Raw genomic sequence first — 288,358 nt, 5'->3', positions numbered from 1 at the left:
GATACGCAACGTTGTGCTGTTCTGTGTATTTGCTCAACTGATATCCTCTCCCGTGCCCGTGAGACTGAGCAACACTGGATCGCAAGTGCATTGGTTTAACCCAGAATCTGAAAGGTCCTGCTTTGGCAATCTAACACCAGCCCCACAGGTCCCCCAACCACCTCAAGCGTAAACATCAATTTTGCAACGCAATTTTTTTTTCCCCATTCATTCATTCATCGGGGAAGGTTTCATTTTTCATTTGTCCACCCACGGGGTTGAGCCCCGCATCTCAGAGGTTGCTGCCTCAGTCTCCCCGACGTTGCCTCTTGGCCCTGTGAGACACAACCAATGAAACGCTCAGATTCAATTGCTCCTCAGATGTTTCCACGCTTCCAATATGATCCGAAGCTGCATCCGCTCACACAGAGTGGCACGACTAAGAGAGACCTACGCGGCTACATTGTGTAAATCGGCTTGCTGAGCTCATTAACCTTTTCATACTATCCCACGGTTGCCTTCCTCTTCAACGGAGGGACGAAAAGAAAAATACATTGAAAGTTAATGAGGCGGTCATGCCTAAATGCTTGCACGTGAGAAACTGAGGCAGTGCGAAGGAGGAAGCCCTGCGGAGCCAGCGCATGGCACTTTCTCTCTCTGTATTGAACGGCCTGTCATTTAAGGCTAAACTATTTACTTTGTGTAAATCTGCTTCCCCTTCAGCTTGAAACTAATGCTGGTATTAGTCAATACAGTTGATTAAATCGGCAAAAATTGTAATCCGCCACTTCTTTGTGGTCGATTTTACTCAGGAGGCCTCCTTTAAAAATGTTGACCACTCTTGGCTCGAAGGTGGGAAACCCCCAAACGAGCCACGCCCAGCGTGACGCACTGGATAACGCCTATGACGTCACCAAGCCCTGTCCATCGCCTCTCGTCCAGCGGCACACATCGGAACAGAAGTGAGACTATTTTATTCCAACTATTTACGTGTTTTTGATTATTTGCGCAATCAAACTAATGATCGGTAGAGTGATCGATTACTTGAGTAATGGACCGTGATGCCAGGTGAAGAGCCATTTTGGAGCTCAATATGAGTTTGATGATGACGTTACTAGGGGCCTTAACTGGAACACATTTTTGTTACCTCTGATGAAATCTAAATACAGCATACTATTGAGTTTGCCACTCACAAACAAACACCTCGTGAAAGACCCAACGCGGAAGATCCCCGGCTTTGATCCTCCACGAAGTTCATGGTCCAACCTAAACCGCATCGGCACAAGCCGTGGCAGTAGATGCAGACACCTGATGCACAAATGTAAAATAATTAAAAAAAACTCTCCAATGTGCGACTGTGGCCATCTATAACAGAGCGTAACAACATTACACGACGCAATGCTACCGATCCACAAATAGCAAGGGGACATCAGAGCGATACACTCCGCTATCTGGCTTGATCACCGTAATGTGAAATCGTTGTTGCTCTGCATCTACACTCAGCCATGCGAAAGAAGCAGAAGGTTCAGTTTGCACCATCAATGTAACCAGCTTATTACATTATGTTGTTGTCTATCGTGTATAATAACCCAGAAGTGATTGTCATATGGAGCGACCGGCACCTGGCATGTGAATGTGGAATTTCCACCACTGGCTTAAGCCCACTCTTGTTGCATCATTAAATATGGAGGCACCTCGATTGCTATAAGCAATATATTTTAAACAGATGCTTAGAATATAAGAAACATATCAAATTAATAATTATATCGTTCCCCATAATTATAACAACGTCCATAAAGTAACAACTGTCGCCAAAATAAGAAATGTAAATTGGTTGTCACCGTGCTAAACAAAGGACCTCGGACATAATGACATGCAAAAGAGCGAAACAGGAAGACTTCTTCACAATTCTGACACATTGACTGATGAAGCTGCTTGTTGTCATCACCAGCGAAGCGTCGTACTCAAATTGAGAATGTCGTGGGTTTACCTCTGTTTACGCCACAAACCCTACTAATTGGCCGTTTCGGGTGGTGGCGGACTAACGACACATTTTTATTTAAGCATTCTAATAAAAAAAATCGTTCTTATGGATGATATTGGTCGCGAAAGCCTACGTGTTCAACAAATGTACGTTTAAATTCGTATACGATTCTTACTCTAAATTTGTACAGTTTCTGACGTTGGGTTAGCCTACGTATTTCAAAATTGACTACAATTTGCTTCAAAGGAAATGAACACCGGTCACGAACGGAATATATTGGAGTGTGCCGAACTTGATGGCATTGCCATAAATGAGAGTAAAGTGGGAAGCATTGCATAACCAAGGAAGAAAACAATCCTTGTACAAATGTGCATTTTCCTTCTTGGTGTGTTCTACTTTACTGAGTGTGTCATTAGGACCCCAGTTTGCGACTCACTGAAGCAGGATTTTTACTGCGTTCCAAATTGAAGGTTTTATATAGCGACATAAAGCTGTCATTTTGAAATGTATTTTTCGGTTTCAAAGTTGTATTTTTTTTTATTATATACCATATACACACGTGAATAATGTTCATGGCTGCTGTCAGACGATGTTCACCCCTAACCTTAGAGAATGTTTCACGCAATGCTCTGGTAGTTTTATTGGCCCTGGTGTGAGCTGTTGCAAGCTCGAGATGCTACAAAAGTGTTCTAAGAGAGGGTTGTTTTCAGTGGCTCTAGACACTTAGCTCATGACAATCTGTAAACCCAATAACAAAACCTAAAGTTCAGAGTGCGTGTCATTTTGTCCTGATTGCACTACCAGCATCACATCACGGGATTATCAATCATGTTGGTGATCTCGCAGACAGAACAGTGCAACCTTCCGTGTTATAGATATCACAGAGCTACCGCTGAGACCCCTTCTTCAATTGACCTCTGGTTCACGCAGTCGACAGCAGCACTTTCTCACCCGCTCTGCGTATGATGAGTCATGTCTGTCGCATGCCACTTTGTGTTTAATGAGTGCGACCTTATAAAGGTATAGGCAGATATGCGACAGGGTCGGATATGTGAACGTTTACGGCAAATGACAGTACAACAAGGCCGTAGCCATGGAGTCCCTCCCCAGATAAAAATAAAAATTCGAAAACGAATTTCCTGCCTAAAATATAAAAAGATTCACTAGCATATGGGATTGACTTTTTTTTACAATAATGTCTAATAGTGCATTGTATTACATTGCTCTGTTTCATTGTATGTAATGGCAGATATTAGGGATTATTAATGTACAACCATAACCACAATCATATAAACAGACATCTATTTTATAGCGATATATTGGGGGGACATTTTGAGCATATTTGAATATTGGCTACGGCCTTGTTGTACTGTCATTTGCCGTAAACGTTCACATATCCGACCCTGTCGCATATCTGCCTATACCTTTATAAGGTCGCACTCATTAAACACAAAGTGCGTGCCACAAATGACCCACAATACCTTGCTGATCTCGTCAAGGAGCATAAACTGTCACGCGAACTCCGGTCATCCTCGCAACGCCTTTTGGCTGGCCGTCGGACAAAGACGGTCACTGCGTCGCCCGCTTTCAGATGCGCTTCTACGGCCGTCTATAATATTCGGAAGCCACTGGGGCTATGCACTTTTAAATCTTGATTGAATTTCTTCAGAACTACTTTTTGTATTTAGTTTGTTGTCCTTCCCCCGCGCCTCCAATGAGCATGGTTGGCTACGCACGGCGCGAACGAAGTTCAACATACATACGGTCCCGAGCAAGCAGGATACGCAACGTTGTGCTGTTCTGTGTATTTGCTCAACTGATATCCTCTCCCGTGCCCGTGAGACTGAGCAACACTGGATCGCAAGTGCATTGGTTTAACCCAGAATCTGAAAGGTCCTGCTTTGGCAATCTAACACCAGCCCCACAGGTCCCCCAACCACCTCAAGCGTAAACATCAATTTTGCAACGCAATTTTTTTTTCCCCATTCATTCATTCATCGGGGAAGGTTTCATTTTTCATTTGTCCACCCACGGGGTTGAGCCCCGCATCTCAGAGGTTGCTGCCTCAGTCTCCCCGACGTTGCCTCTTGGCCCTGTGAGACACAACCAATGAAACGCTCAGATTCAATTGCTCCTCAGATGTTTCCACGCTTCCAATATGATCCGAAGCTGCATCCGCTCACACAGAGTGGCACGACTAAGAGAGACCTACGCGGCTACATTGTGTAAATCGGCTTGCTGAGCTCATTAACCTTTTCATACTATCCCACGGTTGCCTTCCTCTTCAACGGAGGGACGAAAAGAAAAATACATTGAAAGTTAATGAGGCGGTCATGCCTAAATGCTTGCACGTGAGAAACTGAGGCAGTGCGAAGGAGGAAGCCCTGCGGAGCCAGCGCATGGCACTTTCTCTCTCTGTATTGAACGGCCTGTCATTTAAGGCTAAACTATTTACTTTGTGTAAATCTGCTTCCCCTTCAGCTTGAAACTAATGCTGGTATTAGTCAATACAGTTGATTAAATCGGCAAAAATTGTAATCCGCCACTTCTTTGTGGTCGATTTTACTCAGGAGGCCTCCTTTAAAAATGTTGACCACTCTTGGCTCGAAGGTGGGAAACCCCCAAACGAGCCACGCCCAGCGTGACGCACTGGATAACGCCTATGACGTCACCAAGCCCTGTCCATCGCCTCTCGTCCAGCGGCACACATCGGAACAGAAGTGAGACTATTTTATTCCAACTATTTACGTGTTTTTGATTATTTGCGCAATCAAACTAATGATCGGTAGAGTGATCGATTACTTGAGTAATGGACCGTGATGCCAGGTGAAGAGCCATTTTGGAGCTCAATATGAGTTTGATGATGACGTTACTAGGGGCCTTAACTGGAACACATTTTTGTTACCTCTGATGAAATCTAAATACAGCATACTATTGAGTTTGCCACTCACAAACAAACACCTCGTGAAAGACCCAACGCGGAAGATCCCCGGCTTTGATCCTCCACGAAGTTCATGGTCCAACCTAAACCGCATCGGCACAAGCCGTGGCAGTAGATGCAGACACCTGATGCACAAATGTAAAATAATTAAAAAAAACTCTCCAATGTGCGACTGTGGCCATCTATAACAGAGCGTAACAACATTACACGACGCAATGCTACCGATCCACAAATAGCAAGGGGACATCAGAGCGATACACTCCGCTATCTGGCTTGATCACCGTAATGTGAAATCGTTGTTGCTCTGCATCTACACTCAGCCATGCGAAAGAAGCAGAAGGTTCAGTTTGCACCATCAATGTAACCAGCTTATTACATTATGTTGTTGTCTATCGTGTATAATAACCCAGAAGTGATTGTCATATGGAGCGACCGGCACCTGGCATGTGAATGTGGAATTTCCACCACTGGCTTAAGCCCACTCTTGTTGCATCATTAAATATGGAGGCACCTCGATTGCTATAAGCAATATATTTTAAACAGATGCTTAGAATATAAGAAACATATCAAATTAATAATTATATCGTTCCCCATAATTATAACAACGTCCATAAAGTAACAACTGTCGCCAAAATAAGAAATGTAAATTGGTTGTCACCGTGCTAAACAAAGGACCTCGGACATAATGACATGCAAAAGAGCGAAACAGGAAGACTTCTTCACAATTCTGACACATTGACTGATGAAGCTGCTTGTTGTCATCACCAGCGAAGCGTCGTACTCAAATTGAGAATGTCGTGGGTTTACCTCTGTTTACGCCACAAACCCTACTAATTGGCCGTTTCGGGTGGTGGCGGACTAACGACACATTTTTATTTAAGCATTCTAATAAAAAAAATCGTTCTTATGGATGATATTGGTCGCGAAAGCCTACGTGTTCAACAAATGTACGTTTAAATTCGTATACGATTCTTACTCTAAATTTGTACAGTTTCTGACGTTGGGTTAGCCTACGTATTTCAAAATTGACTACAATTTGCTTCAAAGGAAATGAACACCGGTCACGAACGGAATATATTGGAGTGTGCCGAACTTGATGGCATTGCCATAAATGAGAGTAAAGTGGGAAGCATTGCATAACCAAGGAAGAAAACAATCCTTGTACAAATGTGCATTTTCCTTCTTGGTGTGTTCTACTTTACTGAGTGTGTCATTAGGACCCCAGTTTGCGACTCACTGAAGCAGGATTTTTACTGCGTTCCAAATTGAAGGTTTTATATAGCGACATAAAGCTGTCATTTTGAAATGTATTTTTCGGTTTCAAAGTTGTATTTTTTTTTATTATATACCATATACACACGTGAATAATGTTCATGGCTGCTGTCAGACGATGTTCACCCCTAACCTTAGAGAATGTTTCACGCAATGCTCTGGTAGTTTTATTGGCCCTGGTGTGAGCTGTTGCAAGCTCGAGATGCTACAAAAGTGTTCTAAGAGAGGGTTGTTTTCAGTGGCTCTAGACACTTAGCTCATGACAATCTGTAAACCCAATAACAAAACCTAAAGTTCAGAGTGCGTGTCATTTTGTCCTGATTGCACTACCAGCATCACATCACGGGATTATCAATCATGTTGGTGATCTCGCAGACAGAACAGTGCAACCTTCCGTGTTATAGATATCACAGAGCTACCGCTGAGACCCCTTCTTCAATTGACCTCTGGTTCACGCAGTCGACAGCAGCACTTTCTCACCCGCTCTGCGTATGATGAGTCATGTCTGTCGCATGCCAGTAAAACTGATATTTAATTCTCAGGTATAGAACGTGTCCATATTTATTACAGAGTCACATTTAATGCGATGAGATTTGTGTGCAGCTATTGGCGACTCACTACTCTTGATGGCCGAGTATAGCCACAGGCAGCTGACTGGATTTGAACCCAGGCTCTCAACTGTCAAAGCCCAGCGCTCTGTGATCCACCCATGCTCATCTGAGTGGCTCTGTTGTGCAAGGCCAATACATCCCCAGCTCTTCTATTGTAGCTACATACCTAGGCTGTTTGTCTTGGATGGTCCCACGAAAGTTTGGAGTTTGAGTAACTAACAAGAAGACTCTAAATTCATGGTCAGGTACTGGGCCATGATGTGTGCGTGTTGTCGATTTCGTAGTGTATCAAAACGTATAGGAGCTACGACACTAAGACCCCCCATGTAGCGTTAACAGATTGTAGAAGTAAGTGTTGTTAGCGATCACCTATGAAGGCTGGCATGGTGGCACACGAGGGGATGGGTGACCAGCACTCCCGAGTGGCGGTGTTTACACACCGCACCAGGTACTCATTCGAGGCTGAGTCGACCTAAGGGAGGCCCAGGACCGGTTCAGATAATCGTCACTGGTGTTGGCCATGAGCGGGAATCGAACTCGTGTCGCCCGGTTCGTAGCGCAACGCGCCAACCGTTGCGCCACCGCTCCCCACGTGCCGCTCTGGTGTTCGAGAGGCACGCTTGACCACGTCTCTGAAATCCATTTTCCTATTAACAAAGCTGCTCGCCTGCGTGGGCAGAGCCCGGGATCACAGATGTGACTATTCAATCCCGCAAGCCCCCTGCGGTGGCTCAATCAATTGTTGCGATTCAGGCTCCAGGAATCGATTGCTCTCTGATACTTGTATTTCAAATATGTAGCAGCGGTGCACCCGTGGCGTCAGAGGTCAGGTGACCGACCCCATTACAAACACAACATAACAATCAAAATACACCGATTCCTCCCAAAGCCCCCCCCCACACCCGTATCATTTCCTCCCTCACATAAAATAAAAAACAGATGCTGTGATAGGATTTTTTGAATGGCATTTCAACGAACTGATGAAGATCCCCGTACGTGGTGGATTCAAATGTCACAACGGGCAGTTCGCACTCATCAAACACGTTCTTCTTTGGCGATGGTTCTCTTCACGGTGAAGAGCAGCTTTCCAAAAGCACTCCAAACTCTTCTTTACATATTTTTGTTTTATCCCAGTCCGGTCACAGTCTAACTATGTTTCCCAGCTGTGTCCCTCCGACAGACGTCTACAATTGCCCACGAGTGACAAACAGTTACATCTCTGTACTCTTTGGTTCTTTCGGTAAAGTCACGTAGGTATAAAATAAAAAAAATAAAAACGGCTTTAAAAACAGTCTGCCTCAGCAGCAGATCGTGCTTTCCCACCTGATGACGGACGCTTGTGTTGCGCCCGAAACGTCGTGATTTATTTTATTTTTCTACCTACGTGACTTTACCGAAAGAACTAAAGAGTATGAATTCCTGCAGTCACGAAAGCTTCAAATCAAATTACATCACTGTGTCACATTCTCCGCTATTACGAAGCCACTGGAGCTATGCACTTTTAACATTTAGATAGAAAGCTAATTTCTTTAGAAATGCTGTTCATGTTTAGTTCGTTGTCCTCCCGCACCTCCAATTAGCAACGGCTGGCTACGTACGGTGCGAAAGAAGTTCAACATACAGCACATACATACACACATACGGGGGCGCCACATTGGCGAGATGTTACCTCCATTGGCAAGTTTGCAGGAGGTCGTGGATCCCATCTCGAACCTGACGCCTGTATATTTGGAGTTTGCATTTTCTCCCCGTGGTTGTGCGGATTTTTTATCCGGGTCCACCGGTTTTGCCCTCCACATTCAGAATGAACGTGCCTTCAGAGCACGTGGCCGCGATACGTTTTCACATGACGATAAGGCATCTCGTTGAGCTATTATTTGTGGCCAGGTCGCTTCTGCAAAATAGCTACATAGCGTAGTGGGCCGTACCCCGTGAAAATAAAAAAAGAACACAAACAAAACAAATACATTCTGCGCAGTTGCTGGCACGTTTCCAGTACTTGCACGTGACCGTGTCATGAGACCGGCCTTCCATTATCCCATGACGCCACGTGACAGCCACACGCGCTTGATGAACACATTGTCCTGCGGAGGGAGCTGGTAGGAACGTTAGGTTGCTCGGTCAATGGCCAGGGTCAACGGCGGCGTGGTGTATTCCGCAAATATGGCCGACTGTGAGGGCGGGCACAATCCGGCGTGAGTAGGTTAAACGTTGAGTTTTATAAGGGCACCACGGGGTGACCAGCCCCTCCCCACCCAGCCCCACCCCTCCTACCCCCCACCCAGCCCCACCCTCCCCACCCAGCCCCTCCCCTCCCCACCCTCCCTCCCCACCCTCCCCTCTCCACCCAGCCCCGCCCCTCCCATTTTTTGATGCACGACGGACGGACACAATAAACCCCTGTGGGCTGATGGAACCAGGTGGTTCCTACCAGTATTATTGTTGCTCTTGCCTTGAGCAGATGCTCAGATGCTCAATGTGCAAGTGGCTCGGTGGTTCAGGGGACTGACGCCCGTGTGGGAGGCCTGCCGGGAACCTAGGTTCGACTCCAGGTCTTAGCCACCCGTGTTTAAATGACGTTTAATAATGTGGCGAGTTTGGTGCGCCCATCTATTTCCCCAAACGCTTGCCTTCGACAGACACACATGTGGTGTGAGCAAATCACCGAGAATGTGCCCATTTTCGTCAGATCGCACTTGTCAGAAGAAGCTGAGCCGGGTCGAGCCTGATTAGCGCTTGCATGGATCGACCGCCATCCACGAAGACGGCTGCAGTCGGCATTGTGGACAATAGAGCGAAGTGCAGCAAACTGCATCGCTCAGCACTCCACTTAAACTATCTATAAACAATTTAACACGTAGGCTTTCGCGACCAATATTATTCATAATCAACGTTTTTGGGTTTTTACTGATTGGCCGTGTCGGGTGGTGGAGGGTTATGACACATTTATAAATAACGTGATCTAAACCCAAAAACGTTGATTATGAAAGTATCTATAAACAAACATTACCAGGTAAGGCCCACTGAGCTATATAGATGTTTTTCAGAAGCGATTTGACCACAATTGATAGCTCAACACAGTGGCTCATAATGTGGACATGTGTAGCAGCCAACTGCTCTAAATGCATGCGTCTAAATGTGGAGGGAAAACCCGGAGGACCCGGAGAAAAATCGACGCGACCACGGGGCGAGAGACACGCAACCACCAAATATACAACAGGCGTCAGGGTCGGGATCGAACCCAGCGCCTCCTGTATACCAGGCAAGGTAGTTAACATCTCGCCCATACAGCACCCCTCGCCATCACCAGCCTGCGCTGCCCACTGTGGTGAAGCAGGATCAAACATCCTTCACGGCCCACAACGCACGAAGAAGCCCTGATCCACCCGTGGATTTACAAACGGGCTGCGCATTCAAATAGACTCATTGCACGGCAAGTGCAATTATGGGTTTTGATCACGATGTAGAATGTTGTTGTTGTTACTGTTATTGTTGGCAAAAGAATAAACGTGGTTGCTCAATGTGTGCGTGCGTAGGATCAACCCGTTGTCCTCACATCGCTCTCTGGGCAACGTCACGCCCCACGTGTAGCCCAGCTCCTTTGTTCCCAAGTTGCGCATTCACTGAAGGCGGCTGCTCCGAGTCACCCGCCAGCCCCCTCTTCCCTGCTAATAGCCCGCAGTCACTGCCCACCCTGCACCCGTGCCTTATTAGGGAGAATTGTTGGGGTCCCTCACGTTAAACCATTAGCGCCCCGGGTCACTTTGAAGTGTGCTTTGTAAGTCACTGATGGCGTGCGGTGTCCGTCCGAGCGAGGCCGCCACTGCGGTAGGGGGGGCAGCGAGCGTGACCGCTTTGCTTTTGCCCGGGGGGGGGGGGTAGATGCCGCGGTGCTGAAATTTTAACCGCCTCGCCTGGTTTACAGGAGGTCTGTGGGTTCAAAACCGACCTTGGCGCCTGCTGTATATTTGGAGTTTGCATCGTGGCGAGATGTTAACTACTTCGCCTGGTATTCAGGAGGTCTGTGGGTTCAAAACCGACCCTTGACGCCTGCTGTTTATTTGGAGTTTGCATCGTGGCGAGATGTTAACTACTTCGCCTGGTATTCAGGAGGTCTGTGGGTTCAAAACCGACCCTTGACGCCTGCTGTTTATTTGGAGTTTGCATGGTTTTCAGTTTCAGCTTTCAGTTTCAGTTTCATTTATTTAGTATAGCCTTGTGAGCCATTCGGCTCTTGAATCGGGTGCAACCGCAACAAACAAAAACATGAACAAAAAAACATCTTAAAGTGACTATGCACAAACAGAAAAATCCAGGAAAAAACAGCAAAAAAATCTTCCAGAAAAAAGCACCATACACCAACGCTCTGTGCAAAAATCCCAGTGGGATGCAAGTTAAACAACAAACAACCACAAGACAACTTAGATTAAAGCCATCATTCTAACTCCGTACTACAACAAACAAACATAGTCAAACCAAAACACTTTTCAAAATCACCAAAATAAAGCCATAAAAGCAATGTAACAGTGATCATAGGAACTGTGACCGAAATTTTACAATAAACGACATAAACAACACGTACCACCAAAACCCTGTAGCCATAGTTGGCTGCATGAGTCACTCCACAACAGCAGGAGCATCAGTTGGAGTATCAAAATGTTGCAATGCACCTTTAAAGATTAGCTCACTAAATCTAAACACAAGATCATACTTTGCATCGGTCATCCGGAGCGAAACATTTTATTTTAGGCCACTGAATAGCACTGGCAGCTAGGGGTGTAAAACTCCTCTAGAGCAGTTTTGAGTGAATATCTTATAGGTAGTGATTGAAGTTGCAGTTTATTGGCAATAGCATTCCAGACCCTGGGGGCATCAATAGCAAAGGCCCTTCCTCCGGTATTTGTACGGCAATAGGGAATGTGAAGCTGGCAAATGAGCGAAGACCTTTGGTCAAATTTGTTCTTTGAAACAGAGAGGAGATCCAGCAGGTAGTCTGCGGATTTTTTTTGTAAGTACATCGTGAATAAATAAGATCTGGTGCACAAGCCGTCGAACATTAAGAGATGTTAAGCTTGACCCAATGTAGAGATCGCAGTGGTGTGTCTTATATGGGCAGTTCAATGCAAATATTAAGGCGGAGTGATGAATTGAGTCAAACTTCTTCAGTCCAGTACTTGGGGCTGATTTGTATACGATGTCACAGTATTCAAGTAGAGGCAGTATGGTTGCTTTTATCAATTCCAAACGGAACATAGGGGGGAAGCAGTGCTTGCGTCGATACAGAAAACCAATTTTTATTTTATCTTTTTACCAATATAATCAATGTGATCTTTAAAATTCAGTTTTGAATCCAGGATGACCCCAAGATACTTATAGATCTTGACTTGCTCTATTTGATAATTATTTAAGGAATGAAATTGGGGGAAAATAACTTCCTGCTTTAGTCCTGGTGAGAAGCATAGCACCTTGGTTTTGGAGGTATTCAGGACTAGTTTAAGAGCAACTAGCTGATGTTGTAGTTTGTTGAAATCACCCTGGAGCTTAGCAATCACGTCATCCAGAGAGCGGCCAGCAGTAATCAGTACCGTGTCATCTGCAAAATAATTTACCCTGGAATGATCCAAGTCAGTGCCCAAGTCATTGACATAAAGAGAGATCAAGAGGGGGCCGAGGATGGAACCCTGTGGAACCCCTTTTGTTATTTTAACACTATTTGACCTCCAACCATCTGTGAATACAGTTTGGGTGCGAGAAAAGAGGTAATTTTATAACCATTTTACTGCGTTTTCGGAAAAACCGAGGCAATTTAGTTTACTAAGCAGGGTGTTGTGGTCGACTGTATCAAAGGCTTTGGACAAGTCAAGAAAAAGACTGGCGCAGTACTGCTTATTATCATGGCAACTGTAAATGTGATTTAGAGAGTCTAATGCAGCAGATGTGGTGCTTTATTTTTTTCGGAACCCAGATTGTTTTAGATGTAATAGATTATTGTCGGACAGGAAACTGCAAATTTGGTAGTTCAATTTTTTAAATAAAATTTTCATCAACGGGGACAAAATTGAGATAGGTCGGTAGTTATTTGGATCATCTTTAGGGCCCCCTTTGTAAAGTGGACGAACATAAGAATGCTTCCATTCTAGAGGTACCGATGCTTCTTTGATGGATAGGTTGAAAATATGGGTTATAGGTTTGTATATTAGGTGACCAACAGTTAGCAGAGCAAAGACGGGAATCCTATCCGCTCCGGTAGAGAAGGACCCTTTGAGGTAGGACAGTTGTTTCAGAACATTATTTTCGTGGATTGGCTGGAAACTAAATTCGTTTAATGTTTGGATAGGGGTGTAGGAAATTGCATGAGCAGGGGTGACTCCTAATATATTATCAAAAAGGTCACCAGCTTCAAAAAAATGAAGGTTAAAATTGTCAACTATTTTTTTGGGATCTGAAAAATATTCCCCATTTCGGTTAAGTTCAACGGGCAGGTTATATGTTTTGGATGCGTTTTCAATACATTTGATTGTTTTCCAGAAGATCCTGGCATTTCCATGTGATTCCAGGAGAGTGGAGGAAAAGTAGGCATTTATTGCATGCCGTATTTTGTTGATGCATCTATTCCTTATAATCCTGTATTCTAGCCAGTCATTGACCAAATTACTTTTTTGAGCAGATGCCCAAGCCTTGTCCCTAGTTTTCATGAGCTTAGTAATCAAAAGATCAAACCATGGTGGGCGGTTGCCTTTAGTTTTGAATCTAACCAACGGATCAAGTTTGTTAAGAATTTGGAGAAACGTGTACCTGAAGGTCTCCCAATCCGTAGTCAGGTTGGGGATATCACAGACCTTGTCAATATCCGAGTGAAGCACATCATTAGTAAATGCCTGAGTCCTGAAGTGTCTCATGGAGTGCTTCTCAACCAATTTATGGGGGGCTTTGGGTCTGGCTGATGATCTCACCCCAAAAATGAAGGAGTGATCACTAAGGTTATTACCCAGAACACGAGTCAGTGCGAGATTGTGAGGGGCATTTGTCAATAGGACGTCAAGCAGAGATGACTGTCCCGGATTTTTTAGGTTGGGTCTTGTGCGGACATTTATTAATTGAAACAGGTTAAATTAATCTGCAAAATTTGTGACCATGGCCGGCGGGTTTAGCCAATTCCAATTTAGATCACCCACTAAAACTATTTCACCTTTAGGGAGGCCCCCAAGAAGCTCTCTCAGTGCAGACGCAGCTTCAACATCCTTCCCACTAGGCCAGGGGTCGGCAACCTACGGCTCCGGAGCCGCATGCGGCTCTTTACGGGCTGCTTCTTGACGATATGTACGTATGTACATAGATGCATTGCGGCTCTTGAAATACTGAATTTTGTACCGAATTGGAAAGAAATGGCTCTTCTTGTTAGTTGCCGACCCCTGCACTAGGCGGTCTATAGCAGCACACTACCAATATCTGTTGATTATTTGGGAGAGTTTTTCTGAGAGCCAGACCTTCAAAGCAACATTTTTTTAAACAAGGAGTGAGCTGGTGAACATGCAATAGTATTACGAACATAGATGGCAATTCCACCTCCTTTAGATCCTCGGTCAGAGATGTTAACTACATCGCCTGGTATACAGGAGGTCCGTGGGTTCAGCAGGCGTCAGGGTCGGGCCCTGACGCCTGCTGTATATTTGGAGCTTGCACGTCTCTCTTCCCCGTGGTCACGTGGATTTTTCTCCGAGTCTTCCAGTTTTTCCCTTCGCATCTAGAATCAACGTGTGCTTAGGACACTTGGCTACTGGGCATTTTGACATTATAATCCACTACATTGGGCTATCATTTTTTGGCCATGTCGCTGCTGAAATAGAGCAATCTCTTGGCTTAAAGCTTTCGTTACTGCAGGAATTCATATTCTTTGCCTTTTTCGGTAAAGTCACGTAGATAGGTTCAAATGAATAAAAATTACGATCGCTTGTGTTGTGATCGAAACGTCGTGGTTTTTGTTTATTTTATTTGTATTAATTCAGACCCATATCTACGTGACTTTACCGAAAGACCCAAAGAATATAACTATATCGTTCAGTGGGGCCTTTACCCAGTAAAATAAGAAAACATTTTAGCTTTACAGCTGGCACGGCCACAGCGGAATGCCTCCCTGGCAAGGCACTTGGCAGCTCCTGCCTGTAATGGCAATCGCGTGGCTGAAATGGAAAATGATTGGCGGTCACATGTTTGCAGACGTTCATGGTTCCAATACAGCCGTTCCCCTGATCAATACTACGTGTAAGTTAACCAGAGCAATCTTACTATATTTTTGCATCGAACTAGGTAATACAGAGAGCGTCCTTGCTTGCAAGATCGCCGGTTCGCAAACATTGACTCAAGCGAGCGTGACACTGCTGATGCGATACTGTGTGTCGAAAATCGGCCCGCAGGTTCTCTCGTCTTGAAACAATGCTGCTCAAAAAAGTACGGACTCCCAGAAGGCCGTGCGGGTGATGGGGTTGTGTAAGAAATAATTTGTTTTATGTGTGCGCACGGATATGTGACAGAGAGACAAGGTGCCTGCGGATTTGTTTTGATTAAAAATATATATTTATCTATAACCACGCGCCGTCTGCTTCACGGTGGATGTTAAAGATCCCGTGGCGTTATTCGCAAGAGTAGACCATCGCGTGCCAGCGTCCACATTTGCCAAATTTGAAAATGCGCGCTCAAAGGCTAAACGTGGACTGTACATAGAAATAATTGCCCCCCCCCCCAACCGACTTCAAAAATTTGGCAGCACCATCCTGCGAAGGAGTCATGAGACTCGGTAACACTTTCCCGGATGAACAAAGCGAAAAAAATGAACCGGTGACTATCGTGCTGTGCATGTCTTAATATGTGCGTGCTAAGAGCACGTGCCCCAACAGTCGTATCAAGCTAAATGGGGCATCTTTGTCTCCCGGCATGGACGTGCACAATGTTACTTTCTTGTGCGTAAATTATTCATGGAGGCTTCTGAGTTTAGCATTACCTGAATAAGGATGCACTGCTATTCTCGGGCACGAGGATCATATTATTAATGGCACTGAAGCACTAAGGAAACGTCGATGTGACTTGCAGCTGCCAGCTATTGTACAGAGCTTGAAGTATATGTTCAGTCGCGTCACTTTAAAACTAAATATTGATCCACTTGTTTTTGTTTTTTAATGGTACATCACAACAACACTGTCAATGATGATAATTGCTTCGTATGGATATCAGAGTTGACACCCAGAGGTCAGCGACCCGTTTGTAGGCTATTATGAAAGAGAGCTACAAACTCTGTCATTGGTTGCACCAATTGGTTGCACCTATAAAACGACGACGTCTTGATCTTGACCACAGTATGGAACCTTTGTCTGTCATTTAACCCAAACCTTATATGATTATTATTTAACTGTTTTAACATGTGAAACATAATAGTGTAGCCTGCAATAGCTTGCTCACACCACTGTTGACAGAAGGGCTGCCACGAGAGGGAGGCCCTCTGCAGGGTATTTTGGCCTACTCTTCCACGTTGATCAGATGCATCGGGCGAGATGACAGTGCCCACGCGTTACCCTACAACACGCGGCCCACCGATCGACTAACTGTGGTGAATACATCTTGAACGTTGCATGGACAGGGGAGGCCGAATATAGGAAACTTCCCACCATTGTGTCAACTGCTATGCCGGGAGATGGAGTACAAACCACACACATCTGGATTTGAAACTCCAGTACAATCACCATTACACCATACATTATGTATGCACATTATCTATCGGGGTTTGTATAAAACCCGATTTTGCACTGTCCGCTGCTTCCACGGAAGATGAACACTGGGAAGTTGTTGTATTACACTGGCATAAGGTATTCCAACGGTAATTTTGGGGTGCTGATTCCAATCCTGGCATCAGTTTTTGTCTATCACATCAGGTTTTTGAGATATCACATATTGCATTTTCAATGAAAACTGCAGAAGAAAAATATTAAATAAATGTGGATATCTACATAAAATGATATTATAAGCACACTATCCTAAAAATACAGCACCATATTTTAACAATAAAGCAGTCACTGACTCGCAACAACTTGCAATCATAAGTGACAAAGTTAATTTTGGGCAAAATCAATGAAAATGGGGTATGCCGATAGCATAAAAATGAGATGTGAGAAAGCAAATCTGAGATCAGATTTGGAATCAGCACCCTGAAATTAGTCTGAAACAGCTGCAAAAGTCCAGGCCAGAAAAAAAATGTGTTTTTTTTGTTGACCAGTGTTATTATCATCATCAAATAATACGAATGAATATTGCCCAGTGGCAATGTGGTGAAGAGAGCGGAACTCGCAATCGAAAACACGTAACTCAATATCATGATTAGCATTGTTGTGGGGAATATTAATAACAAAATGAACAAGCAGAGAATGTGTCTGCTTCACATATCCGTCTCGAGACGTAAAAACATTTTTTTTTAAAGCCTGAGCACTTTTGCCAATAACGTCTGGCAACCAAGCAGCTTTTGTTAACCAACTTGACTCTGATGATGAGAAGCAAAAGGGTCGAAACTGGCCCAAATATGTCCCTTTAAAACAAATGCTGCTGCATAATATTGGTCCGGAAAGCCAAAAGGCCACTTTAATAAAAACGTTGTATTTACATCTGTGTTTACATAAGTTATCCCCAATGATGGAACACCACGACGGGTAATGAGATGTGCATACGAGTGAATAAAATAACCGTTTGTGCTCAGGTTTAAGAGGGGGAAGTTGTGGGTAATCGACGTGCTTGGTTTATTTTTCGTTTGTCTTGAAGGGAACTCGATTTCATTGAAGTGTTTTGGTTGTTTCACTCTCGAAAAAAGTACAACGTGATGTCTTGCTCAACGAGAATTGATACAGGCCTGAGCCGGTGTTGGACATTCCACATTCCTTTGCCAGGGGCGAATATAAATTAAACGATAAACTGTTTTATATTTTGCCAGATAAGGCCCACTGAGCTGTATAGCTCTTTTTTCAGAAGCGACATGGCCATAAGTGATAGTTCAACGAGGTTGCTAATCAAGTGGAAATGTATAGCAGCCAAATACTCTAAGCACGTGTTTATGAATGTAAAGGGAAAACCCAAAATCTAGGCGACCACGGGGAATTCATGAGGACTCCAAAGGTCGAGATCGAGGTAGTTAACATCTCGCCACCCTGGCGCCCGTCTGTCAAATAGGACTACCACTTTTGACTTGCCCACAAAGTGGTATTCATTTTTTATCAATCCCAGCAGGATGATGGGCTGAGTCAACCCCCAACAATGTTTTTTAACTCGCAACTTTCAAATTACGAGCCTCTCTCTGGGCCTTCCGGCTGGGTTTGCTTTTTCCGCTGGGAATGGCTAAACCGGTTATTTATTTATTCATACATTTTGTTTCCCCCCCCCAAGCATACACTCTTAGCTCTGTGCGTTTGTCTCATTCTCAGAGGGGCAATTCTTCTCTTCACTGCAGAGCCCGCGTGCCAAGCGGAGTTAAGAGCCACAGAGGCATTGTTATATAAAGCAACACTGGAATCCATTGTCAGCTGACAGATGAGGGTTTGGTTATACAGTGTGGCTCTGGGGGAGACGTGAGTGTGAGGAAGGGGCAGAGGTTTTGGGAAACATGGCCAGACTTTCCGTGAACATTAATTTCCCGAACCAATAACAAACAATATTATTTAATAGTCTATTTCTTTTTTATATGGCCATGCTGCATAGTAGTTAGAGCATTCTACTTGATCATAAAGTTGGAAGTTCAAATCCTGATCGGGGGTTGACTAAATCCATCATCATCATCATCATCCACCATGATTTATCCCCTGCTACATGAAGACCTCTCCAAACCTTTACCACCCCACTCGTAACTTGGCTATTCTGCTCTGGTTTTGTTATATTTTCCTTGCTTCATCTTTGTGATCTTGGTTACCCATGCCACGCTTGGCAAATGAGACCATCCTGGTCTCTTAAATTCTCACCTGGTTAAACTAAACAAACGAATCCCTCACAGTCCTGCGATGGGCCAATCCATCCAACTCCTGCACGTCCTGGGCTCATCTCATCGCTTCATCTCCATATTGTACGTGCTCTCAGGTGCTAGTGGTTTATCTCGTGGGTGTATTTCCTCCTCGTGGGGAGTGTCGGTGCAGCGATTAGCGCACTGCGCTAAAAAACCTGGCGACCCGAGTTCGATCCCCGCTCACGGCCAACACCAGTGGCGTTCATGCCTCGGAATGAACCGAGGCATGTTCATATTGGTGGCAGACGGAGAACAAAATTATGGAATAATAGAGAGATTGCGGGGTTGGGGCGCTTTTTGGACACGCAAACTTTATGTTGAAAAGCAACATAGGGCTCCCCCCCCAAAAAAAAAAAAACACGCTTCAAATCGCTTAAACTATTGCCATTGTAGCGCGTATTTAATGTGGCGCTGCACTCTGATGTTGTAGGAGAAAACATTTATTAAAAAGTCTATTTCATTAAGTAGAACGTGTTGTCTATATTCATCTAAAGTTGCGCATTTTGATGTGACGTCACATTTCTCAACCCCCCCCCTCGTCACACATCGTCACAAATGTCTGACCCCCTACCTAGGTGCGTGACGTCATTTATGGACGGCCCCTTAGCCACACGTGTTTGCGGTGAAACGTGTCGAAATGTATTTTGGCTCTGTCGAACCGTGGAGGGTGCATGGCTCTGGTTGGCATTATGACCGCAAAATCTGACTCGAAAGGAACCAATCGTGAACCAAAGTATCGGTCGTGAAAGCCTCCTCCTGAGAATAGCTGTTTACATTCCACAAACGAGTACTGTTTAGATGGGCACGTGAGGACACGGTCTGCCAGGGTGACCGTTCCGCCTGACGGCAACATCTTTACTATCTCGCCTGGTATACGGGAGCTCGTGGGTTCGATCACGACCCTAACGCCTGTTGTATATTTCGAGTTTGGATGTCTCTCTCCCCGTGGTTCGTGTGGATTTTTCTCAGGGGTTTTCCCTCCACATTTAGAAACGTGCGTTAAGAATTTTTTTTAGCTGCTATGCATTTCCACGCGATAAGCCACTTTGTTGAGCTATCATATCTGGCGTGGTCGCTTCTTAAAAAAATTGAAACTCTATAACTCCGTGGGCCTTACCTGGTCAAATAAAAAAACATAGTTTAAGAGTTTTTCCACGCTGCGTTTAACCACCACGCGGCAGGTCTCGACTCGGTCTGCTACTTCCCTGATGCTGCTCCCGTTTGAAATAGTCTCCCTTTCTTATAATCTCGCCCGATCCAAGAAATGTGTTTTACCGCTCGTTGCTGGCCGCTAGGCGTATTGAGCCTCTGGGCCTGCGCACAGTAACCGTGGTAAATATTGGCAAGGCGTGGATACACAATAACATCATCTGGTGTGCACACTGCAAGTCCCAGCAGCGTACATGAGCGGTAACGTTCAGATTTAACTGTGTTCCATCTGCCATGTATTTCGCTGGGAAGGCAAGAAAAATCAAATTCTCTTTACGTAGCAAAAAAAAAGCACAGGCCGTGCCTTGTTGGCTGGAAATGCTTTTTCAAGACTGTTTATAGAAACCACCTTAAGAATATAAAATGAGTGCAACCTTTAAGCTCGCTAAAGCGGCTAAGTTATGTGCATTCCAGTCCGTGCCGCAGTAATGCAGCAGGAAACGGGGACTTATTTTCGCTTTTGATTATTTTATTTTCCAGTCGACAATTTTTACCCCATGCAATGCAATTCTTGGGTTTTTTTCAATGTCCATTTGCTGGCAAAGGAGGGGGCAGATTCGACGACATCGGCGCACATTTGATAATTAATGAATATTCATGAGCAAGTTTCTAAACAAAAAACGTGGAGCCTGCTGCAAAACAAAATCCCACGAGACGTATTAAGTCATCGGCGATATCATCAGCGATATGCTTGTTTATATTTTGGTCTCATTTTAGGGCAGCAATACAATTTTTGGTTGTGTGGGGGTTTGACAGGGGCACCCAATGGCCTCTCTTGTGATTGATGTCATTTACAACTGGGGCTGCCCGCAGGCTTCTCACGAGGCCTGCAGAGCAACAGGAAAAGCCATAAATACTGGTGCCGAAGTGGTTAGAGTCAGACCGGGACTGAAAACTGGTCATGGTTTTAATTGTGTTTGTCAATTGCGCTCTGAGGGTGGCACCTCTGTTTCCGGATTTTTTTTTTTGAAACATGAAATAATCATGTCTTGAGTGACTCTCCACTGGAACTCATTTGCACATCTCTATTTAACCACGTTAAAGACGCAAATTGAAGCTTCTAGCCTATGTTTGTGGAGAGGAAAGCTATGGACATTTCATGACGATACTGGGGTAAACAGCTTTGGGAGTTTACAGTGGAACGTGGCAGCGAGGCAACGAAGAGACAGCTCGTGACGGATGGGGCACGTGTGCAGCATTGAGAAGGGCAGGTTCCTACCACAGGGCCTTGGAGTGGTAACCAGAGGTTGCTGACCAACCTCCAGAAGCCACGCAGCCAGATGGTGGGAGTACATTTTTGAGGATGTTGACTGTTGGCAGGCAACAATGTGGCGCTTCTTTTAATCAACAGAAGAGGGGAGGCCTGATTCGCAAGTAACTCATCCGTCCAAACGTGAGTCAAGTTCTCTTCCACAATTTTACTCAGCTGAATTATGTGTGTAATCGTGTGTCTGTGTGCCATGCTGGCCTTAATAGGTGCTCGCAAACAGCATTTGTCATACAATCTATGAGGCTAAATGTGGCACATTAACAGGGGAATGCTGTATTTGTGCATCACATTTGCCCCTTGTATCTCATCTCCGTTTCATAATGAATATGCTCCCTCAATGGGAGCGCATCTGGTTTAAATGCCACACGTAGAGCGATAACACAAAACTGTTTCACATTCAAAACATCCTTTTTTGCTTTTATACAATGTCAGCACCTCATTTCTTTCCTGTATCCGTGTAGGAGTCCTGATTCAAAACACAGCACGTTGACAAGAATCCAGTGCAACAGCAGATGGCTCACTGCCTTCTGGGTTTCTCGAAATGGGCCGAGAATTCCTGCCAATAGGTTGGTGTGCAAAAAAAACGGGGGGGGGGGGTGGGGGAGCATTTTATTTTCCAGCGGCTTTGCCAACGACATTTTATTCCTGCACAAGGACCTGGGTCTAGCAAACCCTGCAGTCACACATGTACACATGCCAAGTTGACCAAGCTGTTGGTTTTCTTTACACCCCCCCCCCCCCCAAAAAAAAAACCCAGCGGTGATTGTTCTGCCTGTTTACAGGATATCATCTTGAAACCAACTTAGCCATGTTGCATTGGCAATTCGTCACGCACATACACGGATTGACGCTGCGGGTGTATGAACCGTGCAGATGCTACGCTTCCGTCTGGTTCACAGTGGACGTTAAAGATATTGTGACGTCGTTCGTAAGAGTCGGCCACTGTGTGCCCGCGTCCCTATCCGTGGCACAACCTGGACAATTACACCGCAAACGTACTTGCTTGGAACCTGCATAGCAATCGTTGACCCCGACTGCGAAAACCTGGCAGGACCCTCCTGAAAACGAGAGCCATGAGACTCGGTGAGGCTTTCATACGCAAACAAGCGGAGTGGTAATAATAATGTGTGCGTGTGTCTGTGTGTGCAGGAATATGCGTGTTTAGACTTGTGAACTTGGCCTGGGCCTCCATGAGACCAACCCAGACTAAAGTGAGCACACCTTGCATTGGCTGTGGTCAATATTCACAGGTGGGTGTCCAAAATGCCAAGCCGTGCGTGGTGCTGATGAGCGGTGGTGCTGGCCTAATGGGGGGATGAAACAAATCTTGTTATTGGAGGGCCACCGCTTTGACTTATGAGCTCCTAGTGAGCTGACAGAAGATGAGATGTGGACGAGCGATTCGGATGCAGTGAGATAAGCGGAATGCAGACACAGATGGAGGTGTGGTGAGATCAGCAAAGAGATATGCAGAGGGCATAGAGATGAGACACATTCATCTGTGTTTTATGTTAATTGTGGTCAATATTCACAGGTGGGTGTCCAAAATGCCAAGCCGTGCGTGGTGCTGATGAGCGGTGGTGCTGGCCTAATGGGGGGATGAAACAAATCTTGTTATTGGAGGGCCACCGCTTTGACTTATGAGCTCCTAGTGAGTTGACAGAAGATGAGATGTGGACGAGCGATTCGGATGCAGTGAGATAAGCGGAATGCAGACACAGATGGAGGTGTGGTGAGATCAGCAAAGAGATATGCAGAGGGCATAGAGATGAGACACATTCATCTGTGTTTTATGTTAATTTTCTCGTGATGTTTAGCATTTGAGTTTGAGCTGATATTGGATGCACCCCCATATTTTTTTGTGCTGAATCAGGAGCCCCGTGAGCCACTTGGGAGCATAAACCTTGGTTCGGTTAGCATATGCCTCGTGCCAACACTGTATCTGAACACCCATTCATGCGCTGTGCTTGCCAAATTTTGTATATTTTTTTTTTACCAGGTAAGTCCCACTGAGCTATATCGCTTTTTTTTAAGAAGTGACCTGGCTATCACATGTTATAGTTAAACGAAGTGGCTTATCACGTGGACATTTCTCGCAGCCAAATACTTTGAACGCATGTTTCAAAATGTTGGAGGGAAAAACCGGAGGACCGGGAGAACAAGAAGGTGCAAACTCCGAATATACAGGCGTCAGGGTCGGGAGTGAACCCGCGACCTCATGTATACCAGTCCAGGTAGTCAATATCTCGCACACTGCGGCACCCCTAATAACAGGTGCCCAATCACAGTACTTGGCCCACCATAAAAAAATGCTCAAATGGGGAGAGATTAAAATAATTTGTGTGTGCGTGTGGGTCAAAGTGAGAGCGACTCGACGTGAGTGCGGGGTGGTGTGCGACTTATTTCTACGTCCCTGAGCCAGTTGTGAACATTCTACATTTGTATGGCAGGAGCCAGTATATCCATAGGGCAACACTGCTGACTTTTCTCAAAGTGGTACTTTATTTATCTATCTCGGAGGATAATAGGCTGCATCGAATCCCACTATGATTTGTACAACCTTACTCTTTGGTTCTTTCGGTAAAGTCACGTAGAAATACATTAAATTAAATTACTTTCTTTAAATAAATTAAATTACTTTCTTTCTACGTGACTTTACTGAAAGAACCAAAGAGTAATTCCTGCAGTCACGAAAGCTTCGAATCTAGTTTATACAACCTTCCAAATGTGTTGAGCACTGGGCCAAATACAGGTTTGGAACAAGAGAATATGAAAATATAAAATGTTACTGGACATGCGTGCTGAAAACTACTGCCAATGCTAAAACAAATACACGTTGAAAAATGCATTATATTTAATTGTACACATTATTAACACGTGCTAAATAAAGTATCGGACTGGGGCGGTAGTATTTTAAATGAGTTTGCATGTATTACGATCCCGGAGCATACTTATTTTTTATCATTAAAGGAAATTTGAATTAACTTGCATGATTGATTTTTTTTAATAACAAAAAAAAAACACGTATCTTTTCCGTGCCCTTGCGGCCACGCTTTTGTTCGTTTGGCACGGGTAGAGCCACTTCCATCGCCTCAAAAGAGGAGTAATTCAATTTTATATTAAAGTCAGACTCATCAATTATTGAGCCAAGCGCACAGTACTATAGCCACATTATCGGCTGACTTGCGCTGAGATAACCTGAACATCTTGAGGCAAAAATCCACTCGTTGTGGTTTCAGCTGTGGTCACATTTGTGCATGTGCTTTCGTGTAACAAAAATATACGAAATTATAGAGGTTATCATATATATTTGAAACGAAGTACATTTTCGTATTGACTGTGTACAAAGCATGCGTGATGAATCCATGGTGCCTGTTGACCCTGGAGTTTTCAACCCTGGCTAATTAACTAGCGACGCGTTTATCATTCTTACCAGCTGCGCGCTCCCCTGCCCAGCTGGCTTGAGCGTTGCTGCTGCGGCTATGGGTCGCCCACAAGTTCAATCCCTGGTCGACTCAGCCCAACATCTCCGCAGAGTCGTAAAGTGCAAACCCCGTTGGGAAGCCAACCGTGGCCACCCCACAGAGAGGCTGTACACAAACTCGAGAGTCAGAAAGCAGAAACCGGTCCCAGGGTTTTCTTGCTTAAACTGCTTCTCTTTCATGATATTGGTTTTCTTAAGTCGTATATATATGTGGAGACATAAAACAGTGCTATTGCTTATATAGAGCAACTGGTTCCTGCTATTGGAATATGGACTTTCCACCACTGGCTCAGTCCTTCCAGTAGAGATGACTAATTGAGTATGGAGACACTTCGCTGATGACATTTGACTTCGTTAACCGATTAACATCTCAAATGAGGCAATTGTTTACGTTGAGTAGTTTTGTCCAAGCGAGAAAACTGCCGTGCCATGAATAAATCCTTGCACACAGAGGGGATAACGCTCAAACATCGGCATTGATAGGAGAGCGACCCACTTGCTCCACTGCTTTCCCACAGGCACCTTGCTCCCTTGAAAGAGAGGCGCAATTCTCAATGGGCTGTCATCTGGTTAAATAATGTCCATATGGTCCTTTATCTATGATACAGATAAGCATTTGCATTCATAGCACGTGTGTATGCCTCACCACCGCTTTTCCAATGAGTACGGTTGGCTGCACGCAGTGCGAAAGTTCTGCATACATCACATCTCACCTCAATCTATCCAAATAGTTTAAATTATGTGTGATGAGGCCCATTGGGCGGCTGTCCCTGCGTGACACAAGGTGTGCACGGTGGGCTCGCCTGCCAGCGGGAGGCGATGGTTGCCGTGTGAGATTGTTATTTTCCCACTCTGAACAGTTTGCGAGCAATTCGTCAACGTTCGCAAATTCGGAAACCAGCAAGCGCGGACGATGACTCCATTTCGCATTGCGTCGAAAGGACATTTAAAGTTTACTGTAAAGCAGCTGGGCGCCACGCTAGCGAGATGTTACCCCCGCGCCTGCTATACAGGAGAGGTCGGAGGTTTGATCCCGACCCTGACGCCTGCGGTATATTTGAAGTTTGCATGCTCTCTCTCCCTGTGGTCACGTGAATTTTGCTGTGGGTCCTCCGGTTTTCACCCCGCACATTTAGAATCAACAACACGCGTTTACAGTACTTGGCTGCTGTACATTTCCTAGTGATAAGCCACTTTGTTAAGCTATCATTTGTGGCCAGGTCGCTTCTGAAAAAGAGCTATATAGCTCAGTGGTCCTTGTACATCATAACGGTTATTACACCCGCAGTATTAACCAGGGCGGCCACTGGACTCGACCCAGCGCGCAACATTAACAGAAAACCGTGCTTGAGTTTTTTTCTTCTTTTTTTCCCTTTCCCAGGACGAAAGCCGCCCACGCTCCGTGTGAATCTATCGCGGTGGTTGGAACGCCGACTGTCGAGATTTTCAGCGTTGGGCTGTTAAGTTCTTGCGATGTTTATGCCGCACATCGGTCGGAGTACTCCCGTACATTGGACCAGTGTTGGCACCAGCCGTTGTCAGTTGCGTCTTTAACCTCGAGGGAAAGCTGTCCCTCGCCGGTTTCTCCGTATGCCGAGAGGTGTTCGCTCAAGTGTTTTGCGTTCATACGCAGCCCCCCGAGGTGTTTCCGAGTGAGGTTGTGCGTGTTAAGCGCGTTAATTTGCCTGCGACCGATCGCGGCATGCAATTTACAGGCGCGATTTATTAGGTCTATTTCCAGGAGAAAAGTTACGTTGAGTTGAAAAGTTTTGTAATTATCTTGTGAGTCTTAAAGTGTCCCATTAAAGTGCTGACTGATGGCGCATTATCTAAACAATGCGTTTTATTTGCAGGACCTCGAGCTGGCTTAAGAAAAATTACATCGGCTCTTGGTCTCAGTTGCTGATGTTTATAGTCAACAATATCTGGACTCAAATTATGGCTGAGCTAAAATTAGTATGGGGCAGTGTTCAACTCTACTGATGATTCTGAGCTAGTGGTGTAAATTCCACATTCCTATGGTGGAGGCCAGTCTTCCCATACGGTGACCACTGTTGACTTCCCACAGATTGGTACCTATTTTATTGACCCCGGAGAGATGATTGGGTTGAGTTGACCAACGCAATCAAGATGTAAACATTTGACTTCATAGCTTTATCCACACAATAGCAAAAAGTCGGTTATGATTATACAATTGTTGCTTTTCATTATAGATTGATAGATAGGAACAGTTCTTGAAGATTGGATTATTTCAAATGATGTGCATTCGTTTAAGGGCCCTTTGAGAAAAAAAACGCGTCAACTGATTATTTCTAAACCGTATGTTAAGAAGCAATTATTGAGATTTCATTATAAGGTAATCAGGCGAGAGCCATTTGCGATTCACAATTAGGTGAGAGACAATTATTTTAAATGCTTTTAAATTACGGTTGGAAAAATAAAAAGCATACATCCTCTCCATCTGTCTGGATACACGGTAACTCCCGTAAGGATGATCTAATATGAACCACATTTTGCTATGAAGTTGTGATGCTGTTGCTGACTCACCATGTATTAAGCTGGCCAAGTTGATCAAAGGGTGGCCCAAAACTTAACAACGATCGGCCTTGCCAGCCAAGATGCATTTTGCCTCATCCTCTCCCCATGATGCCATTACGTGCGAGGTAATCTCATGACAGAACGCAGAATTACGTCATCAAAATGACGACGATGCTATTTCTTATCTCCAAGCTCACATGCTGCACGATTTGGTGCTGTATCTGGTGGATGTTATCACGAGCGCTGTTGAGGTATGATCCAACAACTTGTGGCCTAACACAGAAGGAGCAGTCACAGTCATCGCTCATCATGTTTCGGCCCACAACTATTTTGATCACGCAGTCCTGTGTAACGACTGTTTTTTAATCGTGTTACGAGACAAATGCACATCCTTTGGGCCATCAAAGTACCACAAACTCAACAGGGAATGGCCCTGTATGTTGACACCACAGAACTAATTCTGGAGCCACATCAATAGAGGCCTCACTCTAACCAGCACTGCACACTCGTTCTCTGTCAGGGTGGTTTGCCGAATCGATCAGCGACATGGACTCTTCGACGAGTGGTTATGGACGTGCCCTGTGCTCCACGCGCTGGGGAGCTTCTTCAGGAGGTCCTGGAGCGAAACGTCGGACATTGTTCCAAACAGCACTCGATACCACGCGAACACACTTCGCAGAGCTATACATCACAACGGCGAAGACAGGCGCAGTGGTAACTGGATGCATTTCTATATTTTGACCATCAGAGTTGACTCAACTGAATCGAGCAAATAAAAAAACAATAACACACGTATTATAGTGTACACACATATATATACACACCCTCACGTATATGTTTAGTGCAGTTAATACTTACCTGTAAAAATCAACTTGCCACGCTTGAGAAAGCCGGCTGAAATACACAGCCCGCAGTTAAACCCAAAGATCTCAGCGGTGTTTATGTTCTGAGCCAGCTCCACATATCGTGAAAAATACAATACTTTAACTCGACGGTGATCAGCAGAGTCGGGGTAACGTGGTGGCACAGATCGGTTATCGCACTGAGCTCTGAAGTCAGCGACCTGCGTTCGAGTCCTAACCACGGCTAGCATCAGTGGCGAGCGGCATATGAAGCAGCCATGGGTTACCCCCATTTACCAGGGTGGTGAAGTATGGTCAAACAAACATCATGAACCGCATGGTGTGTGTAGGCAGGCCTTTATCCAGCAGTGGATTGGTAAATAAGTACTGTCACGATCAATTACGCTACGAAGTCACTTTTTATTATGAACACATTCCTGCGGAGGGAGCTGGTAGGAACGTTGGGTTGCTCGGTCAATGGCCAGGGTCAACGGCGGCGTGGTGTATTCCGCAAATATGCCCGACTGTGAGGGCGGGCACAAGCCGGCGTGAGTAGGTTAAACGTTGCGTTTTATAAGGGCATCACGGGGTGACCAGCCCCTCCCCACCCAGCCCCACCCCTCCCACCCCCCAACCAGCCCCTCCCCATCCTCCCCTCTCCACCCAGCCCCTCCCCACCCAGCCCCTCTCCACGCAGCCCCTCCCATTTTTGGATTCACGACGGACGGACGGACACAATAATCCCCTGTGGGCTGGTGTAACCAGGAGGTTCCTACCATATTATTATTATCTCGAATCAAATATCTCACTCCACCGTATTTCCATCGATTCCATGTTCACACTCTCAAGGCATATGCGTCATCCCCTCTGTTCCCCACCTCACTCTGCGCGGTCTCTATTTACAAGCAGGCGAGGACACACCGAGATGCGTTTCTCTTTCTTTGTTTTGTTGTTCACAATGGGGCTATCGTTCTTCACACTCGTTGCGAAGAGGGGTGGGGTGGAAAACGTACATCGACTCCTGCCCCTTTCAAAAGTTGAACTCCAATCGACGCCAGGCGCCCGGAGTTTCCTTTCGACTCAGCCGAATCACGGCGCCGTTTCCCCGAAACGGGGACTCCGCCGTGCCGTAATTAATCAAAGGAAAGCGGCTGGCACTTAGCCAGCCGCTGCAATAAAAAAACAACTGGCGGGTTTTTGATTGATTCGCGCTGGGCGCACAAGCAGGTGTTGCGACTTTCACCTCCTCAATAATAGCGCGCTTTCTCCCGTACAACAAAGGAAGCAGGGGGTGGATGTACAGCGATGTTAATGTGGGACAGGGGGTGGAACGTCCTTCTTGGCATCATCAGATGCTCCAACTCAGCGGGCGTGGCCACGACATTATCAGCTCAGCGAGGTGCAGCAATGGGTCAGGTGGGGACTTCATATTTGACTCGCCACGCACAGTCGCACCGAGACCATGCTGCTGTCTGAGACCGCTCACGGTCTCGGACATTTAACGCTATAGGGGCGCTCCGTCTTCGCAACATGCAGCCACTAGAGCTCCTGTGGTAGTACCTCTTTGCAATATGATTGTTGAAAACACATCTCACGGCGGTTGTCAAGGGGGCTCCAACTCGTAGCTTTGGCCTCCAGGGGGAAGGGGGACGGTAGGGAGGCGAGGCACCCCCTGCCCCCACGTGAGTTACGCTCCTGTCCGAAGATGCTGCTGCATTAAATGGAGCAATGGTTAGCAGAACACTGGACTTGCAATCCTCGGGACGCCGGGGTTCAGTTGAAGCCAACGGTGCTCGCGTCTTGACTCACTCCACACCTCTCTCCAGCCAGGAGGTTTGGCCACACCGCGGTCAGTCGATCGGCAGGTGACACGTGGTGGAGTAAAATGTGGAGTACTCAGAGATTCTGTTCCCAAGAGGTCTCGGGTCAGCGTGGAATCCCTTCATTCATTCGTCACGCATAGTCAGCGAAGGACCGTTTTGGTGCCAAACGCGTGACCTCCTGCGACAGCATTTGACCGGCGCGGAATAGTAAGGGGTTACCGAGAGCTCCCTCTGGTGGAGGTACTAACGCCAGGTGCGTTGGAAGGACAACAAACTAAACAGAAAAAAATGAAGCTCTAAAGAAATCAGTTTTCAATCCGGAAAATGATGACGATGATGACAGGCCATCATTGAAGTTAGTGTCTCGGGCATGTGCACATTTGTTGCAAAACTGAAGCAACAAAGCTGCGGAGTGTGTACCCCACGGCACGTGGTGCGACGTATGAAGCATATAGGAAAGTTCCGCGCTGGGAAGTCGTACAGCTTGATGTTCTTATGTTTTTTTCGGTAAAGTCACGTAGGTAAAAACATTAAAATTAATAAAAGTAAAATAAAAATAAATAAAAAATCACGACGTTTCGGAGGCAACACAAGCCTCCGTCTTCAGGTGGAACCGTCACAGCCACGACAGCTGTATCAGGTGGTAAAACATTAAAATTAATAAAAGTAAGCTGTATCAAGTACTTGATACAGCTGTCGTGGCTGTGACGGTTCCACCTGAAGACGGAGGCTTGTGTTGCCTCCGAAACGTCGTGATTTTTTTTATTTTACTTTTATTATTTTTGATGTTTTTACCTACGTGACATTACCGAAAAAACCTAAGAATATGAATCCTTGCAGTCACGAAAGCTTCAAATCTAGAATCCTACAGCTTGAGTTGATTTTTGCACCTCATGGAACTATTGCAACGTCGCAGTGCCATGTTTTGCCACTCCGCTCTGTTCCCAGGGCCTCGTTTGTGCCCCGCGCGAGCACTCGACGTGCAAACACGTGACGTGCCATGCGCCACCAGTGCGACTCGCAAGCTACCACTGAAACCACTTTGGCAGAGTGGCCCACGATTCGCAAACGCGACCGCCCTGCGTGACATTTAGAAAGAAAGGGCTGCGTGTGTAGCCTCGCCTCGCTGCTTAACCCCGCGCTCCACTGAGCAATGCCAAATGGCAGGATTGCTCTGACTACACTACTGATCCGTGGACACATTGCTCCAAGAGGTCAACAGTGTCGCGATTTAAACCCTGGTTTTCTTGGCCGTGTGAATGTGAACGTCCGCTGGGCCCCAACAACGTCAGCGTGCATCTATTCCTGTCCCCTCTTAGCTGGAGCATGCAGATTCTGGTCCTTGTTCTTCATCGCACCTCCAGTTTTTCCCGGCCTATTATTTCTGAATTGAGATTCGCCGATACCTTGATCGTGGTGGAAATGCATTTACCCTTTAGTACTAATAGGGAATTCGAACTCACAATCTTCCGATTGTCAATCAAGCGCTCTAACCACAGCACCGTCCAAGCCGGATGACTCGTTTTGAGAATTGTTGAAATGTCCAAACATTTCGACAAAACAAGACGTGTGTGTGAGATGGACTGAAATATCTCTACCCAGTCATCCGTGTCCTTGGCTTCATGCCCCTGTTCAAGACTTTCCCTTGTCACCGTATATGTCTGTTCTTTTATAGAGGGTAATCCATTTATAGATTTTTAGATACCCACTGATTTTTTAATGACCGTCTTAATATTTTCTCAACAGGGGATTGAATACCGTGAACCTGGTGGCTCCGTGTGCTACAGAGGAGACTGTTAAACGATACAATCAGTGGGCCGTACTGATATTGGTGGAAGATGAGTAATGAGGTGTCGGAAATGCCTCTACGAGAAGAAAGTGCTCGCCACAAATGAACCACGACACCTTTGTTGATCTCGTCAATGAGCATAAACCATCACGTGGACTCCGGACATCCTAGCAGCAGCGGCTTTTGGCCACGCATTGAAAAAAGATGGTCACCGCATCGCGCGCTTTCAGATGCGCTTCTGCGGCCGTCTGAAACGCTCTTCCTTCCAATATTAGGAAGCTACTGGAGCTATGTACCTTAAAATCATCTAGATAGATTTTATTTTTTACAGCTGCTTTTTTATGTTTAGTTTGGTGTACGTCCCTCGCATCTTCGATGAGTACGGTTTGCTACGTACCGTGCGAAAGAACTTCAACATACATACAACAAACTCTAAAAAGGGGATTTGGTCTACTCTTCAAGTGGACCATTCGTGTTGGCAGCGGTGGGCGTACCCACATTTTACCCCACCACGTGCCACCTGCCGAATGACTAACTTCGATTAAATCCATTTGTACTGCAGGGCTGAGGACAGAGGCGGGAGGGTGGTATTAGAATCCTGCACCGTGTTTCCACTGTCGCGCCAGAAGATGTAATCGTCTCCTGCGTGCTGACCATTAGACCAAGGGAGAAAAGTAGAGGCTTTGAAATCAAACGTAGTTTTCTGTAGAATGTCTCCCTAAATATGTTCGTAGGGTGTCTATACGTGAGTCACCATATACATTGTTTATGGACGCATATTTAGTTTTTCATCACGATATACATACCGATATTTTGTGCAGTGTGTTATCTGTGTGTATGTTGCATTTTTGTTCACACCGTACATAGGCAACCGTGCTAAACGGAGGTGAAAGGATGACAAATTAAACACAAAGAGCAGTGTTGAGATGTAATCACATTTATGTAAAAACCACAGTGAAATGTCCCGGCAACATTGTACTATTTTACTTTCAATATAAATGAGTTTTTTTAAATGTACTTTCTGATTATATATTGAAGGCTCTCTCTGTTATTTAATAGCTACTACTGTATTCGGTAACTTCATATTATTATAACTGAGACTATTTTCAAACTTGTGTAGTGTAATAGCGCCGGCTACTGGGCAGCAGCGGCAACTGATGGACAGACAGCACATGCTCTGGTGAGCGTGTGCATGGGTGTGATGGCAGAGCGGAAGAACTGGGGCAAGGGTCACGGAGGACGCCATCTGGAAGCCTCTGGAACCTGCTAGTAGGTTCGAGAAGGGAGGCATGGCCAGGGCGGAGTTAGGCCGCGCTGGGAGGATTAAAGGAGCCGGGAGCGGGAGCTCGTGGCTGCTAGTTCTGGGATTGGATTAGTCTCGTCGTCGCTGTTGTCTCGTCGCTGTCATTGCCGTCTTCGCTCGACATTGCGCTGCCAGAGAGTCTTTGGCTGTCTCAGTCAGCGCCGTCAGTGTTAGACGGCTAGTGTTGTCTACAGGCTAGGCTGAGCGACTGTCGAGAGTGTGTGGACGAGACCGTGAATGTTTTGAATAAAATAAGTTGCTTCCTGCAAAACTCGTCTCAGAATCACTGACACTACACTTGTAACGTGCCGCATGCACGGTACTCACTCACGCTCTTAGATAGAGGACGACTCAGAAGATGAGGAGGAGACACGGATGGTGATCAGGAAGGCAGCCACGTGATGACCGAGCGCTCTAAAAAAGTGCCCCAAGCTCTGAGGTCCCCTATATATTAATGTGCGTACTCTGTGTTGAACTTCCTTCGCACCGTATGTAGCCAACCGTGCTCATCGGAGATGCTATCGGCCAATCAATGAGTGTTTGCACGTGGAAGGAAACTGGAACACCTGGAGAAAACCCAGGCATGGGAGGGCGAAATGCTGTATTTACAAATTGGTCATCAGAAAGAAAAACATCTCATCAGGCCCCATGATGTTAAGTGGAGTCTCTAACCCTTACAAAGTATTTATCTCTGGCCCCTATGTTTGCACGCTATGAAGAAGGGCAATTGCTGAAAACGTTCAACATTCGTCCCACGTACGCAAGGGGCCATTGCCCGAAGTCTCGCCTATTATTATTATATATATAAAATCTTAAAGCCACAGCGTTATTGACGAATGTGCTGAGGTTATTTTTCTTTCTCTTGGGGTCAACGTGTGGATGTGTACCACCGTCAACGCAGCAGCATCACCAAATCATTTGTTTTTATTGCACTGTGTCATTCTGCCCCGTGGACGCTCTGACCCAGTGATCTTCACTGCAAGGCCCGCGGGCCACTGGCCACCCCTGGTGGCCTTTGTCGCGGCCCCTGACGTGCGGCCCCCGACGATACACAACGAGTGAACACACCCACATCGTGCTGTCACACCCCCAATGGTTTCAAATGTGTGGCGGCCCTCACACCGAAGATGTCTTATCGTTTAAAGTACCCCCCCTGAAAATTAGTGAAGAACGCTGCAGTAACCCATTGTGAGGGTGGCTCTCGTCTCTGCGTCCCTCTCGCCACCATGGGACGCCACGGTGGCGAGATGTTAACTACCTCGCCTGGTATGCAGGAGGTTGTGGGTTAGATCTTCCACCCTGACGCCTGTATAGTTGGAGTTCGCGGTGTCTCTCTCTTCCTGTGGTCGCGTGGATTTTTCTCTGGGTCCTCCGGTCTTTCCCTCCACACTTAGAAACACGCGTTTGGAGTATTTGGCTGCTTTCCATGTCCCCCCCCCCGTGATGAGCCACTTCGTTGAGCTGTCACTCGTGGTGCGGTCGCTTCTAAAAAAATGGCTGCACAGTTCAGAGGGCCTGACCTGGTAAAATAAACTAGTAGTATTTTTCGATTTAAAGCTTTCGTGACTGCAAGGATTCATCTTCTTGGTTCTTTCGGTAAAGTCACGTAGAAAGGAAATAATAAAATAATAAAACTATATATTATATTAATTTTTATTATATTATATTATTATATTATTTTATTATGTTTTATTTTTATTATTTTATTATTATTTCCATTCTACGTGACTTTACCGAAAGAACCAAGAAGATGAAACTAGTAGTAGTTAAAATAAGCACGGTTGGCTACTATGGCGTGAAAGAAGTTCAACATACTCGCGTACAGAAGGCGGAGTTTGCTCCTTTTGTCTGCTGGGCTCCCGTTAACGCCCGCGATGGCGCTTCAAGCCTCGCTCGTGCCCCCCCCCCGTTCCTTGTGTCACGCGCGCCACCTCCAACAGCGCTCGCTGATCTCCAGAGCCCCCCCTGGATGTTTAAATGAAAGTGCTGGAACCACTCGGCCGTCGCGCCGTTTTGCGATGGGAATTTTTTTTCGTTAAATAAACTATTCATAGGCGTTTCAAGATTTATGTGTGCGTGAATGTGTGTGTGTACGTGGGGAGGAGAGCGCTGCGCTACGAACCTGTCGACCCCGGTTCGGTTCCCGTTCACGGCCAAAAACCAGTGACGGTCCTGGGCCTCCCCTAGGTCGACTCCGTCGCAAATGAGTACCTGGGACGGTGGGTAAACACACCACTAGTGAGACAAAGGCGACCGGCCTTCATAGGTGCTCACTAACACCACTTGCCCCAACAGTCTGTTAGGACTATACAGGGGATCTTTGTATTTGTTTTGTATGTGGGGAGCGGTGGCGCAGCAGCGAGTGCGCTGCCCACGAACCCGGCGACCCCAGTTCGATTACCACTCACCAACACCATTGACGGTTCTGGGCCTCCCCTAGGTCAACTCAGCCTAAAATGAGTAACTGCCGCGGTGCGCGAACAACGCCACCCACCCCCTCGTGTGCCGTGCCGGCTTTCATACGTGCTCGCTATCGGCACTTCCCTAAACGTCTGTTAAGGCTATACGGGGATCTTTGTCTTTTATGTGTGTGTTTGGAGATTCACATCTGGTACAGATGAAGTATTGGAAAATGACGGCAGGAAACTCCTTGACGGGAACACACTTCTTTTATTAAATCTTGACTTGTAACAATACAACGCGTGGCCTCTCTTCTTCACAATGCGCTTCTCTTGACTCTGGATTCTGTGCTGCCGGCTCTCTGTGCCTCGTGTAGACTCCGCGCCTCGGCTACACTCCTCTCTCGCCTCGTGTAGACTCTGCGCCTCTGCTACACTCTCCACTCGCCTCGTGTAGACTTTGCATCTCTCTCTCTGGCTACACCGTATGCATACTCGGCTCGTGTAGACCTTCCTCTCTCGCTGGCTACACCGTATGCATACTCGGCTCGTGTAGACCGTTCTCTCTCGCTGGCTACACACTATACATTACTCAGCTCGTGTAGACCGTTCTCTCTCGCTGGCTACACACTATACATTACTCAGCTCGTGTAGACTGTTCTCTCTCGCTGGCTACACACTATACATTACTCAGCTCGTGTAGACCGTTCTCTCTCGCTGGCTACACACTATACATTACTCAGCTCGTGTAGACCGTTCTCTCTCGCTGGCTACACACTTATACCTTACTCTCCTCTACTCTCCATTACTCTCCTCTCCGGGCTCTATCTCTGCACCTTCGTCTTCATTCTTAGATGGTTCCACTTCTGCCCCTGCTCCTCTGTGCATCACCTTATATACCCCTTCTTCCCGGGAGACGGAGCGGATGCGGACCTCAACGTCGGCACCGCTCCTCAGTTACCCAATCCCCACGCGCTATCCCTACGATCCGGTTCCGCTCAGCGCGTGTTTCCACTCCCCGACCAATCGCACCGCGCTGCTACCCGATCACTCCCTCTGCGCGCGTCACCGGCACACAGCCAATCAGCAGCACTACCCCCACCCGCGCACTGACGCCTGCTCCTCCCCGTCAGCGCGCGTCACCACACACACACCCGTACATACGCGCTGGCACACGACATATACACCCAGCGCGTATCACCACTACATCACCCCCTCCCACATAGCTCGCAGCCGGCCCGGCTGCTAACAACAACCAACCGCGACGATAAAACGACAACCAACAAAAAAAAAACCCCGTAACCCCCCGAGTGTGCCCCGTAACATAACACAACAACAACAACAACAAGAATAACTATGTACAGATTGACAATGAACCCGAAAAGTCAACAATAACACGATACGAGCAAATTCGAAACGAACGCGCCCCACGTCCCTGCGACTACACGCAGTGACGAGGCGCTCCAACTGCCCCGACTCCTCACGAGGCAGGTCATGCAAAGTAGCACGACCTGGCGCGAGTCCGTCTGGCTGGTCCATCGTATGGGGCGGGACACTGACGACCGTCCGGCGGTTCCGGCTGCTCCAGACGGCGCGGAACGGGCCTGAAAGGGCCGGCCCCGCTGCAGAGATCCGGCCGCCGGTGATCGGCAGCTGTCAGTTCCGAGACACCTGGGAGCAGATCAGGCGAAAATACGTGTGGATCAGGCAGAGACATTTCCCCCTCTGGGTCGCCGGTCACGTCACCCGCCCGGCCATCACGACACAAGGGGAGGCCATATGGAGGCGAGAACGGTTTCAGTCGGGAGGGGTGAACGTACCACCGGCGCTTTCCCCACTTTATCTGAACGCACTGGGGCCGTGCAACGCGCACGACCTCCACGGGTCCCCTCCACGGTCTCAACAATTTAGGCGACGTAGCCAAGGGTGCCTGAGGGCAATGCAGCCAGGCCCTGTCACCTGGTTTCCATTCGTGCATGGACACCTTCCGTGCCCGCAACCGTTCATTAGCAATTTGGCGAGCCCGCGAATTAAGCCGCGCGGCCTCCCTCGCCTCTGTCAGCTTGTGAATATTAAACTTAATATGTTCTGCCAAATTAGAATTAGTTCGTGGAGCGGACAGGCCAAGTTGCGTTTCTATTGGCGGGTCAGCTTCCCGACCGTACATCAAATAGAATGGGGAAAACCCCGTAGCTGCATGGGGGGCCATTCTATACGCGGCAAGGACTCCCGGGACCTGCAGGTCCCAATCTACATGTGCCTCGCACACCTGCTGGCACAGCATGGAAGTCAAGGTTTTGTGGAGTCTCTCCACCATCCCGTCAGTCTGCGGGTGGTACGGGGAGGTACGCACCTTCTTGGTACCCAACAGATCGCACACCTCTTGCAACAATTTACTCGAAAATTTTTTACCTTGGTCGGTCAGCAGGCGTTCGGGAGCCCCCTTGTCCAGGACATAGCCCTGGACGAAGGCATCCGTCACAGCCGCTGCCGACTGGTTAGCGAGAGGCCACGCCATAGGCCATCGGGTAAAGTATTCGACCCCCACTAACAAATATTTATTCCCTCTCGGCGTGACTGGGAAGGGCCCCAAAATATCGAGTGCAACGAGCTCGTTGGTACGCGAGACCTGAATAGATTGCAGCGGTGGATTAGCTGCCACGGCCGGTGGTTTACGCCTGGCGCACTCAACGCACCCCTTCAGAATATGCACCACATCACTTCCCATTCCCGGCCAGTAATAGTCACGCTGAAGCAGGGCAAGCGTCTTGTTAACTCCCAAGTGCAAGAGGCGTTCGTGTGCCGCCAAGACAACCCTCCCCCTCACAGCGGAAGGCACCATGAGTGCGTTCCGCCGGGACAAACTGTCCCATTTCAATAACACGCCCCGCTCAAGTACATAGGAGCCGGTACGCTCCTGGTCCCCCTCGGGACCCCCAACCTTGCGGCGCAATGCTAGCAGCGAGCTGTCCGCCATCTGGAGGCGGCCCCATTCGCTGAGCGACAGCGAGAGCAGCGAGTCCCGACCCTGAGAGGCAGTGGAATCATCCCCGATCGGTGCGCCCGCTGTCGCAGCCAGTGCCCCCATCTCCCCCGCAAGCGTCGGTTTACAGCGCGCCGATCCCGACAAACACGCGCATTCATCACAAGGCAACAACCGCGACAAGCAATCGGCATTCGTGTGTCGCAACCCCTTACGGTACGTAGTCGTAAACTGATAGTCCTGGAGGACTTCCAACCAACGCGACAACTGGCCCGAGGGCTGGGCGACCCTCAATGAATACTGTAGCGCCCCGTGGTCCGTTCGGACTGTAAAGTGACGACCATAAAGATATGGCCTAAACTGCTGCACAAAAAAAACAATGGCAAGCAGCTCGCGACGGGTGACACAGTAGCGCTGCTCCGCCGGAGACAACACCCTACTACCGTAGGCGACAACTCTTTCGACACCCCCAACGACTTGGGATAGCACCCCCCCAATGCCCGTGTTGCTAGCATCCGTGTCCAGCAAAAAGGGACTGGCAAAATCGGGATAACACAAGGGTGGGGCACCCACCAAGGCGTCCCGGAGGGAGCGAAACGCGGCCTCCTCCTCCGGTCCCCATTTGAACTTCACTCCCTTCGCCGTTAGAGCGTGCAAGGGTTTTGCAATAGTGGCGAAGTGCTCAACGAACCGCCGATAATAAGAAGCAAACCCGATGAAACTACGCACGTCGGAAACGGACGTAGGTGTCGGCCACGAACCGACACAATCCGTCTTCGCGGGATCGGTGGAGATCCCCGAAGAATCGACAATGTGACCCAAGTATCTAACGGACCTACGAAGGAGGTGACATTTGGCCGGTTTAAATTTCAACTTAGCCGATCGCATTCGCAAGAACACCCCTCTCAATCGCCGGAGGTGTTCCTCAAACGTTTTACTGAAAACAATGACATCGTCCATATAAATCAAGCATGTATCCCACTGCAAGCCCGACAAAACCAGCTCCATAAGTCGCTGAAACGTCGCTGGAGAGGAGTGAAGTCCCATGGGTAACCGGTTAAACTGGAACAGCCCCCCTGGAGTCCGAAATGCTGTCTTAGGTTTCGACTCTTCGTCGAGCGGCAACTGCCAAAACCCCGATAACAAATCAAGAGTCGAAAAATATCGCGCACCAGACAATGCATCGAGGGACTCATCCATCCTGGGGAGCGGATACGCGTCAGCCACAGAGATCTTATTCAGGCGACGGAAATCAACGCAGAATCGCAGGGACCCGTCCTGCTTCTTAACCAGCACAATAGGCGCTCCCCACGGGCTAGAGGAGGGCGAAATAATATCGGCTTCTAGCATATCGTTAACAGCCGACTGAACATGTTCCTTCTCCACGGGACTCAGTCGGAAGGGATTTAGCCTGACCGGCGCCGCATCGCCCGTTTCAATGTGATGGTGCAACAAATCCGTGCACCCAATGTCATACTTATGTTTACTGATTACATCAGAGAATTCAATGAGCAACTCGCGCAGCGCACCCAACTGCGCCGCCGACAAATCGTCCGAGGCGGCACATAACGAATGGACCCACTCAAGGTCTTCCCTTGGCTCAACGTTCCGCGCGGGGCTCGAGCCCACCTGCGCAACCAACCTATCATCCCCAGGGACCTGCGCCGCGTGAGCCAGCACGGTGCCCTGCGGAATGACAGCTGGTCGCGACCCCGCGTTCAAAACCATCACAAACGGATCCCTGTCAGCCCGCACCAAAGTGTGAGCCACCGATAAATCAAGACCCCCGACAGCCTTGTTAGAAGGACCCAAAAGCATACTCTGTCCCGAAGCCTCCCTCACCCATGGTTTCCGCAACCGGAGGGGAATCAACATCTGTGAACCCGGGGGCACTTGCACTGTCTGCGTCGCCACCGCTTGTATCGTAGCGCACGCCGTCCGAATGTCAGTAGGGCCCGTCAAAAATGAAATCCGGCGACCCGATGGCAGTTCAATGCATCGTTGATCGATAAGAATTTTAATGGGCATTTTAGCCAAAAAGTCAGTGCCCAAAAGACACGGAACTGCCAAAGAAGACGAAACGAAAACGGGTCCCGACAATTTGATATCTCCAATGCAAATGGACGCCCTAACCTGACCGATAATGCCCAACGATCCCCCATTAGCGGCGTAAAATGGCACATCCACTGGAAGCAGCGGACGACATTGGACCGGAAGAATATTATAAATGAGGTCCGATATAATAGTTGCCGATGCCCCCGTGTCCACTAACACCCTAATCTCAACCCCATCAATAGATCCCGTAACAACGGACGAACCCGCCGAAGCAGCCACAATTCTATGCCCCAATTCCGCCCATTCAATGTCTCCCTGGTCCCGGCCGAACCCCCCTCGCCGAACCGAATCCCCGAACCTTAACCGGCCCTCCTCCGCCGCAACGCGGCGTCCCATGTGTGCCGAATAAACAGGCCGAGCGTGTGAGGTGCCGCGACTTGCCGGGGATTGTAGAGATGACTTGGGCTCTCGGTCGTCGTCCAGCCGAGCTCCCATGGCGCGCTGCCGCGGAGCGCGGCACCCGGACGCCACGTGGCCCCGGAGGCCGCAGTTATAGCACGTGACGAGGGTCGGAGTAGATCTTGGTTGCTCCGACTTTCGGCCCGATCGCAGAGGCGACCGGGCCCCCGGCCTCCAGTCCCCTGGTCGTCCCGTGGCGAACGCCTCCTCTCGTGGGCTGACGACTTGGGGTTCGGCGACCACCAAACCCGGGGCTGCGACGACAGCAGCGTTGCAACCAACGCCTTGCTTCCGTTGTAGGGCCTCGTGCGCTTGAATACTCGTGGCGACTCTCAAAGAAGAAATATCAATCTCGTCAGCTGTGTTGATAGGGACCCCCAGGTCCTGCGCCAACTTGAGCAGCTGCTCCAAAACCATCGCGTCTTGGCCCTCCTCGTCCATCCGAGGGAACGCAGCATCAGCAAGAGCCAGCAACGCCGTGCGATAGGCCAGCGCGGTCTCCGTGGCCGCTTTCCGTCTTGCGTAGAACTGATGGCGGCACGTAGAGGGAGGCCCGTAGACCCTGGCCAACAACCCCAGCGCATCCTTCAGCGTGGAGCGGTCCGACTTCCGTGCAGCCCTGAAGGCCGCGAGCGCATCGTCGTCCAGCATGGCGGGCAATGCCCGCAGCGCCGTAGCATCGGACCACGCTGACATCTCTTGATGCGCCAAAAACCTTCGCTGAAATTGGCCCCAGTCTCCGCCTTCCGCCTTGAAGGCTGGCAACGTGGGCAGGCGCTGCTGAAAAATGAAGTCATCCGCCTCGTGGTTCCTCTCCGCCTGTCCGTCGGTGTCTAAGATGGCGGCTCCAGCAGCAGACGTAAGATGGCGGACCCCCTCGCGCGCTGATGACGTCGATGCGCGCGCTTGGGAACCCACCACCACGTGGCGCTCGCCGTTCCCGCCAAAAGTAGGCCCAGGCGCAATGGCGGGAATCCCCCATTCGTTTTGGCGGGAATCTGCGGGGCGACCTTGTAAAATGTCCCCCACCGTCCCCGCTCCTCCCGACGAGCTGATCTCCGCCAAGATGGACGCGGCGGCGAGCAGCAGCTCCGCCAGTCGGGAGTGCGCCTCACGAAGCCCGGCGTCTGTCCCCGGTCGCTCGGCCGGCGCCGTCGACGGACCCTGCAGCGTGGGCAAGTCCTCTTCCTCACCCCCCGCCACCAGCGGCCCCGAGTCGTCCAGGTCTTCCTCGCGGTCAATCCCGTGGGTCCTACGGGTCTTCCTCGTCTCCATACTTGGAAGCCCGTTTCACTTCTGACGCCAGATGAAGTATTGGAAAATGACGGCAGGAAACTCCTTGACGGGAACACACTTCTTTTATTAAATCTTGACTTGTAACAATACAACGCGTGGCCTCTCTTCTTCACAATGCGCTTCTCTTGACTCTGGATTCTGTGCTGCCGGCTCTCTGTGCCTCGTGTAGACTCCGCGCCTCGGCTACACTCCTCTCTCGCCTCGTGTAGACTCTGCGCCTCTGCTACACTCTCCACTCGCCTCGTGTAGACTTTGCATCTCTCTCTCTGGCTACACCGTATGCATACTCGGCTCGTGTAGACCTTCCTCTCTCGCTGGCTACACCGTATGCATACTCGGCTCGTGTAGACCGTTCTCTCTCGCTGGCTACACACTATACATTACTCAGCTCGTGTAGACCGTTCTCTCTCGCTGGCTACACACTATACATTACTCAGCTCGTGTAGACTGTTCTCTCTCGCTGGCTACACACTATACATTACTCAGCTCGTGTAGACCGTTCTCTCTCGCTGGCTACACACTATACATTACTCAGCTCGTGTAGACCGTTCTCTCTCGCTGGCTACACACTTATACCTTACTCTCCTCTACTCTCCATTACTCTCCTCTCCGGGCTCTATCTCTGCACCTTCGTCTTCATTCTTAGATGGTTCCACTTCTGCCCCTGCTCCTCTGTGCATCACCTTATATACCCCTTCTTCCCGGGAGACGGAGCGGATGCGGACCTCAACGTCGGCACCGCTCCTCAGTTACCCAATCCCCACGCGCTATCCCTACGATCCGGTTCCGCTCAGCGCGTGTTTCCACTCCCCGACCAATCACACCGCGCTGCTACCCGATCACTCCCTCTGCGCGCGTCACCGGCACACAGCCAATCAGCAGCACTACCCCCACCCGCGCACTGACGCCTGCTCCTCCCCGTCAGCGCGCGTCACCACACACACACCCGTACATACGCGCTGGCACACGACATATACACCCAGCGCGTATCACCACTACACAGATACAATGGGAGGCTGATCGATGCCCGGGTGCGGTGGAGGGATGGCTCCCGATTGGCCAACCACGTTATGTATGCTTATGGTGTGGGGATTGCTGCTCACTCAGAGGAGGAGTTAGAGGCGCTGCTGCTGAATCTAGAGTGTGGCACTAAAAGATGGGGTCTTACCATCAGCCCCACCAAAACGAAGCACCTGCTTGGGTATTTCGTGTCACCAAACACTCCACATCCTCAGCTCCCCATTGGTGATGGAGCAGTTGTGGAAAGTGGAGATTTTCCCATACCTGAGCAATGTGCTTATGACCAGCTCCGGTTTGACAGCAAAGGTCTCACTCAGAATCAGTCGGGTGGCATTATATTTTCATCGGCTGCGTAATGCTGCGTGGAAGATACCTGGTATGTCATTCCGCACGAAGCTTCGGGTCTTCTCGACCACAGTCATGCCCTCCAATCTCTATTGTTGTGAAACGTGGACTCCTCCAATGGGACATCTGCGCCGGTTAGAAACATTCAGGCTGGCATGCCTACGATCCATCCTGGGTTTAACCAAGCTGGATTTTATGAAGAGCTCACAAATCCTTTAAATATCTGGACACATTCCCATCAGTGAGCTCCTCCGACAGGCAAGGCTGCGTTGGCTGGGTTATGTAGCCCGCATGCCCAGCCACCGCATGCCCAAGCAGCATCTGTTTGGCCGTATAGAGGGGGATTAACGAGTGCGACATGGGCTGGATAAGAGATGGACTGATGCGGTACGGGAGCATGTGGAGCTAAGTGGACTTGTCAACGAATGGTACCTGCGGTTTCAAGATCGGCCTGAGAGGAGCGACGCTCACAACAACGAGCAGAGCACCGTGCAGATAAAATGCAGCAAGTTGGCAAAGTAGGGGGTACAGCTGGTGCATCTACCGGTCATCTCAGTCAGTCAACCCATGGCACCTGCAGGGTCTGTCCCGAGACCTCCTGTCAGCGAGCATTCGACACTTCACGTGGCCTCAACGGTCACCTGGCCTGGCACAGGTGTAGTGGTGATACGCGCTGGGTGTATACGTCGTGTGCCAGCGCGTATGTACGGGTGTGTGTGTGGTGACGCGCGCTGACGGGGAGGAGCAGGCGTCAGTGCGCGGGTGGGGGTAGTGCTGCTGATTGGCTGTGTGCCGGTGACGCGCTGAGAGGGAGTGATCGGGTGGCAGCGCGGTGTGATTGGTCAGGGAGTGGAAACACGCGCTGGGCGGAAACGGATCGTAGAGATAGCGCGTGGTGATTGGGTAACTGAGGAGCGGTGCCGACGTTGAGGTCCGCATCCGCTCCGTCTCCCGGGAAGAAGAGATATATAAGGTGATGCACAGAGGAGTAGGGGGGGCAGAAGTGGAACCATCTAAGAATGAAGACGAAGGTGCAGAGATAGAGCCCGGAGAGGAGAGTAATGGAGAGTAATGGAAAGTAGAGGAGAGTAAGGTATAAGTGTGTAGCCAGAGAGAGAGAACGGTCTACACGAGCTGAGTAATGTATAGTGTGTAGCCAGAGAGAGAGAACGATCTACACGAGCTGAGTAATGTATAGTGTGTAGCCAGAGAGAGAGAACGGTCTACACGAGCTGAGTAATGTATAGTGTGTAGCCAGAGAGAGAGAACGGTCTACACGAGCTGAGTAATGTATAGTGTGTAGCCAGAGAGAGAGAAAGGTCTACACGAGCCGAGTATGCATACGGTGTAGCCAGAGAGAGAGAAAGGTCTACACGAGCCGAGTATGCATACGGTGTAGCCAGAGAGAGATGCAAAGTCTACACGAGGCAAGTGGAGAGTGTAGCAGAGGCGCAGAGTCTACACGAGACGAGAGAAGAGTGTAGCTGAGGCGCGGAGTCTACACGAGGCACAGAGAGCCAGCAGCACAGAATCTAAGAGAGTCAAGAGAAGCGTAGGGCGGAGAGAAGAGGTCACGAGTTGTACCGTTGTATGGTGACCGCATTGTGAAGAAGAGAGGCCACGCGTTGTATCGTTACAAGTCAAGATTTAATAAAAGAAGTGTGTTCCCGTCAAGGAGTTTCCTGCCGTCATTTTCCAATACTTCATCTGGCGTCAGAAGTGAAACGGGCTTCCAAGCATGGAGACAAGGAAGACCCGTAGGACCCACGGGATTGACCGCGAGGAAAACCTGGACGACTCGGGGCCGCTGGTGGCGGGGGGTGAGGAGGAGGACTTGCCCACGCTACAGGATCCGTCGACGGCGCCGGCCGAGCGACCGGGGACCGACGCCGGGCTTCGTGAGGCGCACTCCCGACTGGCGGAGCTGCTGCTCGCCGCCGCGTCCATCTTGGCGGAGATCAGCTCGTCGGGAGGAGCGGGGACGGTGGGGGACATTTTACAAGGTCGCCCCGCAGATTCCTGCCAAAACGAATGGGGGATTCCCGCCATTGCGCCTGGGCCTACTTTTGGCGGGAACTGCGAGCGCCACGTGGTGGTGGGTTCCCAAGCGCGCGCATCGACGTCATCAGCGCGCGAGGGGGTCCGCCATTTTACGTCTGCTGCTGGAGCCGCCATCTTACACACCGACGGAGAGGCGGAGAGGAACCACGAGGCGGATGACTTCATTTTTCAGCAGCGCCTGCCCACGTTGTCAGCCTTCAAGGCGGAAGGCGGAGACTGGGGCCAATTTCAGCGAAGGTTTTTGGCGCATCAAGAGATGTCAGCGTGGTCCGATGCTACGGCGCTGCGGGCGTTGCCCGCCATGCTGGACGACGATGCGCTCGCGGCCTTCAGGGCTGCACGGAAGTCGGACCGCTCCACGCTGAAGGATGCGCTGGGTTTGTTGGCCAGGGTCTACGGACCTCCCTCGGCGTGCCGCCATCATTTCTACGCAAGACGGAAAGCGGCCACGGAGACCGCGCTGGCCTATCGCACGGCGTTGCTGGCTCTTGCTGATGCTGCGTTCCCTTGGATGGACGAGGAGGGCCAAGACGCGATGGTTTTGGAGCAGCTGCTTAAGTTGGCGCAGGACCTGGGGGTCCCTATCAACACAGCTGACGAGATTGATATTTCTTCTTTGAGAGTCGCCACGAGTATTCAAGCGCACGAGGCCCTACAACGGAAACAAGGCGTTGGTTGCAACGCTGCTGTCGTCGCAGCCCCGGGTTTGGTGGTCGCCGAACCCCAAGTCGTCAGCCCACGAGAGGAGGCGTTCGCCACGGGACGACCAGGGGACTGGAGGCCGGGGGCCCGGTCGCCTCTGCGATCGGGCCGAAAGTCGGAGCAACCAAGATCTACTCCGACCCTCGTCACGTGCTATAACTGCGGCCTCCGGGGCCACGTGGCGTCCGGGTGCCGCGCTTCGCGGCAGCGCGCCATGGGTGCTCGGCTGGACGACGACCGAGAGCCCAAGTCATCTCTACAATCCCCGGCAAGTCGCGGCACCTCACACGCTCGGACTGTTTATTCGGCACACATGGGACGCCGCGTTGCGGCGGAGGAGGGCCGGTTAAGGTTCGGGGATTCGGTTCGGCGAGGGGGGTTCGGCCGGGACCAGGGAGACATTGAATGGGCGGAATTGGGGCATAGAATTGTGGCTGCTTCGGCGGGTTCGTCCGTTGTTACGGGATCTATTGATGGGGTTGAGATTAGGGTGTTAGTGGACACGGGGGCATCGGCAACTATTATATCGGACCTCATTTATAATATTCTTCCAGTCCAATGTCGTCCGCTGCTTCCAGTGGATGTGCCATTTTACGCCGCTAATGGGGGATCGTTGGGCATTATCGGTCAGGTTAGGGCGTCCATTTGCATTGGAGATATCAAATTGTCGGGACCCGTTTTCGTTTCGTCTTCTTTGGCAGTTCCGTGTCTTTTGGGCACTGATTTTTTGGCTAAAATGCCTATTAAAATTCTTATCGATCAACGATGCATTGAACTGCCATCGGGTCGCCGGATTTCATTTTTGACGGGCCCTACTGACATTCGGACGGCGTGCGCTACGATACAAGCGGTGGCGACGCAGACCGTGCAAGTGCCCCCGGGTTCACAGATGTTGATTCCCCTCCGGTTGCGGAAACCATGGGTGAGGGAGGCTTCGGGACAAAGTATGCTTTTGGGTCCTTCTAACAAGGCTGTCGGGGGTCTTGATTTATCGGTGGCTCACACTTTGGTGCGGGCTGACAGGGATCCGTTTGTGATGGTTTTGAACGCGGGGTCGCGACCAGCTGTCATTCCGCAGGGCACCGTGCTGGCTCACGCGGCGCGGGTCCCTGTGGATGATGGGTTGGTTGCGCAGGTGGGCTCGAGCCCCGCGCGGAACGTTGAGCCAAGGGAAGACCTTGAGTGGGTCCATTCGCTATGCGCCGCCTCGGACAATTTGTCGGCGGCGCAGTTGGGTGCGCTGCGCGAGTTGCTCATTGAATTCTCTGATGTATTCAGTAAACATAAGTATGACATTGGGTGCACGGATTTGTTGCACCATCACATTGAAACGGGCGATGCGGCGCCGGTCAGGCTAAATCCCTTCCGACTGAGTCCCGTGGAGAAGGAACATGTTCAGTCGGCTGTTAACGAAATGCTAGAAGCCGATATTATTTCGCCCTCCTCTAGCCCGTGGGGAGCGCCTATTGTGCTGGTTAAGAAGCAGGACGGGTCCCTGCGATTCTGCGTTGATTTCCGTCGCCTGAATAAGATCTCTGTGGCTGACGCGTATCCGCTCCCCAGGATGGATGAGTCCCTCGATGCATTGTCTGGTGCGCGATATTTTTCGACTCTTGATTTGTTATCGGGGTTTTGGCAGTTGCCGCTCGACGAAGAGTCGAAACCTAAGACAGCATTTCGGACTCCAGGGGGGCTGTTCCAGTTTAACCGGTTACCCATGGGACTTCACTCCTCTCCAGCGACGTTTCAGCGACTTATGGAGCTGGTTTTGTCGGGCTTGCAGTGGGATACATGCTTGATTTATATGGACGATGTCATTGTTTTCAGTAAAACGTTTGAAGAACACCTCCAGCGATTGAGAGGGGTGTTCTTGCGAATGCGATCGGCTAAGTTGAAATTTAAACCGGCCAAATGTCACCTCCTTCGTAGGTCGGTTAGATACTTGGGTCACATTGTCGATTCTTCGGGGATCTCCACCGATCCCGCGAAGACGGATTGTGTCGGTTCGTGGCCGACACCTACGTCCGTTTCCGACGTGCGTAGTTTCATCGGGTTTGCTTCTTATTATCGGCGATTCGTTGAGCACTTCGCCACTATTGCAAAACCCTTGCACGCTCTAACGGCGAAGGGAGTGAAGTTCAAATGGGGACCGGAGGAGGAGGCCGCGTTTCGCTCCCTCCGGGACGCCTTGGTGGGTGCCCCACCCTTGTGTTATCCCGATTTTGCCAGTCCCTTTTTGCTGGACACGGATGCTAGCAACACGGGCATTGGGGGGGTGCTATCCCAAGTCGTTGGGGGTGTCGAAAGAGTTGTCGCCTACGGTAGTAGGGTGTTGTCTCCGGCGGAGCAGCGCTACTGCGTCACCCGTCGCGAGCTGCTTGCCATTGTCTTTTTTGTGCAGCAGTTTAGGCCATATCTCTATGGTCGTCACTTTACGGTCCGAACGGACCACGCGGCGCTACAGTATTCATTGAGGGTCGCCCAGCCCTCGGGCCAGTTGTCGCGTTGGTTGGAAGTCCTCCAGGACTATCAGTTTACGACTACGTACCGTAAGGGGTTGCGACACACAAATGCCGATTGCTTGTCGCGGTTGTTGCCTTGTGATGAATGCGCGTGTTTGTCGGGATCGGCGCGCTGTAAACCGACGCTTGCGGGGGAGATGGGGGCACTGGCTGCGACAGCGGGCGCACCGATCGTGGATGATTCCACTGCCTCTCAGGGTCGGGACTCGCTGCTCTCGCTGTCGCTCAGCGAATGGGGCCGCCTCCAGATGGCGGACAGCTCGCTGCTAGCATTGCGCCGCAAGGTTGGGGGTCCCGAGGGGGACCAGGAGCGTACCGGCTCCTATGTACTTGAGCAGGGCATGTTATTGAGATGGGACAGTTTGTCCCGGCGGAACGCACTCGTGGTGCCTTCCGCTGTGAGGGGGAGGGTTGTCTTGGTGGCACACGAACGCCTCTTGCACTTGGGAGTTAACAAGACGCTTGCCCTGCTTCAGCGTGACTATTACTGGCCGGGAATGGGAAGTGATGTGGTAAATATTCTGAAGGGGTGCGTTGAGTGCGCCAGGCGTAAACCACCGCCCGTGGCAGCTAATCCACCGCTGCAATCTATTCAGGTCTCGCGTACCAACGAGCTCGTTGCACTCGATATTTTGGGGCCCTTCCCAGTCACGCCGAGAGGGAATAAATATTTGTTAGTGGGGGTCGAATACTTTACCCGATGGCCTATGGCGTGGCCTCTCGCTAACCAGTCGGCAGCGGCTGTGACGGATGCCTTCGTCCAGGGCTATGTCCTGGACAAGGGGGCTCCCGAACGCCTGCTGACCGACCAAGGTAAAAAATTTTCGAGTAAATTGTTGCAAGAGGTGTGCGATCTGTTGGGTACCAAGAAGGTGCGTACCTCCCCGTACCACCCGCAGACAGACGGGATGGTGGAGAGACTCCACAAAACTTTGACTTCCATGCTGTGCCAGCAGGTGTGCGAGGCACATGTAGATTGGGACCTGCAGGTCCCGGGAGTCCTTGCCGCGTATAGAATGGCCCCCCATGCAGCTACGGGGTTTTCCCCATTCTATTTGATGTACGGTCGGGAAGCTGACCCGCCAATAGAAACGCAACTTGGCCTGTCCGCTCCACGAACTAATTCTAATTTGGCAGAACATATTAAGTTTAATATTCACAAGCTGACAGAGGCGAGGGAGGCCGCACGGCTTAATTCACGGGCTCGCCAAATTGCTAATGAACGGTTGAGGGCACGGAAGGTGTCCATGCACGAATGGAAACCAGGTGACAGGGCCTGGCTGCATTGCCCTCAGGCACCCTTGGCTACGTCGCCTAAATTGTTGAGACCATGGAGGGGACCCGTGGAGGTCGTGCGCGTTGCACGGCCCCAGTGCGTTCAGATAAAGTGGGGAAAGCGCCGTTGGTACGTTCACCCCTCCCGACTGAAACCGTTCTCGCCTCCATATGGCCTCCCCTTGTGTCGTGATGGCCGGGCGTGTGACGTGACCGGCGACCCAGAGGGGGAAATGTCTCTGCCTGATCCACACGTATTTTCGCCTGATCTGCTCCCAGGTGTCTCGGAACTGACAGCTGCCGATCACCGGCGGCCGGATCTCCGCGGCGGGGCCGGCCCTTTCAGGCCCGTTCCGCGCCGTCTGGAGCAGCCGGAACCGCCGGACGGTCGTCAGTGTCCCGCCCCATACGACGGACCAGCCAGACGGACTCGCGCCAGGTCGTGCTACTTTGCATGACCTGCCTCGTGAGGAGTCGGGGCAGTTGGAGCGCCTCGTCACTGCGTGTAGTCGCAGGGACGTGGGGCGCGTTCGTTTTTTGGAATTTGCTTGTATCGTGTTATTGTTGACTTTTCGTGTTCATTGTCAATCTGTACATAGTTATTCTTGTTGTTGTTGTTGTTATGTTACGGGGCACACTGGGGGGGTTACGGGTTTTTTTTGTTGGTTGTCGTCTTATCGTTGCGGTTGGTTGTTGTTAGCAGCCGGGCCGGCTGCGAGCTATGTGGGAGGGGGTGATGTAGTGGTGATACGCGCTGGGTGTATACGTCGTGTGCCAGCGCGTATGTACGGGTGTGTGTGTGGTGACGCGCGCTGACGGGGAGGAGCAGGCGTCAGTGCGCGGGTGGGGGTAGTGCTGCTGATTGGCTGTGTGCCGGTGACGCACTGAGAGGGAGTGATCGGGTGGCAGCGCGGTGTGATTGGTCAGGGAGTGGAAACACGCGCTGGGCGGAAACGGATCGTAGAGATAGCGCGTGGTGATTGGGTAACTGAGGAGCGGTGCCGACGTTGAGGTCCGCATCCGCTCCGTCTCCCGGGAAGAAGAGATATATAAGGTGATGCACAGAGGAGTAGGGGGGGCAGAAGTGGAACCATCTAAGAATGAAGACGAAGGTGCAGAGATAGAGCCCGGAGAGGAGAGTAATGGAGAGTAATGGAGAGTAGAGGAGAGTAAGGTATAAGTGTGTAGCCAGAGAGAGAGAACGGTCTACACGAGCTGAGTAATGTATAGTGTGTAGCCAGAGAGAGAGAACGGTCTACACGAGCTGAGTAATGTATAGTGTGTAGCCAGAGAGAGAGAACGGTCTACACGAGCTGAGTAATGTATAGTGTGTAGCCAGAGAGAGAGAACGGTCTACACGAGCTGAGTAATGTATAGTGTGTAGCCAGAGAGAGAGAAAGGTCTACACGAGCCGAGTATGCATACGGTGTAGCCAGAGAGAGAGAAAGGTCTACACGAGCCGAGTATGCATACGGTGTAGCCAGAGAGAGATGCAAAGTCTACACGAGGCGAGTGGAGAGTGTAGCAGAGGCGCAGAGTCTACACGAGACGAGAGAAGAGTGTAGCCGAGGCGCGGAGTCTACACGAGGCACAGAGAGCCAGCAGCACAGAATCTAAGAGAGTCAAGAAAAGCGTAGGGCGGAGAGAAGAGGTCACGAGTTGTACCGTTGTATGGTGACCGCATTGTGAAGAAGAGAGGCCACGCGTTGTATCGTTACAAGTCAAGATTTAATAAAAGAAGTGTGTTCCCGTCAAGGAGTTTCCTGCCGTCATTTTCCAATACTTCACAGGCGCCGTGGTGCTGTCACCGTCATTTAGTGGCAAAGGACGGGTATTGGTATGTAGTGGTTAGCACTCTATGCTATGAACTCATTGTCCCAAAATTCGATACCCACTCACAGCTAACAATCAGTGGTTGATATCAGAACTGGTCCTGAGCCTCCCCAAAATCAACAGAGCCTTAAAAATGGGCACCTGATGTGGTGTGTAAACATCAACACCGGGGAAACAAGGCCACACCACCCCCATGCTTGTGTGCTGTGCCGGCTCTCATAGATGCTCACGAACAGCACGTGCCTAACCATCTGTGTCGCCTACACTCGGGAGATTTGTCTTCATCTTAACGTGTGCGTGTAGCCACTACATCAACATCACAATGTGGTGCATCGGCCAGTCGTCTCCGTCAGTCAACCCATAGCACCTGAGTCTGCCCCGTGACCTCCTGCCAGCGGGCGTTCGAAGCTTCACGTGGCCTCAAAGTGCACGTAGCCTGGTACAAGCGCCGTGGTGACGTCACCGCCACATAGTGGCGAATGGCGGTTATTGTTGTTGTGTTGGATAGCACAGGGCTCCAGAACCGCTCTTTAAGGACTGCTTCGTGGCGTTATTAAGGACAGCCTGGTGTTCACGTGCATATAGGCTCTTGAAAGAGTGAGGTTTTTTTTACCGCATTTGAAAATAAAATGGCTCTTCTTGTTATTTTGGTTGCCCACCAACGGGTGAGTACATTGCACTACGATCCCATTATTCCAAGTTCAATCCTAGGCCATGCACCACACCAGAGGCGATGGGCATCTGAAGTGGGCTGGGTCTCTCGTCGTGATCAATCGCTTTCTCAAGTGCGTTTACGTCAGTGCTGGAGACAAAAGACGGTCAGGCATGGCGCAGGTGCTGCATTAATAGGCGATCGCTGACCGTTGTGACAGGTGGCAAGGGAGATAGAACAATTTCTGCATTAGTAGAAAAACTAGAAGCTAAACTGTATTATTTTATTTGACTAGGTTCAAGTTTCAAGTGTCATTTATTAGGTATATCCCTGTGAGCCATGCTGCTCTTGAGTCGGGTGCAACCGCAAAACAAACCAAATATAAACAGAGAACATCTTAAAGCGACGACGCGCAGCAGAAACATCCTGGATAAACCAGCAAATCTTCCAGAAAAAAAACACCGTATTACAACGCTGTGTGAACAAATCCCAGTGTGATGCAAGTCAAACAATAACAACCATAAGACAATTTAGATTTAAGTTATCATGCCAACTCCGCACTTCCGCAAGAAACATAGCTTAACCATATGTTTTCGAAATCACCAAAATAAAGCTATAAAAACAATGTAACAACAGTAATCATAAGAACTGTGATTCAAATTAACAATAAACGAAATACATAACATGTACGACCAAACTTGCAGCCATAGGGTAATGCCCCACTGAGCTATACAGCTCTTTTTCAGAAGCGACCTGGCCAAAAATGATAGCCCAATTAAGTAGTTTATCTGTTGGAAATTTATAGCAGCCAAATACTCTACATGCTTCTAAATGTGGAGGGAAAACCCGTAGGACCGGAGACAAATCCACACGACCACGGGGAGAACATGTTAACTCCAAATACACAGGCGTCAGCCTTACTGGATCGAACCCACGACCTCTTGCATGCTGGGCGAGGTGTTTAACATCTCACCACCGCGGCACCAGCAGCAGAATCACATCTGCACGAATCATTGTTATTTATTTATTTGTTGCATGTAATGGGTTCTCGTGACCGCTCGAGGCATTGGTGGCTGATGCATTCACCAGGGTATAATTAAAAAATATTAATTATTGAATCCAAATTGCCAGTCTGAATTGTGATATGTGTGTTCGGGGCATGTCGAGACTTGTCCCCAGAAAATCAACATGGCATTTCCAGAACTGGCTCAGGCTCGACCTATCGAACATCTGTGAAAAATAGCTTCGTAACTCATCGGATTTCTCAGGATAAATGAAGAGTTTTATTCTATTGCACGTTTGGACAATCATATATTTGGACTGGAACCAGAAAGGATTGGGTGTCCAGTTTTCTTGACTTTAAAAAAAATTCTCGGCACTTATTTAATATCCAGCTGAAAGTAAACACTCGTCTAACTTTCAAATGTAAATGTATTTTATCTTGTGCTTGTGAAATTTAAAAGTTTAGATTTAACAGATGGAAGAATCGTTTCAATTTATCAGTCTGAGAATTAATGGGACTGAAAGCTGGACTACAGTACATGTTTAACGTCAGGCAATTAGAGCGATTCAAACCTGATTGCAGTGATGGAAAAAAGAATAGCGTATTTAAATAAGGATCCCAAACCCACTTGTATCCCTCAAATTTAATTACAGTGTAGTGTTGTACATCATTATGAAAATGATAAATTGTCATGATATTCAATATGACAGCATGAGTTTGAAATTGCAAAGGACGCTCCGTGTGTATATTTCGTCCAATGGAAATGGATCTGTTTTAGTCTGTGTCAGAATTAAATTAGATTTTGCAAAACAGCCATCATTCATGCCACACCATGCACATGATAGTCAGCAATATCCAGTCGTTTCATTTTCAGCAAAGCTTTTGTTGTAATGTGGACATTTTTTACTTTTATCACACCATTTTCAAGGGTAGGTACTTACGTCATAGATTTGCCCAATTGTCCAAAGTTACCAAATCGTAAATTTTACCAAATCGTAGTTTGGATTTTATTCAGTGAGTGAGGTTTAATAATAATAATAGGGGGTTTCCCCTTTTTTCTGGCAACAAAACTGAAACCTTTTTACATGTCTGCATTAACCACAATACTTGCAGTCAAAATGCAAACAAAAACACACTTGATAATATTTGCAAAAGGGGAAAAACCCTATTATTATATTTTGGTACTGGCAAAGGAGGTCTAATGAAGTGAGTGAGGTTATTTGGCTGCTAAAATGAGTATCGCTTTGTGGAGAGACTGACCATCAGCCATGAGAACGTGGAATTTCCACCACTGGCCCAGGGATATCAGTGGGGATGAGCGCCACCGCAGTGACTCGTTCGAGCGGTGCGTACTACCCGCTACGACAGACGCCCTCCACAGAAACCTGGCCAATAACAAATAAATGGCTCATGTCAACTTTAAAGCTGCACAACAGAGCACGGAGGTGACGCGCGATTGCGGTGACATCGAGAGACGGAGAGAGGAGCGCTCGCATTAGAGGACGTACAGCGGACGTTTAAGAGACGTTGGGCTGAGTCATGCCACGTGGCCGACGTTCTAGGCTAATGGGAGCACGTCCACCGTTGAAATGGAGCGATGGATTCAGCCCGTGTACAGGTGCAGGCTAGACTATTACACCGCAGGATAAGTGAGAGAAGGTGCGGGTTTGGTAAGGCCTTAATCCATTCGAGGATTGTCCACGGTTGTCAATGATTGTGAGTTGCGCACTCCGTCACAGCACCACGTGATACTTCAATCTTCCCTTTTAAAATACGAGAATTTCGGGCCGCCGAAATTCTAGCTCCTGCCCACAACGACATCTGGACTCTATTGTATGTAGAGTGTGTAAGTATATATGTAGAGTGTGTAGGTATATATGCCTACAGGAGGCATTTTTTTTTTAGGGGGGGGGAGGTAGGGTTCGACAATTTTTGTAACTCTGTTGGATCAACTTTCTACCCCCACATCTGGGGTGGGGGTCCACTTGCTATAACTTTTTGATTCAAGTCTTCTGAAAGGCTCTTATCACTTATTTAACGAACAAACGGAACGCCGTGCTTTTAAAATAGATTGAAGTTGACAATCCGATTGAAGAAAAAAGCATTGCTGATAACGCAACAAAACCCCCTCCCAACTAAAGTTAAATAGTGAGTAACCCAACAACGAGCACCCAACGCAAAACCCGACAGGAAAACAGCAGAGGCTCCGACAGGAATGCATAAGCACAGTGCATTCCTTTCTGTCTATGGAGGAGAATTTTATTGGGCATTCCTTAAACAAAACAAAAAAAATGCCCCCTCCCCACACTTTATAAGCGATTGATTGACTCCCTACTGCCCACTCATTTCAGAAAAGCTGCAGCGACAATGCGTTGTGAAGCACACAATGGGCACGATTGACTCACTTGGTCGCTGGGGCCACGCAAGCTTGGGCCCGTTTCCATTAAATTTGCGTTTCTTCTTATTCCACATTTCACTCCGTGCCTCTGTCTCTCTCGCCTCTCTGATTGGTCGAGACGCTGAACTCTGGCTCGCAAGAAGCCCCCTTTGGCTTAGCGAACGTCGTGCGGGGAAGGGCAGGGTGGGAGCCCGGTGGGATGGAGAGAGCGAGGGAAGGAGGGAGGGATGGAGCGAGAAAACAAATAACATAGAAAACAGGGGGAACATAGACCTAGAGGAGGGAGAGAGGGGGTAGAGACAGAGGGGGTACAGAGAGAAGGAAGGGGTTAGAAGGAGGAGAGCAGAGCGTAAAATCTGTTGTGAAATCTTTCATTTTAAAAGGGGGGGGGGAGGGCACATAACGCAAAGCATTGAAAAAAAAACGAAATTATGAACGAAGCAAAGTGCCGACTACACCGAGCATCTTCTTGTTTCCTCTGATCGTAAAAAAACACGAGGGAAGGAGCGAGCGAGGGAATGAGGTAGGGAAGGGAGCGAGGGGGTTAAGGTGGGAGGGATGGAGCTAGCTAGGAAGGGAACGAGGCAGGGAAGGGCATGCGGGAGGGAGGCAGGAAGAGTAGGAGGGCTTTCAACTCGCAGTCGCGCTCAGCCTCGTGTCGGCGCGCACACACGAACGCACGGCACGCGTGTGGGGGAGGCTTGTCCCTGGCTCTGGTTTCCTTTGCGCCACGCGCTGGGTTTGGACTGTGGCGCTTCAGAGTCACGGAGCAGAGCCGAGTTTGGGTATGTGCTGCACCACTCTCACGGCGAACGGGAGCGGAAACTCTTTCGTAAGTGTGCGTCTGTGTGTGCCTGTGTGTGTGTCTGTGTGTTCTTGATGGTGGGGAGCGGTGGTGTAGCGGTTAACGCGCTGCGCTAACGAACCTGGCGGTCCCGGGTTCGATTCCCTGCTCGCGGTCCAACACCGGTGGCTGTTAACCTGAACCGGTCCTGGACCTCCCCTAGGGCGACTTAGCCTCAAATGAGTAACCCGGTGCAGTGTCTAAATATCACGGCCAGGGAGACAAAGGCGGCCGCGCGTGGTGCCGGCAACCCACCCCCTCGTGTGCCGTGCCGGCCTTTATAGGTGCTCGCTAACAGCACTTGCCCCCTACCGTCTGTTAAGGCTACACGGGGGATCTTTGTCTTTGTTGTGTTCTTGATAGTAAGTTGGTTCGGACATCGTGTTAAGGATCCCAGACATGCACGCGCGAGTGAGTGGCTGGCCGTATCATCCCCAACTCAACAACACTGGCACCTTTTGCATTGCCGAATGACTGCGGCGGTAAATGTGACACCTTTGTACGCGTGCGTCTGTGTGTATCTTTGTGTGTCTGTGTGTCTCTGTGCCTCTGTTTGTCTGTGTGTCTCTGTGTCTGTGTGTGTGTCTGTGTGTGTCTCTGTGTGTGTCTGTGTGTGTCTGTGTCTCTGTTTGTCTCTGTGTCTCTGTGTGTCTGTGTGTCTCTATGTGTCTGTGTTTTTCTGTGTGTCTGTGTTTCTCTGTGTGTCTGTGTGTGTCTCTGTGTGTCTGTGTGTGTCTCTGTGTGTGTCTCTGTGTGTCTCTGTGTGTCTCTGTGTGGGGAGTGGTGGCGCAGTGGTTATCGCGATGCGAGCCCAGCAACCCGAGCTCGATCCCCGCCTGCAGGAAATAACAGTGACGATGTTTGGAACCCGTCCTGAGCGTCCCCTAGGTCGACTCGGCCTCAAATGAGTGCCTGTCGCGGTGTGTAAACACCGCCACTATTGAGCCGTCAGGCGGCCCGGGCGTGGTGCTGACCACCCACCCCTCTGGTTGTGCCGTGCAGGCCTTAATAGGTGCTCGCTAACAGCACTTGCCTCAACAGTCTGTTACAGGCTATACGGGTGATCTTTGTCTCTGTGTGCGTGGGGAGGGCGGCACTCGCTTTTAGCACTCTGCTACAAACCTTGAAAGTGGCATCTGGTGATCCTACACGGGACTGTACTCTGGCTTCTCATGGTCAACTCAGCGTCGAGCGAGTCCTTGGGGTGTCGTGTCAACGGCAGTACCCGGGGGGAGACAAAGGCGGCCAGGTGTGGTGCTGGCCACACAACCCCCGTCTGGCGATGCGTTGCTGGCCTCAGTGTTAGCTAACAGGACCAGGCGCTCCACGGGGGGACACGGATCCGAATCTGAATCTTTATGTAGACTGGAGGAATCCGATGAGCAATGAAGCTCTGTGTTGTGCCCACACATGCCCATCTGGGCGGCTTTACGAGTCACGGCAGACGGCGAAACGCGTCCGCGTGCGTTCTGACTTGTTGCAATCCGAGTGTGAGCCCGGCTGCAACTTTGAACCAAGTGTTGCCTCCGAAACGTCGTGATTTTTATTTTTATTTTACTTTTAATAATTATAATTTTATTTTTTACCTACGTGGCTTTACCGAAAAAACCTAAGAGTTTGAACCAGGTAATTAGCTGCACTACGTGCACAGAACTGCCACGTAGTATGAATGAATCATGCTCACGTGCATGTATTTGTTTATGACGTCGTGTGTGTGTGTGCGCGCGTCCTCCTTAATGGATGATTGCAAACGGCGCTTATTCTGGCAGCAACAGGGGCTAGAGAGCAATCCTAGCGTGCGCTGCTTGTCATCGTCAGCACTTGCCTCGATCTACACGAAAGCGACCTTTGTCTTTGGATGCTTTGTGTATGTATTCTGTATGGTAAATTCGGAACTATATGGAAGTTTAACACGTGGGCTTTTGCGACCAATATTATCCACAAACGAGGTGATTTTGGGTTAGATCGCGTAACTATACACCCGTGGTATATATTAGTTCCCTTTATATATCCATGATCACGTGTGTGCGCGATTGTGTGTGATGCACAGAGTATGAATGTGTCCACAATGCAGGGCAAGTGGCGCAGGTGTCAGAGCACTCTACTCGCTGTTGGAAGGTTACGAGTTGAAATCCTGGATCGGGATTGACTCGGCCCATCATGTTGTTCAGGGTTGATAAATCAAGTACTAGTTTGTGGGAAGTTCACTTTGTCCTATGCAGAGACCGGTCCTTGCGAGATGAATGTGGGAATTTCCACCACGGGCTCCCAGCTTTTATGGGGGAGATATGCACGACCTCAATGTTGATTTTAGCAGGAAATCACGTTGACTTTGACTTCATGGATAGACTGACCCTTGCCATAAGAATGCGGAATATCCGCGGGTGACTTGGGCATAACCAACGGAGACAGGCACCGATCGTGGAGACAGTTTCTTTGCAATGATATGAGCTGGTACCAAAAGTATGAACTCCGTGTCATGGACTCGAATTAAGAAAGGTGCTTGGAAAAATAGAGTGGTCACAAAGCGATGATTGAAAAGTGAAAGTAAAAAAACACTTGGAGATTCTGATTCTCATTTTGAGGAAATGGCTGAGACCCGTCACCTCGGCGATTTGCCTCGTTGACGATGGAGGGATCGGATCGATTTCTGCAAAAAAGACGTTTGGGCAAAGAGGAACATTTGCCCACACGCGAATCAAACCCCCTTGTTTGGTTAATAGACGACGGGGAACATTGCATAAACCAGCGCCACATGTATTTATAATTCATTTGAGTCAACGGGTGTGTGCGCATGCCAACAAGCCATTCTTTTGTCAGTTTGGCGTAAAAAAAAGTTAAATATTTTTACCCTTGAGCCCAGTAAAACAGATGGTTCAAATTTAATCACGAAATGCCTACGGTAACAATACTTCAAGTCGCATTTCGTAATGAAACCGTTTTGGGTGGCTCAGCGAGCACCTCGCAATCGGTGTTAGCTCGGCACCATCATCCTTCCAGGGTCTATAAAGTGAGTACCGATTTGTGAGGAAGTCAACAGTGGTTTGCCCGTATACGACCTCACCCCTGCCATAGGCATGTGAAATGTTTTTGCCACTGGCTCAGGGCTGTAAATAAGAGATGAGAACCTCCTCAATGACAACACGCTCATTTAAGCGATACAAAAAAAACCCCACTCGGTATTTATTTGTTATAACGAGGGCATTGTTGCCATCTTAAAACTCTCATTTTCGCCGATGGCGATCGCCAATTATTTCTATATCAAGGGGCATGTGAACGAACCAACTTGCGTCGGTCATTTTTCTTCCCGCTTGGTTGTGGGTAACGTTGAATCCTGGAGTTGGGGCCCTGATGGTGGTGGTGCACAATAGCCTCTTCTCGTGACTGGTGTGTTGATATCTGTTTATCCAGCTGGGTGGCGTTGTGGCTTGGAGCCTCTTGCCTCACAATCAGAAGGTTTCCAGTTCTAATCTTGGTCAAAGGTCGACTCAGCCCGTCTCCCTCTGGGGGTCTATAATATGAATGCCACTTTGTAGCAAGTCAACAGAGGGTGTCCTATGGACAGACTGGTCCCCACAATAGGAATGCTTTATTTGAATCGCTGTCTTAGGACCACCAACAGAGATGAACGCTGCCCAGAAATTGTTTAAGTAATGGGATAACACTTAAAACTTTTAATTTATTTAGTTTCAGCAAACATTACCGCAGTTTCTAAAAATCAAGAATTATATCTCGTGGGCACTGCACTCGTAGAATGACAATGCAATTTTTTTAAATAAAGTTAGTCGATCGTAAGTGAGCCTTGTCATTGTGTGGCGTTACATATATTAGCATTCCAACACAAACAAAGTGTTTTAATAAGTTGTAAAACAGCTGTTTAACAGTGTGCTATAGAAAATATAAGAGGCATGCTGTCCATGTGACCATGTTAAAGAACAGGCCTTGCATCGTTAATGACGGGATATGACTATGGCGGAGAGGAATTTTTTCGAGCACAAATATAATTTTATTTTTTCAATTGTGCTCAATTTTTTTCGGAAGGAACGTGGGAAAATGAAAAATATGCAAACGAATACACCCATGCAGTACTTATGCAAACAACTTTCTAGAGAATTCAATGTGTCTCTCCAAAAGCTATTTTGTCACATTTTTATGTTTTGTTATTATTGTATCTAGTACCTACAAAGTGTGCTTTTTATTATTCCAATGAAGGCAATTGGCACACAAAGGCATCTTTTAGGAAGTATGATCATATTTACCCACTGAAAGCTCACAGAGTCTCAGGAGATGAGCAGGCAGGTCTTGCATTGGGACATTTGGCCAAATGTCGTGAATGAGCGTTTGGCACGTGGGAGGAAACCACAGCACCTGGAGGAAACCTACACATACGAGTGATGATATATACTTATAAGAATGCTGTGCTGTACTGCATTTCCTTGCCACCTCGCAGCCCTAGTCTCAAACACTGGGTATGCTCAGGCAGTCTCTCATCTAAGTAGTAACCCGCCTCGACCATGCTCATCTTGTGAAGATTTGATTTGCTCTTGATAGAATGATCATCAAGGTGATTCCTCCTCGAACACTCAATGCCAGGAGGTGATCGTGGCTAATGCTGTTGATGCCACCACACGACTCCAGCAGATCCCAAGCTGTTTAATGGTCGACACCCAACCACCAATGTGTCCCAGAATCTGGAATTAGGTCTTCTCATGTTGCTGCCCATCATCGGGTCCCACCCACCACAACCTCCTCTACCCTGCTGGTGTGTCCCACCCACCACTACCTCCTCTATCTGCTGGTGTGTCCCACCCACCACAACCTCCTCCATCCTGCTGGTGTGCCCCACCCACCACTACCTCCTCTATCTTGCTGGTGTGTCCCACCCACCACAACCTCCTCTATCTGCTGGTGTGTCCAACCCACCACAACCTCCTCTATCTGCTGGTGTGTCCCACCCACCACTACCTCCTCTACCTGCTGGTGTGTCCCACCCACCACAACCTCCTCTATCTTGCTGGTGTGTCCCACCCACCACAACCTCCTCTAACATGCTGGTGTGTCCCACCCACCACAACCTCCTCTATCTTGCTGGTGTGTCCCACCCACCACTACCTCCTCTATCCTGCTGGTGTGTCCCACCCACCACAACCTCCTCTACCCTGCTGGTGTGTCCCACCCACCACAACCTCCTCTATCCTGCTGGTGTGTCCCACCCACCACAACCTCCTATATCCTGCTGGTGTGTCCCACCCACCACAACCTCCTCTACCTGCTGGTGTGTCCCACCCACCACAACTTCCTCTATCCTGCTGGTGTGTCTCACCCACCACAACTTCCTCTATCTTGCTGGTGTGTCCCACCCACCACAACTTCCTCTATCCTGCTGGTGTGTCCCACCCACCACAACCTCCTCTACCCTGCTGGTGTGTCCCACCCACCACAACCTCCTCTATCTTGCTGGTGTGTCCCACCCACCACAACCTCCTCTACCTGCTGGTGTGTCCCACCCACCACAACTTCCTCTATCTTGCTGGTGTCTCCCACCCACCACAACCTCCTCCATCCTGCTGGTGTGTCCCACCCACCACAACTTCCTCTATCTTGCTGGTGTCTCCCACCCACCACAACCTCCTCTACCTGCTGGTGTGTCCCACCCACCACAACTTCCTCTATCCTGCAGGTGTGTCCCACCCACCACAACTTCCTCCATCCTGCTGGTGTGTCTCACCCACCACAACTTCCTCTATCTTGCTGGTGTGTCCCACCCACCACAACTTCCTCTACCCTGCTGGTGTGTCCCACCCACCACAACCTCCTCTATCTTGCTGGTGTGTCCCACCCACCACAACCTCCTCTACCTGCTGGTGTGTCCCACCCACCACAACTTCCTCTATCTTGCTGGTGTCTCCCACCCACCACAACCTCCTCCATCCTGCTGGTGTGTCCCACCCACCACAACTTCCTCTATCTTGCTGGTGTCTCCCACCCACCACAACCTCCTCTACCTGCTGGTGTGTCCCACCCACCACAACTTCCTCTATCCTGCAGGTGTGTCCCACCCACCACAACTTCCTCCATCCTGCTGGTGTGTCTCACCCACCACAACTTCCTCTATCTTGCTGGTGTGTCCCACCCACCACAACTTCCTCTATCCTGCTGGTGTGTCCCACCCACCACAACCTCCTCTATCCTGCTGGTGTGCCCCACCCACCACAGCCTACTCTATCTTGCTGGTGACAACACCGCCCTTTCTAAACGTAAACCTGTGGAAAATGCCTGTGGCACAAGAGCTATAATCCATCCATTCTAGCGGTCAGTATTAACACAATTTGGATACCCTTGGTAATTTAGCTATTAAACCTGATGATGGTATAATGAGGTTAAATAAAGGGCATTGAATGCAAAAAGTATCGATATAACTCCTGCATCAAATAACCATTAGAGTGGCGGTCACCTCCACTGAAAGGCCTGAGCCAGATGGAAATTCCACATTCTTCTGCACGTGACAAGTTTAGCCACAAGGTGTTTGTCGGGTAAATGTGGCTGTAAAGGCGTTGCGGGTTCCTGTGTTGCTGTGAAATGTTTCTAAGCTCGATGTATCTTAAAGTTATTAAAAAGGAGATTAATTTTCATATTTACTTCATGAATATGAATATGAAGTAAATATTCTGAATATATATACTGAATACATTAAAAAATATCTATAGCAATTTAGTTCAATTAAATGAATGTGGGGTCAGCTCGGTCGACTATTTCTTTCGGGTTATTAACTTGAGTACCACTTTGTAGCAAGTTAATGATGGTCATTACGTGGATGCACCGTCCCCTACAAACACCTACACAGCACCACCAACGCGGCCGACGAGCGCTGCCGCAGGCTCCAGTGACCGGAGGTCACTCTCCCTCATGCTGATGCGTGCACCGCGTGCAACACTGGCGAATTGGAAATGCCCTACGAAGTGAGTAACTAATCGCGGAGTCTCATGATCGACGACGTTCTATTTTTTTTCTTTCTGAATCGCTTGCTCCTTTCAAAAGGGTGTGTGCGTGATGGGGCCCCGTTGCTCGGGTGAGCAGAGAGACACTTTGAAAACGTTTAAAAAAATAAAAAAGAGAAAATAAAACCCCTAGCAACATTAGTTTGGCCACTACGCCGTAACACAACGAGACTCTTGTATTGTTTTGATATCCTCAACATCGGCAGGTGCGGGGTGCTTCTGGAGGAGGAGCGTGCGGAGTAATATTCGTTCCAAAGGACGGCGCGTTCGAGTACATTCCTCCGGCCGCTCGGAGTCGGGATACGATTGCAGACCGATGGGTCACGGTATTACATGATAGCCACTGCCTTCCCAACTCACCGCCTGCTCGCTGCACTTTCCTCCTGGCAATGAGCGAGGGCAGATCACACCGTGTCTTGCGCTGCAACTTCATTTCAGACCCGCGTGTCGGGTTGTGAAATGTTACCGGAGCCCTGGCATTCCCCTGAGGGTATCCCGCCGCTTACACGTCGGCCGGTCCGTCCGGCATTTATTATTGATGAGCAATAAGGTATTCAAACGGGCAAGTGTCTCCTTGCTCAAGCGAGCGACGGGGTAGTGTGAGCTGAGCCGGAGCCAGTGGTGGGAATTCCACATTCCCGCGGTGGGGGCAAGTCCTTCCGAGGGGGCAACCACCCCGGACTTATTGTAAAACTTGTCGCTCTCACTCAGTTCATCTCGACAATTGGTGGCAACCATGCAGAATTGAGTGCTTCACGTGACTATGGAATGTATGTTGAACTTCTTTCGCACCGTACTTTTTGCACGAGCCGCACAACTTGATGATATCACCGTCATGAAAATGTTAGGCGTATTAGTTTTATCACGATCTAGGTTCGAGCTGATATTTGTATCCACCCATATTGTGTTCACGAATCGGGTTCGCCTTGAGCCACCTGGTGCTCGACACCTGTTGCTTGGTTGTTTCTCTCCGCCTCCTGCTCCCGGGGAACGGGACGGTGGGTGGGCTGAGTGAACCGCCGACTGAGACTGGAACACAGCACCTTGGAGTCAAGGGCTCTGCCAACAGCGCCCCACCCAGTCGGACTAATAAGGCACTGGTCTTCTTGGTGCCATCCCACGTGGTGGTTTTAAAACATGGGCAACATGCGCGGAAGGAGAGCCGAGCATTGGAATGGAATCGAGCCAACAATAGCAGTCTTACAGTGCAACTCATAAACTGCCCCTCACTCCCATTGATAGCATGGCCAAGCACGGCAGGTCTCAATGACTCACTCATCATGCACTGACCTGGCTATGTTTCATCATAAACATGAAAAGTGTCACCTTTGAGGATTTGGTTTTAGAACGGAAAATTTGCTGTCTCCTAGGGCCAATACATTTAGCATGTGTCAGATGCATACTGTCATTGAGAATGCAACTGTGAGTGGGTGTGTATATACGGCCAACACTAGTGACGATTATCTGAACCGGTCCTGGGCCTCCCCTAGGTCGACTCGGCCTCAAATGAGTACCACTAAGAAGACAAAGGGAGCTGGGCTTGGTGCTGGTCACCCACTCCCTCTTGTGCCATGCTGGCCTTCATAGGTGCTCGCTAACAGCACTTGCACTAAAAGTCTAGTCAGGTTATGAGGGGGATCTTTGTCTTTTTGTATGTGTGCATACATGTGGGGTAGGGTAGTGCAGTGGTTAGCGCACTGCGCTATGAACCTGGCAAGCCGAATTCGACTCCTGCTCATGGTCAACATCATTGACGAATATCTGAAGCAGTCCGGGGCCTCCCCTTGGTCTACTCGGTCTCATATTAGTACCTGGTGTGGTGCGTAAACATCACCATTGGAGAGCCACAGGTAGCCCAGCATGGGGTTGGCCACCAACAGTCTGTGGAAGCTACAGGGGGGCTCTTTGTCTCTGAGTACATGAGGAGCAGTGGCATTGTTTTTTTGGCCTGTGCTGCGAACCTTGAAAGCGGTATCTAAACCTTTCCTGGGCCACCTGTAGGTTGACTCAGCCTTAAATTAGTACTTGACGTAGTGCGTGGACATCAGCGCTGATACATCGACATATGGAGCTGGTGCTGGCCACACTCTGAAGGACTTAATAGGTGCTTGCTAACAGCACTTGCCACAACACTGAAGTCGTTGCCTTTATGGGGGTGTGTGCATGTGTTCATTTTAATCGTGTGTGTATATGCGACGCATCTCTCCATCACTGAATAAATCATTAAAGTGTTGAGTAATTATCCTGACGTGTGACTTTAAAATAAACGAATCAGATCGTGTACAGTTTAACGACACCAGACAGCCCCTTAAAGAATGTACAATTTATTTTTTCACAAAGTGTCAAATCTGGCCAAGAAAATGTCTCCCCCTGGCTTTGTGAAATCAATGTGAATTAATATATATTTGGGATGGTTACACATTGCTCATTCATAATAAAGGTTTTTGCTCATGCTGAAATTGTTAAATAATATCAATGATGGCTTTCAAACATATTAAAGCCAGGGATGGTTTCATTTTAATCCCCCGCCCCCCCCCTCAGATGTATCCCAATTGCGCTATTGGTGTCATGTCATGAGGCGAAACATGCATTTGGAACTCACAAGAGGAGCACTGCACAGAGAATGGTTCACGGAAGTAGATCTCACTGAAGCACTCCTCGAATCCAGCCAATGGCATTCCCACCTACCCTGCTAGACACACTATGAGAGTGGCAATTTCAATTCCCAGAGCTGATGTCTAGCCAAATTAAGTGGAAACCCAAACTGAATCCATCGGGTTTTTGTGTGTGTGTGTGTGCAGTCATTGGTGAACGTGTTGAGATCACCATCTTTCTCTGTACTTGTGAAACCCGTTAAATCGCAGGAGATACTCACGATTTTTCCCAGAAATCTCAGCGGTGCTGGTTCAGTGCTCTAACCTTGACATATAAAAAAAAAAATAGACAAGAAGACATTGCATTGTGGGTAGCCAACACTCTTTGCACATTGGATGGACTGGTCCTGTCATGGGGACATGGAACTTTTGCCACTGGCACAGGTCCGTCGAGAGTGGTGTGAGGAAGGACACACGTGCAGCATAGATGTTATGTTTTGAACGCATAGTGTTTGTAAGAGTTAGTGCTTCAATTATGGGCATTTTCAAAGGCAGTAATGTTTCTCTTGTGAATTCATTCTTTACATGTAATATTATAAAGTGAGCCCCCCCCCCCCCCCCGTCAATGTATTGCCTTTATTGCATTGCCGCAAATGAAAGAATCGCGCTTACGAGATGAATACAAATTGCAACAACATATGAAATCACTCCGACTTACAGAAATGCATTAACTCGTCTAATGCACAAGCTAATTCGCAAGACGAAATATTTAATTAAATGTGGTGCTCTCGTCTCGAATCAATTCAATGAGATTTAATAACCACGGAGCTTTGTAAACCGGTAAGGTCGTCCGTGTATGTGCCGTGTGGAAAATTTTCGCTGCATACATTATTTAGTGCACGAGGAGGAACCTCTGCGACAATCAGCGATCGCTCACGAAAAGGTGAATCATTGATAAATGCAAAAAGCCCCGGACAAACATGTGAATTAACTGAGTAAGCAAGTGTAGGTAACGAAAGCAAATCAACGCAGGTTATGCAACTTCAATTAACGGTCCCTGTGTTATGTAAGCCTCACTTGAAAGCCAAATTAGCATGTTAAACGGTGGACATTAGCGCCCACTGTGTAATGGGGGACATTCGGTCTGATGGCGCTTCCACGGTAGCATTTACAAGCCGATGGTCAATTTTGACTCATCATCGCCAGCACTGTTGGGTGAACGCCTCCCCGCCGTCGTTCCGTAATGTTAACAATCCATCTCGCCGTCTCCGAGCTGGTTTCATGGACACGGCGGATGCGGTCTCGGGCGAGTTAAACTCCTTTGGCTGCTGCTCTGTCGTTAGTCTCGGAACCAGCGGGCCTCATCCCATCTAGCGACGTGACCCACGCAGGTCAACGTGGTTTCGTGCCACGTCTCTAACTTGCAATATGTCCCCTGATCCATGTGCTCCTCCCTCTTCGTCTCAGCGTAGCGCCAAGCATTTACCGCTTCACGCTTCCTTTGAGCCGCTATTCAAGGGTTTGTTCCATTTTCGTTGTCAATGCTCACATACCTGATGCATATTTCACAGCGCGAAATACACAGTGGTGACTAAAAACAAAACGGGTTTTCTTTTAACACATGTTACTTTTTTATTTTTTTTACGACGGCTCACAACCCTCGCTCTATTTTTGTTGTTGTTGATCATTTTGTTCTCGGTGCCAATACTCTCGTGTGTTTCCCAGGCGTGTCTCTCTGGCAGATGTCTTCGATTGTTGAACAAGCTCGTTGGACAACACTCTTGTTTTGCTCACATTTTTTGTCGAGCCCCCAACTCTTTGCAGATTTCCATATTAAGTTAGTCTATCACTTGCTTTATTTAATTTAGATTGCCCGCAGCAAAAACTAAAATGGTTATGATTTTCTCAAACTCTGCTTTATGCCCACGCTCTATAAAGTGAGCACCATTTTGTGGGAGGTTAACTGCGGTCATTAAAGAGCGGAGACCCTGGTGCGTGCCATAGGAATGTGTAATTTCCCATCACTGACTCCGAGTGTCCTTGACAGAGCTGAGTGCCACCTTGATTGTACGTTTCAGTCCAGAGACACTGACTGTAATGAGGCGGTGAGTCTTATTTTGAATGTTTTTTTTATTTTACCAGTTAAGGCCCACTGAGCTACATAGCTCATTTTTTTTTAAAAATGACCTGGCCACAACGCAATGACTCATAGTGTGGGAATTTATAGCAGCCAAATAGTCTACACACATGTTTCTAAATGTGGAGGGAAACAAGACCCGGAGAATAATCCACGCCACCACGGAGAGAACATGCACACGGGCGTCAGGATCAGGATCAAACCCACGACGTCTTGTACACGAGGTAGTTCACATCTCACCACCATGACGCCCACTTTGAAAGGACATCAGGTGGGAAAGCATAGCGATTGAGTGCAATAATGTTTGTATAATGTGCTCTGCACGCAAACTAATTGCAGGTCTGATGACATGTATCTATCTTTATGTTATACTGGTACACTGCATGTCAATTCAATACGTAGCCATGCATTTGCATTTCATGCATAGCAATGCACATGCCCAGAGCGATGCAAATGGTTTGTGTTCTGTCGACGCTATGCAGTGAGAGGTCATCACTGTTCAAATGCTCCTTGTGTAGTTCTCAGAACGTCTGCGTTTATAGACATTACGCGTTACAGCTCGCATGCCCGAGGGCGACACTGATTTGATTCACAGGACTGTCCTTTTATATAGCGTGACTTAAAATCCGCCAAAGTCTTACCGAAAAAAGTTAATAAAAGCAATACATTAAAAAACAATCGTTATACAACTTTTGAACTGGTGTGCTGGGCCAGTGACAGAAATTCCCCGTTACTATGGCAGAGACCACGAGTAAACTCAGTAGCCTGGTGGTGCTACGTTAGAGAGTGATCGACTCCAAATGAAATGGTTGAGTTAAAATCTTGGTGAACGTTTTCTCAGGCCATCTGCCTTCTCGTGTCAGCGCCACAGTGGAATTGGTGCATGAGGAGCTCGCTTGCATCACGGCAGATGCCTCTTGAAGAGACAGTGTGTGGAGCAGTGGCACAGTGGCTAGCGCACTGCCCTTCAAAGCCGATTCAATCTCTGGCCATGATTAACACCAATGGCGAAGATTTTAACCAGTCCTGAGCTTCCCCTAAATCAACCCAGCATTACATGAGTTACTGGTGCGATGTGTAAACATCAGGACTGGGGAGACAAAGGCGGTCGGGCATGTTTCTGGAAACACGACCTCCTAGTGTATTCGGTATTTGTGCTTGCCTCAACAATCGGTATGTCTAATAGGGGGTTTTCCCCCTTTTTTTCTGGCAACAAAACTGACACCTTTTGCAAGGAATCATGCTTACATTAACCACAATACTTGCAGTCAAATGCAAACAAAAAACAATACTCTGATAATTTATGCATTGTCTTTGAAACTGATTGGTCCACACCAGAGACAGCTTTATTAGAGCCAAGGCTCATATGGTGTTCGACCAGATGACTCCAAAAGGCGCACCAAAAGTGCATTTGACTGCAAGTATTGTGGTTCATGTTAACATGATTCCTTGCAAAAGGTGTCAGTTTTGTTGCCAGAAAAAAGGGGAAAAAACCCTATTAGTATATTTTGGTACTGGCAAAGGAGGCTTCATGATGAAATCGGTACGTCTGTATGGGGGATATTTGTCTTTGCTTCTTAGACGCGGCCCACAGGGTAGATTGCTGACCTCATTGTGCAGAGGTGGAGATTCATTCCCCACTGCAGTGTGAGCATTCTCCAGGCCCTCTGCTGTCCTGCCGTGAGCAGTCAATACAGGACTCACAGGCAGCCAGCAACAGCTTTCTGCGTCTAATGTAGCGTGATTGCGGTGAACGTTAGCAGCTCCAGCGGGTGTCCGATGTTCGCAGGGTTTGCAATGCAGACACCGTCACACGTCAATGTGAGCATTGGAAACGCCTGCAGTGTTCATACCGCGGTGTTAAAAAGAGCATGCATATTCGTCACTCTGCAGTTATTAATCATGTGTTGCAAGACTGTCATTGTCAGTTTCACAGCTGTTAATTAAAGAATGCACTCTGTTTTTTTTTGCATGAGCGTCTGTCCCAAGACAGCAACTTCTGTAATGTTCAACCCTTTTACTGATGCCCCAAGGATCAAGTCTAACGTTCCCATAGGTGGACTATTAGAGCAGACGCCAGGCTGCTGAATAATGTTGATTGTAATTCACACTTGCCCTGTAAGGGTAGACAAATAAAAATTTCCCATTGTCTCGTTTGCTTCTGTGACTCTTTATTCAGATGTTAATTATTAGGAAGCCAATGGAGCTTTGCACTTTTAAATCTGGATAAAAAAACTCGTTTCTTTAGAAGTGCTTTTTTGTGTTTAGTTTGTTGTCCTTCCCCTGCACCTCCGATTAGCACGGTATGCTACGTACGGTGCGAAATAAGTTCAACATACAGACATAGTATCTAACACGGCGCTGCACCATTTGAAACGTGTACGTAGTGTTCGTCATCTAAACAATGCATACTACAGATCTGTTCCCGATATTCATATAAATAATAAAAACAAATCAGGCCTAGATACAAAAGTTTCGATGATCCGAGTTTGGCTTTGCTTCGATTTGACCCAGAGGTGTGACGGCACAGGGAGTGGTGTCTCTCCCATGATGTCACGCCCGTGACTTTCACGCTGAAAGTGACGTCACGTGACCTGATTTCGACGATGTTTGACATCGCTTTTTCGTTTAAAAAAAAGTTGAATATACTAACGTTCATATTACAATGATTGTTTTTAATCATGGAACCTCACGTAAAAATATTAAAATATGAATGTTTACGATGATTACATGAAAGTCATTAAAATTACATATATATTTTTACATCAGTAAAATATACAACTTTACCCTCAACATCTCAACGTCCAAATAAAAAAAACAATGTAATCTGAATCTCATCCCAGGTATTTGGTCAGGGCCCTACGGTGGCGAGATGTTATCTACCTCGCCTGGTATACAGGAGGCCATGGGTTCGATCCCGACCGTGATGCCTGCTGTATATTTGACGTTTGCGTGTCTCTCTCACTGTAGTTGCGTGGATTTTTCTCCGAGCCCTGTGCTTTATTCCTGCACACTGAGAAGCAACACGCGTTCAGAGCTATATCGGCCAGTGGGTCTTACCTGGTAAAATAAAAAAAATGGTGGTGCTGTCGATTTGGCAGTGGTGCAGAAGCACAATTACCAAAAATAAAAAAAAACTTCGACAATTTCGTCAATAACACTACGTGGCCTTAACATAAAACGCATAATAAGCAACATTCATGGCAGTGGCTACTTCTTCATAGCACATAAAAGAGTGTTGCTATTTAGTGATCGTCCTACAAATACTGCAAGCACGTGTGTCTGTAGTGTTTGTGCCCATTGGCAGAAGGCCTTGTAGGCGGAGAAGGAGTAGACGAGGCAGGGGTGTTGATGTGTGCTGGGTAGTCACGTGCTCCAACCGCAGCGCCACATGGCGGGGGTTGCGATTCGTAATGCTGCACCAATGTGCTGAGAAAGGGCACACAGATGAACATACCAGATTCTAGAGCAAACACGTATTTTACAATCGTGAGATCGTGGACAGGTGAGAGTCTGAATGGATGAGGGATTGAACAGGTGAGGGCCTGGATGGGTGAGAGCATTGAGCTGCTACTTGACGATGGACAATGGCGCTTGGGTGTTGAGCACGTGCAGTTGGCTGCTGGTACAACTGCGGAGAAACGCCGCTCTGCCAGGGCAGTCGTGGTTCTGGTCACGATGACTGAGTCGTTGGACGTACTCCGTAGGACGTGGGGTTTGCCGTGGTCAGTGGAGCGAGAGGAGGTTGGGGAGGTATAGCGGGAGACCTTGAGAGAGAGCTGGCACATGATAGCGATGTTGCACCGTGTCCTTGATTTGATGGTAGAGGCAAGTGTAAGTTTTTTTAGTGAAGCCACGGACGCCGTACGGCCGTGCCCATGACAGGTTGTTTTTAAAGCCGCTGTGTGGTTTGTCGAGGCGTTTTACTTCAGTCCGTGTAAGGATGGCGTTGCATTAATCAAGGCGAGTGCCAGCAATGCTGCGAGCCAGAGTGTTTGCTGCGGCAGTCGTCAACATTGGGCGGATGTGCCGTAAAGCCCTCCGGGCACGTGTACACAAGAACACGTGTGACACGACAGGATTATGAACACGGGAACAAGTGCCTTTTAACATAGCCCCCATGAGTCCAGACCAAGGCGGTTCACTTGTTCGCACTCACTGAGTTATAAAACACAGAGGAGTGACGGGACGTGATAGCCCACTACAAGAAGGGAAGCTTAGAATTGTATTAGCGTCATGATACTGGATATGCCTGCCCTTTATTAACTCCTGTAATCAATCAGGTTACTGTTTTCAAGCAAATATTTACCCGTAAAAACTGGCAACCCTGAACACGATGCTTGTGAACTCTTTTTTTTAAATGTCGCATTTGTTTTGTCTTTTTCACTTTTTTTTATTCCAAATAATAAAAAATATGCTCTCGTTATCAAGGTCAGTTGACAAAGTGTCCACTCGAAGCACTTGCAGAGCAGTGCATCACACACAGCCTTTGTTTGAGAACAGCCAGCCCATCCCAGTCAACATGCCAACGTCGGGCCAACGTTGGCATGCGGTTGGAACCTATGGCTCAACGTTGGCTCAACGTTGACCCAACCTTCCACCTCTACTGGGATGGTTCGATTTTAATACAACTACGTCACAACTTTGTATCAATTGGTGGCTTGTTACATTACACGATTGCATGCCTGTAAGAGGTGGCTTAGACCTGGTGAGGTCTTCATCTAGCAGTAGATTCACTCTGGTCGGTGATGATGACATCACCGCTTTGTTATTCCATTTCTGCATTAAGTCTGCAGTGACTCCACGAGAAGACACGAGACATAGGGAGCTCTCTCAATATGACTAAGAGTAGTTTAAAGTATTTTTGTTTCTTTTCACTCGCAAAGTTTGAACACACATTGGACATCCAGGGTACTTGACTACGTGCCAACAACAACAGAAGCAGCTAGTGCATATTTTAAAATGTGCATTTAAAAAAAAAGGCAGTTGCACAAGCGTTATACATGTCAACAAAGCGATATGTATGAACTGCGGTGTATGCGTAGGTGTAAGAAATTCTACAAACGACATTTGGTAGCAATTTTAACGCAGACATTCCCCCGCGATTCCCCCGGGAGACATACAACGTTTGTGTAATGATGTGCGTTCCATTTTTTTTTGTCACGGAGAACGAAATAAACCACACCACCAGAACATTAATCTCCCCTTCATGACAGAACAATACAACTGTGTTCTGATATAATGGGGAAATTTCGGCCGCAAATTCACCATCATTTCATACATTCCACGTGCCATTTCCAAACACAACCCAACATTTGTGAACATTCGGGCAGCATCTTAACGACTCTATTGCTCAAATGCAACGACTCAGCGTCGCGTGCCTTCATTCATTGGAACCGTGCGGCTTTATTCATTTCACAATGCAGCTGTTTACTGATGAATGGATCAATGGATGAATCTGGCTGGGCGGAGGGGGTAAACCGGTCGATGAAATGAGCACCGCTTCGTAAGCCCTCAACAGCGGTTGCCGTATGGAGAGACTCGCTGCCGTCATAGGAATGTGGAATTTCCACAGCAGTGGCTCAGACCCACCAAAGTGGATGGGGCTGGCCACAAGGCTCATTCGAGTTGGAAGTTGAGTACTTGTCAAACTGAGCATGTCATGTAACAGGAAACTTGAACAGATAATATATCTCCTTCATATGTCTGTCTCTCTGCAAAACGAAAATAAATGTCTTTTTTACACAACCATCAGCCTCACGACCTTCTGGGAGTGTATCATTTCAGCAGCGTTGATTCAGTTCAAGCAAACTCTGGGCCGGTTTTGACATTCAAAGTGTCTCATTAGCAAAGTGAGGTTTGCTTGAATCATTGCTGGTGAACTGTCAGATGTCCAAGACAAGGTACTGGTCCTAGTTCAATGCTAAATAACAAAACACATACTTAACACAAAGCAATCATTAGCATCGCTGTGGAGAATATAAGCAACAGAATAGATACGCCGACAGTACGTGGCCTTCATACATCTGTCTCCCCACGTAACAAATTAAAATATTCTTTGCTTATAAAGTTGCCTAGTAACCAATGTGCCCGTGCACCCAGGATCCACAAGTTGTTTCCAAAGACCCCCCTTGTGGCCTTAACTGACTGTTGGGGCAAGTGCTATGCCGAGCACCTTGGACGGCCGACACGACACACAAGGGGGTGGGGTGGCCAGCACCACGCCCGGGCCGCCTTTGTCTCCCGAGCGGCGATGTTTAACACGCCACACCAAGGACTCATTTGAGGCCGGTTCGAACCGAGGGGTGGGCCCAGCGCCGCTTCAGAAAATGATCACCGGTGTTGGCAATGAGCGGGAATCGAACTCGGGTCGCCGGGTTCGTAGCGCGCTGCGCCAACCGCTACACCGCCGCTCCCTCGGTTCGAGCGGCAGCACTGCTGCGCCCCACGAGGTGTATCCACACACAGAGACACCCACCGCTGTAGCTGCGCGTGCAGACGGGAAGGTTACAGCCCCCGCCGCCACTCAGCCCAACACTGCGGGGCGTTGCCGCGGCACTTTGTACTCCCGAGAGGAGATGTCAGTCGCAGCTGCCGCTGAGGACCTGCTCATTTGGAAGGGGGTGTTCGTGGGTCGTGCAAGGAATCGCATGCAGCGAGGTGTCAAAGCGGGGGTGGTAGAACATCAAGTTGGTTGCTGGTAGCACGGTACCCTGTGTCGCCATGCGCAGCTTTCTCCCAGGCACTTTGGTTTCGTCCCACGTTTAAAATCGATTAATCAATCCGCCTTCATTCACGCGATACACGCCACGGTAATAAGGGCATCTCAAAGTGCATTGCATGCGATAAAGTTGACGTGGATGTCCAACATTTATAATATATGCGAAATAAAATGTTTAGCATAACATCCTGTACCCGATGCGGAATAATGGAACAGTAATAAAATATCATATTATAATTAAGACCAAATGCTAAAATGGGACACCCGGCTTATCGAATATGAGGAATTATCCAAACATGAGGCTCGGTGAGATAATTTAGTTAAATAAGATGATTAGCTGAGAACGATAATCATTTCAACTTGTAACGCGAGAGAGAACCACTCAAGAGACGTGAAGAAGCAGAGATGAGCCGGCATTCAATCAGTGCCAATTACCTAAGTTGTGTGCTCCTCTCTCTGTAGATATGTTAGTTTGTTACCGGCCGACCCAATGAGCATTTACACGTGGGACAAAACCGGAGCAACCCAGAGAAAGCCCACGCGTGCGAGGGGGCAACCCACTATCCCATGCAGATGGAACAGGAGGAGCGCACATTTGTTCTGCGTCCCTTTCTGCCAAACCAGGGTATGGCTCCTCGACGCTCATTGGAAGGGAGTTCCAAATCATTCTCGCGGTGTTCCACCAACCCTCGCTGCCTCCGCAGTGCTGGTTTACAGGCCGCGTGTGTAGCTACCATCACCCAGCTGTTGTTGTATCTGATTGCGCGTCAATGCCGATGCAGTATAGCAGCAAATCGTGCAATCTGTACAAAGCCTACATACAAAAGGGTTGCCTTTGGACATGTTTTCATAACTATTTTGTTTATTAAAAAAAAAATCCCCTAAGTGATTGCTGGCTTCAGATGGATTTGTGGGTTTTGGAGAGAGACGCAGTTCGTTCCAAGTATGCAATTTCCAGATCAGCCTTTTCACCATTTTCTGCCGACTTTCACTTTTAATTTTGTTGGAGCACCCATGTGACCTGTCAAGAGCCCCATTATTCATACGAGAGAAAAAAAATATCATACACACGCAGGAACGTGAATCTGGAGCAATGCATCCAGATGTCCTGTGTTACCCCTGCTCAAAATAGACCTCTTTTATATACCCCCAGAAGCCCGCATTCAAGCTGGGTGGTGGTGGCTATGCACGCCTGGAACCCATCACTGTGATGGGCTACAGGGTAGGTGGATCGCACAAATGTTGCGAAACTACCTTCCCGTGGGCGTCGAGGATGAGCCATATCCTGGCTCGCCAGGAGAAAGTTGTACGTGAAAGTACCGACTCCCAAGTTTTCCATCTGTAATGGGAATGTGTTTCCCCCCCCTTGCAATGTGTGGGTTTTGTCCGGGCACTCTGGTTTCTTGCCACGTGTAAACACTCATTCATTGGCCGATGTTGGCCAATAACACCTTAATATATAAAGGACTGTAGATCTCGGGGGAGGGGGTGTAATTGGTGCCAACTCGGTGCCTGTCTTTCCCTTCCCGCTTATCTTTGGTTCCTCCTCGTGTAACTGAGCCATTGCTCTCTATTCGGGAGTTAGCGAACACTGTAGGGCACGTTAATAGTTTCAATGTGTTATGAATGTGAAAGTGCAGCAATTCATCCATGAACATTGATTCCAAAGTGCACGGTACACACATCCAAATGCACGTGTAAAAATGGATGGTTTTGCATGTTCCCGTTGTGCAACAGGTTTCACATCATTCATGCAGTCACTAGAGGCGCTTCCACTCATCTCTGTGTAAAAAAAAGAAAAGATTGAATCTTTGACTAGATATGTGACCCTGAATCGCCACAGTTCATCAAAATCTCCGAAGTTGTGAACCACTGCACCTCCAGTCAAAGTCAAGGTGTCTTCCTGCTCGAACCGACAAATCGGGCCATGCCTTCCTCTGTTCGTGGCTCTGCGTCAGTGCTGGAAATTCCACATACCTTTGGTCAGGCCCAGTTTATCCAAAGGACAACCCCGCTGTTGACTTCCCACAAGGCAGCATTCATTTTTCCGAGTTCAATTACCGACAACTCTCAGTAATCTCACTGATTAAATCTGGCCAGATCTGCTGCAACAATGCCAAATTGCGTGAGTAATGTGCGCGCGAGTGGCGGCGGTGAGACGTGGTGGCAGCGTGCTCGAGAAACCAGCTTTAATGTGTGCGCCAAAAGCACTGATGTCACGGACACCGGAGTGATTGTGAGTGAATTTGATCCATGACCGGGACTTGAGCTCGTCGTTGAGTCGAGTTGTCTTAACCATGGCCGGCCACGTTGGCTGGTCATGTGAGGCATTTGGAATTAGGAACATTTGGGAAGAAATGTATGGAGACAGGTGTTGGGTGGGTTGGGAGTTGGGGAGGCAATGCCCGCAAAATCGCTACTGGTTCACTCTGAACTTGCGCGATGGAAATGTGTGACACGGTGCAGTCTGCACTCCCACGTGCGTGACTCGCAGTGGGTGTTGTGCTGAGCACTCGGCAGCTTTGCTTCCTCTGTCCTCCCCAAACCACCTGCTGGGTTCACCCTACGGACATCCACTGCAGTGTGTCATTGCTCTGGGAAACAGCTTAGCAGAGCCAGCATTACGTCATTGTAGCACAACCGATCTTCCGCCCTGTCTCGCTCTCTCTCTCTCCACTCGGTTCACTTATTATGGACTCCTCGCACTATATTCACAGCCCGATGGAGACCCCATTGTCTGTTTTGTAAAGGAGACCCAAAGAAGCATGAATGTGGTCTGTAACTCTGAAAATACGTGAACAGCGTTTACACAGTGCCAGCAACAGTCACTGTGGGGTCAGAATCACCGAGTCGGCATTTTTGAGGTCCAAGAAATTGTAAATAGAAAAGTATTGCTTTGACTCTCATGCAATGAACATTTCAGGTGATAAAGATTGGTAATGTTTATGCGTTGAGTACTTTTGCAGATGTTAACATTGTACTTTTAAGTAAAGTTGGGGTGGGCAGGTGGCCCAGAGGTCACAGTGCTGAGTTGGCACCGATGAAATCCTGGGTTCTAATGCGGGCAGCTGCCTGTGATTAAACCGGGATTTCAAGCGTAGAGGTTTTGTGGTTTTAGGGCATCTCTAATGACTGAAAACACAAAAAAACATTCCATTAAGTTTTGTTCTGTACTTCGTTTTGGCAAACTTCTAGTTCTGAGTGGTTGACTGTCTGTAGCAGGGCAAGTGCCCCCTACTGTGCGGATTATAAGTAATTTGAAGGGATCTCCGGTGTATTTCTACAAAATTCACTTCAGCGGCTAATTCTCTGACACGAATGGTAAGCACTTCTCTCTCTTGGTGGTGTACAAAACGAGAAAAAGATGCTGGAAGGTGACACTGACGGCTGCTCTGTGCTTCCAGTGTTCAGAGGCCTGCTTAAGGCGCAGTTCCAGCTGGAGCACGCATACCACACACATGCCGGTGATGTGCACGTCTTCTTCGAACGCTGGGGAGCTGGAAAAGCCCCTCTCTGTACCAGCGTGGACGGCACCCTCATGTTCACCTTCTGAAGCGCTCGCTCGTCACCGTGGCGTGCGCGATGAACACCACCACGTGACTTTTCTTTCGTGTTGTGCGCGGTGCATTAAGTGCCACAGCGTGTGGATCTATAGCGTTTGTTTTCATTTGTTTGCTGGTGACTTTGTGTATTTCATATCGGAATCGCCTCCAGTGCTGTTGCTGTTGGCGGCAATAAAAGTTGTTTAAAAGTCAAGTCTCTTTCACATGCAAGGTGATCCGCAGGCAGCTCCCCAGATTCAAACCCAGACGGAGCTGTCCCTAGAGGTACGGCGAATGGGGGGAGACCGCCCCGGCCCCGTGCTTTGGGGGGCCCCGTGCTTCCACGTCACAGTGGTATCAGATGTAATAGTTCCAGTTTAGTGTGATTCGCCCCTGGTCTGGTACCCCCCTCGGCTATGGATAGCCCCCCTAAGGGATGTCACGTTCCGCCCGCCGTACTCTTAACGCAAGCGCCGCTTAGAAGTTTTTACACGGATGGACGTTTCTTCATACTGTGACATAATGCCAGTAGCACAATGCGGGGTGACATTGAGGAGAAGACAGAAACAATCGTTGAAGTAACGATCAGTCTAGACATGTTCACTTCATGCACCACTTAAGCGCCGTGCTGTCGTGATCGCGATTTGGCCGCGTGACAGACGTGGGCAGAGACACCAAGTCGCAATCGGAAGGCTGCAGTTTGAATTCCCAGGTAGGTGTCTAACTCAGCCCACCGTCGCTCTGGAGGTCGACAAACGAGCACTGCTTTGTGGGAAATTCAACAGTGGCCGTCCTATTGTCATCCAAGGCCGGGCTGAGACCATTAAACTCGCTCCACTATTTGTGCCCATTTCGCGTGCTCGTGAAAGCCCAGTGCTTTGTGACGTTCTTATTCTTCTGCTTCGTGTTGACCGGGCGGCTGTTTGCTCCGTCGGTGGAGCTAATCTGTGACGAACTAAAATCAATATTTTTGCAGCTTGTAGCTAAGACTATAAGGCCCTCATCCCATTTGAGCTTGATCCATTGGTACCGCCTATGTTGGCAAGTCAATAGCTGTCATTGTATGGACAGACTTTCCCAAAGACGGGGAATGTGGAATGGCCACCGGTTGGATATGGGGACCGGATTCGCGTGAGAAACCAGCCTCGCGTGCAGTCCTCGACTGTAAAATGTACGTGACCCAGCCTACGGTCGGAATAGTAATCGCAAGTAGTGTGACGGAAATTCGTCTAGAACAATATATGGGGGCATGGTGTTGTTGTTCAGTGTCGATAAACATATGAGTGCGTTGCTTGATGAATGTTCGTCTGTGGGGAAGTCTGTTGCCTCGAGCGAATGTTTAAGGTCATATTTTAAGAGACCTTTCCACACTAATCTAATGGGGAAGATGTATAGCCATTGTTCTGGGAAAGCAGTGGTTGTAAAAAGGGCGTGCTTTGTCGACCACTTTCTCAATTCACTACGCTGTCATTTGAGAGAGAGAAAAAATATATGGAAACGTTATAAGCAGGGGGTATGTGAGTGGATTTCTAGGAAATTACATTGTTTAAATATATTAGAAATGCGTAGTTGCTCACTGCACGCAGCGTGTACATTTGGTGAATACAGGGCAGGATAATAAAGTTGCTATTTGTGAAGATTTGCCAAATCGGCAATGTGATGAATCAGCACGATTCAGCACATTGCCGATGAGATTTGTTATTACATTGCAGTGGATGGTAGCGCAGTGAGCGGAGAATATGGGCCATGTGAACATCTACAAATATAATAATCAATTCTTACCCACGCGATTTGATTTACACGCATTCCGAGCTTATTAATCGAAATAAATCATTGAATCTTGCATCATTCCCCCTTCCAGTCGTTAGCACAACTGCCGTACCTCCGAATAGCACGGTTGGCTTACGTACGGTACGAAAGAGGTTCAACATACATACATACAACTTGGGTTTGATTCCCAGTCAAAATCCAGCACCAGTGTCCATTGCGATTTTAAACTCAATCGAGGCATTCGACTAGGTCACAATGTAGTCAGCAATATCGACAAACACTGCTCCTAGCGGTTGGCATTAAAATAGGTGCTCGCTAACAGCACTTACTCCTACTTTTCGTCTGCTCAGCAAACGCGATTCAAATATTCTTTACATGAGTCTCCGTGCATGCATTACCATTCTCAGTGCCGCCTGCTGAAATGTTTTCTCTAACAATACATATTTCCTCCGAGCACGCGACTTACAGTGGGATAACATTTATTGCAACGCAAAACCATCTGATTTCAATTTCCTTCCTGCACATGAAGCACTTATGCCAGAATAAGAGTCGCAAAACATGCGGGCATGCGACTAATTGTCTTGTCCTGGTGCCAATTGCGTGACTTTACAGTGCGAAAACAACCCAGCGCCGGCTTCCACTTTTTGTACTCGCGTCCCTAAAAAAACCCCTAATGGATTTAGTATTTATTTTCATTCCTTCTTTACAAGGTGAGAACTTGTGTTCCCGGGGCGACCGGCAAATTTGATACATGTTTATCAAGGCGGATTTTTAATGCAGAAAAGACGGCTTCCTAGCTCCGCACAGACCCCTTTTGCTCTGTGCCGCCCACTTGTTTTGCGTGGCGTTGTTGAAAGAGGTTGTTAGCTTGTGCAAAAACCTCTCAGCCTCATACAGACCACCAGCACAATAGAACTGCACGCATGGCCGTTTTGTCGTTTGAGATGACCCACTCGAAGAGTTGAGAATGTGCGACCAACCAACAGGCGACAGTGAAGCCGTCACAACGCTATGACTGGGTTTGTCATGTTTACACAGAGCTACACCGTACAGCTCTCCTTCAGAAAGCGACCCGGCCACAAATGATAGCTCACCAAAGTGGCTTATCATCACGTGGCAACGTACAGCAGCCAAACTATCTAAACTCGTGTTGATTCTAAATGTGGTGGGGAAACACCGGAGGAGCCTGGAGAAAAATCCACGCGGACACGGGGAGAACATGCACACTCCAAATATACAGCAGGCTTCAGGGTCGGGATCGAACCCACGATTTCCTGTATACCAGGCGATGTAGTTAACATCTCGCCACGGTGGCACCCCATGCCTCTGCTGTCATCTCATTAGCAGTGTTTAAACTGAAAGGGGTAGGGGAGGGGGGACTAACATTGATTTCTGCTTAGAGCCCGCAATTGGGTAGCACCATCGCTGGCGATGAACATCACCAGGTAATGATGGTCTGAGCAGGTGATGCTGCCGAAAGTATTGATGCATCCTACGACAGCTGCTGTCAGAATTCGGGCTCACACCTTGGCGAGCGCGAACGGGCTATAATGATCTTTCCTGGGAGCAGACGCTTCATTACTACTTTTCAGATTCTTTTTTTAACAGAACCACATCCTAGCCACCACTTCCATACAAGTCAAAAGTGTCACTGCTCAAACAAGCACAGGAGGCTGCGCTCGTAGCATTTATGCTCGTGGTTGTTTCGCCTGAGCCCTGACAACTCCACATTCCCATGACAGAGACCAATCTTCACAGAAAGACCACCTCTGGCATTCCATGAAGTGGCACTTAATTTATCGACCCAAGACGGATGATTGGCTGAGTCAATCACTGACCGGGATTTGAAAGCATGTACTGCTGACAATCTGATGGTGAGTTACGCGCTCTAACCCACCGTAAGAATGTGGAATTCTGACTTTGCAGCACTCTGCTATAAAACCGGCTAGCTGAATTAAAGTCCCCACGATTGCCCTTGTCAGTGGTAAGCGATATCTGAACTGGTCCTGGTCTCCCACCCACCTCTGTCACCAATCCGTACTGACCGGCGTGGTGAAGTATGGTCAAACAAACCCTCTGCAGGACATGGGGTCTGAAGCCCTTGATCAAGAAGTGGTTTGACGAGGTGGTTGTACATGAGTTCAGCAAAAAAAAAGAAAATTGCGTGCTCGGCACGCGAATTTAAGAAACCAGAATTTCGGCGGCCTGTGGTCTGTGGCCTGCCGAAATTCGAGCTCATGCGGAGGGCGTCTTTATTTCATTCTGTTTAGGATTTATATAGCAACCTTTCCAGGGCGCATCGCCCGTCGCCCCCACTGATGTCCTCTTCTTCCCCAGATACTACTGGCTCTATTGTATGTATGTAGGGTGTATAGGCATATATGCCTACAGAACAAATTCATGTTTTGGGGGGGGAGTGAAAAAAATGGGGGGGTCGACATTTTTGTGCCTGTTGGATCAACTTTTTACTCCCCATATCTAATATCTGGGGGTGGGTGGTCCACTTTCCATAACTTTTCGATTCAGGCCTGGTGTGAAAGGCTCTCATGCAAACGGACACACGAACGCCGGGCTTTAGTAATGGACGAATGATGTCATTTCGTTGAGCGAGTGTTTAGCAAGCAACACGGTAGAATGCAAGCCTGGCTATTGTCTAAAAAAACCCATGCCAACAAGAAGACTAATAGCACGGAACTATCGCTCTTATCTACGGCTTACTGAACGCAGGAAGGAAACACAATTGCGGTAAAGTAAATGTCAGAGCCATGACTGGCTTCGGGCAGACTGCGCAAGTGGTCGTCTGGTTGTTTCCATTATACCCGCGGGTACTCGTCTATTTATCCATCATACCCGCCGGGTACTCGTCAATTTTTTTCCGAGTTACTTCCCCCCCCACCTCCCGTGTCCCACACTCAGCTTCCCACTTCTAGCCCCGCCTACTTCCCCCCCAGGCTCGCTTCTTCTCCCCCTAGCGCTCACGCAGCCCCCTTTCCCCTGATCCCCCCCCCGCTTCTCTCTCTCTCACCCCCTTGCTCCTCCCCCTTTTCTTACCTATATAACCTCTTGTCACGGCAGCTTTCTCGCCTACTTAGGCATTTTTTCTTGCTGTGGTTGTTCCACCTGAGTGTTGCGATCGAAACGTCGTGTTTTTTTAAATGTTATTTCTACCTACGTGACTTTACCGATAGAACCAAAGAGTATGGATTCCTGCAGTCACGAAAGCTTCAAATCAAGATTGACATTGTATTGTTTCTATTCTACTGTTGTTGTTGGTGCACACGGTGAGCCATTGTTTACACGCAATGCGGCTGTTGTAGCAGGTGCTGTGTGCTGGCTATTGTTCTGCAGGAGATAGCATCGGTGTCTCGAGGCACAATATCTAATCAACAGGATTGGAAGGGTTACTTACAATAATTAGTCCCGATTATTGATTACTTGAAATTTCAGCCTTAAGCTTATACAACAAACACACGCATACAATGCCACTGGTATTGGGCCAAACATCCAAATGATGAAAATGTACCTGCAAATTACGCAATTACTAACTCTTTTTTTATGTTACCAGGTAAGGCCCACTGAGCAATGTAGCTGCTTTCAGAAGCGACCTGGCAACACATGATAGCTCAACGAAGTGGCTAATCACATGGACATTTTAGCAGCCAAATACTGTATACGCATGTTTCTAAATGCGGAGGAAAAAAACCGGAAGACCTGGAGATAAATCCACGCGACCACGGGGATAACGTGCAAACTTCAAATCAAACCCACAACCTCCTGTATACCAAGCGAGATAGCTAACATCTCGCCACAGCGACGCCCAATGGTGGCTTTGCACATGGTCCGTAATCCATCACTGTGAAGGCGAGGGTTTGTGGGTCAAACAAACGTTGTGATACTCGGTTCTCATCGACGTCGAGGTGCCATACCCTTGCTCACCAGGAGACGGCAGTATAGCAACTATGTGGACTCAACCTGTTCGGTCTGTATGGGATAGAGTGCTTCGCCCTCGTACGCGTGGGTTGTTTTGTGGGTTTCCTCCCACATGTAAACACTCATGAATTGGCCGATAGCAACTTAATATATAGAGGACCACAGAGATTGGGCAATTGTTGGCGCCTACTCATTGCCTGGCTGTCTTCCTGCTTGTCTGTGGTTCCTCCTCGCACCGCTGAATCGTCCTGTCTCTCTACAAGAGTGAGCAAATACTGTGCATGTACAAGTTCAACATTATTCTAACAATAAATGGGATTGCAGCAAGGCAACATCGCCCTCCGCAGTTAAAACATGGCAGGAGCCTCCTAAAGAATTATACTCTTTAAACTAAGTGAAGCTTTCCTGGGTAAACAAGCGTAATATTAATAATAACACAACACAGTCCAATATGTGTTAGAAATCAAGTTAGCGTATCATTTTTTCTTGGCTCGATTAAATGCGTACCGAGGGAGCAGGTGAAATTCACATTTGCTGTGCCGCCTTCTCCTGGCAAGCCGGAGCAAGGCACTTCCTCGACACCCGCGAGAAGGGAGTTTCACAACGCTTGTGTGATCCACCAAGCCTCACTGCCTCCACAGTGCCGGATTACAGCCCCCGTGCGTAGCCACCATCACGCCACTGCTAACCTGTTGTCGTGAAAGAATAACAAATCTTGACTTGAAGCTTTCGTGACTGCAGGAATTCATATTCTTTGGGTCTTTCGGTGAAGTCACGTTGATATGTTCAAAGAAATTAACCAAAAAATTCCACAACACAATCGTCTTTTTTCCTCCTGATGACAATCACTTGTGTTGTGATCGAAACGTCGTAGTTTTTTTTGTTAATTTTTGTTATTTTCTTTGAACCTATCTACATGACTTTACTGAAAGACCCAAAGAATAAGAAAGCATAACAGTTGTAAAAAAAGTACTGGAGTTAACTGGTACTAGTTAAGTAATTGTAATCTGCATACACACTGAACAATTCATACTATGCATTAATTCCCAACGCTGCTCATCAATAAATGTTCCCTAACAAGGGGCTAAGTGTTTTCATAGCCAGACATTATTGCTGCAGCATAAGGCAGTCTATAATGTTGTTTTCTTTCACCAGGTTATGGTGTCATTATGAAAATGTCTCCCGTAAATAATGCACTTCCCGTTAATATCACGTCAATATTTTATCAGATGCTTTAATGCTACGATTGAATTATTTTCGTCTTTTAATTTCCATGAACCGTTACATATACACTCACGTTTGTACTCGCATTATTATGCTATGTAAATAAAGCAAGCGCCTTATTTAATTTGTTTATCCTGTGAAGACCCAAGTGTAATGCGTGATTTATTTCGCAAGGGAAAACTGCATCTCACGAGATTCTCAAACAAATGTGTCGCCCCGGCAGAGGTGAACAGACTGTAGTGCTCACCTCTGATTCTGACCCTTACCCTGTGCTGGGAATTCAATATTCCTATATCGTTAACCTCTCACTGTTTGTCTTTATGCAGCAGTAGCAAGTAGCAATTGTAAATGTTGTTGGGGCGGAACGGCGGATGAGTGATTGTCTCTCCGTGCTATGAACCCACCCGCCCGGGTTCGATTCCCGACTATGGCTGCCATCCGTGATGAAGGTTATCGAATGGCATCCAGCTTTCTCTCCCCTTTGCTGGCCCGCAGTCACCGTTGCGGTGAAGTATGGTCAAACAACTCCCTTAAGTTGTTTATCATGTAAATATGCTAAATTCCTCTTGATATGCAAATTCTTCCCCCTCCATCCCAGATTAAATAGACGCTCCAAGCCTGGGGTGTGTCATTCAGACTCTGTCTTCTCGACAGACCTGTTCTTCACCTGAGGACAGCTGCTTGCGTTGTGGCCGAAACGTCGTGAGAATTATTTTATTATGTTTTATTTTATTATTTTATTATTTCCATTCTACGTGACTTTACCGAAAGAACCAAGAGGATGAACTCCCTTGACTGAGACGGTATCAGGTGGCACTCATCCATCGGTGGTGGATTGAGAATGGGTAGACTTCATTTGTCAATTTTATAAATTGTGATGATTATATTTCATTCTGGTTTACTTTTCATATATTATTCGGGAATTTACAAGTGGCACTTATGGTCCCTATATATGTGGCCATATTATATTACAATAACATGATATTTTCCACATTAAATGTTTACTTTTATGATATTTTTCCAACCAGGTGGCATTATCTTTCGAGCATTTTCACATTCGGAAAATTTGTGAATTAAAATCATCATCCCTCCTGGCCTCATAAAATGAGTAACACTTTGTGGGAAATCAATGGTGATCATCCTATATTAATACCGATATCCCAGCGGCCAAGGATTTCCAATGGCGTTGTGTATCACCCCACACTCATTTCTGGATGGAGACATATTGACCACAAAATAATACATTCCACTACAATGTAACATGTCTGACCGTCACATATCCGCCAAGACCAATTCAGAATCAGAATCCGACGAGCTATGAAGCTCCTTTTCACAGAAGCCCAGTTGGGGCAGGTCATAAAGTTACAACAACAAACAATACAGAAACAGGACAGGAGTGCACAGGATAGGAAAGGTAAGTAAATCACAAATATTTGAATTTCACCAGGTGAAGGTCTCTGAGCTATTAGTTTATTTTTCAGAAGCAACATGTCCAGTGGGCTTTACCTGCTAAAACAATCATTAACAGCCCACACACCCAAGGAAATATTTGTGCAGGTGTATCTGTGATTTTCCACAGATGTTCACAAATCCAACCTTAATTCTAAAGCAAAAAGAGAGTATATTATTGTTTCTTTCTTGCTGTGGTTTTCACACCTGATGATAATTGCTTGTGTTGCAATCGAAACGTCGTGAGAATTTTATTGTTTTATTTTTATTATTTTATTGTTTTTTCCTTCTACCTGCATTTACCAAAAGAACCAAGAATATCAATCCCTGCAGTCACGAAAGCTTTAAATCGAAACACAAGAGAGTAGTTCACAGGATCATTCGTGCACGATGAGCCAAGCGTCACTTTCTACAGAGGTCCACATGTCCGACCTTTTCGCATATCCGCCGAGACAGTACTTTAGTCCCTGGATATGTGGACACTGTTCAGTGTCTGCAATAACCAAATTAATCACTAACACCGTACCGCGTATGCATCTTCACATTAACTCACGTAGACTTTTTACACGCTTTAATTTAACTCACTTTGGTTGTTGTTGTTGTCGTTGTTGTTGTCGTTGTATCATCAAATATTGTAACTCAATTTAAACCCATTTCCCAATGTGGTATCGACTGCAAACTTGGTATACTTATGTCATACTGATGATAATACTATATTCTATCATAAAAAAAATAAAAAGATATCTATTTTTTTACATTATTTTTTATATGTTATGTTTCGGCTTGGGTCTAATTGTCCACAGTAAACTGACGTTGGCTGTAATTGGCCACGGTCCCTTACGTTATGGCAAGCTTCGGGGCCACTTCCTAGAGTCGTGGAGTTTTTCCATTACTAGTACATTTCATAAAAGCGTGTTTTTTTAAAAGTGTTTTTAAATATTACTTATTCTTTTCATCGCGTGTTATATTATTGAGCCATTGATCACAACTCTTGTCTATTGGGATTTTTGTTTTCCTCTCGCAGTAATAGTAACGACGACCAGTTGCAATTTCATCACCAACGATTCTCACGGGCACCTTGGTATCTTTTTTTTGGGGCAGAGACAAGCGCCACGGCCGACCGGCAGCAGCCCATCACAAAGGGGGTGTCGTTTTCTTGCGTCAAATACGGACACCGTCGGATCATTGTTTTTTTGCGCAGCGGGAACACAATGCACCGTGCAAAAAATAAAATGATGTGAACAAAAAATAAATGACCACGGGTGTGGACTCACGGAGAACACATGAGGAAGAGAGAGAGAGTGAAAAAAGGCCTTGCGTTAAATAATGCACGACTCATCAGGCATGTGATGAATGCCACAATAGGGGGCTCTTGAGTAAAACCCCATCAGCAATGTATTGAATTATTATTATTACAACGGCATCACATGCCCGGCTCGGTGGGTAGAGTATAATGCGCCCATTGAGGTCAAACAAACAGTGTGGTTTAACTGGATTATCTTGGTCGATGGTGCCAGCATTGCATCGTGTGTGATAGGGCGGAGCGGCCTCGAATGGAATCATGCGGGATGTTTGAAATCGCGACGTTTTCGCGGCTATGAAGAATGTTCCGCGTGTTTAGTTTCGCCTACAAGACGTTGCAGCGCTGGGAAATTTGGCAATTCTTATAATTTCAAAATAACGGGAATAACGTTTTTAAAAAATATATTTCCTGAGCTTGGGAACAGATTTTCTTATTAACGCCTTGATTAGTGTTCAGTCTGCCTGATGTTCTAATGAGTTTTTTTAGTACTTTTCCCTCAATTTAATTCAAATTGTGCTTTCAGTTTTTATGTCACGAGATGAATAATCCATTTGGAACTCTCACATGGCAGTGCATTACCCCTATGTCACAGAACGATCCACAGAAGGAGATACCACAGAACTGCATCAGAAATATCAAGTGACCTCGTATCCACACGAGGGGGTGGAACTTACTCACCCGTATTGCCTCATCAAATGGTCGTTAAACAGACAATTTTTATCTAAGTTAAGTGCGTAACATTTTATTTCTTTAGTCCATTACCCACAATGCTCCACACCAACGCATAATGAGATCTTGTGCACGCTTGTCGCCTAGTTGTTCAGATGGAGCACTCTTACCAATAACATCCGGTTAACCGGCACTATGTATTCTGCAAACCTTACTTTGGGGATGGAACCCCACAAGGTTGAGACCAGTCGACAGTTTTTGCGCATAAACAACTGGTGGCGCTGGTTTACATCGGTGTGGGCCATGGTAAGCCGACAGACCAATCATGCATATTTTGGGGCGAGGCTCAAGAACAAGGGTTAATTTATTTATGAAGACACGTATTTTTCAATTTACATATAATCTCAGACATGTATGCTGTTATTATCCTGTTGCCTCCTTTTGCCCTTGTACTTGTAGTTATTTGGTCAGTTCATGCATAAACTCTGTCGTATTATTGCACCCATTTCTTTCTCTCTCTCTGTCCACCCACCCACTCGTGTGATTATCTCTTCATGGTGCTGATGAATTACATCTCCTTGTATGTATGTATGTGTAGTGGTGTTATTTCACATGGACAACTTATTTTTATGCTGCGTCACTTTATTCGTACAGAACTCCTCGCGTTCAACACCACGCGTCTCCATCGCAACTCTCCCTCTTGTACTGCTCGTCTGCTATGCTCCGCTCGCTCCGCTAGCCTGCTATGTTGCACTCTGCTTGCTTCTCCACTGATAGCCTCTTACTATACACTCTGCCAGCTTCTTTACTGCTAGCCTTCTCACACTCAAGATTCCGCTAGCCTCTCTACTGCCAGCCTGTCTACCCTCAGTCCTCCGACCTCGCCCTTGCCTCCAGCGGGGGATCAGCCAACACCGCTGGAGAGGACGAGGTGTGGAGTGCAGGGTCCCGAACTTGAATTCTCCATTGTCTTCACTCCAACCAACTCACCTCCTCTGCCTCACACATTCCCCTTTTATCCTCCTCCTCCTCCTCCTCATTAAGTGCCCCCAGATGGCCCTCATTAAGCCAGCGTCCTCCCCACGCCTGACGCACGTGTTCCCCCCCTTATCGCCACGATCTCTCGCCTCCGTGGCGCCGACCCCGCGTTTTCATTTGCAGCCAGCCAATCACCGCCTCTTTCCCTGGTTGCTGGCGTCTCTCTATCTGCTGTAACCCGGGCCACCCGCCTGCACCTGCTCAACCTTAGCTGATCTCACTGTCTGCAACCCCGCACATGATGCAACTTCTGTTTGCAAACTCTGCGCATGTTATGCTACCACATATGCATGCGGAAGTTCATTCAGGTCGTACGTAGCTAACCATGCTAATCTGAGGTGCGGGGGAAGGACAACAAACTTAACATAAACAGCAGTTACAAAGAAATTTGTTTTAAATCGAGATTTAAAAGTTCCAGTGGCTTCCTAGCGACAAACTACTGTCGCTTGCGCACAATCGCTTCCACGCCGTCGCCCACCCTTTTGGCCCCGCCCCCCCTCCCTCCCGATACGTTCCATTCATTGGCTACCATATTCTGATGAGCTCCCCCCTCCCTCTCCTCCCCCCTCAACTCGCTTTTAAGGGATTACATATTGAATCATTGCCTCACTTGATGCAGCTAATCTGGCTGTGACGGTCCCACCTGATGACGGAGACTTGTGTTGCCTCCGAAACGTCGTGATTTTTCTTTTTATTTTATTTTATTTTCATTAATTTTGATGTTTTACCTACGTGACTTTACCGAAAAAACCTAAGAATATGATTCCTTGCAGTCACGAAAGCTTCAAATCTAGCAGTGACCGTTTTTGTTCGATGGCCAGGGAAAAGCCACTGTGAGGATGACCAGAGGTCACGTGATGGTTTATGCTTCTTTGACGAGATCAGCCGGGTATTGTGGTTCATTTGTGACAAGTGATGAGAGCGACCTTATAAGGGCCTTATTAACCCACCTCGCAAATCACTTGGCCTCCTTCTTCACACGTGCCACGGCTAAACCCTGGAGCTCATTACCCAGCTCTGTCTCCCCACCTGATTAGAATTTGCTCCACTCTCTCTCTCTCTGATCTGTGTTGCTGACGGCGATTGGGTTCATGATGGCAAATGAAGAAAACTCAACACTTTTCTGTAAAAAAAAAAATTCCCGTGCGAGGAAGGAAATTTAAACTTTTAACGATCCCATTGCAAATGAGGCATTACCGTTTACAGACTGAATAATCAAACTGTATTCATCACATTTATGTGATCCACTCTGGGTCAGTGGTTAAAATAATGGTGCACACACCTGATGAGGCGAAAGCCAGAATTATGCATGTTGTCTGATGAGGCCGGTTGTAATTATTGGCGAAATGTCGTGCTCTTAATGTAAATGTTGTGGGTTTACTCTCCAACGCACCGGTGTGCTGAACTAGTCACTAATTGGCACGTTTTGTTTACATGACGAACCTTACTAATCGGCTGTGTCGAGCGGTGGCGGATTTAACGACACATTTATAATTACTTGAGCTAACCCAAAAAAAAGCTATACTATGGATAATATTGGTCGCAAAAGCTTACTTGTTAAAATTTTCATTCATTCATCATGAATAGTCAGTGAAGGACCGTTGCAGAAAATGTGACCTCTTGTGCCAGCATTCACATGAACTGCTCTTGCTGTCATACCAGTGTCGCGAGTGATGTGTTAGGGTTATGTTAAGTGATCTGTTTATATGTAAACATCAACAAATATATATAAAAAATTGTGGGCCAGTTTATATTATCGCATCTCATTTGGCACGATGTCCGACGTGCTCAGAACTTCTTCAGTAACCGTCTGAAACGTCGGACATTGTTCCAAACAACAGGCAGTACAACTCGAAAACAATTTGCAGAGCAATACAGCACAGCTGTGAATGTCTGTGCAGCTATAGATGTTATCTCCCTCGCCTGGTACGCAGGAGGTATTGGGTTCGATACTGACCCTGACGCCTGCTGTATTTGGAGTTGGCAAGTTCTCCCCGTGATCGTGTGGAAATTTCTCTGGGTCCTCCGATTTTTCCCTCCACATTTAGAAAAATGTTTTTCGAGTATTTGGCTGCTGTACATTTCCACACGATCAACCACTTCGTTGAGCTATCATTTGTGGCCAGGTCGCTTATGAAAAAAGAGCTACATAGCCCAGTGAGCCTTACCTGGTAAAATAAAATTGTCAAATAGTTTATTTCCACCTGAACAAGACCGCTTGTGTTGCGATCGAAAAGTCGTGAGTTTTTTGTTTTTAATTTAGATTTTCGTTTTCTATCTACGTGACTTTACCGAAAGAACCAAGAATATTTATAAGTAATATTTGGTGAACTGAGGCAGCAATAGCATTTTGTTTTATACCAGGGTGCTCTATTACAAAGCAAAGCGTCAGTGTTGCTTAAATAAGAATATCGCAATGGTCGTCTCTCCATTCATAATCTTAATGTGTATTTATGTTGGAGGAATCCGATGAGCTATAACGCTCGTTTTCACAGATGTCCAGTATTGGCGGGTCAGAACGTAACAACAACAAACAGTACACACACACGATAGGAGGGAAACGTGTACATCCACTGCCGACGCCCTTCAATACGGTTCCTATTTTATCAACCTCGGAGGGATGAATGGCCAAGTCAACCCCTGTGCCGGATTTGATCTCGCAATCTTTATTCGAAAAATAATTTCCTCATTAAATGTAACAATGACGTGGCATGTCTTCTTTTTTTTATCTTGAACGACCCGAAGAGGTCCATCCAACATGTGTCACAGCGCGCGCAGTAGTACATGCGCACGACGCAAAATAATCGGCAAAAGGTTAGCCATCATGGTGCTCGTAACGTTGTCCATCTTTGAATGGAGTCGCAGCAAATGTAGATTTTGTTTACGTTGATTTGCAACAGGGTTTGCCGGCGTTCTTTCACACAACATTTCCAAGGCAATTGCACAATTGCTTTATGCACTGCGGTTCTTTATTTTTTAATGTTTCACCTGTGGTCAACAATGTAGGCTTTAAACAGTTTCAGCACAGAAACAAATACACCCCAGGTACACTTACATAACGTCAGTGCTAAAAAAAACTCAAGATATTGCTTGAAAAGCCATTGACTAAAACGTCGACTATTATATCCATTATATATATTATATACCTTATAATGGCAGTGATATTGATGAATGTGTTCGTGCACCAATGACAATGCAAATCATTTGTGTCCATATTCTGGTTACATTTGTAACCAGTCAATGCAAGTGTTGTTGGTGTGCATCTGTTCAGGGTCGGCAAGTCACATGGCAGGGCGGTCTCCCCACTGCTAATGTTGACCACACTGAATCAGGTCGCCATTTTAGGCTGAGTAAACCTAGATGATGCCCAGAAGAAAAGACATGTCCGTTTGCGCTGTACGTGGCAATTGATGAAATCCAAAGATGACGGCCAATCGAATGAACGATGACAACGCTGCTCATTAATTCGTGAAGTTCGATTTTCAGTGCTGATTAATTAAATATGCGTGCATAGATGCTCACTTGCACGCACTGTGATATTAAGGGAAGCAGAGAAGTAAAATGGCAGTGTGTCCCTGCCCCAACAAGCTGTGAGTTGCTTTCACCCCATTCACAGCTCCGAGTTCGTGTTGGAAATTCTGCATTCCTACGACAAGGGCCATTGTTTTCTCTCACGATTTTGGACGACTACTGGTGACTTCACGCAAAGTGGTAACTCGTTTTATACGCGACGCTCAGACCACCCTCTGGCTGAGATCTCAAATCACCACCTTCCGAATGTCAGCCTCATGTTGCTCTAAGCCCTGTGCCGCACGGTCAGATGCAATGCATTACACTCACGGATGGACTGCAACTTAAATGTTGTCGTGCCATCCTCTCAGAGATTGTGATTTTCTCCTATTCTTCCCCCACCCCCCCGTAAGCAGCGACAATAAGCGCCGCAATCAAGGCAACAGAACGGTGGCAAGGCACACGATGGCTATCCTGGGGTGAATGAAGTTAAATGTCAAAGCGTCATGGAGCCCAAAGAGGGATATTCTTGTCATTCACTGAGGTTCTCCAAGCGAAGCAAATCAACGCAAACGAAACGAAATCTAATACCCATCTAACGCAATAGGTCAACCACGCTCAATCCAGCAGGGCATGGCGCTCATTTCCATCGCTCCACGCCTGAACCAGCGGTGGAGCGATGAAGGTGAGGAGCCACTTTCTCCACAGGACAACCTGTTGCCACAAAGTGGCTGTCGAGGGGGTGGGTGGCCAGCACCACGCACGGCTGCCTTCGTCTCCCAAGTGTCGATTTTTACACACTGCACCAGGTACTCATTTGAGGCTGAGTCGACCTAGGGGCGACCCATGACCAGTTCAGGTAATTGTCCCTGTGGTGTTGGCCGTGGGAAGGGAACCCAACTCGGGTGGTCAGCTTCGCAGCGCAGCGCAGCGCTGACCGCTCCACCACCCCTTTTGTCACGCAGGCTCCCAACAAACACGCGCGCGCATACACAGCTGCAAAGCAGCGCGGCTCATTTATTAACGTCCACGGCAGGTGAAATGGCTCAGGTGGAAATGTCCGCCACCTGTTGCTACAATGGGTGGACTGTATCATTGGACCTCCCTTTGTATCTGTGGTCAATGCAGACATGATTCCTTGCAAAAGGTTTCAGTTTGGTGTTTTAACATCTTAACACAGCTGTTTTGTTGGCAGAAAAAAGGGGTGAAACCTATTCTCAATGGGTGACTGTGTTGACGCCGGCGTGAAACGCGCGCTAGCCGGAGGCATCGCGCGTGACTGTCGCCCTAGGCTGAGGGCGAGGATTTTCCAGGAGCACGCCCCACTTTCTAAGCTATTAAACCAAACTACTAAACTTTATTTTATTTTAGCAGGTAAGGCCCACTGAGCTATGTAGCTTTTTTTCAGAAGCGATCCCGCCACAAATGATAGCTCAACGAAGTGGCTTATTAGGGGACATTTCTAGCCGCCAAACACTCTGAACGCATGTTTCCAAATGTGGAGGGGAAAACCCGGGGGACCCGGAGAAAATCCACGCGACCACGGGGGGAGAGAGAGAGAGAGACACTGCAATCTCCAAATATAAAAACAGGCGTCAGAGTCGGGATCGAACCCACGACCTCCTGTATAACAGGCGAGGGAGTTGACATCTTGCCACCGTGGCGCCCACTGTTTGCCCTTTTCACCGTTCACTGCCCCCCTGTCTGTGGAGGAGGAGACCCGGGCCCTGCTGGGAGCCTGCGGGTCGCTCGCGCAACGTTTACGGTGCTCGCGCAGAAGAAGAAGAAAAACGAAATGTAGAGTAATTCGTCACCTTTCACCGAATGAGAATTCCTTGTTTTATTAATGAGTTGTGGGGTCAGGCTGGGCCAGGGTTGCGCAAGGGCACAGCACCACCACTTGTCACCCAGAGCAAACGGAGAGCACCGACTTCTTGACTTATCGCTGCTGTAACAACTAACAACATTTAAAAAAAGACAAATATACCGTGGAAAAGAAGAATACGTTTTTTAACTTAAAATGTTATCAATTATCCTCATACTGACTGGAACACTATTCTTATATTGCACTCGGCTATTTACAACTAGGCTTTTACACCATTAGAAGCAATCTTCAGTGTTGTTGGAACTTGTAGAATATCACCTCGCTAGGAATTATACAATCAGAAGCACCTCGTAGGACTGTCATCAGTGACCTACTCTCCACCTATGGATAGTCTGATTCTGCCTTGGGAATGCGAAATGTCCACCATTAGCTCAGGGCCAACCATGCCATGGAATGTTTTGAAAAGAAAGATGCATGAATGTTTTCCAATTTTTGTTGTGTATTTTTTCCTTCCAATTACATTGTAATTGTCCTGTCAGCACCAGGTCTTGGGACTGACAACATTCACATTCCGTTTGTGTGACTCAGAAGGAGCAGTGCACCATTACTTCATGTTGTGTAACAGCCCCGGAAGATGTGATGCCACAGCAAGTACTTCTGAAGTCACGTCAGTAGACCTCGAAACACAACACGCAGTGGACCTTACGTAAGAGGACTTGTCGCATGGCAAGCTGACAATGGAATTGCAACGTCTTGTTTGATTCGACGTAGCTGGAATGTGGAACGCGTTGCATTTATTGACCAACTAAATTTCGTACGATTGTTTATTTAGTGCAGCCATTGGTAACCTGGCTCAGCCCATCAACTCGCTCTCCATCCCAGTCCACACACCCCCACAATGCTATGGGGATGGCTCAGAGCTGCCATTGGAGATGAGAAGCATCCAGTGCTTACTCAAGCATTGAGGCTCTTTAGCCCTTTCCATGATAAATGCGCGATTAACAGCTTCTCACGCAGCGTGATGGCCTCACCATCGTGATCCGTGCCGTAGCAGTTGTTGTCCTTCTCCCCGACAACCTCCGATTAGTACAGTTGGCTACGTACGGTGCAAAAGAAGTTTAACATGCATACACTGAAACTGGTGTCGCACTGCAAGCGGCTGCGGGGTCGTCTCTCGGCCCTTTTGTAGGAGCTCTAAAAGAGAAAAAAAAATCGTTTTGCTCCTCACTTCCATTGCTACATCGTTACATTTTGTTTTCGAGGATAACAACAACAACAACAAAAAGATGCATTCCACTCAAGGAACAAAAAGAGGAAGTGCCTTTTAGTTGTGGTTGGTTGGAAGGCCGAAAATTTGAAGCCGAGATTTTGGAGAGTGCTTGTGTGCAACACGGCGGTGTTCACGAGTTGCGTGGTGTGTATTTTTCGTGCTGAAACCGAACGGGATGTTTTTGCTTGAGTGGGCCACAGAAAATGATGGGCTGTCAGACTCCCGGGTCAACTTACGCTTGAGAGATGCCACGTTCAAGTGCACGGAATTGACGAGTGGAAAATAAATGGTATCTCTTTGTCCTGCAGGGTTCAGAGCGTGTGCGCGGTGAGTTTAATGGTCGCATCCTGGTCAACAATTGCACACAACAGCAATGATAAGCGTCAATACAATACGTTCACAATTGATGTTTGCCGTTGCCTCCCATCATATACAGCTTTTGATGGCAAGGAAAACCATTCGGTAAAATTTGTGTTCATGCGTGTGCATTTATCAACACTAATACACATCTATTGCCACTGTATTTGTCCAAGGAACAGACCATATAACAAAGCTGCTATGAAACAAACTTCTGGCCTTAGATAATTCGCGCATGTGGAGGATACCATACATTTCTTGGCACGATGAGCGAGGCAACTTGGTAACTCACAGTGCAATTTTGGTAAAGAGAAAGGCGTTGGTGGGGCTGCAGGGATTTCAGAATTGGAGGTGACGGTGAGTGGGATGCACGCAGAGGATGGGGGAGGGCAGGCTACCGGGACAGGCGGTCGGGTGGCACCCAAGATTTGGCTGGCATTATTATTCGATATCGTTAACATGAATGTCTCATTAACCCGCCACCAATTCCGACACAGCAAGATTTGTCACGTAAACGAAACTTGCCAATGGGTTCTACTTTAGCACACCGGTTATGTGTTGAAGAGTTAAATCTAGAACATTTACAATTTGAGTACGACGTTTCGCTGATGATTACAACTAGCTTCATCAGGTGATTTTGCCAGAATCGTAAAGAAATCTTCCTGATAGGCTTAACAGCAATGACATCATCCTTACTCTATTTAAGCCAGACGGCGGGATGCTTTTTTGAAGGAAGACATCGGAGGTATTTTTTTTACTCAGAAGTGGTTGGATGATCTGGCAGAAGGAAGGAAGTGATGGCGAAAGTGTAGTGGGCATCAACTGTATCAGCCATGATGCCCTCTTGATCTTGATTATGTCACTGTTAAGACATGAAGAGAGAGGGCTCTTTAAATAAGGCCAACATCAAATTACTGCAAATCTTGGTCCAATAGAGAGACACCACTACCCTACTGACAGTAAAACGTACACAAGCCGTATATAAACGTATATCAACGAGCTCATTAACTACAAGGCTGTAAATGTGACAAAAGATGGCAGCTAATAACGCCATGTTTTATCTCCCAAAAATGGAATCGCGAGCACAAACGGGCTGTAAGATACGGCCTCTGAATTTATCGATATAAATCAACGCCCAGAGAAGCAGTATACAACCTGGCAGGTAACACACGCGGTCTCACACCGTGCATTTACAATCACGCAGTGCGTACACACTGTGCACGCTCGAACATAAGGGCACGAAAAACAATAATAACACTTGAAGTAAAGAAATAATCTCGCACAAAGTCTGACCTACTGACTTCAGACAAACTCCTTGGGGCTACTACAACACAAATAGACTGAATACGCCGTCAGAAGACGCTAAGCTACATCCATCTCACAACCGTGAAGCTCACCATTATACAACGGTGGCATGCACAAACTTGTCGTTTTTACAGCGTGTGATCAAAGTGTAGGCATCCGTCTCTCACAGAACGGTTGGTCCATCGGATTGAGAACAAAGGGAGCACTCCAATGGCTCCTACCACATGCCAACATTGGTCCAACTTTATTTGCTTATTGGGAAGATCCTGATGTTAATGCACAACCGGGATGCTTGGGGTCCCCACTTTCTCCGAATGAAGTCTATCCGGACCACCTGAGTAACGCGGTATTATCGTTGGTAAAGTAAAACCAATACGGATAATGAGCAAAACTGTTATTGTATTACCGGTGTGGTGTATGGGGAGTAATGGTTGCCTCAAATAGCCGAAGCTAAATTGACAATTTTATGATTCTAGGAATTCAATTGGGAAAAAAAAGCAATAGTCAAGAAGAAAAGCTAAAGCGATGAATCAAGAATTACAAAAGCAGTGGCAGCTTTGTTGAAATCTGGCCAAACAGCTGTGTTGTTTTAATCTTGTTCTCATGTTTTCGACCAACCTTTGGAGTGCAACGGTCAGATATGTGGGCAAGGGTGGGAATGTCGTCCTGTGTCAGAGGTGATTTAATCCATCAGCGCATTAGGGGGCGGGAGAGAATTATTCCTTTCAGGAATTGAGGTGCCTTTGCGAGTTAACGCGTTCAAGATTGAAAAATCTGTCAGATCGGTTTCTATCGCAGAGAAACACACAACGGCGAATGTGTTGTTTTTTTCCAATGAAAAAAATTGTAGTCGCACTCAGATGTAATCTAAAGCACACCGCCATTGGTCACAAAGCGCATGCGAACACACAAACAATACACAAAGATCCCACCTGTAGCCTTAACATACTTTTGGGGAAAGTGCTGTTAGTGAGCACCTTTGAAGGCCGGCACAGCACACGAGAGGGTGGGTGGCCAACACCACGCCAAGCTGCCTTTGCTTGCCGAGTGGCGATGTTTACACGTCGCATCAGGTACTCATTTGAGGCTGAGTCGACCCAGGTGAGGCCCATGAACGGGAATTGAACTTCGGTCGCCGGGTTTGTAGTTCAACGTGCTAACCACGCCGCCACTGCTCTCCAAAAACAAAGCCACACATGCGTGCTCTCAGATTTGAACAAACACGAATATTAAACCATCAGAGGCTTTTGAGATGGGCACAAATTGCATTATTAATGCATGACAAGGTACACTCCAAGTTGATCATGAACATCCATTCTGCCAATAAAACGTAATGTCCGTGTCCTCTTACAAACCGTGCATGCATTTACGTATCATACTGGTCTGCCACAATCACTCGTGCAAGAAGCTATCATCATCACCACCACCACTGTCATTTTGAAAGTCTCACTAGGAAAATGAGATTATCGTTAAATCAAGTCAATTGGTTGGTTAGAGCATTTGACTTGCAATCCGAAGGCTATAACTTGAAGTCCTAGTCCCACCGTGGACTCAGCCCATCATTCTTCAGGCCGTTCAGAAATTACGAACCATTTTGCGAGAGAATGGCCGACACAGTGGAAACGTGAAAATTATCCGGAGATAAACACTGCCCCTTTGCTTGTTTGAGGATGTAGACTCTTTGACCGGAGCTAAACCAAGCTGCACAATAGCCCTTTTGTGGTCTCGTTTGCCTTGCTTCCCGAGCCGGGGAGTTTCCCATGAGCAGCATCTGTAACAGCAAGGCATTAAATCAGCTTCTGTGAACATCTTTGGGCCACCTGAGGTCGACATTGGGATCTGTTCTCAGGGTTCCTGTCGCCGCTTTCTGGGAATTCCCTCTCAAGGTCACTTGCAAGACAGACAGAGCACCTGAAAACAGGCGCGCTGGTCGCGTTTTCTGACGTCTAAACTGTGGTCGATTCTCCTCGCCGCTCAAATGAGAAAATTGATAGAGGGCTCGCGTCTGTTTGTGATGCCTAGACAGTGGCGTTACATCCTCATTCTCATTATAGGAAGACGGTTTTTTTTTGTTTTACAAAAAAAAGATGACTGTATTTGACCTCCCATGAAGTCGGCACTCTTTGTATCAACCCTGGAGGGATAGTGGCCTTTTAATGTAACACTGCCCAGCTGCATTGGGTTGTGTTTCCCTGCCTGTGTTAATTCATCCAGAACGTACCAAATCTCTCAGATCTCAGAAGCTAAACAGCCTTGAGCCTGCACAAGTGCCGAGATGAGCGACCGCCCTCTCTGTGAAATGAACAGGAAACCCCACTGTTGGACTGTAACTGTGATCCAACGTCGATTATAAAAAAAAAACTCCTCGCATTCACCGACTGGTCAGCACGGTGCAGTATAATCGAATAACCCCCAATGACACGGGCATGGTGATGCCCTCATCCAGCAGTGGATCAACAAACAGGGCTATTCCTGGGCATGTCCACCCACCTTCAGAACTCTTTCTTACTACTCCAGTTGGCTTTCACCACCAGTCATTTGTGTAATTTACACAAGCGAGTGTATATGTATGTATTTATTTTACAACATCCCCATTGATTTTATATATATGGGACTCATCATTCGCAATTAGGCTTCCATAACCTCTGTTGACAATTTTGCATAATTTATTACAAATTAAATGTTGATTCATGCAGCAAAATGAATGGATAATTGAAAACTAATTTCTTTAGAACTGCTTTTTGTGTTTAGTTGGTTGTCTTTCCCCCACACCTTCGATTAGCACGGTTGGGTATGTACGGTGCGAAAGAAGTTCAACATACATACATATGTGTTATATATGAAAGTGTATGCAGTACTACAGTATTACTAAAGTAGGGAGTGGTGGTGCAGTGGTTAGCAAACAGCGCAATGAACCCGTCAACCAGAGTTTGATTCCTGGCCACAGTGAACAGCGGTGCGAAGTAATATCCGAACCAATCCTGGTCAGCCACCCACACTGACCTGCGTGGTGAAGTATGGTCAAGCAACGCCCATGATCGACACGGCATGTGGAGAGGGCCTTCATCCAGCAGTGGATTGACAACAGACTTGAACATTGCGAATAAAACATCTTACACGTAAAGAGGGCAAAGTGGTGTTTCATTTGATTTGTTAACACATTAAGGCAATATGAGCATGTGCTGAGATGTTATGCTAATGTGGCTGTTACTCCGCTATATTTAAGACATCCATATGTTTAATGAAGTGACGTTAATATGATCACAATGTTTGATGTGGGCGTTGTTAAATGTTTCACGTAGAATTAACACGCGGACAAACATTGTGCGTGTGACATAGATAGGCTTCTAAATGCTGCGACGTGGAGATTGATGTGTGACAGTAAAAATAGCAACATACAACAAATCTTGGCTATTACCGCTTAAATTATATAAGCTCAAAGAATCACCAGAGTTTGTTTAAACTCTGCGCTGTTGTTGGCCTTGTCACCGTGATCAATGTGACAATATATTTGCTCTCTTTGTTGGTGAACATTTGTATTCACACGAGTGTGCCGCGTGTATAATGTCCCGCGCGTGCTATTAGTGCGCTACACGCACGACTCACGGTGAGAGGGCATTCGTGTCACTAGCGCCACTGCCCCACAGCCCCAGCGCCATCCTGGTTCGACTCCTGCCCGTGGGAAATTATCATCTGAACATCATCGCGCAGATCTTAGCATTGCATCGGCCCAAGTGTAATTCCTGCATGGCGCAGCGTCAGCATCGGAGCATTGGGGAGACGAAGGTGGCCGGGTGTCGTGTTGGCAGCAGCGCTCTCCTGTGTGCTATTATGATCAAAATAGTAATTCGCTTTCGGCGCTTGCCTCGGCAGTTTATATGGCTAATGGGGGGGGGACCTGACAGAGTGGTAATAACAATAAATAATAATGATTGACTTATTTATCCAGGAGAGCCACACTGAGTCGTATGACCCTTTTTTTCAGGAGGGTCCTGCATTGGATTTTTTATATTTTGATATTTTAAGCCAATTATTGATGAGTGTTTATTGTACGAGTAGGAGAAAACCGTGGCACCCGGAGAAAATGCATGCGTGCGAGGGGACAACACGCTATCCCTGTACAGAAATAAACATGTGGAGATTAGTCCACTTGCTGTACTGTCTTCTCCTAGCGTGCCAGGGTATGTATGGTCTGCAAACTAAACTGCACTGTTATCTAAGAGAGTTAAATTCTTGGTTATGCACAATCACCAGTGGCTATTGACATCTTGACCTGGTCTTGGGTTTCACGGTAATGTAGGTCGTTTCAGCCTAAAATGAGTACATTGTGGACAACGTGAATTCAGGACTTGGGAATGCAAAGCAGGCGGTACATATTTGCCATGCCAGGCTTAATAGGCGCTCGCTAATATTAGCCTTTCCCAATTTGTGAGTGGAACGTTTGTCCTGCCCTTGCGTGCATAGTGTCGCCTTTGAGTCCGAAAGCAAATTGACATTGTACGTCTGTGTGCATGCGCTTGTGTACTTGCATGTGTGGACACGTGTGTATGTATTCGTTCTCGTGTGTGTGCATATACATTGTGGGGAGTGGAAGTGTCGTGGCTAGCCCATTGCGCTTCGAACCCAGCAACCCAAGTTAAATTCCCGCTCACGGCCAACACCGGTGACGATTATCTGAACCGGCCCTGAGTCTCCCCTAGGTCGACTCAGCCTGCAATGAATACCTGATGCGGTGTGTAAACATCGCCACTCGGGAGACAAAGGCATCCCGATGCGTGGTGTTGGCCACCCACCAATTGGTGTGCCGTGCCGACCTTCATAGCTTGCTCACAGCACGTGTGCCAACAGTCTGTGTCGGCTATGCGGGAGATCTTTGTCTTTTTTCTTTGTTTCTCTGTGTATGAATGTGGAGGCGGTCGTGTATTGCAGCATTATGAACCTGGAAACCCGAGTTAAATTCCTGCTCTCAGCCAAAATAAGTGAACCAGACTTGGGTCGACTCAGCTTAAATGAGTATCCGATGCACCTTTGCCGGTCTTAATAGGCGCTCGCTAACATCACTTGCCCCAGCAACCTCTGTAGACTAGAACTAATCTCCTGCATCTGCGTGCGTGTCCGTGTGTCCCTGTGCCTTTGTCCCCGCCTTTGTACGATTCCATGCAAGGACCCCATCTATGCATGTCCGCACGTCCGTGAGCGTGCGTGTCCGTCTGGATGTGCGTGCAAAATGTTGGGTGTTTACATTTGGCAGAGAGTGAGCAGCCCGTTGTCATGGCAGCACGGCAGCGAGAGAGAGCCGTTGTGCTAAGAGTGATGTACGCGCGCGTGCGTGAATCTGTTCCACAGAGCCCCGCTTCGGCAGAGATAGACCGTCGACGGCTGGGGCGATCTCCCACTCCAACCAAGTCGCGCTGCCACAAGCAGCCTCGCCGCCAACATGGAGAGCAACTGCCTGTCCTGCGTCAAATACCTGATGTTCTTCTTCAACTTTCTCATCTTCGTAAGCGATTACGCATCCGCGCCACGCCACGCCACCCGCGCCGTTGCCGGCTCCGATGCGCCCGCTGTTCAGTCGAAAGGGGGAGAACTCGCGTTGAAGTGGCTTTCCCGCTATTGCGTCGTGTAGATTTGTCGGGGTAATTGGGGCGGATCGCACAGTCGTTTTTAACTCGTCACCTGTTTGTGTTTTGTTCTGCCTGCCTGCCTGCCTTATTGTCTCCTTCCCTCTGATTACGCGCGCATTAGACACTCAGCAATCATTGCTTGCCGATGCTTTTGTTATCGTTGAAATAATGGTCTCCTACTTGACCTTGAAATTGTCGTTTCTGTAGACCTGAGGTGCAAACAGAAATGTCTTGAATCGTCATGTCTTAACTAAGAATTAATTAATTCACGATGCATTGCATGCAACTACTGCTGAATACTTTAAAAATGTTGCTCATCGATATGTGTGCATTCAAATTCTGTTTGCCGAGTTTAAATGACAGTCAGGGTTCGACTCAGCCTGTCATCCATCCCGAGGTCGATAGCACGAGTGCCACTTTGTGGGACTTCAACAGCGGTTGTTCTATGGATGGACTGGTACCCACCATGGGAATGTGGAATTGTCATAATTGGCTCAGGGACACCCAATGGATATAAGTGCCACCCTCGATGCTTGCTTGAGAAGGGATACATATTTACTTGAAAAACAGTCCGAATATGAAATAACTAAATATTAATAACAGTCAAGATTTTTTAATTCAAAAGAGATAACGAATCTCGATGGACTGTCATCCAGCTATGTAATTTGATTGATTGATATACTGATTGGATACGGGCAGCAGGTGAAAGTGTGTGTTAAATGAGCTTCACCAAGAGAGAACGTACGTTGCACATTTGTGCCAGTGAACATATCATCAAATTTGTATGTCAAACTGTCAACACTGATACCTGCATTTGGAGGTATCACTGTTTTCCGTAATCCTAACGAATGTCGGCAACGATTTTTGCATCAACGTTAAAATGTAAACGCTGGTGACGGATACGTTTCTCTGATGTAGATTAACTCGACAAGTCGCATGCGTCTCCTTGCTCGCGAGGGTGGGAGGCATTGTTCATCCCTGCTGATGGCCTTGAGTCACCAGTGGACATTCCACATTGCTATGGCGGGCGGAGGGGGTAGGGGCAGTCATTCTATCGATCAACCATTATCAGGTTTCCGATGAAATGGCGTGAATTTTTTTTACATTATGGACCATCGAGTGATGATAGGCTGACAGCCGTGGACTGAGATTTGATTTTTAAACCACAGTGTGACCCAGCCAGCTACTTGATAGTCACGCACATATATACATAGGGGAAAGGGGATGCTCAGTTATCATTGTGTATTGATGCAAGGTAATATATGCACTATACATGTGTAAGTGTACAAGTACTTACTGACACTTAGCTATTTTATGAGTTGGGGCTTTGTAGTTAGTGCCTAATGTTTACTTAAACACATGAATTAATCCATGTTTAGATTTTAACATTTTCTTATGTCTTCCTGAAAACGTGTTCTATGAAATATGTCCTTATGTTAAACTAATAACTGGTTCTGGGCAGTGCTCACTTTCTTTCTATTGGCATTAGTGTTACCCGCTACAAGAGATTAATCATCTGCATCATTGCTAAATGGGGATCGCACATTGTTAAGTATATTTTGCATCGGACTGAAACTGGTTTCTAACGTAATACTGACCCTGCACTGAAGGAGTAATACCAATCACCCTCCACATTGGACTATGAATCCGGTGACCACTGCTCATATTCCTCGCCACGGCTAACATCAATGGCGAGCTATACCGGGACCCATCCTGGTCTCCCACTTCACCCAACCTGCGCTGACCAGCGTGGTGAAGTATGGTTAAAACACCACTAAACATCGATGCGTTGTGGTCTATAGGCCTTCATCCAGCAGTGGATTGACAGACGGGCTTGTACATAGTAGTGTGGTCTGAACATAGACTCGACTAGAATTGTACGGAAGCTTAGCTTTATTGCTCTTGTACAACACCGTCAGAATTTGCATGAGTAACTCACTAACTCGGGATCATCTATACGCATTAGGTTAAACACGGTAGTCGTGAAGAGTTGTATCAACCAGCAAACCTGGATTTAAAACTCACAACCTTCCTGATTGACAGGTAAACGCCCATGCTTGGCTCGGTGGATGACATTTTAAACATTTGTAACTGTTCAGAAGGCTGTAAAAGCCAGTTATATATATAAACATATTCGTCAATAATAATGCAATATATGGGGTGCAACGATATGTGCTGATGGATCATTCGAAGGAGAGATGAGAACAGGGGCTGGATGGCTGCAATTGCGAGAGAGATGACTGGTGTGGTGTGCGATAAGAGAGTCCCAGTTTGGTTGAAGGGAAAAGTGTGTAATGTCTAGTGCAGTGTATAGTAGTGTATAGTGTAGTGTACAGTGTTGTGTATAGTGTAGTTTATAGTAGTGTAGAGTATTCTTTGGGTCTTTCAGTAAAGCCACGTAGATAGAACAAATGAAAAAAATAAAAATAATAACAATATCACGACGTTTCGATCGCAACACAAGCAATCGTCATCAGGTGAAAAATATAGCGGGAGAGCTGCTGAGAATATATGGTGGAAGCACTGCTAAGGCAGGGAGTTAGTGTGTAGTGTAGTGTATAGTAGTGTATAGTGTAGTGTATAGTAGTGTATAGTAGTGTAGAGTGTAGTGTATAGTGTAGTGTATAGTGTAGTGTATAGTGTAGTGTATAGTAGTGTATAGTGTAGTGTATAGTAGTGTATCGTGTAGTGTATAGTAGTGTATAGTAGTGTAGAGTGTAGTGTATAGTGTAGTGTATAGTAGTGTATAGTGTAGTGTATAGTAGTGTATAGTGTAGTGTATAGTGTAGTGTATAGTTGTATTGTAGTGTAGAGTAGTGTATAGTATAGTGTAGTGTATAGTAGTGTATAGTGTAGTGTATAGTAGTGTAGAGTAGTGTATAAGAAAGAGGGAGGACCACGCTATGTCAGTCACAGAGATGAGGATGTTGCGGTGGATGTTGGGTTTAACAAGGAAGGGACAGGGTGAGAAATGAAAAAGTGAGAGGAAGCCTCAAGGTGGTAGAAATCACAGAGAAGATGAGAGGCGAAAGGGTGGTGTGGTTCGGGTTATTTGGAGAGACAACGGGAAAAGTATATGGGTCAGAAGGTGCAAATGATGCAAGTGGAAGCAAAGCGATCAAGAGGAAGGCAGAAGAAGTGGTGGGGGGGGGGGTGTGATGCGATGGGACACGGTGGCCAGAGGAGCGGAAAGAGAGATGGCGCAGGACAGCGCAGCGTGGAGAAGGTTGGCAAGGACAACGGATCCCGGACATGAGTGGGACAAACGCGTGGAAGAAGACGAGGTCACATTTCACGCACATGCGTCCTATGAAGAAGGCCCTTTCCCTGAAGCATCGGCCATTGTATATTTAGATTAATTTTTTTACGGCCAAACAGTGTGTTATTGACGACATTTGTTGAGTTTTGTTATTAATTATTGTGCTTGTGCACCACTCCCAAAGCAGCATCACCAGATGTATTAGCCGGGATGCTTCAGTTTGTGAGTTCACTTGATACAAACAAAATTCTCAGTTACAGTGTATCTCTGTTGGATTACAATGCCTTTATTGGTTGTGAAATGAATGGAGCATTCAGACTAGGAATTGTTAAACTTTGGAAACTCCAAACAATGAGAAGAAAATACACTCGTGGTAGGAGATGTTGCACAGTTGAACAGTTTATTTAGAATTGCCCTGTGAGATAAGAAGCTCTTGAATCGGGTTTCATCAACAAAACAGAAAAACTGTAAATTGAAAATATAAATACAATAAATACAGCAATGAAAAAAGTCAACACCGTATTTTTGCGGTGATATTATTCCAGAGACTAGGGGCGGCCGCTGAGAATGCCCATTTGATGGGGTTACTTTAAATATAATTATTCTATGACGACTGACTACTCGAAGTATTATAAACAATGTAGCACATTGCAATAACGGTCATTTCAATGTAAAACACTCATGATCAATATCTTCAAATCACCACGTGTGATGTTCGTGTCACTTTATAACACAGTGCTATGCTGGCTGTAGGCTTCGTAGCGTGATCTGCACGCATTGGCTGTTCCTTTACTGGCATTAACCCAAGCTGCTGACACGAACATCCCCCCCCCCCCCCCCGGTTTCAGTTTGGAATAATTTTAATGTAAAACAAGAGTGTAAGGAATATTTATACAAAGTAATCGACCACGTAAATGCTGAATAAGGGTAACCTGATTACGCACTGGAAAATGAGTAAAAATACACTAGAACTCGTAGCTCCTTCCAATAATTTAGTAAAGTGATGCGTAACTGTGTACTTTCAATGTCTTTCCCATATTTTGCCCTCATCGTGCCACTGGCTTCATGTCACGAGATGTAGAATTGATTCAGATCACGAAGTTGAACCCCATTGTGTTAGAAAACAGCCCACGGAAGTAGACATGACAGAGCTACCCTTGAGATACCTTCCAGTGACCCACTTTTCTGCTCGCTCTGCCATTGATGGTAATTGACCTCATATAAAAGTCAAATCGATTAATTCTCAGAGCTATAATTTATCCCAAATTAAGTCCGTGCGAAGGGTTTTTTGTTTGTTTGTGCAATCATTGGTGACCGGGCTGGAGCCAGACATTATCTGGATTTGTGGATCCCGTTAAAACACAGGTGACTATCCGGAATGGATCCCAGCACCTGAGTGGTGCCAACTCGGCGGTCCGACCTCTGAGCCACCCACGTGTCCCAAATGAGTTTGAGTAAATAAGGAGTGCTGCGGTGACGACATGTTAACTCCCTCGCTTGGTACACAGGAGGTCGTGGGTTCGATCCCGATCCCGACCCTGATGCCTGTATATTTGGGCTTTACACGTTCTCTCCATGGTCACGTGGATTTGTCTCTGGGTCCTCCGCTTTTCCCCTACACATTTAGAATCAGCATGCGTCTTGAGCATTCGGCTGCATTAAATTTCCGCGTTATAAGGCAATTCATTGAGCTCTCATTTGTGGCCAGCTCGCTACGCAGTGGGCCATACCTGGTCAAATAAAAAAAGTAGTTTTAGTTTCCAGTATTGTAGCTGTATTGTTTGGCACGATGTCTGACATTTCAACTTGAACCAAAGTTCCTGAAGAAGCTGCCAGCACGTGGAGCTCAAGTTCCGACATCGAGCCGAACAATGCGCGGTACAAAGCATCACAACTCTGACAAAATTCGCAGATTTTTTTTTAGCTGCTAAGTCTAACTTCCTTCGTTCAATTCCACCGCGTGGAAACTGAATTGGCGGCAACGCATTTCGGGGCTTTGTTAGAGCTCCACTCGTGTGGCTCATTGTACCAGTCTTGGCGCAGTTTCAAGTGGACTTTAGGCAACAGTGCAAAACAATCCTCAAACAGTTGTTTTGACACTCAATTTGGCCTTGTCAGCTCTCTTAGACTGCTGAGGCAAGAGTGGCCTTTCCAAGCTGACCCAGCAGTGTGTGGATTTCAAGCGTTGACTGTGAACTGGAAAAGTCCACCTGCTCAACAACACACGATCCTACATCTGGCTGGAATGATATGCCGTATTTTTAATGTGGCAGATCGGGGCGGTGTTCTCGCTGGTTAATATAACGCCCTTTATTCAACTAAATGCGAACAAAGCAAAGGTCAGGTACAACGAGTTTGCAAAACAATTGGACACGTCTGTTGGAGGGACACAACCGACAAGGAGCATCACGCCAGCTCTGGTCATCCTCGCAGCAGTGGCTTCTGGCGAGCCATCGGACAAAGACGGTCACCGCATCGCGCGCTTTCAGATGTGCTTCTGTGGTCATCTGGAATGCTCTTCCTTCCGATATTAGAAAGCCACTGGAGCTATGCACTTTAAAATGTAGATTGAAAACTCACTTCTTTAGAAATGCCTTTTGTGTTTAGTTTGTTGTCCTTCCCCCGCACCTCCGATTAGCACGGTTGCAGAAGAAGTTGAACATCCACACAACCGGGAAGCACAGTAGAAGATGCGTACGCAGGACAGCTACTGACGTTGGTCTGCAATCAAAATGATGACATATAGAGGTGGAAGGGAGCAGGTTGGAGTGCTATTGAAAATCGCAACGTGCCTAAATAAGAAAGTGTTTAATCTTGATGTGAAGCTTTTGTGACTGCAGGAATCCATACTCTTTGGTTCTTTCGGTAAAGTCACGTAGGTGTGAAATAAAATATAATAAATAACGACGTTTCGATCGCAACACAAACGGTCGTCCTTAGGCAGAAAAAATATATTAAAAATATGCTGGAAAAAAAACTGCTGGATACATTTTTTTCCGCCTGAGGACGACCGCTTTTGTTGCGATCGAAACGTCGTTATTTATATTTTATTTTACACCTACGTGACTTTACCGAAAGAACCAAAGAGTAATAAAGTGTTTAATGGGTGCAAGCCACCTGCTGTATGACATGTGGCTCGGAAACACGATCATTAAGACAAAACAAAAACGGAACAAAGAATGAAAAGCGCGTAAAGAAGCGTGGACAGATGCCCGCCGCTTGGAATTACATCGAGAAACAGAGAGGGGATCACACGCATGAGAGAGCATACGTAGGTTAATTATATTATCATAGTTCCGAGTGCAGAGTTGCTGGAGAGTGTGTTGCCTGCTGTATGACCGGCTTACATCCAACCGGGGGGATGGAGTAATACAAAAAAAATCACTTCCCGTTTGCCGGTGCAAGGTGGATTAATACATCGCAGGATTGTGAGAGAGGTGGCCGGGGCTTGGGGAAGCCTTCATCCAGCAGTGGATTGACCATGGCTGACGATGATGACAATGCCGATAAGACCCGTGTAATGCAATTTTGGTAAAATTAAATATCAAAAAGTTAAGTGCATCTCCGACAACGCCTGTACGCAGTGATCGAATGACTGAAGCTGTGTGTTGAACGAATAAAATGAACGAATGATTGAACGAACAATTGTTCCCGTGCGCAGCTTGGAGGCGCGGCGCTTCTGGCAGTCGGCATCTGGGTGGCGGCCGACCCGCGTGGCTTCCGGGAGATCGTCGCGTCCAACCCGCTGCTGTTCACCGGCACTTACATCATGCTGGCAGCGGGAGTGGTGCTCTTCCTGCTGGGATTCCTGGGCTGCTGCGGCGCCATCAGAGAGAGCCGTGGCTTGCTCATGACGGTAGGCCAGCTCCCTCTTCACCCGTTCCACTTTCGACCCGGAAAGCGCCAGCTCCGATCCGTGTTTTTTGGCTGCCCCTGGTTGATCCAAAAAAAAAAATACGAACTAAACCTTTTATTTTATTCAGGTAAGGTCCACTGACTTTTTTTAAAGAAGCGACCTGGCCACAAACGATAGCTCAACGAAGTGGATTCTCACGTGGAAATTTAAAGCAGCCAAATACTCTGAACGCATATTCTTAGGTTTTTTCGGTAAAGTCACGTAGGTAAAAACATTAAAAAAGTAAAATAAAATAAAAGTAAAAAGTAAAAATCACGACGTTTCGGAGGCAACACAAGCTTCCGTCTTCAGGTGGTACCGTCACAGCCACGACAGCTGTATCAAGTAAATGAGAGATTGCAGGAGTTACCACTGCGTTTATATAATGGTTGGAGAAGGTGGTGGGGCAAGGGCCGCATACTTATTATTAATATGGTAAGGTGAGGTTTGAGACTAAGAACAGACTGCATAACAAAGGCTGAGCCTTTGTTATGGAGAGGTGCGGTTTGTGACTCAACCTGTAACAAGAAGGCCACCACTAAACATGGTAAAACAGTAATGGTTGTCTGTCAAATAAGATTGGCAAATAAGTGTAGTTAAATCTTTTTTGCATGGTTAATCACATCTTTCCAATGATTACTCAGTTTGTAACCGTCATCATGGTTGAAATTATGTCTGTGTTTGTATATTTGTATGGCTTCGTGTACAAACCTTTGATGGTAGCCAGGAGGTTTGCAGAGAACCTTGGTCTCGGAAAATACAATTTCATGAGAGCCCACCGAGTTGTAGCAATGATCGGCAACGGCCGAAGAATCAGTTCTGCCGTGTTTCAGATCTGACTTGTGCTCGCGGACACGATCAGAAACATGACGTTTCGTTTCTCCAATGTAGCAATCACCACAAATGCAACTCAATTTGTAGACTCCAGGATACTGTAAGTCAGGAACGACAACCTTCACAGATGGAATCAAATCACGGATTTACAGTATCCTGACTTACAGTATCCTGGAGTCTACAAATTGAGTTGCATTTGTGGTGATTGCTACATTGGAGAAACGAAACGTCATGTTTATGATCGTGTCCGCGAGCACAAGTCAGATCTGAAACACGGCAGAACTGATTCTTCGGCCGTTGCCGATCATTGCTACAACTCGGTGGGCTCTCATGAAATTGTATTTTCCGAGACCAAGGTTCTCTGCAAACCTCCTGGCTACCATCAAAGGTTTGTACACGAAGCCATACAAATATACAAACACAGACATAATTTCAACCGTGATGACGGTTACAAACTGAGTAATCATTGGAAAGATGTGATTAACCATGCAAAAAAGATTTAACTACACTTATTTGCCAATCTTATTTGACAGACAACCATTACTGTTTTTCCATGTTTAGTGGTGGCCTTCTTGTTACAGGTTGAGTCACAAACCGCACCTCTCCATAACAAAGGCTCAGTCTTTCTTATGGAGAGCTCAGCCTTTGTTATGCAGTCTATTCTTAGTCTCAAACCTCACCTTACCATATTAATAATAAGTATGCGGCCCTTGCCCCACCACCTTCTCCAACCATTATATAAACGCAGTGGTAACTCCTGCAATCTCTCATTTGCTTGATACAGCTGTCGTGGCTGTGACGGTACCACCTGAAGACGGAAGCTTGTGTTGCCTCCGAAATGTCGTGATTTTTACTTTTTACTTTTATTTTATTTTACTTTTTAATGTTTTTACCTACGTGACTTTACCGAAAAAACCTAAGAATATGAATCATTGCAGTCACGAAAGCTTCAAATCTAGAATTAAACTCTGAACGCATGTTGATTCTAAATGTGGAGCAAAAAACCGGAGGACCCGGAGAAAAATCCACACGACCACAGGGAGTGGGACATGCAAAACTACAAACATTCAGGAGTCAGGGTTGAGATCGATCCCACGATCTCCTGTATACCAGGCGAGGCAGTTAACATCTCGCCACCGTGGCGATACAAATGGGGCGCTCAGCTGCAGAGTGTCGGTGTACCTTGGCAAGATTCCAGCTGTGAGAATAAAATAATGAAAATAATGTCTGTTTAATTGCACTCTGCTATCCCTGTAGCAGGGTACATGGGGAACAGCAGTACCCCTAGTGTGGACAAGAGGTTACTTGGAAAGGAGGACAGAATTAGTTCTGTAAAATAAGATCATGCACTGTTCTGTGATAAGTCCAAAAATACGTATCTTTCTGTCATTGCATGAGACTGCTAGCAAAATAAAGAAAAGTCAAAGGAAGAAAGGTGGCTGAGGCAAAGCTTGCATTTACAACTCAGCCAAATGGCACGGCTTGGGTGTTTAGCCTGCAAATCAGATTGCCTCTATCACTGCTAGAGTTGCCACACATCCTTGACTCTGGGTTGAACTCGTACGGTCCAGCAATTATCACATTGTCTGCTTTACTTGTTTTTAAGCAACCCTGAACAATACAACAGCTTAAATGGGGTCCTTGGCCAGTTCATGTTCCTCGTGCTTTTAGTTTTCAATTGTGCCACCACAAGTGCTGCAACTCATCCACATCTGAAATATTCAGCATGGGAATCAGCCTCTGCCCATCGGAGGAAATGTAGATAATACCACGTCCCTATCTGTGCCTCCAGCCAATGGCAATGTGTTTTTAGTCCAGACAAATCACACTACTGTACTTCTGCATCACTGCTCGAGTTGACACTCATTCAGGGCTAACATGTAAAGTCTGGGAATTGGTCTTTGCATCCGGATTGCATGTGGGAAGTAATCCCGATAATGCAAGGTACAAATATATGCCCCCGGTCAGTGGCAGTGCATATGCATTTAGCCCAACAAAGGCGAGATAGTGCACCTGTGCTGTGTTTGTGCTGTGGTTCGGGTTACGTGACATTCTGACGTGTGTCCTGTGGTGTTTTGAGGGCTAAGTGCATGTTGTGTGAGCCTGTGTCACGGTCCTTGTTCACGCACCTTCTCTCGCTCTCTCTGCTGGCCTCATTTCTTAATTTTCATTGCATTCTCATTTTGTGTCTTATCGGCTCTGGGCTGTGCTTAACATCTCACGTTCTATCTGTGCCGCGTTAGTCCATATGTCTGCCTATCCATTTGCATGTCTTCTCCTATGTTACTCTGTGTCTGATCGTTACAGTCTATATTCTGTGGCTGTCCATTTGATTGTCTGTCTATATTTTATCACTCACAGCTCTCCGTGTCACTTAATTCTGTGTAACATGACTTGTGTTGCCGATTTTTCTCTCACTCCGTGACAGTTCAACTGCATCTTTCTAAGCGTACATTTCTCTCTGTCTATGTTTTCTCTGCTTCATTTTCAGTGTCCTGTTTCTGTCTTTTATCATCTGTATCCATCTATTTTTGTAAACGTCTATCTGTCTCTCATCGTATTTTTAAAAATCTCCCTTTGTCTTTATTTAAAATGTGTCCCTCCCTCCGATACCGCACCCTTCCACCACTGTAGCTCCGAAAAAATAAAGAAAGTTCTCATTTTGCAAACCATCTGCTTATTTTGCTTAAGGCTCCATTTATAAAATACAGTTATTTTTTGACAACACTGCAGCAAACGCTGCCCACAGTAGCTGAACAAGCATCTGCGCGCTTTGATGTTGTACAAATGGGATGGTGCTGCGGTGTGATGCTTGGCACCAATGGACCACGCAATTCTGAGCCCGGCAGTTCAATCTCCCTGTGCGGCTCGTCAAAACAACGGAGCGAGCTTCTTGAAATCCCCTCTCCGCCTATGGCCACCGGGCAGTTTTTCAATGGGCACAACGCAGGTCGATCGGCCGATCTCGTGCAGTGGGTAAAGTGTGGGCAGTGGGTTCTCGCCTCCAAGATGCCTCGCTGTTGTGGAAGAAAGCCAGAGGGGCTTTCGCTCGAGCGACCTCTGGTGGACGCCCTTCCTCCAGCAGTGTTGTAAGCAAGACACTTCAGGCTCAACCTTGACCTTTCTCCATTGCGACACTGTTTAAAAAAAAAATACGAAAGCAATAACCCAAATGAAGGCTCTTTTATTTTGAGATCGTTTACCGTTCAGTCGTCACTCCGCCCAATCGGGCGCGCACGCGCGTGGTAGTGCTCATCTCCGCTGTGGCCCCCGAGACATTCGACATTCCTGTGACGGTAGCCAGTCTCTCTATGCAATGAAAAGTACACCAAGGTAAAACAACATATTTTATATATTTTTTTAAAAAATTATACTCATTTCAGGCCTGTCCAGCATGGAAGAGTATACCAGAAACCCTCTGGAGGGGATGTCTAGAAAAACATTTTTTTTTACTCAGTGGGCCTTACCTGGTCAAATGAAAATAGTTCATGGTAGTTGGTTACTTGATACTCACTGCCCCAGTCCTGCGGTGTCGTGTTCTTGGGGCTGTTCCCTGACGTCACGTCGGCGCGTGCGCTGCCTGGAGGCGTTGCGCACACCGTGCACATCCACTCATTTATTCATGGCAGTGTTTGTTTGCCGTCGTTTATCATCACCCCCTTCTTGTTAGCTCTTTATCTCTCTAACTCTAATGGCAACACTGTGGATATGATTGGTGATTTTTTTTTTCATGGCAGTAGAAAAAGGGGGGAAGCAGATAGAGAAAGGAAATGGAAGCGGGGAGGTGATGTGCGGAAAGATTTAGACACTAAAATCACAGAGGATGGTTTAGTTAGATCATTTATCATCATCATCATTTTTGTTGTATGTATGTTGAACTTCTTTCGCACCGTATGTTGCCAACTGTGCTAATCGGAGGTGCGGGGGATGGACAAACTAAACACAAAAAGCGGTTCAGTTTGTTGTCCTTCTATCCACTGCTAGATAAAGGCCTTTCGAAGCTCGCATCGGGCCTGAACTTATAATTCAAATATTACTTTGCACAGTAAACTTTTTAAACTTAAGAAAACTTTTCTTCATTCCGATGGAAACTAGCATCTCACAATTGCCTTCACCTAGGATTACAAAGCCACAACTGACTGCATTTGATCAAGTCCAGCATTTCATAATCCATGCGATGTACGAGTAGGAAAGTGAGCCAGAGCATCTTCAAGTTTTTTGCTCCAGAAATAATGGCATCGTTTTTTTTTTTACACAATCGCTGAGCACAGCCCTTAGGACCCAAAATGTCAAACGCACATCACCGTCACGGTTTTCATCGATAGGAGTGTAACACGTTTCTTGAATTGAGCAAAGTTTAAGCTGTTATAAGAACTTGGGAAAAGAGACGTTTGGAGAGGGAATTACAAAGTTGAGCAGTGAGATGAGGAACGGACAGAGAAGTATTGCGACCTGCAGCCGTGGTGGAGTGGGTGGGTGAGTTGAGTGCATTGTTGTGACCTGCAGCGTGGTGGAGTGGGTGGGTGGGTGAGTGGGTGGGTGAGTTGAGTGCATTGTTGTGACCTGCAGCGTGGTGGAGTGGGTGGGTGAGTGAGTTAGTGAGTTGTTGTGACCTGCAGCGTGGTGGAGGGGGTGGCTGAGTGAGTGGGTGAGTGGGTGAGTTGTTGTGACCTGCAGCGTGGTGGTTGAACGGAGTGTGGATGAGATGAAACAGTCAGTCTGCTAACACCGAGTCCTCAACATGGGTGCTTTGTATTCTTTGGTGTTTTCGGTAAAGTCACGTAGATATGAAATTAAATGAAAATAATAAAAATAAAGAATATATTTTAAAAAACTGACGACTATGGGTGCTTTGCTACACATGTAGACCCTGAGGTGACATAGCCTGATTGGGGAGGCCTTAATCCAGCACGAGGTTGTGTTTGGCTGGTCATTGTAATTATGAAATTCGATGGTGATAAACATATTGAGTGGCACCATCAATTCGTGAGCAGGGGCATCTGAATGGTGTCGCTAAAAAGGTGGGGAGGTGGGGATGGGTGGCTAAATGGGGTGGGGGGGGCGAGAGGGGGGGGGGGGTCGATAGCCCCTCTGCCCACCTGTAGCACCGCCTGCGATGCTGCAGAATGCTTCTGTGTACGGACCCGTGACCGTGCAACGCGCGAAGCGCTCACGGTGCGTGGAGACTGGAGGTGCATTACCCGACAGCCGGGAGCCTGATGCACGCGTACATCAATTTATTTATTTATGGCACCGTTTGTTGCAGTTGCTTTCCTCTGTCTTCCCACTCCATCCCGATCTGCCTGACACACTTTCCCTTCACCATAAATAATACACCAGCAAGTCACTTTAGATTTGGGACCGCGTGTTTGCGCGCTTGTGTGTGTGTGTTTTTTATCTTAATGCTGGTGTCTTCCGTAACATCGATTCCGATATAAATGTTTAAGTGCCCATTATATAAACTCACGGTGGCGGCTTCTGTGGCCTGAACATAATTATTCTCGCGTGTGGAGTGTGAATGCATTGCCCTTGAGCATTTTTCTTTTGAGAAACATACATGAAGAAAAAAATTACGTGGTAGAATATTTTTAGACCGAATTTTTTTTCTTTCCCCGTACATCATTTTTATTTCATGCGTAAACTTTCACAACCAATATTGCGATTCGTGATTGGTGTCTTGGTTGGTTAGATTGTGAAAGTATAATGCCAACGTTTAACTATAACTCTCCATCATCCGACAGGGCCAATCAAATCAAATTGTCACGAGGGCAAACGTGCCAACTCGGAGGAAATGTTAAAAGGCTGGCAACATTTACATCCTATTTCAAATGATTTGACGAAACTGTTCGTACAAAAAACTAAGCGAGCATTAGATATATATATATTTTTTAAACGTGAGAATTACAAATAGTAACACACCTCATGCAGGGCTGTTTCTTGTTTGAAACTTTTTGGATAAACCAATTCATATTACAGCATGAAACCATGTATCCTATTAAAAATGGTATCTCTTGTATAAAGGCGTTGTGTGTTCATGACAATGGTGAATGATAACATCTCTATTCTTTAGGACAAGCCATATATTTATCTAGGCTGTATAAGGTCACAGCTCTCTATATATAACAATTCAAAACGTCTTTGATTAGTGGAGATGCTTCACTGTAACGTAGCAACTCAGAGGAAAAGTTGGTGGATCACACCGCGATAGAGCCTTCGTGTGTGGCACCTGCAGCATGCAGTACACAAAGTAGGTCGCTGACCCATCGCTGTTATATCCCACGTGGATTGTCTCGCGCCACTCCAGTTTCCTCCCATCGCGGCGAAGGCTACTTACTGCGCTCATGAGATACTAATTGGCCACGTGCTCCAAGGAGGAGCCCTGTGACAAAGCCTCAGGCTCAATGTGGCTTTCCTCGGCGAGTAAAGGCACGCGAGGACGAACAAACCCCGCGTTAGTTGCCGGCGCGTCTCTCGGCCGATGACTTGGCCCACGCCAGGCTCCGTGGCTCAAGCCCAGGGCGTAGTATTCACCTCAACTGTGCCGCTACGGTGGATGTTGAAGATCCCGGGACGTTATTGCAAGAGAGATGAGGCCACGCGTGCCGGAGTCTCGACGCGCAATATTTTGTTGCATTTCTTGCAAATGACCTCGTTGGATGAATCTCCATCGTAAGGTCTCCCCCTGCTGGCAGACTCTACTCGTCTGTGAAACGGAGCACCTTCGCGTAAATAACACAAATACAACATTATTAGTAATCGTTATTGTCACATAGCACATGTATTATCCTGGCCAAGTGGGGTCCTGGTTGAGTGCTGAGCTCAGAAATGTTCTGTCCATGGATTGCAAGATCACATTCCAATGTATTCCCAGGTTCAAAAGTAATAATGGTGATGAGCCTAATAACCATCACATCATTGTTATTAAAGTCTGTTCTCTGTACCAGAACATAATACAACTTATGGCACAGAAATAGTCAAACCCAGTAGATCATTGTGAATCCAGCAATTTCCGGCTTGGTGAATATTAGCAACACAGCAGGAGTGTGTGGGTTCATATCTCAATTCTTTTCTCTGCTATGAATTCTGTGCTCGTGTTGAACAAATATAAATTACAATCTTCTGCCTTGTTTGCTAGGCACTCTCAGCATTCTAACTAATCACCTCGCTGTGCTTGTAAGCGGATTGCCTGAGAGCACTACTTGGAAAATGTAAGTGCAAAGTTAATCAATTATGCATCCTTTAGCAGAGAACATATGGTAAAAAACAAAAACACCGATCAAAACAATCTTAACTGAATCTCCTGAAGATGCAGGCATAATGCCGTGCAAATGTGTACGAGGAGTATACGCGTGCATGTGAAGTCCCTGCATCGTTGTTGTGGATGCACAGTAGAGTTTGGGATGTCAAAAGCCACATGCATACACACATCAAACGCAGGCCAACAGATTCTCGGGCAGCCTGCTAACCACTGTAACTCTGCTTTCTCACATACAATCGCAAAGGCAAAGATGCCCAATTTACCCTGCTAGGCCGTGGTGGCGAATGCCTTAGAACGCACCTCTTAAGGTCGGCACGGTACACAAAGGGACTGTGTGGTCATCATCACCCCTGATTGCATTTGATTACCGAGTGCCGATTGACAACCCCCCACACGCACAGATACTAACACAGATAAAGGTCCCCCGTGCAGCCTGTTGGGCAATGTGCTGTTAGCGAGCACCTATGAAGGCCGGCATTGCACGCGATGAATTTGGTGGCCAGGACCACGTCCGGCCATCTTTGCCTACCAGTGGCGGTGTTTACACACCGCACCAGGTACTCATTTGAGGCTGAATCGACCTAGGGGAGGCCCAGTACCGGTTCAGATAACTGTCACTGGTGTTGGCAGTGAGCGAGAGTTCGTAGCGCATCGCTGACACACGCATTCATGCAAAGACAAATATACCCACGCTACGTTTCAGGAATAGCACAAGTTACATATGGTGCACTCTTCCTGCACAGCCGAATGTTACCATAGCAAAGGTGATTCCCAGCGCTAGACGCGGGGTCTCGGATGTGCGCGGCTGAGTACTATTGACACTGTGAATTATCCCTCTGAGCCAGGCAGCCGCCTCTGCCAAGGGGGGGGGGGGGGGGTCACAACACATTGCGAACTTGAGGCGACGCGCTGAGAGAGCCCATGCGGGATTTAGAGCAAACGCGGGGGGGGGGGGGGTTCTTTTTCGTTTGCCAGTGAAGTAAATACAATGACAGCAAGACCTTGGCATCGCTGCCGCGTATTCTTAGGTTTTTTCGGTAAAGTCACGTAGGTAAAACATTAAAATTAATGAAAGTAAAATAAGGAGGCAACACAAGTCTCCGTCATCAGGTGGGACCGTCACAGCCGAATTAGCTGCATCAAGTGAAGCAATGATTCAAGATGTAATCCCTTATAAGCAAGTTGAAGGGAGGTGGAGAGGGGGGGGTGGAGAGCTTATCAGGCTGTGGTAGCCAATGAATGGAAACGTATCGGGAGGGAGGAGGAGCGGTGATCAAAGACTGCACGTAGTGCTCAACACAATGAATGGAGACGTGTCGGGACGGAGGGCGAGCGGCGATCATTGCAGTCACGAAAGCTTCAAATCTAGAATCGCTGCCGCGGTCTGCAAAGCGGGACATTATTGGGGGTTGGAAGGAAAACAACGGTGGGTTTTCGTCCATCTCTCTGCATGACCTACAGTACGTCCTCGAGAGAGGTCGGCAAACACTGCAAACCAGCCTCATGAAGGGGCCCATTGTGTGGCCATCCAGAGGTAGAATATTGGCTGTGGAATACATGAGCAACACGCGAATCTATGCAATGGGACGTCACACAAAGAACCCCCACCCATAGCTGCTCAGGGTAGGTGTGTGCAGCACCGTTTCATTGCGGAGGGAGAGGGGGGTGATTTCTCCCCCTCTCCCCTACTAAGGGTTACCTCCCAACCCCTCAATCAAATTTTTTTCATGAACTGCTTTTTATGTTACCAGGTAAAGCCCACTGAGCCACATAGCTCTTTTTCAGAAGTGACCTGGCTATCACAAATGATAGCTCAACTAAGTGGTTTATGACGTGCAAATTCATAGCAGCCAAATAAACGCACGTTCATTCTAAATGTGGAGGGAAAAACCGGAGGACCCAGATAAAAATCCACACAACCATGGGGAGAGAGACGTGCAACCTCCAAATAAACAGCAGGCATTAGGATCGATCCCCTGTATACCCGGCGAGGTAGTTACCATCTCGCCACCGTGGCACCTGTGCTTAGAGTAAAATTAAGTGATGGCTGCAGCTTAATTTATTTATATACGGAGGAGATGAGAGCTTGCATGATAGTCAAAGGGAGCGTGATAGCCGTAGCGTTACTCGTTTCGTTTTGCATTTAACATTTGTTGAGAGTTTTCTTTTTTCAATGTGTCGCCCCCTCCCCCATCCCCGTTGAAACGAAGTCACGCTGCAGGGTCAGGGGTTGGTGCTCCCCAAAGTGTGAACGTTATTTATTCAAGCACCATTACCCAATTTCATAGAAATAGATTAGTTCTGTAATGTATTCCGGGTATTTGAAATTGAGTCTGAGAGTGGAGACATCCGGTGAACAATCTAGAGAAAATCCAATGGACTCAGTGCGAAGACCCATGCCACTTTCCACTGACCATGTGCGCGCTTACCTATCAAATGGTTTGGGCAGCAAATAAAATAGTTAATTTGGGTTGGGATTGAGACAAACAGATTGGTGCTTCGCAACCGGTGTGCTGCACTATTTTAAAAATAATCACAAACAGGCAATTAAATAAAATAGACAAAAAAAATCAACAATTTTTATTTTATTTTACCAGGTAACGCCCACTGAGATCTAGAGCTCTTTTTCAGAAGCGAACCTGGCCAAACAAATATATCAGCGAAGCGGCTTATCACGTGGAAATTCATAACAGCCAAAAACTCTATTGTTGATTCGAAATGTGGAGGGACAAACCAGAGGACCCGGAGTAAAATTCACGCGACCACATGGAGAACATGAAAACTCGAAATATACCAGCGTCAGGATCGGGTTCGAACCCACAACCTTATGTATTCTCGGCGAGGTAGTTAACATCTTGCCACCATGGTACAGACGCACAGCCCTAAAACTATTTCACAGCCAACACAATAGACAGACGGAAATCCACATAAAACCATGAAATAGATGAACAAACAGATGGCCATCCGAACAATGACGAATTAAACACACAGACAGAAACACACCAAAGACAAATATTACCCATATAGTCTAAACAAACTGTTGGGGCAAGTCCGGTTAGTGAGCACTTATGAAGGCCGGCACGGCATATGAAGGGGTGGGTGGCCAACAGCATGCCCGGCCAGCTTTGTCTCCCAAGTGGCAATATTTACACACCCAGAACCGGTTCAGATAATCACCACTCGTGTTGGCCGTGCTAACCGTTTCGCCACCGCTCTCTGCAGACACACAGGCACTGACTGACAAAGACACGAAACACACACAAATCGGTTGAGCCGTGTGCTCCGAGCGATTGATTAAACCCCCAGCTTCACGCTTCCGCGGTTCTAATTGAGTCGCGACGAGGCCTAGGTAACACAGGGTAATCAGGCGAGAGCGACGCCTGCGACTGTGGGCATTCCGCATTACCGTGACGGCGCCAAGTCCGTCCGTAGCGGCGTATTACACACACACGTCATTATCATCGTCATAATTGGCCAGGATCAATCCACTGCTGGATGAAGGCCCCACAGTGCTTATTTGGCGTGGTGTAACACGAGGATCTAGCGTGTGCCGTGGGGTGAGAGAGGTTGATAAGCTCTGCTTTCGATCACCTCTCTCGCACGCACATCTCGTTCCCCAATCTACATCAATACCACTCGAGGTATTTGCGCAACACAGAGGCTCTTGTGTTGCGTAGTCTCACTGCTTAAGCCTTTCCCATTCCGATGGCCTACATTATCAGTTTTCCTTCCGATTCAGTCCCGATGACGTATGTGTAAATGTAACTTTATTGGTACCGAGGCTCCCAGTTTGGCACCACCTATTATAAATTGCGGTCGTGTTGCTACAGTTCTCTGTGGTGAATACAATATGCAATGTTTTTTTAAACAGTGGCGCTATGCCTCTCTAAATAACATTAACTCTAACCGCTCACGTGTTTCGAGATTCAGCGGTGAATAGGACCCACCCTGCAACTTGCAGACGTCTGGGAACAGGAAAGGGTTATCCCCCTTACGTTCCTTAATCCACGTGTTCTTCTGTGTGTCCTCTCAGTGCCTCCTTCCACATTTTATCGTGGACCAAATGGCGTCTCCCATTTTATGGAGGCTACGGTCAAATCATTTGCAACGTAATGTGACAAAGAATCGGGTGACGATGTTGCTGCGTTGGCGGTGGCACACGAGCGTAATGAATACGAGAAAAAAAACACATTAGTCAATAATACTGTGTAGCCTCAACAGAAACAATATATATGAGGTGACGTTTTAGGCTATATTCATTCTTCATCACGCAAAAATGTAATATTCATATATTTCATTTTAAATAGCGTAATTCACGAATGTGTCGAGTTTTTGGAGTTAATAAACACAATTTAGATGTGTTAATATAGTTGCCATGCAGGGTTAATCTTCATTGAGGTGTATCCTTGTTTATCGGCATTGACTGTAGATTGGCGACAAACATTAATGCAGTGAATATATTAAATAAATAACGGTGTGTGTGTTTTATCATGATAGGTTTTTTTTGTTGACACCATATGCTGCTGTCTTTTGCACGTACAGTGATCTCCAGGGCATATGCACAGCAAGTCTCTGGCCCATGAAAATGTTACGAACTATATTATTCTGAGAAAAATTAACACTCATATTTACAAAGGAAATGTTACTGCCTGTATCTGGCTCATGTTTTGCTCGTAGGCTAGCACCATATTTTACATTCAGAAAATGCATGCATATTACTGAGAGAGGTTAGTGAGGTTTTGTTTACTTCTCTTTGTTGATGTTTGTGATTGGATTCCTTGTTTATCGACAATTATATACTTTATACCATACTGTACGTTACATCGCACGTGCCACCGTGGGGTGTAATGGTCCGCACCATGGACTTGCAATGCAGAGGTCGCCGGCTTTGATTTGATCTCGCGGCTCGGCAGTAGACACGACGGTGTACATTTATTGAACTACAAAAAACAAACTAAACGATTTACATTTTTTTTGGTTCTTTCGGTAAAGATAGAAACAAATATAATTTATTATTTTATTTTTTCTACCTACGTGACTTTACCGAAAGAACTAGAGTATGGATTTCTGCAGTCACGAAAGTTTCAAATCAAGATTGATTTACATTTCACCAGGTAAGGCTCACTGAGCGGTGTAGCTTTTTCTTAGAAGTGACTTGGCCACAATTGATAGCTCAACCAAGTTGTTTATCACGTGGAAATGTGTAGCAGCCAAACACTCTTAAACAGGTGTTCTTAAATGTGGAGGGAAAAACCCGAAGACCCCAGAGAAAAATCCACACAACCACGTGGAAGGAGACATGCAAACTCCAAATATACAGCACGCGTTAGGGTCGGGATCAAACCCACGACCTCCTGTATACCTGGCAAGGTAGTTAACATCTCGCCATCGTCACCCATCGTTTCTGTCACCCAGCAGAGTAAAGTCGTTCCGGTCCATCGGCAGGTCACGTGGAGTGCAGTAAAGTGTGGGTACTCCCACGTCTTCCAAGTTGCCTGGCCAGTGTGGAAGAGTAGGCCAAATACCCTCCAGGGAGACTTCAGTGGAGGCTCTTCTGCCAGCAGTTACAAGAGCAAGACATTGCAGGGCTGCACTTTTATCACCTGCCAGGTTTCATTTGTAATCCACAATTTTTGCTGAAATTGCCTCTTACTTGGCCAAAGCGTGATTTGCTTGGCTCTGCCTTGCACACTCACTGGTGATAACATAAAAAAACAGACAAAACTGAGTCGGGTGTTTGAACACATGTTTACAGATGGATGTGCTTTAAAGCTATCGGGCCAGATGGTGTTTAATGGTAATGATACCATGCATCTCCTATCATTATATTTTTTATTACTATGCTTGTTTACCCATAAAATGCTCACTGGGTCTCATGAGCCTTTTTCAAGATAGTCCTCCCAAGTTTTTTGCAGCCGGGTGCAATTGTTGCGATAGGCACCGTGGTGGTGAAAAAAGTTAACTACCTCACCTGGCATACACGAGGTCGTGAGTTCAATCCCAACCCTGCCGCTTGTATATTTGGAGTTAGCATGTTCTCCCCGTGGTCCCGAGAATTTTCTCTGAGTCCTCTGGTATTTCCCCTCACTTTTAGAAACATGATTATTTGGCTTGTATTAATTTCCACATGATAAGCCACTTCGTTGAGCTATCATTTGTGGCCTGGTCACTTCTGAAAAAGAGTTGTATTGCTCAGTGGACCTTACCTGGTAAAATACAAAACAATCTACTAAAGTAGCATGAATCCCAATTGGGTCATTTGCTGGTAATTTATCAAATTTGGACTGTGACGCTGGTACACAATGGCCCACCCCATGCATATGACGGCCACGAGATGTTTGACGTCCACTGCGAAACAGACGGTGGGTGGTACTTTTATGGTCATTATACAGCCGCAGTAATAACCAGGGCGGCTGTTGGATTCGAACCGTGAACCTCCGCTACAAGCAGCGAAGGGACCACCGCCATGCACAATCCCGTAGAGCTCACCGCGCCGTACCGGTTTACACTCCTGATTGGAAGTCGGCGGCGAGATTTAACATGCTTGCCCCATTCGTTCAACTGATCGAACTGGCGATCTCTGGACCGCAAGTAAGAGTGTAAGTCCAGTGTGCCAGCCAATACGCGCCGGCGGCATCGCAGAGTATGCGCGTGAACTATGCGATCTAAAGTGACGCATCCACCACCACTGAACACCACGCGGCTCCCTCCGTAGCTTCTGCGCACATTCCATTTGTTCAGTCCCATTGGCAAACAGCAGACCTCTCCCGCAAATACGATTGCGTTCGTTTCGCACGTGCTGTCAAAAATATTCAAATCGTTAAGGGTGTGCAGCCCGCAAGCGTTGTCTTACAAACAACACATTTCTCAGATACAATTACAAATGAGTGGCTGGTTAAGCGATTTCGCTTTCTCAATGGCTGGAGTGGCATAGTGCGGCAGTGCGGAATACGATGGCGCACTGTTTTTTGATACGCGAAGCATTTTATGTTTTGTGGTGGTGCGTCTGTGCACTTGCGGGTGCAGCGCTAAGCTTTTGAATGTTCCCAAAGGAGAGATCAGTCAAAGACCTCTTAGACTTGAATGTGTGTTGCTGATAACCATAGCAATAATAATAATAATAAAACGATGTGTTGAGGATTACGCAAACTGGCTGCGTGGTGCTGTTGGCAGCTATTTCGATTTGTAGTCGGAAGGATGTTTTATAATTAAAGCCCCTGGTTTGGAGTTGAATCAACTCATCATCTGAATAAAGAGACTCCTGTCGTAGGAATGCACACTTCCCACAACTTGCTCAGACAGGGCCTGCCAGGATCACTTAGAGAGCTCCAATTAGTACGGAGACACTGTGCCTTGGCCACATTCTCTAAGTACAAATATCAATCAGTCGAACGTGTCAGTTGATCAAAGTCTTTATTTCAAACTGGGTAAGCCCACTGGGATTAACAAGCATATTTTTTTCAAGGGAAACTTGGGTCATTGTTATAAAAAAATGCAATACACAATAAAACATTTACTTAAAAACCAACAGCGTGCAAGCGAAAATGTTAAATAGAAATAACCTATATGTTAATATCAGCCGATTTAAAAACTCATCCTAGCAAGTATAACGTTTAAAACAGAATGTAAAGTTTCGTAAAGCAACGAATTAAAATCAGGAAAAATGCGTATGTTATTTTTCATATCCAAGCAACTATTCAATTTGTGCATCAAAAAACTGGCAGCGGGAGCTCTTAAATGTGTGTTGCTACCCCGTGTCGATCCATTGCTGGACAATGCCCTCACTGCACTGTGTTGGTCACGAATGAAGAGTACCACCGTCCCATCCAATATGAAACTTGATCAGACGTCTTTAACATTAACTTTCTTTTGTATCCTCAGTAAATTATAGTTTCCCCTCATTATTAGCGAGGGATATGTTCCGGAGATGCTCGTGATTAGCAAATTGGGAGGCTAATGACATTGCCCTATGGCAGGGGTCGGCAACCTACGGCTCCGGAGCCGCATGCGGCTCTTTACGGGCTGCTTCTTGACGATATGTACGTGAGTACAGTATGTACTCAGATGCATTGCGGCTCTTGAAATACTGAATTTTGTACCGAATTGTAAAGAAATGGCTCTTCTTGTTATTTTGGTTGCCGACCCCTGCCCTATGGGAACGAAACACGAATTCGAATTAAATGAACACGTAACTAAGCTATTAAAGACATGACAATGATCATAATAACAAGCCTCTTTTTCTCACCGTTTTATCCCATCACTTTTTTTTCTCTCTCTCGATGCAGTCATGTAGAGTTCAAGATGCGATTCGTGGATAGCAAGTTCGTAAATAATGAGGGGATACTGTATCCAGTGGATACATATATCGAGACATCTCTGGTTTGAAAGGTAATATTTGTACAGGATAATAAATACGGCTATAGTGTCTCCTCGCTCAACCAAGCAATGGGGCGGTGTTCATCTCATTGGTTGTCCTTAGCTGGTGGTGAAAATTCCACAATCCTGTGGTAGTATCGTTACTGTAATATATTTAAGTAAATTAACCAGCAAAAAAAATCCTATCTCAGGATCGCAAAACAGTCAGCGGTAATGCAGCTCAAGTGCAGTAACGAAGAAGGAAAGTCAATGCATTGGTTGGTTCAAGGTTGTCATGATTCCAGGCCGAGAGAGCTCTGTTGCAGTCTTTGATGGAGGTTAACTCAATGCAGCCTCATACAAACATTCCATCAAGGTGTAAGGTCAACCCACCACTTTCATTGCTGTGTAACCTTCTGACACTAACTCGGCTTCCATCGGGACCGCATTTGTCGTCACCATATGCAACCATGTCTTGAGGCGTTAGGCGGCTTGCACACTCAAGATGCTTTTGTACTTACATTTAATCATCATCACCCTCAACAGCCATGGTCAATTCACTGCTGGATGGAAGCTTTTTTTTTTCCCAAGTCGTTGACATCCCTCACAGTCTCATACGATAATTTCCCACCGCTCCACCGACGTGTGAATGAGCTAAAGGTGGAGCTGGCAGAAAAGGGCTTTGCCTAAAGGGAGCTCTGGACAGCCCCTCTAGATGATGTTTTGGTCTCCTCCTCCATGCTGGCCAGCCATCTCGGTAGAGGTCGTAGTACCCATGCTTTACAGAACCACACGCGACTTGTCCATTGAATACCTGTGGTTGTACCCACACCTATGGGGCACCACGGTGGTGAGATGTTAACTACCTCTCCTGCTATACAATGTGTAATGCGGGCGTAAGCGACCTTCCGGAGGTGACGTCACGGGGGGTGGAGTCATGTGACGTGGGGGTAAGGTTCGGGGCTTTAAGCGGGTAAACCGGAAGGGGAAAGGAGTCGGGGTGTGAGCGGAAAAGAGTGAGGCCACGCGGGCAAGTGTGGAGAGGGGGGGGCGCCGACGGCCATCGGGAGCCAACCCCGAAGATAAGAGGAAGCTGCGGAGTGGTGTGCAGCTGAGGAGGAGACAGCCAGGAGGGCTGCGTGTTAGAGGCAGCGGTGTGGCTGCCAGGAGGAGCTGCGGAGAGAGAGAGAGAGAGCAAGAAGCTGGGAGAGCTGCGGAGGGAGAAGAGCAGCAGCGAGTACAGCCAAGGGGGGCTGTGTGAGAGGAACAGCAGCGGAGCTGCTGTTGTGGATCGGGCCGACATTGGAGTCAGCACCGTGGAGAAGCTACAGAGTAAAGACAGCCGTGTGGGTGTACAGCACGAACCGAATAATAAAGGACACTGAGCCAGACATCGTGGTCCAGTCGTTTATTACACTGGTGTCGGAAGTGCAACGGCATGTCGAAACAAGTGAGGAAGAAAGTTAATCCGGCGCCTGCATCGGCTTCTTCGTCCGACGACGACGAACTCCCTCCAACCACGGATCCTGTTGGGGTGGTGGAGGAGAGCCAGGCTGAGGCGACCACGGGAACGGGTGTGGAGGATGTTGGCGGGTTGGCGGGTCCGTCGACATTATCAGACGCGGATCAACGATGGCAAGCGATGGCGGTACAACTGGAGGCACTTAAGGACGTCCTGGCGCATCTATGCCATCTCGTCGCGCCAGGGACGATGGATGATGCAAGTGGTGCTCCGCGGGCCGCCACGTTGCCTGTCCTGCCGCCGCCATTGCCCACGCGGCAAGAGGCCGCCATTTTGCACGCTCCGTGGCGCCAAACCGCCATCTTGGCCACGCCGCGGGCCGACGCCATTTTGAATTTGCCATCACAACCACCACCATTGGAAGACGGCGGGAAGAGGAGTCGGAGTCGCCACCTTACAACGGTTAAAGAATTTTCCATCGGTGGGGACTGGAGCGCGTTCGCCTGCCGCTTCTTGGCGGCGGTACGCACAGCAAGATGGACCGATGCGGAGGCTTTGGAGGTGTTGCCGACTCTTCTGGACGACGAATCTGTCCGATTCTTCCGTTCCATAGCGACCGATAAGAAGGCAACTTTATGTGGTGTTTTTCAAGAAATGGCCGATGCTTATGAGCCACCAGATGATGCGCATCGGCGATTCGCTCAACGACAACGAGCACCAGAGGAGTCGCCCGTGGCGTTCAGGGGTGCGGTGCTGGAGCTGGCCATGGCAGCTTATCCTGAGACGCCACAGGACCTGCTTGAGCCTCTCATATTAGGGAAGATGTTGGAGCTGTCTCGGGATCTAGGGATCCCCATGCCTGTGTGTGGGCATGAGAAGCTAACTTCCCGGATGGCTGCTAAGTGTCTCGATGCGCAATTCAACCTCCGTCGCTGGAAACAAGTGACGGCGTGGACGGGGGGGCCCGTCAAAGAAGGGGATGCGCTGGGGTGGAACCCTGCGCAGGCCGTCTATGTTCCGGATGACCGGGGCCCTCAACAACTGACGGCCGCCTCCGCTCCATGGACGGGACGCGGCGGGCCGAGACCGCGCGCGGTGCTACCAGAACGGGGCCGTCAGGAGGCGAGGCCTGCGCTTCGGCGCAACGAGGCCGAATGTTTCCGCTGCGGGCGTAGGGGCCACTACGCCAGAGACTGCTGGGCCCGCTTCCCGGCTCCGCCGCAGCAGGAGGCCTCGGCACCGGTCAAGTCGGCTAAAGATCCTCCGAAACAGGCATGTCGGCACGCACCAGACACTCGGCAAGGCTTTCCACCTCACCCACCACCTGTGTTGCGCGATCCTATTGTTGTTGTTAAAGAAAGGCCATCGACGGGGCCTTGTCATTCAGTTACGCAGTGGCGCAAATTGGCACGGAGAGTTGTCGCGGCCGCTACGGGTTCGTCCACTGTACCGGGGTCCATACAAGGTGTGGACGTGCGCATTTTGGTCGACTCGGGGGCGTCTGCGACTATTATATCGGATGTCATTTTCCATCTGTTGGGCATTCCGTCGGGGGCTGTGCGTCCGGTTTATGGGTCGTGCGTCGCTGCGAACGGGGGTAGCATGGGCATCGTGGGTCAGGTGGATGCTAAGATATCTATTGGGGATGTGTCGGCCTCGGGTGTTGTGTTGATATCGAGATCTTTGGCGGTTCCTTGTTTGTTAGGCACCGATTTTTTGGCTAAGATGCCCATTTTGATCAAAATCAATGAGAATTGTATTGAACTGCCGGGGGGCCATCAAATCTCGTTTCTGCCGTCGCCCTGGGGGCGACCTGCTTCGGCCGTACAAGTGCAGGCGCTGTCCGTCGCATCTGTGGACATTCCACCTGGTACACAGATGCTTATACCCTTGCGGTATCGGAAGCCCCTGCCTGATCGGCTAGGAGCAGTAGGGGTCTTGTTGTCACCGTCCGCCACGATAACAACCGGGTTGGCGTTAGTGGGGGCACAGACCATCGTCCGGCCGGATCAATTACCGTTTTTACAGGTGCTTAATGCGGGGGGAGAAAACGTCCGTGTCCCGGCCGGTACGGTTGTGGCACATGCCACTACGGCGTTTGCGACCCATGATTGTCCACATAGCCGGGGAGTTGTTGCTGGGGTTTCCGAGCCAAGGAGTTCGGATGATCGTTGGGTTGCTCAATTATGTGACGAAAATTCTTCCCTGTCCATGGAGCAACGTGGTGCGCTGCGTAAATTGTTGTTGACATATTCCGATGTGTTCAGCTCCGATGATTTGGATTTGGGCCGCACTTCCTTGCTTTACCATCACATTGAGACGGGCGATGCTGCCCCTATTCGATTAAATTCGCATCGGATGAGTCCTGCGGAACGAGAACACGTAAGGGGGGCAGTGGAAGACATGTTGGCTGCGGACATTATATCGCCATCTAACAGCCCATGGGGCGCTCCAGTCGTCTTGGTTAAGAAGAAGGATGGCAAATTGCGATTTTGTGTTGATTTCCGCAAATTGAATAAGATATCGGTGGCAGATGCGTACCCCCTGCCGCGTATGGATGACTCCCTCGACGCATTGTCGGGGGCTAAGTTCTTTTCCACACTGGACCTCTCTTCGGGATTTTGGCAGCTTCCCCTTGACGAGTCCTCACGGGAGAAAACCGCATTCCGTACGCCGCAGGGGTTATTTCAATTCAACTGTCTCCCGATGGGATTGAATGCGGCCCCTGCTACATTTCAAAGATTGATGGAGCTCGTTTTGACGGGGTTGCAGTGGGAGACATGTCTTATATATTTGGACGATATCATTGTCTTCAGCCGCACATTCGATGAACATTTGACGCGGCTGGAGACAGTGTTCACGAGGATGCGTTCTGCCAAATTGAAATTCAAACCAAAGAAATGTCACCTACTGCAACGGTCCGTCCGCTATTTGGGGCACATTGTGAGCGCTGAGGGAGTGTCCACGGATCCGGAAAAGACGGCGTGCGTCCGGGATTGGCCGACTCCGGCCACCGTGGGGGATGTTCGGCGGTTTTTGGGATTTGCCTCGTATTACCGAAGATTCGTGCCGGGTTTTGCGACGATTGCGAGGCCTTTGCATCTCCTTACGGGTAAAGGACGGAAGTTTGGTTGGGGACAGCCGGAGGAGGCGGCCTTTCGGAGTCTGCGTGATCTATTGGCCACGGCCCCAACATTGGATTATCCCGATTTCGATCACCCATTCATTCTTGATACGGACGCAAGTGACACAGGTATTGGGGCGGTGTTGTCACAGTCTAAGGGGGGTGTAGAGCGTGTCGTGGCGTATGGTAGCCGAGTCTTGTCTCCTGCGGAAACCCGCTACTGTGTCACTCGCAGAGAACTATTGGCGGTTGTTTTTTTCCTACGGCAATTTCGACCATACCTCTACGGTCGTTCTTTTATTGTGCGTACGGATCATGCGGCCTTGCAATATGCCCTTAAAATTGACCAGCCATCCGGACAGTTGGCACGTTGGTTGGACACGCTACAGGAATTTTCCTTCCAAATTCAACATCGGAAGGGTGTGCGCCATGCGAACGCTGACGCACTTTCCAGATTACCGCGGCGCGCCCCTTGTAAATGTGAGTCGGGGACGCATAGGTGTTCGCCGATTCCAAACCCCCCTCAGCCGCTCACGTTGGCCGTCGAGAAGTCGGACACTCCGATGGAACCGGGACCGGCTGACGGGGTTTTGAATCTGCCGCGGTCTGTCTGGATCCGGGAACAGATGATGGATGAGTCATTGGTGTCCTTGCGGAAGCGGTCTGCTAAGGACAATGGGAGTCCGAGTACGGCTGTGGGGCCGCAAACCGCTCTCCGAGATGGTCTGCTTATGTGGCGGGAGGGGTTCCAGGAACGTTGGCGCCTGGTGGTACCAACGTCCTTGCGGTTCGAGTTGATTAGAACCCTCCATTGTGACACTCTCTTACATTTAGGGGTGCAGAAGACCTTGTTGACGTTGCAACGTCATTATTTTTGGCACGGCATGGCGACAGATGTCGTAGGGCACGTGCGCGCGTGCCCTGCGTGTGCACAACGTAAGCCGCCGAAACATCCTTACGTGCCGCCTCTCCAGTCGATTCAGGTGTCTCGAGTCAATGAATTGGTGGCACTGGACATATTGGGACCTTTTCCACCATCGGCGAGGGGTAATAAATATTTGCTGGTGGGGGTTGAGTACCTCTCCCGTTGGCCGATGGCCTGGCCGTTGCCTGATCAGTCGGCCGCGGCCATTACCGACGCCTTTTTGTTTGGGTATATTATGGATAAGGGGGCGCCTGAGAGACTCCTCACGGACCAGGGCAGGAATTTCTCTTCTAAATTATTGGCGGAAGTGTGCGCGGGCCTTGGGACTAAGAAAGTACGGACATCCCCATACCATCCGCAGACGGATGGTATGGTTGAACGGCTGAACAGGACATTGTCTGCCATGCTTTGCCATACCGTGAGTGAACAACAATCAGATTGGGATCTGCACATCCCCGGGGTGCTTTCGGCGTACAGGATGACGCCTCATGCGGCTACGGGATATTCGCCGTTTTACCTTATGTATGGTCGGGAAAACGTGCCGCCGGTGGATGTGCAATTGGGAACTGGGGTGAAGGGACCTCGGAAACCACTTCCTGAATACATTCAGGACACGGTTCGCCGAGTCACGGAGGCGCGGGAGAATGCCCGCGTGGCTACGGCCAAAGCCCAGGCCCGGAACGAGCGATATGCGCGACGGTCTGAGGGGGAGTGCCCTTGGAAGGTTGGGGACCTAGCCTGGCTTCATTGTCCACAGGTACGTCCGGGGACCTCGCCGAAATTGCACAAACCCTGGCATGGTCCCGTACGCCTCATTGCGGTTCCCAACCCACAGACAGCACGCGTCCAGATTGGGTCTCGTCGCTGGGTTGTGCATACGTCGCGCTTGAAACCATATGTTGCTCCCTTACATGATGCGTCATCCCCCAATGTTGCCTTGCCGGGGTCTGTTGCTGCTGACTCTCCCCTGCCTGCGTCCATTGATTTTGCTAGAGCGCCTGTCGTACCTGTTCCAGACAGGCCGGCCGTGACATTGCGGGGGACGAGGGGCCCTGCTCGGAGGACGCCTGCCAGGTCTGCGGGACCTTCGAGCCCTGCAGCCCTTCCGACCCAGCTGCGGGCACGGTCACAGGACGAGCCCAAGACTAACTCTTTAGAGACACGGGACGGCGGTGGACTTCCAGCTGCGAGAGGGGGATTACCCCCTGTCGTTCCTCGACTTTCATCGCGTTCCCGTTCTGCGAGTGGGCCGCCGACCGTCCGGGACGGGCCGGCGACCCGCACACGTTCCAAATCGCTTACGTTTCGTTGATTGTTGCTGTCTTGTTATTTTCTTCTTACAGTTGTATTTATTGCATGCTTTTGTACGATCGTTGATGTTGATTGCGTTGTTGTTGTTCTTGCTGTTACATTATATGCTTAGTGTCCTTTAGGGGGGGAAGCTCGGTTCGCCGCATTACGATTTGCTATTGGTCAGCCGAGGTCGGCTGGGATTTTTCTACGGGGGAGGGTGGTGTAATGCGGGCGTAAGCGACCTTCCGGAGGTGACGTCACGGGGGGTGGAGTCATGTGACGTGGGGGTAAGGTTCGGGGCTTTAAGCGGGTAAACCGGAAGGGGAAAGGAGTCGGGGTGTGAGCGGAAAAGAGTGAGGCCACGCGGGCAAGTGTGGAGAGGGGGGGGCGCCGACGGCCATCGGGAGCCAACCCCGAAGATAAGAGGAAGCTGCGGAGTGGTGTGCAGCTGAGGAGGAGACAGCCAGGAGGGCTGCGTGTTAGAGGCAGCGGTGTGGCTGCCAGGAGGAGCTGCGGAGAGAGAGAGAGAGAGCAAGAAGCTGGGAGAGCTGCGGAGGGAGAAGAGCAGCAGCGAGTACAGCCAAGGGGGGCTGTGTGAGAGGAACAGCAGCGGAGCTGCTGTTGTGGATCGGGCCGACATTGGAGTCAGCACCGTGGAGAAGCTACAGAGTAAAGACAGCCGTGTGGGTGTACAGCACGAACCGAATAATAAAGGACACTGAGCCAGACATCGTGGTCCAGTCGTTTATTACAAATGTAGCACCCCCTCAGTGACGTGCGGTGAGGTCAATGGCTGGGGAGGCACTGGCTAGTGTCAGAGCCAGATCCACACACTGAGGGGGGGGGCGTGGCCTAACGGAGGGGGTGTGGCATCACTGAGGGGGCGTGGCTTCACTGAGGGGGCGTGTCCTAATTGAGGGGGCGTGGCTTCACTGAGGGGGCGTGTCCTCACTGAGGGGGGCGTGTTAGACACATCCTCCTCAGTGAGGCAGATGTGATAGCTGCCTCCCCTGGTGCTTTTTCATTGCAGTTTCATGACAAGACCAGCGAGCCTAAATATCTTTATACACGTACGTGAAATAAGTTACTTGGAGTTTGGAAGGCGAGGACATGAAATGAAGGGGTCTATAAACATGACATTGGTGACATACTGAGATAGTAACAGGCACGCGCTTATTGCCCACGCTCCGTCCAGTTACTGAGGGGTTGCGCAATCAGAGGGGAGGCTGAGCTCGTCGCTGCCTCACCTCTCGTCTCTTCCTGTATTTGCAGCGGAGCTCTACAAATTTGGCGATTTTGACTATAAAAATGATTGGAATCGTACAGAAATTACATTTATAACACAGATCAGTGGAAAATTTAATTTTTATTTTATTTGATCGTTTTTTTTACTTTTCGTAACAGCTATTTTCATTGGAGTATGACAGGTGAGGCTCTGCCTCCCCTGCCTCCCCTGCCTCCCCTGCCTCCCCTGCCTCCCCTGCCTCCCCTGCCTCCCCTGCCTCCCCTGACCGCACGTCCCTGCTACATATATATGTATAGCTCTAATATGAAATATGTGGAATACATTTGAAAGACAAAGGGTTTCCATGCTCGAACTAGCAATGCGCTGACACTCATCTCCATTGGTGGCCCTGGATTTGCAGTGAACATTCCACATTCTCATGGCAGAGGCCAGTATATCATCACAAAGAGTGTTGCTCATTTTATTTACGCTGCAACATTGACAAGCTGCGTTGACCATCAAACACAATTTAACTCGCACATTCTTATTATGCCGACGAAACTGTCAGCGAATTGGCATACAAAATGATCCACGTCAAAAATAACAGTACATTATTATTATTTGTATCGGTGGCATTTTGTGGGACAACACCGCTGTTGCTGTTGTCGCTGTTATTTGACAGAGCACGTTGACGCGCACAATGGAAAAATAACAAACGTGATCAAACGTCCGCTCCCGCTCCAACTCCAACTTAGTGCGCTGCAACGTTAGCCATCCCTCCCTCCCTCCGCAGCGCAGAGCTGTGCGCCTGCTGACAAAGCCTTTCGCGATAAGCTGCGGCGCGTGTGAGCCGTAATGCAAGCGCCATGAATAACGGGAAGTGATGCCTGTCCGCCCGATTGCACCCCAGTCGGCGGAGGCCCTCTTCATCCAGGCGTGCGGGAGGCCACAGAAAGCCTCGCCGTCGGTCCTGAGTTGCCTCCGCTGCGGGGAATACAAACGGACAGCCTGTAAAGTAGTAATAATAATAACTAAATAAGTCTCCAAACAGGAGGGCCTCTGTCAATCACAGTCTCAGAGGCGCCTCCAGAACTGGGAAGGTTTATCCCAGACTGCTGACCAAGGTGTCACGTGATTTTGTATTTTTATTATATTTTTATTTTATTATTATTCTTTTGCAGCTTTCCTGCATGCTCTGTGCAAGTGTGATATTGGAGCTCATGGCATTGTTTCTGATGTTTGGTTTTGTTGGCCTCCGCTAAACTCATGAGCGAGATTCAACATGAAATGATTTTGGGTCGCTGCATTTATGGATGGGGCCACCTATGAAAGAACTCAAGTGTGACCTGGAATTTAATTGAGTTGACGTTTACAACGGTTAATCATTAGATGAGTGGTGGCTCAGTGGTTCACGTACTACATGAACTCAGCAACCTCAGTTCCATGCACAGCCACCAAAAATGTGAGCCCACTCCATCACCAAAACGCACTGACCAGTGTGGTGAGGTACAGTTAAACAACCTGCGTGAATTAAGTGATGATGGGGGGAGCCCTTCAAGAGAAAACAGAGGGCTGTAGATCATTACATATATTTAAAGTAATTGACTTATCACTGTTTTGTTTAACTCGGTTAGCTGGCCACGTGGCACTTTAAGATAACCTAACTTACGAATGGAAAACATGAGTTCAAGTCCTGTCGAGGATTGGCTCAGATATTCTGGGTTGATAAAATGAGTACCATGTTTGTGGAAAGACAAAAGTAATGTTTTTTATTATTAGACAGACACACAGACAAGAGAAAGGAATGTGGGATTTCTACATCTGGCTGAGCTCCGTTCACAACGGTGGGCACTGCCCATCGTTCATTTGGGGACGCCTCATGATTTGTTTCAGGAGGACCTTGCTTTGGCGATTTGGCACCATTCCTATTCGAGTATTTGTGTACACAGCAGGACATCGGAGCAACTGTAGACAATGTCTGGCTCGTATGGGGCTCTCAATCTGTCCTGTCATCGCGCGAGCATTTACATCTCGTGAATCAATGTATACGTGACCCATTTCCAAGTTGCAAGCTTTCATCGTTATTATCATCAATATCGTCCAGTGACCATGGGGAAGACCTCAGGCCAGATGGTGGGATACCGTCAGGGTAAGTTTTGGAGGCCGGGTGCCTACTGCGTGTCAGCTGCTAGATTTGGCAGAGGGCAGATAGCGTTGGTGAGGTGCAGTGGCACTGGCAGCTTTGACCATGATGATCATCATCATCAAACTCGTGAGTTGTCTCGGCACTTAAATGAGCTTCAGGCAGTGGTCATATCCAGTGGGGGTCGTTAGTCAGATTTTTTTAAAAATAGAAAATTCCCTTCCCCCTTCTCCTTCAAGTGGTGCAATCTCACCAGATGATGCTCACCATATTTACTCCAGAAGAATGATAACGATGGTGACATTTAAACTCTCGCAAGTTTTCTGCTCTATATATTCCAGCACGATACAAACCAAGATAACCACATTCGCATACAGTGCTCAAGAAATGTCGGTGGTTATTTATACGACAAACCAACTTATTGTTCAATAGTGTTTACAGCTGCTGTTAATGTGGACATTTTGATTGGCGATTCCCTTTAAAGCACAGTTAAATTGAAACACATCTCAATGCTTTACCCTAACCACTTAATGCAAGTAAATTGAGTTTTCTGCTCCATTATTCTCTGGTGCCTAAAACATTTCTCCCATTAAATTGGCACCGCAAGCATCCTATTAGCGGTATGTGGGAAACCGCGTGTGTGGTCCTCTATGTTGAAAAAGTTCCCGTATGTTCATGGCATTTGCAACTGAATGACATGCATGCAGACTGATGTAATGTCATACAAAATTCACGTGAGGAAATGTTTTTCATGCGCTGACTGAATGAATGACATTTGTAGTTTTTATATACCACCATCATCATCGACAGCAACGGTCATTATCCACTGCTGGATGAAGGCCTATGCACGCCGTCGCTATCCTTCACATGTCCTGCTATTCCGCAGTCATCTCGCTCCCGCACACGAGATGATCTCATCTCTCCACCTGCACGGTGATCCACCCCTCGAGCGAGTCTCTGTCCTTTGGCTGTCATTCCATCACCAGTGTTGTCCATTGGCCATCTTTCCTTACAGGGGAATCTGAATGTGTATTTATAACTGGAGGAATCCGATGAGCTATGAAGCTCTTTTTCACAGATGTCCAATAGGGGGGGGGTAAGAATGTTACAACAACAAACATTACAAAAACACGACATGTGTGCAAAGAACAGGAAAGGTAAACAAATCACTTATAAAAATACACAATTAAAACTACACTATTTTATTTTATCTTACCATGTAAAGCGCAGTCAGCTGCTAGCTTATTTTTCAGATGTGATCTGTCTGCATATCTATACAGTTCACGAGTTAAGAGAAATTGTCCACACCGATGCCAATGTGTATATGATAAAAGGAACATACAATGTGAGGGATTTTACACAAGTGTAATAGCGCAATTTTAATCATGTCGAAACATGATACAAGATGTGCAAGATGTCCGACGTTTCACTGCACGTGCCTGGAGCTTCTTCAAAAAATGGGCAATGGGCAGTGCTCATCGCAATTACAAGATGATGCAAGATGTCCGACGCTTCACTGCACATGCCTGGAGCTTCGTCAGCAGCACGTTCCACGTGCTGAGAGCTTCTTCAAAAAATGGCCAATGGGCATTGCCCATCGCAATTGGCCACCAATGGTGGACATGTCACTTAGCCAGGGCAGAGGGCTTTTTTTCTGCACAGAACAACCACAGACAGCGTACTGTACGTATATATACACCGTACTTGGTAGCAGTGGACAGCCATTGGTAGCAGTACTTCACTTACATAGGTTCGGGATAGAATAGGAGAGATCAGTCTTTGAGCTGAGAGACGTTCGTCTTCAAGTAAAATATGAAAAGTACCCACTGTGTTCAAATATTGACTTATTCTACTTCCCATTAAGTGAACGACTGCATGATTATAATAATAATAGCGCGGCACATTTATTTTCTTTCAGTTCGATTCCAAACTGCACACGCATACTCTCCATGCTCTGTTAAACTGAAATATCATTGTTTATTTATAGCTGTTATTTAAAGAAATAGATACTGTCATATTTCAGAAATGGAAAAAAGAGAAATGTCAAAGGAGACGAGGAAGGTCTTTGAATTCGTAGACAGAAAGAATCAATGTCCTATCACACAAATACAATCTTACATCAGATTCCTTTCATGGTGAAATATTCCATTTAATGTATTTTTTTTCATTTTTTCACATGTGTTTTGTATAAGGTTCCACTCTCCAAAGAATATGTATATATGAGAAAATATAATTAATTTGAATGTCCATTCACATCCTGGCTTCTTAGAAAGGGAACACTTTCTCTGCTTCCTCTATATCCTGCTGATGTATAATTCACCAGCACAAAGCAAGGACATCCCATTGACATGTCCTTTATATTTTTAACCAATAAATGCACCCAAGGACATCTAGACAGGTGATCCCCCCGTGCAAGTCTTTGGTACCATGCTCCAAAAGCAGGAAAAATGTGCAACGCATTAAAATACATGTGCTCGCGCCTCCGAATAAACAGCGAGAGCTGTGATTTAGTCATTTGCAGGTAATAACAAGCTCGTTACAACATTTGCCGCATGGCTTAACAAGGATTCCCATTGCGCCTGCTCGAAAGCAGCCAGCCTTTTAGAAGATTTTCTTTTCTTTCTAAAAGGAGCGAAATCTGTTTATGATTCACTTCTTGGAATTAGACCTTGCGCAGGATACGCAGACCTTGAGAAAGCACTGCAACCTTCAAAATCGCCAAGCTGTCAATAGCGTTTAACTTGTTACAGAACCCCCCACCCCCAGCCCCCCTTAGCAAATCTCTGTGGGACTGTAGAAATCAAAGCTGGAAACGGCTGGGAATGTATGGCTTGTTCCTGGGTGTTGTTTTGACTGAACTGAGCAATGGGGCCATACGGAAATACACCGGCAGTTTGCGTAGTTAACGGACAAGCAAATAACCCGGCACCAGAGATATATATCAGAACCATCTCAAAGTGTTTTTTTTGGTTTTCACGTCAGTAAATGTAAACATGAATGTTGTTTTTTACACACCCTGGCAAAGCTCTCTTCAGTGACGATGAAGATGTTTGAATGGCATCGTTTGGCACATGCTAGAAAGACATTTCGATGCAAAAATAAATTGTCTCTAAATGCTTGTGCTAATTAATAATAACAATATTAATAAAGTAAGCTCTTTAGAGTGGCTTATATCAACATCATCATCACGTGTGTGAATTTATAGGCGCAGCCAAATAATCTAAATGCGTGTTGATTCTGTATGCGGAGGGGGGCTAAACCGGAGGAACCCAGAGAATAATCCACGCGGCCATGGGGAGAGAGAGAACACACAAACGCATAAAATAGAACAGGCATCGTCAGGGTCTGGGATTGAACCCACAACCTCCCGCATACCAGGCGATAGCGATAATATCTTTCATCAAAAATCTTAAAGCACTGCACAAGATACTCAGCATGACGATAACTCATGAAACAAAAAATAATATAATAAATGCTAACAGACATTTGCTGAATAAGCTCAAAGTTGAATGACAGAAGCGTATAAAGTTTTGTTTTTATGAGCATTAAAAAGTCCACACACTCAGAGATTGAAGATGTAGGCTTTTGCGGCAAATTCGACCAGCTGCCTGATAATGCGAAACGTCAGACTACCCAAGTGTTAAATGTTGTGACATTGCTCTAAAATACACCGGTGGTGCTGCTGAAGCAGTAATAAACTGGCACGTTTGTTCATCACGTGAAAACTTTACTAATCGGCTGTGTCGGGTGGTTGAAAGTTTACGACACATTTTATTCACGCACTCTGACGCCTAAGAAAAAGAATGATGAATCAGACTAAGAGATCCGGGGACCGTCACAGAAACGACCCCTCTCTCTGTGCCGATATGTGTCCTCTCTCTGTGTGTCCTTGTGATGTCTGTCTGCTTATGTCTGTCTATAGTTTTCTAGTTAGATTTTTATTGCTATTTCTTTTATGCCTGATGATGATTGCTTGTGTTGCAATCGAAACGTCGCTTTTATTTTAATTTATTATTTTATTTGTAGACGTGACTTAACCGAAAGAACCAAAGAATAATTCCTGCAGTCACGAAAGCTCCAAATTAAGATAGAGAGAGAGGGAGCCCAGAGTCGGGGGGCTATGGGGAAAAAAGCTCGGTGACCCATCGACCGAAGCCTCTCTGACCTGGGAACGCGGATAACATCTGCATCTCCAAATCTTACAGATCTTTGATGATCACGTTTGGCTACGTATTTCAACATGCATACAAAGGGATCTATCTACGGGTGCAGCATGTCTCTGATGTCGGCTGAGGCGAGGTGGTTCAGAGCTTTGTAGGTTAGCGATATGATTTTAAGCTGAATCCTATGTAAGATTGGCAGACAATGCAGGGAGGCCAGCACAGGTAGTATGTGATCTGAGGCAGCTGCTAATTACGTGCAATTGATTATTTAAACATGCAAATAAAGTAATAGGGCCATGATATTTAAATATGGGTGGAACTGACAAGTCCATGAACATTGATGCGATTATCATAACTCACGATACACGCTTCAAATCGCACATGTGAGGAGCAATACTTTTAAATTCTTATACCTTACATGGCATGGCTTCCTTTCACCTCTGCATCCACTGAAGGTGCCACCATTCTCCACAATGGAAAACAATACATTTGTGTCTTCAAATGAATCCCGATGCTGAATCGCAACGATTAAAAAAATCGCCGGCAGTATCACAGCGGTCCATACACTATGAGCCAGACCACATGGGTTTCATTCCGAGCCGTGGTTAACATCAGTAGTGAGTGATATCCACAACAGGTAATAGGCTCACCTTCAACTCGCACTGACCAGCGTGGTGAAGTATGGTCAAACAAACCCCCTTGACTGACATGGCATAAGGGAGGCCGTTACCCAGTGCTGAATTGACAAATGGCTGTAAATTGTGATAATTTGAATTAATGTGTCGCTATACATGGGGCATCGTTGGTAGGTGGTGTACAAGTACAATTAAACTAAATGCTGCTCCTCAGTGACACTGTCTGTTTATCTTCCATTATATCGTTTATAAATGTACAATGTGTACACGGTTTTTGCCCATTTTTATTAAATGTTAGCTTTGACAGTGCAGGAGCTTGTTTGTTTTTCCATTACATCTGCTCACGGAAGACTCGTTCATATATTACCTGCCTTCATACCCTCCCCCACTGTTTTTTTCCCCCATCATTTTCAAATTCCCCTGAACGTGAAAGTGTCGTCTCCAACTACACAAGCCAGGCAGTCTGACTGCCCTCCCTTTGCTCCTGAAGGGAAACGTCGCCCGAAGCGTTATGAGGCAAATGTTAATAATGAAGGCAGTGAGATTTTACTTTACGTTATTATAAGGCTGAGGTTACCACTCAGTTCTGTGCACCTATGGCTTACAGACTCCGTGTGCTAAATCCATAACTGCTAGGGCAACAAATATCCCACTTTTTCCTGGCTCGAAATCAAGTTTCATGAGATTATTTTATTATTCCTTTCCTGCTGATTTTGCAGAGTTCTGTGTATTCTATCTTTTTGTTTGACATCGTCCATTTTCACCCCTCTCCCTCTTCCTGATTATGTGTGTTTTTGCGTGGTTTCGGGTAACTTAAAATGTAAAAAAATTACGTATAGTTTAACGGTTATTTTTGTTACCCTTGCACCCCCACACTTTAGTGTACTGTTCATTACTAAGCTAGATATTGTTTGATTTAAAATGGTGACGGTGACACACATTGCATCATTTCTCTTCCCGAGGCGTTAACATCTGTTCGTGCCAAAGTGTGCTCACTCACGAGGAGCCGTGGCTTTACTCGAGACAATCTCAACCGGGCATTGTTGTTCGCGTTGCCAACGTCCCTCAAGGCCCAATTGAGCGCAGTTCCAGCTCACAGTTCATGAAGTGTCCCTCTGAAATGTGTTGTCTCTGCACATTTCGGCTCTAAAGAGAAACAAATACACTGTGTATTTACTCAAGCTGCCACCTTGACTTATTTCAGTATATTCTATAAAATTTGCAGTGTGAGATTGAATTCTCCAAAAGATGCTTACAGACACTATCCTTTTTTTTAAATCCAGAGAGCGCAGACACATGATTCAATCTTGACAAAAATAGCTGCATTGGCTTCCAGTTGCCAGACGAATATATTATGTGGTGACACTCATTGCACACACAGTGCTTGTGCCACAGATGAACCACAATACTTTGCTGATCTCGTCAAGGAGCATAAACCATCACATGAATACCGGTCATCCTCGCAGTGGCTTTTGGCTATCCATCGGGCAAAGATGGTCACTGCATCGCGCACTTTCAGATGCACTCATGTGGCCGTCTGGAACGCTCTTCTGATATTAGGAAGCCACTGGAGCTATGAACTCGTTTCTTTAGAACTGCTTTTGTGTTTCGTTTGTTGTCGTTTCCCCGCAACTCCGATTAGCACGGTTGGCTACGTACGGTGCAAAAGAAATTAAACAAAAATACACACATTGGCCGATCTATGAAAGACCCAAGGATATTTCAACCAAAAGTCATAATCTTTTTTTTTCAAAGCCACAAAATTCGCCTGAAATCCAGCATGGGAAAATAATTGAAAGACACTGATCCCCCAAAGTGTGGGCTTGTGTTCTCGGGGCTTAGAAAAATACCACTCAGCCATGCTACAATCTCAAATGCAATGGCATTAACACATGAGTAACTTGGTGCATTGCGGTTGACGAATGTCAAGAGGGATAAAGCAATAATCGTTTGTAAATGCGGCCTCAAACTAGGAGTTGTGACAACACAACTGCCCAGTTAGAGTGATCGAAATTCCGCTGAATTAGTGCATGAAAAAAACAAAAGACATTTGATGCTCTGTACAAGCGAGAATATTCCTATGAGGTTATCCCAATGCCCCTTGAGGGCAATAAAACACCTATACTTTGACTGGGAAGAGTAACGTTGATTTGCAAAACACACACACACAGCAAAAAACACCAGCAATTGATTCCTTATTGATTCCTCCACCCATGATGAGGACTCTGTCTATACCAGGCCGACTGTGGCACCTCATCCATACTGTGCTCAACCACCACACTGCAGGTCACAACAACGCACTCACTCACCGACTCACTCACCCGCCCACTCACCACACTGCAGGTCACACCAACGCACTCATTCACTCACCAACTCACCACACTGCAGGTCACAACAACGCACTCACTCACTGACTCAATCATCCACCCACTCACCACACTGCAGGTCACACCAACGAACCCACTAACCCACCCACTCACCACACTGCAGGTCACACTCACTCACCGATTCATTCACCCACCCACTCACCACACTGCAGGTCACACCAACGCACTGACTCACCGACTCACTCACCCACTCACTCACCCACCCACTCACCACACTGCAGGTCACACCAACGTGCTCACTCACCGACTCACTCACCCACCCACTCACCACACTGCAGGTCACACCAACGCACTCATTCACTCACCAACTCACCACACTGCAGGTTACACCAACGCACTCACTCACCCACCCACTCACCCACCCACTCACCACACTGCAGGTTACAACAACGCATTCACCCACTAACTCACCCACCCACTCACCACACTGCAAGTCACACCACTTCTCTGTATGTTTCTTTCCTCGCACTGCTCAACTTTGGAATTCCCTCCCATCGTCTATTTTCTCATGTTCTTAAAATAATTAACCTCGCTCAATTCCAGGAGCATGTACCCTTATCTTCACGGGTGCTGTTTGTTGCTGGCTGCTCGGCGTTTTGGCCATGTGCGCAGCAATTGGGATGCAAGAAAACATGCAAAAACTAAAATAATTAAATGATCACAAATCCGAAGTAGGATGTTCCTGATGAAGAGTTTTAAGACGCCATGAGAATTTCCTGGGCAATTTACGAATGAGTGGAATGTTCTTGTCTTCCTCGCAAAATTTTTTTTAACAATCTGAATCGTCCCTGACCTAAATAGGTAAAGGACATCGGATTGAATTTCATGCCGCAGTGCAACATGCATATTCAGACTAAAATGCCTTATATATACACGAGTGAATAATTCTAATTATTAATAATAGATGCCAGAAATAAACTATTCATTTGAGGACACTTTGCTCTACTTGTGAATTATATATCTTTCTACCAGTTGACAAAAAAGGGGACACTTTCAATTTAGCTGAGCGTACGTTTCAATGAATCACATACGCCTACTTTTGAAAAAGTAAAGTATGGTTCTAGATTTGAAGCTTTCGTGACTGCAAGGATTCATACTCTTAGGTTTTTTCGGTAAAGTCACGTAGGTAAAAAATAATAATAATAATAATAATAAAAATAATAGAAATAATAATAGAAATAAAATTATAAATCACGACATTTCGGAGGCAACACAAGTCTCCGTCATCATGTGGGACCCTCACAGCTAAATTTACTGTATCACTTGCTAAATTTACTGTATCACTTGAGACAGTAAATCTAGCTGTGACGGTCCCACCTGATGACGGAGACTTGTGTTGCCTCCGAAACGTCGTGATTTATAATTTTATTTCTATTATTATTTCTATTATTTTAATTTTTATTATTTATTTTTACCTACGTGACTTTACCGAAAAAACCTCAGGGTATAATGTATGGTTGTAAAAAAACTCAACACAAGATTGAAAAACATTACCTTGTAAAAGGTAAAACAACTACAGGGTGTCCCAAAAGTCAGGAAACATAGGGTAAATTAATTTATTTTAACACCGACATTTCAATATATGAATAGTCTATTTTTGAAGGTAATATTTTATTAACTTTTATTTTTCCTGTGGGGGTCACCTCAAATCTGTCGCTTTCAAAACTCGACCAAGAACCCCGAATGAATTGAGACAAAGCGTAATTGATGAACGTTCAAACATTACAAAAGACAATTTATGCATGTGTGAATGTTAATGGGAGTCAGTTTTAACATTTCTTAAAATAAATGAAATAACCCTGTGTGATATGATAAAATAAATATAATAACCTTCTCCATCCTGACTTTTTGGGCCACCCCGTGCATATATAATAGGTGACATTTGGGGCAATGACCCTTTTTTCATTGCGAAGAGAAGAACCATTGTCCAGCACTTTGGTTGGATTAATAAAAAGAATATTCACCCTTTTGCTTCATGGTGGACATTAATGATCCAGTAGGCCGTGTCTTCCGGTGTGCTAAAAATTCGCCAAGTTGGAAAAATCACCCGCAAATTACTTAATCGAGAAAAACCAAAAGGACAACATCACCCCCAGACTGGCAGACGAGTGTCCACTTGCAGGGCTGTGCTGCGTAGGGATGCTTGCCACTGGGGTCCCCTAGGCTACACTGCCGTAGGGCAACGGAATGGTTGACATGACATGATGTGAGGAGCTTTGAGATGCTGAGGAAAATATAAGCGCCTCATGAATGTTCCGTGTGAATATTTGGTCTTGTTTTTGCTTGCTGTCTTTGCTTTCCATCCCCACCCTGCAATGTTCTGTAGCTACCACCACAGTCGATTGTCTGTGGGGCTGTCGTCCTCCAGCCGTGGTGCTGGCCACCCACCCCCTGACGTGCCGTGCGAGGCCTTCATAGGTGCTCGCTAATGGCACTTACTCCTACAGTCTGTTAAGGCGAAACGGAGGGATCTTTGCCTTTGCAACAGAGCTGCTCAGCTCAACGGAGCCTCACCGGCTGAAATAATGAAACATGAGTCTGAAATGCAAGTCCTCGCGCGCTACTTATTTTGCCGCCGATCCAAAACGCCCTCCGTCTATTTTTCAGTTTTTCGTGTTCGTGCTGCTCATCTTCATTGTGGAGCTGGCGGGAGCTGTGACGGCCTTTGTCTTCAAAACCCGGGTGAGTGCACCGTGAGTACGCAGTGCAAACCTGCTCATGCGACAACCTCGGGGGGGGGGGGGGGGGCAGCGGCTCATCGTAGCGTTACGCGCAGCGCACGGCGAGCAGACGTGCCCAACGCGTCTTCGTTGAGAGTCAACCCCAAGGCGGCCCTGGATATTTATAGACGGGCCACGCGAATGCCACACGCGTGGGTCGCCCCGCCGTCTCTCTTCCCAGACGTTCAGCGTAAGTGAAGGGATTACCAGAGTGCTCCGTTACCTTCAGGGCTTCGGTAATACTTCATAAGGCGCACATACGATGCATTCACGCTCGGTGAAATTCTTGGCGGTCACAATGTGTATCAATGTACATGTGTATGTATGAACATGTGTATGTTCGCATGTATGTACGTATCCGACTTGGCAATGCAGTGGTTCGAGCGCCACTGAAAAATCATCAGGTTGCGAGTTTAAATCCCAGTCAGTGGGTTCAAGTACCCCGTCATTCTTCTGCGGTTGAACACTGTGCTGAGGAATTTATTTTACTTGAAAAAACTCTCCCAAACAGGGGGCCTCAAGCATGGCCTGCTTCAACGCTCAAGGCTGCAGAGTAAAGTAAATTAGTGTGGCATTCCTACCCTGCTGCAGTGGCATGTTTATTGAATGATGTGCTCCTTTGTGCATTACGGCTCTACCTCTTAATAATTCTAAAACCTCAATAAATATTTTATCCAAATGGGTGGTGGAAAATGTTGGCAGCGTATTCCACTCATGAATGGGTCGTTGTGAATATACCAGGGCATACCGGGTGTGGTGAGCTCGGGCTTGCAAGGTGTACCAACAGGTGGCACTTCACCAGTGGATTGAATCTAACTGCATGGGGAGTGCGGTGATGTACGTTGCTTAGGCCCATCAACCAAGACTTCAACAACGAACCGCACCGCCGACTCACGTTCCAATCCCCCTTCTGGGATCGCGCTCCTGCTGTCACCATCCTAGAATCTCATGCAGATCCGGAAGAACGCTGGCGAACAGAGTGGAACGACACAGACGTCCAGAATAAACACCTCATTCCAGACGCAAACATCGGAACCTCCTGCGTTTTGACTACAACTAAACTAACTATTTATATATTAGCAGGTGAGACCGACTGAGCTCGACCTGGCCACAAATGATAAGTAAATTAAGTGGCTTATCATCTGGAAATTTGTAGCAGCCAAATTTACTTTACGCATGTTCATTCTAAATGTGGATGGAAAAAGCGAAGGACCCGGTGAAAAATCCACGTGACCACGGGGAGAACATGCAAACTCCAAATATACAACAGGCATCAGGCTCGGGATCGAACCCCCACCCTCCTGTATACAAGGCAATGTAGTTAACATCTCGCCACCGCAACTTTCCTCGAAGACACTGGTAGAACCATTAACTCCATCGGAACATCAAAAGGCCGATGTGCACACCTTCATTAATGGAAAATGAAAGACAAGCCAAAGTGTGATTGTGACCACGCAACCCAAACTATGGACCACATCGTAAATTCCTGGAGCCTCCGCTCCTTCAACAGGAGAGGAATAGCAAAACTACACAAACTCTTTCCTGAACCCCTCGCGTTGTTGCTCGCAGACCTCGACTTTGGCATTTTGCTCCTGGATAGATTGCCATGCACAATAAAAAAAATCGTGCTGTTTTCTAATATGTGTGGAATATTTGTGAGTACTCCATTTTCCTCCCACATGTTAAACGCTCGTACGTGGAATTTGCCAAACATCTCAAAACAGGACCGTCCTGAAAAAAAACAACCTTAAACTTGATACTGTATTACCATGTATAAATGATGGAACTTCTTTTGCATCGTACGTAGCCAACCGTGCTAATCGGAGGAGCGGAGGAAGGAAGACCAATCTAAACACAAAAAGCAGTTCTGAAGAAATTCGTTTTCAATCGAGTTTTAAAAGTGCGGAGCTCAAGTGCCTTCCTAATATCGGAAGAAAAAGCATCCCAGTTGGCCGCAAAAAAGCATTCTCCGATTAAAGTTGTTTTGGTAAATGAGTTATGGTTATGGTGGAGAAAGCCACTCATGCCTGCCAACATTTGTCTCCCAAAGTTGATACTCTCCACCAGATTTATATTTTAGGCTGAAGGCCCAGACCAGGTTCAGAACCCAATTAACGGTGATGTGCCTGACTAGGAAATGAACAAGGGTGACAAGCATTTGTGGCCAGTGTGCCGATCATTACGCCACCATATTGACAGATGTGCATACAATACGCCTTACACAGACATCCACACACACACAACTCGAGTTTGCACTATTATAATTAGCGTTCATGTAATGTAGAGCCCCTTCTCAATCCGCTTTCTGGATGAAGACCTGCCCATGACATTTCAGTCGTGGCGGTTGTTTGATCATAATTTTCTCCACTGCTCAGTGTGGGTGCGTGAATTAGGCAGTCCTGGATGGGCTCAGGTATCATTCGCCACTGATGATAGCCGTGGCTGGTAATGGAACATAGGGCGAGGGGTTCACAGCTCAGTGTGCTATACCACTACGCTCCTACTGCACCCCCAGATTCGAGTCGATATATCCCCAAATAAGGAAGGGACTGATGCTTGCGGCTGATGGGTGTGGCCTTGTGTGTCAGTGGGGAGCGGTGGGCTAGCGATTAGCGCTACGCTGCGCTACAAACCCGGCGACCCGGGTTCGATTACCGCTCATGGCCAACACCGATGACGATTATTTGAACCGGTCCTGGGCCTCCCCTAGGTCGACCCAGCCTTAATTGAGTACCTGGTACGGTGTGTAAACATCGCCACTGGGGAGACAAAGGCGGCCGGGTGTGGTGCTGGCCACCCACCCCCTCGTGTGCCGTGCCGGCCTTCATAGGTGCTCGCTAACAGCACTTGCCCAAACAGTCTGTTCAGGCTATATGGGGGATCTTTGCCTTTGTGTGTGTGGGGAGCGGTGGTGCAGTGGTTAGCACATTGCGCTACAAATCCGGCGACCTGAGTTCCATTCCCGTTCACGGCCAACAACTATGACGATTATCTAAACCGGTCCCGGACTACCCCTAGGTTGACTCAGCCTCTAATTAGTACCTGATGTGGTGAGTAAACATCGCCACTGGGGAGACAAAGGCGGTCGGGCGTGGTCCTGGCCACCCACCCCCTCGTGTGCTGTGCCGGCCTTCATAGGTGCTCGCAAACAGCACTTGCCCCAACAGTCTGTGTTAGGCTATAAGGAGGATATTTGTGTGTGTGTTTCATGGGTTTACATAGCATGTTGAGGCCGCACCCCCACATGTGTTAATGTTCATTTCGAACATCCTGTATGCAGCACTCGAGATAAGAGTAAGCCACAAGAGAAAAAGGCACTCATTGCTGTTAAGAAAGCCTGGCTGGGAATATTACACTAATGGGTACCTCAATGGTAACGATATATGGGAAGGAAAGAGTCTCTACTATCTCGTTAAAACGCCTGCTCCTTCTATTAGAAACAGCAGCGCCCCTTGAAAACCGCAGTGTTACGATGGAATACCGCAGTGCCCTCTCTCAACCCCAGTGTCCTCACCGCATATTGCAAGGTCAATACCGAGAGGTCTTTACTGCCGCCGCTGTTGATGTCACCACAACTCACCATGGCTTTATTCCTTCTGCTATAACCCACAACACTTGACCCCCCCCCAAGGTCTCTGATCGCACGGTAGCCTCCTCCTGGCTTTAACTCTTCACCGTGGCCGCCACACCTCTGGGCGCCAATGTTGATCCCTGTCTCGGTGGTCTGCCTCTTCCATCCTCCGAAACGCCCCAGCCGTCAAATGTATCCCCTTTATGAGTGACATCAGGAAGGCTTTCTTGCCATGTTTTATTCAAAACTTCCAAGTTGCTTACCCCGTCCTTCCGTGACAATAGCAGTACTAGATTACGACATGCACTTTTATTCAAAGGCCAGAATATATGTTGTATATAATCGCTTTGGTTAAAGTCCACTTTCTGAATCCTATAGTGGTCTATCAAAAACACACCAAGAATGGTCTAAGAATGGTCTAAGAATGGTCTAACATCCAAATAAACTTCGAGCGCAAGGCATGATACAGCATATTTCGAAAAACTATTCAAACAATTATTTTACAAGGTAAGGCCCACTGAGCTATATAGCTCTTTTTCAGAAGCGACTGGCCACAAATATGATAGCTCGACGAAGTGGCTTATCACGTGGAAATGTATAGCAGCCAAATACTCTAAACGCATGTTTCTAAATATGTGGAGGGAAAAACTGGAGGACCCGGAGAAAAATCCACGCGACCACAGGGAGAACACGCAAACTCCAAACATACAGACCTCAGGGTCGGGATCGAACCCACGTTCTCCTGCATACCAAGCCAGAGAGTTAACATCTCGCTACTGCGGTGCCCTATTAATATACGCGCATAGCTCCTCATATATTTGTACGAGCTACGCTGATAGCTAATTTTATGAGACCGTTCAGATGCTTGGAAGCTTCATTCACAGACGGTAACAAGCAGTTCTACACCAGACTGATGATTGCCCAAAGGTTTGTCACGTTGCTTTGAACTTTCAGACCAGTTGGTCCTGCCATGTCAGTGATGAACTCGCAGTCGGAAAGTTGTTAATTGTGGGTTTAAGAAAAGATTAAATATCCTCAATTCAATGGTTTGCCAACGAGCTGCTATTGTTTCATTGAGGTTATTGGAGCCATCAGGGGGAATGTTGGCTGGTCAGGGTTTTCCCAAGATATGGTGATGTTCAACAGTTTTTAGCGTCTACACATTACATACGTGCACTGCTACCCATCAAGATATATTAGCAAGAAATTAGGTTTCATCATTAAATACGACTTAATCACGATGTATAAAGTTTTGTTGTTCCATTGAACCGATATAATGAATATGAGGGCAATTAAACATTTTATTGGACCTGTTATTTCATAACTACGGCACCAAACAGGGACTCGTGAAGTTTTGCTGTATCCTTGGGAATTTCAAATCTGTTGCACGCGTTACTTTAAACAAACTATTTACAAGTCTAGTCATGATAAAGCACTTCACAAAAGAGGCGAAAACAAGACGGTCTCTGCATCGCGCTCGTTCAGATGAGCTTCTGCGGCCGTCTGGAACGCTCTTCCGATATTAGAAAGCCACTGGAGCTATGCACTTTTAAATCTAGATTGAAAACTCGTTTATTTCGAACTGCGTTTTGTGTTTAGTTTGTTGTGCTTCGCACGCACCTCGAATTAGCGCAGTTGACTAGGTACGGTGCTAAAGAAGTTCAACCATACATGCGTGCATCACTTGTCCACACGCTCCAGTCGTGCTCACGCAGCCGCTTCATCATCATCAGCGGGATTTGCGCTGTGCATGTAACACCACTCAACAGCCTGAGTGGTCTTCTTGTCGAAGCATTGCAGCAATGGATTTATAGTGGGTCTGACTACACGGCAATTATATATAAACCATTGTGCTGTAATGCCAAGACAATGAGCCATAATGGGCAACGTCTTAATTATAATAAACAAATTAAAATTGATTTGGATTTGGGCTCAAAGCAAAGGGTTTTTTCTACATGAAGAAATAAAGTACGGTGCTGCGTGACAGTGATTACATGAAAGCTGCAGCCTCAATGTGATTTTTTTTTTATTATCATCTCCATAGTCATGGGAAAACTTTCCGAACAAATATAGTCCACGGTTTGACACGTACGTTTAGGTTTAGTCGCGCATATGCCTTCACCTGTCTGCTATTTTGTTTTAGTTTGGTATTTTATACCTCTGCGTTGCACGGGTTTGGTTGTCACTTATTGACCCAGGTTAGCCTTTCAAAGTCTCAGTGGGTTTTCGTCCGATAAGATGCACATGCCCAGCCCATTTTGTTGATCCACTGCTGGATGATTGCCTTCCCTCACCATGGAACTCATGGGGGTTATTTTTACGTGGGGGTGGATGTTGGAGCATAGTGCAGTACAACAATGGTTAATGTTGCACTGCTGTCTGGTGGCAACATGAGCACATAGCAGCCTGTACCACCTCGTGTGTGCATATTGGTCACCCATGCGAGCACTATCCAGGCTTAAACCTTGCTTAGCTTCCGATATCTGATGAGGTCGGGCTGGCGTATTCTTGTGTGATTTGGTCGTAGGTCAAATTTAGGGATATTTTTATCGTTAAATGTGTTACGCTCATGATACACAAACTGAATTGCCCATGTAGGGATCAATTGTTTTTCATACAAGTTTACACCACGGTAGATTATATGGACGATGTGAATTTGATAGACCCTACAAATGCCACACTGAAAGGCTGGCAACGCCGTAGTCATTGATCCATGAATAGCATTGCGACTGCAAATTGTGAACATTGATCTCATGTTGGGTGGGCAGAATTGTTGTCATCCAGTTTTGCATTTTACCTTTTTACAATTACTGTAATGTGCATGCATGTAATGTGCATGCATGTAATGTGCATGCATGTAATGTGCATGCATGTAATGTGCATGCATGTAATGTGCATGCATGTAATGTGCATGCATGTAATGTGCATGCATGTAATGTGCATGCATGTAATGTGCATGCATGTAATGTGCATGCATGTAATGTGCATGCATGTAATGTGCATGCATGTAATGTGCATGCATGTAATGTGCATGCATGTAATGTGCATGCATGTAATGTGCATGCATGTAATGTGCATGCATGTAATGTGCATGCATGTAATGTGCATGCATGCACATACACGGGTGCTGGCTCTGCAAGCCTGTACACTGGAGACTAGGGTTGGCGGATCACACAAATGTTGTGAAACTCCATCCCCGTGGGTGTCGAGGTTCAACAAGCAGTACAGCAGACGCAGACACATCTCCATCTGTTCCATCTGTACAGGTCACATGGTCGTCAGTCGCACGTGCGGGTTTTCTCCGGGTGCTCCGATCTCCTCCCACACTTCGACGCAGTAACCCCTTTCCCGTTCCGATGACGTACGTGTACATCATCAAAACTAAAGCGGACGAAAAGCTTAAATAAAAATAACTTTATCGGTACCGAGGCTCCCACAAGGCCATGCAGGAGGGCGTGTGGCACAGTTTGGCACCAGCTATCATAGAGTGCGGTCGTGTTGCTACAGTTATCTGTGGTGAGTACAATTTTTTTTTTAAACAGCAGCACAATGCGTCTCTAAGTAAAATTAACACTGAGCCAATTGCGCGTTCCGAGATTGAGAGGTGAACGGGACACCCACCCTGCAACTTGCAAACGTCTCGGAATAGGGAAGGGTTAATTAGCCGAAAACAACTTCATATACAGCGGACGGCAGAGCTTGTGGGGGGGGGGGAGGTGGAGTTTGGTGCCAGCGCACCGCCTGTCTGCTGTCTCTCCGCTTGTCTGTGGTTTCTTTGCACACCCCTAAATATTTGTCTCTCTTCGCGAGTGAGTGAATGCCGTGTGATACATTTAATGCATGCACATTGCGAGTCTGAATAGTGAGTATTATTGTTATCCTACCTTAACGTAATTCATATAGTGCCATAGCGGAGGCGCTTTACGGAGAATTAAGAATGGTGCATATGAATGTAATGGTGAGGTGAATAAAATAGATGAGAGGAAGGAATGGGCGAAACTGTGATGCTTCAATTAGGTGAAAGCAAAGTTTTGCTGATCACACAAACACATTTGCACGTACACCTATAGATGTGCTTGCACAAGCACAGACACAGAATTGTATTTGTAGTTATGTGCTCATATTCAATTAAAAAAAAATCACTCATGCCAATGTTTATTTTCATTTGCAGCTGAATGAAGATTTTTTCAAGAATGACCTGAAAAAGCAGTACCGTGGAGACAACAACACAGATGTTTTCTCGAAGACTTGGAACACCATCATGATTTCAGTAAGTGCACGGTAGCCTATTCAAGTCCCTTAATAATCAATAATGCAGAGCCCCGTGTCAATGCACTGCTGAATAAGGGTCTCCCCATGCTGCGTTGGTCATGAGGGATATTTGACCATACTTCACCATGCAGGTCAGTGCTCGACCGATGAAGCACAGAGCCCAACACCGTTTCCGATGTTACTGGCCACTGACGTTATAGCCGTGGCCAGGAATTGAATCCATGTCGCCAAATCACCCTGAATGTAGCAATCTCATTAGATCTCAGAAGCTAGGCATGGCTGAGCCTGGTTATTATGGGTATGGGTTACAGTTTCTGGGAAGCCATAAAGGGGAGACTGGCCCCAAGTATAGTAATGTTGAATGCTGATTCGCGCTCTTTAACTTGATTATTGTTAAGCTCTGATGCAAATCTCTCTAACTGGTATTTGAGCGACCGGACAGTGCAGTGGTTAGAGCGTTCGACTCACACGTTCAACAGTCTGGCAAAGACTCGGTCCATTGTTTTCTTTTTTATCCCAGGGTAGAAAGAATTAACAGCACTCTGTGGGAATTCAACAGTGATTGTAATTAATATGGAAACAGCTGTCCTAACAGAGTAGTGTGGAATTTCCACCACAGAAATGAGCACCACCCATTGCTTGGAGATAATTTGGCTCTGATTTACCAATTATAATTATTTGGCACTAAATTGTCATTTTATTCTGTGGAGTCACGGATAGTACAGTATATATGTTCAATTATTCACATTTCACGATTGTAATTAAATTATGCCAATTTCTTCATTTAATGTGGAAAGTGTTCTCCATGAAGCCACCTGTTTGCATGATGAGAGAATAGACAGAACTGGCTAGCATGGCGAGCATTGTCTGGCCTCACGTGAACCCATTGCTCTCCCACTTACTGACGTGAACGCTGGCCACTGCATGAATAATGGCTCCCATCATCTTCTGAGGCTATTTTTTCAAAAATAAAGGATTACGTCGCATCACGTCTCTCTGTCTCCAAAGCAACGAGGCAATCCTTTCGTAGATGATGGCCATTTGGTAATAGCTAACACCACGCCACCTTAATCCTTTCGAACTGTGAACGGAATGCCGTCGTTCTGGTAAGTAAATTCTAGCAGATTTTTTTTTTCGTTCTTTTCTCCAAATGTAATGCAATGCACCTGCCGGCCTGCCTCCGATTCCATTCCCAGCGCTGCAGTGCACCACGATGTTGTGATGATGAACTGCGCCACATTAGGCCAAGCACATTCTACACCGCCGCTTTTGTCATGGCTCTAAGCGGTTGGTCACGGGGAGCTACGGTGTGTTATGCCGTGACCGCAGGCGGTGACAAATGTGCAGAGAGTGGGGTTGCAGTGATTCCCTCCCCCAGTTATTTGAGGTCAGTGTAAGTAACCAATGACTGTGATTATTTCCCCTGTTGTGGTTAGAGCCCTAGACTCACAACCGGAAGCTTGCAAGTTCAAATCCCGGTCGCGTCACCTTTCTGTTTTGGCTTAGCACCGTCATTCTCCTGGGCTATTTGAAATGAGTACCATGGGGTCAGAGTACCGAGTACACTGGGGTCAGAGTACCGAGTTGCTGACTTGTAATCACAGGTGGCGACCTGTTATATTTAACGAGGTTCTCAAGTTTAATCACCGCACAGTCACTTGATAGTCTCTGCGATGGTGACTGCTGCGGGAGGAACACTTCTCTGTAGCAAGGATTGTGGGAGTGTACGGCGCCTCTCTTCGCGTGGATAAAAGGAGTCACTTGAAGATATTATCTTACGCAGGCACTGTAGTCTCCTTTTGCAGGTCTTTCTCGAAATGGGGTCCACGCCTGTAAGATTGGTAATTCAAGCAACCCCGACTCCGTGTGTCGAAATCGGTTGCAGAGTTCGCTTGTATGGAAGCAATGTTGCTGAAATTACGCACTCCCAGAAGGCCCTGCGGCTGATGGGTTTGTTTGTATGTAGAACTTTTTTCGCACGGTACGTATAGCCAGCCATGCTACTCAGAGGTGCGGGTTGTGTTAGAAATACTTTTTTTTACGTGGAGATGGATATGTGACATTGGCTGCTTATTTAGTTTCTCTAACACGGAGTAACGCGAGTTTGCCTCGTGCTATTATCCCGACAGCGCAATTGGAATTATAATTGGGGGACAAGGTCTTTTTTCAACAAGTACCAGTTTGTGAAAAGTGAGCAGATGGCATCCTTGAGATGTAATGTGAACAGGCGATATCACCCACTGCTTCACGAAGATTAATGCCACCCCGTCTCACGTATGAGCAGGAAAACACTTTGTTTTTAATTGCTATTGACCTATTACGGTCATGCTAGCTGTTAGGGGAAGCTCTGGAAATGATACACCGCAACCTGGAACTTCAGAGCAGATGACTAATCCACTTGCTGTACTGCCATCTGCTGGCCGCCTCGTGATCCAGCAGGCTGGGAGAGACGAAATATGCGCTGTATGTATGGATGTTGAACTTCGTTCGCGCCGTACGTAGCCAACTATGCTAATCGGAGGTGCTTTAAGATCTCCGATTTCATGAAACCACGTCATATAATCCCCGTAACCCATTGAAAACCCGATGCTTTGGGCAGGTGCTCTTTCATCTGAGCGTTACAGTTGGAGAACGGTGATTGGATTTACGAAATTCCGATTTTTGCAGAACGAATTCAGATTTTTGCAGAACGAGACACGTATACAGCACTGTATACTAATCACACATCACCGAGTAACTGGTGGAGATTAAGGTAACATTTCCAGAGGGCGCCCAGCACTTTAAGTGAGCCAGCTACCCTTGCCGTTCAAATCTCCGCTGCCCCACAGGCATCTGCCATGGCACACAGAGCGGCCGGAATCACACCCGTCGCTCTGCGGTGTAGCAAGCACGCCAACTCAAGCCAGACACAAAAAACAACTCAACACATTCGCCAATAATGCTGTGGCCTTTAAAGGGGTGACGTTTCGGGCGATGGCCCTTTTTCACAGCACATAGAGAGGCCAGGAGATGTGAATGGTGCTCGCAGTACCACCACGGGGGCGAGAGATGTTAAGTACCTTGCCTGGTATACAGGAGGTCGTGGGTTCGTTCCCAACCCTAACTCCTGCTGCTGTATATTTGAAGTTTGCATGTTCTCCCCGTGGTCGGATTGATTTTTCTCTGGTTCCTCAGTTTTTTTCACCCACCATTTAGCAACTTCCGTTTGGAGTATTTGGTTGCGATACATTTCCACTTAATTAGCCACTTTGTTGAGCTATCATGTCTGACCAGGAGCTTCAGAGCTCAGCGGGCCTTACCTGGTAAAATAAAAACAATTGTTTCACAGTTTTTAGTTTCAAATCATTCACTAAAAGCCCGAAGGCGCGCTCCCAATAGCAATGATCTGAACGAACACCGGTGTGATACTTCATCAGACTCATTCGAAACTTAAGCACCCAACAAGAGCCAGCACGAAAGCAAGCGCTACCACCAAACAGTGTTTGTCAATACGTAGTGCCATTCTCAATTCGCCATCGGATGAAGGCCTCCCCCGTATGCCGCGCCAGCCATGGGTATGTTTGTCCTTTCCCGCACCTCTGATTAGCACACACATGACCACAGCCATGAGCCACAAGCATCAGCCCCTTCCTCTTTTGGGGATTTACCGACTTGTATCGAAGGGTGCAGTAGTAGCGGAGTGGTCAGCACACTGCGCTGTGGACGCCGCGGCCCGTGTTCGATTCTCACTCGCGGCTAACATCAGCGGCATTTTTACGTGAGAGCTACACGTCAGGCACATGACAAACAGAGCAAAGGGCAGGTGAGAGACGAGACGGAGGCAGACATCATTGGAGAACGGATGAGATTGAGAGCGATTTGAGAAAAGACAAAGATGCCACGAGGAGAGATACTTGTTGGTAGGTGCACAGCAGGATTGATCAGTTAGATGCAGACAATAGGTGGATATGTGATGAGATGAGAATAGATGTGGAGAGAGAGAAGAGAAAAAAGGAGGCATAGAGAGAAAGAGAATAGTAGTGTTGTGAGATCAGAATCAGAATGTGTATTTAGAATGGAGGAATCCGATTAGCCATGAAGCTATTTTTCAGATGTCCAGTTGGGGTGGGTCAGAAAGTTACAACAACAAACAATACGCACAACGACAGGAGTGAAACATAGAGACAATCGTCTCTATTTGTGAGTAAATAATACATTATTACATTTATGTCCGATTTATCAAGCTTGCGCAAGGCAGCAAAAACAACAACAGCAACAAAACAGTTCCAAGACCACGCGAAAACAAGTTACGCAGACAAGACAGAGAGATGCATTCAGATGAGATATGAGAGAAACAATGACTCTGGTGGACATTGAACATGTGCTCGTGCGAGATAGATGAGTGTTAATAAGTAGAAGTCTACTAACGCTCTTGAAGAGAGACAAATGCACGAGGGTGCTACACACACCCCCACCCTCCCAACCCCGCGGTGTCATGTGACCACCACGGGCAATTTATGGCTAATTTATGTCCTATGCAAACATGTGAAACAATTAAAATAATAGACTGACGTAACTACGTTCATGAATATGCGGCTTTGTAACGTTTCAACGATTTAACATTCAGCCAAAAGCAGTATTCAAGGGATTACACCGCCATCGATCGGTCGCGTGTGGTGGGGTGCATTGTGGGCACTCCCGGCTGTTGCAAGTCTCATGGCTCGCATGGAAAATAAACCCAAAATCCGCTCTACAGGGGCTCTCGAGAGCCTCCTCTCGCGGAGACCCTTCCCTTCAACAGTGGCATGAGCAAGGCATTGCAGGTAGGGGTCGGCACGGTTTGGCTCAAACCACCAAACCGCGGTTTGAACCGAACCAAATCGGTTTGGTTTGGCTCTGTTTGAACTGGTTCGGTTTGGTTTGGGGCTACGAAAACCGACTCGGTTTGGCTCGGACAGGGTGGAACCGGCTCAAACTAGTTTGGTTGGTTGTAAAGGCGACACGAAAGGACATGTTGTAGTTGCCTTTGCCTGCGAATTCACTTTGCAATTGCATCTCCATGGCTCGAGCGGCTCAAGACGGCGCCATCCCCGGCGGCTCCAGCATCACAAGGTATCTCATCCACGACGTGGAAGAGACCAAACACGCCGGTAGCGACGAGGAGCCGATGGCGAGCGAACGTGAGAGCCCGGACGCCACGCGCGGCGACACGCGGCAGAGCCTCATGCGCACCCTCGGCGCCACAGCGCTGCAGACCGCGACGCAGCCCAAGCCCAAGAAGGCCCGTGTGTCCCGAGCGCTGTGGCACGACGAGTACTTTGAGACGAGCCAGGCCGCGGGCGACGTGCAGAGCCGGACCTGCAAGATCTGCACCCTCCAGTACGCGGGCTCCACCTCCTCGGGCACCCGTATCAAGCATCTCAAGACCCATGGGATCGTCGACCCCGAGTCGCCCATGGTCGTCACGTCGCCGCCGACGGGGAAGGGTTTGCTCGTGCAGTCCAAGATGGCCACGCCCATGTCAGCGCACGCGAGCAAGTCCATGGACAGCTTTGTCGCCGAGTACATCGCGACGAGTGGTCTAGGCCATAAACACGTAACATCGGATCCCTTTACGACTCTTCTTCAACGAGCTGCCCCGGGTTACGAGCCCAAGTCTGAGCGCACGGTCAAGCGCCGCATGCTCGAGATGTATGTCGTCCTCAAGCTACTCGTGCTACAGTACTTTACTACTTTTGGCTCTTGCGTCTCCTTGACCTACGACGGTTGGACAAACGACGCCATGACCGGCTTCTTCTCGGTCACCCTCCACTGGATGGACCCGGCGTCGTTCTCCATGTGCAACTGCATCATTGACTTCTTTTGGGTGGCCCCGGGCGAAGGCGTGGGCAAGCGCATGGCGCAGCGCCTGCACGAGCTGCTCGACGACTTTGGCGTGTGGCCGCGCCTGCTCGCCGTCGTCACCGACAGCGGTTCTGACGCCGTCGCATCCGCCAAGTCCCTCACGCTCCTCGAGGGGAGCAACCTGCGCTCGACGTGCTGCTTGCGGTGCATCGCGCACTGCGTCAACCTCGGCGTCAAGGCCTCATTCGGCGCGTTCGAGACACTGCTGCGCAGCCTCCGCGCGACGCTCGGCGCTATCCGCAAGAGCAAGACGAAGAGGGCGGCCTACACGTCGCTCGCGCGGCACTACCTCAAGTGCCCGCTGCAGCCGCCTTGCCTCGACGTGGTCACACGTTGGGGTAGCACGTACGTGATGCTCACGGCGTCGCTAAGGCAGCGCCAAGTGATCGACGCCATCTGCCTTGAGCCCGGCTGGTCGCGGAGCCAGGCCGGCTTGTCGGACGAGCAGTGGGAGCAGGCGGCGCTGCTCTGCCAGTTCTTGGAGAAGCCGGCGGCCATCTCCGATGCCATGGGCGCCGAGGAGTACTGCACCATCTCGAACGCCATCACGGCACAGGAGGCTCTCTTGAGCCACTGCATGACCCACCGCCCGAGTCCTCATGTGGTCGTGAGCTCGGCCACCGTGACCATCTCCGACTACATGGTCAAGTACAGCGACCTTCTCTCGTCCGAACCAAGCCGCGTCGCCCGCTTTCTCGACCTGCGCCACCCCAAGCCCGCGGCCTCGAGCACCGAGTACAGCAATATCAAGGACATGATGACGGACATTCTCAACCAGCGCTACCCAGCGTTGACGACGGACGCGGCGCCGAAGGCGGCGCCGCGTGGCGGCATTAACATCCTCTTTGACATGGTCTACGCGCCCAACGCTCACGACGGCGCCGCCTCCGAGGTCGACCGCTTCCTGCTTGAGCCGACTCAGGACCTGAGCATGGACGTCGTCGAGTGGTGGAAGCTGTACGGCGGCAAGTACCCGCGCCTACGACGCGTGGCCCTCGACTATTTGCCTATCCCGGCGTCGTCCGTGCCCTCCGAGAGAGCAAACTCGGCCGCCAAGCGCTCCTTTCTCGACCGACCAAACCTGCACAAGTGCACGTTCAAGGCCGAGATGTGTGTGCGCTCGTGGGCGCGGATGTTGCCTAGTGTTGGGGTTTCACTGCCATTGAACTACCACACTGCGTTCAAGGACATTGGGCGTGCCAAGCTTGAGGAGATGGCTGTGGACGACATCGTCGTCCAGTACTTGCTAGTGAATCTCAATATGAAGAAAGCCTGCGTAGAAATTAGCGATTAATACACTTGATATTTGTATTGAATGCGAATATTGTTTGCCGCGCATCTTTTCGGTTCAAGCCAACTCAAGAGGTTTGGTTTAGCTTAGTTTGGTTTGGTTTTGGTTTGGTTTGGTTCAGTCGTCGCTGGTTTGGTTTGGTTTGGCTTGCTCAATTTGAAACCAGTTTGAGTCGGTTCAAACCGTGCCGACCCCTAATTGCAGGGCTGTACCGTCATCTTTTGTTCCATCCGCTCCTAATTCCGGCTTTCCAATTCACCGCACAACGACAGATGTAGAGTAGCCACTGGAGGCAATGGACTGGCAAATGTTAACGTCGCTTGTGAACACTCTGCGGTAGACTTCACCGTAAATGTGCCTCTTGCCTTCAGGTGCGTCTTGCATACCGTTAGCACAGTGCTGCATGCCCAGCATCTGGCCAAATGCAATTTGCCTTTTGGTGCATTTGAATGTATTTGCGCTTCAATTATGAGCGGGCTTTCTATTCTATTCGTGCGTGTGGCAGCAATATGTTGTTCAGGAGGCATACGCCAATGTCCAGGTCTGCTAGCCTAAACCAGAGGTTTCAAGAGTGAGTTTGTGTAGTTTTGCTCTTCCTCACGGTCCATAGTTTGGGTTGCGTGGCGACCATCGCACTACTGCGGCTTGTATCTTTAATATTCTATTCATGAAGGAGAGGTGTGCATCGGCCTGCCGGTGATGTTCTCATGTGGTTGACGGTTGCTCCAGTGTCTTCGACGAGGAGGAAGAGGAATGGCAACGCCAGGAGGTGTGATGTTTGGACCTCGAAGGAGGGGTTTATTCTGAAAGCGGCGCTCTGATCTGACGGCACGAGCAGCACGTTTATGCAAATTTACTCGCACGCGTTCTGCCCATTCGCATCCCTCCCATCAGGCATGAGCCCAATACACACAAACGATGGTGCGACCTCACTCACTCCCATTGCTGCGGCCGTGTCTGAGACGTGTAACGTTGGGTTATAAGTGTCAGCATCTCTACGGCCAGCCACACATGTGATGTGTATATGGGAGGATTCCAGCGCAGACAGAAAAAATAAACTCGCTAACAGCACTTGCTGTTAATGCTATAGGCCGGATCTGTGTCTTTGTTAGCTGTGTATATTTGTGTGGCAACTGCGTGTAGTGTGTGTGTGTGTTCACAATATGGTGGCTGCCCCTCCGTCATGAACATAGAAGAAGGTGGATAAACTATCCCAGAGAGCCTTGTGCCAGTCAGAGTAGAAGTGGCCACCAGCAATGAGGCTCAGAGCCAGTGGTTGAAATTGAACATTCCTGTGACGAGGGTAAGTCTCCTCTTATAGCAATCACTGTTAAGACAGCCCACAAAGTGGTATAATTCCTCCATCCCAGAAGGTTAATGTGTTGAGCTGGCAACGAACCAGGCTTTGAACTCGAAACCATGACATTTTGAGCCGAGCACTAGCCACAGTGCCTCCTGGCCAGATCTCGTGCCATTAACTTATTGTATTTGGCATTGGAAGCGTAGCTATGCACATATAAAGCACTGCAGTACAATTTTACCCATGGCCCTCTGTGCATTACTAAGCCAAACACCCCCATATTGCTCATTACGCTTGCACTTACGCTGATTAGTTGCTGACACATGACCCTCACTTCTGTGCCCCATGTATTTTCAGAAAAGGTGGGCAACTGTGCATGTACAGTATGCACGTTTTAAACGTTCATTTTATGATCGTTCCTGACGAAACAAATGTGCATCGTATTCCGCATTTCCCAAACTTTCATCAAATTGGTAACATACAATCCAGACAGTTGACACTGTATCAAAAATGATGATATACAATCCAGCCACATGACACTTCCGATTAGCACGGCTGGCTACGTACGGTGCAAAACTAATTCAACATACACACACACGATTCGCAATCCCAAGATGAGCTCAATAAAAAAAATGCTGACTGAGCGCTGCTCAGGATGTGCGATGAGCCTTTCCTCTCCCCATCCCCACCCTGTCACCCCTGTCTCCGTTTGCAGCTGAAATGCTGCGGAGTGAGTGGCGTGGATGACTTTGGGAAGGACTCCGTCTTCCATGAGCTCTACCAAATGCAGCCCATGCCGGAGGCCTGCTGCAAGCGGCAGATGAACGGTCAGGAGGGTCACTTCATCAACAAGACCAGGTGCTTCAGCCAAGACCCTGACTTCTACAATAAAGAGGTATCTATATTCGTCTTCAACGGCTTTCGTCCACTGGCCACTTGGGGTGTTTTGGCGCGTGTCAATTTCCTTCACCAACATCTGCTCACCTCTCTGTGTCCATCGTGGTGTCTTTTAAACTGAGAAAACTTCCATCCTGTCGAGCGTTTGACGTTTGACGTCCAGTCAGAGGGTGGTCTTCCTCCTCCCTTAGCAGCGTCCACTCTGCTCTCCATCACCACCCTCAGCAGACGGTCACTGTTCACCCTGTGTTGTCTGGAGTATTAAAGTCCCCGCACTTGAGCTGACTCATGAGCTCCACCTGCCCTGTGGACGATTTCATTGTCAAATTGTCCACTCGAGATATTTTACTTCGTGCCTCTCCCAATCGTACTATTGGCACGATGTCATGGGTGGACGTTTCCATTTAGGGGTCTTCAAAAGAGCCGCGTCACACCACCCTGTGTCGGAGAAGTTAACATCGCACGGCTACGTCAGAAGTCACTTTCACAGCACTGCATCTATCAGCGCAGAGTGGCACACTTACACGTCCTTTAAAGAGCCTCTGTCACGTGGCAGAAACAAATACATTTACATTGCTCAGAGCTGAAATCTGCTGAATTCGGTGTGTATAATGTGATTTTGCCATGGCGTAAGGGTTAGCACACTGGGTCTGCTGTCCAGAGGTCACCGGGTTGACCTCTTAGCAAGTTGCTTAAATCTCCCACCCTACTCTCCACCCAGTCGTGTATAAGAGAGCAGTTCCTGTGTGATGGGGCAAAGTGTGAGTACACACGCATGTATACTGTCTGACATGAATATATTAATGAACTGCATGTGCATTAAGACTGCAACGCGATTCATCTTGAGCTCTTAACTCATGACATCTATTAAAAGTGCCTCTCAGAATCCTGTGCAGTGCAAAAATAAATCGCACTACCTCTAAACTCGCCTCATGGGACTGAAATATTTAATATCCCATGCCATGCTTCCTCCCAGAACAGGGATCAAATGGAACTTCAGTAAGCTGGCTTTGCACTTTCGTGTCTCTAAGCTGTTGTGTAACCAGGAGCTATGATACGGTGGATTGCATTCGCTACGGTGGCGTGTTGCTGGGCTCACAACCCAGCATGAGATGGCTTCTCCGTAACATGAGTTAACGTGGAATAGCCCAATGTGATTTGCATGTAATTAATGAACAGAACCCACCGTGTGCATTTCTGCAAGGTTGCTTAACGATGTACCATGTCCACAGGGCTGCTACCTAACCATGCTGAAATCCTTCCAAATGTACGTGTACATGGTCGGCGCGGTTGGAATCGGAGTGCTGGCCATAGAGGTACTGACATTTCCCCCACCGTGACACATTTCAGACACATCCGCACCACCGCTGAGTGTGGCAATGAGATTGTTTAGGATTAGTGCCGTAAATGTTAATTAGCATTCATAACTTTCACCGGGGGTCCATAGCACCCAACACACGCACATATGCATCAACACATGAGCCTAATGATTGCCACTCTCTGTCACTCTAGAACCATGCATTGCAAGAGTAGCTGAATGCACAAAATCACATTTTATAAGATTTCCGTGATGTCAAAATTTCAATTCATATGAATATATTTTTAAGAGTTATTCCAATCGCTGTGGAGCGATGTGGCATCATGGTTAGTGCAATCCCAGTTCATCAAGATCATAACGCTACGATTTTGTATACCCACACATACGAGCCCCATAACGTTGGTGGGGAGGGAGGGGGGTGGGTTCTCTGGATGGGACCGAGCCCCCGATACAATTAAGCGATGGGCATCACAGACGACCATCATATGGAGCAGGACGCACGATAGACACAAGCAGTTTGTATCGTTATTCACTCTATTTAGTGGTTCACATTCATTTAAGGTCTGCGTGCATTGACAGTGTTGTGCCCGCCCCCAAGTGTTTGCGTCGCCCGCTTCCTCCCCCTTTAAACAAGGTCACACGCCAACGGGTTGATTGACACACACGCGCTCCGTAGTTACCTGCTTTCATTGTTTTCACCCAGGCGTGAAAACCATGAATCCCTCTTTGTCACTGATTCTCCGTGCTTCTATGTCTGTTTCTCTCCCCAGCTCTTCGCCATGATCTTTGCAATTTGTTTGTTCCGGGGAATCGATTGAAGCCTCGTCGACGCATCTCTGCTCACCGCGTGGAACCGCCACGGGGCCCACCACAGATAACGGATCGACGATGATATATTTTTTAAAATCACAACTAGCTTCGAAGCTGTGTCGTGTGCAATTGCGTTTTAATTTATTGTGTATAGAATGTATTTGTACGATGGTTGATTGTACAAATGAGTGGAAATTTTGTCCAAGCGTGCTGTTGCACCATTACTTGGACGCTAGGGATTTATTTACCATTTTTACTAGTTTTTTTTCTCTGGGTATCCAATTTAATCTAATGTAATGTTACCGAAATATACCTTTTTAAAATTTTCGGTAACAAAAAATATTTAGAGTAACTAAGTACATTTTAACGAGTAACGTTTTTGTTGATTACATTCAACACACATGGAGGCAATCCACGATCATCTTACTTAACATCTGGAAGCTATCATTGTAAATAGCTCGCTCCAATAGATAACGATTTGATTAAACACTGGTTATATAATACAGGCTCTACTCGTGTGAAAAGCTGCCGAAATTAAGAGGTGAAAGTATGACATGGAATTAATTTGTATACTTTATTTTGATCTCTGGATATCTATATTTAGTTACCTTAAATAGACACACATGCTAAGGTTTTGTTAGCATGCTTTGAAAGCACTTAGTTTGCCTTTTGTTTTACGTTCGTGATGTAGTGTTCAATTGGTAACAGATACATTTTGAGTCAAACTAAAGTATTTAAAGATTTGCAATACTGCATTTTAATTCAAAGGCAATATTACAATAAACATGGAAAGCCTGTACCAAAAATGTAATGAGTGACAATTAAAGTTTCTTGTTTGCCAAATACACTCTTTTCGTGTGCATAAGAATTGTAACAAGCTTACTTAATATACCTTGCCGTGAAACGTAAGAAAGTCCAAGATAGAAATAAAAACGTAAATATATGTTTATAAATAAAGGTTTCGCCCAGGTAATAAATACACCATTACATAATGTTAAATATGCCATATAAAAATAAAGAATATTTTTTTCTGCATTAGAAAATAAATAATTTGCTAAGCCACTGTTATCATTTCATTACTTCTGTTCTTTATCACAGTAGTCTGGGAGAAGACCTTTGAAATAATGAAATGGCTGTTGTATTCTGAGAGCTCATGATTATAATAATTCAGTAATACTCTTGAGAGATTGAAGCAGAACAAACCCACAATTGAAATCCAAAAAGACAGGACGCGGATGTGATGTGGATATGTTGATATCTTCAATGTGTCTCACCGGGACATCTTGGGATTGCCTTATGGGAGGTCTGACTCGTAACGGATTTTTTTGGTTTGGCAATAGTTCCAAAGTGTGTTGATGGAAAAATGCTAAACCTAAAGGAAATGCAATCCAAAAAACTAAAAAGTCTTAGATAAATGTCATGGGGATGTCGAAAATCGGTTTGAAGCTTTGTTAATAAGAATTGAAAGTAATGGCCATGTGAATTTGAGTTGTTACCGTCATTGTAACATCACGTGACATCACAATTACGTTGGGGTGTTGTCAACACCATGCACAAGGGTTGGCGACTTTGTGACGCGCGGTGCATCATGGGAACTTCTCCACGTAACTCGCAAGCACACGTCGAGGACTTTGATAGCCATAATGGTGGCAGGGTGGAGCGGTGGCGCAGTGGTTAGCACAGTGAGCTTAATTCGCAAGCCACTGCTCACGTGGGTGGCGAGCGACATCTGAAGTGATCCCTAGCGTGGTGAAGTATGGTCAAACAACCCCCACGACCGACACGGTGTGGGGATGCCTTTATCCAGTCGTGGATTGACAAAGGGATATGATTTATATGTTATCATCATCATAGTGGCACTTTGTCCTGTCGCCAGGAGTTAAGTGGTGAAGTGGACAACCGCTGCATTGCCAAGTATGAATATATTTATAAATAAATTAAATAGCCTGCATTCGTTTTGTGGGTTGCGTGTTCATTTAGGTTGGTGAAATGTTGCCATAACTCTGCTGAGCTTTTGCCCTTGTGCAGAGTTCTGCTCCAATTGGTTATCCATAGGACACAATCGAATAAGGCCCCTCTTTGAAAATGTCCCAAATGATGTGGGTGACATTGACATTGCTGAGCAGTAGCAGTACAGACTGTGGCTGGGTTTGATTTTCAAAGATGTGTTTTCTGTTCAGCTATTAACTATGTTATGGTGCTTGTGTCAGCTATTGTTGAGCTCATTACACCTATGTGTGACCAACTTTGCTGGCCCAATTGTCAATGTTATTCATCCCGATGGCGTTTCACAGACTGTGATGCATTCCAGGCTGCAGGTTTATGAACGGCAAATGAAAGGTCAGGTATTGTTTGGTCGAGTTAAAAAGTGTTTAAGAGAGACGAGGAGATTTTGTTCTGACTTCTGAATCTTGGCCAACAGGCCAATTTCAAAGGGCAATGTTTTATAATCCGCAGAATCGTTTACTCAAGAGAATTAGCAATTTATTTAGTATATTCGCCTACTCAATTATTAAAATGTTTTGACTGCTGACCGAATGCAATTCCGGTCATGTTTAAATTTGAAGGCAATAATGTGACATGAGCTTAAATGACAGCGTTATTTAGAAAAGTGTCCAATATGCAAATTAGGGCATATCTGCAGATGTCACTTATCCTCATTAATGTTCTCCAGATTCATCCCTACCCATTGACCTAGTCTACCAATCACACCACACTCAGCCAATGAAACAACATCCGCTGTCGCCATGGCAACTCAGCATGTCCTGGCACAGTGTGGTGTGAGGGGTAGAGCTCCGAGAGACATCAGAATCCAGGATATTGCATTTGAGAATAACCTCACTTGACTGAGCCTCATCCCATGCGATTAATATCAAATGCGCCCTTCCACACTCTGCCCTGCAGAAGTCCCGTGGCATATCCCACAATAACTCACTGTGGCATAATCTTCTGACCAAAGGGGACAGGGTTATAGTCACTGAAGAAGTGAGTTGGCCGTGATTGATGAATGTTGAGATGCGTGTATGACATCGCGAGGCATTGCTGCCGAGGCAAGGCGATGGCCCGAGTCACAGCGCGGTAACGCCTGGCTTTGTTTTGCCGTCCCTGCGTGAACTCCCCCGTTGAGCTGTCACGTGAAATTATTGTCCCAGCGCAGATGTTCGTCAACAGGAGTAAAATACCTTGACCTTGGCTTGTACATTTCTAGGATTATTTTCGTTTGCTTGTTTGACTCTGATTTAGAAAGACCTTGGGAAGATTTGGGCCCAGTATGTTAAAAAAAAATATGCACACGTTTGATGAAAATAACTTGCATTAAGATGAATAATCTAATCAACATATGGTCTTCAAGAGCATGTAGATATTTTTTTTTTTTACAAATTACCATTGTTATGATACTTTTCCATACAATGCATTTTATATAATAACATTATCAGCCAGGCAGTTGTGGCACACGCCTGAGATCCAGCACTGCCTTCTTCTGGCTCGCCAGGAGAAGGCAGTACAGCACGTTGACTTATCGCTATCGGTTTGCATCTGTACGGGGATGGAGTGTTGCCCCCTCGTGCGCACGTGGGTTTTCTCCGGGTGCACTTGTATAATAAAAACACTCGTTAATTGGCTGAAAGCATCTTAATATAAAAAAAAACCCGAATGCAGAACCCTCCTGCAAAAAGAGTCCTACGGCTCAGTGTGGTTTTCCTAGGGGCGAAAATAATAATTGTATGATATGTTTGTTGAGACCAATTCAACTGTTGACATGTATTTAATTGGTAACGTTTTACTGCTAATTTTACATAAGTATGCCCTGTAGGCAAACCTTTTACAGCACGATTTTATCACACCAAGATTCAAACAAGTGCTTTATAACAAGTCCTACATCAGTAATTTCTTTTGTATTTTAAAGGTAACATCACAATACTGGTGATGTGTTGCTGTTATGAAATCAAGGAAAATATATTGTATGTATTGCTGTGCATCACATACGTCGTACTGCATATGATTAAATGCGAAATATTACGCGCGATTGCAAGTAAGGTGACATTTTATTACATAATCATGCAGCAGTTTAAGTGATGAAATGGTGCATTCCAACGTACATATGCTGAGTTGAATAGGGAAATAAAGAAATGTACCGAGATTGTGAGTGACGCTTTTAAAAGGCTATAAAAAAAAAAGAATATGTAAGAATTTGTGTGCTTTTGGCTTCTTCTCGGCAATCGGATGAGTATTTTTTGTTTCGAATTGAGCTCAGCAAAAATAACGTTGCACAAGCCTCGTGACTCACTGAAAGGAGCCCTGGGTTCAATTCCAAACACTGGTGCTCCTTCATGTATAACGTTTGTATGCTCTCCTTATATTCTCCATAGGTTTCCCCCCATAGCTAAAAATAAGAATAATATATACAATATAACAAGTGTTGGTCAAACATCCCAGTGCTAAAATAATGCCTGAAAATTCCTCAAAATGGATTACACACAGTAGCAGCATCGCACCCTACTGCAAAAAAAACTTGGTAGGACCCGCTGAATACAGAGTCTCGAGACTGAAGTGAGGCTTTCCTGGGTAAACAAGTGTATTTTTTTTCCTGCACAATGAATCCAAGAACTTAAGTTTGATTCCTGGCGATGGCCAACTTCAGCTCTGGGGAACCAATCCTCGACTTCCCTTCGTCTGAACAGCTTGGTAAGTAATATAATCATATTTATTTATACTGAAGGAGGAATCCGGTGAGCAATAAAGCTGTTTTTCACGGATGTCCAGTCCGGGCGGGTAGAACGTTACAACAACAAACAACACAAAAACATGATATGACTGCAAAGTACAAGAAAGGTGAACAACTCACCCAAACACATACAAATCCCACTGAGCTATTAACTTATTGTTCAATAGCGACCTGGCCACAAATGATAGCTCAACAAAGTGGCGCCGGGGGGCAATAAAAGGGAAGCCCCGAGGCTGGATAGGGGCTGTCTGTCAGTGGAATGGAACCCAAGGTGCTACGTCTTCGTCTCCGGCGTCGTGTGTCACACAGCGTGCCGGCTGTTCTGACCCGTGTGTGAACAGTATCCAAAGGTGCAGAAGTGACTCACTACACTAGTACAGCACACCAATGGATTGGAGAGCCAAACCACAACATTTACAATCTGAGTACGATGTTTCGGCTGTAATTACAACAAGCTTCATCAGGTCACAGGCAAATTACTGGTGAAACGTCATACTCAGATTTTCAGTTTTGTAGCTTGGCTCTCCAACACACCGGTGTGCTGTACTAATAACGAATTGGCATGTTCTGTTTACGTGACAAACATTACTAATTGACTTTGTTGGGTAGTAGCGGGTTTAACGAAACATTTATATATTTACGCGATCTAACCTAAAAAACCTGTATTATTGGTGATATTGGTCGCGAAAGCCTATGTGTTAGAGTTGTACGCATATCTTCGTGGTCAAGTCTTAGTCTCGAGAAGATTTCAATGAATGATCACATTAGGGCTGATAAAAAAAAACACGTACAATTCGGAAAGAAGACAACAGTCGGTGTGTTAGAAATATACTGGTCCCTGGCATTGGAGTGTGGAATCTACCATCGCTAGTTCAGGAATGCGAATAAAGACGACAAGTGTCACGAAATTATATTAGATCAATGAGGCATGTTGCAATTAATTGACTCCCGAACCAAAGGAAGAACGCAAACTTATCTCATCATGAATGAGTTAACACACTCGACCTGCAATCCAGAGGTTGCCGGCTCCATTTGATCTCGCAGCACAGATTGGAATGGCATGCCATATAGTCAATTCTGTGGCCAGTGTGAAAGAGTAGGCCAAATGCCCTCTAGGGGGCTCTTGTTCTCTCTCTCTCTCGAGTGGAGGCCCTTCCCACCAGCAGTGGAGTGAGGAAGTAATTTCAGACATGCACCTTTACAGTACAAATCTGGTTTTGTTTATTTCCGATTCGCTTATGCGACCGTCTGGCACGTTCTTCCTTCAGATATTATGAAGCCACTGGATCTATGCACTTTTAAATCGATATTGAAACTAAATGTATTTAAACTGCTTTTTGTGTTTCGTTTGTTGTCCTTCCCCCGCACCTCCAATTAGCACGGTTGGCTATGTACCGTGAAAAATAAGTTTATAATACGTACATCCATGTTCCCTGCAGTAGGGTAATCTCGTGTTTGGCACGTTAGACACATAGCAGGATCATTGACAACAGCACATGTGAAATATAAAGTAAAACATTTCTAGTTGTAATAGTGTAATTGAATTTTCTTATATGATTTGGCATATAGAATCATTAGCATATATGATGATGTACTTTGGCAATGGATGCCAGAGGATTATATGGGTTTACACATTACCATAGAATTGTCATCTTTGATAAAAAAAAATACGGAGTGCCAATACGACTGCATCTGAGCCCAAAAATTTATAGTTTACTCTTGCATGCTGGATTTGGCTTTTTCACTCGTGAAATATATTGCGGCTTATTTCCTTCTATGTGCTTGGCCTATAACCGTGAAGGTCAATTCCACTGCTAAGACAATACTTGTGGAAAAATCCAGTTTGTAGAGTCACTTGAAAAGGTGCAAATTTCAAAGGATCTTTATAGGTCATTTATGTGCTTACCGTGACGATATGAAAAAGGATGTTGAGAAATGGGTCGTGAAATGGTGTCCTGTTGAACATTTCCCATTGTAAAATGCCCTTGCAAAATGTGGCTTCCCTGAGCTCGGCTTCATCAGGGAGTTACATCATGCTTCCGTTCTTCAATGAAATCCATCTTTTCTCCCTAACCCAGGGGTCGGAAACCTGTGGCTCCGGAATTCGCATGCGGCTCTTTAAAGACTGCTTCGCTACGTTATTAACTCGGGACCGTCTGGTATTCACATGCATTGCGGCTCTTGAAATCTTGAGTTTTTACAGAATGAAAAAAATACTCTTCTTGTTATTTTGATTGCCAACCCATGGGCTAGCCCGGCCCCCAGCTGCTACCAGGATGACCCCTATCACTAACCTACACCTATCACTACCAAACCATACCCCTATCACTACCCCTAACCCATTTTCTATCCCTGAACCTATCACTATCCCTAACCCTACCCATATCACTACCCCCAACCCTTTTCACTACCCATATCAATACCCCTATTACCAACCCTGAACCTATCACTAACCCTAACCCCTACCCCAATCCCTCCTTAACCTAGATTTGAAGCTTTCCTGCCTGTTCCCCCAACTGCCTCAATAACTGCACCGCCACTTATAATAACCATACTCTTTATCTCAACCGCTATCACTGTTTGTACAATTTATCATTTCTGTAAAGAGCCTTAGAATAAGGCGCTATATAAATCTAAATAAGATGCGATAATTTAATCAACACGTAGGCTGTGTTGATCACTTACTTGAATATGCAGCCTTATTCATTTTGAGTCAAACGCTCGGAACCAACTGCAGTTGCCAGCCAGGCAGTACGGTCAGTGAGCGATATTCCCAGTGTTAGACTGTGACCCGTTCTTTTATTTAAAACGCAACACAATTCATCAATAATATAGATAAGGTGACATTCTGGGAAATGGCCCTTCTTCATAGCACGACGCGTGCTGTGAATGTGCAATGAAGAAGGCATTGCTGTGTGTTGTGCAGAAGTGTCATTGCCCAACACATCACTTCATAATTTTGAGTCCTCAATGGTATTGACGAATGGGTTGGCTTTGTTGTTGTTATTTGTGCTTGTGCACCACTGCCATTGCAGCATCACCAAACAATGTGTTGCCTTATTAGCTCTCCGATGCGTGTTCGGCTTTCTCCTGGGTTGCACCCCGTGCTGCAGTGACGTCCTCGAGCTCTGAGCACATGCAGCAAAACGTCGGACTTCGCTACGGACAAACACGCGGCACAACCCCAAGGACAGCTTCACGGCACCAATCCCCCCACGGCACTGCTGTCATATTCATGTGCACGGCTACGACTCCCCGTGCGGTACTAGCAATGGCACCGCCTCGAGGCAGGGCTTTAAAGGCAATTTTGGGCTGGTCTTGAATGGGGCCCCTTTTTCTCCCTTGGGAAGATTTGGGGATTTATGGAGACACTGTGCTACAATCCATCAATGTGAGAGCAGACTCGCCTTGCTGCTGGCCACTAGTTCCAGGACACTGCGTTTTCAAGCTTTGGAGTGAAACTCAGTTTCCTGAATTTTACGCGGTTTAATATGCCCTTATATGTCGTCAAGTGAAGCTAATGGCTTGCAAAGAGATCTCAGAAAGCCACTTTCATGACCCATTGGAGAGCATAAGGCCCCCAATTATCAGTGCAACTCTTTGGCAAACACGAGAAAGGTCGATGATGAATTGTTCTGACAGGTAGAATGGTCTGCATTGAAATTCAAATGCCCGGATTTCCCCCATAATAGCTTGACCGACCCCCTCTGTCTTCCCAATGCAATGCCACATTACACCCCCACTCCCCCCCCCAGGTATGACCAGGCCTACCCCATCTCCTCCTTAGGCACTGCCGCAATATTCTACTGTCACTAAAACTACACCACCATTTCAAACGGCGATCACCCTGTGTGCAATGGTATAATTGCTGCCGATTGCCTTAGAATAAGACGCAATTTACATCTAGCTAAGAAAAGACGATTCACTAAACTTGCCACCACTCACAACTGTGGGCGATGCAATGCCTACTGATATCATCGAGCAAGTTAAGCATTCATTATTGCCGTATTTGTCATTCATGTGGTTGTAGCAGTGCAATCAGCTAAGAGTCGCATAATTTACGAGTTTTAACCCTCCGGGGTTACTAACCTCATCATCCCACTGTGGTTGATAAATGGTGTGCTCATTTATTCGAATCACCGGTGCTTGTTTTTGTCTTAGCAGTGTAGTATTTCCATCGGTGCCCCAAAGCCATCGATGGAAATTAATCACTGGCTTAAGCAGTCAAGGATTATCCATGCATGTTGAAGAGTAACACATACATCGTATTACAAAAAAATTACGTAATAAACCAACAGACTTGTCAAGGCAGTGTTAATTATGTTTGTGCGCCACTGCAAATGCATTAGACACATTGCTTAACTGTTATTATACGTATGGTTTTGATGATCTGTGCCTAACGCCTGACACTTGGTACACTGTGTGTAAAGCTGGGAAGGCTGCGTAGATTTTCATCCAATTTCTTTTTCATGAAAGGCTTATTAAAATTGTAACTAATTATTCGTTTGTTACAAGAATAATATATATTTTTTCAAAAATATACCAGCGCCACTTTTGATGAAAGCCAAGCCCTGTTTTTGTATTCTATCTTTTCATTGTGTACACTGTGGTACATATATGCGTTTGCTATCACTGTCAATAAGTCACAAGGACCAACGTTTGAGTCTGTTGGACTTCATCTCAAAGAACCTTTTTTTCCCATGGACAACTTTATTATGTTGTTTTGTCAAGACGCAAAAAATCCAACCAACATCAAAGTGCCGATTCAACAATGAAAACTCTTGGGACATGAGCGTTAATTTACACCAAATATATAGATACATTTTTATGTTTTAAATACATTAAATGCAATCTTTGCACGAGTAGGATAATAATTATAAAAAATAATTGCATGAATATTATCATCTTAACAAATGTCACATTGTCTTGCAGTTTTTGCTCATGATGAACTTCCGTTTGAACGGGATAGGCATCTTCCATAACTAACTTATCTTATATGCGATTTCCTATATTAGTGGTTACATACCACAGGGCCCAAATAGGTTGGCTGTGTGAATTTACATATTTAGTAAAAAAAAAACATGCTTTTAAGACGTAACCTGAAATATGATCTCATGCAATGTACATTTTCGTTGATGGAATAATTACGTACTCTTTGGTTCTATCGGTGAAGTCGCGTAGGTATAAAATAAAATAAATTAAATCACGACGTTCGATTGCAACACAAGCAATCATCATCAGGTGGGAAAACCACAGCAATAATTTTTTTGGCTGATAATCTAGATGGAATAATTACGGTTTGAAAAATAATCACAACTAATGTAGCGATGAAAACGTGAAGACATTACAATTTTTGAAGGCAAGTTTAAAAAGAGATGTTCATTGAACACATCATACGGAGTACTTTGTTCATGTTTTCTTGACAAAGCACCAGAGTTCGTATTTAAGAATTGTATCAGTCGATGTGCAATCGTTAAATCACTTATCAGCGAATGAGATTATTCAATTAGTAGGAACACTCGACAATGCCACAACAAGTGTGAAAAACATCGCTCACTTTGTTATGCAACTGTCAATAGCAGTGGATCTCTTCATACCTAATTTATTCTGATTTTAACTCATGGTTAGATTAGACAATGCTGGATTATTCCTACAATACTTGTGTGCCACATCATAGGGATTAAATCAGTGAACTTTGTCCAGTTGTTATTTTGCTCACAAATTGCTGAAAAACGTGGTGTGAGAGCACGTCTTTCTGCCACATGTGGAATATAAATGTGATCTTGCCCCTGCAAATAACATTTGCCAGGACATTTTGGATAACGTCATAACATTCGCTAAATATGACAATGAAGAAATACAATATGGTAAGTGCATGGAAAAAACATTATTATTATGTGGTTAAAGTGATTCCTTTGCCTTCAGATTTGTTCCAGGTTTATATTAAAGTAAAAATGAAAAAATTTTGCCAGAGCTATACGTTGTAAAATTACGGTGCATTCAAACAAATCACAATTACCCCAGCACATTCAATCAGCGACCACTTACTCTAGGCGGAAAAATGTCTTCATTCTGTATTGTAAAGGATTGAATTACCTAAAGTATTGCCTCTCAATTATACCAAGTAGAGTAACAATGCTTTTTTTATGAAATGTGCATTTCCTGCTGCACCATTGATTTTAAACATGATACGTTTTAAAATTTACAGACATTTTTTCCAGTTTACATGATTTTTCACTCGGAAACATAACTCCTAAACATAGCTCAGTAAGCAGCGTCTGCGTTTTTTGAGGCCATTCTGCTCGTGATTAGAAGCACTCTGAAGGCTGTGCTTATTGGTGAACATTGCATAGATCACACGTGCTGCCTGGCCAGGAGATGCCCGCAAGTCCAGGAGATGGCAGTGCAGCAAGTAGGTTTGTGAATATAATAAGTTCAACTTGCATCGTGACTCATGATATTCGCTCACTCTCGTCGAGAGAGAGAAAACGACTGGGAGGCAAGAGGAACCACGGACAGAGTCAGAATATGCATTTTTACGGGAGGAATCCGATGAGCTATAAAGTTATCTTTTCACAGATGTCCAGTGGACGCCATGTGTACACGGGTTCCGTGTGTATGTACATCCCAAGGGGGGTGATCGCCTAATAGGTGAAGTAGATTTGTAAATGAGCGTAGAAACACAAAGTGCTAGCCTGACATGTCAAAAGAAGATAGACGCATTCAACGCGTATGCCACACAGTTGGCTATTATGATGATAATCGTGATTTTGATGATGGTGCAGTAGGTGCTGGTTATTTCAGCGCAATAATCCACGTGACAATGGACATCTGTAAAAAATAGAGCTGCATAGCTCATCGGATTCCACCAGTATAAATAAATATTCTGACTCTGAGTATGATCGTTCATTTACCATATAGTTCCGTTTGAGCAAAGCTACCGAGTCGCAGTTATTTACAAGAGAACGTCCGTTTGGACGGGGCCACTTAATTGATTTGCTTTTCGCCCATTCCACTTGAGCCGCCACATCCGCGTAAGACGACGGGCAGAGCCCTGCCACGCCGATCTCTCGTGTGCGATTTCCAAACTCCGTTCCTGTCATTCCCAGCGGCGTGTTACAGCCAAGAAGTGAGACGAATGCCAAAGAGAACAAGAGATTGTATACATATACTGTATCCAAATAGCTGCTGGTTCTGTAGCTTTCGTTGAATTCATCCCTTTAGAAGCGTATTCCTGGAAAGTAGGTATGCAATAATGGGGTCCGTACGGTGAATGTTGTTGTGAATTAGATCGACCTAAACTGAAGTTTGAGTCAGCGTGAGGCTTTGTGAGCGGCAGGGGGAAAAAACAAATTTAGACCTGGGTGGGTTTCGATTGAGGCCATGATGGAGATGGAGGAGATGGAGGAGGTGGAGTTCGTGAAAAGGTGCCACGTCCGCAAACGCAGTCTGCTGGGCTTCGATGAGTTTGGCTTTGCCATCTTCAGGAAGTACTCGGAGGAGTGGAGCGAGCAGCACCGGACGCACGACTACAGGTGACGACAACGCACACAGCGCACGTTTGCTCAGGGACGTCGTGTGTGACCTCGTGGTGTTTCTGAGCAGCGAGCCAGCGTGAATGGGCCGAGAGCCCGACTTTCACTCGCCAGGGTGGGGGAGAACATGAGAGAAATACAAATATTGGCTCACCTATACTGACCTCTTGCTAGATAATATTGGTTTTGGGAAATTAGTAGGCCGATTAGAAAAGCATATTTTATGTTTTATATCGGGTTCTGTTTATGAATTTTATTATATATATATTATTATCCATATAACTTAAAGACAAAGCCCTGACAATCTACACAACAACGTGTTATGGATGTGTATATGTTATTGCAGTATTGCCTTTTGCGTTGAACGGGGCTTCGTAGTTTAGATCAGGGGTCGTCAACCAACATATCAAAAAGAGCAATTTTTTTCGAATTCTGAAATAAAAACCCGCTCAATATTTCATGAGCCGCAATGCACGTAAATAACATCACGAAGCAGTTCCATCAAGAGCCGCATGCGGCTCCAGAGCTGCAGGTTGCCAACCCTCGGTTTAGATGGAGTGCTCTTGCCACAAACTAATGGCACCCCAACAGGTAGCGCTTAGCAAGCCTGACTTCTGCTGGTGACACCTAGAAGGGCGATTTCGGTTCAGGTTCGTATCGATTAAACAAATGCTGCCGGACACTTTTGGTCTGGGAAGCCAAATGGGTCGTTGTATGTAAAGACACAGAGCAGAAGCCTATTTATGTGTTCTCTCCTACCCATACGAGAGAAAGAAAGCCCCTCAATTGACACAGTATGAATTCTGTGTCTATTTTGGCATTCTAATTTTATTTCGATTTTGGGCACGGGCCCACAATCAAAATGTAGAAAATGCAAATGGCGGTCGTGCATCAACTCGGATTTAATTTAAATCTGTTGTCGATAACATGAGTACCACTTTGTGGGAGAAATCAACAGATGGTGTTTTGTATGCAAATGCTTGCCCCCAACCATATGGACGTGGGATTTCTACCGTACATGGCAAATTATTGCCACCCCCATATGCATTTGAGCTTGCAAACCTCTTTGAAATTCCACTTAATGTTTTTTTTTAGTTACAAACTGCTTTCAGCAAACTGCACATTGTTGGTATCAGTGCTATAGAAGGCTTCCCTCTAGCGTCAAAAGATGAGAATTAGCCACTCCGAGTGGAATCCGTCTCCAACAGCGTGGTGTGGTTCGATTTCAACTATTTTTTTTATTTCAGAAGCGACCTGACCAGAAATGATAGCTCAACAAAGTGGCTTATCATGTAAAAAATTATACGAGACAAATATTAATGTTTGTAAATGTGAAGGGAAAAACCGGAGGACCCGGAGAAAAGTCCACGTGACCACGGGGAGAACATGCAAACTCCAAATATTCAGGCTTCAGGGTCAGGATCAAACCCACGACCTCCTGTATAGCAGGCGAGGTAGTTAACATCTCGCCACCATGACGCCCACCAATCGAGGTTAACGATTGTTACTGCAGCTGTCATACTTTTTTTTCCGACTCAAGTGAACTTTGAGGCTATGTTGATCAATGTCGGTTGCCTGAGTCAGCGGTAGAAATTCCACATTGCCATTGCAGGGAGCAGTGGGGTTGCCACCTTTTCCACCGTGGACAAAATGCAGACACATTCCTCAGTCAGCTTATGTCTCTTAAAATTGTGCAGTACACTGTCATAAAGTTGAACACAATAAGAACTGGTCTTGGTACAAATCAATTGCTGCCACCCGAACACAGCTGCCAATTCCTGGACTGTCTAATGTCAGAGACTCGGTCATCGGCTTGCCACCTATCTGGGACAAACCCAGCCAGGTGGAAAACCTAGGGACTGATTTCCCACACAGTGGTACTCAATTTATCAACGCCTAAGAGATAATGGGCACTTGGGCCTAGTCTTGAGATCATTCTCATTCGTTTCACCTTTGAAAATTTAACACTCGAGGTGCAGTTGTTTACTGTTACATAGTTCACTGAATGCCACCGATCACACATTGCATGGGCATTCAGTAACAGCACTTAACGTTTAACACGTAGGCTTTAACGACCCTAAAAGTAGTATAGGTTATTTGCTCATAATAGAGGACCCAGCCAATTAGTAAGGTTTGTCACGTAAACAAAACATGGCAATTCGTTACTAGGATTTGTGGAGAATTTCTCCACAAATCTGGCTGTCGCCTGATGATGCTAGTTGTTGCGAAACGTCACAGTACTCGAATTGTAAATGTTGTGCGTTTACTCTCCAACACACCGGTGTGCTGTACTCGTAACGCATTGCCATGTTTTGTCTACGTGACAAAGCTCACTCATCGACTGTGTCGTGTGGTGACGGGCTTAACGACACATTTCTACTTGTGCGGTTTGAACCCAAAAAAAAATATATATATTATGAGAAAGTAACCTATACTACGTTTTATATCACCTGTCATATTTTATTGTGAAATGCCGGCTGGGATGAACTCACACGTACTGCATAGCGAACCCACATTGAATGGAGGTTTAGGAAGTAAACAAATACGTTTGTATTTCACGCAGAGATTTGTAGAACTCCCAAAGCTGCTGGGCTCCGAGGTGACCAGGAGATAGCGGCCCAGCGAGCAGCTGATTGAATCCATCTGTACGGAGCTTTTAGGGCCTTTAGTGATTGATGTCAGAGTTTTCTCTGGGCACGACCGTTTCCTGCAACGAGCACAATCAGAATCTGTATTTATTTTGGAGGAATCCGATGAGCCATGAAGCTCTTTTCGCATATGGCCAGTAAAGGCGGGTCAGAACGTTACAACAACAAACAATAAATAAATACGATAGGAGTGCAAAGTATAGGAAAGGTAAACAAATCACTTAAAACATAGACAAATTAATCTAAATATTTTTTTAATCTTACCAGGTAAAGCCTACTGAGCTATTAAAATATTTTTCAGAAGCAACTTGAGGTATTCCTGGATAAATAGGTCATTATTATCATCTGAAGTAAATTATGGCATGGTGAAATGTTTTGCACACTGCACTTGCAATCCAGAATTGTATAAACCTCCCCCCACCTCTGCCATCCCAGCTGTATAATTGGGTATAGCACAGTGAATCGATCGGCAAGTTGCGTGTCGTGGGATAAAGTGTGGGTACACCCACCTGTTTCAAGACGTCTGGCTAACGTGGAAGAGAAGGCCAAAATGCGCTCCAAGATGAGCTCTTTCGAATGGAGAAGGCTCTTCTGCCAGCAGTGGCGTGAGCCAACAGTTACAGGGCTGCACCTGTACCGGTACCCATCATCATTCGAGCAAGGAGATACTTTCGACTTTTTCTTTTGACTGTTGGATATTTGCGGTCTTCGATTCAACCTCTCCTTCTGCCACAGTCAAATGATGCAATTTTCATTGCCGTGCAGCCACCCGCAGACATCAGGCGGCCGTCTGTCCGCCTGGGCCGAGCTGCTCGAGTCTTGGAGCAACACAAACACCTTCAGCTTCAGCAAGGTGAGATACAGAGCAATTCCGCGTTGTATTTCGGCTCCTATCTTGTATAACTATTTGAATCCATAACTCGCACGGTAGCAGAAGCCACGCGGCGAGCTGTAGCCAACGATTGATCAAGCTCCGTGGCCCTCTATGTATTAAAGCGTTATCAGCAAATGATTTACTGTTTACATGTGGGAGGAAACCAGGGCACTCGGAGAAAAAGCATGCCGGCGAGTGGGGAAACACTGCATCTCATACAGATGGAACAGGTGGTGCGCACATTTTCTGCTCCGCCTTTTCAGTTTCAAGTTTCATTTATTAGGTATAGCCCTGTGAGCCATTCGGCTCTTGAATCGGGTGCAACCGCAACAAACAAAAAAAAACATGATCAAGAAAACATCTTAAAGTGACTATGCACAAACAGAAAAATCCAGGAAAAAACTGCAAAGTCTTCCGGAAAAAAAGCACCGTACACCAACGTAGTACAAGTCAAAGTATGAGACCTCGATGCCTACAGGAAGGGAGTGTCACGACATTTGTGCGATCCGCCAACCCCCTGGTTTCATACTCTGGCTCGCCAGGATAAGGCAGTACAGCAAGTGGACCATCTGTTTACATATGTACCTGGATAGAGTGTTGCCCCCTCGCACACATGGAGTTTTTTTTCTGGCGTTCTTGGTTTCCTCCTACGTGTATAAACACCCATCATTAATTGTCTGAAAACATCCTGAAATGAAAAACCCAACGCAGGGCCCACCTGAAAAAAAGTCCCACGACTCGCGGTGGCTTTCGTGGACGAATAATTGAAACAATCCTTGTCGCCAATTGCTGAGTTCCACACTTGCAAGGCACCAAGCTCAGTGGACCAGTCAAAGCGGCACGCAAGCCAAGAGAAGGAAGCATCTCCACTCGCAAGCCGGGCCGCATGCCACACGTTGCTCCCAAACCCACCACTCCCCAGCGCTGAAGAAACAATCCACCTCGGGCCCCACCACTCAGCGCCACCTGTGCCTGCTGAGAGCAGCGTTCTTCACTCATTTTCTCAGTGGGCGGAGTGGGGGGCGGGTACTTTCGCCGATCAGACATCATCAGTGCGTGGGCAAGCGGTGTTTTTACACGTTACTCTTTGGTTCTTTCGGTAAAGTCACGTAGGTATAAAATAAAATAAATTTAATCACGACGTTTTGGGCGCAACACAAAGCGTCCGTCATCAGGTGGGACAACCACAACAAGAAACAATTGCTGAAGTGGGAAATTGCTGAAGAAAGTGAGTTTTTTTTGGCCACTTCAGAAATTGTTTCTTGCTGTGGTTGTCCCACCTGATGACGGACGCTTATGTTGCGCCCGAAACGTCGAGATTTCATTTATTTTATTTTATACCTACGTGACTTTGCCGAAAGAACCAAAGAGCATGGATCCCTGCAGTCACGAAAACTTCCAATCTAGATTTTTACACGTTGTGTATTGTCGCGGGCCGCACTAAAGGCCGCCATGTGGGCCCGCCGGCCTTGCAATGAAGCACTGCCTTAGATAGACCACGGTGAGGAACACCATCGCTCTGGCGTCAATTAAACAGGCACCACATTGTGCAAGGTCAACGATGGCCATCCCATGGGATGGAGTGGCCCGCCCTGGCTCCAGGTCTCCAAGGTAGATGAGCAAAGCCGAGTGGGATAGTTGGGCACTGTGGTGTTTGCCACAGGTCCGTTTTATTTTACCACCACGTCACTGGCACAACCCCACGTGCATTAGAGAATGGAGACATTTCGAGTTGACTTTGACTCGAGTATGAGGTTAGAATGTAATTTTGTTTTCAATCGAGGAATTTACAGGTTTTAGGAAAGAGTCAATTATACCGTTGTATTCTCAGTAAGGTGAGGAAGGCTAGATGGTTTTGTGTTGAGAAGAGACAAACGGTGAGATTCGAAGAGCTCTGGAGATGTGGCTGGAAGGAGTAGAGGAGGGCCAAGGGTGAGACGGGACGATGTGGTGGAAAAAAATATGAGGACAGTGGGTGTGACTCTATGGGTCTCTATGTGAGTCTATAGATCTCTATGTGAGTCCGTGGCTGTCTATGCAAGGATAGTGAATGTGACTCTATGGGTCACTGAGTCTATGGATCTTCATGTGACTCTATGGCTCTCTATGTGAGTCTGTGGATCTCTATGTGAATCTATGGGTCTCTATGCGATTCAATGTCTCTCTATGCTGAGGATAGTGGATGTGACCAGAGAAGAGGCACAGAGCAGAAGCACGTGTCGAGAGAGAATCCCAGCAACCGACCCCATGCAATCGTGGGCCTTGTGACTTAATAGGTAATATGTTTTGTAATTGGGTTTTGGAAAAGAATACATAATCATTGTCTCTGAGTAGTGAAACTTTGCATATCTAGATTTGAAGTTTTCATGACTGCAGGGATCCATACTCTCTGATGACAGACGCTTGTGTTGCGCTCGAAACGTAATAATTTATTTCATTTTATACCTATGTGACTTTACCGAAAGAACCAAAGAGTATAAACTTTGCATATGTTTAACATTTAGAAATGTGCCTTCATTGGTATTAATTTGCTGGAATTCCCTTTGACAAGATTTCATGACCTTTGACAAAATTCAATAACCTTTGCAAGATTCAATGACCTTTGCCAAGTGTATTGTGTGGATCAAACACGTCTCTATTGGACTCGTGTCAACATTTTCCCAGCACTAATCATCGCCTCAATCATCAGTGCGCGTCATTAGTCCTCGTCAGTTTATTTTATGTAATACCTTTAATTCACCCGTCCCGTAAGAAGTAAAATGTTATCCCCTGGCTCAGGATTGGCAATTAAAGATGAGCAACAGCCAACACCAGTTTAAGTTATGAGCCCAATTTTATATAATATCCTGAGCTTTCGTTTAATTTCAAACGCATTGCCTACTTTACCAAATTTCCATTTTTTTATTTAAAAAAGTGTAATAGTGATATTTGTTAATTCTAAGAGTCCATTCATTTATGTAATATACACCTCTGTAAGTAGCACAGGAATCATTTTACATTTTTGGTGTTTTTCATTTTCTATAAAGCAGTAATATGGAATATCCCTGGGGTCAATTATGGATATCAGTAATCGTTTGCCTGCAGCTGTTAAGAGTTGCTTACATGTTAAGTACATTGATTGGCGTGTGCCTAAAGCACTTCGCTGATTGGCTGTCCCTATGACACCTGTGCGTTTAAAGGGCAGAACAATGCTGAAACACAGCTCCGAGCAATAGGAATTAGCATTCGAGAGTCGGCGGTTTTATCATTCGCCTGAACCAAATGAGGATTCTGTATGAAAATATTGCATCGTAATCTGTAAGCAAACATATATAAGCAGAACTCCAGTATATATCTCCACGTACCAATACAACATTACAGTCCACCCTACTATCCAGCAGCATTTACTAAGTAAGCAAATTCTGGACCGGTTTCCACCTTGTGGCTCTCTCCAGCAGTCAGTCGGGGTTTGTTAAACAACTGCTGCTGGTTCATCTTCTTGGTTATTTCGGTAAAGTCATAATAAACCATATTTTATTATGTTTTATATTTATATTATTTTATTATTTCCCTTCTACGTGACTTTACCGAAAGAACCAAGAAGATGAATCCCTGCAGTCACGAAAGCTTTAAATCGAAATTTACTGCTGCTGGGTTATTTACGAAAAAACATCAGGCAAACAAGCACCTCCTCGTGAAAGACTTTCGATCTTCCGCAAAGGTTCTGCTGGGCCACGACCCCCTGAGCGTCACCCAGCAGCAGCAGCTGATACCGTTGTCTGATGTACAAAAAATGGGAAAAAATTCACAAACTCCCCACCAGTGTACCGCTGGAATCAACCAGACTCGATGCCCGATGCGCAGATAGGGATGTGGCGTCATGGCAATGCACCACTCTGCTTCTCCTCGCGCAATCGTCCGGTTCAACAACGTCAACGGTAAATTAAAGCTGTTGCTCCACACTTACATCGGCCGTACGAAGAATAAGATTGATTCAAGGCGCTCAATCGAAACCCCGGAGTCTTGAATAATGCAAATGATTAATATCTTAAACAAACTCATTGTGCGTTGTTGCATGACGCAACATTGTTTTAGTCCATTGATATTTATTTTTATTTAAACAGACAGTGGTGAATTTGTAACTTTTAAGTTAGAGAGTACTCCTCATAGATTCACATATTTGCAGTTGAGAGGAATTATGTATTGGCCACGAAAATAACTCCAGTGTCCATGGTATGAATCATGGAGAAATGCGTATGGTGCGATTAATGTGGCTTGTCACCTCTTATTACCCGTATCTATGAGCGTTTGTGTGACAAACAGGATGGATTCAGTGGGGATAAAAGGATTATGTGGAAACAGCGTGGCGGAGAGGTTTAAGAAACAGAGCCATTGTTTAAAAATAGGTAACGGCGGAGCCCTGCAATTCCAACCTGCTGCCACTGCTGGTGGAAGGGCCTTCACTGAGAGGGAGCCTCAGAGTGCCCCTCTAGGGAGTGTTTGGCTTCCCCTTCCTTCCCCGCTAGCCAGACGTCTTAGAAGAAGTGTGAGTACCCACACTGTACCCCACCCGACGCCGATGAACTAACAGCGGTGCAACTGCGTTCCCCTGCTGGGCGGTGGACAGAGTTCAGCGCCTCGCCCGTTGTTTCAGATGCCGCGCCCGCAAATCGAATCGCTTCTGCGACCTCTGGACTCGCAATTTCTACGCGAAATTGCGGCCCGGCAGGCGAGCCAGTAGCCTCTTGCGTCGTGCATTATACTCCACGAATGCCCCCCCCCACGCCCCCCATATAATGCAATGGTGCGAAATCGATAAAAGTGCTTGCGTTGTACCTGGCCGGGATGGCGGTCCATCTCCATGCGTCCGTGCGTGCGTTTCACAGCTGCGTGCTCTCGTGAGAGAAGGAGTGCCCCCAGAGACGAGGGGTCGCCTCTGGAAATGCCTGCTCGGCAGCGACATCTTGCAGGAGACCAGCACCTACAACTACCAGGTGAGCTGTCTGCGCGCTCGATTCACCAGGACGGCTGCGGCGATGCAAGGCACCTCCGAATTCGCGCGGTTGGCTACGTACGGTGCGAAAGAAGTTGAACGTTGCGTGCGTGCATCGCTTGTTCCCATGCCCCACTCACGCAAGCTGCTTCACCACTATGGTAGTCTGCCACTCTCACCGTGCCACCAAACAGTGGCTGGTAATGTTTTGGCTGTATCCTCAGGAAATTCAAATCTGTAGCACGTGCTACTTTAAACGATACTATTTAAAAGTATCTTGATGATAAACCACTGCACATAAAATGGGAAAATAAGCTGATGGTGAAGAACACAACTGTTAAGAACACTGAACCATCAGACGGTCACCGCATCGCGCGCTTTCAGATGCGCTTCCGCGGCCGTCTGGAACGTTCTTCCTTCCAATATTAGGATGCCACTAGAGATAATGCACTTTTAAATCTCGATTGAAAACTAATTTCTTTAGAACTTCTTTGTTTGTGTTTAGTTTATTGTCCTTGTACCGCACCTCTGATTAGCACGGTTGGCCACGTATGGTGCAAAAGAAGTTCGGCCATACATGTGTGCATTACTTGTCCCCACGCTCCACCCGTGCTCATGCAAGCCGCTTCACTGTCGGCAGGGTGTGTGCTATGCGCGTAACGCCGCTCTACAGCCTAAGCGGTCTTCTTGCCGATTGGTCATCGCAGCATGGCAGAACATTTATAGAGGTGTCTGGCTATACAGCAATTATATCAACCATTATGCTTAGAATGAAGAAACCAATATACAGCAGAGAGGTGCAGCCCAGAAGTTGCTTGCTCACGCCACTGTTGCCGAAAGGACTCCACTAGAGGGAGCTAGAGGGAACCCCATTTTGACGTCCAGGGAAAGTATGGGGGTAACCAGATTGTACCCTACCTGCTCATAGACTTACTTTGGTGGGCACAAGTGTGGGGAATTAAGAAGCGTGCCCATTGTTTAAACTTAAAACGAAACCTTTTAATTTTACTTTACTAGGTAAGGCACACTAAGCTATATAGCTCTTTTCAGAAGTGACCTGGGCACAAATTAAAGCTCAACAACAGTGGCTTATCACGTGGAAATGTATATCAAAACATGCAAACCTCCTGTATACCAGGCAAAGTAGTCAACATCTCGTCACCGTGGCACCCAGGCCATATGGGTGGGTGCTACTGTGCTTGCCTTTGTAAATGTTGTTGTCTCTGCGCTTCTTTGTATATCGCTGACTGTTGATGTGCTTTAAATGTGTACCCTACTTGGTGCGGTGTGTAAACATCAGCACTGGGGAGACAAAGGCGGCCGGGGTGGTGTTGGTCCACCCACCCCCGAGTCCGCTGTAGCAGGACATAATGAATTCACGTAATTTATCATTGTGTCCTGTCATGGCGCCGTGCCCACCTGAGGAAGTTCTCGCTAACAACGCTCACTCCGACAGTCTCTTCAAGGCAAGACGGGGTTGGTGGGGGGGTCTTCGTCTTTGTAGTAGCAGTGGCTGTTGGCCTTGTCCACAGAACTAAAGGGGTGTTGGGTCTCAATCGTAAACTAAGGCATTTTTTTATTTTGCCAGGTAAAAGCCAATCAGCTATTAGCTCTTGTTCAGAAGCGAACTTGCCACAACCGACAGCTCAACGAAGTGGCTTATCACTTGCAAATGTATAGTAGCCAAAAAAATCTAAACGCATGTTGATATTTATACACGTGGCGGGGGGGAACCAGAGGACCCGGAGAGAACAGGGTCGGGCTCGAACTCACGACGAAACCTCCGACCTCCTGCATACCTGGCGAGGGAGTCTACATCCCGCCACCGCGTCGAACGTTCCGCATCTTCCGCAGGAGTGCGTCTCGGGCATCCGCCGCCAGCTGGTGGACCTGGGCGTGAGCGAGTACAGCGTGCACATGGCACTGGCCACGCTCTGCCAGGCAGACAACAGCCAGCGGCGTCAACGCACGGAATCGCAGAGCTCGGAGTCGCCCCTGCCGGGCAGCCCGGCGCTCGCTCAGAGAGGGTAAACGCGGCTTCCTCTGTGGCACGCGTCCGCTGCCAGCAAGCTGCGAGTGTTGTTTGTTGAGAGAGAGAGGGGTTGTTGTTGTTGTTGGCTGGGTCATGTAGCCCGCATGCCCAGCCACCGCATTCCTAAACAGCTTTTGTTCGATAATTGGTTTTTTACCCTTCTATCTGGCAACAAAACTGACACCTTTTTACAAGGAGTCATGTTTGCATAGACCGCAATACCTGCAGTCATAATACAAACAAAAGAACATAACTCTGATAATGTGCACTGTCCTTGAAGTTGATTGGTCCACACCCGAGACAGCTTTCCTTAGAGCCTAGTCTCACATGGGTTGGACCAGATGACGCCAAAAGGCACACAACTCGGCCTGATAGAGGGGGCTAAACGGGCGCGGCACGGGCTAGAGAAGAGATGGAGTGATGTGGTACAGGAGGATGTGTAGCTGAGTGGACTTGCCGATGACCGGTACCAGCGGTGTCAAGATCGGCCTCTGTGGAGGAAGCTCGTGAAGGAGGCTGCTACTGGGCAGTTGGAGGCAGTCGCCCTCCAACAACAACGGAGGGCAGAGGAGCGACGCTCACAACAACGAGCAGAGCGCCGGGTGGCTAAAGCACAGCAAGTTGGCACAACGGGGCACAGGTGGCGCATCAGCTAGTCATCTCAGTCAGTCGACCCGTGGCACATGGGTCTGCCCCGTGACCTCCTGCCGGCGGGCGTTCGACACTTCACGTGGCCTCCACGTGTACATAGCCTGGCACAAGCGACGTGGTGACGTCACGACCACTTAGTGGCGAATGGCGGTTGTTGTTATCACACCGTGTTTGTAAAAGTAATATGTGAATCGTCGCAAATGTCTTGCACCGTCCAGAATCTGGGTTTGAATGTGGCGAGTTGCCCATGATAAAACCCGGTTCTCGGGTACAGTAACAACCCCGGTTTACGTCGGGAATGCGTTCCTCAGGGGTGCCACGACGAATATCGAAACGACGTCAATCAAAGCGATATACAGGGTAGGTGGTGGAGGCGAAGGCTGAGGTGACAAATACGAGAAATGACGGACGACGCTGCAAGCGACGTCAGTGCGGGTTGAGGCGACGCAAATCGGGGAGCTGTGTTTATCAAGTGACGACGTATTTGTGAAACGTCTTAGAAGGGCGAGACGTAAATCGGGGTATTACTGCGCAGTGCCGCATAGAGAACTGATTGTCTCAGCCCTGTCACCTACGACGGCACAAATTAACGATCACATTCAGTTTGATTCTACACCCATGGTTTGGCTAAATTGTAGGTTTGAGAATTAAAATATTGTTTTGAACTTTGATGTGATGAACGTTACCCTTCAATGAAGAGCAGATCAAGAAAGTGCAGCCCTCTACTGTGCGATCCAGAGATTGCTTGAAGGCGTCTCAGATATAGCTCTGCCATAGCCACGTCCATGGGCCATTCTTTAAATCTAAAGTTTTCTCTGCTCTGGGAGAGATCCACATTTATACTTTTGTCTCACGAAATGACACCAATCTGGATAAAATTGAGGTTCCTGTTTAATGAGATGCTTAGGTGACTGAGGTGTGAGATCCTGGATTTGAATCCAAGTTTCAGCCACATTTGAATTAATCAGAGTTGCAACTGTCGTGAGTTGATGGCCTCAGTTTTAATCACAAATGACTGCACGCAAAATATTTGATTCAATTTGGTTTAGCATTTAATGTGAGCAAGACATTTCAGTTTCATGGACATCTCTGTAGCCGCAACCCTCACCAGGACAAGCGGACTGAGAAACGAACGAACTCTGTAGCTGAGCACGTGGAAAAACGTTCAGCACCCCTATTGTTGATAAGGGGCCACTTGAAGGCATCTCAGAAGCAGGTATTTGATACCTCCTTCCGTGGGCCTGAAGTGATGTGTGCCCCTTCGACAGTTCCAAATATACTCTTTCTTTCATGGAATGGTGTCACTCGCACAAGTGAAATGACATTGAGAAGGCAAATAATGTTTGTAAAAGTTAACAGCCTCCAATCTTCAGTGGCAAACGGTATCTGAATATAATTTCTGGCCCTCCCTTGAAGAGACTCGGCCTTAAATCAACGCCTGGCGTCGACATTATTATTGGAAAGACAAAGGCAGCTGGTAGTGTGGCTGCCACACCACCTGTTTGTGTTCTCTGCCCAGTCTTAAAAGGTCCTCACGAACAGCACTTGCCCCAAAAATCTGGCTATACAGGGGATATTCAACTATTGTGTGTATGGTCCACCTGCCTTGCCTACAGCACTCGCCTGTCAGGGTCGACAAGATGGAAACGGGACCCTCATTGTACGCGTGTGTGTGTGCGCGCACAGCACCTGGCACTTCGTTTTACAATCCCCGCTGCTGTCCAGAGCGTGACGTGCCTTGCTTCTGCTGCTGCTCTTCCGGGGTGCCCAGTGTACAGATGTTGAGCCTGGAGCCGGAGAGCAGGCAAGTGCGCTACGTGGTGGGCAGCCCTCGGCAGAGCGGCATGGAGCATCATGCCAATGCCTCCGCCAAGGAGCCCAAACCGGTGACCAGCGATGTGGTGGACGTGTTGGTGCTGCGCCAGATCATCTTGGACCTTGGTGAGAGATGGATTGGAGGGGGGGGGCGGAGAGGGGGGGGGGCAGAAGGAACTTTTTTTAGGATTAACACTCACAGTTCACTCCTGGACATCTATTAAAAAGATCGGATTCCTCCAGTATAAATACATTTTCTAATATTCAGAAATTCCTCAGCAACTCAAAGGTGCTGTACATCACGTCTCATCTGAACTGTTCTAATGGCCTGCTCCAGTCTAGTCAAAGGGACCCGCTCAGTCGCAGCTGTCCCTGTGCGGCGCAAGGTGGACGCGGCACCGGCCTGCAAATGGGCACGAGGCTGCCTCGTAGGTGGCAATTCTGCTGTGCGGTTGTCCCACTTAAGTAATTTGGATGTCATCGAAATACCGGTCTTATTCAGGAATGGGGTTCCTCAGTATATCAGTGTTCTTAACAAGGCCCCGATTGTTAACATGTCGAACAAACATAGCCCATTTAAATATTTGAATGAAACTCATCAATTAAAAAGCAATATAAAATGAGTGGTTAAAAAAAAACTTTGCATTTAAAAGTTTGCTCAGCTACGTGCAGTATATCCATTCATTCAAGTTCAGTAACATAATCTGCATGTGGGATAATCTAAAGATGAACGCATTGAGAAGGCAAATGTTAAGATAACTATTTGCTCTGTGTGGTTACTTCTGTGCGACTTTATGCTGCATTGTCCCCTTGAAAGTGTCACACAATAAGTAGATCTATAACTACCACCTTCACTTTTAGGTAAGATAGCAATATTTTTTTGAAAGTCTATCGAGGTTATAAAAGATTGAGAGGAATTTGTGTCATGTAAGCTGCTGCAAATGCATATTTGGAGTTGGGTATACAATGTAGAATATATAGAATACTTAATTTAGCAAATAGCTCTTGCTTCCTTCTGCATTTTGTTAGAGTTTATTGAGACTATTCTTTGTTTTCTCGACAGCAATTGCGGTCCGTATTGTTTTATACAGTACAATAGTCCGTGAAATATCACGCGAGCCATACCGAGGTAACAAATATACCATCGTAGAGTAAAATGCAAAATAATTTCATAAATTAAGAAAAGTTTAGGAGAGCAAAACATGTCACAGTTCGTCGTTTAGCTGGTAGCGTGTTGTGGGCTAAATCGTGGGTACTCATATTCTCACCACTTCCAAATCACCTAACCAGAGTGGAAGAGTAGGCCACATACCCAGCTTTAGAGAGGACCAACAGTGTGGTTTGCAAACCACACGTTGTGAACCACTTCCCTAGTGTAGACTAATAATAGTAATACTGTACATTACAAATTAGAGGCGTCATTCGGTCCGTCTAGCTCGTTCGGTTCTATGATCCCATTGAGGAGTTTCTTCCATAGTCCCGGTGAATCGGCTTCCACCGCGTGTTTGGGGGCAGCCGGTTCCAGACTGCCACCACTCCACGTCCGGAACTTTTGCCTCCTGGCCTTGCTCCGGAATTTTCATATGCGCAGGTTCCACCCTTGGCCTTTGGCTCTCCCCTCTGCGTTGAGTATTGTAGTCGTGGCCGGGAACGACTTTGTCGATGTTATTTCCTGTTTTGTAGTCGTTGGATTAAGGGCCCACGGATTCTTCTCCGTTCAAGATTAAAGGGATTTAGTATTTTGGACTGACCTGTCATTGAGTCCAGAAATCGATCAGGTCACTCTCCGTGACTTCCTCGACTGCAAATACACTTGGATTGTTCCACATGATACCACAAGATGGCATCATATGCACTGACCACAATGAAAATATCTTGTGTCTACATTGGGGTGCATGTGATTTTAGTGTATTCTTGGCTTTAAAAAAATGTATTTCAAATTGTATTCAAAAGGAAAATTGAACAATTTCATTTAACAATGTATTTAAGATAAAAAAAAAATCTTAATCAACGAGCTTCTCAGTTGATACAGGCAGGGCTCAAAATCTTATTGGTGACTGAGCCAGTGGTGAATTTGTCACGTTAGCATGGTAGGGGCCAGTCTATTTACGTGTCGACAAAGGTGGTGCCTTACTTCATTGACCCCAGAGAGATAATGGCCTGAGTTGAACCCCCTGCTCAGATTTGATCTTTCAACAATCTGGCCACGAGAGACGTACTGTTATTCGAATCATAGACGGAGTCTGTTCACATTGGGATATTATGGAAGAATTACATACCGTATTTCATTCATGTATTGACTGTTACAACCTAAAAATCTACATCAATTACTAACTGTTGGTATACTATCATTAACAATTAATAATGCTAATATAAAGCCTGATTATTGTGCAGCCTTGTACAATATTTGTCCCATGTTTGTGTTGATTTCTCACTTGCACACAATTAATTGATATACTCATTCACTCATTAATAAGCTTTACGCATAATTAAATGCTAATGCAGCTTTTAATCAACTCTACTTGAGGCAAAATCACAATATTTAGTCCTTGTTTACTTTTTTCTCAATAAATTATGCGATAAGCTTTGCGTCGTTAGATACACAATCCATTTGGAAAAGGAGTGCGCCACTCAGAATCATAATATTTATTGATCCTGGAGAAATCTGATGAGCTATAAAGCTCTTTTTCACAGATGTCCAGTAGGTGCGGCTAAGAACGTTACAACAACCAATACAAAAACACGCAATACTAGTGTGTTAGAGAAGAGCCCGTGGAAGCTGATGCCAGCGATGTCACGACGACCGACCTTTGTATATCCACATGCTACGCGTAGGGCTTGCTTCTTAAAACTAAACAATTTTTGTATAATACCATGTAAGGCCCACTGAGCTCTATAGCTATTTTGCAGAAGCAACTTTGCCACAAGTGATTGCTCACCGAAGTGGCTTATCACGTGTAAATTTATAGCAGCCAAATACTCAAAACGCATGTTTATTATGAACGTGGAGGGAAAAACCGGAGGACCCGGAAAAAAATCCACATGATCACAGGGAGAACATGCAAACTCCAAATATACAGGCATCATGGTCGGGATCGAACCCACGACCTCTTGTATACCAGGCGAGTTAGTCAACATCTCACCACCAGGACACCCGGTTTGATTGCATTATGCTGAAACGGCATTTGTAAGTTAAACGTGTGCAGAGTGCACCCCCAAAGGGGGTCACGCGCCAATCACTCAGACACCTGTCACACATGAACACACACACTAACATATGTATGCACTATGTTACCTGTGGGATCTCACGAGCTGTCTTCTGCTGTCATTCATGCCTTTGAGCCCCAATATTGTGACAGTATACACCTTGGACGAACACTCAAAGCTTGTCTAATACAAATTATAATTAGCCATCAAGCTGTTAAAATTATGTAAATGAAATGTCAGGAACAAACATTCAAAGTGTCTACATTTCCAAATACCCATTAGGATGTGCTCGTGTATGTTTGTGCCCCAGAGCCAGTAGTGAACAATCTGCATTCAAAGAGCAAAAGCCACACAATCATTGCCCTTAATTCATCATTCATCGTGGGATGGTGGGCCGAGTTCAGCCATGACCAAGATTTTAACTCATGCAATTCTGATTTCGCTGGGCTCTATCTCAGTATTGCTCCCCAGCCAGTGTCTACTCATGTTTTAGGCAATTTATGTTTCCCCTTTCTCTCCAGTATGTCAAAGACAACGTCAGCCTTTCATGGGTCTTGCGTCTATGATATGTATATATGAAGCGAAATGGGGGATAGTTGCCTTTGTGTTGGTGTGAGCCTGAATTGTCATGCAGATTGCACTGCATTGTTTACTTGGGCCGTGCGTTTGTTGGCGATGATTCAGTTGCCGACGTCAGCGCAGGTGGCTTGCAAGTCATGTTCACTGCGCTGGGCTGATCTGAGCCTACACCGACAGGTCGTCTAAATCTGCCTCGTGCGTTTCGTGACGTCAAGTTTAACCTGGCGGCAATAATCTGACGTCAGAGAGATGTTTAACGTGTTGCGATGATGCACGGTCAGAGCACGCCTTACGACATTCAGCGAGTGTGCACGCGGGGCGTAAAACATTCCTGCGTTTTGTGTTGCCAGGGCTGGATGGTTGTTGATTGTTCGGTGCATTTGTCGCTAAGCCAGTTTTGTCGTGTGCTTTCAGAGGCATCCAGTAACTAACAAAGCAAATAATGTTGGTGTCTGACGGACAATAAAACAAATCATGATGTCATTTACAAAAATAGTACAAGTGTTTTTTTTTGTTTAAATCTCAGTTGTTGAACGTAGACCTAAAGGTCTGTAATGCAATGTGGCGGACAGGTCAGGGCACTAAAAGTACAGCAGATAGCACGTAAATATTTTTGGTTAAGTAAGCTTAGCATACCAAAATCAAACAGTATGGAGATACATGTTAAGTCTTACTCTTAAAATCACGTCGTTCCTTCAATTCATGGACGCTGATGAGGAGCACAGTATGGACAAGAAGAAGCAGCGAGTCTGGAATAACAAACATTTAACAATGGAGGAGGCATCAATGCGTGGAGTTCAAGGGAGTAGTGATAAAAGAGAGACGAGGAAGCAACTGAACGATGGTGAGAAAGGCACTGGAACAAATCAGTCAGCCATCGGAGCGTCGCTCAACTCAGCTGCATTACATTTTATTACGGCCAGCAGAGTCATGTAGAGGAACTATATTGTGTGGCAGTTTGACAGCTCAAGCAAAACATTACATATCTTGTCAATTAAAATACCTGGACAGATGTTGCTGTGGCAGAATATTTGTCTTACAATCAGAAGTTTGGGAGTACATATCCTGGCCAGAGATTGTGGGAATTCTATAATTGTCTCTTTGTGTCAAGACTTTCATCCACCAAAGTAATGTGGAATTTCCATTCCAGGCTCAGGTCCACCAATGCAGATGAGCACAGCCTCTAAACATATTCAAGTTTCTACAGCATCATACCAAATATAATTAAAAATAAAGTCGTAATAATAATAGCCATTCACGTCTTCTTATTTCCTATGGCTGATGTAGATGCAGACCAACAACGACAATTTCACATGCAGGTGCTCAGGCCAGATAACCACGTCAGGAGCAGCAGCGGAGTGCACGGTCGCTGTGATGCCTCCTTCCTGTTTGCAGATCGGTGCATTGCGTCGTTATACGTCGCACCTGGATGACCGCAGTCGCAACGTAGCAAATTAGCATCGGATCAAAGCGTTCCAGGCCTAAGGGGTTATCTTGACTCTTTCCCCAAAATATGTTCAAGCTGCTTATATTAAAAAACCAGATTCAGGGGGCCGGACAGGTACAACATGGTGTTGGAGTTGAGAAGACTAATGTGTTACAAGTGGCCTTGAAGCTGAGTGGACTTCGCGATTGCTGCCACTCGCCGTGTCAGGATCGGCATCTCTGGAGGATGCTCATGAGCGATGCGGCGGGGCAATTGGAGGCTGCCACCCTCCAGCAACAGCAGACAGCAGTGATGGTCATGACCAGAAGCAGGGCATCTCATGCACAGGCAACTGTAGGTTGTCGCAGCTGAATTTTTCACAATCAAATAGATTATACATTTTCACAACATGGCCATTATCATGATATCAGTTTCTCATGATCAGAATCATAATATTGATTTGGACTGAAGGAATCCGATTAATTTTAAGTAGTGGTCACAATGGTGGGTCCTCTATGGTACATCCAGTGGAAATCGAAGAGCAGAATGATAAAGGGGGTTTAGTCTGTTTAGTGTTTCATTAGTAGCTGAACTATAGGTAGCGTCCCAGTAGTCAAAAAGTGGTAGAATGATAGCTTCAACAATTTGCAGGTGCAATCTTATCAGAATACAATGTTTGTTTCTGTATAAAACCCCTAATTTTTATTTGAGAATGTGGTCAACATGTGGCTGGAATGTAAATTGTGAATCAATCAATAAACCCAAATATTTGAAGCACTATATTTGTTCAACGATATTTTTCATATCCATAATAGGTTTAGGGAATTCAACCTGAATTTTTGTTTAAAGAAAAGAACATGATATTCGTTTTTAGGGATTTAGGAGCAATTATAGTTCTGACAATTGATGTTGAATTAATTCGAAATCATGTAGGAGATTTAGTTTGACTTCATTTGGATATTTATCATATGCTAGCGTGACAGTGTCATCAGCAAAGATATTTACTTCTGAGCGATTTAAGTTTAGTCCAAGATTGTTTAAATACATATTTTCATATTTGTGAATGAGATGCTATCACTATGTACTTTTTGGGAACAGCCTGAAAGGTAACTATTAAACCAGTTTAGTGTACTGTCTGAGAGTGTTAATCTTGCGAGTAGAATACTTTATTATGTTTTATTTTTATTATTTTATTACTTCCCTTCTACGTGACTTTACCGAAAGAACCAAGAAGATAGAATAGCATGGTTAACAGTGCCGAAGGCTTTTGACAAGTCGACTAATAGGCCTGTATCCAGATTACTGAAGAGCACACTTAATAGGCCCATTATTACTGTGGTGGTGCACTAATCCTCCTGTGCAGGAGTTTATGACTTTTTAGGTAGCAGTTGATTTGTGATTGAAGGATCATTTCGAATATTTTCATAACTGGTGAAAGAATAGAGATTGGTCTATAATTATTAGGATCTTCTTTGGAGCCATTTGTATATACTAGACGAATAAGAGCAGATTTCCGCTCTCGTAGAAATGTATCTTCGGTAAGTGAGATGTTGAAAATGCGTGTGAGGAGTTTAGAGATGATGATGTCTCACCAAACGAGAAGTAGGGACGATGACTTTCACTCAAATTTATAGGGTCGGTGTGTCAACGATCTCAAAGTGCTGTACAGGAAACACGGTGGTGTATTTGGATATATTTTACTCTGATGTGTTTTGTCAAAGATAAGTCATGCTAATCCAAAATGATAATTAAATCTATTAACAATGTCTTGTTTTGTGAACAGTTATTTAACAATCAGTAAGAGTTCTTTTTTAACTAGATTCGAAGCTTTTGTGACTGCAAGAATTACTCTTTGGTTCTTTCGGTAAAGTCACGTAGAAAGAAAATACGGGGAGGATTTCCTTACAACTCACACTTAACTTCTAATTTAGTAATCTTTGGGAGAACGTAATCAACCAGGCTATGCTTTAACTGTGTGTTAACCAATTCTCTGTGTTGCATTGCATTACACTTCCTAATTTTACTAAATTTGTTTTCTCAAACTTCGTATTTCTCTCTCTAAATTTTGCCGTGCTTGTTTGTTTATAAGTCCATTGTCTCTCCTCTGGCCGCTATGGGCAGGAATTCCACACAACTCTCTCATTGTTCTCTATCCCAATCCCCCTTCCTCTCTCTCTGTTTAAGGCCTCAACACAGAGGCGTTTTTTTATGTTTGTCTATATGTGAGTCTCTCTCTGCTTGTGTGTCTGTCTATGTGTCTCCGTGTCTGTGTTTTGTCTCTCTCTCAAATTTAGCAATCTTTGGAAGAACGTAATCAACCAGGTAGGGTGTTGACTATTGTGTTCGCTGACTCTCTGTGTTGTATTGATTATATTTCTAAGCTTACTATGTTTGTTTTCTCATTCATTCTTACCTGATGATGGTTGCTTGTGTTGCAATCGAAACGTTGTTATTATTTGATTAATTTTCTTTCTACGTGACTTTACCGAAAGAACCAAAGAGGTTTTGTTTTGTAGAGCATTTTGCTTTCCTTGGGGTTCAGGAGATTTGAATGTTTGCCAGAAGAGTCTTGTTTTTTTTAATGAATTTAGAATAGTTTGATGGTAGGATGAAAATGTTTTGTTTATTACGAGACTGAGTACATGTATGTCTCAGTGTTCAATAGGTAACTCACTCAGGGAGGTTGTTTGATGTCTTTTTGCATTAATTCAGGCTACGTGGCTAGTTTTCATTAATTCAGAGATGTTCGGATCAAACCATGCCGTACAATCACCCTTTAATTTAAACTTGTTTTAAGGGGGCATGTTTGTTAATGCATTTTTAGGAATTGGCTCTTAAAATATGTCCAGCACTTTCACCATATCCCAGTTACAATGGAGAGTTCATTCGTTTGTTTGTTTCTCAATTTGCTTGTCCTGGTGATGGTCGGGGCGACAGGATATTGAGTAGGATGGTCCAGACCACCCTTTCCCTGGCGACAGACTCCAGCACGACTACACTATACACTACTACACTATAAACTACTTACACTACACTACTATACTCTACTAGCTCTGCATTACTGTGCATTACTACACAATACACTAGTATACACGAATACACTACTACGCTACTATACACTATACTATACACTCCTATACACAGACTCTAGCTCTTCCTGGGGAATTCCCAGGCGCTCCCAGGCCAGCCGAGCGACATAGTCCCACCGGCGTGTCCTGGGCACACCCGGGGTTTTTGCCCAGTGGCACACGCTCGGTCGAGTTCCAGGCAGAGTCTATCGGCGCGGGGGCATCCTTACCAGGTGCTCGAACCACCTCAACTGACTGTGAGGCTCTCCCGGATTACCGAGCTCCTTACCAGATCACGGAGAGTAAGCCCGGCAACCTTGCGGAGAAACCTCATTTCGGACCCTTGTACCCGCGATATCAGCCTTTTGGGTCATTACCCAAAGCTCATGACCAAAGGTGAGAGTAGGAATGTCGATCGACCTGTAAACCGAGAGCGTTGTTCGAGAACTCAGCTCCCGCTTCGGCACGCTTTTAAATGATCGTTTTATAATGATTTTACGAGGCGTAATCTAATTGTCACGTTATTCTGATTTTATGTATTTTATTTCTCCGTGACTTTACCGAAAGAGCCAAATAGTAATATCAGAAATTATAAATACATCTCTTTTAAAACAAATTTGTTTTGCCCGCAGCTTGTTATGTAGTGATAGGTGACACACGATGCAAACGCAACTTCGTCGCTTTTCATATTTGACATTTGGTATCGAAAAAGAATGAATACAAAAAAATAATAATGCATTAATGACTGCCGGCACACAATGCAGTGTTGCGCTAATACACATCGAAGGCTTCCATGGGTCCCCTTGATGGCCAGAAACGGAGCCGGATGATCTTTTTTAAAAGGCCCCCATGAGAGAGCTCTTTAGAGTGCAGGCCACCTGCTCCCCTCTGCGTCTGCGTGTCATCTCCCACTCTCTCGCCTGCCAGCGCTTTGCACATCAAACGCGCGCGCAGAAGCGCGGTTGGTTTGACTCGGCTCTGCCTTCGCATCAAACTTTGTCTTCCTGCTCCTCCCACTCCTTCATATCATCCGCGGCGTTTTCAAGTGCATCACTCGTGCTCTTGACATGTTCCATGCGGCTGTCTCGTGCACAAAAAAAAGTTTGTCTTCATTTCTCATCTCGAACTTCACCAAGTTGAGCCGCAGTGGCTTGGTGCTTCAATCAAAGTTTGCCATCTCTGTTTAGGTGGCCCAGAACCGGCAGTGATAGAACAACTCCACATTCACATTACAATGGTCGTTGTCTTCATCGGCTGCTTTGTTTACCGCAAATGTATGATGGGCTGAGTTGATCCTTCACCCGGTATTTAAACTCATGTCCTTTCATGTGTGAATTCGGTGCTCTAACTACATATTTAGAGAGGTTATTAAAGATTTTTTTCCCCCTACGATGAATGCATTTCTCACAAATGCAAAAAGCACATGCTGAAAATGTCATTGACTTGCCCTCTTTCATTAAATAGATTACAGCATTATGCTTTAGAACTCGTGACCTTATAATAAAAACATCCGAAGAATAGCAAAACAGATTTGTATTCCTCTTGATTTAATTGCTGCTGGTGGGCGGGCACGTCATTAGATCTGTATAATTAGAACTTATGCAACAGCCTTCCTTTGATGCTATACCACTTTGATGAAGTACATTTACCCCTCAGAGGTTATGTTTACGTGTGTATTCATGCATTTAATTCCTGGAAACATAATATCCCGACGTCAAACTTACGTGCAGCTTAATCCAAGGTTTAATTTAATGAGAGATGCAACCAAAATGCTAAGGACTGTCATTTTATTAAATTGCCAAAGCAATGGCAGTATGAGCAGTTCAAATTTGTGGCTTTGGGTAACTTTATCTGGGCCATTTACCTCTGAAACCCCTCTGTCTGCTCGGCCACACGAATCATTAAAGCGAAAAACATGTGTCGATAACAGTGCCCTCAAGGGAACAAATATGAACACAAAATGTATGATATTAATAGAGACATCTCTATGCTATGATATTTAAAATAGAATATGTATTGACATCTGCTGTGATATAGCTATGGAGAAGGGCTATTGCCTGAAGCATCATCTTTACCTATTATGTCTTATATATTTTCCTCTTTATGGAAGTATTTTTGAAAAATGTGTTGATTTATTGTTGTTTCTGCGTGTGCACCATTACCAATGCAGTACCACAAATGTTATGTTTTTTTTTGCTATCCGGACTAAGCGCTACACTTGTTATTTTTGGTGTACACAAATCGGCTACATTTTTGTTATCATGGCATCCCTACTAAGTGGCGTGATATCCTCTGGAAACCTCTTGCAAATGAGAAGTTCAATCTCAAGGGATTTCACAGGCAATATTTTAATGAACAAACAAAAAATACCATCAAATTTGAAAGCTAACTTGCATTGCCTTGTTGAGTGCAGACCGTTCGTTCCCGACACACCGCTCGCTGATGGGGGAGAGCCCAGAGGCCAAGGAGGGCCGTGCAAGTCTCTTCAGGGTGCTGAGCGCCTACGCGCGCTACAACCCCCGCATCGGCTACTGCCAGGGTGAGTGGCAGCCACGGGCCCCCCTTGACGGAATTGTCACGCACGCTACGCACGCTACGCACGCCGACTTCAGGCCCGCGAATTACGTCAGGCAGGGCTGCCGAACCCCGTCCGGTGTAACTGCGTCTCGTTTTTGCCGGTATGTTTAGCTGACCAATAATCAAGTGAAAAAAAGGTCACGGTTGTCTCTCTCGCCGAAACGAACAATAGGTCAGCGCTTGTCTCCATTGAAAGGCCGTGATTTACGGGCGGCAATTCCACATTGCAATTGCAGTGGCCGGTCCGTCCCTAGGACACGTTCATACCTGATCCAAATTGAAACTCACAACCTTTAAGTGCTGTGAACGGAGCACCACCTAGTCAAATTATGGTGTTGCCACTGAACAAAGACTTTGATTTGTTGTCAAGAGAATGGCCCTCAGAAGGAGATATCACAGAGCTTATTCTGTGAGCCATTGAATGGGCCTATACCATTCACACACCAGGGTATGCACTTTCCTACGATCATCATACAGAAAAGGTTTCTTGCATGCTAATACCTATTTTGGTTTCCCAGACACAAACTATTGTAACCTCACCAACATTTCTAAATTCTCAGAAATGAATTTAAGGCGACTTAAACCAGATCGAGACCATCAAGTTTTACACTTGAGGACCCAGTTTAATAACAGGTGGCTGAAACCGACAATTTAACCCAAGCCTTAGTGTTGCCAGCTGTGTTATGACGACCGAGCTACATCAATCACCTCGGACCCCAAATATTAATTTAAGTCAAGGTTAGAAGAATGTCGTATTTACAAAGGTCTATAGGAAATATCACCACTGGTCTGAGGCTTAGAAATGAAATTAGTTCGGTCCCACTCTCAATTCAGCGGGAAGTATGCGTTGACTGTTTTTTGTCTTCCAAAGAAAGAGCACTTCACATTAGTTTATCAGTTGTTTGTCTTAACACCGAAAACCTTGGACAAGTTTTGACTTCCCTGGCTCTAATCAGCATTATTCGGCTTATTAAACTAATGTTACTTGTCAGATGTTATGGAGGTGAAATATCCTTCAGCAGTCTGTGCATCAAAATATCTTCTTTTTGCAAAATACTGGTTAGAAAAAGATGCTTCCGTGGTCTAATAGTTAGTACACTGGACTTTCAATCCAGAGGTCACCAGTTCGATTCCATCTAAGTAATTATGTGCAGCCTCAGTAAATTCTAGGTGATAACAAAGTAAACATATTAACAGGTTTGGGAGATTTGTGAAATAATGGATTAAATGCGACATCACATTGGCCATTAAAATTACAAAGGGAAAGACCTTGACGTGGTATTGTGGCAGGTCGTACGAATACACCACAGAAGGTCTGGTGTTAATGGATTCATGTTGCAATATTTCCATAGCCCCACGTGCGTCTTTAGGATTTATAATGGCTGACGAGGATCCCTTGGGGTGATGTCTGCGGTTGCAGGCATGTCCTACCTGGCCTCCATGCTGCTGATGAACATGGTGGAGGAGGATGCGTTCTGGGCTCTGGTGTCACTGCTGGAGCGGCCCAAGTACCTGGCTGGCTTTTTTCATCGTTCCCTTGACAGGTAACACAACAACAACAACCGCCATTCGCCACTAAGTGGCGGTGACGTCACCACGACGCTTGTGCCAGGCCATGTGCACCTTGAGGCCACGTGAAGTGTCGAACGCCCGCTGGCAGGGGGTCACGGGGCAGACCCAGGTGCCACGGGTCGACTGACCGAGATAACCGAAATGACTGGCTGATGCACCACCTGGCTGATGCACCACCAGGTAACACACACACAAGGACACAGCATCCATGGTATTATTATTATTATTACTCGTTTTGACGTCAGTGCCATTTTCTCCGTGGCGTGGTGCTAACGGGTGGAACAGAGCTCGGTGATGGGCAGGCAGCACGTCGTGGGTAAAGTGTGTAACGTGCTCCCACCTCTTCCGAGACGTCACGCCAGCGTGGAAGAGAAGACCAAACACCCTCAATAAATATAGCTGGAAATTGTTGCCCTGACCTAAATTTCACATTGTATGGCTTTTGCATTGAATCACGCATTTACTGAAATTACACACATTATGGACATTTTAACGGCTTCTTAAAATAGTAGACAGATGGATGGATAGACACAGACAAACGGACAGTGTATGACCAATCAGTGTCTATTCTATCACGTAATGGTGATCAAACGAATATCTTCTTCCTGAAAATTCAATGTTGTGTCACCAAAACCTTCAAAGGTGTATGACTATTCATATAGAATTTGAATGGCCAGTGAAAACGTATGTTTTGCACTGTTATCTATCATTCTCATGCAGTTTACTCTGTAATTTTTGTTATCGTCAATAATTAATAATATAGGTGACATTCACAAGCAAGATCAAGCAAACGATTTGGTGATGCTGCATTGTGGAAGTGGTGCCAAAGCACAACTAACATAACAGACAACAAACCCTACAACACATTGGTCAATAACCCTGTGGCCGTTAAAGGCTATCCTCAATAATCGGCGACATTTAGGGCCAATGGCCCTTCTTTACAGCATATAGAGAGGCCAGAGGGGTAGAGTGGATAGGAGTTGTGAAGTCGAGCCAACGCCGAGATGTCGCTTTATTATGTACCTTTCCTTTTACGGCCACATAGTTATCGACAAATGTGTTGAGTTTTTTATATTTATTCTCGAGCAAAAGAAAGATTGGAATCCACCACCACGGATCTCCACAGGGTGCAGTGCTTTGGAGAGAAGAAGGTCAAGAGATATCCTCATTTATGCAATTTTGAGTCCCACTGGTCAGTTAATCTTTTTGGTACGTATTATTGTCTTGAATTATAAGGAGCATGGGGTTCAGAAAATGTTTCCCGTGAGTGGTAATTATATTGAAGAGATTCTTGCACTCATATTCCCCGACCCCCTTGGAAAATCTAGTAGACTTGTGCGAGAAATTCTGCACCAGGTCAGAATGCCCCGGTGCCCATGCAATCAAGCGTGGAGACACATCGATGTTCATCTCCATTCACAGTCTTGAGCTAATGGGGGAAATTCTACATTCACATCGTGGGTAACAGTCGCTCCATTTTCCGTAAGACCGCCCAGTACCGATTTTATTGACTCCAAAGCGCGTGGTGATAGGCTGAGTTTGACTGCCGACGAGAATTTGAATTCATCGCTTTTCGACTGTGATTTAATCATCACTGACCGCAAAGCCACCCAGCCATATTAAAATGATGTGAACAGTTGCGGGCGTGTTTAATTCAAGCTGGACTTTATACAGCAGGAGAGCCAAGTGTCTCGTTGGGTGATATCGCACAGCGCAAGAGTGATGGCACACATTGCGAGATGAAGTGCCGTGACTCACGCGACACACGCAGAGAACAAGCCGTCAGAGCTGGACACTGACGGAATTAAGCACGGAGAAATGTTTGAGATGGAGAAGCGATGACGTGAATACATTCGCACTTTACCCACATTGAATAGGTAAAGGTGCAGCCCTGCAATTGCTTGTTCTGCTGGCAGAAGGACCTCCAATGGTGAGAAGCACTGGAGGGCCCTTCTGGTGTGTATTTTGGCCTCTTCTTCCACGGTGGGAGTTCTCACTTTTACCCCATCGCATGTGACCTATCGGTTGTCTGTGGTGTACTCAATGGTACTGCTGGGCAGACAGAGGCAAGGGACATTTAAGAAACGGTTCTCATTGTTTCAAGTCCATGTGGTGATGTATGTGGTGATGGTTAAATCCAGCAGGCAGCGTGCTTATATCACTGATGTTTAGCACCCTCTGCCTGTCGGCATACCCAGTCAATGCTATGGCTGGTAAAACCACAACTGCTATAAACTGGGAGCCATGGTTTATGTGGGACAAACATGAGTTTTTTTTTACCATAGTTCACCAAACTTGACAGTGTGTTGAATGATAATATACCTACGTGACTTTACGGAAAGAACGAAAGAGTATGATACAGGTGTTAATATGACGAAACACCAACTATAAACCTATTACAGGGCATCAAGACTGCATTAACCACCCATACCTGTGGCAAAAAGTGCAAACAAATATGCTTTGATAATGTAGGCACTGTCCTTTAAATGTATTGGCCTACACCAGAGACAGCCTATGCCATGGCCTTGTCTCAGCAGTGCTAAACCAAAGGCTGCCAAAAGGAGAGCAGTGCAAGGACAATGCAAACAGCTGAGTATTGATAGCTCGGGTTAAGCAGTTATATCTATGGGACATAATCAATATATTGGCCAGTAAAAACAGCCTTTACCCTTTCTTGCATAACTACAGGTGTTCAGGTGTTAAAAAGGATCATAGAGGTACGGTAAGTGTGTGTTGGTAAAGTGGTAACTCACTCACGTGATTCAGGTAGCTCCTGTTTTAAATATACTATAGTGATAATGACTACAGTATCAGTTATAATATTAATTCACTTACGGTTGAATTAAGTTATTATTGCAGGGTTTGCTATGGTTACCTTTGATTCGATGCATGCATATATAGATGAAACCATCAGTGCTTGACCATTTAAAATGGTACGCAGCAATGCACCCGAATAGGTGTGAGGTGAGATTTATCTTAGCCGAGGCAATTCACAGGCCCAAGTGTGTCCCATCGCCTCTAAGATATGGCATTGGAAATGCAGCTCAAAGCAAATGCCAGGCCCTATGGATTCACCTCTGCCGTCTATTCCCTACCACAAATCACATGCCAAATGTCATTGAGGGCAGGAGTCCCTTTCGATCAGTCACTGATTATCTAAAAGGTAAAAGGTGCAGCCCTGCAATTTCTTGTTCACTTTACTGTCGGCGGAAGGAACTCCACTGGAGGGAGCTGTAAAGACACCCTCCATGGCAGTGATTTCTATCTCCACTAATGGGTCTTTCAAACATCTCTCTTGGCGAGCGTGAGTTGCTCAAACGTGTTAAAACACATGCCCTCGGGTGTTTTCTCTCCCATGGCTGCCACTTCATTGATAGTCTTGACTATTGGTGGTCGTCCCGTCCAGCCATGTGTCCTGCCCCAAGCCCTCTTTCATATCATTCAGTCTTAAACGTCTCCTAATGCCTACTGTACCAGCTTAAGTGGAAATACCAAAATCATTCTTGGAAAGCAGATGTTAACTTTTGGAAGGAGGCACCTCTGTTACAGTTGTTGCCTTCAGACACTTTTGGCCAAGAACCAAAAGAACGTCTTAGGTTTAAACTTAAATCGGTGGCAGCTGCTATGGGCGTCATTCGAAAGTCGAGAATTTATATAACTTTGCAATATCAGTGACTGGCAACACATGGAACTACACGCGTTGTGATGTCTCTCTTACAAACTCTCTATGCAACTCAATTCTGATCAAGTGTAGAAGGATCTAGTGGAGTGATTTACCACCAGTCGACAAGAGACTACCTAACCCTTCGTTCGCAATTTCCCCTGCACGGTATCCATGCCGCAGCCTGTGCCATCCCCAATAGGCTTTGATGCCACGAAAGTGGGCAGGGAACCACGGGTTGAGAACCAATCCTGTAGAGGGCATATTGGCCGACTCTTACAATTTAGCCAGATGTCTTGGGAGAGATAAGGGTACCCACACCTTACTGCAGCACACGCAACCTGCCGACCGACTGACTGATCTTATTTTGCATACTCTTTGGTTCTTTCGGTAAAGTCACGTAGGTATAAAATACAATTTTAAACACATTATTTGGTAATACTGCGTTGGCAGTGCGGCACAAGCACGACTAACATAAACCACATACATTTGTCAATAACGCTGCCTTTGAAGGGAACATGTATTGGCGGGTGAAGTTTCGGGCAATGGCTTTCATTCACAGCACATAGAGAGACCACAGAGGTAGGTCAAAAAAACAACCCTCAGCTCATGAAGAAGACCTGCATAGTGAAAAGAAAAAACATGAAGATTGCTGTATAAACCTTCCCCTCTACCCCTTCCTTGTTGAAACAAACAAACGCGATGGTTGTGTTCTTCCATAATAGCTTCGCACGTGGAATGTGTGCTATGGATGTGTAATAAGGTCAGCGGCTAAAGTCAAATACAAAAGTGGGGTCAACGGTAAAGGGCTGCTGGAGGATTTTAAAGGCGCTTGCTGGGTGGTTGTGTTGCTCCGGAGTCCAGCAGCTCAAATGCCGTGCACTCTAAACGCAAGGGTAGGCGTCGCGTCACCGAAACGGTGCATTCACCGCAGATGTTAAAATACTCTTAGGTTTTTTCGGTAAAGTCACGTAGGTAAAAAAATAAAAAATAAAATTAATAAAAGTAATAATAGAAATAAAATAATAAATCACGACGTTTCGGAGGCAACACAAGTCTCCGTCATCAGGTGGGACCGTCGCAGCTAGATTTACTGTATCAAATGAGGCAAAATATTCCAAGATACAAGTTCTTAAATACAAGTTAAGGGGGGGGAGCAGGGGGGGAGGAGCTTATTTGAGTGTGGTAGCCAATGAATGGAAACGTATTGGGGGGGGGGGGGCTAAAAGAGAACAACAGGTGAACATGCTAAAGGTGCACATGCTAGAAGAGAACGACACTGTCGCATGTTGTTGAACCCAGTGTTGGTGACAAGAGATGTTAAAATACATGGTGGTCGAACGTCCCAGTGAGCTGGCGCGATATGTAAACCCCCCTGCGAATTCATATCAGGGGGGGCAGAGAAAACGTCTCTGTTTGCTACGACAAGTTTACTGATTTTAGTTTTGGGTTTTTTTTCTGTCCATTTGTATGTGTGCATCTGTTATTCAAGAACACGGTATTCTGCTGATTACATTTTCTGGAACAATTGTAAAAAAAAGGGATGCTATTTTAGCGTAAATGTTAGCATCGTGCTGGACATGTCATCCAGAGGTTTCCCTTTCGATTGGATCTCCTGGTGCGGCAGTTGAAACAACGGTGCAAGTTTCTTAACTACCCCCTCCCACCACTTCTGTCTGCCTAGCAGTCTAACCACAGTTAGTTGGTGGGCAGGTCACGTGTGATGGGGTACAATGTGGTTGTGCTTCCACCTCTTCCAAAAAGTCTGCCCAGTGTGCGTGCAAGAGGTGCTCCCTCTGGGTGGAGGTCCTTCCACCAGCAGGCGTGGAAGAAAGCAATTCCGCCTTTACCTTTTGCAATAGCAAAGTGAGCATTGCCAAGATGCCCATTGCCATGACCACTCCCAAGTCACTGGTGGAAATGTCACTTTCCTTGGATAGAGGTCAGTCTCCCACAAGACGATCATCCCTGTAGATATCCCACAGAGTAACATTCAAATAATTAATGTCCACCTCTGAGGAAATAATATTGACATTTCAACACGAAATATTCCAATTGTGAGTCATGCATCCATCCAGATACAATGCAACTGTGATCATTTTTTTGACAACCTCCAAGATGTAAACATACTCGATTCAAATGTGACAGTTGTATGTGATATCGATCATCATCTACAATCGTCGTGTAATATTTACACCGAGCCTCCCAGGTTGAAAGCATCACAATATGTTCCTGGATTAAATACAGGAATTACACACCCACGTATACCCGATCTTGTGACCTCAGGGGAACAGAGATTGAAAAAAAAACACGCATTGAGAAGTTGAGATAGTGAGCGACAAATACGTGAAGGAGATTAAAAACCGCCGATATGACACTACGCGATCAATTCCTGCTGACTTGCGTGGGTTAATCATCCACTACGACAGTTTTACAAAGGCCTCTACTGTTGACAGTGAGTCAATTCATCTTCTTTTATTTAACGACGTGAGATATTGCCTCCTCTCTTGAAGATGACCGTCTTTCAGTGCAACCCAAAGGCTCCTAAGAATGAAGTATGTTTTTTTCCCATTTCTTTCGCCCTGCTATTCTCTCCCTTCCAGCTTCAACTCTTGTTATTCACTCCGTCTCTCGTGCCTCTCTGTGGACGTGCCATGAAGAAGTGTTCATTGCCAACATGTCCCTTATACACTGTATGTCCTTTCTATTAAGACCACAGTGTTATTGACGAATGTTGCTGTCAAGATAATGCCTCTAAATGCAATGTACATTTACACGGTAGCTTTTTTTGTATAAAGATGTATTTTGAGCTTATTTCCCACCGTACATGGCCTGGTGTGTGTGTGTACATATATATATATAAATACATATTTGTTTTGGGTTTGACCACTTAGTAGTTTCATACAAAAATGCGTGTCATTAGTCCTCCAACACTGTATAAATTTGTCACGTTTATAAATAGATTACATATATATATGCGTGGAAGTGTATTGATCAAACTCTAATAGGCTCTTCACTGGTGGCATACGATCTTCCATGACTGAATGTAACATCAAACATTGTGAATCTTCTTCAGGTTGTCAGCTCAGAAATCGAGTGAGGTTGCTTCATCGGCTGACTGTGCTCTAAGTATTTTCTGTGACATCACCAAGTGGCAAATAATGACTTTAAACTTCCGTGACTGCAAGAATTAATATTCTTGGTTCTTTCAGTAAAGTCACGTAGATGAAGACCGCTTGTGTAAGCGATCGAAACGTCGTGGGTTTTTTGCTTATATTATTTAAATTTTTTATTTAAAATGTATTATTTTAATGTTTTTTTTGTATTTTTATTTTCTGTCTACGTAACTTTACCAAAAGAACCAAGAATATGGCAAAGAATGGGAAATTGGATCTTAAATTGGTTATTTCCATTTACTTGAAATGTGGGCCTGCCTGCAGTTTAATATGTCAATTATTACAAACATCTTCAAGCCAATCAATTTCAATGGACTTCCATTTTCAGTGGCTTTATTATAATGTGTGAATTATTTACGAAGATTGTTCAAAGACGTCCATTTTAAATTGACTTGCCTGGTGTGAATGTGAGTTTATTGATTTCTTCCTGCTATCGCTTTATGTAATTATTGTATCACATTGTTGTTCCAATTTACAATGAGTCCAGTAACATGATGTAAAATCGTTATGTTTGTTCTGGCTTATTGTATTAGCTACAAAAACCTACATTTCATATATTTTCTCTGTTTAAACCCCAATTGCACAAAAGGCCATATAGTTGAGCAGGCGAAGTAGTAAAGTTAATTATTGCTAGCGAATATTAATATAGGAGGATGTTAAAATAATTCGTCAAATGTCTATTTGGATGTAATCAAGGTAAGCTGAGCCTATCACACACCCCACCTCCCGTGATCCTTTCTTCTTGTCACACGAATGTGGAATTTTCACCACTGGATCAACACCACAAATGTAAATTAGCACCATCGGGTGCTTGAGCAATGTAGACACTATGCTGCTAATAGCTAACAGCAGTAAACGTTGCACCTTTAATTAATAGAACAATTCGTTGACGAGGCCCATCTTAACGAAGCACTATTCACAAGATGAATGTAAATGATTCACGAGTCTTTTAACAAAAGCTCTAACAGCCATTCATTGCTCGGTTCTTGCCAGTTCACTGAGGATCGTAACGATACGCAGTGCCCTTTGACGGTGATTTGTCCATAAATAGGTAGCCAACCTGTCAGTTTACATAATATGAACCCTAACCTGTAGTGTGTGTTGTGAAAATACGTCCAAGGCTAAATCTATTTTATTATTTGTTACGTAACTTACCCCCAACTACGCGTTCATCTTGTGCTGAAGGCACTGCTGCTTGTGGGAAGCTCATAAGAAGGATGCAGTGGGTGCTTTCCAGTTTAGGTTTGTTGCTGTACATATATAGGATAAAGGTGCAGCCCTGAAATATCTTTGTCACATCACTGCTGGCGGTAGGGCCTATATTAAAGGGAGCTCTAGATGGAATTTTGACTGACCAAAGCCAAGTAGCTCGACTCAGCCTACCATCCCTCTGGGGTCGACATAAATTAGTTAAATTTTGTGAGAATTGTGCAGTGTTGTTATATTCAGAGAATGACATCCATCATGATCATGTGGCATTTCCACCACTGTGGCATATGCACCACGGATGTTCTCTAATGCGAGACAGGGTGTCTTGGTCTGTGTTCATGCTGGTAGGTTCCATGCCTGAGGTTTTGACTCTGGAATTATTAGCATAAGAAGATTAGCATTACACATCTGCTCGGTATAAATCGACCGAATAGATTAATATTCTTTATTCAATCTGGATGGTCATTGCACCATTCCTCCTGCTGTCTCAAGAGGGTAGCCAAGATATGACACTGAATTATTATTATTTTCTACTATGTATGTATGTTGAACTTATTTTGCACCGTCCGTAGCCAACCATGCTAATCGGAGGTGCGGGAGAATGACAACTACTACTGCTACTTCTGTGTGTTCCGCACAATGTATTATCCATTTTAATCATCGTTTCTGAATATCTGTGGTTATTTTCTTAGTTCATATTTACAGCCAACACTATTATATAGTAAGTTAAATTTGAGAATAGGCTAAATAGGAAGGCTGTTGTCAGGAGTGAGGTTTTGTATTGAACATTAAGTAGATTTTTTTTAAATCTATGGCATTGGGGTTACCACCTCACATGATATGAATCTGACAGTGTGATCCCCAGAGCAATTTTGCTAACCATCGGTTTATCCTCATCAATTTTCCATGCACATCTTTTTTAATACTTTGATTCATACGTGGAATGATTTACCAAAGGAACATCGATCACTATCAACCATCGTTTACTATTTTGCCGAGCATGGCCATGTAGGGAGGTCTACTGTAATCATTCTGTGGATATCCTGACCCCTGCCACAGGAATGTATAACTTCCACCAACGGCTCAATGCCACCAGTGCAATTGAGTACCGCCTCAATGCTTGTTTGAGTCAGGAGACACGTGGACTTAGGGCTCCATTCTACTCATTTAGTAGTAATAATATATAATTAATAAGATGATTCTGTGAGTTTTAGTCAGTGAGGCGTCTGTTGCTTTGGTAGTTGGTGGTTATAATGAGAGTTGTGCAAGTGTGAGGAGATAAATAAATACGTAACAAAAATCATCCTCTTATCCCCAATTGCTTGCTTAGCTTCAACTTTATTTCACTATAACCACGGAGTGACCAGAGTACAGTGGATCATGTTTAATTCATTCACCAACCTCTTTTGTTCTGTATTGTGCCGATCCTGTGCATTGCATTGTTGTTGAAGATCATACATTCGATATACGGTAAAACAATAATCCCATTAAAAATATCCATCTCATGACTCGCCGAATGTGAGGCAAATCACTCCAACAATGGCACAAAATCGGAAATGTTTACTTAAAAAGTTCACCCCCAGCGTTGAATGCATGTTCGGTGGTCTGAATGTACCCCGTCGTAAAAAAAACACGCCTGATATTAGATGCACTCAAAATAATGAAAATACAATCTCTAATTTCGGAGATAATCATTTGCAACCTGATCCCCAGGGATTGCCGGCACATATCAACGTTTATTTGGCGATGCTCCTTCATCTGAGTGAAATGTTAGCATTTATATTTATATAGTGTATGCAGTGCTGGATTAAGCTAGTGCGGGGCCTGTAGCATTTGTTATAAAGCAGCCCTGAATAAAAAAAAAACACGTAAATATTAAAACACAAACATTTTACTTGAATAGTGAAGTAAATGTATTGTTTTATTTTCTATGCAGCCAGATAATACGACAAATCGCTAACCTTGAATACCCAGTCGTTCATAAAAGTTGAAGGTAGTATAGTACTATAGTAATGGAGCAAGTGCAGAATCACTGAACCGGAATTGATAGCTTGAAAGCATTTAGCGCGGGGCCCTTGAACGTGTGGGGCCCGTAGCTCCTCGGATAATCCGGCACTGAGTGTACGCATTTTCGCATTTTATCAAGCAGGTGCCATTAGTCATACATTTCTTAAAATATATAACTCGGGAAATTTGCTACATTTTGCAAACTATTTACAATGATGCAACTAAACTGTTACCTAGCAAGTTCACCCTACTCGGACGTCTGTGGAAAGCCGTTCACCTTCTGACTCAGCGGTGGAAATTCTAAGTTGTTATAACAGGGGTCATGATTATTGTTGACCTCTCACAACGGTAATATTGATTGTATCAACTCCAGTGAAACGTTGTGCTCAATTAACCTTCACCCGGGATTTCAGTTCGGACACCTGCACGGGCTGCAATGTGCCAGGGGACGGCAGTGCAGGAATGGGTTCGGTTCGCAAGATTTTGTCCACTCGTTGGATTGAGTCTGTTGATTCAACTTTATTGGAGTGGGATTTAAAGAGTTATCCCCTCATATAAGTGGGCCTTTCTCTGGCTACTCCTTTATCCTCCCACATGAAGCCAAATATTCATAAATGACACCGACCAAACACCTCAATGCAAGACCCTACTGAATAATGTCCTAAGACTCGTTGAGGCTGGCAGATATTCTACACTTACACATGCTCCAGCAAAGTATGCGTGCATCCATAAGCAATGTCCTGCATTTGTAACCTACGGGCGTGCAGGATACAGAGACATGCAAAGGTGTTCCAGAGGCTGCTGCAACACAGGATACCAAAGCTCTGCCAGCACTTGGTGAGTAATCCTGCATGGGGTTTCGCACTCGTGCTGTACACCTCTCCCATGCATGTTTGGGTTGTGCCGCGTGGTTATTCGGCGCGTTGTCCACATGCCAGAGACTGCTCAATTCACTTCCTGCAGAAGCTCCCAGCATGCGTGGTGAAACGTCGGACATTTTCCCGAACAAACAAGGAACGGCAAAAGCAACACGAATTACCTCTCCTGAAGCCCTCTCTTTGTGGCTATCAGACCTGGACATTGGCGTTTAGCTCCCAAACATTGTGAAATGCACAAGAATAAGATATAATTGGTTATTAATCTAAACGTATGTGGATAAAATCTCGTGTATTTCAATTCGTATTTATAATCTATGTAGTCATTTCCCCGGGGTCTTGCAACCTCTTAAAGATACAAAAATAACTACAGAGCACATTCATTCTTGCAGCCTTAAGTTATCATTTTGTCCACGTGATCAAAGATCAACTCTCCTAAATCTCTGCTTGGCACACTTCACGCTGCTTTGTATATGTTTTTATCCAACTGGACGCTTTTAACTGAACTTAAAAACCCCATTACTGAGGTTATTTTAAATCACGCCATGAACAGGCAAATAACAACCGTATTGACCCAAAGATAATGATTAAATATGAGGCTTCAACACAAGTGGCAGTCGCCCCGTGTCCGCACAAACAACACATCCCTCCGAGCCACTTTCTTGTACATCTCGTCCAACGCTGGAGCAGCGGAGTGGAATCCTAATTCCAACGAGTCTCCCTGCTCAAACAAGCGTTGGGGTGCTGCACAGTTACGTCGGTGGCCTTGAGCCGGTGGTGAAAGTTCACCGTTCCGATGGCAGGGGTCAGTATTTCCACAGAACAATGACTGTTAAGCTCCCACACAGCCACACTGATGAAGTTGTTCATGGGCATTTTATGGTCGCAGATTATTATTTGGTAAATCGTTCCACATATGAATAAGAATAGCATACGAAGGAAAATGGTGTATTTTATTTTAAGCTATTATTACCCGATTAGTCCTTTATTGGTTTTCACAGAACAGTTGGTAACGTTGACGTGTCTCATTTCTTCAGATAAGAAGCATTTTTGGGATTTCAGATACAACTCTATGACAAGATCAGTATCGCAGTTGCTGCGAGCCAGATGGCTTTTTAGACCAAGAGTTGAAAGAATGGACACGAAATGAGAGATAACACCACATTGGTGGGGTTTGTTACAACAAAACCAACCAATGATCGTTGGACAGAAAATGACCCGCAGCCATCCTGAGAATGACAATGTTCCGATGCTGCAGCTCGCTACACCAGGCCTGTGAATGAGAATTGTAATGTGGCCTGAATGATCGCATGTGTTTCTGACCTTCCTGCAAGGGTAAGATAGTGGTACTTCATGGAATAAGCTGACAGCCACTGTTCAAGATGCAAAACTAAATATTTATCTGGGATTTTTTTTTTTGTTTGAGCCAGTATTTTTATTTGTTTTTGTTCAAAATAAATGGTTTTCGGTTAGACCACGTAAATATAAATGTGTCGTTAAACCCGCCACCACCTGGCATGGCCAATTAGTAAGGTTTGTCAAGCAAATAAAACATGCCATTTCGTTTACTAGTTCAGCACACCGATGTTTCCAGCAGAAAGCGAAGTGCAGGGTACCAACATTCATTGTTATACTATACTCATATGCTCCCTATATTCTCCAACCTGCACTGACCAGCGTGGTGAAGTATGGTCAAATACTAATGTTGTTATATGAAGGAATTGCATGATTTTACACTATGATGTCAAGTTTTGATATCCACTCAAGAAATGTGGGAGATGCGAATTTCTAAGATGGTTCTGGGCAATGAAGTGTCGTGAGCAGCGTACATTGAACATGTGATGAATCATTAGCGGAACTCCCGGGGAATAAAAGCCACAATGAATCCTCTTTTGTGAGGCTGTGCACTTGAGCCTCACCGAACGGCCGTTCGCAAATTGTCTGAACGCTCTTGACCTCGAGCGGCCGTGCACATGTGTAATTTTGACCTTCAAAATAGGTCCTGTCTCGCAATCGAGCGCAGTGTCTGTGTGCGTCGATGCGCCGTGGTGGCGAGATGTTAACTACCTCGCCTTGTATACAGGAAGTCGTCGGTTCGATCCTGACCCTGACGCCTGTATCTTTGGAGTTTGCGTGCCTCTCTCCCATGGTCGCATGGGTTTTTCTCTGGGTCTTCCGGTTTTTCCCCTCCACATTTAGAGTCAACATGAGTTGCGAGTGTTTGGCTGCTACAAATTTCCACGTGATGAGCCACTTCATTGAGCTATAATTTGTGCTTAGGTCGCTTCTGAAAAATAACTATATAGCTCAATGGGCCTGACCTGGTAAAAAAAAGAGTGTTTCTAAACCGCACGTGATGTGTTTTGAGCAGGAGGAGCTGGGCGTGGAGCCTCTCATGTTCATCACGCCGTGGTTCCTCACCCTCTTCACGTCGCTTCCGTGCTGGGACACGGTGCTGGCCGTGTGGGACCTCATCATGCTTGACGGTGAGCACCTGAATGAGAGAGGCCAGGAAGAGTGCACTGCGTACAAAACTGGCAATTAAAAAAAGCAAAGCATGATTTTTTTTACATCATTTAAAGAATAGAACGAGATTTCTGCGAAGCGTGCTTGTGCTTCCGCGTGTTGTGGTCCCGTATTTGAATGAGATGCATGAGAGTGATGGTTTTACTGCAATCCATAAGTTCATTTTGTGTAAACCAGAAAGGCGCAATTTTTCATCATGAGCAATGGGTGGTGCTTCACCTTGTTAGTGCTCCTGAGCTGAACGTGAAAATCACGATTTTCATAAGATGCCTCTTCTCTTAAGTTACTATCAATACATTTAATCGAATGCCAACAATGATTTGAATCTGTCAATGATTAGGTATATGGATGAAACTTGTCTAAGATATGTCTCTTTGTCTTGCTGCTGCCTGTTGGTTAGGCGGGTTTGCTTGGTTCTCTGATGGTGACTTAAGACAAGATGACCACAATGCATTTTTTCAGGAAATTATGTTTTTTTTGTAATGCCTCAAGGGTGACACCTGTTGTGTTCATACCATCTACAATTCTACACTTTACTCTTTGGCTCCTTCGGTAAAGTTACGTAGGGAGAAAAATAAAAAAAGAACCATAGAGTATGGATTCCTGCAGTCACGAAAGCTTCAAGTCAAGATTCTACACTTTGTTGAAACCTTTTGTCTTTTTCCGGCCTGCACTGATATTTCTGTTGTGATGGATTTTTTTCTCCATCATTTACATATTTAAATTCATACCATCAAACCCACCAAATAGCTATGACAATGCCAAAAACTCCACTCAAATATTGGACCAAGGCTACTCGTTGACAAACTGAATCGAGAAAGCATGCACCTTGCAAAGTGAGTCTATCTCCCCAGAACCATTAAAGATCAAAGTATCGATGTCCTGGCCATACAAGAAATTCATCTCCGAGATGCACACCATTCTGCTTAATACCATATTCGTGAATCAACTTTAAATTCACAGTGTCTCAATGATCAAATGAGCTCCTTTAACTTTGTGGCTCTGACCCAAGCGGCTCAATCACCCAACATCATAGCAGCAGGTAATTTAAGAATTTGGGTTTTCTGGGGGGCGGGGCTTTGATGTAAATGCGTAGTCTAACATTGCAGATTATTTCATGCGCTTTTAAACTCCTGCTTTAGAGGAGGTGGAGTACTTTGAAAATTCTCAACAGGAGTTGCACGACTACATAGTACATTGAAGAATTAAATTATACCATACAATTGAAAATGTGCAAAAGGCCTTACCCCTAGGCTATATACATCTTATTATTATTATTATTACTTATCAAAATGTATTACTAACACAACTCAAATGATTTATTCAGCTAATCAGCTTGCTTTTTACACCACAAAAAACCCCAAGCATACGGGAAGACTGGACCAACAAATATGACATGGAATTTACACCACTGGCCCTTATCCCGCAAATACGATGAGCTTCTGCCTGAGTGCTCGTTTGAGCAGTGATGCCATTTGACTTTACTTTTTACATCAATACGGGTAAATTTCAGTGAACATAACGTAACGTATCCATCTATGTACATATCCGTGGACACAAAAGGGCTAAAAACGGTGACATTTCATTGTTTCACACTCGTGCGCCCGTGGGCAAGGCAGCTGATAGCATCACTTACTGGCCAAGATCGAAACATTATATTGACGTTTCAAAGCAGGCGAAGAGAAAAAAAAAGGTCACGGATGTGCGTAGAATGATAAACGAAAGATCAATTCTGGTTATGATTCAGCATTAGGGTAGAAGGGCTTCATTTTGAAATAGGAGTCACCAATATCGGCATGAATGAGGTTCGGTCAGTGATCTGATTGAAACAGAAAACAACATTCACAGGGGCTATTTACAAAAAGTGACGCTCGTGAAACCGTGAATTTCACTTTATTCATTGTGATCTTTGTAATCATTTATCGTGCAGGCATCATTTACACTTGATGGATCTGTTTTTTTGTTGCATACAGCCAGCTGATATACTGCATTATTCCATGAGAGTGTGGGTAATAGGCTATTGCGATATGCTATTGTAATTCTAACAGCCTTCTGGCTGGCCTCCCTGAAGTTTATTTATGCAAAATTACCCCATCGAAATACTGCTGTCGTCTGGGAGCCGTTCGAAGCTGCTCACCAATCAACTCACATTCCACACCATTATTGGTTACCAGTCAGTTGTGGATTGCTTTTCAGATTGCTTGCGTATGAGCTGGGTGGGAGCGCTGGGGGAATCGTGTTATGATTGCCTCGTCTAAGAGTACTGAGCCAAAATCATTGACACTCCTAGTTTCGAAACTTAGGCATGCTTAAAATTGTAGCATGTTCAATGGTTATGAATGGCTTTTACATACAACATTTGTGTGAGTCTGGGTTTTCATCTATCGTCTGTTTTAGCTTTCAGGAATATTATTATTGCAACGTACTATTTCACTTTATATATCAACTGCAAGGGATGTGATGCAGTCGTGTTATGATTCTGGACTTGAAAATCAGAAAACATTTCCTTAAATGCCTGGCTACCCAGCAATGTAGATGTGTCTACAGTGCTGCAGTAAGTTCAAATGGCAAGTCACGCGTGGTGTGGTAAGGTGCCATCTCTTCGAAGATGTCTGGCTAGCATGGACGAGCAGGCCAAGCATCTTTTTAAGAGGAGTGTTTTGGAGTTCCCTTCAGCGAAGGCCCTTCCGCCAGCAGTGGCGTGAGTGAGACATTGCAAGGCTGCGCCTTTATCTGTCACACATGATGCAGTGACGGAGCCCGCGGCTCAAAACCGATCAGTTACAACTTCAGGTTGTGGTGGTTGACTCGGCCAGCCGTCAATCCTCCCAGGGCAGAGGATACGAGGACCACTCAGTGTGGATGTCAGCAAGGTCTGTGTTTCTTATTTTGCTGCTTGAGTAGCAATATAAGAAACACTTTTTGCATACACTTCATATGATGGACGACGTATAAAAAAGTCCATTTCCTGTGCCTATGAAACAATGAGTAGCTCTGATGAATCTGTGTTACGTTCTACAAAGGTCCCCTTGAAGTGCGGTGCGCTCGCTCCGTCAAGGTTCCAAGGCTTTAATCTCCACCTGGAAGAACTCCCTGTCTCGCTTCTCAAACCACTCGTTGACAGCACACATCGCTTCATTCTCACCAGGGAGGGGCTTTCACAGAGAGTGCTTCTCTATCTGTGGAGACGTGTGTATCGGTAACACTCAGATTTGACCCGATTTTTTTGTTTGCTAGTCAATTAAGGCACTTAATTATAAGTCTTTGTAAAGATGTTCGATTACTGTGATGTAATGACCAAAGTCCAATCAATATGTTCGTTAGTTAAATTGAATGCATGGTTGTCCTTTGCTGTAACACTACTGCGCCTATGTCAGACCCCAACCGTTATGATTACCCCTCATTTGAAGGGAATTTCACGTCCAATACTGAGAATAAAAAAGACTACAATTTAAAATACATTATACAGTGTCTAATATTGTTTGAACTCTTCAATCACTCAACTTCAAAGTACGAAGGTAGCTACCACAGAATTTTTTTTTTGATGCGTAACCTTGACAGATTAGCACCTTTCGCTGCTAAAGTGTAAAATTGCGTTGCCACTTTACGGCCGTCTCCAGATTATCACGGCCGAGGTGTGTTCTCAGAATTTGAGAAAACTCACCTTACCTGTAAATGCCTTCTCTCCATTTACAGGGGCGTGGTGAGCACCGACGCACGATGGAGAGCCATCCAGTGTTGCGTGCAGACTGTTGGCTTAGCGGCGCTGACATTACACGAACGTTCTGAAGGTTGTCCAACCTTGCCAGGTGTCTCTCAGTGTGCAAAGCTTACCGTTTATTAAAAGACAATGTTTTGACAAAGCGTATAAACCCCCACCCCTGTTAATGTCTCGTGGCTTTAAGAACGCCCGTGCCTTAGTATCACTTTATTCTATGCGTGTGTAGATACAAGCAGAGTGGTAGAAGGAAATGGGTTAACTGTAATCGGGTTAATCTATTTATGTATCTACAACGATAATATCACCGTATTACTCCGATTTCACTGTGTGAGCAGATATACTTAATTTATCATGTACTGGTTGACTACATTGTATAATTGTGATTGTCATACTACTATTCAAAATAACCCATGCCTCGGAGGCTTATCGGCTGGCTGCTGGCTGGGCTTCATGGCTGCGGGTCATTGCCACCAAAAAGGCAGAAGGAGTTTGGAAGACGTTTATTAGATAGCGACAAACATGAGAAATCAAGCATAGCAACAAATACCATGCCATAGAAGAGGTGGCAGTAACGAATACACGAGACTGGCACAGTTAATTTAAAATTGCTCTTAGCTGGAAAGGGCAGTTGTCTTTTATATCCCGCTGTAGAGTCATAGGTTCGCTACTAGTTTTATTTTTTCCATCCAAATATATAATAAAATCAGAATGTAAACTTTGCAAATTATTTTGTCACGTGATTGGATTGTACATCATGCTGCACCATTTCGTCGTAACACAGTGCTGTTAGTTGTGAAATAAAATCTGCTCAAAACTATATTTTAAAAAGATCCTACTTTTTAAATACTGATAATGGATATTACATTGTTTCTGTCAAACCTCAAACGATCAGCAATTAGAAGGTAATGCTACATGGAACTATATATGCAGAGTGTTGTTATAGGTTGTATTAATATTTTATATTGTCGGGACTAATAGCATAAAGTGAAGCAGTCTCCTTAAATCCAAATCAGCATTAAGACGCATTAGGACGCTGTCTTTCCAACAGCTCTCTTTCTTCACCTGAGGACAGCTGCTTGCGTTGTGGCCGAAACGTCGTGAGAATTTCATTTTACGTTTTATTTTTTATTATTTTATTATTTCCCTTCTACGTCACTTTATCGAAAGAACCAAGAATAAGATAGCACGTTGCTATGTTCGGTTCTGAAGAAGCTCCCAGCAAGTGGAGCGAAAGGTTGGGTACAACACCGAGCAGCGGTGAGTAAGCACATCAGAGAGTTATACAGCACAACAGCAAAACCCCTGTGCATTGATGTAATTTATTAACTGTGAAACCATTTACAACGATTTTGGAAAAGTTGCAGTGCGACTTCTATGGCAAACTTTGAGTTGGTAATTTTGAGGACGGTGACCATCACTGTCATTGCTGCTGATGCCACCACAACCCACGTGAGTTGAAAGATCCTGAAACTATTGTGCAGGTGATACTCTACATTCAAGATCTGTTCTCTCAGTATCACACTTGCTTGCTGTCACATGCGTGTGTGGCAGCGGCATTGTGGATCCTGCGAAGTTTGGAGGTGTTTACATTTGGAAAGCCAACAAACATAGATTTGCAGGAGTGAAAGAAAGCTTTGTCGAATGCCCAAATAACGTGGTGTCCGGAGTGTGAATCAAGTTAGAGACGTGTGCCATTTCTAGGTGGTTATATAAAGGCTCGCAGAGTTTACAGATATGAACACGAAAAGTAAAATTGCTAAAATGTAAAATGAGTCACTTTGCAGAGCGGGTTATTCAATGTCAGCAAAGCTCTGGTATAATTGACATGATAGGCTTGTCGTTCTATCAAATGGCCAGCGTAACAACATTTGAATTTAAATAGAAAAGTCAAAGCATGCAATATGAATATCATTATTTTCCCCAAAGCTTTTGGAAATTACTGACATCAATTCAGCATCAATAGCGCAGAGTAAATCGTGGGTTTAGAGATATTATATTATCAAGACCACTTCAGAGAGAGAAAAAAAATGGCTGAGTGGTGCTGCGGTTATAACTCTAATCTCATTTCGATATGATCATTAAAATACGTAGCATTCTGTGAGATGTCAGCAGTGGTCATAATTTAGAAAGACTGATCGATCCCCCCTTTAGGAATGTGGAATTGCCACGAGGCAACGAACATGTAAGAAATCCACCCCAATGCGTGTCTTTAAAGAATTAAAGAAATTCACTTATAATTGATTTAAGAATATGTATACAATTTCCTGAACCAAATAACCCAGAATCCACCAGAACTCATCCTATCTTGGAAGCTGAGCAGGTTTTAGCCTGGATAGTAGAAGTCAGTCGAAGGCAGTGCAGCAAAATCAATTGTTGTACTGTACTTCTATGCTCTTACATTTATCCTCTCTGGCCTTCACGTAAGAGCATTGCCCAGCATGGTTAACTATGGTCCCATAACTACCCATGAACTGCACGCTGCAAGGAGGCCCTCATCCAGCAGTGGACTATACAAGTGTAATGTTCTTTAAGAGGAATGGCTGACTACTGCAGAAGTGGAGCCACGTAATGCTTTTAACATTTTGCCATTTAAATATGTGTCTGCTTGTGTGCTCCATACCATAAGCACGGTCTTAGAGAGTGTGGGATAATGAGGCGTGATATGGCTACCTGTGGAACTTAATGCCTCTTCTTTATTCATGCAAGAATGCTGGCTATTTGTCTGTAAATCAGTAATGTTCATGGAAGACGGCCCCTTTTATTGAATTACACACCCAAAAGACACACAGGCACATGGGGTTTGTGCCTACAAAGTACAGATGTTCACAGAGCATTGGGCGATTTTTGACCCGAAACATTCGGCACTTTGAGCTAAATTAATTCGTGAAACGTTGGCTTAGTGGAGGGATGGTTCAATTAAATTTAGTAAAATGCCAATTGAATGAGCCATCAAAGTTGTTTACATGAACAATGATTGACTACGATTCGGAGGTGACTTCGTGAATCCAGAACAATTACATTTAATTCAAATTCAAAGCTATTCATATATCAAAAACAAATCTTAGTGATAATGCTCATTATTTATCTGAGAATCCATCACTGCAGAGGGTTCTGCATTTTGATGTTTAGCTGATTCTATTCGTAGCGTTTTATGACCACAATGCCTCCAGTAAACCCAAACATGCAACATTAGATTTAGGGTAACATTTTAACATAGGTGAGAGGGAAATCGTTATAATATTGTCCATGTAACACAGTAATCTGGGTGCAGTCTGCTGTGGTGGGGTACCACGCCTCAACGTCTGATGCGTGCGAGTTCAAATCCCTGTCAGGATCTTGGGGAGGGGTCAACGCAACCCAATATGTACCACTTGGTCGCTTGGCAACAGAGTTCAGTCCTATTGTATGACTGACCTGCATAGTGTCACTGTGGCAATTCCTGCGCAAAATCAAGGTCCCAATTCACGTGTTGGCGAATATCTCTTTCATCCGTATTTTTGTTGTTGCACAAACCTTCAAATGATTCCATCGACAACGATGAGTTTGTTTGTTAATTGTGCTGTTCTGCATCGCTGCCAATATAGCAGCAAAATCACCAAATAGTCTGGCTTTCCCTGAGATTGTCCTCTCTTTTGAGATAGCTGTCAAATTAAATCTGCAGTCCCGGTTTATTTTGCTTTTGGAAATGACACACCACTCAAGATAATGTATTTGCAGTATTGCAAGATAATCTTTCTCCAAATATAGGTCCCTATTTTTGATACCTCAGAAGTGGCACCCCTATACCAATGCCATAAGTTTCAGCCAATTTGTCAAGATGTGATACAAGGCCTGTTGATTCTACTTGATACAGCTATCGTGCTGTGACGGTTCCACCTGAAGACGGAAGCTTGTGTTGCCTCCGAAACGTCGTAATTTTTATTTTTATTTTACTTTTATTAATTTTAATTTTAATATTTTACCTACGTGACTTCACCGAAAAAACCCAAGAATAAGGCCTGTTGACTTTCATTTGTGGCATATTTCATTGAAAATTGTGAGGGTAGAGAGGTTAACATAAGAGTGGAAGTAGGAATCGAACCACGATACATCTCAAGCATGGCCTGGTGTACTGTATTTCGAGTTATGTATGCAGTAGGATGACAATGAAGATAATAGCTGCTTCACACGGATTTGGGTTAATCATGTCTAGACAATGTAATTTGACAGACATGCGCAGGCAAAGGTTCGTGATAAAAAATCTGCACAGGTGGCTTTTTTATTTCTTTATTTATATTATAAATATTTCATTCGAGGAGCACTCAAAGCAAAGAAATGCATTACCATCTTTTTACATTCATTTTCCATTTTATCCATCTCCGAAGCAGCCACAGTAATGCATTTTGAAGACTTATATTGTGTTTTAATGCGCAGTCAAGTGTCTCTGAATATGTGAGCATGCACGCAATGCGTGTGTGTGTCTGTGCCTATAAAGTTGTGGGGAGCGGTGACACAGTGGTTAGCGCATTACTTTATGAACCCAGCGACCCGAGTTTGATTCACACTCACGGTCAACACCGGTGACGTTTTTCTGAATCGGTCTTGGGCATCCCCGAGGTCGACTCAGCCTCAAATGAGTACCTTGTGCAATGTGTAAACATCGCCACTCGGGAGACAAAGGCATCCGGGCGTAGTGCTGGTCACTCACCCTCTCACGTGCCGTGCCAGCCTTCATAGATGCTCGCTAACAGCACTTGTCCCAATAGTCTGTCAAGGATATACGGGGGATCTTTGCCTTTGTGTGAAGCTGCGGTTCAGTGGTTAGCATATTGCACTGCAATCTGGGCAAACTTAGGTTGATTCCCAGCCATGCCTATCCTCCTCTATCTTGACTCAAATATAAATGTGTCAACATAAACAATGGAGATTAGCACGATTGGCTACGTACGGTGCAAAAGAAGTTCAATATACATACAGAAAAAGCTGCGTGTGGTGCTAACCACACCACCACCGCAGTTGGTTACTAACAGCACTTGTCCCACAGTCTCTACGGTTTACTGCATAACATTTGAGTTTGTGAGTCAAAGGGGACATTTGCCTCAGTAATCTATATGGAAAGAGTAATTTCTGTGGGCTCCAGTGGCAAGAGAGGCAGTGTTTGCTGGCTTATGCATTCCCATATGCACATCTATTAAATGGCGAAACAGCTTCTTTGGTTCTTTCGGTAAAGTCACGTAGGTAGAAAAATAAAATACTATTTAAAATAATATATCACGACGTTTCGATCGCAACACAAGCAGTCGTCCTCAGGCGTAACAAAAATAATCCACCAGTGGTACTGATTGGCTGTAGTTGTGTCTTGTAAAGGCATTTTCTTAATTACCAATCAGTAATAATAACAAAGTAGATCTACAGCGCAGCTCAGGCTGCAAGATGAATCCACACAACGTCATAGCAATAAAACAACGTTGCTTTTTTCCCCCTTGTATGCATGGGTATCTCCGCACATTAATAAGGGACCAGGTAACGTCAGTAAGGTTCGTTGGAGAGCACAGCCATATACGTGCGTGCCTGATACGTCTCCTAAAATGTTCCCTAGTCTGAAGCACGTTGAGCATGCGTGCTTACCCACAGAGGTTTTCATCCGTGGCTCAACTTAATTTGTGCAAATGAAGAGGAAGACAGAGAACAGAATAGGGTGGAGATGGCAGCCAAGGACTTACCGCTAGGCAAGTGCGCCAAGGGGAACCTGAACGGTGTGAAGGATGACCTGAGGTAGTCAGGCATACTTTGAATGGGTACATCAAAGGTTACACAACATAGGACAGAGACCTAACCCTGAGATATTCTGACAATGATACAGAATAAAAATAACTAATACATCTAATTAAGGGTAGGACTGGTGGTGCAGTGGTAAGCGGTTTCGACATATAGCGTCTATTCGGTAGAGTCAGGCTTGGGATACAGATCATAGAGGCATGGCTCTTAGTTTGACATGTAAGAAAAATTACTAAAAATAATTCAAATTAATTAATTATTTTTCTCCACAAGTAAGGTAATGATGGCTTTGAAGCACTCCAATAAAGTTTTTATTACCGTTCCAGTTCACTTCCTATCAATTAACACGCCTGCAATATGGAAATGCGATGTTTGCTGTTGCTGATTTTAGTTGTATCACTCAACCTTCTGCTACTGCTGGTTCTTGACTTATACGCAGAATGACGCATCTTTCAATAAATATTACAAGTTAGCATGATAACATTTACTATGCCGCCTAGTGGTAAACACAGCAAATAAAAATAATAACAATAACAACTGTTATTATTTTAACAATTGTTATTATTTTAATAATAATAACAATAACAATTATTATTATTTTTTCTATCTACGTGGCTTTACCGAAAGACCCAATAATATGAATTCCTGCAGTCACGATAGCTTTAAGTCAAGATTTAACAGCACTCGTTATGCCTCTTCGTTATAAGGGCTTAACAGTTATGATTTCAGTAGCCACTTACCTATGCAATTAATATACCACTGATGGAAATCAACAGTGGTTGTCCTATAGATGGACTGGTCCCTGCCATGGAAATGTTAGAACCAGCATACATTCTTACAAGCTCATTGACAAGTGGGCCACTCTATACCATGACCTCAGCACGACTGTGACATTGAAATCTATTTCAGCTAAATAGAGAAAGAAAGAAAACAAGCCCAGTATAATGGTTCCTTCCTGCAAGATATTCTGAGCAAAACATAGTGTGCGGTATAACAATTGGCTTTGTTGAAGAATGGGTGTTATGGAAACTATGTCACAACTGCATGTTTTACACAGGCTACTCGAAGGCAAAACATTTTGTACTTTGGGACATAATTAACATGTGCGCCTCATCTTCCTGCTAACACCACAAGCAACACTTGCAATTGTCTATCAGTAATGTGCTCAAGTGCTGCTCGGTAGACTTAGGAGATTCCAGATTTGAAGCTTTCGTGACTGCAAGGATTCATACTCTTAGGTTTTTTCGGTAAAATCACGTAGGTAAAAAAAAATAGAATTAAAATTAATAAAAGTAATAATAAAAATAAAATAATAAATCACGACGTTTCGGAGGCAACACAAGTCTCCGTCATCAATTAATTTTAATTCTATTATTTTTTACCTACGTGACTTTACCAAAAAAACCTAAGAGTAGGAGACTTAGGAGAGGTTGGCTCAGGAAATGTACCAATTATAATAACATTTAATTGACATTCAAAGCCATTGCCAGCGTAGATGTCAATGCAGACCATCTCTACGATGTGTTACTGGGTTGTAGGGTGTGCTTGGAGCAACTTCACCGACTGAATTCACCCTCGCTGGGAAGTGGAACTGAATTCAGTTTCTGAAGAAGAAGCTCCGTGCCCGCAGGGGCGAAGCGTCGATACGTCGTGCCAAACAACGAACAGCACGACCTGAACACGCACCGGAGAGTTGCACAGCAGCACGGCCGCGTACACAACACAGCGGCGGAGACTTTGCCGGCTCCGATCAGTGGTGGCGCTCGTTGGACTTGTGGCTTAAACCCAGCGATGGAAATTCCAAATTACTTACAGTAAGAGCAATTTATCACGTTAAACAACACTATTTAAATTCTTGACAACGTGGTACTTCGTGTATCGACCCTGGAGGGATGATATGCTGTGTTGACCCCCGACTGGGATCAAAAGGTTCCTATAGTGCCCACCGGCCATATTATCTCATCAACTCACCCTGAGACAAGTATTCGGTAATTGGGACATTATCAGCATTACATAGGCAAAGGTGACCAACCATGAATGGTGCTGGCCCTAATACCTCAATGCAGACCATGCTGACCTAATAGGTGCTCGCTGATTGCACTTTCCTCAGACGTTTGATATTGATCTAAGTCTGTGCGTGCGTGTGTGTGAAATACGGCATTTCTAGGTATTTCTTTTTTCTCTTCTTACAACTGGCTGCGGTGTTCATTTGATGGTACACAAAAAATAGATTTACTTTTCCATGACCACACAAAGGGGGGTAATGTGTCACTGTATACAAACGTGTAGTTTACAATTCACAGGGGAAAAAAGCAACACGTGCGATGTTAAGTTGTGGGCCAAGCCACAACTTTAAAATTGAAAATGCCAGCATCTGGTTCATGGTTCGCATTTTGACATTGTCACAATTAATTGTGAATGCCCCATTAAAATGTATGGGGCCGAATGTTTCGTTCAGAAAATTCGACATTGCATTTAAAGGTTTGAAGGATTACCTGCTTTGCTTCAGGCAACATTCCAGTCGTGCACCTGGTTTAAATTTTGCAATGCATTTTATTGTCACATATATCCACGTGTTTTATGCACAATTGCTTGACACGGCAGTTTGAAATATATTCCGCGATTTGAAACTGGAAAAATTGCACAATTTTTCTTACACTTTCAACTCGAGTCAATCACTATGATTGTACACACTTTAGACGACAGACGTTCGTGTTCAAGTGATGTTTTTTTTTTGCAGAAGTATTGTGTCTTTCTGCATGGCTCAGAAATGCTAGACTTTAACAACGTCTTCTAGGTTCTTTCGGTAAAGTCACGTAGAATGGAAATAATAAATTATATAATATTATTATTTTATTTTATAATATTATTTTATTATGTTTTATTTTTATTATTTAATTATTTCCATTCTACGTGACTTTACCGAAAGAACCAAGAAGATGAATCCCTGCAGTCACGAAAGCTTTAAATCGAAATTTAACAAAGTCATTTGAAAATACACTGATGGACTTTGATCGTAGGCGCACGCCGAGGATGGCAGGAATCCCACGGCAGGGCAATGTAAGCGGCTTGGAAGTCTGAAACAGAATGTTGCAAGAAAGCTTTGTCGATGTAACTGAGAAGAAGAAGAGGAGGTGGTGATGGATAAGGGAGCACGTTGCATGATGGATGAGCGCAGGCCACATAGAAAGACACTGGAGCGGGCACACAGAGGTTTGTGGCTGAAGGCGAAGAACAGAAGTCAGAATGAGACTAGAACAGAATATACAGGAAACACATGAAATGTTGTGTTGGAAAGTTTACCCTTTTTGGCCATTATTGTATAATTCAACTCACTGAGCCTCAGTGATATATTGTTGGTGTATTTCAGTCTCAACAATTGCAAATAGATGTTCAAGGGAGGTATGGGAATCTATCATGCAATATATGTTCATTCATTTGCAATGGTCATATTTATCAGAACAAGAATCACATTCGTCCATCTACTCCGAACAAAGATGAAACATAAAAAAAAGAGAATGCCTCATTGAGCTACATAGATGGTGCGTCTGTAAAGTCGTATTAGCGGGACGCTCCCAGCACAGTGGCGCGAAACGTCGGACATCGTGTCGAACAATAACGCGCGGCACAACCCGAAAACGCATTGGGGGGGCTACACAGCAGCAACACCGCAAAAACAAACATACGCAGTGGCAGCTCGTGAAGATCTCTGCGCAATTCCCAACCCGGCCTCTGAAGCATTGGATGTCCACAGCCTGGTGTTGCGTGGGAGCTGCTGGCAGCAGAGTGATCATCTCATGGTCGCACGGTTTGAGGCCTAAATCCGGTCAGATTTCTGGCCTCGTTAAAACTTAGTACCGCTTTAAGGGAAGTCAACACAGAAGCTGAGCTGTGCCATAGAAATGCGCGAGCCACTTCACTGCCACTGCCCATTCTTTGTACACACAACGACAAATATGCCCCTTATAGCCTTAACAGACTGTTGGGGTAAGTGCTGTTCACGAGCACCTGTGAAGGCCGGGGTGGGTGGCCAGCAGCACGCCTAGACACCTTTGTCCCCCTAGCAGCGATGTTTGCACACCGCAGCAGGTACTCCTTTGAGGCCGAGTCGACATTGGGGAGTCCCGGGACCGGTTCAGATAATCGTCACTGATGTTGGCCGTGAGCGGGAATCGAACTCGGCACGCGAACCACTACAATACCTCTCCCCATACGCATACACGGGCACGCACACATGCACAATGACAGAACAGTTGGGCCTTATACTGGTAGGAACCTCCTGGTTACACCAGCCCACAGGGGATTATTGTGGCCGTCGTGCAGGGAGGGGCTGGGTGGGGAGGGAGGGGCTGGGTAGGGAGGGAAGGGTGGGGAGGGGCTGGGTGGGGAGGGGAGGGTGGAGAGGGGCTGGGTAGGGAGGGTGGGGCTGGGTGGGGAGTGGGAAGGGTGGGGCTGGGTGGGGAGGGGCTGGTCACCCCTTGGTGCCCTTATAAAACTCAACGTTTAACCTTCTCACGCTGGCTTGTGCCCGCCCTCACAGTCGGGCATATTTGCGGAATACACCACGCCGCCGTTGACCCTGGCCATTGACCGAGCAACCCAACGTTCCTCCCAGCTCCCTCCGCAGGAATGTGTTATTTCGGCACATTAACCTGAGTTACACATCCCCCCCCCACGCTCTCATATCTCAGAGCTTAGAGAAGGTCCAGGATAATCCACCACCTGTCGTGGCCCTAAGGGCCATTAATTAATGGCCCAATGTTGGATTAATTTATAAATACGGTATCTGTCATGCCATGGTGATTATATAATATGGTACGCGCTGTCATTTTAAGTCACGTGTGTTCTTGGTAAAACCCGACTGTTTGCCACTTAATGGTTGAGTTTTGTGTACTGCTCGAATTCAGTCACGGACACGTCTGATACCATTTCTTGTTGAGACAATTGTGAAATACGATACAAGGACGTACAGCAAAACTCGTATTTTAATGTAGAAACACTTGCAAAGCGTGTCATTGGTCCACGTAATTTTGCTGTTGTCAACATCCACAATCAAATGTAAACATTCATGCCATCCAGATACCCAAGGCTCTTGAGGACGAGAGCTCATATGACACACGCATGCACAACGTGCAAGTTGTGTTCATCTGTCATGGTCGTGGATAGATGTTTGCCCTCTACATGTAGCACTACTTGAGCCAAGTGGCCACATCTGTCTGGCACCAATGTCTTGTAAAGTCGTCATCAAGACATTCTCTGGTAGGTCTTCTTCTCTTTTGGGTTCCTTCCAATTTTGACGAACAACACACTTTAACATGTGTGTACACTGTGGCAATTCTTTAGAATCTTCGACTCGTTTTAAGTTAAGTTAGCACTGTCTGCTGAATCAAACAGGTCCGCATATAAAACATATCAACATATTTTTTGTTATTTTCCCAGGTGAGGCCCACAGAGCTATGTAGCTCGATTTCAGAAGTGACCTGGCTATCACAAATGATAAGAGGCTCGTATGCTGAGAGATTGCAGGCAAACAAACGAACACGAACGTACATTGACCCCCACCCATCACCACTACGGACTTGATAGAAAACACCTGTACCATGCTGTACCTTTGTTGTTGGGCGTCAACAGTGACAGCACTGTCGATGGACTTATCCCCCACCGCAGCAATGTGGACTTGTATCCACTGATTCGAAGCGAACCATCAGAGAACAAACAGCCTTGGTTCGATGCTTATTTGAGTAGGGAGACACTTTAACCTTTGGCATGCAGTCGAACTCTTCTTATCTCCTGTCCTATTATACGCAAGTCATGCGATCTGTGGCGTTTTGGCCCAGTCCGTGAATCTTCCCCATTTCCCTGGCTCAGCTTCCTATTCCACCAAAGTTCCACAGACAAGAGGAAGCTTGGCTCCTCCCACCCTCAACCAGTATATATACAAGGACGGTTTTCTTGGAATGTCTCTTACTTGATACAGCAATCGTGCTGTGACGGTTCCACCTGAAGACGGAAGCTTGTGTTGCCTCCGAAACGTCGTGATTTTAATTTTATTTTTATTTTACTTTTATTAATTTTAATTTTAATTTTTTACCTACGTGACTTTACCGAAAAAACCTAAGAATATGAATAAGAGGAAGCTCCTGCAGACGGGCACTAAACTAATCCTATAATTATCGGCATCTGCCAATATCTTAGCATTTGCATGCACGCATTTGTGAATATGAGATAACAGTTCATATACTGTAAGTGCTTGACATTTCAACAACCGTATGCTTAAAACTGCTTAAGGTTGGGTGAACACTCCCTAGCCTCGAAGGGCCAAAATATGTGAAACTGTAAATAAGGGGCAAACTAGTGGGAGAAACGTCTTGCTCCGGTCTAAACAGCTGCCTTGTTTGTACCGTAAAAAAAACTGTTGATGGATGAGCTCATGGTGTTAGTCAGAGCAAGCTGTGTCTCGTCAGAAGATCCAATTGGCTGGAGTTGGTACCGCAGCTGAAATGCTGTGGTTTTGTTTGAGGTTGTAAAGCCATTGTAATTGCCGACCTCCACACCTACCCCTCCACAGCAAAGTCGTGCATTTAAAGGATTATCCCTAATGCCCTCAGTCCGGGTTCAGATGTTGCTCGCAATTCTTGTCTCCACCGAGTGGGTGGTGCAGTAACTTAGTTATTTTTATGCCCTACTAATTCTGTGGCTTGAATTCTTTGAATCCTTTTGTATTCTCTATAAATATTGTGTTTATTCTGCTAGGTGCGTGGAAGAGCAAATGCAAACAAAAAATGCCCTTGACATTGGAAATGTAATTTTGGACGCTTAGTGCACTTGGCGTTGAGCCAGTTTGAACTGAGTCAATGGCTGTTCCCACAGCCTCCTATTAATTTCCCCAATTTTTTTTAGTAGATGTTACAAACCTACTGAGAGCCTATATGGTTACAACGTTTTACTCATAATTGCGAAGTTGTGAGTTCTGATCTTAACAGGGGGTTCACTCGGCTGAGCTTGATGAAATGAATAACACTATGTTGGAAGTCAGCAATGTTTATTCTATGTGAAGTATTGGAAAATGACGGCAGGAAACTCCTTGACGGGAACACACTTCTTTTATTAAATCTTGACTTGTAACAATACAACGCGTGGCCTCTCTTCTTCACACCGCACTTCTCTTAACTCAGGATTCTGTGCTGCCGGCTCTCTGTGCCTCGTGTAGACTCCGCGCCTCGGCTACACTCCTCTCTCGCCTCGTGTAGACTCTGCGCCTCTGCTACACTCTCCTCTCTCGCCTCGTGTAGACTTTGCCTCTCTCTCGCTGGCTACACCGTATGCATACTCGGCTCGTGCAGACCGTTCTCTCTCGCTGGCTACACCGTATGCATACTCGGCTCGTGCAGACCGTTCTCTCTCGCTGGCTACACCGTATGCATACTCGGCTCGTGCAGACCGTTCTCTCTCGCTGGCTACACCGTATGCATACTCGGCTCGTGCAGACCGTTCTATCTCGCTGGCTACACACTATACATTACTCAGCTCGTGTAGACCTTTCTATCTCGCTGGCTACACACTATACATTACTCAGCTCGTGTAGACCGTTCTATCTCGCTGGCTACACACTATACATTGCTCAGCTCGTGTAGACCTTTCTATCTCGCTGGCTACACACTATACATTACTCAGCTCGTGTAGACCGTTCTATCTCGCTGGCTACACACTATACCTTACTCTCTTCTACTCTCCATTACTCTCCTCTCCGGGCTCTATCTCTACACCTTCGTCTTCATTCTTAGATGGTTCCACTTCTGCCCCTTGCTCCTCTGTGCATCACCTTATATACCCCTTCTTCCCGGGAGACGGAGCGGATGCGGACCTCAACGTCGGCACCGCTCCTCCGTTACCCAATCCCCACGCGCTATCCCCACGATCCGGTTCCGCTCAGCGCGTGTTTCCACTCTCCGACCAATCACACCGCGCTGCTACCCGATCACTCCCTCTGGGCGCGTCACCGGCACACAGCCAATCAGCAGCACTACCCCCACCCGCGCACTGACGCCTGCTCCTCCCCGTCAGCGCGCGTCACCACACACACACCCGTACATACGCGCTGGCACACGACATATACACCCAGCGCGTATCACCACTACATCACCCCCTCCCACATAGCTCGCAGCCGGCCCGGCTGCTAACAACAACCAACCACGACGATAAAACGACAACCAACAAAAAAAAAACCCCATAACCCCCCGAGTGTGCCCCGTAACATAACACAACAACAACAACAACAAGAATAACTATGTACAGATTGACAATGAACACGAAAAGTCAACAATAACACGATACGAGCAAATACGAAACGAACGCGCCCCACGTCCCTGCGACTACACGCAGTGACGAGGCGCTCCAACTGCCCCGACTCCTCAGGAGGCAGGTCATGCAAAGTAGCACGACCTGGCGCGAGTCCGTCTGGCTGGTCCATCGTATGGGGCGGGACACTGACGACCGTCCGGCGGTTCCGGCCGCTCCAGACGGCGCGGAACGGGCCTGAAAGGGCCGGCCCCGCCGCGGAGATCCGGCCGCCGGTGATCGGCAGCTGTCAGTTCCGAGACACCTGGGAGCAGATCAGGCGACAATACGTGTGGATCAGGCAGAGACATTTCTCCCTCTGGGTCGCCGGTCACGTCACACGCCCGGCCATCACGACACAAGGGGAGGCCACATGGAGGCGAGAACGGTTTCAGTCGGGAGGGGTGAACGTACCACCGGCGCTTTCCCCACTTTATCTGAACGCACTGGGGCCGTGCAACGCGCACGACCTCCACGGGTCCCCTCCACGGTCTCAACAATTTAGGCGACGTAGCCAAGGGTGCCTGAGGGCAATGCAGCCAGGCCCTGTCACCTGGTTTCCATTCGTGCATGGACACCTTCCGTGCCCGCAACCGTTCATTAGCAATTTGGCGAGCCCGCGAATTAAGCCGTGCGGCCTCCCTCGCCTCTGTCAGCTTATGAATATTAAACTTAATATGTTCTGCCAAATTAGAATTAGTTCGTGGAGCGGACAGGCCAAGTTGCGTTTCTATTGGCGGGTCAGCTTCCCGACCGTACATCAAATAGAATGGGGAAAACCCCGTAGCTGCATGGGGGGCCATTCTATACGCGGCAAGGACTCCCGGGACCTGCAGGTCCCAATCTACATGTGCCTCGCACACCTGCTGGCACAGCATGGAAGTCAAGGTTTTGTGGAGTCTCTCCACCATCCCGTCAGTCTGCGGGTGGTACGGGGAGGTACGCACCTTCTTGGTACCCAACAGATCGCACACCTCTTGCAACAATTTACTCGAAAAATTTTTACCTTGGTCGGTCAGCAGGCGTTCGGGAGCCCCCTTGTCCAGGACATAGCCCTGGACGAAGGCATCCGTCACAGCCGCTGCCGACTGGTTAGCGAGAGGCCACGCCATAGGCCATCGGGTAAAGTATTCGACCCCCACTAACAAATATTTATTCCCTCTCGGCGTGACTGGGAAGGGCCCCAAAATATCGAGTGCAACGAGCTCGTTGGTACGCGAGACCTGAATAGATTGCAGCGGTGGATTAGCTGCCACGGCCGGTGGTTTACGCCTGGCGCACTCAACGCACCCCTTCAGAATATGCACCACATCACTTCCCATTCCCGGCCAGTAATAGTCACGCTGAAGCAGGGCAAGCGTCTTGTTAACTCCCAAGTGCAAGAGGCGTTCGTGTGCCGCCAAGACAACCCTCCCCCTCACAGCGGAAGGCACCACGAGTGCGTTCCGCCAGGACAAACTGTCCCATTTCAATAACACGCCCCGCTCAAGTACATAGGAGCCGGTACGCTCCTGGTCCCCCTCGGGACCCCCAACCTTGCGGCGCAATGCTAGCAGCGAGCTGTCCGCCATCTGGAGGCGGCCCCATTCGCTGAGCGACAGCGAGAGCAGCGAGTCCCGACCCTGAGAGGCAGTGGAATCATCCCCACTCGGTGCGCCCGCTGTCGCAGCCAGTGCCCCCATCTCCCCCGCAAGCGTCGGTTTACAGCGCGCCGATCCCGACAAACACGCGCATTCATCACAAGGCAACAACCGCGACAAGCAATCGGCATTCGTGTGTCGCAACCCCTTACGGTACGTAGTCGTAAACTGATAGTCCTGGAGGACTTCCAACCAACGCGACAACTGGCCCGAGGGCTGGGCGACCTTCAATGAATACTGTAGCGCCGCGTGGTCCGTTCGGACTGTAAAGTGACGACCATACAGATATGGCCTAAACTGCTGCACAAAAAAAACAATGGCAAGCAGCTCGCGACGGGTGACACAGTAGCGCTGCTCCGCCGGAGACAACACCCTACTACCGTAGGCGACAACTCTTTCGACACCCCCAACGACTTGGGATAGCACCCCCCCAATGCCCGTGTTGCTAGCATCCGTGTCCAGCAAAAAGGGACTGGCAAAATCGGGATAACACAAGGGTGGGGCACCCACCAAGGCGTCCCGGAGGGAGCGAAACGCGGCCTCCTCCTCCGGTCCCCATTTGAACTTCACTCCCTTCGCCGTTAGAGCGTGCAAGGGTTTTGCAATAGTGGCGAAGTGCTCAACGAACCGCCGATAATAAGAAGCAAACCCGATGAAACTACGCACGTCGGAAACGGACGTAGGTGTCGGCCACGAACCGACACAATCCGTCTTCGCGGGATCGGTGGAGATCCCCGAAGAATCGACAATGTGACCCAAGTATCTAACGGACCTACGAAGGAGGTGACATTTGGCCGGTTTAAATTTCAACTTAGCCGATCGCATTCGCAAGAACACCCCTCTCAATCGCCGGAGGTGTTCCTCAAACGTTTTACTGAAAACAATGACATCGTCCATATAAATCAAGCATGTATCCCACTGCAAGCCCGACAAAACCAACTCCATAAGTCGCTGAAACGTCGCTGGAGAGGAGTGAAGTCCCATGGGTAACCGGTTAAACTGGAACAGCCCCCCTGGAGTCCGAAATGCTGTCTTAGGTTTCGACTCTTCGTCGAGCGGCAACTGCCAAAACCCCGATAACAAATCAAGAGTCGAAAAATATCGCGCACCAGACAATGCATCGAGGGACTCATCCATCCTGGGGAGCGGATACGCGTCAGCCACAGAGATCTTATTCAGGCGACGGAAATCAACGCAGAATCGCAGGGACCCGTCCTGCTTCTTAACCAGCACAATAGGCGCTCCCCACGGGCTAGAGGAGGGTGAAATAATATCGGCTTCTAGCATATCGTTAACAGCCGACTGAACATGTTCCTTCTCCACGGGACTCAGTCGGAAGGGATTTAGCCTGACCGGCGCCGCATCGCCCGTTTCAATGTGATGGTGCAACAAATCCGTGCACCCAATGTCATACTTATGTTTACTGAATACATCAGAGAATTCAATGAGCAACTCGCGCAGCGCACCCAACTGCGCCGCCGACAAATCGTCCGAGGCGGCACATAACGAATGGACCCACTCAAGGTCTTCCCTTGGCTCAACGTTCCGCGCGGGGCTCGAGCCCACCTGCGCAACCAACCCATCATCCCCAGGAACCTGCGCCGCGTGAGCCAGCACGGTGCCCTGCGGGATGACAGCTGGTCGCGACCCCGCGTTCAAAACCATCACAAACGGATCCCTGTCAGCCCGCACCAAAGTGTGAGCCACCGATAAATCAAGACCCCCGACAGCCTTGTTAGAAGGACCCAAAAGCATACTCTGTCCCGAAGCCTCCCTCACCCATGGTTTTCGCAACCGGAGGGGAATCAACATCTGTGAACCCGGGGGCACTTGCACTGTCTGCGTCGCCACCGCTTGTATCGTAGCGCACGCCGTCCGAATGTCAGTAGGGCCCGTCAAAAATGAAATCCGGCGACCCGATGGCAGTTCAATGCATCGTTGATCGATAAGAATTTTAATGGGCATTTTAGCCAAAAAGTCAGTGCCCAAAAGACACGGAACTGCCAAAGAAGACGAAACGAAAACGGGTCCCGATAATTTGATATCTCCAATGCAAATGGACGCCCTAACCTGACCGATAATGCCCAACGATCCCCCATTAGCGGCGTAAAATGGCACATCCACTGGAAGCAGCGGACGACATTGGACTGGAAGAATATTATAAATGAGGTCCGATATAATAGTTGCCGATGCCCCCGTGTCCACTAACACCCTAATCTCAACCCCATCAATAGATCCCGTAACAACGGACGAACCCGCCGAAGCAGCCACAATTCTATGCCCCAATTCCGCCCATTCAATGTCTCCCTGGTCCCGGCCGAACCCCCCTCGCCGAACCGAATCCCCGAACCTTAACCGGCCCTCCTCCGCCGCAACGCGGCGTCCCATGTGTGCCGAATAAACAGGCCGAGCGTGTGAGGTGCCGCGACTTGCCGGGGATTGTAGAGATGACTTGGGCTCTCGGTCGTCGTCCAGCCGAGCTCCCATGGCGCGCTGCCGCGGAGCGCGGCACCCGGACGCCACGTGGCCCCGGAGGCCGCAGTTATAGCACGTGACGAGGGTCGGAGTAGATCTTGGTTGCTCCGACTTTCGGCCCGATCGCAGAGGCGACCGGGCCCCCGGCCTCCAGTCCCCTGGTCGTCCCGTGGCGAACGCCTCCTCTCGTGGGCTGACGACTTGGGGTTCGGCGACCACCAACCCCGGGGCTGCGACGACAGCAGCGTTGCAACCAACGCCTTGCTTCCGTTGTAGGGCCTCGTGCGCTTGAATACTCGTGGCGACTCTCAAAGAAGAAATATCAATGTCGTCAGCTGTGTCGATAGGGACCCCCAGGTCCTGCGCCAACTTGAGCAGCTGCTCCAAAACCATCGCGTCTTGGCCCTCCTCGTCCATCCGAGGGAACGCAGCATCAGCAAGAGCCAGCAACGCCGTGCGATAGGCCAGCGCGGTCTCCGTGGCCGCTTTCCGTCTTGCGTAGAACTGATGGCGGCATGTAGAGGGAGGCCCGTAGACCCTGGCCAACAAACCCAGTGCATCCTTCAGCGTGGAGCGGTCCGACTTCCGTGCAGCCCTGAAGGCCGCGAGCGCATCGTCGTCCAGCATGGCGGGCAATGCCCGCAGCGCCGTAGCATCGGACCACGCTGACATCTCTTGATGCGCCAAAAACCTTCGCTGAAATTGGCCCCAGTCTCCGCCTTCCGCCTTGAAGGCTGACAACGTGGGCAGGCGCTGCTGAAAAATGAAGTCATCCGCCTCGTGGTTCCTCTCCGCCTGTCCGTCGGTGTCTAAGATGGCGGCTCCAGCAGCAGACGTAAGATGGCGGACCCCCTCGCGCGCTGATGACGTCGATGCGCGCGCTTGGGAACCCACCACCACGTGGCGCTCGCCGTTCCCGCCAAAAGCAGGCCCAGGCGCAATGGCGGGAATCCCCCATTCGTTTTGGCGGGAATCTGCGGGGCGACCTTGTAAAATGTCCCCCACCGTCCCCGCTCCTCCCGACGAGCTGATCTCCGCCAAGATGGACGCGGCGGCGAGCAGCAGCTCCGCCAGTCGGGAGTGCGCCTCACGAAGCCCGGCGTCTGTCCCCGGTCGCTCGGCCGGCGCCGTCGACGGACCCTGCAGCGTGGGCAAGTCCTCTTCCTCCCCCCCCGCCACCAGCGGCTCCGAGTCGTCCAGGTCTTCCTCGCGGTCAATCCCGTGGGTCCTACGGGTCTTCCTCGTCTCCATACTTGGAAGCCCGTTTCACTTCTGACGCCAGATGAAGTATTGGAAAATGACGGCAGGAAACTCCTTGACGGGAACACACTTCTTTTATTAAATCTTGACTTGTAACAATACAACGCGTGGCCTCTCTTCTTCACACCGCACTTCTCTTAACTCAGGATTCTGTGCTGCCGGCTCTCTGTGCCTCGTGTAGACTCCGCGCCTCGGCTACACTCCTCTCTCGCCTCGTGTAGACTCTGCGCCTCTGCTACACTCTCCTCTCTCGCCTCGTGTAGACTTTGCCTCTCTCTCGCTGGCTACACCGTATGCATACTCGGCTCGTGCAGACCGTTCTCTCTCGCTGGCTACACCGTATGCATACTCGGCTCGTGCAGACCGTTCTCTCTCGCTGGCTACACCGTATGCATACTCGGCTCGTGCAGACCGTTCTCTCTCGCTGGCTACACCGTATGCATACTCGGCTCGTGCAGACCGTTCTATCTCGCTGGCTACACACTATACATTACTCAGCTCGTGTAGACCTTTCTATCTCGCTGGCTACACACTATACATTACTCAGCTCGTGTAGACCGTTCTATCTCGCTGGCTACACACTATACATTGCTCAGCTCGTGTAGACCTTTCTATCTCGCTGGCTACACACTATACATTACTCAGCTCGTGTAGACCGTTCTATCTCGCTGGCTACACACTATACCTTACTCTCTTCTACTCTCCATTACTCTCCTCTCCGGGCTCTATCTCTACACCTTCGTCTTCATTCTTAGATGGTTCCACTTCTGCCCCTTGCTCCTCTGTGCATCACCTTATATACCCCTTCTTCCCGGGAGACGGAGCGGATGCGGACCTCAACGTCGGCACCGCTCCTCCGTTACCCAATCCCCACGCGCTATCCCCACGATCCGGTTCCGCTCAGCGCGTGTTTCCACTCTCCGACCAATCACACCGCGCTGCTACCCGATCACTCCCTCTGGGCGCGTCACCGGCACACAGCCAATCAGCAGCACTACCCCCACCCGCGCACTGACGCCTGCTCCTCCCCGTCAGCGCGCGTCACCACACACACACCCGTACATACGCGCTGGCACACGACATATACACCCAGCGCGTATCACCACTACATATGTATCGACTGCTTCCCACCATTAGAATGTGTAATTCCAACTGCTGCTCATGGTCACCAACAGCTTTGCCACATTACTCTTATGAGTAGGGATATACTGACATTTCACGAACGCGAATCAAACAACAACAGTTGCTAAGTCTCTCAAATTTCCTTCTTGAATGGTTACGTATTTTTTATTCTTGGTAAAGAAATTAATTATATGCAAATGATCGCAGCAACGTGTACAAGCATCACAAATGATCCTGAATTCACCTATAATTCTGCCTGGTTGACTGCATGAAGTAATTCTAGATTTGAAGTTTTCGTGACTGCAAGGATCCATTCTCTTTGGTTTTTACGGTAACGTCACGTAGGTAGAAAAAAAAAATACATCACGACGTTCCGATCGCAACAACAAGGGACCGTCTTCAAGTGAGAGGTTTTTCAGGTGTTTCTACCTTCGTGACTTTACCGAAAGAACCAAAGAGTATACAAGGTGAAATTAGAAATGAAAAATAACATGAGAAAATATGTCCATTTTAATACTCGGTAAAACGTGTATGAGTACTCATCATCAGTGACATGAACATTCGGCTTTTAGAAATTAAAGCAATAAATCACAGGCAAATAAATCAACATCGTCTGCTATTCCCTATCAATTTCACTCATTAAATAATGAAATAAACAACGTAACAATTGTAGAAGTGTCAGCTTGCAGATTTAGCACAAATAACACTTCCAGATTTTTAATGCAAGGTGACAATTTTATAAGTTCAGATTATATTTATGTGAGCTAATTTAATTAGCTCCGTATTATTTAACATGCCTCGCTAATCAGTGATTCGATGTGTCACATGCAGAAAATTGGTAAACATTTGGGTTGCGCTTGCAGATGCAGATATATTCCATGAGGCTGGGTGTCATTTGTCGTAATAGGAGATTCACATTAATGGGGAAACAATCATACGAATCTTTGGGATGTGTCTTTGCAACATAATTTAATTAACTTAATAAATGTATAAGACAGTCAAGCCAAATCATCTTCTTCATTAAATGAGCATAGGGCAACGCTTATCACCATTTGCGGTCCTGAGCCAGTCATGGAAATTGCACATTCTCAAGGCACGTGCCAGTTAATATGTACCACAGCCATCATAATCTTAATGAAAAATGTCTTATTTAATCCATTTGTGAATATAGTCTTCTCATTTTCTCTACAGGTGAAACACAACTGAGAGCATACACATCTTCGGAAATATTATCTTTGGCTTTAGATAATACAAATAAATGCGAAGCTCTCTTCGTGTGGAACTTCATTCACGTAACATCCTATGAATCATCGGCTATGTGCATTCTTTTGCTGTGGATATCTCCACGCAATTCCTCCACTAATTGTACCATGCTATGTCTGTCATCACCTGTTGTCCCATCTCTCCCCATAATATAACTTTGTATGTGAAGTACCAATCATCAGCATCCTCTTTCCCACCTTCATGCTCCCATTGCTTGCTGTGAATTGTTATAAAATACATTTCAATAATGTTTGTGTTGTGTGATTTCATTTCTCATTCCTTTTCCAATCGCATTACGCAGTAATGTGCATTCATTCCTCGCGGTGTGCCTTGGCTTGTCAAGAGAAGACGGGACAGGAAATTGCTTCTTAATATCATCTGTCTCTTTTGTTTGGGATAAAGTTTTTCCCTCTTGCACACGTGTGTTTTCTCTGGATTCTTTCCACGTGTATAAACACTCATCTTAATATATACAGGACAGCAGAGCTCAGGCAGTAATAGGCACGGGCTCACTGGTTGGCTGCCTTGCAGCTTTGTGGTTCCTCAGCGATTTTGGGATCCAATTTGCATTCATGACTGTATACAAATGAAGTTAAAACTTTATATCACTTTATTTGCCATCACTTTTTTAATATGTCTTCTGTGGTATCAGATAATTTTCTCTCCATTTACTTTATAATAAGTTCCTCAAACTTGCATTGCAATATCCAAAACTATGCTCGCGAATGCATTATTTGTCTTGCATCGTATGTTGAGACGCTGTTTCAAGTAGATGTTGTTTTAAAATAAATAATCATTGCTGTCATTTTGTGGAATTATGATCTGAATAGATATTTAGATACATATGCACGTGATTATTTAACTTGTAGGGTGGTAATTACTTATTTTTAGAATGAGGAGGACAATTGGTTAAAGTTCCTTGACCCATTACTATAATGTTAAAGCTACCCTTTAACAAATTACTCTTTCTACTCATTAAACATGCTTGTCCTTTTGACCGCATTAATAATAATAACATACGTTTCAGTTTATGGTGTGAAGGATTTCTGAATGAAGGACCACATTTCATTGCAAAGTTTTAGCATTTATAGAGGATAACATTACTTAAAGACATGACTTGCTCAGTCGCAGCTTCAATAGAAGGGTTAGCCTGTAAAGCCATGCTCGTAACAACATACAAAAAAATCACAAGCTTACATTGCGCAAGCTTTCAGGATAATCTCGCTGCATCGCGTGTTGGTAGATTTTCGTGTTCCCACAGCACAAAGTGGACAAGTGGTGATTTTAAACCGCATTAAAAACCCGCATTAATAACTGTCTACACCAACACCATGATGGGCTTCCATTCAAAGCCATTCTTTAGCCCACAGCCTAACAGTGGCTCCTAGATACGATAAAAAAGAAGAGCATTGTGCTGGCACATTAAATCTACGTGTGTGACTTTTGAAACTCATCATCATCACGTTCCATGGGCTGACAGCCCCTCGGTGTCCACTGCACATTTCGACATCAGTTTCCACTTTCCTCTATCGTGTGCCAATATGCTCAAGTGGTGCCACATCTTTCTGGCACCGATCTCTTACGTCATGTAGCCATCGTTTCCGATTCCTGTTGTTGTACAATCCGATACATGTCTGAATATAGCATCAATTTCCTTCTTAGGTACTGCCTGCATCAGGCCTTCTTCTATGTGCAACAATTGTCTTACCTATGCATTAGTCTCTTCCGTCTATACTCTTTGGTTCTTTCGGTAAAGTCACGTAAGTATAAAATAAAATAAATGAAATCACGGCAAAAAAAAAATTCCCACTTCAGCAAAAACTTCCTTGCTGTGGTTTTCCCACCTGATGATGATTGCTTGTGTTGTGCACGGTGGCGAGATGTTGTCTCACTCGCCTGGTATGCAAGAGGATGGGGATGCGATTCCGACAATGACGTCTGCTGTATATCACGAGGCCTCCTTTGCCAGTACCAAAATGTAATAATAGGTTTTTTCCCCTTTTTTTCTGGCAACAAAACTGAAACCTTTGTCTGCTGTATATTTGGAGTTTGCATGTTCTCCCGGTGGTCGTGTGGATTTATGCTCGGGTTATCTGGGTTTTCCCTCTACATTTATAAATATAATCGGCATGCGTTTAGAGTATTTGGCTGCTATACATGTCCACGCAGTAAGTCACTTCATTGAGCTATCATTTGTGACCAGGTCACTTCTAAAAAAGAGCTACATTATATATGTCCATAATTGGCAATAAGTAACAGCAAAGCAGTTATAAGTGACTCACAGCAATGTGCGCAGTTGCATATACAGTACACGACTTCCCTGAAGGCATACCTTTAGCGAGTGTGATGCCGATCACACACGGTTCGAATTGACCCTCGAATTCGAACTATGTGAGTTATTTGCCAGAGCGTCCTCCAGCTCAGTGTCAACGTTCGCGATCTCCTGACCCTTCGTCTTCAATGGCGGCAGCTGATGAATCGGCAGCAGAAACGCTCGCCAACTCCCCGCCTCCAGCGCCATTGCCCATAGGGGTGCACATCGTCGATCGGGATCCCAGGACAAGACCCACCATTTCGACGTACGATCCGAAGAGTGTCAACGAGATCCATCGTTCGTACCTGATGCAGGGCCGGTTCCTTCCACGCCCCTATTCGTCGGATGGCAGCATGTACCCATCAAAGATGATGGGGCGAAAAAAGCGCCGCCCGCAGCCATCGTGGTTTGAGACGTATGATTGGCTCAAATACTCGTTCCACACCCAGTTGGTCTACTGCTTCCCGTGCTTCCTCTTCCCGTCCCGCAATCGCTCGGACGCGTTAGTCTCAGACGGGTTCCCGGCCTGGAATAAGGTGGGCGGCCACAATTGCTGCCTTCTCCAACATCAAGGTGGCGTGCAGTCGCTCCACAACCAGGCGGTACAGAAGGCCAGAGACATGATGAACACAAAGATGCACATCATCATGGGCAAGCATGACCTGGAGAAGCAGACGGCCCAGGCGATCGCCGACAATCGGACTCGGTTGGAGGGATCAGTCGATGCGATTCGATTCCTGATGAAGCAGGGGCTGGCCTGCCGGAGCCACAATGAGACAGACGAGTCGCTCAACCGTGGCAACTTCTTCAAGCTGCTTCAGTTCCTGTGGAAACGCGACGTCGAGCTGGTCCGCGTTGTGCTTGACAATGCCCTGCAGAATGCCATCATGACTAGTCCCGACATCCAAAAGGACTTCATCCATGCCCACGCCCAGATCGTCCAAAAGCTCCTCGATGATGAACAAGCCAACGCCTTCTACTGCATCATGGTGGACGAGACGCGCGATGCGAGCAAGAAGGAGCAAACGGTTGTCATTAACCGCTTCATTGAGATCAAGGCTGGCGTGCTGCCTGAGCATCTCATCGACCTGAAGCACATCACCAATACGTGCGCCCCACGCCCGATCGCCAACTGCCGTGGGCAGGCCTACGGTGGCGCGTCCAATGTGTGCGGCCAGATCAACGGCCTGCAAGCCCTGATCAAGCAGCTGAACGATTAGGCCTATTTTGGGCACTACTGGGTGCACAAGCTCCAACTCGTACTAGTTGCTGCTTGCAAGGATGGGGTCCCCAACGTCGGCCTGTTCTTCGCATTGGTCAATGACATCATCAATGTGGCGACGAGCTTCTGCAAGCGCAACGACGATTTCATCAACACGCAGAAGAAGATCGTGCTGGAGATGATCAACGAGCTGCTGGTTGAGGCAGGCCGTGGTCTGAACCAGGAGACGGCATTGGTTCATCAAGGCGACACACGCTGGTCGTCGTTTTGGCGTGCGCTGCGTCGCTTGATCGACATGTTCGGCGTGACAATGCAGGTCATCCAGCATGTGGAGACGAATGGCAGCAAGTCGGAGCAGCAGGTAGAGGCGACGCGCCTGCTCGACGGCATGTGCATGTTCAAGTTTGCGTTCATCTTGCACCTAATGGAGAAGATGCTGCTTATCACACATGACCTGTTGCAGGCGCTGCAAACAAAGGACCAGGACATCGTCAATGCGTTGCAGTTGGTCGACGGCGTCGTCGAAGCACTGTGCGTTTCCGGCTACGACAACCTGCTCCACAAGGTGCAGCAGTTCTGTGAGACCCACAAGGTTGAGGTGCCCGATATGGCCGCCAACTTCGTCCGATCTGGCTGGCCTCGTCGCGATGGGCACATGAACAGAAATGATCATGTTTCCATGTCGACCTGTTCTACGCAGGGATCGACAAGATGCTGGCCGAGTTCGCCTACAGATTCAGCGTCGAGTCGATGGAGACGCTCCGTCTAGCAGCATGTATCTCTGCACGCAAGCAGTTCGCCTCGTTCAATGTCGACAAGCTCGTGGAGCTGGCCCGCAAGTTCTATGTGATCGAATTTCTTGACGTCGACCTAATGTTTCTTGATCAGCAGCTGGCCCACTTCGGTAGGGAGATAGAGAAGGACGAGCTATTGAAGAATGTGGGCACGCTCCCTGAACTATTGGTCATGCTGTTGCAGACTGGCCTGGCCACGGCTGCCTACCACCTAACCCTAACTACCTTGTATATTGATTGCTGCGGCTTAAACTGACGTTGTTGGTTGTGACAGCCACGGCCGAGCGCGTCTTCAGCGTCCTGAAAATCATCAAGACGCGTTTGCGCACTGAAATGGGCTCCGACTACCTCAATGACGCCATGCTGCTGTATGTCGAGAAGGAGACTGCTGCAACGGTGACGAACGATCAAATCATATCATACTTCCAGGCCATGCACCATCGCCGCACATGTGTCGAATAAAGAGCAAGAAACAAGTCCTTACTTACTAACAACTCCTATAATTTTTTCATTGCTGGAGGGGTTGTCCCCCCTACCTGAAAATCCTGGCTCCGCCTCTGTTTACAAGTTCCACACAGCAATACCAGTGTAGTGATACACTCAAAGACACTTGGAATAGGAGGCACTCTATTTATTATAACCTTCACAGGGCACAAGGGGTACACTCTCAGTCAGCTAACAGACTGCCTGACTGACAATGCCGAGAAGGTGAAGACGGTGACGAAGACTCCAGCAGCCCGACGGGATTCCACTCCAAGCAACAGCCCCGAACCTTCGCTCGGGGACCCCTTTTATTCTCCTGGCGTGGCCTTGCTCCGCCCTCGGTCCTGCCCCACTTCTGGAACCTGCTCGTGGGTTCCGGGCTCACCTCACGTGCCCCCTCTATCACCTTTGCCCTACATCCCCCTCTCTGCCTATCACGTGACCTGCTGACAGACAGGGCTTCTGCAACCGCAGATCCCTTTCCCTGCCAGCCACCCGCGCTATGCTCCATAGTGACCCATTCCATGTCACTACACCGGTATCAGATCTCGGTACAAATCAATAGCTGCCACCCAAACACAGATGACTACCCAGACGGTATCTGGACAGCTGACAAGCCTAGTTACCATTCACACTTAGGCCTTGAGTTCAAACTGTGGTTGGTGGTTGACAGTAACATCGTCTCTCTGGCGCATTGTAAATTAAGTGCCTCTTTTTTGAGAGATTGGCCATTGCCATATTAACGTGGAATTTTTACTATTATATCAGGTCTACCAATTGAGTCGAGTGAACCTCATTATTTTGTATGATTTTGCCAGATGCATCGCCATCATCAACGTCGGTCATTTCCAATGAACTGCTCCATAATTTCTCTAACTTGGCACAATTGTCTTCCAATTGTATTACATATTTTAAACAGCTGAATTACATCCATGCGGACCACATGCCCTTGTGTTCTCCCAAGCACAATACAGCTCTATATTAATTCTCATATTATTTCCTCGCCAATTGTTGTTTGTCTTTTGGCACCAGCTCGTCGCCTTGCGGCTGCTGCCTGCCCCGCTCGCCTGCGGTTCCTCCTCGCGAGCGAACGCTGTGCGGCACATTACAAGTTGAAAGTGTTCACAGAATCATTATCATTTTTAGTTTCATTGTCCTTTCCCCACACCTCCAATTGCACGGTTGACTATGTACGGTGTGAAAGAAGTTCAACATACAGTGCAAAGACAAAGATCCCCCATATAGCTTGAACAGACTGTTGGGGCGAGTGCTGTTAGTGAGCGCATATGAATGCCGGAATGGCACAAAAGGGGGTGGGTGGCCAGCACAATGCCCGACCGCCTTTGTCTCCCGAGTGGAAATGTTTACACACCGCGCCAAGTACTAATTTCAGGCTTAGTCGATCTAGGGGAGGCCCAGGACCGGTTCAGATATTCGTCACTGGTGTTAGCCGTGAGCGGGAATCGAACTCGTGTCGCCAGATTCGTGCACGTTAACCGCAACACGACCACTCCCCACAACACACAGTACATGCATCATTTCTCAGCCGTTCAAGTATTGCATTCCGCTTACTCCTCCTGTCTTAATGTCCTACACCGCCAAAGCCCAGAGTGAAACTAATAAATGAGAATTGGGATGGTGCTGATCTCAACTTGTGGCCCTGAGTCAGTGGTGGAAATTACATATGCCTATTGCTGAAGATATGTAAAATATGACGTTATTTTTTTTATTATTACCTTCATTTTAATTATATGTTGATAATAATTTAATTAAAATATTTTGCAATTTGTGCTTGTGCATCACTTCCAACGCAGTATCACGTGAAAATGTGGGTATAATTTATCAGTAATGAATGCCGTGTTAATTTAATGCATTGAAAGCGTTCATTTCCAGCTCTTGCAACGGATGGGCAGCCTTACCCATCAGCAAACATGAAAACGTGTCGTGTCGTTTTTATATTTTGTGTCATAAATATAAAAACTCCATGTGTACTTTCATCAAAACGCTGGGCCCTCCCGAGCCAACAGGGGGAATAACTGCTCCACACGATTCTGTCATGAGCCCTGCGTGAGTGTGCGAGAGAGAGAGACGACCAGTGTGTGCGTGTGTGTGGTGTATGTGTGTCATAATGCATTTGCGGGGAGCGGTAGTGTAGCGGTTAGCGCATTCCACCACGAACCCAATAACCCGAGTTCGATTCCAGCTCACGGGCCAACACCGGTGATGATTTTCTGAACCGGTCCTGGGCCACCCCAAGGTCGACTCAGCCTCAAATGAGCACCTGGTACGGTGTTTAAACATCGCCGCTGGGGAGACAAAGGCGGCTGGGCGTGCTGTTGGCCACACACCCCGGCCTTCATAGGTGCTCGCTAACAGCACTTGCCCCAACAGTCTGTTATGGATATACGGGGGAACTTTGTCTTTGTTTTCTGTGCATGTGAGAAGTAGTCGGACCATGGTTCACACACTGCACTGCTTTTCCGATGGCCTAGGCTTCATTCTTGGCTTTGTGCATCAGTGACACGTGCTATCTGAAGCTGTCCTGAGTCTCCCATAAGTCGACTAAGCCTCAAATGAGTAACTGGTACGATGGGTAAACTTCAGGCAAGAGAAGAAAAAGGCAGCCGTGCATGGTGCTATCCTCGTCAGACCCTTGTGAGCCCTGCTCGTCGAATTCGATGCTTGGTAATCAACAGTCTGCAAGTCCAAATGGAGAATCTTTGTGTGTGTGCATGTGTTATCGCATCATTCACACATTCATCATTTGCCACTCGGAACTAGTCTTTAAAAAAAAAACATTAATGCTTGTGCTTTTGACAGCGTTTCTCACGAGTGTAAATACAGGGCGAGAATCACACTGCTGGAGCGTTTGTAATTTTCCATTTGTGCATGAGGTATCCGCATCTGCCATGGTTTGTGTGGATGTCGTGTAGAGGGTGGACCTTGAGCTTCGTGGAAGATAAAACTCAGGCATCTTCTACGTTGGGTTTTTCACAAGGTGTCTCTTCGTGGAACATGTTAAATGACACTTTAGTCTGTGGACAGAGACTATTTATGAATGTAGTAAGGTGGACTGGCATGAGTCACACGGAACTTACGTTTTGGGAAGCCCTGTAAAAGGGACAAGTGCAGTCATTGCAAGGTATGCATCTGTGCATGGAAAATAGCCAAATATTTACCCAAGCAGTTTGGTAGATGGAGACAAAGGAACATATTCTTAAGCCGATCGTGTTTGGACTAAAGCGTGACCGCTGTGAGAAATTGTTTTTGACAGTTGCGGCCTTCCTCTTCAGGGTTACCCTGTTTACTTTTGTGGTTAAGGCGACCGGTCTGCGGTGTTTCCCGAGCACTTGTCTTCATTCGATTTCATCCGAGGCCTTCTCTGGTCCTGTATTCAAACATTTAAATGACTGTATTCGCCAGCTTTGCTCAAGTCTCTACGTGTATCGGTATTCCATGACAAGGCTGAATCTATAAATATACTGTGTATGTGAGCATGCGAAGATAGCTTACATGTCACAAGTCAAAGTTAATCGAGGGCAGCCCATCCTACAATTGGCGATGTGACACTCACTGCCTACCAGACACTCCCACCTCACGCCAGACACTCATAACTGGCCTCACACACTACTCCGCTGAGAGTGCTCACCGGACAATAATACTCGCCTGACACCTCTCACCAGACACCCACATATTCATAAGACTACGATGGTTGAATTCCCACAAAATAATACTCCTATGATATTCAACACATGCTATTTTATGAATGCAAGCTGTTTAATATGTATATCTGACTTTTGTGTTAATTACATCCTAAATATGTGTTTTTCTTAATATCCATGACTTATTGTAATTAACCACTAAACCCTCAATAATCTCTACAGTAATATTGCAACAAAAAACCCTGACATAATGTGATTTCAGCGATTATACAATTGCCCTGTAACTACTGTCTACCCAAAACGTCGCAGTAATGCCAAATACTGCAGTCGTCACTGCGATGCTGGATTGGGCTGTTCCTTTTTAAGTGTTCGTTTGTAAAACCACAAACACCCACGCAGTTTTTTTTTTGCGAGTGACGTGGCCTGTGTCATCATGGGATCATGAGTGAGTGATAGTGACGATGTGGGAAGGGCCATCATCCAGCAGTAGATATATCACAGATGATGATGATTTGTATTAATGTTATGACACATGTTTACCCCGGAAAGCCTCACTGAATCAAAATACAATCTTTCAGGAGGGTCCTGCCAAGCTTTTGCAGCAGGGTGAAATGTTGCAAAATGTAATCCCAATAGAGTAAATTGCAGGTAGTTTTTTTTTAAGCATTGGGATTCATAATCAACGATTTTTGGGTTTAGATCGCGTTATTTATAAATGTGTCGTAACCCTCCACCACCCGACACGGCCAATCAGTAAAAAAAATGTCACGTTGACAAAAGACAAATAGTTCACTGCTTTAGCCCACCGGTGTGTTGAAGCGTGAAACCACAACATTTACAATTTGAGTACGACGTTTCGCTGGTAATTGCATCCAGCATCATCGGGCAATTCGCCAGAATGGTGAGGCTCTGCTGTGTCTCCCGTTCTTATATAGAGCAGCAGCAGGGTGACGTCATCATTAACTCATTAACTCATCAGGTGCAAAGATTTGAGGGGGGGGGGGTTATTGTAATTATATACTTGATTAGTAATAAGGCTATTGTTACGATGCGAGTTGTAGATTAGTAATCATTTGGAATGTGTTCTATTGTGATTATGCTACATTAATAATCAGTTAGTGCTTGTTTCCCTTATAAGGAATTGTAATGCATCTTATTTAATAATACGCTTCCAGGCCGCACTAAGCCTGTAGCTGTCTGAGCGATTAAAGTAATTTCTGTTTCTCTCAATCTCAATGGATTCTCTAATTAGTATTTGCCAGTAGTAACTAGTTTTACACAACACTTCAACGTTGTCAAAATCAATTGAGTGTCCCTGTTGGCAAGCATGTTCTGCCACTGCCGACAGTTGTGTTTGCGATAGTTTAATATTTCTCTGGTGTTCTTTTAGTCTTACACTAACGTTACGCCCTGTCTGTCCAATATAGCATCTGCCACATAAACAATTAATCCGATATACACCTTCTGTTGATAATTTAGGTAATTCGTCTTTAGTGCACGTTACTAGTTGTTGAATTTTGTGTACTGTACCAAATCTTACTGTAATGTTTTGCTTTTGCAAAACACGGTCTAATTTGTCAGTTACTCCTGAGATAAATGGTATTTTTATTGTTTTAATAATCTGATCGCTTTCAGCAGTGTTGCTTTGCGATCGTGATTTGGCATTTAGTGCTCTGTTAACTTGAGCATTATTGTAGCCATTCTGTCTTAGTGCTTCTTTAACATGTTTAATCTCTCTCACTAGACTTTCATCATCTGACACTGTTTTAGCCCGATGTATGAGCGTCTTGATTAGAGAGGATTTCTGAGCTGGGTGATGATGCGAATTTGCATTCAGATAGGCATCAGTGTGCGTTTGCTTTCTGTAAACGCTGTGTGTTATTTTACCATTTAGGCCATGCCCAAGTAAAATATCCAGGAACGGGAGTGTGTTATTCACCTCCATTTCCATGGTGAACTGAATGGCCGGGTTTTGTGCATTGAGATGATTTATAAAATCGTTAAGTGTATCTTTACCATGTGGCCAGACAACCAAAGTGTCATCCACATATCTAAACCAAAAGGATGGTTTTAATGTGCTCGAGGCAAGTGCTCTGGTTTCAAAGTTTTCCATGTACAAATTTGCTATAGCAGGAGATAAAGGAGAGCCCATTGCTGCTCCCTCCCTTTGTTTAAAGAATTCACCTCTCCATAAGAAGTAAGTGTTATTTAAACAATGGTCAGCGAGTTTCGGAATATCTTTTGGTAAATCTGTATTCTTTACCAGTGTATCAAGTAATTTAAGCGACTCGCTCACTGGAACCTTAGTGAATAGCGAAATCACATCAAAACTCACCAAAATATCATTAGGGTTAAGTTTAATATCTTTGATCATATTCACAAGATGTTCTTGTGAATATGACGTGACACTTTTTTTACTGATTGGCCGTGTCGGGTGGTGGAGGGTTACGACACATTTATAAATAACGCGATCTAAACCCAAAAATCGTTGATTATGAACAATATTGGTCGCGAAAGCCTACGTGTTAAAGCATTGGGATGTTTGGCCAATAGAAGTGACATTGAATGAGTTCATACTTCTTGCTTCTTTCGGTAAATTCACGTAGAAGGGAGGTAATACAATTCTAAAAATAAAATATAATAAAATAATTCTCACAAATTTTATTATGTTTTATTTTTTATTATTTTATTACTTCCCTTCTACGTGACTTTACCGAAAGAACCAAGAAGATGAATCCCTGCAGTCACGAAAGCTTTAAATCGAAATTTGAGTTCATTCTCTTAGGTTCTTTCGGTAAAGTCACGTAGGTAAAAAAAGAATAATAATAAAATAAAATAATAATAAATGAAAATAACTAAATTAAATCACTTACTCTGATTAATAACGATCTTTTAAACATCCAGCTTTGTGATGTGTGGTTCTGGCTTCTTCTTTGATAGGAGGATGAATTTAGAGATCAGGTTAGCTTTGCACTTGGCTGACAGTGAATCAGCAGAGGCAGCAGTCATGTTGTCAACGTGGTTCCAATCAGAAGGGGACATTTTTTGTATTAAACTTAAATGTGTTTTTAAGAGAGTCTTGTCTAAACTATCGAGTTAAATCGGAGTAACCTTATTCTCTCTGAGATTAGTGATAGGCTAGCTTTAAGTAAAATCTGTTTAGAGTTCGGTGGAGATACAGCAGCAGATGTGAGTGTGAAAGCGATGGGTATTACCTTGTTATCGCGGCATCTCTTGAGGAAGGCCAGTGTCTCGAAAAGCTGTGACTTCTTGTCTCGTTGTCTGTTAAAAACTCTAACAGATAGGTGAAATTCCTCCCCGTAGAGGGAATTAATTCTAGATTTGAAGCTTTCGTGACTGCAAGGATTCATACTCTTAGGTTCTTTCGGTATAGTCAAAGAAGAAGCGAGAACCACATCAAAACGCTGGATGTTAACAAGATCGTTATTAATCAGAGTAAGTGATTTAATTTAGTTATTTCATTTATTACTATTTTATTTTATTCTTCTTTTTTTTTACCTACGTGACTTTACCAAAAGAACTTAAGAGTATGAATCCTAGCAGTCACGAAAGCTTCAATCTAGAATTGAATGAGTTGTTTAACTTTGGGAGGACACTGGAACTCCCTGGAGGAAACCGATGCAGAATAAGGGGGGAAACATAGAAACGCCACAGCGAACGGCATGGAACTGAGGCCCTTCTTGCTTTGAGCCACAAGTGCCACCGCTGATGAAAAGGATGTTGTCAATTTCGTACGTTTGTATTACTATTTTATTTATTTGTTATTATATAATGTTTTTTTTCATATTTTAGATTTTCATATTTTTATTGATTATGCAGAAATTGTATTAATTTTGACTTGAAGCTTTCGTGACTGCAGGAATGCATATTATTTGTGTCTTTCGGTAAACTATCTACGTAACTTTACCGAAAGACCCAAAGAATATGTATATATTTTATTTCGCGGTGAATATTTATTTTATTTTATAAAATATTTCGCACGTTATTTTATTATTTATTTTCTCACTTTTTGTTGTGTCACCGACAATCCATTGTGATAGTGCCTACATTTTATTCCGAACAAATCTTATGCAGATTAAAATGGACATGTGTATTTTGTATATGTTTTCTTATGTAGTCGGGCAGTAAAATAATTGTCAGTTGTGTTTTAAGCATTATTGTTATCGCTACTCTTGTTTACCCACCAAAACATTACTTAGTGTCATGACTCTTTTTCAGGAGGGTCTTGACAAGTTGTATTCCCAGTTAGATCACATGACTCATTTCTCCGATGCAGACACCCTCGATGCTTAGTTGCATTGCCAGTGACTCAGAAACCTGTGCACAAAAGGCAGTCAACCTAGAGCAGTGCGTGAAGGAGAACTTTCACACCCAAACAACACCAAAACAATCCACAATCCATCATGTTTGAGAGAGCACGGCTGCAGAGTGAGGCCTGGCCAAATATTATTAAACCCCTATGATACAGAATGCCTTTATTTTCGTTCCCTGCACCTGTGTTGATGCATAATAAACAGCCTCTCACTGGAAGCACAGATTATTTAGAAAGCCTTTCTCTCGCAGGGTTGTTTAGTTTTTTGCCCTGCTTTGTAGTGTGCGAGCAATGCTTTTAAGCAAACAGATTACCGATGATCACGCTCAGGTGTTAGATTGAGAGATCCCCTGTGCGTTTGGAATTGCCCCATCTAAGAGTGGAGTAAGTGGCTTAGGTGAGTGGTTCCCCTTGCTTGGGTATGGAGAGAGCATCTCTGGCACTGTTATCGAACCCTGGGAAAATCGCAAAAAGTAAGTGTCCTCCCCACGCAAGCAAGTGTGGGTGGCCCTGTTCGCCACCCTGAGCCAGTGGTGGAAATTTCACAATCCAGTGGCGGGGGGGTCAGTCCATTCAAAAGACAACGATTGGTAAATTTCCACTAAGGTGGTACAAATGCCATCAATCCAAAGCGTGCGATGAGCTGATTTGACCAATGACTGGAATTTGAACTCCTCTCAGCCTGATGGATGCTGCCAATGGTGTTGCGGTCAGCGCCCTGGACAATCCACAATGCGAGAACTCAGCAGGCAGCCACGACCTTCCATGGGCAGGTTATGACGCGAACAAGACGGGCGAATAGAATAAGAACCGTCGAGTGTGGGTTATGAAGCTGTTAGTTGAGCCCCTGTGTGTGCGAGAGGGGGGGCTGTGGCAGAGTCATTATTTCAGTTCTGTTTTGTTTTAATGCAGTACTTGAATTGCAAAGGAAAATCCAAAAAGTTGAAGTTAACAAAACGCTTCGTGATAACATGGCATTAACTAACAAACTGCCTCCCGAATTTATCACAGTGCTGCAGTATTGCATCTCGACCATTATAAATCAGTGCATATATATTTGTTGAGGGGGGGGGGGCTCAAAATCCAAGGTCCCCCCGCAGGCTGCAGCCCCTCGCGAAAGCCCCCTGCGTTAATCCGGCCCCCGGTGCTCGCCAACGGCACTTGGCCCTGCTCCCCGTCCAAGCGGGTGCTGAAACGGGTCGATCGCCGTGCATTTGTCTTTGTGCTCGCGAGCCACCCGCGCCCGTGCCTGTTTCTCCTCGCTTCTCTCTCACGCAGGGTTGAACGTGATGTTCCGCTTGGGCCTCAGCATACTACAGCTGTTGGAGGAGCGCCTTTTGGAGATGGCCGACGTTTCACAGATCCTGCCTGCGCTGCTCAGGGTCCCAGCTGACGTGTGAGTTGGAAGCCACCACCCCCCTACCCCTCTCATGGCTGCTCCCTTTTAACGATCTGCTTGTCATGCTAATTTTTCCGTGAAGGTGGCTGGGTGCTAATACTGCGGCTTTGTGTGATGAACACTGACTCGACACTGCCGCTGATCCGCGAGGTTTGAACCCGAGCAGCATTCACCATTGAATTGTCAAATGCTGCCAATTTGACGCGCTCAGATCGGGCTACGGTGGCTACGCACGCAAACACAAAATGTAAAATTTTCACTTTTCACTTCGTTCATCTTAGCCCAGCACAGACTGCTGACACGTATAACGCTTATACGTCGATTGACATGCGGTGAACGATTATTTCCAAAGCATCATGGGACCTCCTTTGCCAGTACCAAAATATACTAATAGGATTTCCCCCCTTTTTTCTGGCAACAAAACTGACACCTTTTGCAAGGAATCATGCTTACATTAACCACAATACTTGCAGTCAAATGCAAACAAAAAACAATACTCTGATAATTTATGCATTGTCTTTGAAACTGATTGGTCCACACCAGAGACAGCTTTCTTTAGAGCCTAGTCTCATATGGTGTTTTTTGTTTGCATTTGACTGCAAGTATTGTGGTTAATGTAAGCATGATTCCTTGCAAAAGGTGTCAGTTTTGTTGCCAGAAAAAAGGGGGAAAACCCCTATTAGTATATTTCCAAAGCGTGAAGGACTGGAGTCTAGTATTGCGTAACAGAGGCTGTTGTCTTTTCCTCTGCCAGGACGGTCCTCCAGTATAATGTTGGGCCACTTCCATGACATGGATGTGGTAATGAATCCAGCTTAATGTGGTTATATACGCTTGCATTGATTTATTTCAATAATTATCATAAGAAGCATAAACCATCACGCCAACTCCCGTCATCCTCGCAGCAGCGGCTTTTGGCGAGCAATCGAACAAAGGCGGTCACCGCATCCCGCGCTTTCAGATGCGCTTCTGCAGCCGTCTGGAACGCTCTTTTGTCCGATATTCAGAAGCCACTGGAGTTATACACTTTTAAATCGAGATTGAAAACTAATTTCTTAAGAGCTCCTTGTTGTGCTAAGTTTGCTGTTCTTCCCCCCACCTCCTATTAGCACGGTTGGCTACGTACAGGACAAAATAAGTTAAGCATATATACAGTACACATATACAGCAGAGGAAGGCCTCTCCACGCCATGTTGGTCATGGGGGATGTTTGACCATACTTCACCACACCGTTCAGTGTGGGTTGGTGACGTGGGGGACCCAGAACGTGCCAACTCATTCTCAGACTCTAATTTTCGCTGATTCCGAGGCCCCAGTGACCGAAGCACCGCTGTTACGAGGACGACCACAGACGAAGATAGTCGGCAGTGGTGACAGTTACAGGACATTTCAGGTTGGGAATGTGCAATCTAACAAGAGCAAAAATAACACATTATGTAGTACATGCTACAGAGGCTAGACGTGGCTGGGTATAGAATTCGAGTTGCTGGGATTGTAGCCCAATGTGCTGACCACTGCATCGCCACTCCAATGCTCTGCCCATACATTTCTTTCTTAGTGTCCCATAATTCGTTTATTGAGATCCACGGTAATAACAAGCCACTTGAAGGTCACCGATCAAAGTCAGACCGAGCCGTTAGTCCCTCTAACAAAAAAACACAAATAAATAAAGGGAATTCCAGCGTGAATTCATAAGTTTACAGCCACCACTCTTTGACCGCCGGTGTGCAAATAATCAGGACATTGGTGTCTCTCCTCCTGCTCACCCACGGAGGGCCCTTTTAAGTTTTTTTTTCTTTCCAGAGGGTGAGTGATGTTGGTGTTTCCATTTAATGGCCTAAAAAGCCATTCATTCCACCCACTGGCCCAGCTCGTCATTGAAGGAGGAAGCTTCCCCCCGCCCACCCCCCGAGTTATTTTCACACAAAGGCCCTCTGCCATGTGCCGGTGTACTGGAGGGCCCAAATGCAACTAGGATCGATTTTTTTGGACGATGCGTGTTCGGGACCTTGAAAAACGCACACTCAAAATGCAACGTCGTTTCTATTGCTGCCCGTTTAAAGTACGTAAATAAATACGCAAACAAGCAATGCTTTTTGATGAAGACTACTCGAACGTGACTGCATAAAACACACGGATGTTGAATAAATATTTGTCGTCATGATTGGTAGAAATGTCACGTTGAAACTCAGCCCATCAATCCACTCTGGAGTTGATAAGATCAGTATCACCTTATGGGAAGTCAACAGTGGTTATCATATGGAGATACTGGATCCCACCAAGGGGATTTTGAATTTTCCACCACCATCTCAAGGGGACACTCTTTAATTTAACTGAGAGGTTCGCTGGGCTGAGCAGACACCCAGGTAGGATTTGAACTCACTACCTTCTGATTGTGGATTTAAGTGCTTCCACATTCATCAACAAATACTATCTCTGGTCCCTTGGACGACTAACATCTTATGGATAAATTAATTTCACCATCGGAATATGGATTTTCTACCACCGGTTTAGGACTGTAAAAATAATTTTAGCACCATCTCTTACTGGTTTAATTGGAGACCATTTTAACCTTAATTCTGGTTATCTGTGATGGTCGTTGCTGCTGTTAGGATAACACTATGCAAACAGAAAAACAACTGGTCTCATTACCTGAAAGCATGACTCACCAGCTCTGTGATGTTTTGCACAGTTTGAAGAGTGAAAGAGGTTCGTTGATGGGAGATAATTCACGCAGAGGCTGATACAGAGGCGAGGAAATTGGGTTGGAGTGAGCAGACAGAGCAGTGTCAAAACATGCGGACAATTCGCCGTAAGTTGTTTTTGTGCAACACTGCAATTTTTTATAATTCATATGTAATTGTTTTGAGTTCATTCAAATTTAGTGTGCATAACAATTACTGCGTAAGAATGTGCAGCTGATAGTACTAAAGTACTGTGGATAGATTCCTGTGTAAAAAGAAAAACAAGGGTGCCCTATTCAAACATAAATTTTGATAGAACAATCCACATGTCAACGCAAAGCTAAATCATGTTTTTGTATTGCTCTCTAAACTTTGTGTAGAGCGACAGAAAAGAAGCAAACGTGCTAATGAAGAAGATAGCAAAGGAGATATGAAAATAATCTTCATTATGATTCGAATTTGTTGATGATATCGATGAAGACTGTGATGGTAATTGTGACAGTCCTTTATTGAGACAGGAATGCCTGGCACACAGATACAAAGATCCCCCATATAGCCTGAACAGACTGTTGGGGCAAGTACTGTTAGCAAGCACCTATTAGGACCGGCACGGCATATGAGGGCGTGGGTGGCCAGCACCACGCCCGGCCGCCTTGGTCTCCCTCGTGGCAATCTTTTCACACTGCACCAGGTACTGATTTGAGGCTGAGTTTACCTAGGGGAGGCCCAGGACAAGTTCAGATAATCTTCACTGGTGTTGGCCATGAGCGGGAATCAAAATCAGGTAGCCGGGTTCGTAGAGCAGCGCGCTAACCGCTACGCTATCGCTCCCCTTACACACATACAGCACACACATACACACTTGCTGATATGCAATATACATGTAAAATACCACTGCAGGACCCTCCTGGAAGCATGCCTTGAGACTCAGTGAGGCTTTACATCCAGACAGAGATGGCATTGTGGCAGGACATTCGACTCACAAGCGAAAGGTTGCAAGTAAAAATCCTGGATCAAGGATGCTTAGTATTCATACAACATGCAGTGCAACGTGCCAAGCCCATCGCAGAGCCAGACAGCACAACGTATGCAGTAGCACACGTGCATCGCGACTCGTGTTCCCTCACATTTCTACACATATGCAAAAAACACTCTAATTAAACCCACATCTCATGGTTATTTATGTTTGCTGTTGTTTCCAATGATGTGCTGTCTGATCAAGGCAGACTAACTAAAGGACCTGGAGTGACTTAGGACAGCGCAGGCTGTAAATAACCGATCTCTTTCAAACGATGCGGCAGGGGTGCTGCCTTCCGAGAAGCCGATGGATAGTCTTACCACCTTTTTTCTGCTGTGTAGCAAACCCAGACATATATCTCCATCAGCACAAGGTCTAGCAAAACTGTGCAATATTCTCTAAGAAATGTCAATATTACCTCGGTACCAGATCTCGGTACAAATCAAATCCCTGCCACGCTAACTCAGATGCCAATTCCCGGCCTGTCTGGGTCACATGGAGACACATGCAAACATTACCCCAAGGAGTATGCTTGTATCACATAAAGTAGCGCATCGGCGATTGTTCATGCCTGCCAGTCTGAACAGAGATGCCAATTCCCGAACTGTCTAAGTCAAGCTCAAACAGGTGGTAGCCCTCCCGATGGGAGACATTGGAGGCATGCTCCCAACACACGATGGCCGCCATTGGAGTCGTCCTCTCAACACTCGATGATGTCTCAGTTGTTTTGGCACTCCCCGCCCCATGCCCCAAGGCAGATTTCAGTTTTGTTTTTTTCTAAAACAAACCCACTTCCAGGAAAATTATTCATTCAGGAGCACATTTCCAGAATTATGTGAATAAATGCAACAGTGATGTTGCACGATCCCGGTATAATAACACTTTGCATATTCTCAGAATGGGATGCTGTCATTGTGTAATGGTTAGCACACTGGACTTGCGGTTCAGAATGGTGCAGGCTCAATCTCTTTGACAGTCTTTATTTTCCGGGCCAATATTCCCCTCAATAAAGTAGGTATCGGTGCACATTGCAAGGTTCGATCTCGATGGGCGGAAGTTGAAGTGATATTATACCAGGGTAGGGCAACACCACTGCTGCATTTATTCAGGAATCCTAGAAGTATGCCCCTGTTTGAGTCATTTTCCACCTCTGTCCACCCAGTAGTGTAAATGAGTACTCCACAGTGTATCGGTAGGTCGCGTATCATATGATAAATTGCAGAGGTGGGACAAAGTCATTGTTATGCAAGTCCAAGTCGAGTCGCAAGTCATCAAATTCATGACTCGAGTCTGACTCGAGTCCAAGTCACATGACTCGAGTCCACATCTCATAGGTGGGACAAAGTCATTGTTATGCAAGTCCAAGTCGAGTCGCAAGTCATCAAATTCATGACTCGAGTCTGACTCGAGTCCAAGTCACATGACTCGAGTCCACACCTCTGATAAATTGTCGGTACTGCCACCTCTTCCAAGACGCCTGACCTGCATGAAATAGTCGTTCAATTATCCTCTAGAGGGGCTCGCTAGAGATCGCGCTCATGGATGCATTTCCGTAACTCCAAGCAAGAAATTGCAGGTCTGAACCTCGATATATATTACTGGTAGTCATAGAAATTAACATTGGGCATTATAATGTTTCCCCTCCAAACGTTTATACCGACTGGTCTAAGAAACAGAAACATATTTTTACGTGTTTTATTTTTATTTTGAACCCGTAACCTCGAACATGACAGGGGTCAAGTAAACGTACGAGCAAAGAACACACACCCAGAGGCCGTGCCCTCCACGTATTTGTTATCCCCCTAACAGGGGTGGCGATTAGGGTTCACGAGGTTATTTATTACCGATATTAATTCCCCCCCCACGTGTCGTCCGATGTGCAGTAACAAGTTACACCTTGATACATTGGCCCATGAGCCGTTGTATAAGACTGCAACCACATGCTGCTTAATCTGTGCTGATGTTGCCGTGGCTATAGCGCTCAACTCGCAATCGGAAATTGACATCAGCATCCACGGTCAGTCCCCTGCTGGATGAAGACCCTACGGCAGCCCGATGCCATGTTTCTCTCTCTCTCTCGATCCGGCCATTTTGTCGTACAGCACGTGAGCAGACATGTTGGTTGGTAATCGACAAAAAAAACACCATAATCTGCTGGGGTTAACAAAACCCAGATACATTTGGTGAGAATTCAGCAGTTAGTATCCTATGGATAGACCGGCACCTGTCATGCGAATATAGAATTTACAACGCTCGCTAGGGCTGCCAATGGAGAGTTGCTCGTTCGAGCACAGTGGCACTTTGACTTTTCCTATGCACGTTGTTTGTGTGTTTTGCCAATCGCCGCTTTATTCGTTGGTCCACTCTTGATTTTGTTTTGAGCTTCCCCCCCCCCGCTTGTGAACCCCCCGGGGGCGCGTCAGTGAAGTGTGCGCGAGTGGACGGCACTAACACGGTGCCCCGCAGTCATCTTAAGCCTCAAGTTCAAATCAGGCTCAACAGCTGTGAGTGCACTCTCGAAACAAGTATACGTTTTAGAAGGTGGGGGGTGGGGGGACTTGTTTGTTGAGAGCACGTCAAACAGTAATGGCACAATTGCCGGCTTCCAAAGCGATCGCAAACAAGGGTTGAATTTAAGCAAAAAGTATTTTTACTGCACGTCTGATGCACTTTTAAGTGTCCCGCTGTCTAATTCCTGCACTGCTCCCACAGGCCACCCACGTACCCGCCTTCAACCGGCGGGCGTGCAAAATATCTCGACAAGTTCGCAACTGGTCGTTGGCACTTTTAAAGACCCCCTTCAAGTCCTCGTGTCTATTTGTCTCAGCGCCTGCACTGGCTTCCCAGGGGCAAGATTTTAAACCAGAATGGCACACCTGTAAAAAAAAGTTGTCAAAATGCCAGACTGATTGTGTCAAGAGCATGACTTATATAATATATTTTACTATTTGTCTGGGGAGTTCACTCTTCAAACAAATTAGACATGCACTTTACCACACGGTCTTAGGATGCTTGCCGTCAGACTGTTGTCCAAGTGTCTGCACACGTGTTAGAGAAGTACATGTTGATGAATGTTGTTGAATCATCGTTTTACTCTATTCCCTTGTACATGAAGCGGTCCCCTTCCGTAGCCCCCTGCCGTTCCTCTCTCGAAGCCATTGCCCATTCCCTTCCTCTTCGTCTCTCTCGCCCCTCCACTCCTTCCCGTCCCTCCGCTAACCCCTTTCGTGATCCATACAAACCCTCCCCCTATCTCTATGTAAATGTCGCGCTCCGTATGAACAAAACCTTGGATTAGAGAGACTTGCGGCACACAAGGGGGTCATCGGATTTCGTGGTGAGTGACCTCTGCACTGGGTCGTGGACCTCTCCTTTCGCTGACCTGCGTGGTGACCGGCGTGGTGAGGTGTGGTGAGGTGTGGTGACTGGTGTAGTGACTGGCGTGGTGAGGTGTGGTGAGGTGTGGTGAGGTGTGGTGAGCGGCGTGGTGAGGTGTGGTGACTGGTGTGGTGACTGACGTGGTGAGGTGTGGTGAGGTGTGGTGACTGGCGTGGTGAGGTGTGGTGTCTGGTGTGGTGAGGTGTGGTGAGGTGTGGTGTCTGGTGTGGTGAGGTGTGGTGAGGTGTCGTGACTGGCGTGGTGAGGTGTGGTGACTGGTGTGGTGAGGTGTGGTGACTGATGTGGTGAGGTGTGGTGAGGTGTGGTGACTGACGTGGTGAGGTGTGGTGAGGTGTGGTGAGGTGTGGTGAGCGGCGTGGTGAGGTGTGGTGAATGGCGTGGTGAGGTGTGGTGTCTGGTGTGGTGAGGTGTGGTGAGGTGTGGTGAGGTGTGGTGACTGGTGTGGTGAGGTGTGGTGAGGTGTGGTGACTGGTGTGGTGAGGTGTGGTGTGGTGACTGACGTGGTGAGGTGTGGTGAGGTGTGGTGAGGTGTGGTGACTGGCGTGGTGAGGTGTGGTGACTGGGGTGGTGAGGTGTGGTGACTGACGTGGTGAGGTGTGGTGAGGTGTGGTGACTGGCGTGGTGAGGTGTGGTGACTGGGGTGGTGAGGTGTGGTGACTGACGTGGTGAGGTGTGGTGAGGTGTGGTGAGGTGTGGTGACTGACGTGGTGAGGTGTGGTGACTGGCGTGGTGAGGTGTTGTGTCTGGTGTGGTGAGGTGTGGTGAGGTGTGGTGAGGTGTGGTGACTGACGTGGTGAGGTGTGGTGACTGGCGTGGTGAGGTGTGGTGACTGGCGTGGTGAGGTGTTGTGTCTGGTGTGGTGAGGTGTGGTGAGGTGTTGTGAGGTGTGGTGAGGTGTAGTGTCTGGTGTGGTGACTGGCGTGGTGAGGTGTGGTGTCTGGTGTGGTGAGGTGTGGTGAGGTGTGGTGTCTGGTGTGGTGAGGTGTGGTGAGGTGTGGAGAGGCGTGGTGAGGTGTGGTGTCTGGTGTGGTGACTGGCGTGGTGAGGTGTGGTGTCTGGTGTGGTGAGGTGTGGTGAGGTGTGGTGACTGACTTGGTGAGGTGTGGTGGGGTGTGGTGACTGACGTGGTGAGGTGTGGTGAGGTGTTGTGACTGACGTGGTGAGGTGTGGTGACTGGTATGGTGAGGTGTGGTGACTGGCGTGGTGAGGTATGGTGACTGGTGTGGTGACTGACGTGGTGAGGTGTGGTGAGGTGTGGTGAGGTGTGGTGACTGGTGTGGTGAGGTGTTGTGACTGACGTGGTGAGGTGTGGTGAGGTGTGGTGAGGGGTGGTGACTGGCGTGGTGAGGTTTGGTGAGCGGCGTGGTGAGGGGCGTGTTGGGATGTGGATCAAATGCCGCAGCTGACATGGCAACGGGAAGCATTCCAAGGTCACTCTTCCGAACGATTTTTTTTTATACCAGATAGGGCCCACTAAGCCATGTAGATCTGTTTCAGAAGCGACTTGGCCACCAATGATAGCTCAACCAAGTGGCGTATCATCACGTGGACATTTATAGCAGCCAACTATTCTAAACGTGCGTCGATTATGAATGTGGAGGGAAAAACCAGAGGTCCCGGAGAAAAAGCCACACGACCATGGGGAGAGAGACACATGCAAACTCCAAATATGCAGGGTCGGGATCGAACCCACGATCTCCTGTATACCAAGCGAGGTAGTTAACATCTCACCACCGTGGCGCCCTCAATTACCCACAAGCCCCCCCAACGGGTGGCGCCTCCCTGGTCTCTTATTTTGTCATCTGGTGAAACAAAGTTGACTTGGATTGCAAAGCCAATTACAATGGTGGTTGAAATCACGGTCTGTTTACAGTACTCACTCTTCTAATCTGGTGGTCATGCTCCGCTGTTCATGGATAATGTTTCTAAGCAGAGGAACTGAGGTATTGTTTTAGTTTCATATTTCAGTGCCCAGTTGCATTAAATACCCTGACTATGTTTTTTTTTATTAACTTAAATTTATTTTAATCACAAAATAATGGGAAGTCATGCAGTAATCATCCACTAGAACAACTATAGTTACTGCCGCTATAGGAATGTAGCACAATGGAGCAAGTTTCTTCAATCCAGACATTCTGTCCATCCAGGAGTTTGAGTTCATATACCGGTACCAGTCAGGCGATTGGCAGGTCAAGTATGGTGTGGTAAAGCGTGACGTCTAACCAAATATACCCTATATATTACCACGGGTTGGCTACGCACGGTGCAAAAGAAGTTCACGTACATAAATAGAGAGAGCCCCCTCTAGTGGAGGACATTTCCACCAGCAGTGACGTGAACAGGGCATTGCAGGGCTCCACATTTACCTTCTAAGGGAATGTGGAGTTTCGCCAATGACTCCTGCCTCGAGGAGACACTTTAACTTTTGCCTGCACACAGTTTGAGGTCCCTCGATTGGTCCAAATCGGAGGCAGGAGAGTGCGAGTGGAGCGGTGATGGACAGAGCTGTCTTCGCTGTAATTGTTGCATGGAAGCAATTTCTCCATTAGCGCTATTTGCGGACGGACGCCTGTGGAGTTCAGCGCGCGTACGCAACCAATTACAGCTCGTTACCCACTCTCACGTGAACTGGATTCGTGTCGCCAGTGATTCACGTATCAGCCTTGGGGTCATGTTGTTGCACAAGTTCGCCCATAGGTGTGCGCGTGTCGAATTTCAGTTCATGTTTCACAATTGTTTTTCAACATCAAACAGTTTCTGGTTACAACTGAAACAGACATCCTATTGCAAATGCAAATGGAACATACTCCTTGGCCAGGTGAACCCTGTTTGGCCCGGTCCATCTCTGTCCAGCCTGGCCATACTGTGTTGTTCGACCACTCAACTCACAATCGGAGGGTTGTGAGTTTAAATCCTGGTCAGGTTGGCGGCTGACTCAGCCTCTTATTGATACAGAGGGGAAGTCTATAGTAGGTATGTATGTTGAAGTTCTTTCGCACAGTAAGTATCCGATGATACTATGGCCCTTGCCATAGGATTGTGGGATGTGGAATTTTCACGGCTGTGATTTCTTTTTTTCAAAATGGTTCAGGGCTGCCAATGCAAGTGAGCTCTGGCCCACGTTATTGTAAATGTTTATGAATGGACAAATACATGAATGGCACTCTTTTCCCAAGGCAAACACATTTTCAAATGATGTAGTGTCAACAGCGCAGTATAGTGGAAGCTGGTATAAACACACTTTATTAAAGCACAGTTCTCATAAAAGCAACGTGTTTACGTTACACTGGTGGGTAGAGGCAAAGGGCAACTTCTGATAAAAGCACACTGGATATAAGCGCAGCGGGCTTTGCTCCAAAGATAGGGTTGGAGCCTCTCCCACCGACCAAACCAGGACATATTTGTACAGTTTGTTGTCCTTCCCCCGCACCTCCGATTAGCACGGTTGGCTATGTATGGTGCGAAAGAAGTTCAACATACATATATCCCAGTCGCCAAAGGTCTCTCAAAACTGTGCAGTATAATGGTATTCAGCTCAACACAGAACCACCAAGTTTCGATACAAATCAATCTGCCACCCTAACACACATCCAAATTTCTGGACCATCTGGGTTTAACCCAGACAGGTGGAATCCCTATCCCAAGGGGTAGGCTTATATCCATCTGCTGCTGTAATGCAATTGCCAGGACCCCTACGGGCATCAGCCACCAATTGAACTTATTCCATTGTGGCTCAGTGTAGCCACTTCTGCCTTTCTTTGTGTTTATCGCACGGTTCTGCCAATCCGTATACGAAAGCTGCTTAGCTTCTCTCACTGTGCAAACTGGAGGAGCCCACGGGGTAGTTTCACCCAATTAGCACAGGGCTTTGACAAATCGCCCCTAAGAGCAGAGTAAACAGTCAACACAAGCCTGCAGACTAATGCCATGGATGGGCTTCGGATGCGCGCTATAACCAGGGTTGCCACGCGGCTGGGTTTGGCCGTTGAGTCCGTGAATTGGCATCTACACTTGAGTGGCAGAAATGTATTTGTGGCAAGATCTGATACCGGTACTGTGTTGAACGTTTTTGCGGTAAGCTGCAGAGTTTCGAAAGACCTAGGCTGATTGAGAAATGTGTCTGGGTTTGGTCTGTGGAAAAAAAGGTGGCATCCCTAATTATACTGAATGATTGCCAGAATTCCTGCAAAAGCATTTAATGTTGAGGAGTAATTCAAGCACTTCAATTGCGTTGGAAACTGCCATGTGTTTATGTGCATGGGGGAATTTACTCTAAGTGTTCCATTTTAATATTAAATCGTGTAACATATTGAACTTGTATCAGTTTTCCGCACATATACCGTATATTGAGTTGCGCTGCTGGGGTGTTATGATTATGCCACAGCATCAGCAATGAAGTCGACGCATATTGACTCTGTGTTTAAATGAGCAATGGAGCAGTTCTCACTTATGTTGGTCACTCATAAGTATTGGTGACAATTTCTGATTGTCTGTTGAAATTCTCCTGGGCACAATCTTGTCATGCTCAGAGAAAAGTAGGAGCTTACTACTACATTTGAATGCTTCATACACAGTGCCAGCCAGCCAGATTGATAGTTACAGTAGCATTACTGATGATGGTTATAGAAAACATTTAAGAAAATAAGCAATCTTGATTTGAAGCTTTCGTGACTGCAGGAATCCATACTTTTTGGGTCTTTCAGTAAAGTGACGTAGTTAAAAATGAAATAAAATAAAACAAATCACGACGTTTCGATCGCAACACAAGCAGTCGCCTGATGACTGATGACGACTGCTTGTGTTGCGATCAAAACGTCGTGATTTGTTTTATTTTATTTTATTTCTAACTACGTTACTTTACCGAAGGAACCAATAAATACATGTATATCCTCACTAATGCTTTAAAATAGTAATATTGATACGCATCTCAATGCATGTCAAACATATTCCCAGAACTAAATCAGTTTTGGATTAGATTAAAACATGATTATAGATGATTTGCTGTACATACATTAAAATGAATCACATTTTCATTTGCACAAATATCTTTAAAATATTCACCATGCTGACACACAGCATATCTGCTGATTAGTTAATAAAAGAACCTGCCTCAAATTTGCCATGTCTGTGGTCAAAAGAATAAAGTTCTTGAGCAAGGCTGTCGTAGGTAGGGCCACCACGGTGATGATATGTTAACTACCTCAGCTGGTCTACAGGAGGTTGTGGGTTCGATCCCAACCCTGATGCCTGCTGTATATTTGGAGTTTGCATCTTCTACCTGTGTTTGTGCGGATTTTTCTCTTCGGCTGTTCCCTCCACATTTAGAATCAACGTACATTTAGAGTATCTGGCTGCTATACATTTTCACGCGATAAGCCACTTCGTTGAGCTATCATTTGTGGCCAGGTCGCTTCTGAAAAAGAGCTGTATAGCTCAGTGGGCCTTACCTGGTAAAATAAAACAAAAATTGGTATGTAAAGGTGTGTGCACATAACACACGTTGGAAATGACACTCTGGGAGGTGGCCAGGTGGCTCAAAAAGTCAGATCACTGAGCTCGGCACTATTGATATCCTGGCTTTGAACCCTATGAGGTGTGAGTTAATAGTCTCAGCCCAGTGACCAAAGACTCCCACCTCCGAATAGCATGGTTGGCTACGTACTGTGCGAAAGAAGTTCAACATGCATACATGACTGCGCACAAAAACCCCATGGTTGTTAAACTTGGTTCTGCACTTAATTTGTCTCAATTTCAGCCCAAATAATAAATAAAATCAATGTTGTTATTTCATATTTTGTGGGTCTTTTGGTAAAGTCACATAGATAGGTTCAAAGAATATAACAAAAAATGTGCAACAAACGACGACGTTTCGATCACAACACAAGCGATCGTAGTTTTTTTCCTGATGACGATCGCTTGTGTTGTGATCGAAACGTCGTAGTTTTTGTTATTTTTTCTTATTTTCTTTGAACCTATCTATCTTCGTGACTTTACCAATATTAATTCTTGCAGTCACGAAAGCTTTAAGACAAGATTTGTGTTTTGGTAAAGTCATGTAGATAGGTTAAAAAAAGGAAAAAATACGACGTTTCGATCACAACCTAAGCGGCCATCTTAACCGCCTCTACGGGGAGGGTTTCCACACAACTATATTTTAACAAACTTCGAGACAAGAAGGCTCATCTGATCGAGTCGCTCACTTTTCTGAAGAGATGCCGCGACACTAAGGTAATACCGATCGCATTTACACTCACATCTGCTGCTGTCACTTCTCCCAATGCTGAACGGATTTTGTTCATTGCCGGCCTAGCCCTGATCTCAGAGAGAATAAGATTGCTCCGATTTGAACTTGACAATTTAGACAAGGCTCTCCTGAAATCACACTTAACATTGACATTTAAAATGTCTACATCTGATTGGGAACATGTAGATAACATGGCAGCCTCTTCAGCCGCCTCAATGTCAGCTAACTGCAAAGGTAACCTGAAGCCAGATCCACACGTTACAAAGTTAGACGTTGACAAGATTGTTATCAATCAGAGTAATAGTCCAATTTCCGACAGCCTAAAATCGGTGCTAGCTAAAGGGTTGCATTTCGCAGTCACCCCTAAACACATCCCTGTTGATGATATCATTGCCCAGTCGACGTAGCCCTTAAGGGTTTGGGACACATTACTGCAAACGTGGCAAGATCAGAAATCGCTTGCAATCCTCAAAAACGCTAAGACACCTATTAGCAAGATCAGTAAGGATGAGCACTTTGAGCTTTCTCAATGAAAAAAGAGAGATGACATCGTCATCCTCTCAGCTGACAAGGGCAATGCCACAGTCATCATGGACAAAACCACATACAATAACAAAATTCAGGACCTACTTAATAATGGTAACTATACCAAAATTAAAAGAGATCCCATCAACCGCCTCATTATGAAAACCAACAATATCATCAGTGACTCGACATCTTTAATCGAACCAACCAAGCGGTTTTTCTTAAAACCCTCTGCTGCTAGACCATCCAGATTCTATGGCTTACCAAAAATCCATAAAGAAGGTACACCCCTCCGTCCTATCGTCTCCACCATTAACTCACCCACCTACAAACTGGCCCGATTTCTGTCTGAGATCTTACAACCATTCACTGGTAAGACCACCTTATCTGTAATTAACTCAGGTCACTTGGTATTGTTAATTAAGGACATCTCACTCACGTTCGTCATCTGGCCACATGGCCGACCAGCTCTGAACCAATTCCTCAACCACATCAATTCTACACCCAGCCATCAAATTTACCATGGAGGTGGAAAAGGATGGCAAGTTAACATTCTTGGATGTTTTAATCGAAAAGAGGCCAGATGGCTCAATGGGACACTGTTTACAGGAAGGCCACCCATACGGATGCCTAAAACCTGACTCCCTCCACCATCCATCCCAAAAGAATTCCCTCATCAAAACTTTACACCATAGAGCTCAATGTATTTCCGACCATCATCACCTAGCCAGTGAATTGGAACACGTACACCAAGTTCTCAAGATGAATGGATATTCAGACCACACAATCCGTAAAGCTATCACTGCAACCATTGGGAAAGAATCATCTGAGGACCCAATTAAAACCATCACCTTGCCATAGCAGATTTTACATTAACAGGCTAAAAATATTTTTCATACTAACACAGCCGCCTCACATGCCAACGTGGCAGCAGCACTGCGATCTTGCATTTACATGCTAATCTCTCACATTAACATAGCTGCTGCTTTGGCAGTGGTGCACCGCCCAGGACTCTGGTTGCCGCCGATACACTTGGGCCACGCCCATCCCCAAACCTTTATAAACGTTTTGCCTTCAGAAACCCTCCCCGTAGAGGTGGTTAAGATGACCGCTTGTGTTGCGATCGAAACGTCGTAGTTTTTTGTTATTTTTCTTTGAACCTATCTACGTGACTTTACCGAAAGACCCAAAGAATATGAATTTCTTGCAGTCACGAAAGCTTTAAGTCAAGATTCAAGATTTGTTATTTATGTGCATTGTTCTCTGTAGCAAAGTGGGTAGGAAAGTGATGCCTCCCTACTGTATGTACCAAAGGTCATTTACAGGGAACTCCGAGGTAGCTCTGTGATATTCACTTCCGTGGGTTGTAATAACAGAAATGTTTCTACTGCTCTGCGAGAGACCTGAATGGATACATTGTCTCATTACAGGATGTTGATAACATATTGAGGATAAAAGTTGGAGGGGAAAAAATACTTTACAAATCAAAACAATTAACTTAATTCCACTCTCTTATTAAATTACAGCAGAAATGCACAATGCAGCACGATCAATTGCAGCATTGTTCAGCATCAAAATGCAAAGCGTACCTTCACTTAATGTATTTGATTGCCAGCTTATTTATATTTTTTTCCTTTGTAAAACAACCCTCAGTCCCTTATTATATTACCGTATCCCATTGGGGGAGAAGCTTCTCCATACCAGACCAATGCATTGTGCCGAAATCCAATCATTGGAGCCTCACAAATCAGCACTAAGTGGCCCTCCACAGAAATGTCACATCAGATTTGTGGCGTTACATGAAACCAGTTAGCGTTAGCGTGTAGTGTGCCGGTTTTACTGGCTGAGCGGAGATTGCGGGAATATTGTCGCTAAGATGATTTAACAAGCCGTGGTTGTTGTTTTTTTTGGTAGCAATTCCCAGCCAGACCACCATGGAGCCGTTCCAGGGCCCCGTGTTGGAGGAGACGTTCCAATTCCTGAATCACCTATCCATTATATGGGACACAAACTTTTTGGGAGTGCTTATAGACCTTGCACTTGACGAGGATTTAAGTGGTGCTCAAGGAGCTAAACTGATATTGACATCGTTGCATGATTGTACGGGCAGACGGTCGGAGTTATTTCCACCAGTCTAATTTTCCTGTAATCTGGAGTTTGATTCCTATAGTCTTTTGATGATCCACCATCGGAATGTGGAATTTTTTACAAAACGATTATTGACGTCAATAAAGATGAGCACTGCCACCTTATTGACCTTAAAAAAACCGTGAAAGTGCCCTGATAACGTTGTGTACACATTAAGAGGCCGATATGTGCCTGCAAAGAGAAACTGGCGTTTAAATAAATAAATCGCCCATAAGCGCGGTTCACTGTTATTTGTATTTTGATTCACTTAGACATATTTAGCGATCGCGTTTTATAGTGATTTTTAGGTTGCTAATTATATTAACATTTTAAAGCCACCTTTTTTCATTTATAAATGTGACCGCATGATGCCTTTGTAATTTCGCTTAATATTTCTGTTGTTTATTTTTTTTTTTATGATTCTTTTTTGTATTTTGTGTTGTCTTCACTAAAAATACTTTCTGGTTCTTTCAGTAAAGACCGAAACGTCGTGTTTTCCTTTATTTAATATTTTTTTCTATCTACGTGACTTTACCGAAAGAACCAGAAAGTATGGAGTCCTGCAGTCACGGAAGCTTCAAATCAAGATTTCACTAGAAATGTTGAAATTTTAAATCGTGGCCGTGGGTCAACTCAATCCATTATCTCTCCCTGGTAGATAAAATAACGACCACTTTATGGGAATACAACAGTGGTCATTCTATGGGGGAAGCTGTTCCCCACGAAATGAATGTGGAATCTCTGCTGCTGGCTCAAGGCTGTCCAATTCCTCCTTGTGGTCCGAGGATATTCATTTCTAATTTCATTTCTTTAGAACTTATTTTTGTGTTTAGTTTGTTGTCCTTCCCCTTTACCTCCGATTAGCACGGTTGGCTACGTATGGTGCGAAAGAAGTTGAACATGGATAAAAAATATATATTTTTTTACAACAGTGCCGATTCCAGATTGTAAAATTCAGCATGGGAGACAGAAAATTAAGCAGGGAAAGAAATGTTGTAACCACTAATAACAATGCTTGAAATTTATATAGTGTCATTCATGCTAATAGTACCACGTAATGCTGTAAATGAATTATATATGAGGACTAAATCCCATATACAGCCACGACTAAGCAAATGAAAACCCTACTACCAAGTAAAAAAAATAAACAAATAAAGAAATGGCACCAAACAAAGGCACAACAACAACAAAGTTTTCACAACAAAGAAATTATTCCATGAGGTCGACACATCCCAGATAAACAGTCTCAACTTCTCAAATGCAGGTTTTGTGCATTGAAGTGCTCTAGAGTCTATAGAGCACCGATTGTACGGATTTTGCCGGGGTATAAATGGTTACACCACACTGGACTTGCAATCCACAAGTCGACGGCTCGATGCCACTATCCCGGCACGGCAGTTGAAACTTCGGGGCGAGTCTCTTAAATCCCCCCCTCCTCCTCCTCTACCACTGCTAACACTGCCCGCTATGCAGTGCGAATGAGTGTGCTGCAGTTTGTAATTCGACAGGTCACGCGTGGTGGGGTAGCATGTGGGCACTCCCACCTCTTCCTTGACGCCGGGCCAGAGTGGAAGATGAGACCAAAATAACTGTGAGAGTAGCTCCCTAGAGCTCGTTTTAATGACGGCTCTTCTGCCAGCAATGGCGTGATAGGGTAATTGCAGGGCCGCGCCATTGCCCTTTAGCTTGAAGGCTTCAATTGTTTGGTAAATTTAAAAGTTCGTGGTTGCCCACTTAACAAGCCCAGCTTTACAAATGCCAGGCAGAACAATACAAAAATTTATATTTTCACTTTTCTAAACTGCATGACAGAGAGACCTGTTCAAAGGCCATACACAACGATTCGAGCAGCTGAAATGAAAAAAGTAGATACTTTGTTCCTTAAAATCCTTGCTTAATATCATTTTAAAACTCCTTCGAGCTGACCATGTGCGTGTGTGTGTGTCATCTCACCACTCGCAGCACTTTTGCCATTGGCAGCTGACATTATTAAAGGAAAGTAATGTTTGTCAAAGTAAGTTTAACTCGCACTGAACTGAACGTTCAGAGCATAGACATGCTCTGCGATATGAGAGAACACACCGTGAAGTGCGCACGTGTGTGTAGGTAGAAGAAGAGCAGTGCTTAACCGTTCCGTGCTATGATTCCAGCAAACCCAGGTTTGATTCCACTATGTAACACGATTTTTGTTCCTGGGTAGTAAGTGTAATTTCCTTATTGCTTATGCCTCAAAAGAATGAAAATGGCTATTATTCCCACAAACTTTGCTTTTGTGACCAGGACTTTATGTGAAGGAATGACACAAATGCACACTTTTCTCATTAAAAATATGTACATTTCAAAATATCACTGTCCTGGTCACAAAAGCAAAGTTTGTGGGGAATAATAGCCATTTTCTGTACGTTTTAGGCATAAGCAATCAGGGAATAACACTTACTACCCAGGAACAAAAATTGTATCAATTTGTTACACAGTGTTATTAATTGAGTGGATTATTAACTTTGCTTTTGTGTCCTGGTCACAAAAGCAAAGTTTGTGGGGAATAATAGCCACTTTCTGTGCTTTTGAGACATAAGCAATTAAAAAATAACACTTACTACCCAAGAACAAAAAATTTAATATTTTTTCGTTACACAGTGAATTCTCAAATTGGATAACACCAGTAGCAAGCGAAATTTGAACCTGTCATGGACATCCCCTAGGTTGACTCAACATTAAAAAGAGTATCCTATGAATAGTGTGACAACGTAAAGCTCGTAGACGCACCGACCATTGTGCGTCATGATGACGTTTGTACAGGCTTACTAACAGAATTTACCCCTAAGGTCTATGAGGCTAAATCACTTTATTTTTCCATTTCCGCCTTGTGTGTGTGTATGGATGTCGTCGCCCGACAAGTACCGAGCACAATGTGATGGTCACACCACCCTGTCGCATGCGGTGTGGCATTAATAGCCGTTTCACTAGCAGCACTTGCCTCTACAGCCTATGGATGCAGAACGGAGGACATTGTGTATGTGTCTGTGAAAATGTGCAGGTGGTGTTCGTGTCTTTTTTTGTGTGTGGTTAGCTTGTTCCAGTGGTATAACAGAGATAGTTGAAAGGAAATGGGAATACAAAGATATGTGCCACTATTTAAACCACGTGGAGCGGCGCCCCTACAATTCCCATTATTGGAGCAATTGTGTCCCAATTTCCAGCTATCAAGCACAATAAAATAAGGGGTTTGCATTCCTGCCTGGCTCTCACAATTGCTAGTCAGCTGATTCATAGCATGGCGATGGGACAATTGGTAGTTGTGCGAGTCAGAACCTCAAAGATTGGTGGTTTGGTGATGCTTTATAAATTGGGCTTTAACAACAAGCAACGGCAGTGGGTTACTCAGCCCATCAACTCTTCAGGGTCAGGAAAGCAACAGAGCTCATCCTGTGGAGAGATTTGGTCCCCAGCCAAGATTTTGTCAGAGGGGACGTTTCACTTTGACTTGACTCACACTGGCAATTGGTGCGATTTATTGGCAACACAATCTATACTTTTCTATGTCAATATGCTATAATCTTCGCAGAGAGATACACACACACGATTATGCATTTGTATGTACCCTACTTAAACAATATTGATAAATTATAGAGAGAAAAAAATATAATTTTATTGCAAATCCTCTACACGTCCCCTGATGATCTCATGAATACACCAATTAGATATGTTGACGTCCTCCACACGACAGTTTAATAAATGGGGCAAGTTTCTTCACCCCACCCAACCCCCCACACTCTGTCCACCCAGCAGTACAAATGGGACCGCCGGAGTCGATCAGTGGAAGGTCGTCGTGTATCGTGGCGTAAAGCGTGGATGCATCCACCTCGTACAAGACATTTGGCCAGCATGGATGAGTCGGCCTCAATGCCCTCTAGAGGGGCTCTCTGAAGCTTCATCGAGTCGAGGCGCTGCTACGAGTGGTGCAGTGAGCGACTTGATGCAGGGTCACAACTTTGCCTATGTTTTGCCGTAGGTGTGGCTGTACAGGGGTTATCCCTGTGAAATGTCAAATTAACACATCATTGGTGATTGTTTGCTTTTATGTATTATGTGTACGAGAATACTTTTATCACAATTCTGGCAAATCGTCTGATGAAGCTGGTTGTGATCACAAGCAAAACGTTGTACTCAAATTGTAAATGTTGTGGGTTTTTCCTCTTCAACACACCGGTGTGCTGAAGTAGTAACTAATTGCACGTTTTGTTTACGTGACAAACATTACTATATGGCTGTGTCGGGTGGTTGTAGGTTAACAACACGTTTATATTTACGCAATCTAACCCCCCACCAAAATATATATATATACATTTTATGTACTTTGAAATAATAATAATAATGATATTGCATTTTACATTGGGACATTTCAATGATTAGAGTTTGACTTCTTGGGAGAGGAAACCAGAAAAGCCGGAGTAGACCCACCGGGCGAGGAGAGGGTGGCACTCAAAGCTTTGTGCAGATAGATTCAAGAATCCATCGCTGTGCTTCCATCTCGTGGCCACCTCTCAACCCCACAGCAGCACCTGCTATTCCCAAACAGTGTGCCCATTAAAGTACCAAACAGGCTCAGCCCTGCTATTCATTACAAATGTGAGTTATCGGCCTGCCTAAGTGGCAGCTTCTTGCATTTGAAAACATTAATTTAGAATTTTTAAACGTGATTCATTTATCAATTTTTAATGAAGTCAAAGGACAATAAACACCTCGTATCTTTGTGTGATCATTTTTTTTGTTTTCATACATTTATATATGTATTTAAATACAAATTCCACTTTACACATCAAACAACATAACAATATAGATGATTTTGTGTAAAAGTAAAAACACTTTTACTTTCCATTAAGTTATATGAAGCGTGAACATTAGGTGTCGGGGTTTAATTGGAACATTTAATGTTATGCTTAAAACTATAGAGTTTAACTGCTAAGGCACACGATGAAATTATTATTTTTAATTAATCACCGTAATTGTTGAGCATGCTGTTTCCTTGATTGGAGTTCATAAAATGACTCCTAGGTTGGTTTTCTTACATTCAATTTCCACTGAAAAATTACGTTTAATAACGGTGTGTGTGTATCATCATGCCAAATGGCAATTTACAAAATTGCAGCAATTTAAGAAAAAATACAAGCTAACATCATAATTGCCATGTGGACATGTTATGAAAGCATGTATAATGAGTCATAACCTGATGCACACACCAGTAATGTGTTTTTTTTAATAATAGGTCAGATAATGGACGTGTTATGGGTAGAACAGTTGTTAGCACAGTGTGTTATCTACCATAAAATAGAGTTTTACTCTCAGGCATGGCTAACATCAGCTCGCACCTCCGATTAGCACGGTGGGCTATGTACGGTCCGAAAGAAGTTCAACATACATACAGTTATGAGGGATATCAGGATCTGTCCTAAACGCATGCCGCCGCCTTCACCAACTCGCATTGACCAACGTGGTGAAGTATGGTTACGCAACCCCCCCCCCCATGACCAACGTGGCATGGAGAAGCCTTCATCCAGCAGTGGGTTGATAAAGTCATGTAAATTGTCGTTACTTTTAAAAGATGTGTACAAACACCCATTGTCCTCTTATAAACAATTGTTTTCGCAATTAAAAATGTGGGGTGGGATCAAGACAATGGCATTAATGCACACGCGTGCGCACACAATAAAGCACATAAACGTCTATTTAGCCTTGCAGACCATAGAGACAAGCTCTGTTAGACAATTACTTAGATTATTTGGCTGCTCTAAATGTCCACATGTTAAGGCACTTCGTTGAGTTACCATTCGTGGCCAGGTCGCTTCTGAAAAAGAAGCTAATAGATCAGTTGGCTTTACCTGGTAAAAGAAAAAAAGTTTTTTTTCGTAATTTACTTATCCATACTCTGCGCCCCTGTCGTGTATTGTATCGTTTGTCTTTGCAACGTTCTGACCCCGTTCCCCTACTCGACATCTGTGAGGAAGAGCTTAATAGCTCATCGGATTCCTCCAGGACATATATAAGTATTCTGATTGGTGAGCGCATATGAATGTCTGCCTGGCACAAGACGGTGGTGTGACTGCACGCTGATGTTTACACACTCCTGCCCCTGATGTGCATCATGGCCAAGAATTCAATACATGTCAGTCCGATCTTAGCATAGTGTGCTAACCGCTCCGCTAAGCACACAAAATAAAGACAAAGATCCTCAGTGTAGCCTTCACAGACTGTTGCTTCAAGTGCTGTTAGCGAGCACCTATGAAGGGCGGCACGGAGTGGAGTGTGAGACCAACATCATGTCCGGCTACCTTTGTCTCCCCAGTGCTGGTGTTTGCACACTGCACCAGGTATTCATTTAAGGCCGAGTCAACCTTCAGGAGGCGTATGACCGGTTCAGATAAGCACCACTGATGTGATCCGTAGTTTGGATTTGAACTCAAGCTGGTGGGCTCATAGCACAGTGCGCTAACAACTCCACGAAACAACACAAAGGGCCTTTACAGGAATTATAAACTTTGTACAAAAAAATCAAACAAAGCTGGCACATGTAATACAATAGGGTTATTGTGCATGCCAGGGAACGTTTCCTATGTTTGTGAAATGCTTATTTACTCTAAGTCCCTCGTTTATTGTCGAACTGTATCGCATTCACAACGTAGCTCTTTCACATTTTCCATTACATCTGTTATACCACAACCACAGGTAACCAGGATGGGACCAACGACTCACCCACGCATGAGAACGGGGATTAATTAAGGGTAGCTGCTCGGAATCGAACCTCGGATATTTGGGTTACCAGCATGGTGAAGAAAAAGTAATAGAGCCGCCGTGACCGACTTAGCAGTCGGAGGCTTTCATATCCAGCAGTGAATTGACAAGGATGTGTTTCTCAATTCAAACAGGTATTGGGAGTTGCCATTATACATTGGTGCCTCTGAGCAATTGCTGTAAATTACACAGTGCTTTGGTCGGCGCCAGTTTAACCGTAGGGCAATCCACAGTCATTTTGGCATATTGATCATTTGAGTGCTTTCTATCATAGTATATAAACAAGGGGTGGAGCAGATAACGTCCTGCGCTATGAACCCCGCGAACCAAGTTCAAGTCGCTTCCACGACTGACATCAGTGGCAAGTGATGTCAGGACCGGTCCAGGCCCAGACCAGAACATAGAAAGTTAGAACCCTCCTTAGCGAACCCTACCCATGGCGATCAAACCGGCAACCCCGCAGAAACTGGCCTCCTAGGCAAACACTGGCCTCTACGTATTGTCTTTGTGCTCTAATGCCACTGCAGCATATTGTATTCCCACCTGCATTTAAATATATATATATATTTTAAGCATACGCTATATTTGAATGTGATATGAAAACAATTCTAAAACAAACAAACACGAGGTTGAATCACAATGTTATTGTTTCATCAGACGCAGCACTCACTATTGTCAATCACCCATTGCACCCATTATATCTGCAGCATTGTGTGCACCCGCTCTAAGACCTTCTTTCTTTCCATTGTGCTGCCTTCATCCTTGTTTGACCCCATTGCACTCCATTGTATTGCTGGACACGCCGGGCAACACTTGGTCATATTGTTCCGTTGGACAGGATAGACAGTGGGCATTCACGAGCCATTGAATGCGCCTCACTATAATATGACAGCACGCAATGGTTGGGCTTAACAATGCACGTGTTGCTTTGCTTCACGTCTGTCAGTGATTGATTAGAACTAATTGGTGAGCAATCGTTACGCATTATTGCTAAGCAGTTCTGCGGTGTTTATTGCCCCTACTTCATGACTATTGTATTATGCATTGCATGTTGCGCGTTGCATGTGTAATGCGGGCGTAAGCGACCTTCCGGAGGTGACGTCACGGGGGGTGGAGTCATGTGACGTGGGGGTAAGGTTCGGGGCTTTAAGCGGGTAAACCGGAAGGGGAAGGCAGTCGGGGTGTGAGCGGAAAAGAGTGAGGCCACGCGGGCAAGTGTGGAGAGGGGGGGCGCCGACGGCGATCGGGAGCCAACCCCGAAGATAAGAGGAAGCTGCGGAGTGGTGTGCAGCTGGGGAGGAGACAGCCAGGAGGGCTGCGTGTTAGAGGCAGCGGTGTGGCTGCCAGGAGGAGCTGCGGAGAGAGAGAGAGAGGGGGCTGCTTGTTAGAGGCAGCGGTGTGGCTGCCAGGAGGAGCTGCGGAGAGAGAGAGAGAGAGCAAGAAGCTGTGAGAGCTGCGGAGGGAGAAGAGCAGCAGAGAGTACAGCCAAGGGGGGCTGTGTGAGAGAAACAGCAGCGGAGCTGCTGTTGTGGATCGGGCCGACATTGGAGTCAGCACCGTGGAGAAGCTACAGAGTAAAGACAGCCGTGTGGGTGTACAGCACGAACCGAATAATAAAGGACACTGAGCCAGACATCGTGGTCCAGTCGTTTATTACACTGGTGTCGGAAGTGCAACGGCATGTCGAAACAAGTGAGGAAGAAAGTTAATCCGGCGCCTGCATCGGCTTCTTCGTCCGACGACGACGAACTCCCTCCAACCACGGATCCTGTTGGGGTGGTGGAGGAGAGCCAGGCTGAGGCGACCACGGGAACGGGAGTGGAGGATGTTGGCGCGGTGGCGGGTCCGTCGACATCATCAGACACGGATCAACGATGGCAAGCGATGGCGGTACAACTGGAGGCACTTAAGGACGTCCTGGCGCATCTATGCCATCTCGTCGCGCCAGGGACGATGGATGATGCAAGTGGTGCTCCGCGGGCCGCCACGTTGCCTGTCCTGCCGCCGCCATTGCCCACGCGGCAAGAGGCCGCCATTTTGCGCGCTCCGTGGCGCCAAACCGCCATCTTGGCCACGCCGCGGGCCGACGCCATTTTGAATTTGCCATCACAACCACCACCATTGGAAGACGGCGGGAAGAGGAGTCGGAGTCGCCACCTTACAACGGTTAAAGAATTTTCCGTCGGTGGGGACTGGAGCGCGTTCGCCTGCCGCTTCTTGGCGGCGGTACGCACAGCAAGATGGACCGATGCGGAGGCTTTGGAGGTGTTGCCGACTCTCCTGGACGACGAATCTGTCCGATTCTTCCGTTCCATAGCGACCGATAAGAAGGCAACTTTACGTGGTGTTTTTCAAGAAATGGCCGATGCTTATGAGCCACCAGATGATGCGCATCGGCGATTCGCTCAACGACAACGAGCACCAGAGGAGTCGCCCGTGGCGTTCAGGGGTGCGGTGCTGGAGCTGGCCATGGCAGCTTATCCTGAGACGCCACAGGACCTGCTTGAGCCTCTCATATTAGGGAAAATGTTGGAGCTGTCTCGGGATCTAGGGATCCCCATGCCTGTGTGTGGGCATGAGAAGCTAACTTCCCGGATGGCTGCTAAGTGTCTCGATGCGCAATTCAACCTCCGTCGCTGGAAACAAGTGACGGCGTGGACGGGGGGGCCCGTCAAAGATGGGGATGCGCTGGGATGGAACCCTGCGCAGGCCGTCTATGTTCCGGATGACCGGGGCCCTCAACAACTGACGGCCGCCTCCGCTCCATGGACGGGACGCGGCGGGCCGAGACCGCGCGCGGTGCTACCAGAACGGGGCCGTCAGGAGGCGAGGCCTGCGCTTCGGCGCAACGAGGCCGAATGTTTCCGCTGCGGGCGTAGGGGCCACTACGCCAGAGACTGCTGGGCCCGCTTCCCGGCTCCGCCGCAGCAGGAGGCCTCGGCACCGGTCAAGTCGGCTAAAGATCCTCCGAAACAGGCATGTCGGCACGCACCAGACACTCGGCAAGGCTTTCCACCTCACCCACCACCTGTGTTGCGCGATCCTATTGTTGTTGTTAAAGAAAGGCCATCGACGGGGCCTTGTCATTCAGTTACGCAGTGGCGCAAATTGGCACGGAGAGTTGTCGCGGCCGCTACGGGTTCGTCCACTGTACCGGGGTCCATACAAGGTGTGGACGTGCGCATTTTGGTCGACTCGGGGGCGTCTGCGACTATTATATCGGATGTCATTTTCCATCTGTTGGGCATTCCGTCGGGGGCTGTGCGTCCGGTTTATGGGTCGTGCGTCGCTGCGAACGGGGGTAGCATGGGCATCGTGGGTCAGGTGGATGCTAAGATATCTATTGGGGATGTGTCGGCCTCGGGTGTTGTGTTGATATCGAGATCTTTGGCGGTTCCTTGTTTGTTAGGCACCGATTTTTTGGCTAAGATGCCCATTTTGATCAAAATCAATGAGAATTGTATTGAACTGCCGGGGGGCCGTCAAATCTCGTTTCTGCCGTCGCCCTGGGGGCGACCTGCTTCGGCCGTACAAGTGCAGGCGCTGTCCGTCGCATCTGTGGACATCCCACCTGGTACACAGATGCTTATACCCTTGCGGTATCGGAAGCCCCTGCCTGATCGGCTAGGAGCAGTAGGGGTCTTGTTGTCACCGTCCGCCACGATAACAACCGGGTTGGCGTTAGTGGGGGCACAGACCATCGTCCGGCCGGATCAATTACCGTTTTTACAGGTGCTTAATGCGGGGGGAGAAAACGTCCGTGTCCCGGCCGGTACGGTTGTGGCACATGCCACTACGGCGTTTGCGACCCATGATTGTCCACATAGCCGGGGAGTTGTTGCTGGGGTTTCCGAGCCAAGGAGTTCGGATGATCGTTGGGTTGCTCAATTATGTGACGAAAATTCTTCCCTGTCCATGGAGCAACGTGGTGCGCTGCGTAAATTGTTGTTGACATATTCCGATGTGTTCAGCTCCGATGATTTGGATTTGGGCCGCACTTCCTTGCTTTACCATCACATTGAGACGGGCGATGCTGCCCCTATTCGATTAAATTCGCATCGGATGAGTCCTGCGGAGCGACAACACGTACGGGGGGCAGTGGAAGACATGTTGGCTGCGGACATTATATCGCCATCTAACAGCCCATGGGGCGCTCCAGTCGTCTTGGTTAAGAAGAAGGATGGCAAATTGCGATTTTGTGTTGATTTCCGCAAATTGAATAAGATATCGGTGGCAGATGCGTACCCTCTGCCGCGTATGGATGACTCCCTCGACGCATTGTCGGGGGCTAAGTTCTTTTCCACACTGGACCTCTCTTCCGGATTTTGGCAGCTTCCCCTTGACGAGTCCTCACGGGAGAAAACCGCATTCCGTACGCCTCAGGGGTTATTTCAATTCAACTGTCTCCCGATGGGATTGAATGCGGCCCCTGCTACATTTCAAAGATTGATGGAGCTCGTTTTGACGGGGTTGCAGTGGGAGACATGTCTTATATATTTGGACGATATCATTGTCTTCAGCCGCACATTCGATGAACATTTGACGCGGCTGGAGACAGTGTTTACGAGGATGCGTTCTGCCAAATTGAAATTCAAACCAAAGAAATGTCACCTACTGCAACGGTCCGTCCGCTATTTGGGGCACATTGTGAGCGCTGAGGGAGTGTCCACGGATCCGGAAAAGACGGCGTGCGTCCGGGATTGGCCGACTCCGGCCACCGTGGGGGATGTTCGGCGGTTTTTGGGATTTGCCTCGTATTACCGAAGATTCGTGCCGGGTTTTGCGACGATTGTGAGGCCTTTGCATCTCCTTACGGGTAAAGGACGGAAGTTTGTTTGGGGACAGCCGGAGGAGGCGGCCTTTCGGAGTCTGCGTGATCTATTGGCCACGGCCCCAACATTGGATTATCCCGATTTCGATCACCCATTCATTCTTGATACGGACGCGAGTGACACAGGTATTGGGGCGGTGTTATCACAGTCTAAAGGGGGTGTAGAGCGTGTCGTGGCGTATGGTAGCCGAGTCTTGTCTCCTGCGGAAACCCGCTACTGTGTCACTCGCAGAGAACTATTGGCGGTTGTTTTTTTCCTACGGCAATTTCGACCATACCTCTACGGTCGTTCTTTTATTGTGCGTACGGATCATGCGGCCTTGCAATATGCCCTTAAAATTGACCAGCCATCCGGACAGTTGGCACGTTGGTTGGACACGCTACAGGAATTTTCCTTCCAAATTCAACATCGGAAGGGTGTGCGCCATGCGAACGCTGACGCACTTTCCAGATTACCGCGGCGCGGCCCTTGTAAATGTGAGTCGGGGACGCATAGGTGTTCGCCGATTCCAAACCCCCCTCAGCCGCTCACGCTGGCCGTCGAGAAGTCGGACACTCCGATGGAACCGGGACCGGCTGACGGGGTTTTGAATCTGCCGCGGTCTGTCTGGATCCGGGAACAGATGATGGATGAGTCATTGGTGTCCTTGCGGAAGCGGTCTGCTAAGGACAATGGGAGTCCGAGTACGGCTGTGGGGCCGCAAACCGCTCTCCGAGATGGTCTGCTTATGTGGCGGGAGGGGTTCCAGGAACGTTGGCGCCTGGTGGTACCAACGTCCTTGCGGTTCGAGTTGATTAGAACCCTCCATTGTGACACTCTCTTACATTTAGGGGTGCAGAAGACCTTGTTGACGTTGCAACGTCATTATTTTTGGCACGGCATGGCGACAGATGTCGTAGGGCACGTGCGCGCGTGCCCTGCGTGTGCACAACGTAAGCCGCCGAAACATCCTTACGTGCCGCCTCTCCAGTCGATTCAGGTGTCTCGAGTCAATGAATTGGTGGCACTGGACATATTGGGACCTTTTCCACCATCGGCGAGGGGTAATAAATATTTGCTGGTAGGGGTTGAGTACCTCTCCCGTTGGCCGATGGCCTGGCCGTTGCCCGATCAGTCGGCCGCGGCCATTACCGACGCCTTTTTGTTTGGGTATATTATGGATAAGGGGGCGCCTGAGAGACTCCTCACGGACCAGGGCAGGAATTTCTCTTCTAAATTATTGGCGGAAGTGTGCGCGGGCCTTGGGACTAAGAAAGTACGGACATCCCCATACCATCCGCAGACGGATGGTATGGTTGAACGGCTGAACAGGACATTGTCTGCCATGCTTTGCCATACCGTGAGTGAACAACAATCAGATTGGGATCTGCACATCCCCGGGGTGCTTTCGGCGTACAGGATGACGCCTCATGCGGCTACAGGATATTCGCCGTTTTACCTTATGTATGGTCGGGAAAACGTGCCGCCGGTGGATGTGCAATTGGGAACTGGGGTGAAGGGACCTCGGAAACCACTTCCTGAATACATCCAGGACACGGTTCGCCGAGTCACGGAGGCGCGGGAGAATGCCCGCGTGGCTACGGCCAAAGCCCAGGCCCGGAACGAGCGATATGCGCGACGGTCTGAGGGGGAGTGCCCTTGGAAGGTTGGGGACCTAGCCTGGCTTCATTGTCCACAGGTACGTCCGGGGACCTCGCCGAAATTGCACAAACCCTGGCATGGTCCCGTACGCCTCATTGCGGTTCCCAACCCACAGACAGCACGCGTCCAGATTGGGTCTCGTCGCTGGGTTGTGCATACGTCGCGCTTGAAACCATATGTTGCTCCCTTACATGATGCGTCATCCCCCAATATTGCCTTGCCGGGGTCTGTTGCTGCTGACTCTCCCCTGCCTGCGTCCATTGATCTCGCTAGAGCGCCTGTCGTACCTGTTCCAGACAGGCCGGCCGTGACATTGCGGGGGACGAGGGGCCCTGCTCGGAGGACGCCTGCCAGGTCTGCGGGACCTTCGAGCCCTGCAGCCCTTCCGACCCAGCTGCGGGCACGGTCACAGGACAAGCCCAAGACTAACTCTTTAGAGACACGGGACGGCGGTGGACTTCCAGCTGCGACAGGGGGATTACCCCCTGTCGTTCCTCGACTTTCATCGCGTTCCCGTTCTGCGAGTGGGCCGCCGACCGTCCGGGACGGGCCGGCGACCCGCACACGTTCCAAATCGCTTACGTTTCGTTGATTGTTGCTGTCTTGTTATTTTTTTCTTACAGTTGTATTTATTGCATGCTTTTGTACGATCGTTGATGTTGATTGCGTTGTTGTTGTTCTTGCTGTTACATTATATGCTTAGTGTCCTTTAGGGGGGGAAGCTCGGTTCGCCGCATTACGATTTGCTATTGGTCAGCCGAGGTCGGCTGGGATTTTTCTACGGGGGAGGGTGGTGTAATGCGGGCGTAAGCGACCTTCCGGAGGTGACGTCACGGGGGGTGGAGTCATGTGACGTGGGGGTAAGGTTCGGGGCTTTAAGCGGGTAAACCGGAAGGGGAAGGCAGTCGGGGTGTGAGCGGAAAAGAGTGAGGCCACGCGGGCAAGTGTGGAGAGGGGGGGCGCCGACGGCGATCG

The 288,358-nt window shown here is 46.5% G+C and overlaps 1 protein-coding gene across 3 annotated transcripts; it reads left to right on the top strand.

Moving 5' to 3' along the window:
* Positions 1-56,683: 56,683 nt before the first annotated feature.
* On the top strand, positions 56,684-171,364 carry LOC144933784 (tetraspanin-18-like). Of its 3 annotated transcripts, none has more exons than XM_078858896.1 (8): positions 56,684-56,861; positions 103,909-104,062; positions 111,107-111,301; positions 147,752-147,826; positions 155,607-155,705; positions 164,897-165,076; positions 166,311-166,394; positions 167,167-171,364. In XM_078858896.1, exons 2-8 carry the CDS (start codon positions 104,000-104,002, stop codon positions 167,212-167,214), a joined length of 744 nt encoding a protein of 247 aa, XP_078715022.1. In that variant the 5' UTR covers positions 56,684-56,861; positions 103,909-103,999; the 3' UTR covers positions 167,215-171,364. The 3 variants fall into 3 exon arrangements, with proteins under 3 accessions (XP_078715022.1, XP_078715023.1, XP_078715024.1); XM_078858897.1 differs by having other exon boundaries at positions 56,684-56,908; XM_078858898.1 differs by lacking the exon at positions 147,752-147,826.
* The last annotated feature ends 116,994 nt before the right edge of the window (positions 171,365-288,358 follow it).

Source organism: Lampetra fluviatilis, chromosome 8, assembly GCF_964198595.1.
Source record: "Lampetra fluviatilis chromosome 8, kcLamFluv1.1, whole genome shotgun sequence".
NCBI lineage: Eukaryota > Metazoa > Chordata > Hyperoartia > Petromyzontiformes > Petromyzontidae > Lampetra > Lampetra fluviatilis.
The sequence above is the reverse complement of the archived record's forward strand: the minus strand, read 5'-3'. Positions and strand labels throughout refer to the sequence as shown.

Coding starts and splice junctions, on each gene's coding strand:
- LOC144933784 (XM_078858896.1), top strand. CDS start 104,000: ATGGAGAGCAACTGCCTGTCCTGCGTCAAATACCTGATGTTCTTCTTC. Junction 147,827..155,606: donor CCTTTGTCTTCAAAACCCGG/GTGAGTGCACCG, acceptor TTTCATTTGCAG/CTGAATGAAGATTTTTTCAA. Junction 155,706..164,896: donor GGAACACCATCATGATTTCA/GTAAGTGCACGG, acceptor CTCCGTTTGCAG/CTGAAATGCTGCGGAGTGAG.